General features: G+C 52.8%; 9 protein-coding genes across 26 annotated transcripts; 7 read left to right on the top strand and 2 right to left on the bottom strand.

Annotated features, from left to right (window-relative positions):
- The first annotated feature begins 57154 nt into the window (after nucleotides 1-57154).
- Nucleotides 57155-99044, top strand: NOTCH1 (notch receptor 1). Of its 2 annotated transcripts, none has more exons than XM_057409148.1 (34): nucleotides 57155-57384; nucleotides 58970-59051; nucleotides 75808-76070; nucleotides 76419-76757; nucleotides 79468-79590; nucleotides 79746-79979; nucleotides 80115-80270; nucleotides 80362-80547; nucleotides 80981-81094; nucleotides 81654-81767; nucleotides 82774-83007; nucleotides 83283-83393; nucleotides 84131-84323; nucleotides 84523-84668; nucleotides 84963-85076; nucleotides 85964-86083; nucleotides 86202-86354; nucleotides 86714-86942; nucleotides 87101-87302; nucleotides 87417-87570; nucleotides 87806-87990; nucleotides 88135-88267; nucleotides 88678-88797; nucleotides 88898-89010; nucleotides 89548-90119; nucleotides 90862-91290; nucleotides 92084-92232; nucleotides 92844-93063; nucleotides 93412-93502; nucleotides 93746-93911; nucleotides 94626-94921; nucleotides 95174-95321; nucleotides 95432-95529; nucleotides 96264-99044. In XM_057409148.1, exons 1-34 carry the CDS (start codon nucleotides 57327-57329, stop codon nucleotides 97737-97739), a joined length of 7521 nt encoding a protein of 2506 aa, XP_057265131.1. In that variant the 5' UTR covers nucleotides 57155-57326; the 3' UTR covers nucleotides 97740-99044. The 2 variants fall into 2 exon arrangements, with proteins under 2 accessions (XP_057265131.1, XP_057265130.1); XM_057409147.1 differs by having other exon boundaries at nucleotides 88540-88797.
- A 4461-nt stretch (nucleotides 99045-103505) lies between these two features.
- Nucleotides 103506-130500, top strand: SEC16A (SEC16 homolog A, endoplasmic reticulum export factor). Of its 7 annotated transcripts, none has more exons than XM_057409146.1 (33): nucleotides 103506-103637; nucleotides 106828-109397; nucleotides 110145-110675; nucleotides 111233-111378; nucleotides 113114-113199; nucleotides 114018-114153; nucleotides 114799-114997; nucleotides 116137-116311; nucleotides 117095-117237; nucleotides 117378-117439; nucleotides 117658-117796; nucleotides 118048-118290; nucleotides 118596-118693; nucleotides 119398-119479; nucleotides 119665-119782; nucleotides 120024-120135; nucleotides 120391-120496; nucleotides 120955-121095; nucleotides 121210-121323; nucleotides 121537-121741; nucleotides 121925-122173; nucleotides 122835-122923; nucleotides 123886-123933; nucleotides 124135-124290; nucleotides 124524-124601; nucleotides 124825-124881; nucleotides 125517-125640; nucleotides 125962-126099; nucleotides 126385-126485; nucleotides 126875-126949; nucleotides 127566-127625; nucleotides 128533-128607; nucleotides 128850-130500. In XM_057409146.1, the coding sequence occupies exons 2-33, from the start codon at nucleotides 106902-106904 to the stop codon at nucleotides 128916-128918; spliced, it is 6651 nt and encodes a 2216-aa protein (XP_057265129.1). In that variant the 5' UTR covers nucleotides 103506-103637; nucleotides 106828-106901; the 3' UTR covers nucleotides 128919-130500. The 7 variants fall into 7 exon arrangements, with proteins under 7 accessions (XP_057265129.1, XP_057265125.1, XP_057265124.1 ...); XM_057409142.1 differs by having other exon boundaries at nucleotides 106828-110675; nucleotides 128850-128960; nucleotides 130380-130500; XM_057409141.1 differs by having other exon boundaries at nucleotides 106828-110675; nucleotides 128850-128960; nucleotides 130377-130500.
- Nucleotides 130501-131599: 1099 nt separating this feature from the next.
- On the top strand, nucleotides 131600-141100 carry INPP5E (inositol polyphosphate-5-phosphatase E). The gene is made up of 10 exons (XM_057409110.1): nucleotides 131600-132672; nucleotides 134326-134449; nucleotides 135164-135261; nucleotides 135884-136008; nucleotides 136151-136270; nucleotides 136662-136769; nucleotides 137349-137510; nucleotides 138060-138175; nucleotides 138635-138771; nucleotides 139787-141100. The coding sequence occupies exons 1-10, from the start codon at nucleotides 131816-131818 to the stop codon at nucleotides 139917-139919; spliced, it is 1980 nt and encodes a 659-aa protein (XP_057265093.1). The 5' UTR covers nucleotides 131600-131815; the 3' UTR covers nucleotides 139920-141100.
- Nucleotides 141101-141946: 846 nt separating this feature from the next.
- Nucleotides 141947-147804, bottom strand: PMPCA (peptidase, mitochondrial processing subunit alpha). Its single transcript, XM_057408945.1, has 13 exons — nucleotides 147798-147804; nucleotides 146855-147184; nucleotides 146678-146757; nucleotides 146129-146211; nucleotides 145648-145742; nucleotides 145390-145490; nucleotides 144771-145034; nucleotides 144490-144582; nucleotides 144127-144245; nucleotides 143679-143769; nucleotides 143524-143586; nucleotides 143136-143280; nucleotides 141947-142810 (listed from the first exon to the last, which is right to left on the bottom strand). Exons 1-13 carry the CDS (start codon nucleotides 147802-147804, stop codon nucleotides 142641-142643), a joined length of 1641 nt encoding a protein of 546 aa, XP_057264928.1. The 3' UTR covers nucleotides 141947-142640.
- On the top strand, nucleotides 147473-150383 carry ENTR1 (endosome associated trafficking regulator 1). The gene is made up of 5 exons (XM_057409138.1): nucleotides 147473-147582; nucleotides 148341-148452; nucleotides 149041-149103; nucleotides 149479-149618; nucleotides 150010-150383. Exons 2-5 carry the CDS (start codon nucleotides 148414-148416, stop codon nucleotides 150101-150103), a joined length of 336 nt encoding a protein of 111 aa, XP_057265121.1. The 5' UTR covers nucleotides 147473-147582; nucleotides 148341-148413; the 3' UTR covers nucleotides 150104-150383.
- Nucleotides 150384-150659: 276 nt separating this feature from the next.
- Nucleotides 150660-166878, top strand: SNAPC4 (small nuclear RNA activating complex polypeptide 4). Of its 2 annotated transcripts, none has more exons than XR_008972134.1 (23): nucleotides 150660-150855; nucleotides 151737-151777; nucleotides 152979-153152; nucleotides 153660-153785; nucleotides 154633-154711; nucleotides 155243-155324; nucleotides 155763-155867; nucleotides 156096-156168; nucleotides 156412-156576; nucleotides 156783-156930; nucleotides 157866-157972; nucleotides 158246-158340; nucleotides 158871-158965; nucleotides 159569-159654; nucleotides 159877-160266; nucleotides 161254-161343; nucleotides 161557-161797; nucleotides 161890-161960; nucleotides 162265-162360; nucleotides 162611-162638; nucleotides 163281-165382; nucleotides 166027-166225; nucleotides 166676-166878. XR_008972134.1 is itself a non-coding variant. In XM_057409092.1 (23 exons), exons 1-22 carry the CDS (start codon nucleotides 150684-150686, stop codon nucleotides 166144-166146), a joined length of 4686 nt encoding a protein of 1561 aa, XP_057265075.1. In that variant the 5' UTR covers nucleotides 150660-150683; the 3' UTR covers nucleotides 166147-166157; nucleotides 166676-166878. The 2 variants fall into 2 exon arrangements, 1 of the variants encoding a protein (XP_057265075.1); XM_057409092.1 differs by having other exon boundaries at nucleotides 166027-166157.
- A 20-nt stretch (nucleotides 166879-166898) lies between these two features.
- On the top strand, nucleotides 166899-177055 carry CARD9 (caspase recruitment domain family member 9). Of its 8 annotated transcripts, XM_057409118.1 has the most exons (14): nucleotides 166899-168780; nucleotides 168931-169074; nucleotides 169855-170078; nucleotides 170368-170505; nucleotides 170911-171236; nucleotides 171619-171798; nucleotides 171989-172141; nucleotides 172565-172690; nucleotides 172815-173006; nucleotides 173529-173570; nucleotides 173846-173891; nucleotides 175252-175322; nucleotides 176053-176135; nucleotides 176936-177039. In XM_057409118.1, the coding sequence occupies exons 3-14, from the start codon at nucleotides 169895-169897 to the stop codon at nucleotides 177030-177032; spliced, it is 1638 nt and encodes a 545-aa protein (XP_057265101.1). In that variant the 5' UTR covers nucleotides 166899-168780; nucleotides 168931-169074; nucleotides 169855-169894; the 3' UTR covers nucleotides 177033-177039. The 8 variants fall into 8 exon arrangements, 6 of the variants coding, with proteins under 6 accessions (XP_057265101.1, XP_057265099.1, XP_057265102.1 ...); XR_008972136.1 differs by having other exon boundaries at nucleotides 166899-169074; nucleotides 175252-175362; nucleotides 176936-177055; XM_057409116.1 differs by having other exon boundaries at nucleotides 166899-169074; nucleotides 176936-177055.
- A 383-nt stretch (nucleotides 177056-177438) lies between these two features.
- Nucleotides 177439-180317, top strand: DNLZ (DNL-type zinc finger). Its single transcript, XM_057408944.1, has 3 exons — nucleotides 177439-177705; nucleotides 179237-179376; nucleotides 180043-180317. The coding sequence occupies exons 1-3, from the start codon at nucleotides 177439-177441 to the stop codon at nucleotides 180212-180214; spliced, it is 579 nt and encodes a 192-aa protein (XP_057264927.1). The 3' UTR covers nucleotides 180215-180317.
- Nucleotides 180318-185838: 5521 nt separating this feature from the next.
- Nucleotides 185839-254219, bottom strand: GPSM1 (G protein signaling modulator 1). 3 transcript variants are annotated; one of them, XM_057409107.1, is made up of 15 exons: nucleotides 253963-254219; nucleotides 250454-250516; nucleotides 232593-232814; nucleotides 231950-232085; nucleotides 231519-231661; nucleotides 229900-230023; nucleotides 228837-228952; nucleotides 228394-228549; nucleotides 226115-226223; nucleotides 223957-224083; nucleotides 211318-211388; nucleotides 207665-207844; nucleotides 188695-188854; nucleotides 186708-186916; nucleotides 185839-186336 (listed from the first exon to the last, which is right to left on the bottom strand). In XM_057409107.1, the coding sequence occupies exons 1-15, from the start codon at nucleotides 254019-254021 to the stop codon at nucleotides 186151-186153; spliced, it is 2061 nt and encodes a 686-aa protein (XP_057265090.1). In that variant the 5' UTR covers nucleotides 254022-254219; the 3' UTR covers nucleotides 185839-186150. The 3 variants fall into 3 exon arrangements, with proteins under 3 accessions (XP_057265090.1, XP_057265091.1, XP_057265092.1); XM_057409108.1 differs by lacking the exon at nucleotides 250454-250516 and having other exon boundaries at nucleotides 185840-186336; nucleotides 253963-254218; XM_057409109.1 differs by lacking the exons at nucleotides 207665-207844; nucleotides 211318-211388; nucleotides 223957-224083; ... (7 more) ...; nucleotides 250454-250516; nucleotides 253963-254219 and adding an exon at nucleotides 193744-194034 and having other exon boundaries at nucleotides 185860-186336.
- Between the last annotated feature and the right edge of the window lie 11653 nt (nucleotides 254220-265872).

Here is a 265872-nt window from a genome sequence, read left to right as displayed (position 1 = left end):
TTGGGAAAGATCAAGGTACATGCAGTTTGGGCCGCTAAACCTGCGGAACATCACCCAGCAGAGGTGGTAGGACATCACCCAGTGCTGGGCAGCAGAGAGATGTGGAGACAACTGCCCCAGTGCCCTGATTTTGAAGGCTATTCTGCTGCAAAGCTGATCGTGATTTCAGGGTTAATATATGTGTATGTGTGCCCTTGGTTCTGGCTGGCAGGAGGGGGAATGGTACACTTCTTAATGGGAATGTGACTGATCCAACCATGCTATGAAGAGAGACATTCTGGAACATGAGGGCTGCGGTGCTCGCAACTATTTCTCTGTTCTCTCAGAGGATGCAGTCACAGAATCATGGAGTCTGAAAAAGACTAAGATCAAGTGCAACCATTCCCCAGCACTGCCAAGACCAGCACTAAACCGTGTCCTCAGGCTGACAACAAGCAGCCCTATGGCTGCCAGGCTGTCACCGCCTGCTGCTGCTGCTGCCATTGAGACCCCACAGCATCCCTGCCCAGGCAGTGTGCACGGTGTGGGTCTGGGACACGTCATCCAGGGCTCCCCTGCAGCACAGCTGCATCCCCAGCCCATACCACGCACTCCCGGGCGGTTGTGCGCAGGCTTACGGCGAGCAGAGGATTACTCCCACCCTTATTCAGCAAAATATTACACGGGGCCATCCCCTGGGAGCTGCAGAATATTCCTGTGTTTATTTATATAAATGCATGGCTAAAGCAAGCCCCCCCGTGTTTTCCTTGGCAGACAGGGTTTAAAGGCTGCTGCCGCCCATTGCTCTTCCCAGCAATAGGTGACCATGTACTGCGAGCGCTGCTGGCTGATGGGCTCCCCGGGAGTGAGACTGTCCAGGGGAGGCTCCTCCAGGCAAAAGAGTGTGTTTGTGCTACCGCTGTGCGTGAAACACTGTGTGTCTGTGGGCACAGGCTACGTTAACCTCTAGGGAGAGCCTATCTATCTCTATCTGGTTTTCAGCTCGAAGTTCTAAGCAGCAGCTCCCTATGGAAAGTTACAGGGCTTGCATGGACAGCACACGGCAAAGAGGCAGCAATGGGTGCTCCTTTCAGATCAGAGGTGCTGGACACTGGAAACTCAGGTCCAGAGCTGGGAGCTTTCACCATCATCAGCAGACACAGAGGCTCAGTCCTGCAATGTACAGAGCCTGCACGAAGGCTCCTAACGTCTGCCCCCAAGCCTGAAGCCTATGGACTTTGAGGAAAACCCCAGACCCAGTTTCAGTTGCAGCAACCACCACTTGGCCCTTTTGCTATCTCTCCTGTGTCCTCTGCCCAGGATGAGCACAGGTCATGGTGCATGACTGGGACATCGGCCACCAACAACGTGATGCTGAGCATGGAGCAGGACTGCTCTGGCCTCAGCAGCGGAGCCACAGGAGTGAAATGGGATGTGTGGAAAAGGCTTCCTGTTTACCCAGTGTTTAGCACCTTTAGCAGTGGCTGCCGAGCGGGAAGTGGTCTATATGAATGGATAGTTTTAAATCTGAAATCATGACACTTCATCCTGCAGAGCCGCTGCATGATCCTCCTGTGGACGTCGGTGCTGGGAATACTTGGGTGCCAGCCAAGGGTTAGTTATGGTGTGTGCGAGGGAGGGACCAGAGGCTTGGTGCCACACACCTCGCCATGCGTGGCCACACAGCCCTGCCTCTGCCTGTACCTCCCTGTGGTCCCCAGCCCCCTGCTCCACCACTGCGGCATTCCAGGCCGCTCAGGCGTGAATTGAGGAGGGGGATGGCAGGGAGGGGGCTTTAGCACCTCATTAGCACCAGCCAATTAGTGTGGGATCCTGCCCTCCTGTCAGCTGATGTGGCTGCTGCTGAACCCCCCCTGCCCACACGGGTCTCTTTGAGGCCAGGTCTATTTTATGATCCTTTTTCCCCCGATTAAAAAAGCATTATTGTTAAAGCAAACCCTCGCCACTGAAGTTCCTGCGGCACACGATGGCTGGTTTGGGAAGGGGCTTTGGAATACCTGCCTCTTCCAAGGTCTTTCCCTGTGTTTCAGCTTGCCCAAGGAGCTTTGTGTCTCCAGATTTGCTCTCTCATGGTTAAGTGCTCATTTTATCTCTGACAGTAAGAGTCAGAGAGACTCCTGACTTTCAACACTTGGGAAGCACCATGAACAGCATCCAGGGATGGCTGGATGTGCCATCGACACTGCCAGGAGCGGAGGCTGCCAATGCCACTGGAGAAAGTCAGCTTGGGCCCGCTTTGGGCAAAGACCTCCTATTTGCTCAGGTCTCTACTCAGGTGCCTCCACTTTCACAATAAACCCACCTTTCAAGGTGTCCTGACCCCACAGGGCCTCCTCCCTCCCATTGGTACAAGAAGCTGCTCATTAGCACCAAAGGCTGGTTGCTACCAATTTGTTAATGAGATGCTCATCCTGTTGCACAAGGAGCTGGGGTTGTGATGACCGAAGGCTGGAGGCTGACCTCTATCATGCTGACTTTAAGTAGTGCTTCCTGCAGAAGGCTGCAGGTTCTTCCAGGTCGTCTTTAACATGGAAATAGGCCAAAGCAAAGGCTACGTGCGGGGGACAGCCCAGCCAGGGAAGTGCTTCTATTGCGGGCAATGCCTGAGTACGTGCTTGAAGCCCGGCACGTGCTCCTGTGCTGTGTCCGTGGTGCAGGGAACCTCTCACTCTTGCTCTTGACCAAGAGTTCAGGCAAAGCCTGATAAGAAAGGGGGAGAAAGTGAGGGAGACAGGGAGCAGGCACTAAACATTGTGCAGGCCGGTGTCTTGCACACAGGCAGCAAACCTGGGCTGGGGGATGAACTGCCCTGCTCTGCAGCCTGGGGTACCACGGACCCTGCGCAGCCAAGGCTGGGGACATGGCCCTGGTGCTGCTGCTGTGATAGCACCGGGGACAGGGATGGGAGAAAGCCCAGAGCCTCTCTTCTGCTAAGCCAGCTTGGTAAAGGGCTGCTTTATCTCCCCTGTGCTGTGAGATAAGGTTCCAGTGTTGTCCTGTCGGAGCAGCTTTGTTTCCCTCACAGATACCTCTTGCTGCAGAAAGGTATCAGGCACTCAGAAAATATTTGAGCAAGACCGTATCTTTCTGAAAGCTGTGTGCAATGGAAAGACACACAGAGAGGGTCAGAGCCACACTGTGGGGGGCTCGGTGCCTCCTTGTCCATGCAAGGACAAAGCACATCCCCTCCGCTTGCAGGACTGAGCTGTGAGGGCCTCTCATTGCAATGCATTATCACAGGCTGAATAGGGACCTGAGTGCCTGGTCTCCTTGTTGGGCTGGGAAACCTGTGTCCCCCCAGTGCAAGGTAAGACGAGATGGGGTCCCAGCGCATCCCTGGTGCCTCCCCTCCAGCACAGAGAGATGGGAAAACATTTTCCACTGCCAAAATGTCACTCAGTCAACCCAGCTGCCTCTCCCCTGCACCGGGAGCATCAATAGAGATGGACACATTTACATTCTGCTCTGTTTATTATCCTTCAAGCAGAGCTCAGACCCTAAATGCAGAACTTTCCTTCCAGCAAAGATCCAAGATAGGCCTTTTGAGTCCTCCCCGCAAAGTAACTCTGAGTATGGACCAGCACAGACCTGCCTTCATGCCGAGGATGCAAAAACAGCTTCTCCCTGCTTCAAAGCTTAATGGATGCTGCTTTGGTGCTACAGGAACATCTTGAGAGCTAATCAAGATTAGCATGTGTTTTAAAGAGTCAGTGAGAACCATCTCACTGCAACAAGCCACATATCCCTGGCCTACGTGTTTGAAAAGCATGAGCTGGATTTCTCCGGGATGATTTATCACTATCAGTTCAGCTCCTCTCTTTGTTCTCTGCCCTGCCCTACAAGGGGTTTCGAAAACCTTCACTGACTGTTTATTTCCATGAAATCCTTGTGCAGTACTCGGTGTGCTGGAAAATGCACTCAAAGGGCCGGTTCTGATCCCACTGCATGGGACTAACTCCAGCGGAGGTCTCCGTGGAGAAGACCAGAAGAACGGGCAGGATGTTACAGCAGTGGTGCTCTACAGAAATGATTCACACAAATACCATGCAGCTGACCCGAGCTCACATCTGTAATAAAGCTAAGGCAGCATGCAATAGCAAACTGCCTCCCCATTCGTGGATCTGATACCCTGGCTTCAAAGTCCTACCCAGGAAACTTCCTCGGCTTTTCTGCTGACTTCACTGGGTTTCAGCGGCATAATAGAGAAGTGGAATTGAGCCTGAAAGCCAGACAGCGAATGCAGAAGTCAGGGCTTAGGAAAAAGCTACAAAAAAGGAACTGGACGTGTCTCTCCTCCGACACGTCGCAGGGCATCAGAACGGCCCCTGCCTTTATTGCCTTTATCACTTATCTCCACGCGGGGAAGAGGAAATTCCCAAGAACGCACGACCCTCACAAATATTAGCCAGGGCCTGGTGATTATTTTTGGTAGCTGAAAACTTCCTGGCTGAAGGGTTTGGGTTTGCGTTGGGCTGCAGTAAATGTTTGAGTCCAGCTTTCATAAATACCCATTATCCTGCCGGCAGTGTGCCATTTACCATTGAGCGGGGAAGGGCGGGGAGGTGTTTCTCTTGCTTTGTTTTGCCGTGCAGCATGCTAAAGTGCAGAGAGCCCGACTCTGAATTAGCAGTTAGCTATTTGCTTGTATCCTTAAATAAAGGAGCAGTTCACACAGTCAGAAATCTCTGTTTCCTTTCGGGCAGGAAAAAGGAAGTGAATGCGAGGGGCAGATTTGGAGTTTGCTTGCAAGAACAATTGAGCTCCCATCCAGAGGGGAAGGGGATCTGCGTCAAGAGGAATTCACTTTTTTTTTTTGCTCTTTTTTTTTTTCTTTCTGGAAGGGAACAGAAAATGACCTTTAGTTTAAATCCTGACAGAATAAAGGTCCGCGCGCTCGGGGTGCCTGCACAAATACAGTCATAAAGGCTTTGTCTGACCAAGGGCTCCCGCAGCCGCTCGCTCCATCCTTCAGCACCGGGGCCCTGCTGCAGGCGCTGCTCCGTGTGCTCCCCTCTCACTTGTCCTGGGTGAAGGACGTCACCAAACCCTGCCAGCAGTTCCTGGCTACCAGGGACAGTGCAAACTGGGCACCCTTCCTCTCTTTGTCCCTCCCCAGTGGTGCCAGGATAGCGGGGGTGGATGACATTGGGTGCATGGGCTTCAGTGATTTCTGCTCAGAGGTCCTACGAGCAGGCAGGACATCAGCTCAGGCTGCGGCCAGGACTTCACCCTGACCACAGCGTCTGAGGTCACTTTTCAGTCAACCACAAAATCCTCTCTCCAGGCTTCCCTGGGATGAGGATATGAACTGAGGCCTCAGGCTTGAGTAAATCGAAGCATTATCTGTGTGGTCTCCTCTGTGAGTCCTCGCCACTCGTCTCCATTTTAGTGGCCCTGAATATCCACAGAGTGTTTTTCTCTGTGTTTCTTTCTACCCCCACGCAAGCCAGACTCCCAGGAAAGCTCCAAAGCTGGGCAACACAGGGACTGGGACCTTAAGAGAGTGCTTAAGCATCCTATCTCAAAGGCAGTAAGTCCTTTAGGACTCTTGAGGCCATCAGCCTCGGAGGTGAGCGCAGCAACCTAGGACCTCCCATGGTACCCAGTGCTTTGCCAGAGCAAAGTGGGCAAAGAATTAGCTTATAACCTGCTGCAGCTGCGGGGCTCATCATCCTCTCCTCCTTTCACAGCATCACAGAGCTGTGCTGAGCCCCAGCACACCCTGCACGAGGGGGTCCTGCCCTCAAAGCATTGCTCAGGCTAACAGCTCATCTCACGCATGCTGCAGTGAGAGCATCGCTTTCCCAGGCCTGCTTTCCTCCGGGGCTGCAGGTAATAAAGAGGGGCCAGAGGGAGCACAGGGGATCCAGCCCCAGTCTGGGTTCCCACATCCTCAGAGCAGTCTTCTTCCCATCCAAGCAAAATATTTGCTCAGAAGGTGAAGCCGTGGCTGGGCAATGTCAGCAGCAAATGTCAGCGGGAGAGGAACTACTGATGAAATGGGCTAAACTGCTCCCGGGGGGAGCTGCTCTGCGACCGCTGCAGGAAGGGTGAATGTGGCCTCACGGTTAAACAGATCAGTCTGTGCTCGCTCGCTGCCTCTATCCCGGTTTTATCCAGGCAGGCAGCCCCTCCTGCCTCTGGTGACTTAACCCAGGGCAAAGCAGCCTGAGCAGGGAGCCCTGACAGCCCATCACGGACACCTCCCAGCTGAGCTGGGGTTAAATCACCCCTTGACACCAAAGCTGCGGTTCTGCAGACGTATTCTGGCAGGTTTCCACTGTGCTGCTCCAAAGCTGTGCGGCCCCAGTGTGCGCAGCTGGAGGGATGCCCCGGCAGCACGCAGAGGGACAAACCTGCAGCCCATAGGGAGCCAGGGGACAAACACGATGGCTTGGAGCGGGTCGGGCATCGCCTCTGCTAAGGTCATTTGTGTGCAGAGCCTGGCGCTGGGTGAAGGTGCATCTGGAAGCGCTGTGGCCGAGATGACTCACTGGGAGGAAATGGTGTCACCTCCCGCTCTGAGCACGTCCATCTCCAACACACGTTTACCCTTTACTACCAAAAGTGTTGGACCAAGCTCCCCCAGCCTGAGTGAAACTTCAGGTTCTACTTATGGGTCTGTTGACACCGCGGGAGCCAAGCTGGGTGACCCCCGTGTCCAGCCGGGATGTCAAGGGCGGTGTGAGTGGTGCTTGATCCCTGCAAGGGTTATGGGGCAGCACGCACAGAGGAAAGCGCCAGCCCCATGGTTTTCTATTCTCACCCTGTCCCCTTTGAAGTCCCAGCCAGCTCCTTGGTGCATGAAGGTAACTCATTAACCTGCCACAACGAGGAGGCCTCAACTTTCCCCCAGTCACTGGGACGGCAGCAGCTCAGCCATGAGGACCCATCAGGGACTGGAGCAGCTCCAGAGCTGCAGGGGAGCTGTGCTCAGCTCCACAGGTATGTGAAGTCCCAGAGGGCATCCCCAGGGCATGGTCAGGGAAAGGACAATGAAAATCCCAGTTCATCCTCCTCATTCCTGCTGGCTGCCCCCGTGGGGCAATCCCCATCACCCAAGAGAAGGTGCTGTGCAGCAGTCAGGGGGACGACGTGGAGGCACCACTGTCTGGAATGGGTTATTTGAAGAGCAGAGCTGGAAGTGCAATAAGAGGAGCCCTGAGTTCCACATCACCCACAGGGCTTCCAAGTCCCCTGTGAAGCAAAGCTCGTTCCTCCAGCCCTTGCTTTGCCCATCCCACGAGCAGACATCGGGATTTCCAACCCCCCCGAGCACACGAGTGTGACCCAAGTGCCCCAGCAGAGAGGACGCACCTTGTCCAGCAGAAATGCTGGGCACTGAGCAGCACAAGGGCACTTCCCTCTGCTCCTGGGGCTCAGCGAGGCTGTCAGAGGCCATGCCAGCCCCACACACTGCAGGGAGCCTTCAGCTGCTTTATTCATGGAAACCCACCCTGCAGAGCAGCCCTGGAGCTGCTGCCTCCCCGGCACCAGCACAGAGAGGGTCTGTGCTCCAGCAAAGGCACCATGGCCAATGTCACAGCGGGAGCGATAGCATCCACAGCAGCCAGTTGGTAGCAGGGAAATCAAGTCATTAGAGCAGGAATCGTTACGTGCCCCGTGCCTCCTGCTGCCCAAATGAACACTTGGATCACGCATCTTATTTTCCACAAACATACCAGATTTTGCACCCTGGATTTGCAGGAGAGCGCTGCTGGGACGGTGCTTTGAGCTCAAGCAGCAGCCCCAAACACGAGCTCTCCTGAAACTAGTCCTAGGTACAAAGCCACCAACACAGCACACAAATTGGCTGGCTGAGGATTCCTGTGGCACACAGTGAACTAAATTACTGCTCTGTTACTTCTCAGTTCCTTTTGCTTTGCTTTGCTTTTGATTGATTTCTCTGCTATCGTAGGAAGCAGCCCCGAGATTGGTTGTGACATCCCCTGGGCTAATTCCATGGAAAGCCTGTTTTCAAAAGGAAACATTTCCCATCTTGCTCCCAGCTTTGATTTGCCCGTCCCCATTCACTTGCTGGAGCTTACTCTGACACTTTAATGGGAAAGTTTCTTTGCATGGAGCCAACCAGTTATTGTGCCCAAGTGGTTTCGTTCAAGGGATGAAAAGCACATTCACTTTGTGTGCAGGGAGGTGACATTTGTTTGATTGGTGTGTTTGAGGGCTCGGTGGGGAATACAGCGGAGAGAATCCATTCTGGTGAGCTCTGTCAAAAGGAAGAATCCAGGAGAGATAAGGGAATGTTTGCAATCTGGGAAAGCCTTGTGCAGAGGGACGGAGACAAAGTACGAGAATGCACTTTATTTGTGACAAGCTTTCCATCCTGGGCAGCCAAACAGGACATCCTGCTTCAGTTCTCCTTCCTCTCTTTAATTAGAGTTGCGTTCAGGACACTGCCATTAATGTCGTCTCAGCATTTCCATGACAAAGCCCTGTTTTTGCGGGACTTTAGGAACTTGGCCCTAGAAGGATCTGTTATTAATGGAGAGCTGCTCAGCCCGGAGACCGTGGCAGGTCTGCAGCCGGTCGCTGTGATGTTTCCATCACAGGGAGCAACAACAGCTCAGAGTGAGGTGGCTCCATCCAGGATGCAGGAGCAGTGGAGGAGACCGAACCCCATCTCTAGATGTGGTGGGATTAGCCATAGGCTGTGCACCCCATCCCATGCACAAGAAAACACCTCCATTCTGGATCGGAAGTCCATAGTGTCCATAATCCCCATCCAGGGATGCTGCCACTGCTTCCTGCGGCTCCCTGGCCTCTGTGGCTGCTGTATTTCATTCTGGGACATGGAGCAGCAGGGACAGAAATCCCTTGTTTTCCTGCTGGCTTCTTAACTGCTGCCCTTCCCCTGTGCTCAGGCTCCACAGCTCAGGTCAGCTCTCACAGGGCTGAGGCTGTCACTGTTGCTCCTTATCAATCCCACATGCTGGAGAAGCTGCCATGGATCATGCCTTGTCAAACCTGCTGCTTGCAGCAGAATTAAGACCAGGCAGGGTTGAAAAAGCAATCAAAGGGGGATGAAAACACAGCTCTGGGCCAAGGCAAAGACCCTGTCTGACAAGTGAGCTATGAACAGCCAGGTTCAGAAGATGCTGAAATGCACCTTCACCACCAGGACAGCCTGGGTGCGTGTTTAAACCCCCGCTAGTGACAAACCTGACTGCCACCCCATCTTGTACTGTGTCAGTTCCTTCCCTCAGGTCTCCATGCAGGACCTAGGGGTTGTGTGCTGGATCTGAGCACACGGGCAGCAGAAATCCTCGCTCCCATCCCACCACTGGCACTGAGGGCCCCGCGACACCAGGCCAGGCAGGTTGTGCTCCACTGACACAGCGGCACACAAGAGCAGGAGAAGGCAGAGCTCAGTCCAGCAGCTCTGGGGCTGGTTTTGGCTTGAGAAGTGCTAAATATTAGCAAAATGAAAACGTTTTTCCCCAGTGGAAAAACAATCCTTCCAATTGAAAATATTATTGTGATTCTTCCACTCCTAACGGGAGAGAAAACAGATTCCTGTGTTCCTGTGGAGCTCCCAGGTGCACTGCTGGCATCCAGGGCTCTGGAAGAGGCTGCAATGCAACGTTTCAGCACAGGATACTCCAAAGCAGACAGGGTTAAGCCAAACATCCTTTTACTGCTGCTCTTTCACTTCCCATTTGAGGGAGGATGATACAATGGTCCTGCACCCTGCCCTAAGGGGGATCCCCTCCCGGTGCAGTCATCCCAGGTCCCCCAGGGCTGGCGCAGCTGCAGGAGCTGCATTTCTCTCCCACATCCCTGCCATGTGCCAGCTTCCTGAGCTCAGTGGCGCAGCCAGGTTGGTTCATTCCTGATCCCAGGCTGGGGTCCTGGCATTGGGGCAATGCCCTGCCCTTTTCTACCCTGCTCCGTGAGCTGCCAGCGGTGCTGCTACCGGCTTTACTTAGGCTCTGTTGAGAAGCCAAGTCAGAGACATGATCTGATTTAAATGGTGAGGAAACGGGGGAAAGCAGCTGGTTTGGGGCTTTTCAAGCTGACTGGAGCTGTTTGACCCCTCTCTTGCTGGGGCAAGCCAGCCTGGGTAAAAGGTGTTTTTACCATTCCCACCCTGGCTGATGAGCTGCCTCATATACGAGCAGCCCGTCTGGATGTGGGGACCCGCAGGGCTCCCTCAGCAGTGCCCCCCAACAGCAGGCTCCGTCGCTGCCCGGGGCTGCTGAACCGCAGCGTGGGGCGAGGCAGGGCAGGAAGGGAGCCGGCGGAGATGAGTGTTTCCTGGCTCTCAGGAGCGAAACAGCAAAGCGCTGTCACTCGGCGGCCCCCGCAAGTGCAGCGGCAAGATAACTGCAGGCACAGCCGCCATCACTTCCCCCCTTTGTCCCGGGCTTTTTTCAGGCCTTCCTGAGCAGAAACGTCCCATCTCCGAAGGAATGTCATTGCCACCGGCCGCCCACGAAACACCGAGTGGCTCGCGGCGGGCTCAGCCGGGACATGGGTACCACAGGCACCCTGGTGTGGGGAGCAGCCAACATTCCCTGCGCTGGAGCCTGCCATGGAGCCTGAAGAGGACACGCGAGGCATCCTGAAGTGATGGGAACGGGCCATGTCCCGTTTCCTGACCTGAGTCAGTGCAGGAGATGAAAGGCAGTTGGGGTTTACATAGAAAACACCACTCAGGAACCCAGAGCAGTCCCAGAGCACCAGCGAGCAGCCCCGGTGCTGAGTACTGTGCTACAGGTGCCTTACCCACCCAGGGACAGCACGGGTCTCTGCCAGCCTCAGCCAATGCCCCAGCCCACGGCTGGAGGGTGCTCACAGGGTGTTTCATGGCTGAGCCAGCCCTGGGTAAGCCCAGGGACTGCTGTCCTTGTCAGGGAGCACATCCCCTGCATAAATCCCGGAGGGACCTCTCAGATCTGAAAGCAGGGAGCACTTTCACCTCTTACATTAGGCTCTACTTTTCCCCAGGCTCCTTCTCAAAAGAGGGCTCTGGGTTTGGCTCTTTGGATGTAGCTCAGCCTACGACCACCTCCCTTTTGCTTCAGTGAAGACTTGAATGCCCCCTCCTCCTGGTGCAGGACAACCCTTCTGGTCGAGCGAGGATGTCCCTGCATCCCCCCTGTGCCCCAGGGAGGGAGGGAGCTGGCAGCCGGAGGAAAAGGACACGGTGCTTCAGGGCGCCGCGGCCGTTTGAAGGCTGCGAAGGAAGCAGGCCCGGGGGTTATCCAATCTGCCCGAGCAGACACATCCGCCGGGCACGGCCCAGCGGCCCCGGCCCTCCGCTCATTAATAAATCACTGGTCCCGCCTGCTGCGGCCGCCCCGGCAGGAAACGGGAGCCGGTGCGAGCGGGGCCGGGAGCGGGGCGCGTGTGCCCGTGCTGTGTGTGCATGGGGAGGGTGCGGGTCAGACCGGGAGCCCCACACGGGTTGTGGGCAGGCAGAGCCCTTGCTCAGCTCACCCAGGACTGCCTGGTCACGTCCAGAGGATGCTGCCAGCACCGTGGCCGTGGCTCCATGACCCAGGACCGCAAGCATGTGTGACACGAGCTGGAGATGGGCAGAAACCTTCCTCCTACCAAGTGTCGCAAGCTCCGTTCCCCCTTCCCAGCTGCCTCTCTATATTTAGAGCAAGGCAGAGCTTTCCAAGGGCTCTCCAGGACACGATTTCATCCCTGAACAATGCGAGTAGCATTGTTTCCCCAGGAACACAAGCACGGTTTACACAAGGGCCACTGGGCAGCTTGGCAGGTTATCAGCGGCTGAGGGCGGTGGCTGCTCTAACACCCTGCCCAAGGGCCTGGGCAGTTCCCGCAGTGAGCACCATGATCCCAGATGCATCTTGCCAGGACCTGAGCAGCCACTGGACAGGCTGATTCACCCACAGGTAGAGCCAGGGGCCAGAATCCAGCCCTGGCACTTCCCACCACAATGTCCCAGCAGCAGTGGGCATTTGAAGGCACCCTGGAGCAAGCACAGAGCAGACGTTTGAGCTCTGATAACATAGGGTGTCCCACCGGACCAGGCCGTGTGCTGCTCCCCATCATGACACAGTGGCCACATGAATGGTCCCTATCCCTGTCCCTTTCTCCTTAGGCACACACCACAGGGAGCCACTCTGCACTGGACAGGGGGTCTGCACCAGCAAAGGTCTGGTTTGCATCCCCTCACCCCTGCGATGAGGCAGATGGGGGCACAGCACTGGGCAAGGGCCCACATCGTGCTCCCACCCTGGAGTGAGCACCAGTAGGACACATTTATATAGGAGCTGGAGAAGCAGCATGTTCAATGGACATCACTCTCTGCCTGGATACATCCTAACCCATTCCCTGGCGCCCCGACCCCAGTGGAGTTGGACACAGGTACGCTGGGGGTGATGGCAGACCCTGCAGCACCCAGTCCGATACCTTATGTATGGAAGCCCCATGTGTGGCTGCTCGAGATCCAGCCTCCAGCAGCGTGATGCAATGAGCCCCCCAGCCCCACACCTCCCGGGACGTGAAACACTAAAACAAATTCCTGCCACCAGCGCTGTTTCCTGTTTTCCTGCTCCAAAGGATCACACTTCCCTCAGTCCTTGACCCTGGGACCATGCTAGAAAGGATGCAGCATCCCCTCATCCCGCGGCGTGCAGGGCCGGGCCGGGGTGCCCCGCACACCCCATCTGCAGACACAATAGCTGCCCCGTGCCTCCAGAGCGCGCAGCTGCCGGCTTCCTCTGGGGAGAGGATCTGATAGCCCAGCAGGGACAGCAGAGCCACACAACAAAGCCCAGCAGAGGAAAGCAAAGCTGAGCCTTTGATTCAGGCCCCCTCTGAGCAAGACAAGAGCGCTGTCTGCTCACCTGCGCTTCCCCAGGGCTGCAGCTACATCTTGTCTCTAGCACACCAAGTTGACCAGAGCTCAGGGCTTGTTTTCCCTGCTCACATAGAGGAGCTTTCTCCACTACTGGCTCCAAACTCCCTTTCTAGCATCCCCCCGTTGCTCAGACACGGAGACTTGGCTTCCCAAAATGCTGAGCAGAGAAAGAGATTCCTGTGACAGCAGAGGAAGGCAGCTCTGCCCCGGCTCCTGTGCAGACCCTCGTGGACACACGGCTTAGAGGAAACGTCCCAGGCAGGGCAGGTCGCTGCCTTTCACCTCCTTTGGAGAGGCACCACCTCCTGTCCCTGCTAGGAAATGATGCTCTAACTTTCCAGGGTTTCAAAGTGTAAACTGCTGATCAGCCCAAACCGATGGGGTTTCACTCTTTTTCTCGGGTTGACATCACATTTCAGCTCTCGTTTTGTTTCATTTTCCATCCGTTATGGGAGTCTCAGCAGTCAGAAATCCCTCCACAGACAATTCAAGCCCAGGTCTGCCCCAGCCGCCTTCACAACAGGAAACTCCCTGCACACATCACTGCAGAGCAAGAAATGTGAGCAGGGCTCTGCAAGGGGGAGCACAAGGGCAGTGGGCACCAGCCTTCAGGCAGACCCAACACTTGTGACCATTCTTGCAAGGGGGGACTGTGGCAACCATTTATTCTGGGGCTTTGCAAGCACAGATCTTGTCACTGCACAGAGCTCGGCCAGACCCCCAGCAGCACCCTGAGCCATCACAAAAGCCCCGTGGAAGGGCTCAGCTCCCCAGAGCAGCCATGTGAGGACACCCCTACGGGCACACACAGCCGAGCGCTCATCACAGCAGATGAAAGCCTCCCCCTTGCCTGCACTCCGGGCTCAGGGCTCCAGTTACAACACAATCCTCGAGCAGGTTCGATACCGCAGCTGGGGGCCGATGGCACGACCCAGTGCGCGGTGCGAGGCCCCTCGGAGCTCAGCAATGTGGAAGTCACTGTAATGGGACCCCCGTGCCGTCACTTTTCTCTCAATGAAGAGGCCCTGGGAAGTGAGTTTTCCAGAGCGTCCCCGAGCTGCGTGAGCACGGCTCGTTCCCAAACCAGCCTGCACAAAAGAGCCGGAGGCTCTTCCCCATCAGCCCATGGTGGCGGCGCTGCGGGGAGGTCTGTGTTGGCCACATCAATTGCAAAAGGAAAGCAAATCCACCCGTTCCTGGTTTATCCCCGAAGGAAATGGGAGCGGGGCTAAGATAAGGAGTGAACTCCCCGGGGAAGGGAGGGGAGAGCTGTGTACTCCTTGTTCCTGCTTTTGCTTTTTACTTCTCTGTGCCTTTAACATCAAACATTCCATGCGATGATGCCCCTGTGCACCCCTGCTGAAGAGACCCCACTGCAGCCCAGGAAGCCTCCACCCGTAACCTGCTCTGCCTTTAGGCAGGTTTAAGTGACCTGAAAACACAACCGGTTGCTATTGAATATCACGGATAAGATATGCGTTGTACCCCGAGGGAATCAGTGCAAGAGGCTGCATGAGGCCAGCAAGGACACTGGTCCCTGCTGTGTGCCTCTGTGTCTCTGGCTGAACCATGATCTGCCTTTGGCTGGGGGCTTCTTGGGGCAGAGCTCTCTCTATGGCCATGGGGCAATGCTCCCATGGGCTGTTTGATATAAAGAGTAGCGCTTCCCCCAGCTCTTAAAGCTTTTTGCTCTTTGCCAATGCAGGTGAATGCTCCTCTCGCAGCTGCCATCCTCTCTAGCTAGGGCAGATCTGGAGGACAACAGGTCCAGGGGCCATAGGAAGCACCCCAGCAGCAAGCAGACAAGCTCCAGGCAGGTTTCTGAGCTGCCTGTTGAGGGCTGGGTCTCAAATTTGGTACCTGTCTGCATAGAAACAGTTCTGATGCTCCTGAAAATCCCAGAGCATCGTCCCTGGTCTGTGAGCTGCGGGAGAGCTCACGGCTCCAATGTGGCTGCTCGTCTCTGGCCATGGGAGGGGAGGACATGTCCCAGGCTTGGGGTCAGCAGAGAGGGGCTGCCTTGATGTGACACCCTGAGGCCCTTTGGGGAAGGAGATGCTGTTGTTGTTTGCCTTCCTTTGAAGTAAGCCTTGGAAAGGAAGGAACGCCAGAGCCTTCTCCAAAAGCACTTAATTCAACCTGTCACATTAACATCAACACAGGGCAACTGCAGCAGAGTCAGGGCCCCATCTCACTCCCATGGAGCTAAGAGGGCTCCGCAGAGCCTCCCCTGGAGCTGGGCTGATGGGTGGCAGTGCAGAAACTTGGGCAGGATGCAAAGGACTCAAGGTGTGAGTTGTCATTGATGGCACCTGTGCAGCACCGTGGACAACGGGGCCAGGTTCCCACCCACCACACTTGGAGGCCAGCAGCAGCACAGACTGCACAGAGGATCCCAGAGAGCCCCAGCACCCCAGACCCCTGCCTCTCGTCACCTTCCTCTTGTATCAGCGGCTGACCCCAGCTGATAACCTTGGGAAGCTCCCTCTGATCTGGAGGAGCTGGAGGGGGGGAAGAGGTTGACTCTTAACTCCCTGCTGTGCTTCATCCTCCTCCTGAATGTGCTGAATGCTCCCCTCCTACCTCCTTCCTACACTGAATCCATCCATCTCCTGCTGCTGGAGCTGGAGGTCCCCCAGGTCCCCCCACGAGCCCATCATTTTAAGTGCCTGGACCTCACCCTCCTCTGAACATGGGGGCAGAGCAGATAGGAATGGGCTGCAGGCAGCACTGCTGAGTGGTTAAACCGCAGACCTCAACCAAGCCATCGAGCGAGACAGACCCTGACCCCTTCCCCTCCCAGCCTGGCTCAAAGGAGCCAGCAAGCAGCTGGTGATAAAAACACAGCTTTGATGTGGAGGGGAATGGGAGCCATCCCATGCAACCCCTTATCTGCCTTCTGTCCCTGGTGTGAACGAGCGGTGTGGGAAAACACTTTCCAAAAGGCATCCCTGGAAAGGGCAGAGGGCTGGTACCTTAAAGCCAAAGGGTGAAGAGCAGCAGTTGCAGCCAATCCCTCTGCAAGCTGTGCATGGGGACACACTGTGTGTCCCACCAGGCCAGCACATCCCCAGGGCCACGCAGGAGCTCTGGCACAGCGCTGGGACACACAGGCTGATCAGAGGAGACCGAGCGGCTCGGTGGGGCCCTGATCCGCCTGCCTCCTCCTGCCCCTCCTCTGGTGTCCGTGGGAGGTTTCCCTTGGATCATTCCCATCGGCTGCGCCAGCTAAAGCCTGCCTGTTCCCGTGGAGGCAGCCCTTTAACGAAGCCCCCAGCGTGGTAGGGGCAACGATGCTGTGCTCCAGGAACTGCATTGTTTGTTAATACCGGACGGGGTGTTCCCAGCCCAAAGAATTACCATAAGAAATCCCAGCCCTGATCCTGCCAGGCGCTCCGTGGGAGTTGTGCAAAACGGTTTGCAGCGTCTGGGACTAAATATAGCCATGATGTGGGGAGGAGGAGGGAGCACGACCAAGAGCCGGGAAGGAGAACGGCACACGCAGCTCCTTGGGCGGAGCGGAAGCTGCCTGTACGTGCTGCCTGTGTCTGCCGGCACGGCTCTCCCCCAGCACGCTTAGGAAGGAAAAGCACACCCCACCGTGGCTGCTCGCGCACTCGGTAGGGCGGTTTGCATCCAAGAGCTATCTCCCCCGGTGGAAAAGCACCCATCTCTAGATGCCATTCAGCACGCAATGGGACATTGCAGCCAGAAAACCCTGAGTGAGGGAATATAGTGGTCAGGAGCTGCCCTTCATATGCCATCACTTTCCAAAGAGAGGAGGAAGGAAAGGTCATGGCTGCTGGGAGGGCGTTTTTGGAAGGGTGATAGCCTGGCAATGGGGTGCGCCTTGGTGCAGAAAACTCAGTGTATCCCATTGCCCCCCTGGCAGGCAGGACATGGCTCTGCAGGGAATACCCTGAGCTGCTGTGGGGCAGCTTGACTCCTGCCACCACTGCACATTGGGGTCCTCGGTGCCACACACCACAGCACCGGGGCTGCACAAGGCAGCAGGGAGAGCACTGGGGTCCAGAGGCTTTTTTCAACAGTTTTAAACCTCAGGAACATTTCAGGAAACTAGAGCTGAAAATACACTGAGGAGCAGCAGCACCTGCGGGCGGCAGGAAGGTGGAGTGGGAGAGCCACGCTAGTGAGAGCTGAGCTTTCCTCGGCTTTACAAAGAGCTTCAGAGCTCGGAAGTGAATCTCTCGGTTTGAGAGGGTCAGACTGAGGCAGCGGCTTCACAGGGAAAGGGGAAGGAGGATGGGTGCAATGAAAACACTGAAATCCTTTGCACCAGGGCTTGCCAATGAGAAGTTTTAATTCTGGAGCCGCTGTTCGTTGTTTTCAGATCTGAAACGTGCTGCTGGGAAGCCTCATTTTCCCTGAGAAATTGGTCCCAGCCTAAAAAGAAAAAGCCTTTAAAGGATGTTAAATGGCCCCCAAGAAAGAAAGGAAGGTTTTCATTTCATGTGGAACACAACAGTCGAACACAATGAACCAGAAAAGGAAACAGCAGAGTCTTCTTGGGTCTGAGCCTGCCTGACTTTGTCCTTGCGGTTTCTGGTTCTGCAATAGATTAGAAACATCCGTTCCCCCCCCGGTTCTCCCCCTGAGCCCTCAAGTGCAGCCCCACTACAGCCCCGGGCATGGGACCTCACAGCCTGGCAGTGCCCCTTGGAGCTGCACTTGGGTTTGATTAATTCACATTGGGTGCTGCTGGTTAAGAGCTTCCCAGTGCCTGCTCTCAGCTGAGGTTTTTGCTCTTCCATACTCAGCCATGTGTTTCTGCTTATCTGCTCCGTGTGCCAGCGGAGCCCCTGCATCCACAGACATTATGTGTGTGTATAAGCTGCAAATTTGAGTTTGATTTGGTGAGCTGGAGCGCTGGGGGGCTCTTGGCTGCCTTTGAAGTAGTCGCTGGGTCTGAAAGGTCTCTGATGCATGGGGCTGTGGTCGGTGGGGGGTGTGGGAAGACCAGGAGGAAAGAGAAAGGAAAAGCGTTGGGATGCACAGACAGGGCCAGGCCCCGTCTTCCCACTTCCTCCACTGGGGAGCAGGGACAGCGCAGGCTCTGGCCACCCCCAAGGTCAAGGCAGTGCCCTCCTTGTCTCACCCTCCCGTGCGCACTGAGGCGCCTTTAGCAGAGCCCAGCGGCTCCATCCCTGTCCCCCCCCGCTCTCCCCCCCGGCCCGCAGGACCGCGGTGCCCTCGCATCCTCCGGCGCTCCCGTCTGAAGCCCCCAGCAGGAGGCTGGGAACGTTTGGCTGCTCTCCCGAGGCGATTTTCCTCCATAAAGCAGGAGGCAGGCGGGGGTTTCACAGGCAGCCCGCAGGGATGAATCCCTTTTCTCGGCAGCCAGCGGGAGCAAAGCGGGGCAGGGACCCGAGGCGGGCCCCCCCGTGCCCCCTCCGGTTTCGGAGGCAGAAAGGGGACGTTCTGGAGGGGGTTAAAGACATAATGGTGGTCCTGAAGGTGGGGAGGGGAGGCTGCGGTGAGGAGAGGCTTGGCTGGCACAAGGACAGGGCTGAGCCCCTCGCTGCGGGTCTTCCTCTGGGCCCCTCCCGCTGTGCTCATGGGAGGGATTCCGGGGGAGGCAGGGCACGGAGCGGGGTCCCCATCGTGGGGACATGGGGGTCCCGCGGCCCGGAGACACCCAGGAGACCAACGGCCCCGCAGCCGTTCCTGCTGCCTGCTTCCCCACCGCCCTCGGCATGGAGGGAGCCCAGTCCTGCTCCCCCCTCAGCCCCTTGTTTTCCCCCTGAGGAGCTGGAGGACAGCGGGATAAGGACGAGGACAGGGATGAGGGCAGCGACAAGCGCAGGCCCCCACGGCGCGGGCAGCCCGGCTCCATGTCAGTAGATGGCGGCGCCACCTCAAGAATGGCAGCCGAAGGCTGGTGGGGGCCAGCATGGGGGTCCCCTGCCCGCACGGGCTGTCCTGGGGGTCCCACAGAGGCTGATGGAGGTGCTGGCACGGCCCCCGCGCTGCCATGGCACCTCGCGGCCCCACAGGCACCGGGGGAAGCCGCCATGGAGCCAGCTCACGTTCCGCCATGGCGGGAAAGCCCTGTGGTGGAAGGGCCGCCATGAGGCACGGACGCGGCTCCCCGGCGAGGAGCACACGCAGGGGTTGGAAGGGGGTGACCTTCAGGTCCTCTCCAACTCAAACCGTTCCGTGATTCCATGGCTCTCTCCTGCCCGCCTGGCCCCGCGTTCCCAGCACAGCCTGGGGAGCACAAGCGGGGCCGAAGAAGGCTGCTTCCTGCCATGGCGGGAAGCTCACCACGGCAGCACCATGGCGGGCGGCAGCATGGAGGGCAGCACTCACCCTCCCCAGGCCCTGCCGTTACCCCACAGCCACCAGGGCCAAGCCAGGAGCGAGAGGCTCCCGCTGACGTCTCGCCAGAGAGACAAAGGCGGGACTGTGGCTGTGCTGGGACCTCTTGGTCGCCATTTCCTCACTGAAGGGCTGGGGCGGGCATGGCTGCCCTTGCCCCGCAGGGATGAGGAGGGTCAGGATGGTGCTTGTGGGACCCCGTGGTCCAGCACCGCTCATCATCACCCATGGGTGTTTACCCACGTGCGGGGTGTTGCCGCCATCACCAAGGACAGCAGACGGCTCGTAGGGACGGGGATTGCCCGTGGTGCAGTCACCCATGAGTACATAAGGACGTGGTACCCTTGCTGAGCCTCTCCTTGTGGAGCCATTGCTTCTGGTCAAGACCTCAGCCGTGTGCTGTGCTCAGAGAGCTCCTTGTGCCCGCACACCGTCACGTCCAGTTGGATGGATGAATTCTCTGGGATTCAGGGATCCTGCACAGGCCGTGCTCAGCTGCCAGCCGCTGCGCTGCCCGTGGTGTACATTAAAGTTGTGAGCAAAATGCACTCGATTGGAGACAGGAGACGGGCTTTGAGGGAGAAGATGCAAGGAGGATTTTCCTGAGGGAGCCCCACTGCAGAAAGCCGGCATCTTCTGGGTCGTGAGCAGGATGAAATACCCTTCCTTGCCACACTGATGTGTGCTTCAATTCTCTACACCGAAAACAAGCCAAATGTGGAAATGAAAGCCTGCACCAGAAAACCGGTGGGTATGTGACACCCGTGCAAAGTGTATGGGGCTGTCCCACAGCTGCAACCTGATCCCAAAGGAGGCTGAACCCATCTCTCCCTCGAGGTCTTCTTCCCCCAGTTCCTCTCCTCAGCCTTTCCCCCCCAAACCGGTCACTAGGGCAGGTTTCTGACCTCTGCTGCTCCGTGTTCACAAGTCGAGACCTTCCCTCCTGGATGAGAGGCAGGGTCCAGCATCCCCATCCATGCAAAGGCATCAGCCATGGCCTGGGAGGCACAAGAGCCTCAAAACTGGAAAGCAAACACCTCCGTCAGCAGCAGACACAATTCCTGCCCCACGGTCAGCCCAGAGCTGCGGGGTTCATGCTCCCAGTGTGACCGGTTCCCTGCGGCACTGGAGCCCAGTACTGAGCAGAGCTGCGGCTTTGAGCACAGGCAGGCTGCAGAGCAGGTTGCTCTTCCCAGCCTCCAGTGACCTGCCAGAGCCAACCTAGCTGCGAGTAATTAGTGTGGTTATCAAGGGAAGAGGTGGATTAATGTGGGAAAGCCATTGATGAAGGCAGAGAAGGGCAGATGCTTTCCTGGCGTCCCCAATCAATACAGACCTTGGAGGATGAATAAGGGCTTCAAAGAAAAGCACCAGTGAACAATTGAATGCTTTTAGCTCCCGGATGGCTGCTCTGCCTGAAGCAAAGAGAGAAACGGCACAGGGCACCCTGCGCACCGATCCCTCGTGCCTCTGACAGAGCCCTGCTCACTGCCTGCGCAAGGGAGGAGGAGGCTGGTGGGGTGGGATGAAGATGAGCACCACGGATGTGGCTCTGCACCACGCCTTCCTTTGCCAGGAGGGTGAGTGGGCACTGGCAACCTAAGCAGGGTTTAGGTAGGGCTAAGAGTGATTGCCTGCTGCCCACATAGAGCAGTAGGCAAGAGAAAATCATGCAGGCCAGGTCCTCTCCTGGAGCCTGAGCAGTACTCAGCACCACCCTCTCTCCTGCCTCATCACCATACCCTGCCCCATGCCTTATCCATGTCTGAGGTGCAGTTTTCATGTTTTGCATGGCACTGAAGGAGAAACTGAGGCCCAGAGTGGGGAAGCAGCTTGCCAGTCAGCAGCCCTGGTGGGAGGAGAACATCCCCCTGCAGATGGGTGCTGAGCCATGCGGGTGGCTCCTGGCACAGGGGTTATTGGCCATGGCCCTTAGCACAGTCCAAGTGGCCACACATGGTCAGCGGAGCCGGATCCCCGTGGCCCAGATTCCGGTCCCAAGGAACACAGCTGAGGCACAGGAGGGAAGGCAGAGCTGCCCTTGGCCCCGGTGCCAGCAGGGCAGTGCTATGCCCAGCCGGGGCTCAGCACCTCCCAGCTCCCGGCCGTGCCACCACTGGCAGCACCCAGCGGCTTTACTCGAAAGCCAGGTGGGGTGAGACACGGAGGGAGCAGAACCAAAACACATCGGAGCATGTTTTTTGGTGCGCTCCCGGCCCAGCTCCCGGCCCCTCCTCTTGTCATCCCCGCTGGAATGTGCCTCCGAATTCCTCACTGCCTCGCTGCGTGCTGCTGCCGGCTTCGCCTCTGATTGTTCGCAGCGATTGCGCTTTTCCCACACTCCAGATCATGGCTCGGGATCACCCGTGGCTCCGTGCCGGCTCCGTAGCACCCCCAGCACTGTGTGCAAGCGCAGGCTTAGGCGCAGCAGCAACTGAAGGCAGCCGGTGGGGTGAAGTGGGTGCTGCGTGACTTGGCCCTGAGTCACCCTGCGCCAGATCAGCTTCCCTCTGATCCCAGCTCAGCACCTGCCCCCAGCACAGGGCAGGACGCTGCCTCCTGCCCCTTCACCCCACGTCCGACACCACTGCGGGGCTCTCATGGGCTTGACCAAGCGGGGTCTGGGCAGGAGGTGGAGATGTGCAATGCTGCCCTTTCACGTACTCCTCATCACTTCGGCCTCCATCTCCATTCCAGAGTCCTGACACAGCCGTAGAACAATGGTCACGCGTTTAGGAGCACCTCTTCCCTGGTGTGGAGGCTGCAAATGTTGGGATTTCTTCACTTGGTGAAACTTTGGGAACAGTTCTCCATCTGAACACCTGGACTCCCGCTCTGCAGCCCTTGGAGAGGGAGCAGGGTGTTTGCAGGGACACGTTTGCCTCCTGCACTTTGTTTTTCCTGGCTGGGGCCGCATCCCCCTGCCTGGTGTCACTTCCCTGCTCCCTGCATGCACGGCAGCTGACGTTTCCATCAGTGTGGATGTGCTAGGGAGGTATCCCTACTCCAGTGCTGGGACATAACAGCAGGCTGTGGTCACGCAGATCCCATCTCCATCCCAATATCTGACACCTCTAAACTTGAACCCACCAGCTCTCATCATTGCATCAGCTGAGCACCTGGCAGCCATTCCTCCTTCCAACACCCCAAAATGCCCTTATCTGCAAGTTGGGAAGAAGTCCTAAGGAGACGTGTTATCTCCCATGGACACAGGAGGTCAGGAACCACCTGGGAATGAGTGGCCCAGATTGAGGTGCTGAATCCAGGCTTCCCAAAGCCGACGCAGCCTCCGTACACTCCCTTTAATGGACTGCATTTTACACAGGGACTCCATAAAGTAGTAAATCCTTATCTGCAGTTTATGAAAGGATAACCTGCACATGACTGAGACCGAACAGGGCAAGGCCCCCAGCTCCAGCAAACCAGCATCGCATCCTTGCAGCCCTCAGCAGCCAGCTTCCCAAGGGAACCAGCACCCTCATCCCAGTCCCTTGAGCCCTCCAGGACCAGGCAGCAGGGACTTCCCAGAGGTCACCCACTGCCCTGAGCACCCTCCTCTCCCAGCCCAGCTCTAATCTCAGAGCTCAGGGCTTGGAACATGGATAAACTCACCTGTTATTTGCAAACAATTCACCCACAAGTACTCGACAAACACAACCCTGTAATTAAGCAAATAATTCCAGCCCTCTCCCCCATCACAGGGTGCTGCAGACCGACTTCTGTTTGAATTGGTTTATTGCGAGAGGGTTTAAATCAGTCGTTTTGAGATGAGGCAAAGGCTGAACAAGGGGAAAAAAATCTCAGGGAAAAGGTCTGGATGGGCGGGTGCCAGGGCTGAGTCCTATCGCTGCTTTTCTCATCGGAAACCCCCATGAACCCGCTGAGAACGGGGCACCGGCAGCAGCGCCGGCTGCTCTGCTCCTATCGCAAACCAAACAGGGGGAAGGTGAATGTAAACAGGTTCTTTAGCCCGAGCAAATCACCAGATGTCAAACCAGCCTACTCAGTTAAGCCTCGGCACTAACGGCACCGTTTGGCATGCTGGAGCACACGGTGTCCTCCAGCCCTCGGGGGCAAAGGGCTCCTCTAAACCAGCACTGCACCCTCAGGACCAGGGTCCCATGTGAGAGGAGCCCCCGGGGGGTGATTCGCACCCTGTCCTGCCCCGGCCCCGCCAGTCTGGGGACAGGGAAGAGAGGCTGCAGCTCCCCAGGGCAGCATCCTCCATCGCCCAGCTCTCCGGTCCTGGCTCCTCCAGCGAGGTCTGTTTTCTTTGGGCACCCCGTTCCAGGCACTCCCCTTCTCCATCTCTTTTCCCCGCTGCAGTCCCGCTGGCTCCATCGCTGCCATTCCCAGCCGCAGGAACCCGCCGCTCCCCTGCTGCTGAGCACGGGCGAGCTCGCTGCACGCGCTGGCACGCGCGGCTCAGAGCCAGTGCCGGTGCCGGCCCTGGATGCTGTTGGCAATCCTTATCACGTTTTCTCAGGAGCTCCCTCCGTCCCCACACAATGAAGGTCAGGATGCACAGGGACATTTGGTTTCTTGCCATCAAAACAGCCCGCGTTGGGGATGGTGGTTATTTTCCTTCTTCCTGCCCATCAAATCCCAGCTCCCCATTTCCAGCAGCCCCAAGGTGAGACGGCCAGCGCACTGTGTGGGTGATGGGTCGGGGCAGCCCTGAGCCAGCCCCACCGGCCACCACTTCACAGCAGAGCCCGTGATCTGCCCTCTGTGGATGGGATGCTGCTCACACAAACTCCCACCCGGGTGAGCCAGGAAATGACCAAAACGGGAAATTAATGCAGTCAACAATTTGCAGCTTTGCTGGGTTTTTACTGCTTAGGGGGTGGTATTTTTGCAAGGGCTTAGTCGTTTCCAAGGGTGGGAAACCCGTCCCGGAGCTAACACAGCATCCAGGCCCAGGGGAGCAAGAGGATTGTGGGTTTGAAATAAACCTATTTTTTCTGTTAGAAAAGTACTTGGCTGGCCAAAAGTATCCAGAATGTTTGCTTTTAACGCTTTCAACATCAGCCCTGTGGCTTTGCATTTAACAAGAGCTGCTCGCCTTGCAAGGCTCCTTAAAAGCAGGGTCACCCCTTTTCTAAATTACCTTTGAAATCAAAGCATAAAAATGGCTTTGTTGGTCCTGAAAGAGCACATTTTAATGTTTGCCTTTGTGAAGAGAAGCTTCCTCTGCCTGTGTGGGTTCTGCACAAGCCAAACAAGCCTCCTCCTGCCCTCTCGGCCACGGCACCAGCCCTCGAGCTGCCCCTGCATCGTGCCCAGTGCACCCCATCTACCCAGGAGCATCTGTGGCCAAGCCCAGCTTCCTCTGACCCGGAGTGACAATCTCAAAGCTGCTGCAAGTTTTGTGCACGTAGGTGGTGGAATAAGCTCAGAGGTCCTATTGGTGTCACTGCTGGTGTCACTTCACAGAAAGAGCACAGGGAGCTCAGTCTTATTAGACAGCAGAGCACTCCCACACGAGAAACTGAGTAAGTGCATAGGAAACCAGGCTGGTTTCCTGTCTTGGCTCTGCTGCTCCTGGCTCTGCTTCATGCCTTGAGCCCCAGATGACCCCAGCTCCATCCATGCCAGCTCCCGTGCAGCATGGCATTGCTGTCCCAAGGGGCTCATGGCAGCTCTGCCCTCCCGTGGCACAGACACAGTGCCCATGGCTGGGCAGCTCTGCCAGGAACTGCTGTGGTATCACACAGTGCTTTGCTGCACTCGTTTCCCACACTGATAAGAGCGTGCTCTTGGCCAGTGCCCAGGGCTGGGTCTCTGTGAAAAGGGGATCCATCTGGCAGGGACCCCTGCCACTGAGCCACCAGACTCCAGGATGGAGACACAAGCTTCCCTGGGAAATAACGGATAGGACCTCTTTGGCTTGGGAATAGTGGGGTAGGGGATCAGATTCACGGGGCTTGTGGTCCTGGTGGCAACTTGGCCCAGGCAGGGCACCAAACGCCTCAGCCTGGGCTGTGATGGGGAAGGCAAATCCAGGGCTGCACTGCACCATCCCACACCATGGCTGGGTGGTGCAGTGCCACTCTGTGCCACCCCATGCCACGGTAAGCCATGCCACACCAAGCAGCACCAAGGCACGCTGGCCAAGCCCCCAGAGGGAAGGGCCGGGGCTCTGCAGGCCGGCGCTCGCCGGGGCTGGGAGGAGGGATCTCATCTTTTGCTGTTCAAAGCCATGGCCGGTGGCTGGGGCCGGGAGCACGGCAGTGGCAGGAGGGTGCGGAGCAGCCAAACCCGTCGGATCCTGGAGGAGGCGGTGAGGGAGGGGCGAGGAGCAGCCTCCTAATTGCCTTAATTAACCAGGCTCGCTCCGAGCAGGATCCCACACCGAGCACACCGTGTCAGGGCTGTGCTATGCACACTGAAGCAGGTGCCTCAGCATCCCGGCCCAGGCAGCAGTGTCACCATTCCCTCCTGTCCTCACGGTCCCAATGGAAGCATCCAGCCAGGCCTGGCCTGGCCATGTCCTGCTCCAAAGGTGGCTCCCAACCAGCTTCCCATTCCTGTCAGACAGCAAGAGTCACATCTGGGGTCCCTCTGGGAGTGCAGCCCTTGGACATGAGGAGCTTTGGGAGAGGCACAGAGCACTCACACACTGGTTTCTTGCAGGCTGTTGGCAAGGGAGAGCTGCCAGGGATGCTCAGGGGTATCACCAGGGTCCATGTCCTGTCTTTCAGCAGGTAGCTGCCGGGATGCTGCTGCACTCTGCAGGACCAGGCAGGGTGCTGTGTGTGGGATCTGCCCCTCGGGCGCTCGCTCAGCCCGTGTCGAAGTGACGCAATGGAAAGCGGCAAGCAGGAGCGTGCCTTGCCCCTACTTGCAGCTCTTCCAGCTCTAGGGCTCGATGGTGGAGATAAACGGCCTGGATGGGACGGCAGGACAAGTTCCAACACTGCTTCCCAATGCCTGCTGCCAGCTTCAGAGCGTGAGAAAATACCAGGCAGGGAGGGAAGGATCAGCAGCACATGGATGTTTAGAGATGATTGATATTTTTATGGTGAAGTTGGGATTTTTGGGTTCTCCATCCCTCCACGTGGCAGGTTCCTAAGCTCAGGCTTGCACACACGTGCTCGGCGCAGTGCTGCCCACGGGTGCTCAGTGACATGCCCGGGGCAGGGCTGCACCCCGACTTCGCACCCATGCACAGCTCCATGCAGGGAGTCCCTGGCTGAGCCGCAGGTTGGTGAGGATCGACCCTCAAAACGAGGGAGTTTGACAGTAAACCAAGCAACGCACCGAAGTCACAAGCCACCCGTTGGTCCCTATCCACCTCATTGCCAGGGACCCCCAAGAAGCTTCCCTGCTGGCTCTGGGGACCAGCCACAGGAAAGGGCTCTCATTAAAGGAGCAGTAGAAACAGCTTGTTGCTTCTTTAGGCAGTGAAATAACCTTTCCACTCAGCTCTGAGTAATGATGCTGTGGGGATCTGAGGGTCGCAGGGCAGCTCAAGTTTCCCCCCCCGCTTTGGCTGTCTGCATTTACAGCAGCTCTAGCACTGGCTTGAGAGGTCAGCCCTGGGGAATGGTATCTCCCAGCTGGCTGGGGAGAGCCAGACCCTACTTGGGATGCTCTAGGGCATAGCATTTGGCTCCTTTCACACCGCTAAGACAGAAACCAGCACAGGGAGCACAGCCCTCATCTCCTAGCAGGTTGTGAGACATGTCCAGGCATAAGCCAGCTCCTGCTGCAGCCCATGAGCCACCATGTGCTCCAGAGATGCTGTCTCTATGCAGTGGGTTTGGTGGGAGCAGGAGCTGCAGAACGGGACCCCAGCAGGGCCCTGTGCCCCTGCAGCTCCCTCGGGAGAGGGAAGAACACAAAAAGCAAGCTCGGCTCTCTGGGAAATCTCCCTGCCTGCTATTCAGTGCCGCATCCCTTGAGGTTGTCCTGAGGAATTCAGCCTGATTATCATTAGAATAAAGGCCAAAGGAGCCCAGCTCTCTCCCTGCTCTCAGCTTTCCCGGGGTCCCCCAAGAGAGTCCAACTCAGCTGCCACTGCCTAGACACCCTGGGCATCCTGCTTCCACTGGGACACGGGTCAGGAGCTGATGTAGCTGACTGGAGGGGGATTTGATCCTTCCCAGACCCCTGTGTCTGCTTCAAGTGAGGCTGGAATTGCAAAAAGAGTTTTTCCTAAATGAAGTTGAAGCTGAGCCGCAGACAGCAAGAACTGAACTGAAAAGGCACAGCCTGCTTCGAAATCAGTGTCCTTGCAGAGCCACCATGGGGGACAAGGAGACCTTCAGCCAGGCAGCCCAACCCTGCAGCGCCTCCGGCTGCTCTTCCCTGGGTGGCAGCGGATGCTCCAGGAAAAGGGGAGGCAAATCTACCTGGTAATCGGATGCTCTATCAATTGGGAACCATGTGGTTCCTATCATTTATATCTGAGCACATGCAAAGTGACAACCACGCATCCTGGAAGCAGGACACGCACTTCTTGCCCCTGGCGCTCCCACAAGTGTTTCCGCCCGGGCCCCGAGGTTTGCTCTCGCCTCCGTATCGGAGCCGGGACACGTGTGGGTTTGGAAGGGGAATTGTGCCCGCGGGCACTCCACCTGCCAGCTCCCTGCGCCGCTCCCCTGGGAGGAGGCGGCTCCGCACCGTGGGATTTCTCATCCTCCGGAGCAGCGGCGCAGGGAAGCGGCTGTGCCCGGGCACGTCCCGGCACCGGCAGCGCTCGGCTCCCCCGGGCGCTGAGGATGCGCGGGCACCTCCGTGGCCGTGCGCTCACCCCAGCCCCATCCCAGCTCTCGTCCTCCCTCCTCAAGCCAGAGTCTCGTGGGACGGGGGTGTTTGTGTGGCGGCGGTGGAGGGGAGCCCAGAGAGGTGGGTTCTGCCCAGAGGTGAGGCTCCAAGTCCCAGGCAGGGCAGGCCAGTCCCTTACACTGCCCTCAAGCATCTGCACAGCCGTGGTTTAACCCTGCTCTGGTCCCTCTCCAGCCCTCAGGCTGTTTTCCTGCAGATCCAAAAGCTGTCTGTGAAGGATATGATTCTGCACAGACCCGCAGCAGGGGTGGAGCAGAGCAAATATCTATACCCAGCCTTTAAACCACTCGGTTTTCAGAGAGCTGGTCTGCAGATACGTGAGTGCAACAGCCTGTCCACATCCTCCTCAGGAGCAGGCAGTGCTCGGCCCCATGGCTGGAGGGGTTGGCAGGTCTCCCCTGTCCCTGCCACTGCTGCCCTGACGAGGGTGAGGGAGCCCATCAGGCAGCACCTGAAATGAGTTCACCCAGAAAGTCCCAGCCCATTGTGCCAGGACAGAGGGGACACTGAGCTCTCCTCGTGTGCTCACATGCACCCAGCCATTGCCTGCCCTGCACAGGGCTCGATGCGCCCTGGCTGAAATGGGGAGCTGGGGCTAGGGATGCTGTACCCAAACCAGGGCGATGCCTTGGAACAAAAGGTTGGGAGTCTAATATTACATCAGGAAAACAACTCACTGGAAACCTGCCACCGATCATAAATAAACAGGGGACGAGCCCTGACAAGTCTGGCTCATAGCTCCGGTGACACATAGCTCTCCCTTCCCTGTGCCCTTTAAAAAGCCCTGGAAATGTGGACAGAGCATCCTCCCTCCCGCGCTCTCCAGTGTCAGGGATCAGCCTGGCAGGCAGCGGCTGCACTGGCTAGGAATGGAGGCTTTTTCCCAGGGAATAGCTATGGCTAATCCCGGCAAACACACATATACAACAATGTGGCCTGACCCCCTGGCACAGCCACTTCACCCATCCTGCATCCGCCTGCGCCTGGCACTAAGCACATTGAGATAGGGAATGGTACCTGGGAATGGTATGGGGTGACCCTTCCTCAGGGAATATCCTCACTAAAACCACCAGGAAGCTCAGGGAAGGGAGAAATCTGGTCTCTAGAGCATGCACAGCCCCTACAAGGGGTGACTGACAACTGTCAACCAACAGATGACGCAAAGGCTGCAAATGGCAGTTTGGATGTATCTGGCCTCTGATGGGGACCTGGGCCAAACATCTGCCTGGCAGGCCACTGATAAAAATGGTGTTTTCATAAACCCGAGATTTGGGGGAGGCTGCGTGGGGGTGACATTTCCAACAAACCTCTGCTCTGGTGCCGCAACAGCAATCACTTTTATCATTTTGGCAGCCAACCAGATTTACAGCGGCCTCTCAGTGAAGAAACAGCTTCTGTTTTCAGGATATCCACATTCCCGGGGCTTGGCAGAAATGTTTTCCCCCCTTTTCTTCCAAATGTTGACACAGGAGTGAAGAGCTGCCGGCGCTGCCAGGGCGCTGGCCAAGCAGAGGAAGGGAAACGCTGCTTTGCCGCAGGAGAGACCGTGACGTGCCTGGGTTTGCCTGTGCCCCTGGGATGCTCCACCCGGACAGGATGGCTCCGAGTTGGCTTGGAGTTGGCTGCTGGAGCCCAGAGCAGGGATCCCTATCGTGGCTTTGCAGGGATCCCCATGGTGGTCACAGGTTTGGAGGGACCACAAAGTGGTCGTGGCTTTGCAGAGACTCCTGCAACCATCTCAGTCCCCATGCCCAGGGGTACCACCAGTGCCCAGCCTGGCACAGGCCGCTCTGCAAAGGTGTTCCCCCATGGGACAGAGGATGAGGAAGGCATGAACCAGTTTGAGTAGCCCAAGCACTGAGCTCAGAGCCATTTCTGTCCTAGAGCAGGTGTCAATCCACAGACACCTTCAGCAAGACCCTTGGGTTGAAGGCTCAACTTTGAGTTTTAATGAGCCCACTTTAAGCAGGGAACCCTCGTTTCTCCCACAGCCTCTGTTTGCCCCTCCAGCAGCCTCTTTGCAGGGAGGCTTTGGGGCTGCTCATGGCCCTGACACACAATCTCCAGCCCATGTTATACCCCCGAGAGCATGGGCAGGCTGGGGGAGCAGCATCTTCTGCCTGGAAGGGAGGAGGCTGGAGCAAGGACAACCTGAGGAAGAGACTCCAAGAGCTCATCTCTTGGTCCTTGGGCCAGGGCACCCGGGTATGTGGAGGATGGGCCACTGAGCTCCCATCCAACACCGTCCCTGCACAGAGGCTGAACCCTGCTGGGAGACAGGTGCCGTGGGGAGGCCCTGGCATGTTCCCGCATGCCTGCCTGTGTGTCTCCTTCTGTAAGAGACTGGGAGCTGCAGCAGCCTCCTGCCTCCTCCCCACTGGTGCTTGCCTCTCTGGGGACAGGGAAGCACCCATCCTGCTGCCTGCTTCCATCTCGATTCCTGATGGCTGCTCTCCGCAGGCACAGCACACCCAGGCCAGAGCATCGGGGAGCTCCCAGCTCTCTGCCCACCCTGGCAAAGCCTTGGGAAGCTGGAAGCACCCTTCCTCTGTGTAACACCAGTGCCAGATTCCCAGGGAACTTGAAACAAAGCAAATCCAGTCCAAGACACACATCTCCCAGCTCTGTAGCTGGAGGGCACCGGGGGGAGCTCACGGGGAGAAAAGATGAGGGGAATCAAAACATCTTTTTGCAGCCAAGTGCACATTTTCCCAAATCCTTTGCAGCTCCCGCATGAGGCTGCAATTACCAAGACCTGGCCTCTCTCTGCACCGGGCTGCTGTGCTGGATGCTTCCCCAACACTTTGAAGTCGCTCTTTGCAGCAGTGTAAAGGCTCATTAACTCTTTTGGGGTGATGAGGGCAGCCGCCAGCATCTCCTGGCTCATGAGCAGTGGTCGGAGCTCAGACTTCGAGATGTGAACCTGGGGAGCCGTGCCCAGGCTGTTTGCAGCCGGTGACCAGGAGCAGGGCAGGGTCCGAGGCTGCGTGCCCGGACGTGTCAGCAGATGGCAATGTTTCAGTGCTCTGCGTATCTCCTCTGCCATCCGCAGCCCACCACCACCACCCAGCAGCGTCAGCAGGATCCTCTGTGAAGTCCAACCGGGACCCAACCCAGGAAGTCCAGAGCATCAAGGTCCCATGATGCTAACATGCCCAAGCATCTCCATCATCCCGAAAGCAGGTTCTCCCAGCAGTTCTCCCTTCATGCTCAGGTCTCATCCTCTCCACTGTGGCATTAGTTTCTGGTCTCAGCCCTGGCCAGGAAGGGCAGAGGCAATGACAAAAATAGCCAACAAACTGTTCAGTGAAGCCTTTCCAGATGCCTGGGTGTGGTGCTGCTCCCCTGCACCAGCTTGGCTTGGCTGGGCTGCACCGGGGAGCCTGGGAACAGAGGAGGAGGAGGAGAAAGGCAGTGCTGGTGGTGGCCTTGGTGGTTTCAGCCACAACATCCCCGTGGGAGCTCTGAAGTGCCAGGCCTGAAAGGCAGCGAGTCGGGGCTCGAAGCTTCCCATCCCGCGGCAGAAGCCGACCCTGCGTGCGGTGCCGCCGGAGCCTGGCCGCGGCTCAGCAGCAGCACAGTTCTACTTCCCAGACTTCCTCTTTCGGGTGAGATTTATGAAGGTCTGATCACAGCAATTAGGAACCGGGAATGACCCAGCGAGCCTGCCCCAGGGGGTAAAAATAGCCCTGGAGTGACTCAACGCTTGTGGTGTGCCGAGCCCAAGGCAGTGGACGTGCTCCAGGCTGGTGATGCTGCCACAGCGTCACCAGCACTGCCTGCTCCTGCCCTGCAGCATGTCAGGAACCAGCTCCGTGCACCCATTGCCATGCAGGATGGTGCTGGGGGTATCGAGTCATGCTGAGCTGGGGCAGTTTGCATCAGGGGATGCTCCTTCTCTCGTGAGCTGATGCCCCATTGCAGGTTTCCACTTGCCCTGTGGGACCTGGGGGGGATGCTCAGTCCTGAGCATGGCCACGATGCTGTGTTGGGCTTTTGACAGCACCTGTCCAGGGGCACCCATGGGATAGGGGCTGCTTTCCAGTGGCATCACGTCCTGCTGGGGTAAGGCACCATGGAGCTGAGTCCCTGGGGGAAGCCAGGTGGGACATTGGGAATGTTTAGGGATTCCATTTTGCCTCCCAGTGTAAAAGCCTGCACCCCAGCAGCCCTGTCCCTCCTTGCCCGCTGGCTAGGACTGGAGGGGGACCAGACCCTTCATGCCAGCAGCACCGGAGCACATCCCTGCCCTGTCCCCATGCCGTTCCCTTGCTCTAATCCCATCAGGTATCAGCCCTCGCCAGCGCGAAGCCCCGAGCAGTGGAACACCCTCAGCTGAGTCGTGTGTCAACTGCACTGAGCAGCAGTGCCTGCCGAGGGCGGGTGGTGACCGCAGGGCAGCGCATGCTTCCTCCGTGCCAGCCAGAAACAGACATCAGAGCACGAAGGCACAAGGTGCTGGGTGCTCCTCTGCAGGCGCAGGGCACGGGCGAAGGAGGATCCCGACACAGCTTCTGGGGAGATGTTGCAAGAGCAGCTTAATTCAAAGCACCTTGTGCTCCAGTTTCGGGACCGCTTTTTGTTTTCACAGGCGATTTGCACTTGAAAAGCCACTGTCAAATTTGCATGCACAAACGTACATAGTCCAGAAACAGAAATGATGCCCTCTGGTTTCCAGGGCAATCCCCGCTTCCTTTGCATACCTGGCTGGTCTCTGGGTGAAAGCAGCCCTGCAAAGCCCCATCAGCACATATCCCATCCCTGAGCCCACAGCTCTGCCCTGCCTGGTGATTAATGACCCACTGCTGAGATCTCCCAGCAAAATCCCAGCGTTTTTCCAATGGAAAGAGCTCGTTTCTAATGACAGCTTACACCATCCATTGCAAAAGGGGCTTTGACCGCGAACTCTGGAGGCTGACTTGGCATTCCTGAATCAGGAAAAGCAGCGATACCCCTGTGAGGCAGCTCCTGCAGCCACCAGGGCAGGCAGAGGAGCAGGTCCCGGGGGTGGGAGCAGCTCGGGGCCCATCGCCCGGCGCAGAGCAGAGCTGATCCCGGCTCAGGGCTCCTCTCCCGTGGTACCCGCAGCCCTCCCTCCCTGCGCGCTGTTCCCTCGCGTGGCGACACGGCCCCAGCCGAGCCGCCGGGCGCACGCAGCAGCAGCAGCAGCAGCGCCGGTGCCAAGTCGCCGTTAAAGCCGAATCCTCGGCGGCTTAAGGGACCTGTGTGGTCTGAGCATGAGTGGGACCTGCCGCGGGGAGGGCTCGATCCCGGGACATGCAGCAGGGAGGCTGCACGGGGCGAGCGGTGCCAGAGCCCAGGGGAGCATCCCTGGATGGGCTGGCGGGGAACCAGCCTTAGAGCCCTTTGCCTGGCCAGGGTCTCCCCACACAGGGATAGTGAAACACAGCTGGCATTCCTGCTGCATGGAGCTGCAGAGCAAGGCTGGCTCCCCGTCATCCCAGCACCATGCCAGAGGGGGAACGGGGGAAACCACAACCCTGGCCAGCCATGAAACATCCCACTGCCGGCCGCATCCCGCCTCATGCACAGGGAGCATTTGCTCCTTATCCTGTTGGTCAAAGCAAGCGCAGGAACCTGGCCAGAGCCGGAGAGGATTCGTGCCAAAAGCTGATCCTCTCCCATTCACCACTGGAAGGGTTATCAGGACAGGAGTGAAATCTGGAGCGGGGCCGAGGTGGGAGAGGTGTGGGAACATAGACAAGGCAGGGTTATTTCCCCTGCACCGCAGAGAAGCGAGGCAGGAAAGGCACACAAATAGACATAATTGAGGCTAAATGTCTTGGTTTTTGAATCAACATGCACCACCGAGAGCACAATCAAAGGCTCTTCAGTAATTTATTGACTTACCCTGAAGTAAAATTATCTGCCGCGTATTTATCACACCCACACCCACACCCACCCCTTCCTATTAGTTAACTGAGTCCTTCCAGACCGCTCAGCTCCCCAGTGCCCTGCTCCAGCGGGTGGAGGAGGATGGGATGCAGGAACCTCACAGCAGAGAGGTGCACATCAGCGCTCACTGGGGTGCACGTCTCCTGCCTCCCACCACCGCAGGTCAGAGGACGTGGCCACATCCTGCTGCTCTGAAATTCAAACCAGAGCCAGCCCCGGCTCCAGAGACAACCCCAGTGGGGTTGGTGGTTTTGCAGGAGCCATGGCCATAGGGGATGGGGAGATTCCCGGCTCCGGCTGCAAGACAGGAAGGTTTGGATGGGTCAGCAGCACTGCTCCACCCATCACACCCTCCCTGCCCAGCCCAGGAGCCCAAGGAGGCTCCTGTAAAGGGAGATGGGACAAAGCATGGGATGGCTCTCAAGTGTGTGCATTTCCCCCTCTTGCATGCGCCCCAGCAAACTCATGGCAGGGGTGGCCCTTGCTACCTCCAGCCCAGCCTCAGTGACGCTTCATAGAATCATAGAATAGTTTGGGTCAGAAAGGACCTTAAGATCATCCAGTTCCAATGCCTTGCCATCGGCAGGGATGCCTCACTCTAGACCATGTCACCCAAGGCTCTGTCCAGCCTGGCCTTGAACACTGCCAAGACATGGGGCATTCACCACTTCCGCTGCTTCAGCCCCGGCTTGCCAGGCAGAAAGGGGAAGGCAGCAGTGAGAGGCGCAGCCGCCAGGCCCCGAGGTCAGGCTGGGGTTCAGGAGGCACGTGCAGGTTTTCTGCGCTTGCAAAACTTCCCCCTCCCTGCTCTTACGAAAGCCTCTGAGCCTGCAAACAGCAAAACACACTCTGTAAAGGAAAAACCCCACTTGAGCCATCAGGGTTGCAGTGGGGCGAGCACCTGGCTCTCATTTCACAGCCCCTGCCTCAGCTTCCCCTCCTGAGCAGCAGTGCCACAGGCTCCCCCAGGCCGGCTCCCAGCCATGCTCCCGATCCCACGCTGGTGCCAGGCCCTGGCAGACCCAGACAGCATTGCTGCATCCCAGGATGCTTATGGGGGAACAGGAGCCAACACAGGGGGACAGAGGAGGTTTTACAGCCCAAGGACTCGTCCCTGGGCACCAAGGACAAAACATGGGGCAGAGCTGAGCCAAGAGGAGCTCAGATACCACACTGGATGGGTGCTTCCAAGCACGGGGAGAGGCCCAGGGGTACCATGCCTGCGCAAAGCCCTGGGGTGGGAAATGGGGTGTTTTTCCCCTGGGTTGCCCCAGCCCTATCGCACTGAGCAGCTGCTCTGTGCATGGGAAACAGCCCAGGAGGCACAGATAGTGGCCAAGGGGAGCTATCGGCCTCGCTTCCTGTGCACCGAGCGCAGCCCCACACTGGCTGCCGGCCCCAGAGCCCCGCTGGCCCACAGCTCATCTCCTTGCCTGGCACCCATCAGCCTGATGAGTACCAGGGCTTTGGGGAGTGACAGGTGAGCAGAGCCCAGCCCGTGGAGCAAAGCCGTGGCCAAGATGAGGGGATGCTGCTCCCAGGCTGGCGTTAGCCCGCGGGTGTGCAGGAAGCTCCAGTGTGTGTGTGCAGGGACACAGCTCACAGGAGGGCAGAGCCTGGGTCCATCCTGCCTTGTGCACGTTGTGAAGAGGGGACGAGAAGGGGCAAGGGATGGATGCTGGCGTGGTCCCCAGTGACAAACCCAGCCCTGGGAACAGCCGCCAGCAGCTCGGGTTGGGCTGTGGTGAATTATGGACACCTCCCCGCAGCAGGAGGCATCGCTTGGGTTCAGCCCCTGCATCTGCCTCCCCGGGGCTCCCCGGGGATGGGCAGCCCTGGGAACCAGCGCTTGACAGGGAGCAGAGCCATCCGGGATGGGACTGCATCCCTGCCCTGCCCAGAAGCCCCCGTCCCATGCTCTGCAGTGTAGCGCAGCGGCCGCGTTGCACTGTAGAGCCATCCCGGAGCTGCTGTCTCCCATCGGAGCCCTCAGGAGTCCTGCAGCTGGGAAAGGGCAATCTGCTCCATAAATCCATCAGCCTTTCCCTTTTCACTGGGAAAATGTCTGGGACGGGGATGTCGTTATGAAAGTCGCCCAAATGCTGGGCTCAAGTATGGGATTGTGGGGTGAGGTGAAACGGAGCTGAATGCACCAGCGGCTCAGCCCCATCCCTGCACGCAGGATTCATCCCCAGCACACATGATTCATCCAGCTGTGCAGGATTCATCCCTAGCACAGTGCCAGGGTTGCCCGTTGGGGTTTTACTTGCGCAGTCCCGCAGGTCTGAGCATGGCTTCCAGCAGGATAAATCCTCACCAGCGCCAGGGACCAGCCTTGGAGCCTCGCTGGAGCCAGCTGGGGACAATCCCTGGGCAAGGAAGATGTGTGGGGCAGGGAAACCCGCGGCAGGGAGACGCGGCAGCACTGGGAAAACTGCGCTGGCTTTTTTATTATTGTTGAGGGGTTTTGTTCTCTTTTTTGTCTGCTCGGAAGGTGCCTGGGAAAGGAAGCGATTGTTTGGAGCAGATCTGGATGGCTCCAGGCCCCTCGTTGGGGAGATAACCAGGAACAGCCCCTCCGCAGCAGCCTGCCCCGGGGGGGAAACATCCCCCTGCAGCCGGCGGGGATCAGGGGGCTCCGGCATAGAACCCCCCATCCTTAGAGCCAGTTTGACTTGGGGAGGGGACACATAAAGGGTCTCCCTGGCAATGCCACCCCCCCGGGCACAACTCCAGGCCATGTCCCCACCTCAGCCACGTCTGCTCGGGGCTATTTTGGGGGTAAGCAGGAATTAGGCAGCTTCGGCTCCTTTCTGATGTTGTTGCCAAAACTCTCGGCTAAGCAGATGTAATGAGAGACTCCGGCCTTGTCTCTGGAGCCGTTCCCCCCCCCCCCCCCCCCGGCGCTGATTTGCAATATCCCCATCTTAAATAGCACCGTCCCGGACCTCTCCTCCGCCTCCCACCGTCTCCCACGGCTTGAGCTGGAGATTAGGAAACAAGAGAGGGGCCGGGGGCCTCGCCGTCGGGCGGGGGATAGATAGGGCCGGGTTTGCTCTGAGGAGGGAATTATTCTGGGTATGAATTATGTCATTTTCCTCTCCGGAAGCGGCGCATGCTCCGGGTGTCACAGCTGGCGGGGCGAGGGGGGGCTCCGTCCCCGGCACGTCCCGGCTCCCGGCCTCTCCAGGTCCCTGAGCCACGAGGAGAACAACGGGAAGGAAAACGAGCAGCGGCTCCTCTCCCCTTCCCAATTCCCTGCACCCAGCTGCTGGTGCCCGGGGAGGACGCGGCCGCAGTTGTGCCGGCGCCGTGCCGAGCTCAGTTGTCCATGGGGCCATAATCCAGCCATGGGGAGCTGTGGGGCGGATCAAAGGCCCGTGAGCCCCTCTCCCAGCCCCCCGGGGGTGACGCCGGGGTCCGGGCACGTGGGACATCCCAAGAATCAGAGCAAATGGTGGGGGGCTGCGTGCCCCTGCCCTCGGCGGGTGGTTAAAGACAGGCACAGGAGCGCTTGGAGGGGGCTCAGCCACCGCTCAGCAGCAGGGAGCTGGGAGAGCGGGGTTGGGGCTCAGCACCCCGCAAGCCCCATGGCGTGCTGCTGGCAATGCTGCGGGGCGGCAGCGCTCGGCCCTTGGCAGGCACCGTCAAAGGCAGCATTGACGCGGCGCTGGCACGGTTGGCGGGCGCCGGGGCGGGCGCCGGGGCAGCTGCTGCCGCCGCGGGCAGGTGGACGCCTGGCGCTCCCACACAGGCTCCCCTTTCTCTGGGGCAGAGCCGGAGCTGAATGAATTCGCCTGATTTATTTGGCATCGTTTCCTCACATGGCTTTTCCCTACCAGCGTGTCCGTGTCCCTCCTGCCGCCGGCACTGCCTCTGCGCTCATGGAGCCACCGCGGTTGAGCATCCTTCAGATCCACACAGGATCCCTGTGCTGATGCAGGGCAAGCGGACACCTGAGTGCTCTGGGGAGAGGCCACAGGTAAACGGTTCCCCAGCATCCAGGGAGGATGCTGGACACAGGGGGTGTGCACAGTGAGCTGCTGCTGGGACCTGCTCACCTTTACCCCTAAGTACCTCAAACCTGCACTATGCAAACCTCCCCACATGCGCCCCTTATGCAATGCTGGGCTCTGGGCATGCAGTGGGAGCAGCTCGGCACAGCCCTGCTCCATCCCTGCAGGCAGTGGGTCGCACCCTGCCTGCCCCAGCACCCCGACCCTGGCTCCTCAGGACCGGGGGGCTTCGCAGGAGACATGAAAGGGCCTCACGAATTTCCCTTCCTCGTGCTTCCAAGCACGAAGTCAATTAAAAGCTGCTCTGTTTAACAATGCAAATGCGCGCGGCGTGCCGCGGCAGACAGAGGGAGTCTCCCGCCTCCGTCAGACAGGGCCCAGATCTGCTCATTTCACTATCTCGCCCCGTCGGAAATCTTCATTAAATCCTCCCTTTGATTCGGGCGTGCTGCTGCACCCCACACGGCTCTGCCGGGGCGTGCCGGCCCCCAGCACCCACTGCCTCCTCCTCAGGGAGCACCCAGCACCCATAGACCTTGGGGGAGCAGCAGGAGGAACCCCAGCGGGTCCCCAAACCCACACAAAACACCAACACGGTGCACATGAGCCAAGCCACGTCTGCTCACGCACGGCAAAGTGGGGACCCGTGATGGGAAAATCCTTGTTTTCTTAGCTCTGGAGGGCTGGTGACGGAGAAGCAACTTGGAGGTGCCTCTTTGTGGGGCTTTGGGGCATTTACCAGCCAGGCTTAAAAATCAAAGAGAGCTATCAGCCCCGAGAAAGCCCCTTGCAGCCTGGTTGCACACCCTCAGGGCAGCTGAATCCATCCATGCTCAGTGCAGACGCCATCCCTGCGCATCCCCACAGACCTGCCTTTCCCTGCATGGGCTCCCCAGGGCAGCCCCACTGAGACATGCTGGGGGGGGGGGAGGCGTGCGGGCACTGACAGCTCACAGATGGGGCCAAGCAGCAAAGTAGGACAGCTTGGGGCGGCCGCTCTGCGGCTCCAGCCCCATTGTCCCCTTCGCTTCCCCGAGCCGCAGCGCGGGAGGACGCGGTGCTCGGCATCACGCCGGCGGGTTTCCATGGCATTCCCTGCCGGCTGCTGCCGGAGCACGGCGCGGCCCAGCCAAGCTCTGCCTCCCTCCGCTCCTGCCTTTCCTCCGAGCTGCTGGACGAGCAGCCGTTGGGGAAGGAAGCGGTGGGGAGGAATACATTGACCTGGTGTCAGCGGCGCTGGCACGGCTGATGCTGCTCCAAGGGTGCCTTTCACCTGCCCAGTGCAACGTTAAATTGGGACTTTCCTACCTGGTAACTTGGACAAGCACAATCACCTCATTTGCTGCTAATTTGCTATTTTGTTCCTGCTGCTACGGCAAATATTTGTGTGTGGTATGTGTGGAGAAGTTCCTCCTTTGTTCTGCAGCCTCTCCCTTTGCCAGTCCCTGCAGCAAAAGCAGTCTGGGCTGACTGTTGATGCAAAGTGGTTTGGCAAGAAAGATCCTGTCTCTCCCCAAAATCTCAATCAGTGATGGGCTCGGGATGGCACAAGGCTCTGCTTCCCACCTCTCCCCCTCTGCACAGGCCAAGGGAAGAGGGACCAAGCAGGGAAGTGAAAAGTCAGTTCTGTAGGAGCTCAGAGCCAAGTTTGCAGAAGATTTCAGGCATGAATCTCTGAAACTGCACTGTGGCAGAGCCAGAGGAGCTCCAGCCTCCCAAGGCGAGGGAGCAAATGGTCCAAAGGCTCCGTGCTGGAAGCCTTGCCCTGAGAACCCCTCCCATGGGCTTGCAGGAGGCACTGCCCTGTCCCAAGGACTGGTCCCTCCCGGAGCCAGGTGCCGGAAGCAAAGAGCTCATGGAAAATCAGGGCTTTCAGTGGATGCTGAGCTGCCACAACAGCCCCGCAGCCTGCCCGGGCTCAACCCAGCCGCTGAGCACAGGGAGGTGTCGGGGGCATTTACACACCCTGCTTCACCCCGTGCTCCTCACAGAGCCCCGAAACGAGGGCAAATGCTGCCAAATCCAGCCCTGGAGATAGAAACTGAAGTTCATTTGCTTTGTTAATTACCTAATTACACTCGAGATAAACAGCAGCGAGCATCTCCCAGCCCTTTCACTCCGCTGGATGTCAGATGGCCCATCTGAGCCCAGCCAGGCCGCAGCAGATCCAGTTTGGGGTGCCCATGCAAGGGCTCTCTCCTGCTCCAGGCACTGCACTGACCTGGGCAGCTCCCCCTTAGCTCAACTCCCACCCTCCAGAGCCAGGAAAGGAATTTGGCCTCCAGGGCTGCATTAACCGTGATTGCTCCCGGTGCTGCAGCCAGGTTCCCCTCATGGAGCAGCGGCCGTGAACACCCACCACCGCAGCACGGAGGCTGTGGGGACTGGGACACGCTGCTCCTGCATCCATCTGCCACCGTACCCCGCAGCACCAGGACGTGGCACAGCGAAGGGTGGCTGGGGAATGGTGCTTCTTCCCTGCGCCCTCCCGCCGCAGGGATGTGTCCGGGCCTGTTCCCCACTGCTAAAAAGCAGGCACCCAAAAACCTGCTGGTCTGGAGTTCAAACGTGCAGAGATGTCCCGGGGCACACGGAGGGGATGGTGCCGCCTGTGCGGACACATCCCCTGCCCGTGGGGTCCTCACACCTCCCTTGGGAGCGCTGCAAACCCTCGTGTTGGAAAGGGAGGTCCCAGCTGATCCCAGCCAGCCCCTCCGGCGCGGCTGAGCCTCCGCATCCTGCCCCGGGGTGCATGCGGTGCAGCGGCGGGACTGGAAGCACCGGCGCCCGCTGCCATCCTGCCGGGCCACCGCGGCTCTCCCGCTTTTCCTCATCACCATTTCAGATCCTGCGCCTGGAAAGGAAAGAAGCGGCGCCCAAAAGTTTAATTTCCTCCCCCCCCCACTCCCCCCAACGCGCGAGTTGAATGCAACGCTGCTCGTCAGGCAGTGCCGGGCTGGCTGCGCCTCTGCAAGCTGATGGGGAAACCAATTGAGGGCAAAATTGCTGCAAACAATTGTCCTTTTGTCCCTTTCCCTGGGGTCTGTCTGCCAAGGTTAGCGGAGCTGAATAAAACTCACTTGAGCTGCAACTCACACAACAGACCGAGGGCTCCTTTCGGGGCTCGGCGGGAGGGAGGAGGGGAGCGTGGAGGGAGGGAGGATGAGGACAGGAGGGGAGAGCACCCCGGTGTATGCCCGTTGGGATGCAGGCACTGAGCATCCTCCCATCCCGAGCTCGGACCCGGCGGTCCATGGCCAACCACCAACAGTGATCTACTGGGGAGTGGGGCTGAGCTGTGGCTCTGCTCATCCCCTCAGCACCCCAAACCAGGCAGTGCTGCCACATGGGGACCTCAGTGTGGGCATGGCTCCTCTCCCATGGCCGCAGAGCGGTCAGTCATGACCAAGAGCGGTCAGTCCGGTCCTTCCTCATGCTCTAAGCAGCCTCGGCAGGAATGGTCCCCCCGTGCCCATGGGCTGCCCAGGCAAACCCCTGTGAAACACATGGAAAGCGATGCCGCCTCCGAATCAATAATAGCACGCTTGTTTGATTTCCTGAGCACAATAATTAAAGGCCCAAGGGCAGGAGGCATTGTCTGCACGCCCCTGGGACCCAGCTCCCTCAGCTGACTCTTTACATTCCCCCACTTATTCTTTGCGTCCTTTTTTTAGCTGCTCCATTGGCAAATGAAAAATAAAAGCACTTTTTTTCCATCAATCTGGCTTTGTTACTGGAAGCTGATGCCTGAAAAGAACTTCTCTGGTTTTTCATGAGTAACGAGTGCTCCTGTCCTCGCTGCCTGAACACGGATGTGTTTTCCCATGGGGATGCCCCCTGCTTCCTTTTCCCTCCAGGTTTGTCCCAGGAGGTTTCTTGCCTATCTGTGTGATGTGCTAGGGCCCAGAAGGAGCCACTGCTCTCTTTCCCTGCCATGTTGCTTGCCTCGGTATTTCCTCACTTGGCAGGTGGTGCGGGATGGGATGGGATGGAATGGGATGGGATGGGACCAGCAGGCTCAAGGCCCAGGTGATTGGCTGCTGGGCTTGTGGGCTACCAGATCTGCATCAGCTCCGTGGGACATAGCCAGGGAGGAGGCAGCAGAAAAGGATTGATCTTGCTGGGTCCTGACACATCCCTTCACTGCTCCTCTGCAGCAGGAGCCCAGAGGTCAGAAGGGGCTGTGGGTGATGCAGCCCCACCAGCCACCTGCATAGGGGAAAGCTGCAATATGCAGCAAGCATAAAGCCACAGGAGACCAAAGCGGGGCTGGCCACTTCCTTATTATCATTCCTGATCTGTCTGCAAAGCTACACTAGGCAAAATCCAGTGTCTGGGACCTTGGGGGAGCTGGTTCTCTAGGAACTGGCTGTGGGAAGGGCAGGCGGGCTGCTGGGGCTGCCACCCGATGGGGAGTGTTTTCCTGCTGTTACAGGGCAGGTTTTGGTCCCTCCATGGGGAAGGATGGTCTGAGCAGAGCGGGGCTGTTCCAGTCTGTGCTAATGGCCCCAGAGATGGCACCTTCCCACCGGGGCTGGGGCAGGCAGGGGCAGCAGCGTGGCTGCTCCAGCTCCAGGGTGAGCATTCCCAGAGGTGACATCCCTCTGGCTGTTGTTATTCCACCCATGGAGGCCCCGATTCACCGACGGGTGTGAAATCTCTCACCTGTTTGTGAAGAGCATCTGGGACCCTGCTCCTTGCCCCAGCACAGCCCATGTGAGCAACTCCATCCCCATCACCCCAGGAGCACCCTGTGTGCACTGAGCAAGAGGACTCAGTGCTGGGACCATGCTTGGAGCTGCACATCCCATCACCCCCCAAAGGTTTTTAGCACCCCCAGGGCAAGCCACCAAGCAGAATCAGGAGGGCAACTGGGAATGGTTGAGGCATCCCATCATCCGGCCACCACCCAGGACATGTTTTGTCTTTCCATCTTTAGCTTTGCTGATGAGGAAAACCAACAAACAGCCCCAAAGGAGGGGGAAATGCCTGAAAATGAATCAGTCAAACCCAGACACAGCAGTTTGCAGCCCACGGGAAGACCACAGCGTGCACTGCACCGTCAGCTCCCATGGGGCAATTAGCTGCATCTGCAAAGCAATTCCCCCCCCCCCAAGAATGCCAGCTGGGCACTGGTTAACCAGGCACCAGGCTTGGAGCTGGGTTTAGTGAGTTGGGAGCCGGTGGCAGCAACACAGAGGGATGCAGGAGCAGAGGGATGCAGGAGTATCTCTGCTCGACCGGCTGCTCCAGGAGCCAAGATGTGATTCTGACCCAGAGTGGTTTTAGTTTACAAAGGCAAAGAAAGCACCATGAAAGCAAACCCATTTTTAATCCCCCTTTTGGCAAGTTTTGCTCTGAAATCCCTCCGAGTGCTGCGGTAGTGTTGTCTTTTTCCAACCCAGAGGCTGCCCAGTGATTCGAAGCATCAATGGGAGCTGCTGCCCCGGCCACAGCAGAATGAGGCGCTTTCATCAGCCTGAACGTGTCGTTGGGATGTTGCCATCAAACGCTGGCTAAAAAAGCAGAGCAGAAAAAGCCTGAACCAAACAAAGGCCGGAGAACGAGCAGACAGGGCTGGGGTCGGGCGGGAGGGAAGAGAAAGGAAGATATGAACTATATTTACTCTGCCCGAGATCCTTCGCTGCCTCCGCTCCTGTTTGCTGTTATTTATTCACCGAGGCTGCGGGCACCAGCTCATGCCAGCAGAAAGCTTCAGACCAGGGAGCCCCCCACGAGCGGATCCCCACGGCTCATGTCCCACCCAGGGGATCCGCTGCATTACCTCCAGGTGATGGTTTCCAGCTTCTGTAGATGCTTACGGGTACCCCATAGAACGAGGGTGGGCATCCCAAGCTGCCACCATACCGGTGTTCCTAGTGGGTTTTAGTGAAGCAGAACTGCTCCCCGATGGTACCATGAGCCCCGATTTCATGTGTCTCACCAGAAGAGAAGGGAGGGGATGGCTGGGCACCCAAAACCATCCCAGCTCCCTATGGAGCAGCGTCACTGGCAGGGAACTGGGTCAGGACCCTGTGCCTCAGGAGCTGCAGGGTTAAGATCACCCAGCAGCAGGAGCTGGTTCCTTGTCCTTGCTGTGATTTAGCAATGGGGTAATGGACATATAAAAGATACTGGAGAGACCACAAAGCCACCAGCTCATGGACTGCCAAAGCTCACGAGCTAAGGATGGAATAAGAGTGAAGCTCTTCAAGCAGTTTTACCGTCCCAGCAGGAAGGGAAGGTGATGCCGGTCACCAGCACCAGCTGCAGCCAGACATTGCCAGGAGATCTCCAGAACACCTTCCACAGGCTCCAGCAGTGCTCTCGCCCCCCTGCAAGGGTGGGCAGGTGGGGAATGACTTGAAATGCAAACTCTCCCTTGCTTTCAGATGCTCTTAGCACATCAGTGAGGCCAGTGGTGAAAGCATGCTGCAGCCCTGCCCAGCACTTCACACCAAGGTGTGCAGCCCACCAGCACCACCACCTCCATCACCACCACCACCAGCTCCATCACCATCACCACCAGCTCCATCACCACCACCACTAGCTCCATCACCACCACCACCAGCTCCATCACCATCACCACCAGCTCCATCACCACCACCACCAGCTCCATCACCACCACCACCAGCTCCATCACCATCACCACCAGCTCCATCACCATCACCACCAGCGCCAGCACCAGCACCACAGCCCTGCAGAAGGGTTTCCCTTTGCCTCTCTGCTGCTTTCTAGGAGCATCAGCGTCAGCGGGGGGGTTTCTGTGTTTAGGAGGCTCTGGGCTCAGCACCCCCCGTGCTCCACGCAGGGTTGTTTTCCTAACCTTTGTTTTCTTTGCACTCATCCGGTGCCGTTGTGACCCTGCAGGCAGCAAACATCAGGGCACAGTCGGAAACGTGAGGTTTCACTGCTTCGCTGAGGTTTCACTGAGAAAAAGAGGAAGACCAGAAAGCCTCTTTGAGATGGGGAGAAACCCTCACGTGCCACCTTCAACCTCCCTGCGCCCCTCCAGTGCTTGGACCCCCAGGTCTGGCTCCAGCCCGCATCTGCAGCTCCATTTGAGGTGGGAGGACTCCATGGGCGCTGGGGGTCACCTGTGAACATGCTGGGGTGTCACTGCCTGCCTGTCACCCCAGCCCTGGAGTGGAAGCCAAGGTATGATCCCCTCACTGCCTGCCGTTGCAGGGTGCCTTTGGTATCCCCAGTCTGGATGAGACCCATGGGCTCTCTCGTGGCCATGCAATCCTCATCGCTGGCACAGCCCAGGGAGCCGTTTTCAGCTCCTTTATCTGATGGGACATTTGGAGGGAACAATGTCCCCCATGGCCGCGCTGGGGGGAACAATGGGCGCGGGGCTCGGCTGCGGGACCCCGGGCGCCCCAGCCCGCAGGAAATCCTTTTATTTTTCACTTGTGAACTGAAACAAACACAAGCTCCTGTTTATTTCCTGGTCGATTGTATTTTGGAGGATGGAGGTGGCTTCCCCACGCCGGGCAGCTTAACTCCTCCCGCGCCGGTTGTGCCTGTCCCCTTCCTGCTCCTCGGGCCGTGGTCACCACATGGAGGGAGCCTGCTCCCCCCGTGCTGACACTGATTGATGTTTGGTTTGAAAACCTGGGGTCATAAATAACATGTGCTGTCATGGGAAGCCTGGGAAGCGGGAAGCCACCCCACCACCTCCGTGGCTGAGCCTGCGGAGCCAGGAGCAGTGGTTGGAGCTTTTAAGGCTGGAGCTGCTGCTGCATCCCTGGGGATGCTCCACACCGACAGCCTGGAGCAGCCCCAGCCGCATCCCCATGGGATGCCCCGCTCTAAAAGAGGAGGGAAGCAGGGCCCTGGCGCGGCGCTGGCTCAGCACAGAGGTGCAGGGCAGGGTTTGTCCCCACTCTCCCCATCCTCTGCACCTCTCCCCGCATTGCCCAGCCCCAGCTGCCGCCACCCCAGGGCTTGGGGCTGGCATCACCCCGTGTGTCCGGCTGCCAGGTCCTGCCCGGCGAGGCCGAAGGTTCGCCGACCTCAGGCTTTTCTCACAGCTTCCCCGTCACATCCTCCCCGCTCCCACGTCTGCCGTTCACGGCGCTGCTCTCTTGGCTCCCGGCCCCGGGGCCTGGCTGGAAACAGCATCCAGATGGAGCTATTTTTTCACATTTTTGGGGGGGAGGGGACGGAGGTTTGGGAAAAAGCTGCGGGGAACCAGGAAAGCAGAGGGAAGGATTGGGTTTGGGAGCGGGCTGGTTAGCACGGCTCTGGTTATCCAGGGAGCAGAGGGAAGGATTGGGTTTGGGAGCGGGCTGGTTAGCACGGCTCTGGTTACCCAGGGAGCAGAGGGAAGGATTGGGTTTGGGAGAGGGCTGGTTAGCACGGCTCTGGTTATCCAGGGAGCAGAGGGAAGGATTGGGTTTGGGAGCGGGCTGGTTAGCACGGCTCTGGTTATCCAGGGAGCAGAGGGAAGGATTGGGTTTGGGAGCGGGCTGGTTAGCACGGCTCTGGTTATCCAGGGAGCAGAGGGAAGGATTGGGTTTGGGAGCGGGCTGGTTAGCACGGCTCTGGTTATCCAGGGAGCAGAGGGAAGGATTGGGTTTGGGAGCGGGCTGGTTAGCACGGCTCTGGTTATCCAGGGAGCAGAGGTCTCACAGGGAAGCTGGGGCACGGAGCATTGCACCCAGGACTGTCCCAGGTGATGGCGAAGTCTTTGCTTCCTGCCCCATCCCCGTGTGGGTGCAATTGGTCCATCAGCAGGAAGCCACCGCCTGGACAGGGAATTCAGTGCCATGGGCAGAGCCCAGCTCGGCTCCTGCTCATTCAGAGGCTGGAGGGGGAGGAAAAGCCCCTCCACCCCTTCACCCTTAAACCACATCCATAGAAAACTTTTGAAGCCCCACCATTGTGCTGGAGGATAAACATTTATTGAATATTTCCTGTTTGGCACCAGTGCTCCTTGACTCCGCTCTGCTCTGTTTCTTCTCGGGTCTTTAAACCAGAACCATTGGAGCTGGATGCAAAGGAAAAGCATCCCCGGAGCAGGGAGCCCCTGGGAGCGCGGAGCGAAGGAGAGCCCACGTGTGTGCCATGCCTGCTTGCTGTTAGCTATTCATTTCTGTCTCCCGAGGTCTGACATGAGCAATGCATTATGCAAAGGTTGTGGGAATATTTCAGACGCTGCATCCCGGGAGAACCACAATTCCAGTTTTACAGGGGTTAGGCTGTTTTTTTTCCCCTCTTCCTTACAAATGTGTTATTTCACTGAGATGGAGCAGTGCAGCACGGGGTGGGGGGGAGCTGGGGCTGGACGGGAAGGTCAAGGACCAGGTTCAGTCTGGTCCCTTGCGTCCCCAGAGCCCTCCGGGGTGGGCACCCATTGGATGGAGGAGCTGGAGATGTGGAAGATGCTTGGGACATGGGAATACCCTGTCTGGTGCCACTGGGAGCCCAGAAGGAGAGCGAGGGCTCAGCTTGGGGTGAACTGAACAGGGCTTGGTCCAACGCACTCCGATCGTGGCCCAGGCACAATCGAAAGGGATTTATTTTTAGGCTCCGGGCTATCGCTGCTTTGGGGACCTGAATGGAAAATGTATATTTAGCCTCTTTGGTGATTTGCTCAGGAAAACAAGCTCCTGTCACCGCTGTGGGTGGGGATTTGTGCCAGCCCTGCCCTCGCCAGCCAAGCTGAGCCATCCGGCATCTCCGCTGCGCAGGACTGGAACCATCCCCATTCCCAGTGCAGAGGGACGTGGTCACAGACCCCGCTGCCGTGGGAAGCACCGGGGCCAATGTGGTGGGAGACACGCACGGACGCACAGAGGGACATGGTGTTTCCTGCCCGAGGGGCAGGTGACGGGCGGGAGGGCAGAGCTCCACGGAGCCATTCCCACTGTAAATACAGGAGCTGCACAGGAACCAGGGCCCGCGCTATTTTTGCCTGCAGGAAGCCGGGATGAGGAGAGCATCCCTCCCTCCACAGCACGCTGCTGGCAGCGGGACGTGCCCCGAGCCAGGGCCGTGGGGCTGGGCATCTCCTGCTCCATGTTCCATGTCCCAGTTTCCTTGTTGTTGGCCATCTCTTGGCTGGCATCTCTTCTTTGCACGAAGCCAAAGGCAATAATTGCATGAAGCCGGCGATGGCAACTGACCAGCAGCAGCGTCACTGATTGCACAGATGTTATCAGCACCTTCAGCAGTGCCTGCCTGGCGCTCTCCTCTCTAGAAAATGGAACCCAGCAACGTTGCTTGGTCAAACAAAGCTTAAGGCAAGGTCCTGTCTCTGCTTGGTGCCTCTGCGTGCGAGTGAGTGTATTTGTGTGTGCGTGCACTTGTAGAGGGAGCACATTTTGCAACAGACAAATGGGAATAAAATATTCCAAGAATGCCTCTTAAACAAAGTAATCTCGAGGAATTTGACAGCCAAGGTCACCAACAACTTCTGCTTCTTGTTTGCTCAGTGCGGAGCCGGTTCCACGCTCCCCAAGGGCAGGGACCCAAGGGTAAGGAAGGGGGCTGCTTCCCCGCTGTGTGTTTTGGGTTCCACATCCAAAGGCTTCAACAGCTTCGGGATGGGGCTGGGATCTGGAGCTCCCACCTCAGCCTGGCGGGACGAACCTGCCCGAGTCCCGGTGTGACCTGCTGGGACACGCTCCGGCTCCGGCATCCACCAACAGAGGAGAAGCAGGAAGACAAAAAAAGTCAGCTCCTCGTGATGCAGCCTCATAATTACCTGTTATTCTCATATCGAGGTAATTAACAATTAGGCAGCTGCCTGAATCACATGCAGAGGAACAATTATTCCGTTATTAATGGATTCTATTTAGCAGGTCCTATTTTCCCAGATGGGTTTTTTCCCCCCCTTGTGCTCTCATGAATTAACCCAGCAATTAAACCTGCACCGGGGAGAGGGAGGAGTAGTCCTAATATTTACTGAACCTTGCAGAGCATCACATTTCTCAGCTTATGAACCCGTCACAAGGCATCGGGGGGCTGCGGTGGTGATGGGAGCCTGAAACCCAGCACCCTCCCTGTCACCTGCACCGAGCTGCTGGAGCTCATTCAGCTCAGGGCACCGCTCACATAAAAGCCATTATTTACAGTCAGTTACATATTTCCGTTGCAAACCTCCTCCCTTAAGCTCAGGTTTGAAAACACCGCGCTCGGCAAACCAAAGCCACAGGGGCTAAAGCCAAGCCGCTTCCACGTGGGGCCGTTCCCCCCCTGCCCCGGCGCGGCTGCATTGGGTGTCCCCCCCCGATGGCTGAGGTTTGGGGAGCGGGGCTCTTCCCCTTTGTGTTCCCAACATGAGCTGTGCAGAGGGACCCCAGGCTCTCCCCAGCGCTGCTGCCGGGGATGCGCTTTGCTCCCGCACCGCCGTGCCTGTGAACAGCAGTTAATACCACATTAATACCACATTAATACCACATTAATGACCCCTCCAACCCTGTCAGTCAGCTCCCAGGGGTGCAGAGGTGGGTTTGGCCACACTGCTCAGGACCCTGCAGGGACAGGGACCTGCTGGGCCGCCCTGGGGACCTCAATGGGCACAGGAGCCACCATGGGCTGGTGCAGCCGGCACGGGTGCAGGGCAGCAGGGACATGGGGCTTGATCCCTTTCCAGGGAAAGCTTTGCTTTGGTTTTCCCACCGTTTGAGTCTGGCTTGTGCTCCGGAGCAGGAGCGGTGCCTCCATCCCGAAACCTTGAGTTTGGGCCTTATTTGGGGGTTTTGTGGGTTTCTCCCATCAGTTTATGAGCACGGAACCGGTCCAGCTCTGGTGTTTGTGTTTTGAACCCGCAGCCGGGCTGAGCCCCCGCAGCCACCCAGCACAGGGCCAGGCACCTGCTGCGCTGCCCACTTGTTTTGTCCAAGCCCGGAGTCAGGGATTTCTCTGGAAAACAGGAATTTGCCGGGCAGCAGCTGCTCTGAGGCTGTGGATCAGCTCATCCCCTGCTGCCCAGCGCGGCCGTGCCAGAGCCCGCTCCCATGCCCGCTGCCCAGCACCACGACACAGCACCTCAGGGGTGGCTGTGACCACCCGTGTGGCAGCACCGAAGGCTCTGGTGCCCCGTCCCCGCTGCCTGCGCAGGGGTCAGTGAGCCACAGCTGGGCCTGTCCTGTTAATGCCTTTTGTCCCAGCCTGACTTTTCCCCTCCCAGCGGGATTAGGATGGGATGACCAGGCAAGGAGGCCCCTAATCCCATTACTGGACTCTGGGGCAGCCTCGTGGGGCAGCCCTGGGAACAGGCTCACTGCAAGGCGCTGGGAAGACAGCAGGTGAGGAAGTTCAGCCCCATCTCCACCAGTTGTCCCAGTCCCACTTTGTTCTGTGCTGCAAAGCACTGAGCACGATGCCCCATCCTCAGGAGACCATGAGCATCCCCAACCCCTGCAGCCCCCACCAGCAGGGCTCAGCCCCCTGCAGCCACTCATTTGGAGCAAGTGGTCCTAAGCCCTTTTGGCTCATTTGGCTCATTTGGCTCATTTCTCAGCGGGGTTGCAGCTGACAGGGCAGCAAACCTCCTGCCTGGAGGGAGTTTCTCCCCCTCGGTTGCAAGGAGCCGTGTTTGTCTTTCTCTCCCTTCCTGTTTACCCGCTGCCATCAGGATGCGCTTTGATGTGTTGCTGCTGCTGGATGTCCATGGGAGCATCGTCCTGCAGGTCCCTGCTGGGTGCAGCAGGACCGTGGCTCTGAACGCAGCAGCTCCAAAGGCACCAGGCCCTGGCAGAGCCCTCGTGCCACAGGGGCATGGCTCGGCTAGGTGCCAGAGCAGAGGGAAGCAGCGCAGCACAACCTGGGCTGCTGCTCAGCTCCAAAGTCCAGGCAGCAAAGAGCGAGCAGCCCCATGCAGACACCGCTGCAGTGGGGTGCAGGCTCTGCCTGGAGCTGGGGGTCCCAATGGGCAGCATCACCTCATCCCTGCGCTGGGGCAGGGGGTCAGCCCCATCCCTTCAGTGGGTGCAGAATCCCCCCTCCTGCTCCCAGCTCCTCCCTGGCTGTGAGCCCCACCATAGCCCCTGCATGTGAAAGGTCTGCAGGCTTTGAAGTGTTGGGCTCATTGCGGCTGGGGGGGCTCACACTGTGCTGACACCTCTCTGCTGGCTGGTTCCCAGCCCGTGCCATGGGAAGGGTGCTGCTGGGGGGGGGTTGGCACACGGCCTGGCCCATGCCACCAGCCCTGTGCCTGCACCGCACCACGGCAGCAGTGGGATCGTGCTGCAGCTCATGGGAGCCACCAGCATCCTGCCACCCCTGGTGCCATGGCACAAGGGATGTGCTGGGCATGACGGGGGCTTTCCTGGGCTCCTGGGTGCACAAGTGTGGTTTGAGGGTGTCCTCCCTCCCTCCCAGGCATGGAGCCCAGCCCAACGGGGCCCCCCATGGTAAAGCAGGCAGCTCTGGAAGGCAGCGGTGCCCCACGGCCCCTCCTCTGAGCGGAAAGGGCATCTTCTGGCTGATGTCTCCTGGTTCCCATCTTCGTGTGCCTGGCTTTGATTCGCGGCTGAGCCCTGTGATAATGTGGCTGCCTGGGAAGGAAGGGAGTAGAAGGAACTGGCTATTATCCTTGGCCCCTCTCCAGGAGGTGTTTTTGCTGGGAGGCACCAAGGTCAAAGCTGGGTGGGAAGCGTTCCCCGACAGCAGCCCTCACACAAGTACCCGGCCATGGCGGGGGGCACACAGGAGCCCCCACAGCACCCAGCAGCGATGCTGCCATCCCAGGTACCCATAGCCCTGCAGGGGGACAGGAGCTGCGTGGTCCCCTCTGCGTGCGTTTGGGGGGATGTGGGTGTTTGAAGAGGCACTCCGCAGCTGCTCTGTGGAACGAAACCTCTCCAAATCTTCCTGTTTCCACGCGGAAGGAAAGAGGGGGCGGTGGGTGGGAGCGAGGGCTGGGGTGCGGAAAGTGCTTTTTCACCCTCTTTGTAATCACTGAGGAATTTCAGCTGGTTTCAGCCTGGCGCAGGAGCTCCCAGTCCCGCATCCCATTGCTGTGAGCACAGACCTGGCACCGAAATGCCCCTGAAACTACCTGCTGGCAGCGGTGGCATCCCGGGACCCTGCAACGAGAAGGAGCACGCCCAGGTCTCCCAGAAACCCTGCCCAGAGCCGGTGCCCGTGGCACGATGTCTGTCTTGAGCGCTTGCCCTGGGAGAGGCAGATCCCAGCAGTGCGGATCCGGCTGGAACTGCCAGCAGAGCTCGGGGTGCTCGGCTCTGCACGGCGGTCCAGAAACCCAGTATCGGGTTCATGCCCGGGCTTGTGCCCTGAGAGCCACACGGGTTTGCAGTGCTGCGAGCGATGCTTTTGTCGTTTCATGTAATGTATCAGAAGGGGTCTGATCCTGCCCCCTCCACACGCTCGGGTGAGCAGTTTGTGCTGAGATGGTGGCAAGTCCCATGTGCCTCAGCAGGAAAGGAGGAATGGGATTAAAAAGCTCAAGGCCAGGTTGGACACAGGGGCTTGGAGCAAGCTGCTTCAGTGGAAGGGGTCCCTGCCCGTGGCAGGGGTTGGAGCTGGGTGAGCTTTAAGGCCCCTTCCTACGCAAAGCATTCCATGATAGGATACAGGATGGTTTGGAGAGAAGATGCACGTGGAGCGCAGGGTGTGAAGATGCCCCGCTCGGCCTCAGGGCTGGGGTCTGTTCTCCAAGAAAGCCAGAGTCACTGCCTGCATGTCCCAGAGGAAACAGCGCAGGGACAGGATGGGCTCGGTGCCGGGCACATCGTCACCAGCCCCATAAACCCCACCGGGCTCTGTTTACACAACAGCAAATGTTTCAGTTGGTTTATGGAGCTGGATAAGAGCAGCGCAGGGGCCGGGGCCGGGCTGAGGCACTTGCCCAGCACCTGCTCTGCCCTCGCAGCCCGTATAAAAGGGGTTTCATTGGAACGTGACACAGGTTTTACAGCACCTTTCACCCAGGTACAATCAGTGCGGGGAGATCTGCGCCCCCGGGACGTCTCCCGTCGCTAATCCCACGTGTGAGTGACTGAGCTGACTGCACGCACGGAGCAGGGATAGCCAGCAGCAACCCTGCAATTAAAACCAGTTACATCAGCCTGCGAGGAGGAAAACCCCGGGGTGCCCATGCCGGGAACAGAAGCCGTGTGGGGCAGGGACACGATGGCATCAACCTACTCCTATGCAGCAAGGGCTGGATGTCCATTGTCCCATCCCTATCCCAGCATCCTGGTGAGACCGACCTCCACAGTGCTTCCAGGGGGAAAGTTGTCCTCTGCAGGCACTGGAGGTGCTGCCATCCCTGCCGTGCCAGGGGGATGGCACGATCACTGTGCTTTATCCTATCTCTATTTGCAATCCTCCCCTCAACTAAATAAATAAATGGGGATTTAGACCATTCCTGCAAATCCAGCCTCATTCTCCAGCGCCCCAGGGAATCGCAGCTTAATCCCATTATGGGGCAGCTTTGGCTGGGATAGTTTTACACCGCCGGCTCCATGGCCGGCTGTTTATCTGCTCAGACTTTCCCGGGTGCTCTACCCACTTTGACTCAGGCTTCATTACTGAAATTGTCCTTTTTCGGAGAGCAGGAGCGAGGGCGGGGGTGCCGGTACCCCTGCGAGGGGGGATAACACCAAGGCAGGCACGGGGGGGGGGGCGGGAGGGATGCGGCCCGGTGCCTGCTTCATCCCTCCTGTGTTTATCACATCGAATGTAGAAGAGCAAAGCACCGATGGCGATGATAAGGAGATGAAAGTGTCAAGCAGGAACGGGCGCAGCAGCGACTGAAGCGATTGGGAGCAGCCTTGCTTGTACTTAACAGGCATTTGCCATTAAGAAGAAAAACGCCTGTTTTTATTTAAATAGCCTGGGGCAAATTTCTCCCTAAACCAACTTTCCCACGCCAGCCCCGTGCTCCAGCGCTGCGTTTTGGCAAATTCTGTCCGGAGCTGTCAAGGCAAAATATCCGTCAGAATTTATACCCGAGGAGCGCTGCTCTCACGGAGGGGTTTTTTCCAGCCCCTGGAGACATGAAAATCCTTTACAGATGTGCATTACCTGTTCCTGGTTGCGCCCGGCTCCGCTTTAACGGACGCCGTTTTCTTAGCTCGCAGGAACAAAAAAAATATTCCCAGAGTTTCGCTCATTTAATTGTAACTTATTAAAACTTTGAACCGTGTGTGGAGGGTTCGGGTTTGGCCATCGCTGATCGCGTGGACGGGTGCCAGGGGTTCTATTAAAGCCTTTTATGAACGCTGCTTTTAAAAGTACCTAAAATCCCATCACTTTTAACCCCTGAAGACCGCTCAAGAAAAGGTTTCCCTGGGTTTATGTCGTGTTCACCCCTTCTTGCACAAAGATTTATGTTGGACGCTGACTTTTGCCTTCCTCCCTTTGCTTTCTGTTCCTGGTAGGAGTCTCCGGAGGAGGCGTTTGGGATTGAGGAGGTTCCCTGTGAGGGCCTTGCACCAGATCTTCTGTACCAGGGGAAGGACGGCACCATCCCACAGCAGCGCCTGGATGGAGGGGTCATCCTTGCACCGAGATGCTCGCGCCCCCCATGTCTCCACTGCATAGAATCAGCCTGGAAGGGACCTTGAAGCTCACCCAGCTCCAACCCCTGCCATGGGCAGGGACACCTCCCACTAGAGCAGGCTGCTCAAGGCATCACCACCCCTCCATCCCCAGGTGACATGGGCACAGCAGGGACCCCAACAGCCGTTTATACCCGGGAATAGCCCCGATGGCCCGGTGGGGCTGGGGGCTCTCCGCAGGAGCTGAACACAGGGAGCTTTCTGCATGTGGGGAACAAGCCCGGGCAAAGCCACAGCCCTGTTTCCAGGCAGGTAGAGCCGAGGTGCTTCCTGCTTCCTGGGATGGAGAATGGGAGCAGGAGTGTCCATCTCCAGGGAAGTTTGAGTGCGGGGGACCTGAGGCTGCCCTGCCTCGGGCTGAGGCTGAAGGTGCTGGCACAGGGCTGTGGTGGCACAAGGATGAGCTGGCCCAGGGATGCTGCTCAGCCAGGGGGGACACAGAGGCCACATCCCTCTGCCTGGCTGCTGCCATCCCTTGTGATGCCGGGAGGATAAAACAGGGAGCACCCGCTTCCCTGCCAAGGGTAGCAAACGACAGTGAAGAGCCATTACAGCCTCATGCCCTTCAGCATTTGCTATTTGCTCTCGAAACCCATTGACAGCCTGGCCTTGCCCCTGCTCTGTCCTGACAGAGTGAGCCGAGATGCCTCTCCCTGGGATGCTTTAAGGTTTCAGAGGGGTTTGAGCTCCCGTTGGCGCTCGAGCCCCGAGCACCCCAAGCACCCTCAGAGCCCCACTCCCCATCCCAGGTCAGGGCACTGGTTTGGAGCCCAACTGAATGCAGGAGGAGCAGGGAAGGGGGGAGTGCGGGAGCGAGGTCCCGCTGCAGGGCTCCCTGCTTTGATCTGAGCAGCAGACTCTGCCCTTGGGTTTGTTTAATTGTTTCACACTTGCTCTGGAAATCGTTTACAACAGGAAGCAGTGGGATAACACCAGGCCTGGCATGGGACATGGGATGGGATGAGCTGGGGGGCTGGCGGAGAGGTGCCCTGTGATGAGAGACACAGATGACAGCGGTTTCACCTCCTTCCCATTAACCCATTGCCGACCCTCGCTCCTCTTCCTCTTTCCCAAGCTTTCAGCCAAAGCCTGGCAGCCAGCCCCACACATTCCCATATTTAAGAGCTGTAAAGAACCATCTGATGGCTTCCAACAGCTACAGCTCGAGGGGCTCAGGGGCAAACCCAGGTACCCAACGGGATTTAGGTACCCCCAACCCCAGGGCCCTCGGTACCCCCAATTCTCTGTGCTCTGGGCATTTACACCCCACACACACACCGTGTCCTGGCTGAGCAGGGTTGGCTCCCACAAGCCCATAGGAAGCATCAGTCAGTAACACCCTGACACGGGCTGTTTCTGGTGGTGGGTACAGCCGCTGAGCACCCCGGTGGCACCCACAAACACAACTTTAAGTGCTTCAGCCCATCCACGGGCTCGGGGCCTGCAGGATTTCGGGTGGGACATCCCCATGCTCCCACCTCAGCGGCTCCGGAGCAGCTTGGTGTGCTGGGATTGAGCACGGCACAGGCTGGAGGGGGCTCTGGGGCTGCACACACAGGCAGCCCGTGCACACCTCGGGTTGTGGGGCTGCCTCCTGGGTTTGGCTTCCCGACCTTCCTCCTTTATTTGTTTATGTGGATGCGGCGCACGGGGCTGGGCCTGCGAGTTCACTGCTTCACAGCACACAACAAACAGCACCCGACCCCAGCTCCGGGCGCGCTGCCTGCGCTTGCGGAGGGCAGGTAGGAAGTGGCTTGGTGTTACCTGTGTGCACCCAGTGTGGAGGGAAAATCCCACCCTGTGCCCTCAAACACACCCTGCACCCAGCTCCATGTGATCCCGGGGGATGCTCAGCCCAAGCCTTGGGCCCCCCCAGTGCAAACAGCTGCTACAACCACACCATGCCCGCGTCTCCCCATGGCTCCCATGCCCAGGGCTCTGCATGGACATGCTGCAGGTCAGGGTACTCCTGTGGTCCCTGGGCAGGTGCTGCAGCCCGTGGGGGTCGTGCAGGGGCTTGACAGGGGCTGCACTGAAGGACCCATGCAGGGGCTGTACTGAGGTTCATTAAGGGGGTTCCGCCTGGGCTGTACTGGGGCTGCAATGGGAATGAGGAAAACTGCACTGGGATTATGCAGGTGTACAGGGGGGCTGCACCAAGGCTGGGGTGAGGGCTTGAACTGGAGGGGTCCGGGCTTGCACTGGGATGTCTGGGGGCTGCACTGGGACCATGTGGGGACTGCCTGGAGGTGTCCGAGGCTGCACTGGGGCTCTGTGCTGGCTGCATGGGAGGGCTGTGTTGGATGGGGAAGGGGGGCCGCATTGTGGGGCTCCATGCGGGGCTGCACTGTGGGTGTCCGGGGCTGCCCGGGCTGGCTGCATCGAGGTGAGGCTGCACCGGGGCTGAGGGGTGTAAATGCACTGCGGGTGTCCGGTGGCTGCATGGGGCAGGGGGACTCTGCACCGGGGGTGTCCGGCGGGTGCAGGGGGGAAGCGGCTGCACTGGGGCTGCCCGCGGGGGCTACGCGGACCCCGCAACCCCACTCCCGCCCCACGCAGGGTCCCTCCGTGGCGGGAAGGGGGCTCCCAGCGGCGGCCCCTCGGGCCGGGTAGGGAGGAGCGTCCCGTCCCGTCCCATCCCGCCCCATCCCGCGCCGTCCCGCCCCCCCCCCGCCCTCCCGCCCGGCCCGGCCCGGCCCGCCGGGGCTGAGCAGCCGCGGGAGGCGCCGGCGCTCGGAGTCGCTGCGCTCGGCGCTGGGCGCGGTGTGTCTGGGGCTCCCTGCGGGGCAGCGCGTACCGGTACCGGCTCGGCTCGGCCGAGGCCCCGCGGATCTATGCGGCTGTGAGCGGCGGGAGCAGAGCGGGATGGAGCGGCTCCTGGCGCCCGGGCTCCTGGTGCTCCTGCTGCCCGCCCTGACGCGAGGTGAGGGCCGCCGCGACGGGCCCCGCACCGGCCCCACCGGCGCCCGGCAGGAAGTTTGCCGAGCGCGGGGCCGGGCGCGGCGTGTGCCCCGGTGCCGGTGAGCGCCCCGGTCCCGGCCGAGCACCGCGGGGCGGAGGCGTTCGGGGGTGGTGGGGGGGGGGATCCGGGGCTCGGGGTCCCCGTGGGAACCGGGGCTCTGTGCCGGGGGATGCCTGGGAACCGCGCTCAGCTCCTGCGGTGGGAACCGGAGCTCGGCGCCGCCGGGGGAGCCGAGGCCGGAACCCCGGGGCGGGGGGGGGGGGGGGAGCGGGGCTCATCACCGCGGGGGGGGGGGGGGTCGGGGCTCGGTGCCCCGCTGGAGGTGGCGCTCGGGGCTCGGTCCTGGGGGGTCCTGGGGGCCCTGCGCTCGCCGCCGTCGCGGGGCCGGTCGGAGCGGGGCGCGGAGGGAGCCGGGGCAGGCAGCGCTGGGGATGGGCTCGGGGCGCGGAGGGGCGCGCAGGGCGGCCGCGCTCCTGCCGCTTGTTCCGCGAGAGCTTTCGGCCGTTTTGCGCATTTCTCTCGGTTTCCTGTTTCTTGAAAGCCCGACGGGGCTCCCCCAGGGCCCGGCGCTTCGCCCGCAAAGTGCTGAGCGACCATGGGGGGCGACCGGCCGGGGCCGGGGGAAAGAGCCCTAAAAGCGGCCGGAGGTGCGGGGCGGAGCGGGGAGCACCCCCCCTTCCCCCGGGGGGCCGGGGCTCTGTGTACCCCAGCCACGACCCGGGGCTGAGCGAGCAGCTTCCTCCGGAGCGGGAGGGTCCTGGGAGGGTTTTGGGACGGGAAAGCAATGGGGCTCCGGCTCCTTTGCTCCGCACCGGGGCAGCGCGGACTGAGAACCGAGCCCGGCGCCTCGGAGGCAAAGTTGTGCGGGGCCGGAGAGGTCCCCAGCTCCCTGCGCCATCCCCATGGGACTTGCTGGGGGACAGAGCCCGGAGCGCAGGGGGGTGTCCCGGCTGCGGGGGGCTCAGCAGCCGCCTGTGCAGGGGAGAAGCTGTGTTCTGGTGGTGGCAGCACGAAGCTGCAGTCTCTCACTTTGAAACCGCTCGGGCTGCACACGCGTGTGGCAGAACCGGTTACCGTGAAGAGCGAGCGGGACGGAGAAGGGGAAGAGCGAGCCAGGGTGCAAATCGGAAGCGATTCTGGTGCTTTGAGCGAGTTGCTGTGGTAACTGAGCAGAATTTGGCTCTGAGGGCCAGACAATGAAACCTTTACTCACAGCAAGTTACGACGGGCGACTCATTTCGTTACCGACTTCTCGGTAACCAATGGGCCCTCGGGCGGGCGGTTTGTCCCAAATGGCATTTGTCACTCAAGGGCCTGATCTGGGGTTTCTCTCTGTCAGCCCTCAGAGGCTCCCCTCGAGCCCACCCCGAGCTTATTTTTAGGTAGAGGCTCTCAGCGCCCGGCCCCTGCCTGACTCCATCACCCTGCAGGTGCTGCAGCCCCCGGCTCGCTGGGGGCCAGGAGGAGCCTGTCCCCGTTCCAAGTGACCCCCCTGCCTCTGCCACCGGGCCCTGCGCTGTGGGTAACGCTCTCCTCCTCTCTGCAGGTTTACGGTGCACGCAGCCTGCTGAATCCTGCCTCAACGGGGGCAAGTGTGAAACTTTCCTCAACGGGACGGAGGTGTGCCAGTAAGTATGGAGGAGCCAGAGGATTTTCATCTTCCCCCGACCAAAGTATTGACATGCATGTTGACTTTGCTTTGAAGGCTCTGGATTTAATAGGGCAAGATGCGTTTTCTTTCCTTGAGTGGCAAGAATAACCTGCTTGTGTAGGAGTCGCCGCGAGTTTGGCAGGATCGGGCTTTGTTCCTCGCTGGGTGGAAAAACATGGGCAAAGGGCCATGTTTTGCTGGTGTTAACCTATGCAGACTGCCCTGCTGATGGAGCAGGAGGTAGGGCCAGCCCATGGCACTCGTTGGACCGTGGGGCAGGGAGGGAGGCTGTCTGTCTGTCTTCCAGCTGCTCCCTCCTGTCCCTGAAGCGTTGCCTTTCAGTCCTTGCACCCTGGCTGTTTGGGGTGCAGTGGCCAGTACATCTCCAATAAACACTCAGGAGAGGTTTCATGGTGTGGCTCTGGCTGGTGGAGCTGCCCTATTGCTGTCTGTGGGGCATCACCTGGGGGAGCAGGGCCACCCCCTCCTGCATCCCACTGGCACCGGTGCCAAGCTGGGTCCATCCCGGCATTCCTGGCGGGACCTGGCACCCGGGCCAGAGTTTTCTCCGAGCTGATTGTGGAGAAACGGATGTGTGAAGCGTTGGGACTCTTTGAAGGACCAACCGACCCACCGCAGCGATGGCCGATTCACTCCCAGCTCCCAGGGAACAATAACCGAGAGAAGTGAATAAGGCTCCAGCTCCCTTTTAAAAACTATTCCATAAAAGAAATGTGAATGGGCAAGGCTCAGTTTTCCGGCCAGATTTCCCCTCTGCCTGTTGAACGCGGCCTGAGCTGCGAGCAGGCGGGGAGATGTTCCCACCCACCCCAGATTCCCAAAGAGGAAGTCCTCGGCGGAGGAACCTGAAGGCATTTCCAATCCCAACCTGTTGAATGGCGCTTCCCCTTGACAATGTGTGCTGCTTTCTTGCAAACCCGCCTGGGTGCCGTTACTCTGCCCAGCAGCCGGGCACCTCCCGCCCCCTTCTCCAAGCGGAGCCCCCCAACCCTTTGGTGCAAATAAATCAGCAAATCAATCAGGCACATGAGCAATTTAATGGACAAAGGCTGGGTCCCTTTGTGAGCCACTAATGAATGCACGCCACTTTTTTTTTGCACAGAAGCCCTTACCAACGCTTGACGCTCTAAATCTTGTTTTCTTTCATTCAAAGAGCGACAGCTGGGATTCGGTCGAAATTCGGCAGCTATTGTTAAGGGAGGCAGATTAATGCTGTGTGACTAATCATGTATGGCTTCCCAGAATGCCCAACCCTCCACCCCCTCCCCAACCTTACACCCCTCCTTCTCCTTGTGGTCATTCTTCCCTTTTTTTCCTTAAGTCTCTGCAACTCCTGATTTACATTTCATGTGCAGATGGTGATGGAATCTAATTAGACCTGATGTGTGCGAGCTCTATTTGGAGGAGAAGCCTCCGAAGTAGGCTTGGGGTGGGGTTTGTAAGAGGAAAAGTTAACTTTGAAGAACTCCTTTAGCTGTGAATAACCCCCTGCCCTCGGCTGCGGATGCTGGGATGGCTTCACGAGCGCGTGTGAGTTATTTCTGCAGGAGACCAAGGTGTGCTCTCAGTCTGTTGAAGCACTTGTCCCGTGCCGGGTACACTTTGTGGGCGATGGGGGCAGATGTTAGAGGTGCAGCTTCCCAAGGTGTCTGATCGCAGCTTTCAAAATCCTGGGGTTTCACTTGTTTGAATATCTCTTTACGAGGAGTTTTGCTTCCAAGCTTCTCAAACAAAGCAGAGCCAAGAGCACAGATACCAGACGCAGGAAAGCTTGGCACTGCCCTTTGGCGCCTGCGGGAAACGCACCATTTTGGCTGCTGGCCACATCTCTGCTCGGGCTGGCACTTAACAAAGTTTGGCCATAAAGCCCCATTGTGCTGCCCCCACAAATCCAATTAGAAAGTGGAGTGAAATAGAGAGCGTACGAGGGAGACGCTGCTCCAGCGGACAAGCGGCTGCTTGGTTGGGTTACGTGAAGACAACTCTGATAACTCCCAACCCCGGTTATCAGCCCTGGTACGGAAAGGGAATCACCAGTGCGAGACGGGCAGCTTTCTCTGCCTTCATTATTTTACAGTGGTTTGTGAGGCTCTGGCTGCCTTATCTTGCTTGTCCCTTTGCCAGGCAGTCTGGGGCTTGCAGGGCTGGAATTGAGTGGAGAGGACCGAGCAGTTATGGGCTGGGGGGGTCATTAAGCTGCCTCTGGAGCCGCTTTCCATGTTGGCAGGGGTAGCTGGGTCTTTCAGTGCTGGCACTTCCAGCACAGACCCATGAGATGTTTCTGTCCCACTCACACCATTGCAAGGTCCGCTCTGCAGCTGGTGGCTGCTGCAGTGTCTGACGTGTGGTCTCATGGCACTGGGGAGCTGTGGCTTTCCAGAAAAGGCACTTGCCTCAGTCAAAGGCATTTTCCCAGGCAAAATGACAAGGTTTTCCCAAAAGGTCGTTTTGACTTCTAGCAATAGCTCCTAATTAAGCTGTTGGCTAAGCCTCGTTTTGACTGGCATCCCTGGAAATGAGCGGGGCTGATTTTAGATTGCTGTGCCATGTGACTTTTATTCCCAGGACCTCCCTTGCTCCGCTAGTTAAAAGCAGATGGCATGAAAGAGGGCTGGGTTTCAAACCCCGCTCCACCAGCCCTTCACCATTAAAGTCAGAGGAGCTGTGCCTGGTTGTCACAGTCCTTCCCAGAGAAGCAAAGGAGACAGCAAAGGGAAAGAACAAGTTAAATTAATCCCTGGGCTTACACTGAAAAGGGGGAAGAGTCGGTTTGCTAAAGTACTTCCTCTGTTTATGAATCAGCACCGTGTTGTAGTTCAGCCGGGGCAATGGCTCCTGAGCTGGTGCCCGTTGCCATCACCAGCTTCCATGGGCAGAGGGCCAGAAACATTGGAAGAAACATTGAGAGGGGGATTGTTGTGGGAAGAGATGATTATTTTAGCTCCAAACTCTTTCAGGAGCCGAGGAGGAAGACAGAGGAGCGATGTGAGCCCTGCAGCTCCCTGTGCCCTTCACGTTATTCAACTGCTCAGTCATTGTTATCTCATTGTAAAGGGCGGAAGTTTCCTTCTGGTTTGGTTTTTCTCATGTGCTTTAACCCAACGTTATTGCCATGAAATAATAACAAAGAAAAAATGCAGTCTGGGTGCTGGGGAGGAAGAGGGTGGAGTGTGGGACAATCAACCAGAGGAAGCCCTTCAAGAAGCAGAGCGGTGATTCAGCCATGTTGAGAACTCTCGGTGGCTCGTTCGAGTCTGATCTCATTCTCGGAAAGAACAAGGTGGAAATGGGTAAGAGGGGAATTACAAACACAAAAGCGTCACCTGCTGCAGATTCCAGTGGAAGGGAAGTGGAGCTGAGGAGCCCAGCTGGTGAGGTCACTGCTGCAGCAGCGGGAGCTCGGGGCTCCAGAGGACTCTGTTCACATCCCTCCTCTCTGCAAGGTGTCGTGGTGGTTATCAGTTGTCTCCCATTAACTTGCCTTGGGAGTCTGTTGGTTGGGATGAGGTTTTGTGTTGGTTTCTTTCATGGCTTGGATGCTTGGTTGTACTGCTTTCGGGCAGGAGCCAGTGTGGGTCACGTTCAAGAGGAGATACCTCCGTAGGTAGATGAGCAGGAGAGATGGGGTGATGCCTGCTGAGATGAACGTGCTCAGGGGCTCCCCAGGATGAGATGTTCACAGTGGCCATTGTCACCTGGGATCAGGGGCTGTGTCCTGGTTCTTGCAGCTCTTAGATGTGTGATGCAGTGCATGGGGCTCTGCTCCATGGACAGCTTCTGGAGGTTGTGTGCTCTATGATATGGGGTGTGTTTTATTCCACTAAAATCTCTTGCATCTCAACCACCTGGCTCCTTGTCTTCCTACCTGCTGGAAGCCATGAGATATCCATTTGTTCCCAGGCTGTTCCAGTTTATTGTATGTAACATGAGGTAGACACGTATAAGTCACTGCAAGATCAAGCTGTTCACCAATTAAGGGCTTGGATAACATAATCAGGAGGCAGTTAGCAAGTTTTAAAATAACATTGTTTTGAAATTAACCTGCTCTTTCCAGGCCTGGAGGTGGTGACCCTCGTTTGGTCCTGTTGGGAGGTGTCCGGCACGGTAACGGTGTGGTGTGTGTACATGAGTGGAATGTGGAATTTATAGAGCATCGCTGTGTTTAACGAGGGAGTAGCCTCGGGGTGCACTTGCTGAGAGCCGGTGAGCTCTGGATCTGGATGGGGACTTCTCCATGGTTAACGTGTCGCCGAACTCCAGGTGGAGGTTTGAGACCGTGTATTGGGGCTGTGGAGTGGAAGAGCCTTTGGGATACAACTTGAAGCGCTCTGGGAAGGCAGACCTGCAGTGGGGTCTTGGTTGAGTGCTGCTTCTATATCCAAGGGGCCAAAAAGGTGTTCAGGGTCCTCCTGCTCCATGTGGGGCTGGGGGTTGTGGCTTGGTGTCCAGCCATCCCTGAGGACTGCCTGGCTTCTGCTGCCTGAGGTGGAGCTGGGGTGCTTGGGCTGCTCCTTGCTTTGGAGCCCAGGGCTAGAAGGGCCATCAGGATGGGGAGGTGATGGTCTGGGGTGATTCCAGATGCTTTCTCAATGGCGTTTTCACCTCATCCCTTGGCACACAACAGATGATGCTGCAGCCACCCAGCCCAGCAGCTGTGTTGAAATCCCACAAATCCCTGACGCTGCCTTGCTGCGTGGTGCCCTCATGAGCCCGCATTTGCTGTGGGGAGGAGGTATCCCAGCTTTCCCAGACCATCTGTCCCGGGCTCCATCCGGCGGTGCTGGGCTCCTTGGGGTTGGCCTTGGGAGGTGTCAGCAGCAGGAGGTTGATGGTACCACCAACGCAAGGACTGCTGACCATGGGTGTTGTGTTGGTGCTCACACTTTGGTCTGCGGTAAAGCTGCAGCTCCTCACATTGAGCAAAGATCCAGAATAAGCACGAAACACTGCTCTGGTGTTGAGGAGGATGCTGCAGTTTTGCTTCTTGGGTGCCTGAACATGGAGCCATCCAGGAGCAGGAGCAGACACATGTGAGGGTCAGGGCCCTGCTTTGGCCCCACTGGTGTTGGCAGGGTCTGGTCAGGGTTGCAAAGCTGGGGCTCTAAAGGGCTGAGGAAGCCCCAGTTGGATTTAACAGCACAACTCTCTCTGCACATCTATTGCATGCGATGCTGGGAGGTCTTTGCAGCTCTCTGCTACGTCTTAGTGACCCCAGACCATAGGAGCCCCCATGTGTCTGCTTGGAGAGCCCCAGGACAGTGTGAAGTGCCCAGCTGGGGACACCCCAGTCCTTACTTTGACATCTGAGTGTTGCTGGTGGAGCTGCTCCGTGCTGCTTCCAGCTGGCAGAGGTGTGATGGTGCCTGGTCAGACTCACACACTTGTCTGGACTCTTTCCTCAGTGTGTGGCAGTGCCAGGACCTGGTGCAGTGTCTCTGTCTGTAGCTCTAGGGTGTCTGGTCAGGTCTCTCCTCTCACCTGCCCCCCCCTCCCCGTGTCAGCAAGTACCCCATGGGCAGTGGTCCTGGGGGTTCCCAGATGTGTCAAGCCAGGACCTCTTAGTGCCTCAGTTTCCCTCCATTTGCTGTTGCTTATCTGAACATTAAAAGCTGTTTAGGTGCGAGATGAAGCAGCAGGAGCTGTCAGGAGCATCCTGGCTCCTGGAGGTGAATAATTGTGCCCCATCCCTGGCAGTGCTCAAGGCCAGGTTGGACAGGGCTTGAAGCAAGCTGCTCTAGTGGAAGATGTCCCTTCCCATGGCAGGGGTTGGAGCTGGATGAGCTTTAAGGTCCCTTTCAACCCAAACCAGTCTGGGGTTCTATAATTAGGTGATAGAGGTGCCTGTTGGCAATGCAGTGCTTTGTGTGAGAGGTGCAGGATCAGGACTAAAGGCTATGTGAGGAGTTGAGGATGGGGAGTAGACATTTGGTTGAGCCATATGGGCAGCTCTGCCTCAGAATAAGAACATACTGTTGGAATGGACCTAAAATGACCATCCAGCCCAATTGATGGGGCAGCATCCCACCCGCTGCTTCACACCGGGAGCACAATGCCACTGGGATGAGAGCAGTGGGCACTTCCCTCCCACAGTGGTAGTTAATGTCTACCTCAGGCTTTCACCCCTCACGCCCTCCCCTTCCCCCACGGCAGCCCGGAGTTAATATTGGAAAAGCCAGTTAAACAGTTAATGTTTAGGGCCTGGTTATGAGGCTCTTGCCCATTTCCAGCAAGGGAGCGGAGCTGCATTTTAATGGGAAACTTTCACGCTCAGTCAAGTTGCAAAAATTTATTTGTGCAGAAGTCATTTTCTTTTAACAAGTTTTCATCCTAATTCCTTCCCCAAAATCTGAATTTAATGGTATTTATATGGGAAATGGATTTATTAAGTTTTAATGACGCTATAGCGCTGCCCCTATTTAATAGAAGGGGCACCCCGCAGGCAAGCAGCCTGGTGGTGGTGGGCTCTGGGAGCCTGTGTCTTTGGGCTTGGTCTAAAGTCAGTGCAGCAGAGAGCAGCAGTGCCAGGCTGTGCTGGGACCTCCAGGGCTGTGCAGGATCAGTCTCAGGCTGTTGCAAGAGCTGGGGCCGCGGGGCTGAGCCATGCGTGCTGCTCGTTCCTCCTCATCCTCCTCTGTGGCTCCTGGCATGGTGTTTCCACCTCAGCTGTCCCCAAGAGGAGCAATGAAAGGGGCCTTTGGCCGTGTACCTGTGTTGAGAGAGCAAGCATCAGCAGGGCAATGGAGACCCCAAGGACCACAGTGCCCTTGAGGGGGTTGTGTTTGTGAGTGAGCAGTGATTTATTTTCAGAAGGATGAAAATCATCCTGTCGATGAGCAGCCATGGAGGAGAGCGTGTCCCACCCCACCGGTGCATCCTTGTGCAGGGGGATAGGGAAAAGGCCCTCCCAAAGACACTGTGGGTTAACCCATTGGACAGCTCTTTTGGGGCTGGTGGAGGAATGTGGCTGTTGAGAGCGGGGCATGAACTGAGAGTGGGGCATGGACCAGCAGGGGGACATGGACCAAGAGTGGGGCATGGACCGGGAGTGAGGCATGGACCAAGAGGGGGGCATGGACCAGCAGTGGGATATGGACCGAGAGTGGGACGTGGACCCACAGTGGGACGTGGGCCAGCAGTGGGACGTGGACCCACAGTGGGACGTGGACCAGCAGTGGGACGTGGACCAGCAGTGGGACGTGGACCCACAGTGGGACGTGGACCAGCAGTGGGACGTGGACCAGCAGTGGGACGTGGGACGTGGACCCGCAGTGGGACGTGGACCCGCAGTGGGACGTGGACCAGCAGTGGGACGTGGACCCACAGTGGGACGTGGGCCAGCAGTGGGACGTGGACCAGCAGTGGGACGTGGACCAGCAGTGGGACGTGGGCCAGCAGTGGGACGTGGACCCACAGTGGGACGTGGACCCACAGTGGGACGTGGACCAGCAGTGGGACGTGGACCAGCAGTGGGACGTGGACCAGCAGTGGGACGTGCGCTGCCACCGGCTCCCTCTGCTCATTGGCTTCTGGGCGGGCTGGGAGAGTGACCCTGCGGGAAGCAGCCCGGGATGGGGGGGGCTCTCCGCAGCCCCTATTAACATGTTAGACACAGACCCACAAGTCAAAAGGCAGGGCGACAGACGGCCCTTTCACAGGGCCTGCTGCTCCCCACAAAAGGGGGGTTTCCAGGGGAGGGGGCAGGAATGCGGGCTGCGGCCGGAGGGCAGAGCCGCCACCATTGTCCCTGCTCCCTCGGCGAGGCGTCATGTTGACACAGGGATTGCTGCCGGCAAAAGGTGTCGGAGGCAGAGCCTTCCCTCCCTCCTTCCCTCCCCGTTTCCTTGGTTAAAGTCTGCAGCAACAGAAATCCCGGGATACAGATCCCGGGGCAGCTATCGTCTGCTCAGAGGTGCTGCACGTCCCTCGGGCCATAGTTTCCAATGGGTGAGGGGTCTGTTGTTAATCACCGGCTTTGGGAGCTTTGCTTCGCTTGTAAAGAGAAACCAGCAGCTTCATGGCTGGGGGAGATGGACCCGTTGCTGTTTGGCCATTGCTGTCTTTGCTTCACCATCTCATCCCGGTTTGAATTGCTCTGGCTTTTGGTAGGGTTTGTGCCGCAGGGGCACGCGTGTGCTCTGCAGGACCCCCCTCTCCTCCTGTTTATAAATATCAGAGCTAAATATAGCTTGTTTAAACTCTTGGTGCCTGTGCAGATCCTAATCTCGGGTTTTATGTTCAGGATTAGAAGAGTGGGATGCTGGGGTCACGCGTGGCCCGGGTGGGAGTTTTCCATATTTGGCTCTCAGGCAGCGCGGTGTTTGGCCAAAACTTGGTTTCAGAGTGAAAGGGAAAAGAATACGAGAGCTCATCATCACTTAGCGCGATGGTGGCCCCGGCACCGGTGTGTGCCAGAGCTCCCAGAGGGAATTCACCCTGCGCTGGCATCCAGAGCTGGTGAAAGCAGGCGTTTACCCTGAGAGGGATGGGGAAGGGAGGGTGGCATCGGCAGTGCTGGGCTGCAGGTGGCCTCGGGAGCTGGAAATTCCTCATCTCCCCCAGATTCCAACCTTTCCTTCTGCTGGCTTAAAGAATAGAACAGTTTTCGAGGGAGAATGATGACAAACGGGAACTCGAGCAGAGAGAGATTGCTCCCGAATGCCAGCGCTGCTGCACAGCACCATGGAGGGCAAGAGCCAGGTCACTTCATAGTGTCCCATGGGCATCCTCCCATGTGGATGTGGGCACTTGCCTTAGGACCAGCCCTGGAACACTCAGCCCTGCCTGTGAGTGCATGGTGAGGGGTGGCCATGGTTGTGTTCCCTGGGGATCCTCCGCTGGAAGCACATCCTTCGTGGTCCCCCCATGAATGGGCTCCTCCAAGAGAAGGAGCGGGGATCGGGATGAGTGGGGAGAGCAGAGCTCGGTGCAGGGACGCTGCACCCACAGACAATGGGGATTTGCACCAGCAGAGGATATAAAAAACATCAGCGGGGGAAAAGCTGTGTCATAGCTGCCATTGTTGAGGGTGGGAATGAGACGAGTTTTGTCTTGGTCTCTTCCTTCAGCATCTTTCATGTTTATTGTGAATGAAGCTCCATTGAAAGGCAGCTCCTTCCCAGGTAGCCGGTTACCAGGCGGTGAGCAGCCTGGCCACTGCTTAGCAATGGGGTTATATTGTTTTTCATTACAATGGGAACTTTGATTCCCAAAGTGTCCTGACTAATGTCTGCTTAAGAAACAAAGCCATTATTTTTTCCCTCTCCCCATCCCAGTGGTAGGAGGAACAGGGCTCTAGCATGTTTTCTCCCCGCTCCCATCCATGAGTATATCCAGCTTTGGGAATTCCTTTAGTTTCTCTCAAGATGAAAGCCTGGATCTTAAAAATCTCAATTAGATGGCTTGGGCTAGGTCAAAAATGAAATGGAACAAAAAAAAAAATAACCCCAACACATCAAAGGCTTTGGGTTGCAGTTTGCTTTTTTTAATTAAACAAGACTGGGGATCTGCTCTTGCTTTATTAACCTGGTGTCACTGGAAGTAACCTGCTGGGTGAAACTCCGGCTCTGTTCCCAGGATGGTGTCCCAGCGTGTTTAATAACGCAGGGCCTGGATGGGGCTCCATGAAAACCACCGCTTGGTGCTGGGGTTTGGTGCCGGGAGCTCTGTTGTGGCTCTGGAGATGTCTGTGGGGCTGCGCCGGCGCCGGCAGAGCACGGTGGCACCGGTGGGAACCTTGGGGTGCATGGTCCAGCTGGGGTGCCCTGCATGGGCAAGGGGAGCGTGGTGAAGCCTTTGGGTTCTTGATGGATGCATGTGCCAGAAACCACAGCGTGGAGCTGCAGGTGAGGGGTGGTGAGTGCGGCCGTGCCAGGATGGGGCTCAAGCAGCCCCAGGCTGCAGGGCAGTGGGACATCCATGGCCCCATGTGCCCCAGGGAGGGCAGGGCAGTGTTCAAAGGGCTCCTTGTCTCCCTGCATCCATCTTCCTTCTATGGGCTCCGTGGGTGCTGTGCTACCCTGAGCAGGGTGGTGATGACAGGGCAGGAGGTGGGACCAGGGCACAGGGTGCTGAGCTCTGCTTTCCCAGCAGGATGGTTTTCCAGGCCTGTCTGCCTTTCCCTGGCCCCAGAGCCTGCTTCGGCACTCTGTGGGGTGTTTCCAAGGTGGGCTGATGCTGCTGGGAATCCATCTCATAGGCAGTTATATGCACCTGTGGGTCCCAGTGATGCTCATTGGAAGGTGGTGGAATAAGAGCAAATGGAGTAAGAGGGAGTGGGAAGATGGAGTAAGAAGCAGATCTCTTAATGACATGGAGACATCCCAAGCACCAGCCTGTTCTCTGTCAGGATTGGAGCCGGAGCAGATCAGGGTTCCCTGGGCTGGCACTGAGCAAACATGTCTTAACGGGATGGGTGTAGCTTCAGGAGCAAGCTGCGGTGTTGCTCCCAGGCTGGGCCAAGCGGGAAGCCACTGGCACAACTGGAAAGGTGGCTCTTGTGCGTGGCTGCCTGATGGGAAGCAGGTTTAACGCTCCGGGTGTGCAGGTGCTGGCAGGGGGCGTGCAAGCCGGTGGTTGTGGTTCCGTTTGTGAGCCATGGGATGACGGTTACCCCGCGGTGTGGGGACGATGGGGCAGGGTCGTGTCACTGCTCTGTGGCTGGGAGCACCATGCACTGTGGTCTGGTGTGCACCGAGGGACACTCTCCCCATGGTTATTTGTCCTTTCCTCAGCTGTTGCCAGCAAAGAGGTGAAATCCGAGTGTCCTGCTCACGTTTGGACACTTGCTTGGCTCCATGGGGTCACACTGTGTGTTTGGTGGTACATAGGACTCTGTGAGTGTGATGGTGCCTTGGTGGGACCCCCTGCACCACACAAGGTCATGGTCATGGTTTCTGAACCACCTCTGCGCTGGGCTGGCTCTGCAGGGACTCTGTGGCACAGGGAGGGTGGCTCCTCTGGGATGCTGCTGTGGGTACCACAGAGCAGAGAGCGGCATCGCCCACAGCCCAGCCTTGGGGATGGGTGTCAGGGTGGTGGCATGGGAGACCCTGCACCCAGGGCTGGGCTCGCTGCTGCCCCAGAGGCAGCGGGGACTCTCCTGGCCCCATTACTCTCAAGTAACCCCAAAACCAGGCTTGTGTAGATGCTTGAGCCTCTCCTCCTTGGCTTTCCCACGGTGCTCATACCTTGGGGAAAACAACTGCAGCCGTTTATGCTTCCAGCAGATGAGGGTGAGGAAGAGGTTATGTGATAGCAGCGCAGATAAGAGGCAGCCTGAACATGGGGCCAGCGGCCGGGATGGAGCTCCCCACCAGCTCCTGTCCCCTCCTGCAGTGTGGGGCTGCACCCTTGGACCTGCCCCGCTATGGGAGGGTGATGGTGATAGGGATGGGGGGCAGCCCCTTGTGTCTAGTGGCCGTGCTCCAGATTACACCTGGTTTCCATTTAGCTTGTTGGCTTATTTTGTGTGGTGGGTTTTGCCTCCAGCCCCTGGGAGGATGCCCTGGTTAGGAGGGCGATGGGTGCTGTCAGTGTGGTTGTTCTCAGCTGTGGGGTGATGGACACTGAGTCCCCCGCATCCACAGCATCCCCCCTGCACCCGGAACCCCTGAAACCCCCTCGGCCCCCGGGCTGTGCCTGTGCAGGGCCGGCACATCCCCTATTGGAACAAAGCCCTGGTGCTGCCATGCGGAGCCGTGCGGGCGGGCTGGGCTGCGGGAATGCCGCGGTGTCATCTGCGCCGGCCGTGGCAGATGGAGCTTAGCACGGGGAGGAAAACATTAGTGTGGGGTCAGAGGTCGCAGGAACATCTGCCTCGGGATGCTTTCAGTGCCCGCATTGCTGCGGAGGGACGCAACCTGTTGCTGGTGGCTTGGAGGAAAAGCCTCGTGCGCTGCGAGCGGGAGGGAGCGAACAAAGGGCTGCGATCCACGGAGCACCCGGAGCGGGGCTGGGACAGGCACCCCAACCCTGCTGGTGCTGCCAGCCCGGGCAGGCAGGTGTGTGATGCAGCGCTGGGGCAGCAGAGCGTGCTCACACTGATACCGGTGCAGCTCATTCGTGCTTTTGGTTCTCTGATCTCGGCTTTTCTGGAGCCTTGCTGTGAAAGGACTGCAGCGTTGGGCTCCTGGTAACCCACTGAGGATGTGCAGCAGACACAACAAATGCACGTGCCCACGCTGAGCAGATCCAGATTTGGCCTGGGCTTGGCGCTGGGAGTGGGGTGGGAATTTGGGGCCGCTGTTCCCGTTCCCAGGCCACCTCCCGGGACTCGCTGTCTGACCTTGGACAAGGCCTTCTCCGTCACCCTTCACATCACCCGTGAGTCGTGACGGAGATTTATGGGTCGGGAGCGCGGTGCATGAGTAATTGTGCCTCCCCCCTCTCGGCAGTTTGTGTGCCGGGCTCGGGGCTGGCGTGGAGGGGGAAGATGCATCCAGCCTGGTGCTGTGGGAATGCAGCCCCCAGCCTCCGTCTGACCCCGGGGACAAAAAGCCACCAGGATGGATGGCAGCCCCGTATACACTCCTGCAAGGAGCACATGCAGCATCCCCATCCGCAGGGATGGCAACCAACTGCTGCATCGCCGTCCCCTGTCCTGCCTGGTGCTTCAGTGACAGCTCCGTGTCTTGGTTTGGTCATGTAGAAAATACCCTAGAAGCTAAGAGTTGTGAGATTGCCCATCCTCACGTGCTCCTTCTGCTGGCGCGATACAAGGGAGCATCGTGCATTGGAGCAGGGTTTGGCCATCCGCAGGGGCTGGATGCCATCACCATCTAAAGTGTTGAGGTGGGTCGTGGCTGGAACGTTTGATGCTCCTCATCAGGTTAATGACTCTGGAAGCGTTTCTCAGCTGCATGCTCGGGGGGCAGACACTGGTATTTTTAGCCATTACTGGTTGGGTTGGGAATGGGCCGTGCGTTACACATGGAGGCTCCTCAGCACCCCGGGGAGCTCAGCTGCCTTTCACCGCCTCAAAGCTGGTTTCTAATGGCCCTTCAGAGCTGTTTTGATGCTGGAGCACCCGCCCTGTCCTCTGCCAGCACATATAGCTATAATTAAATCTTAGCTTTAATGTCTCTTATGCTGATTTCCATAAAGCGCTTGGGGTTTGCTTTGGGTAGCCCTCGCTTGGGAAATGCCAAAGGAAAAACCGCAGGGTGATGTTCACCTGCCCGAGCCCACGGGGACGTCGCATCCTCCACGTCTGCTCGCCGGGAGCCCTGCCGCCGCCCTCCGGTGTGTTCTGTGCTGAACATAAAGCTCAGCTTCAGGAGAGGTTTTCAGCCCCTGCAGGAGTAGGTGGACACATGATGAGGCTGCAGCACGGCTGGGAGCTGAAGCTGGCTCTGTCGGATCCAGCCTTTCCAGACCTGGCAGAGCTGAAAATAACCACGTCTTGGGCTAGCCTTATTCTTCACCTGGGTTTTGATCTCTTCATTTGCATGCAAGACTTGTCTGCAGGCTCTCTCTGCAGCCAGGGCTCTAAAGGCGTTGCAGTCATTGGGTTTTTAAATGCAGCTGCAGAGTCTCTGGCTGTGAGTGAGCTCCAGGACCTGTATAGGGAAACCCATCCCATGGCTTCGATCCGCAGCCATCCCCTTCCCTACCTCGCCTCGGACTTGCTGTTGCAGATGTGGGCAGAAATGGTGTTGTTTGTGAGCAAAAGGATCTATAGATGGTGCAGGAGCGGTGTTGAAGCCCCTGGGTGTGAGGCTGCCCATGGGCATATCTCGCTTGCTGCCATACATGAGCAGAGGAGTGTTCAGTGTCCTTGTTCCATGCTCTTGCTGAGCAGCAGTAGCACTATCGTGACAGTGGTGTCCCCCCCATCAGAGACCTTTTGCTCTGAAACCTTGCAAAGAAACTGAGATGACTTAGAAATGGTGGCAGGAGTTTGAGAGGGCTCCCGAGCTGGTGCAGTGGGTACATGGGAGCTGTCCCTGTCCCTGTTGTGGTTGTGATATGGGAATTGCCAGGCGTTCACAGCGGGTCCATGTTGCACAGCCTCTTGCTGCATGATGCAGACTCCCTTGTGGGGTATAGCAGTGACGGTTGGATGCCTGTGCTGTAACTGCTGTTTTCCTGAAGAGCTGCTTCTCCAGCACTTCTCAGTGGCTGGAAATACCCCTCGTGGGGAGGAGGAACACGAGGCAGAAGCGTGTCCCAGTCCCGCCTGCCCACGTGTGCCCATCGCTCAGCTCAGCCACTTCTGGCCAGGGCAGACCCATGCAAGCCCTCCCCAGCACCCTCCTCCCCTCCTGAGCTGATTGTGTCCATAAACCGGTTCTTAAATCAAACAAACATCAAACCCGTTTAAAACCCCTTCAAACTCCAGGGAATTTAAGGGTTTTCCCAAGGCAAAATCCTGGAACCCCCCTGGAGCACGGGGCAGCCCCCAGCCCCAAAGCCCTGTGCCTCCAGGCAACGGCTCCCTGCTCCCAGAGGAGTCTCTCCAGTCACTCATTAACCTCCTGGCTAATAATCGTGCCTGGGCTCTGCTCCCCTTCCCATCCATGAGCTCAAACCACCCCTTGCCTGCACTGAAACTGGAAACGGCCCCAAAGCTAATCTGGTGGGAGGGCTCTCAGCTCTGCGCCCCTCGTCCTGGCCCCATTTAAGCCCCACGGCGCAGGAGCCCTGATCCCAGTGCTCTCCCGGTGCCGCCGGGATGCAGAGCACAGCCCACGGCAGCACCAAAGCAGGGCGCTCTTTGTCCAGCACCAATCCTTCTCCTCCCGTTCCTTCTCCTTTTCCGCCTCTTCCTCCCATTGGAGAGCCCCGTGATGCTCCCGGTGCGGGAGCCCCGCGGATTGCTTTAAGCATCGAAGCGTGTGCGGTGACGGCGGTTCGTGCCCAGCCCCGCACAATGCCCCCTCTGAGCCGTGGCTCCGGCGCTGCCGGGGCCGTGGTGCAGCCACCCAGAAGCGCCGTCGCCCCATGGCCGCGGCGCCCCGGGCTCGGAGCCGCCGGCGAGCCGGGCATGGGCCGCAGGCGCCGGCAGCTGCTCGGCCTCATTAGGATGCACACCTGCTCCCCGCCGCCCTTTGTGTGCCGAGCAGATGCCCTGATTTATTATTATCCACATTTTCTTTTCCATTTGGCCGGGATAATGCCGTCTCATTAACTCAAAATGTCTCCGAATCCGGACAAATTCTCACACAATCCCCAACAATGAAATCAGAATTGGGTTAAAAGAAAAAAAAAAAAAAAAAAGCCCAGGAGGGGCAGAGGAGAGGGGGAGCGGGGCTGAAACGTGGCCCTGCAGCCGGCGAGGCGCGGCATAGCGCGGCGGCCCCGGGCTGGGGCCGGCTGAGGGGGCATTTGCTGCTTGCGCTTCGCGGGAGGAGCCCCATGGTGTTGGTTTGGGGGTGCAGGTGGAGGGCTTCACTCTGCAGCGTTCCCCAGGGCCGTCCCTGCTGCCATGGAGCACTGGGGGCCTTGCACGAGGCGCAGGGACACGAGGTCCCATCAGCTTGGGTGGTGATGGGTGTGAGCACTGAGGACAGTGAGAGCTGTGGTCCCCCAGTGTGCCCTCATCTTCCCTATCCATCACCTCCAGTGGTTGCTGCTTTACCCCAAGTTTGTGGAAATGGATGTGATCACCCCCGGATCTGTTTCTGCTCTAGGGGCCTCTATTGCATCCCAGCATGAGCTGCGCATGGCATGCCTTGCTCTGCTGCAGTGCCATTGCCATTGTGGTGTGGGGCAGCAGCGTGCCAGCATCGTTTCGCTCCTCCCCTGCCCAGCACAGCCCAGCCAGGACAGCGCATCCCCTTTGGAAGTGGTGTAATGTGAGCGGTGCTGGCTGGGGACAAAACGTGTGGCATCTCGTGTTGCAGACGTGATACAGGAGATGCCGTGCGGGAGGGTTTGTGCTGGGGAGGTGCTGAAGGGCCCTGGGATCCTCTTTTGATGTCTGGTGCCCTCGGTGTCTCCGTGCACAGCTTTGCTCTGTCTGCCCTTTCCCGGGGGCAGCTCCCCCTCTGCCGCATCCTGGCCGGCAGGATTTGTCCCTGCAGCACATACCCATCGCCTGCCCTGGTCGCTGCAGTCCCGTCACCCATGGTGACAGATGGCGAAGCCAGTGGCTGCGGCAAGGGGCCTTTTCTCAGAGCCCCCACACAGAGGGAATGCTGCAGCCGGGGCCACGCACCCCTCCTTGCACAGGGTTTGTCTTCGGGACGGTCTTGCTGCAAGGAGCAAGGAACCCTCTGCTGCCAGCAGTGCTGAGCCCGGGGTTGGTGCTGGTTAAGGGATTTCTGTGGATAGAGGGGGGGTAAAGTTCACCCTGGTGCAGGCAGGGGAGCAGGGCTATCCCCGTGATGCTTGGTGCATGGGTCTGTGGGGTCCCTGCGTTGGCTGCAGGTGTGGGGGTGCCCCTCCTGTCTCCACATCTCCCCCCTTGTGCCTTGGTTTCCTCCTCAGCGAGGTGTGGGGCAAACCCATCGCCCTGTGATGAGAGCAGGAGGGGAGGCTGCGGTTTTGCAGGTCCCTGCAGGCCCTGGGATGGGGTTCGCCTTTGTTCCCAGCACCTCTTTCATCTTCCTCAGCCCAGAGCAGCCGGGGCAGAGCCTTGTGCTTGCCAAACCCACCGTGCCGGGATGCGCTGCGGGGTGGGGGGAGCGTTCCCGGTGCCGGTCCCTGGGGGTGTCTGGGTGCCCGCAGCCCCTCGCACCGGTCCCACTGACCCTGTTGTGTCCCCTCTGTAGGTGCGGCGGTGCCTTCGTTGGCGAGCGGTGCCAACTGCCCAACCCCTGCCTGAGCTCCCCGTGCAAGAACGCCGGCACCTGCACCGCGGTGGTGCGCGGCAGCACCGTGGACTACGCGTGCGCCTGCCGGCTGGGCTTCACCGACGAGCTGTGCCTGACGCCGCGCGACAACGCCTGCCTCAGCAACCCCTGCCGCAACGGCGGCACCTGCGACCTGCTCACGCTCAGCGAGTACAAGTGCCGCTGCCCGCCGGGGTGGTCAGGTGAGGCGGTGGGGACGTGGGGGACCAGGCACGGGGACAGCCTGGGACAGGGGGTGCCTCCACGCATGGGGAGAGGCGCTGATTTTGGCACTGAGTGCAGGTTCTCTTAGTGATGGGGGAAAGGTGGGAGATGGTCCCAAACCCACGTGGGGCTTGGGAGGGGTCTCGAGGGCTGGGTTTGCTGCAAGCGCCCTGCATCATTGAGGGTCTCGTGGGATGCAATGGGGTTGGAATTAGTTGCATCCCATATGAACACAGTCCCGGAGCTGAGTCTGCTCCCCAGCGCAGATTGCTCCCACTAAGAGCCCGAGCTGTGGTTTGCATCCTCATCCTTCCTGCCCTCCCCAGGCAAAACCTGCCAGCAGGCCGACCCCTGCGCCTCCAACCCCTGCGCCAACGGGGGCCAGTGCGTCCCCTTCGAAGCCCACTACATCTGCCGGTGCACCACCGGCTTCCACGGCGCCAACTGCAAGCAGGACGTGAACGAATGCAACATCTCGCCCCCCATCTGCAAGAACGGCGGGAGCTGCACCAACGAGGTGGGCACGTACCAGTGCTCCTGCAAGCCGGCCTTCACCGGGCAGAACTGCGAGCACCTCTACGTGCCCTGCAACCCCTCGCCCTGCCAGAACGGGGGCACGTGCCGCCAGATCGGGGACACCACCTACGACTGCACGTGCCTGCCAGGTAGGGGCTGCCTCCGCGGGGGGAGCAGCGATAGGGAACCCCCTTCCAGCTCCTTTGCCCCTGCAAAACCAGCAGCGCCCAATCTTCCCCCTGGGTTATGGCTCTGGGAAGGGTAAAGCCAAAGGGATGTGGGCTCGCTGTGCCGCGTGCCTTTGGGAAGATGTTGGGCAGCAGTGCCTGAAGAGGAAAGGTCATCCGGGTGCTTTTTCGACTTGACTCACCAAAATAGCTCTTCCAAAACAAGTGCTTGAGCAGAAGCCCCTGTGCGGATGCTCATATTCCAGGATAAGAGTGCCTTTTTCCGCTTTAGCTTAATCCACTTCCAGAATGGAATAATTGGTCCGGAATAGCTGGTTTGGAAAGTTTCCGAGTGCAAATAGAGCCAGGGAAGGGAGACCCTCTCCGTGCTCGCTGCTGCTCCCTCCAGCAAACACCGGAGCAGCCCAGCTCAGTTACAGCCTCTCGAGTGAAGGGCTCTTGCAGGAGGGGGCCAGTGGGGGCCCAGCACCATGCACGGGAGCTCAGCACCCTGCGTGCCGGAGGAAAGGCAAGGGCTGTGAAAGGGCCCCATGACCCTGGAAAGCCCTTTCGTTTCTGCCCTGGGGCCAGCGGTCTGCAGTGTGCTCAGGGAAGGGAAGGGGCTGAGCGTGGCCCCACGTCCCCAAAGCGCTGAAGAGTGAAGCAGTGGAGGTTCCTGACGGGTGGGATGAGCAGCCCCATGCTCGGACCCTGCTGCGTTTGCCAGGGCACAAAGTTCTGTTTCTCACCCGAGCCAGCACGCTGGCCGGCTGAGGCTGAGGGGATGCATCCACTTTCTGCCTTGGAAGGAAGCTGTGGGCAGCGCAAAGCTGGTTGAGAGGCCTCTGGGATTGCTTTGATACCTAAAGGGGCCAATAAGAAAGCGGAAGAAGGGCTTTGGACAAGGGCCTGTAGGGACAGGCCAAGGGGAATGGCTTTAACCTGCCAGAGGGGAGGCTGAGATGAGCTCTGAGGCAGAAGCTCTTCCCTGTGAGGGTGCTGAGGCGCTGGCACAGGGTGACCGGGCGAGCAGTGCCAGGAAGGAAGCCGTCCCTTCCTGGATGAGCCGGTGCAGCCGGGAGCTGCCAGGGGCGATGCTCCACGGGAGCAGCTCCAAGCCCTGTCCCGGCAGAGCGGCGTTGCCGCAGGGACGAGCAGGCGGAGGGGCAGGAGGAGCGGCGCTGGCCCTGCCCTGCCGTTTGCTGGCGAGGCACTTTCCTTAGAGCAGCCCAAGCGCCGGGCACGTCGGGGTGAGGCACGGCCCTGGGGGCAGCCCTGCTGTGCACACCAAGTGCGGCTCCATGGGCTGCTTCCAGGACATTTGCACGCTGCACGAGCGGGTTCGGCTCCTGCGGGATGCTCCAGCGGGACTGGGGGGTCCCGCTGCCATCCGCGTGGCTCGCTGCAGGAGCTGCATTGGCTTGGGGCGCAGGCAGGAGGGACCATGGGGGCTGTTTCCCATGATAAGAGGATGATTGATAGGCTGGTATGCAGCGCAGCAGACCTGGAACAATGTCCCCTTTTCATTCCCGAGGAGGCCGGGCCGGGCTGAGTTTCTTCAAGTTAAACCAATCTCGGCTGTTTTATCATGCCATCGCTGTAGAATGTAACCCTGAGTTTAAAGTAATTGCAGTGCTAATTACTCATTCAGATGGTTCAAAATGAGTTAATCCTGGTATCTAGGACATTGCCAGTTATTGCTGTTCACTTGCAGCCCAGCTGCTTAAAAATTGAGGCACAAATCAACGTTATCTGCTTTGGATTCCTACCAGCCATCGTAAATAGGAGCAGCAACGTGAGGAGCTTCTGCTCCTCCTGTGATGGGGCAGAGGGAGCGGAAAACACGGCTCTTCGGAGAGAGTGAGGGGAAAAGCCCAGCTTGGCCAGGGTCTGGGGTCCCACAGAGGATGGGCCAGGGCACCAGTCCTTTCCCATGGAGGCAGGGGTGGCTTAGCAAGCAGCCAGGTCTGGACCTGCAAAACACCTCAGGGAGTTTGGGGAGCTGCAGATAGATGCCAGCACCACGCGGACCAGCCATGGGCTGACACTGCGTGCCAACCCTGGGCAGGATGATGGCTGGGGGCATTGGGGGTCTTGCAGTGAGTGCAGTTCTCACCCCAGGTGCAGTTGGGTGCCTCGGCAGATGCCCTGCAAAGGGCCCGGCTGTGTCATTTCTGCTGCAGATGCCGTTGACATCGGGGTGGTTTCCATCGTGCTGCACCATCGGGTGGAGGTGATGACATAAACCTGAGCTCACGGAGCTCATGGCAGTGAATCGCCCGGGGGCAGCTGAGGCTCCTCACATGTGGAATTAAAAGCAGCGGTGCCACAAGCCTGTGTGGGAGCAGCCCCGGCTCATCCCGGTTGCTGCGGAGCTGGATCCTCCACTGCTCAGAGCGAGCGTCTGCGGAGCCAGGGGCTCTGGCAGGGGAGCCCCATCTGCTCTGCTCTGCCCAGGGAAGCCATTGCTGCCTGCCAGGCTCTGGTGATGGTGCCCTGGCAGGGAAAGCGGTGCGGCAGAACCAAGCCCCGGCAGAGGCAGGATGGGGCTGGGGGTGAAACCGAGCGGGTGGCTTCGAAGCTGAGCTGGGCGTGCCTGGTGCTCACGCAGCAGCCTGCCATCAGCACGGGCTACCAGGGAGCAGCGGGCAGTTGGTTGGTTGGCATCACGGCAGATGTGTCCTCTGCACAGGGTTCACGGGCCAGAACTGTGAGGAGAACATCAATGACTGTCCAGGCAACAACTGCAAGAACGGGGGTACCTGCGTGGACGGTGTCAACACCTACAACTGCCAGTGCCCGCCCGAGTGGACAGGTAACGGTGCCATCAGCACTGAGCATGGCACGGGCTGGGCTGGGGACAGACCCTGTGCCAGGGGTTGCTGGGGACTGTGCTGGGAGAACCGTCCCCTTCACAGCGATGCTCACAGAGCCTGCCGGAGCCTCACGCCGGTGCCCTGTCCCCTGCAGGTCAGTACTGCACCGAGGACGTGGACGAGTGCCAGCTGATGCCCAACGCCTGCCAGAACGGGGGCACCTGCCACAACAACCACGGCGGCTACAACTGCGTCTGTGTCAACGGCTGGACGGGCGAGGACTGCAGCGAGAACATCGACGACTGCGCCATGGCCGCCTGCTTCCACGGGGCCACGTGCCACGACCGCGTCGCCTCCTTCTACTGCGAGTGCCCCCACGGCCGCACGGGTGAGGCCACGTCCTGTCCTGTCCCCTGCTCACGTGCAGGGTGGCCGCTCCCCGCGTGTCCCCTGGCTCCTACCTGAGGTTTTGGTGCCTGGTGACTTCTGCGCCCGTCCCCTTGACGCGCCTTTCGCTGCCCAGGTTTGCTGTGCCACCTCGATGACGCCTGCATCAGCAACCCCTGCAACGAGGGCTCCAACTGCGACACCAACCCCGTCAATGGCAAAGCCATCTGCACGTGTCCTTCGGGGTACATGGGCCCGGCCTGCAACCAGGACGTGGACGAGTGCTCGCTGGGTGAGCACCGGGTGGGAGGCAGAGATTGCGGATGGGGAAAGCACCGGTGCCACCGGGAGCGTGTCCTCTGAGCCACACCTCTGTGTTGCAGGAGCCAACCCTTGTGAGCACGCAGGGAAGTGCATCAATACCCAGGGGTCCTTCCAGTGCCAGTGCCTGCAGGGCTACTCGGGCCCTCGCTGTGAGATCGATGTCAACGAGTGCCTCTCCAACCCCTGCCAGAACGATGCCACCTGCCTGGACCAGATCGGGGAGTTCCAGTGCATCTGCATGCCCGGTGGGTGCACAGCCCATGGACCCCTGCCCTGGTGCTGGTGTGGGTGGCAGGAGGGCTCTGGGTACCCTGAGCTTCAGCTCAGTGTTGGTTTGGGTGAGGAGCCACGGGAGGTGCGTGTCTGGGGACAGCACCAAAAAGAAGCCTGGTAAAGACTGGGGGGTCTCCCACAGCAGTGTGGGGACAGGAGGTGAGAGCTGGGCACCATCTGCCCTGCTCTGATCTCCTCCTCTTCTGACCTTGCTGGCTTGGGTCAAGCCAAGAGCAGGGAGACCCAGGATGGACAACCATGAGGCAGGCTGCGCATCAGGGCCCACCACCTGTAGCACATCTTTGTAAAGATGAGGAACCAAATGCACCCTGGTGCAACCTGCCCATCCCGTGCACTGTGCTGGGCCCGTGCATGGTGCTGATGGTGCTCTTGGTCTCTCCACAGGTTACGAGGGGGTTTACTGTGAGATCAACACAGATGAGTGTGCCAGCAGCCCCTGCCTGCACAACGGCAACTGCCTCGACAAGATCAATGAGTTCCACTGCGAGTGCCCCACTGGTACGCGGCATCCGTCCCACTGCTATCACGGTGAAACAGAGCCAGGATGTGTCCCAGCTCCCAAAAATGGGCTCCTTCAACTTCAGAGCCCCATAAGATGGGGAGAAGGGGCTCAGCACCTCTTGGTGCTTCTGGTGGGGGTTCCCCTGTTGCGATGTGTGTGCAGGCGATGCTGCTCCAGGTCCAGCCCATGGGAGAGGGGCAGGAGGATTAAACCCCACGGCTTTGCACTTGAAAAGGCCCCTCTTTGGGAAGGAGGGCGGGGGGCCGGGGGGGGCCGCACCAGCCGCTTTGAATGCGGTGTCAAAGTCACGGGGTGGAGCGGAGAATGGGGAGACGGTTAATCTGTGAAAGGAGGTTTTGAAGTTCAGAGACTTTGCTGCTCTAGAGATGTAAATAAGATGCTCTCAATGGCTGGTCGCAGCCCCACATTCAGGGCCCCCAGCAGCCATCCCCATGGAAACCCGGCGCCCTGGCCGGGATGCGGGGGGCCCGGCGGCGGGGGGAGGCTGGTGGGTGCAGGCGCTGTGCAGGGACGTGACTTCTCCTTCCACACCAGGCTTCAACGGGCACCTCTGCCAGTTCGACATCGACGAGTGCGCCAGCACCCCCTGCAAGAACGGCGCCAAGTGCGTGGATGGCCCCAACACCTACAGCTGCGAATGCACTGAAGGTGAGGGGTCCCCGTGTCCCGGGGGGGGCTCTGGGGTCCCACACTGCTGGTCAGGAGCAAGCCCCATCGTGTCCCATAAAACCCCATTGTAGCAACAAGTGCCCACCTCCGTGGGGATGCCCCCAAAGGCCCTCACAGGGGGATGGTCCCCTCTGATGTGGCTCCAGGGGTTGGCAGAGCGAGCGGTGCCGGGCGTAAGGAGCCCGGTGCTCACGAGGTGTGGCCCTGCAGCAGCCGTCCCACCGTGCTCCCGCCATGCTCCCACCTCGGCGGCAGGCGGCGGCGAGGGGGAAGGCAGGAAGGAAGGAATAAAGCTGCCTCTATGGGGACGCAAGGTGCAGGGCCGCGGGGGCTCGCCGACCGAAACCCAAGGAGCGGTTGCACAGAATGATGACTTGAGCCCTGGTGGCAAACAGTGGCTCTTTTGTGGAGCAGCTCCCGCCAGAAATCTTCCAGCTGAATGGCCTCTAATTAGTGTCTTGCTAATGCCAAGCCCCGATGAAAAGCTGCTATGTGGGCTTGGCGGGGTCTAGTCAAAGCTGTACTTTGTCCTCGCCTCTCCACCCCCAAACCCGGCGGGGAGGGAGCCGGCCGGGAGAATAGGATCTGCCGGGGGGGTTATTATTCGGGGTGCCTGCGGCCGGCCCCCCCGTGCGCTCCGGGACGAGCTGCGGGCGAGCGCGGGGCCCCGCTCGTGAGCCGGGGCGGTTTAATGCAGGTCATTGTGCACCCCGGGACAAAGCCCCTGAGCCGGCTCTGAGCAGCGCTGCTGCCCCTGCTCCCCTGCCTGCGCCCTGCGCCGGGGGTCCTGGGGCTTGTGGTGGGGCGGGTGGGCAGGTCAGACCACCCCGGTACAGCCTCATCCGTGGCCGGGGTGGGAAGGGGTGTCCTGCATCCCCCATCCTCTCCTGCATCCCCTATCCTGCACCTCCCGTCCTCACCCCGTATCCCACATCCTCACCTTGTATCTCCCATCCTCACCCCGCATCCCTCCCGCTGCTGGCAGGTTTCTCAGGTGCTCACTGTGAGATTGACATTGATGAGTGCGACCCTGACCCGTGCCACTACGGGACCTGCAAGGATGGCATCGCCTCCTTCACCTGCCTGTGCCAGCCCGGCTACACGGGCCACCGCTGCGACATCAACATCAACGAGTGCCAGAGCCAGCCCTGCAAAAACGGGGGCACCTGCCAGGACAGGAACAACGCCTACAACTGCCTCTGCCTCAAAGGGACCACAGGTGAGCAGAGGGACCCCTGGGGCTCCATGCGGGTTGGCTGTGCCAGTGCAGCATCCCTGCCTCATCCCCGGGTGGGTTGGTTCTGGGGCATCCTTGGTGAGGGTGAGTTCTCCCAGTTTGGTGCCCAGCTCCTGCAGGACCTGCTCCCCATCTGGGAGCTGCTTATGGCAGAGGTGCTTTGCCGTGGAGCGGTGGCACCCATCGGTGCTGGTGGGCTTCGTTTCGCCTCATCAGTGGGTCTGGGGAGCCCCTAATGGCACCACTGTCCTCCCCAGGACCCAACTGCGAGATCAACCTGGATGACTGCGCCAGCAACCCCTGTGACTATGGCAAGTGCATCGACAAGATCAACGGCTACGAGTGCACCTGCGAGCTGGGCTACACAGGTAAGGGCAGGGCAGTGCAGCCACCGCAGCACCCCAGGGACATGGTGCAGATCCAGGGGAGCCTTGGGATGTCCCCTGTGCCCATGGCAGTGCCGGGATGCCCCACGCATTAGGGACGAGGTGCACTGGGGAGGGTTGATGCTGCCATCCCGCTTCCTACAGGGAGGTTTTGCACCCTCCAGCGCTCCTGCTTGCCCAGGAGGGTGACCCTGGCTCTGGCCGCAATCAAAGGGGTGTCTGGTGCCGGGAATCCGAGTCCCGCTGCGCCCACTCCCATGGGTATCAGGTTGCTGCCTTGTCCGACTGGTTTGTTTGATGGGAATGGCGGAGGGCTTTGATGGGAGCAGCCCCCGCCTCTCCCTGCTCCACGGCCCCTTCTGCTCCTGCCCGCCGGGAGCCGCAATAAAGCTGGGCTTTGTCAGCCGTGCCAGGTAGGGTTACAGGCTGAAACCAGCTCCCTTCATTATTCCCTCCTGGACCAAAGGAGCCCAGGGCACAGCCTCTTCCCAGTCACATTAATGGAGCCAGGCGGGCAGCGCAGGGGTGTGAAGTCACCCTGCCTGCAGGGCAGCCCGCTCCTACGCAGCCAGCACACGTGTGCCTGGAGATTGGAGCCTCCAGCAGCCGTTCCCGGTGGCTGGAAGGGGCCCTGCCCAGTGGATACCCCCAGGATGCAGTGTGTGTCCACCGTGCCATGCATCCTGCGGGCTAACGCTTCCTCACACCCCCTTTCCCAGGGCGCATGTGCAACATCAACATCGATGAGTGCTCCAGCAACCCCTGCCACAACGGGGGCACGTGCAAGGATGGCATCAACGGCTTCACCTGCCTCTGCCCTGAGGGCTTCCACGACCCCAAGTGCCTGTCCGAAGTGAATGAGTGCAACAGCAACCCCTGCATCCATGGGAAATGCCACGACGGGCTGAACGGGTATGCTGGAGGGATGGGGACCAAAGGGCCACCAGCAAAGCCAGGGGCAGGGTGTGCGGCCGCGCTCTGCTCTAGTGCTGAGGGATGTTCCCCTGCAGGGGCCCGATGAGGAGCCAGGTTTGCTGGGTGGGTGCTGGCTGCTGTAGCAGGGCCAGGCCAGACCAGATCCTGTGGTTTATGCCCCAAATTCCCCCCAAAGCTACAGGTGTGACTGTGACCCAGGCTGGAGCGGCACAAACTGCGACATCAACAACAACGAGTGCGAGTCCAACCCCTGCATGAACGGCGGCACCTGCAAGGACATGACCAGCGGCTACATCTGCACATGCAGGGAGGGCTTCAGCGGTAAGGGTGCAGCCAGGGGCACTGCTGAGGCTGGGCTGGAGCTGGGGGTGGGTATCCCCATGCTGCTGGATGGGCTGGAGGATGGTGGAGACCCCAGGTCTGGTTGGGAGATGTGGCAGTGCATGGGGACCTTCAGCAGGGTTTGGGTGCCCAGGGCTGGAGCTGAGAGCCGGAGGCTCTCCCAGGGTGATGGGTGGGCTGTTGCCATTGTCACCATGGCCCCACTGTACCCTCAGCCCTCTCCCAGCAGCACACCTGCATCACAGCCGCTTCTATCTGTGTTCCTTAATGCAGGACCCAACTGCCAGACCAATATCAACGAATGTGCCTCCAACCCCTGCCTCAACCAGGGCACGTGCATCGACGATGTCGCCGGGTACACCTGCAACTGCCTCCTGCCCTACACAGGTGAGGGGGAGCTCCCTGTGCCCCAGGCCCTCACTGTGGGGCTGCTGCTTGGTGTGTGACAGCAAATCAGTCCCTTTTGCATGTGCAATGGGGCTGCCCACGGCTGCAGCTCCATCTGCCTGTGCCAGGGTGCAGCTGGAGGAAATCTGGAGGAGCGCTGGGAAGCAGCCAGCCAGAGCTTCCTCCCTCCTCATCCTCTTCCTCCTCCTCCTCCTGGAGGGCACCAAGCAGTGCTTTGGTTGCAGTGGCACTGGGGCAGTGGCACCGGGTGGTTGCCCCACTCACACCGAGCTGCCCGGGGGGGCCCGTGCTGCTGCTGGCCCCATTCTCTGCCGTGATGCTCAGGCTGGAAGAGGCGAGCAGGGGCCGAGGGGCCGGGGGATTCTGCTGAGCCAATTCCTGTTTGCCGGCCTCCCGCTTCCGCTCGCGCACAGCGGCAGCCGGAGCACAATTGCAGGAAGCTGTGAGCTGTTTCCTGCCCTCGGCAGTGGCCATAGAAACCCTGGGGGGACGGGGACGGGGAAGGCTCTGGAAAATAGCAAAGGCCAGTTGGGGAGATATTGGCTGACAGGGAAGATAAGGGTTCGGAGGGAACGTGTTCCTTGGCTGGATGTAAACAGGAAAAGCAGCTGAGAGGGATGGGGGGGGAGCGCAAAGGGGGGAAAGACACCCGAGCAGCACTTCCCTGCCAAAGGAAGTGTGCAGCACTGTAACGCAGCCCAGATTACCAGGGCTGAAGGATTCATGGGGGGCTGGTGTCATGGGGGACCGGGGATGGAGGAGAAGGCCCCAGCTGGGTGGTTCCAGAGCCTGCCCCAGGCAGGGCACAGGGGTGGTGGGGTCTTGGAGGGAGTCTCATTGGGTGCTTGTGGCTTGTGCCCGTGCAGGAGCCACCTGCGAGGATGTGCTGGCCCCCTGCGCTGGCAGCCCCTGCAAGAACGGCGGCGAGTGCCAGGAGTCGGAGGACTACAAGAGCTTCTCCTGTAGCTGCCCCCCTGGCTGGCAAGGTAGGGGCATGGCCTCTTCGTTGACTGGTGCAAGCAGTGCCCGAGACAGCATCATCGTCCCTGGGGCTTTCACCGGCCCCTCCAGCCCTCACGGTCCCTGTCCCGCTGTGTCCCACAGGTCAGACCTGCGAGATCGACATCAATGAGTGCGTGAAGAGCCCCTGCCGCAACGGGGCCACGTGCCAGAACACCAACGGGAGCTACCGCTGCGCCTGCAGGACCGGCTTCACCGGCCGCAACTGCGACACGGACATCGACGACTGCAAGTCCAGTAAGAGCAGGGGCTGGTCATGGACCACGCTCAGCCTGGCCCCAGTGTCCGTCCTGGGGTGAGCCCTGGCCGTGCTGCAAGCGCTGGTGGGGTTTTAGGGCCACCTCAAGCACGTCCCATTGAGCCGCATCAGTCCAGGGCGAGGTGGGAGCTGGCAGGAAGGAGGCTGGGGGGGAAGAGTGATGTTCAGGCAGTGAGCAAGTGTTTCCCATGTGCCTGCTCCCCCCGTGGGGCTGGTCCAGCCTGGTTCGTGGGCTCTGTCCCATCCCCCCACATGGCCAGGGATGTGTGTGGGGACAGTGCTGTGGGGCAGCTCCCAGGACCCCTTTCACTTTCACATGCATGTCCCTCCTCCCCAGACCCGTGCCGCAACGGCGGCTCCTGCTCCGATGGCATCGGCACGTTCTTCTGCGAGTGCCTGGCTGGGTTCCGTGGGCCCAAGTGCGAGGAGGACATCAACGAGTGCGCCAGCAACCCCTGCAAGAACGGTGCCAACTGCACCGACTGCGTCAACAGCTACACCTGCACGTGTCCCTCCGGCTTCAGCGGCATCCACTGCGAGAACAACACCCCTGACTGCACCGAGAGGTACGGCCGGGGCAGCTCCTGCCGGGCACTGCCTTTGTCAGGCTGCAGCAAGGGGCTGCGGTCCCTGCGCTGCCCCATAGCGCTGGGCCAGTGTGTGGGGCTTTGGTGTGGAGCAGGACCAGCGGTGACTCACTGGGATGTGGTGTGTGTGTTCCCAGCTCCTGCTTCAATGGCGGGACCTGCGTGGATGGCATCAACACCTTTACCTGCGTGTGCCTGCCCGGCTTCACGGGCAGCTACTGCGAGCATGACATCAACGAGTGTGACTCCAAGCCGTGCCTGAACGGGGGCACGTGCCAGGACAGCTACGGGACGTACAAGTGCACTTGTCCCCAGGGATACACCGGGCTCAACTGCCAGGTAGAGCCATGATGTCCATCCATGCACGCTGGCTGTGGGGGGGTCACTGCAGCCTCCGCTCCTGCAGAAGCCCTGCTGGGTCCTGAGCCCCATCTCTTGCTCTGCTCCCCCCAGAACCTGGTGCGTTGGTGCGATTCCTCTCCCTGCAAAAACGGAGGCAAGTGCTGGCAGACCAACAACCTGTACCGCTGCGAGTGCAACAGCGGGTGGACAGGGCTCTACTGCGACGTCCCCAGCGTGTCCTGCGAGGTGGCTGCCAAGCAGCAAGGTAAGTCCCTCACAGGGCCAGGCCTGGGGTTCTCGGGTGCCCCCCATGCTGGACTCTGAACAGGAACAGGCTCAGTTCCCTTGGTGGGGATCTTTGCGCAACCGAAGTGATCTCAAGGGTTGCTGTAACGTGCGCCCCTGAGGCTGCAGTCCCTGGTGGGATGCGCAGTGCTCGGGACATGGCCCCATGGTGTGTGGCTGTCACCGAGGTCCCCACGTCTCTGCTCTCCCTGCAGGTATCGACGTAGCGCATCTCTGCAGGAACTCGGGGCTCTGCGTGGACACCGGCAACACTCACTTCTGCCGCTGCCAGGCCGGCTACACTGGCAGCTACTGCGAGGAGCAGGTCGATGAGTGCTCCCCCAACCCGTGCCAGAACGGAGCCACCTGCACGGACTACCTGGGAGGCTACTCCTGCGAGGTGGGTGCCACGGCAGGCAGAGACCCACACGGAGATGCTGTTGGGCTGCGCAAGGGGTTTGGTGTCCCCTTAGAGGCTGTGCTCCCGCAGCCACGTGGGAATTGAGGGAACCTCTCTAATAGCTCCCCTCTTCCCTCCTTGTAGTGTGTGGCTGGTTATCATGGAGTTAACTGCTCAGAGGAGATCAATGAGTGCTTGTCCCACCCATGCCAGAATGGAGGAACCTGCATCGATCTCATCAATACCTACAAGTGCTCCTGCCCCAGAGGAACTCAAGGTAAATTAACTCCCCAGGCTGGGGCATTAGTGGGTTGAGTGCAGATATCCTCGGTATCTGCTCATTAGCTGCTCGGGCTGCCGTGGTAGGGGTTTGTGCTTGCTGCGGGCTTAGCCATCAAGGCCACGCAAGCTTGGGCAAGGGCTGCGCGGTTCCTCCTGCCATTGACTTGGTCAGGATCAGCCCCTTCGCAGGGAGGGTTCACAAAAGGGACCACCGGGCACCCCGATACTGTTTGATGAGCTGTGTGGGTTGTTCCCCCGTTTCTCTAGGGGTGCACTGTGAGATCAATGTGGATGACTGCAGCCCTTTCTTTGATCCTGTCACCCTGGGGCCCAAGTGCTTTAACAATGGCAAGTGCACGGATCGGGTAGGTGGCTACAGCTGCATCTGCCCCCCTGGCTTTGTAGGGGAGCGCTGCGAGGGAGACGTCAACGAGTGCCTGTCCAACCCCTGCGATGCCCGCGGCACCCAGAACTGCGTGCAGCGGGTCAATGACTACAAATGCGAGTGCCGGCCCGGCTACGCAGGTGAGCACCACGTCCTCCCCGTGCCCAGCGCCCAGCCTGCAGCCACCCCAAGCATCCCGCGCGCCTTCCTCTGCTCCTCTCACACTGCTCTCCCTCACAGGCCGTCGCTGCGACACCGTGGTGGATGGTTGTAAAGGCAAACCCTGCAGGAACGGTGGAACGTGCGCTGTTGCCAGCAACACCGGCCGTGGCTTCATCTGCAAGTGCCCCCCGGTAGGTACCCGCTCCTCTCCAGCTCCCAGCATGTGATGTTTCACTTGCAAGTCAGCCCCTGGCACTGAGGGGCTGTTAAGGGTCCAGTTTAGCTCCTGAGGCTTCCCCAGTGGGGATAGCCTGGGGTAAGCGTGGAGGGGAAGATGCTTTGCTGTGGTGTTCGCCAGAGGGAGGTGTATCTGTATGTGCATACCCTCCTCACTTGCAGGGAGACTGGGTTAGGGCCACGGAGAAGGAGGTGCCTCAGCCCTGCAGGTAGGATGATCTGCAGAACAGTCTTGCCTGGTTGACAGTTATTTGTGCCATATAAAGGTGGAGCAGGCAGCTATGCAGAATTGCTGCCTTTGTGTTGAGGGGGATGCTCTAACAGGCCTTACATTCTAGATTATCCTTGCCCATCACTAGTTTCAGAGGACAAGTCAGAGCCATGCCCTGATTCACTGGGCTCGTGCCGAGTTTCCCAGAGCACACACGTGTTGGGCTGCTCACAGGACAGCATCAGTGATCCTGCCTCCCTCCTTGCTCTCACCTCCCCAGGGATTCGTGGGTGCCACCTGTGAGAACGACTCCCGCACGTGCGGGAACCTGCACTGCCTGAACGGCGGCACCTGCATCTCCATCCACAAGAGCTCCAAGTGCATGTGCGCGCCGGCCTTCACCGGCCCCGAGTGCCAGTACCCGGCCAGCAGCCCCTGCACCTCCAACCCCTGCTACAACGGTGGCACCTGCGAGTTCTTCAGCGATGCCTCCCCCTTCTACCGCTGCAACTGCCCCGCCAACTTCAACGGCCTCAACTGCCACATCCTCGACTTCGATTTCCAAGGCGGGATCGGGCAGGACATCATCCCCCCCAAAATCGAGGAGAAGTGTGAGATCGCCGTGTGCGCGGGGTACGCCGGCAACAAGATCTGCGATGGGAAATGCAACAACCATGCCTGTGGCTGGGATGGGGGCGACTGCTCCCTCAACTTCAACGACCCCTGGAAGAACTGCTCGCAGTCCCTGCAGTGCTGGAAGTACTTCAACGATGGCAAGTGTGACTCCCAGTGCAACAACGCTGGCTGTCTGTACGATGGGTTTGACTGCCAGAAATACGAAGGGCAGTGCAAGTAAGTGACGTGCTCCTCAATCCTCCTGTTTAAAGCCATCTCTGCTGGTTGTCTGGGGGTATTTTCTGGTTACATAGAACAGGGTTGGAAAGGACCTGAAGATCATCTCCTGAGTGCAGACTTGTTCACCCTCTGTGCTCTGTCCTGCTGCCTGTGGGGTTGCAACTCAAGCAACCACACTCCCCTGTGGTCTTACTGAGTTTATATACTTGGAAGCTCTCTGGGTTTAGCTCATTCCAGATGGCTTCCCTGTCCTTGCCTGTATCATGCCATAGATGTGAGCTCTTCAGCTCACAGTAGTAGCGCAGTGAGTTTCAGCGTAGGGAGACCCCAGATGGAAGAGCAGCCAGAAACCATGATGATGTTAACGTCCAGGCATTCACCAAACATTGTCTTTGGCAACAGCAGGAACTTAATCCCAGATTCCTGGACCAGCTCTGGTCTGAACAACGATTGTGTGTCCCCATGTCTTCTGTGAGTCACAGCCATTTGTCCCTTTTTCTGGCATCTAAACTGAAACTTACAACTTAACAGCTGCTGTCTTTCACCTGCAGAGCTGAACACCTCACGGCACTGCAGGGAACAGTTGTCCTCAATGAAAACTGGCTTAGTGTATCAGGATGAAGAATATTTACACACAAGAGAGGTCTTTGTGGACCACCTCTTATTTTCTCAGCAGATGGGTGATATGTGCAGTGCTTGGTCTAATTCACACTTCTGCCTTTCTTTGTCTCCCACCCAGCCCTCTCTATGATCAGTACTGCAAAGATCACTTCTCAGATGGTCACTGTGACCAGGGCTGCAATAACTTTGAGTGTGAATGGGATGGTCTGGACTGTGCAAACAACATGCCAGAGAAGCTCGCTGATGGCACGCTGGTGGTGGTGGTCCTCATCACTCCCGAGAACCTGAAGAACAACTCCTTCAACTTCCTGCGGGAGCTGAGCCGCGTCCTGCACACCAACGTGGTCTTCAAGAAGAACCCCAAAGGGGAGTACATGATCTTCCCATACTATGGCAATGAGGAGGAGCTCAAAAAGCATTACATCAAGAGGTCAACAGAGGACTGGTCAGATATGTCTAGTGCTGTCATCAACAAAGTAAAGAGCAGCCTGTACTCCAGGGCTGGCAGAAGGCAGAAGAGAGAGCTCGATCAGATGGACATCAGAGGGTAAGGGGGACCAGTGGGTTCCTTTTTCACCGAGCAGCATTTGTTTTCTGTGTTGATAATAGTAACACGCTATAAAGGGAAGGATGTAGGTCAGATAATTGTATTTAGATGTTGCTTTCTGTGTGAATAGAAACCGGATTTTGCTCTCATGTGGGAAAATCGAGCGATGGTTCAGGAATCCCTGATACAATGCTGCGCCGACTCTCACGATTGAAGGAGCCCTGTGTATTGTTGGGAGCCAGGGCCGGGCTGGGTGGGACCTGGAAGCAGAGGTTGGCCTGACCGCCTGTCTGACTTCAGGAAGTCATTAAGTTAAGCCTCAGTTTCTCCCTGGGAAATGCTTTCTAGAGCTTTGTTGTAAAGCTCAATTACTGCAAACTGTGTTTGGAGGTCTTTGGTATAAACATACAGATCTAACCTTCTCCCTCTCTGTAGGCTCAATCAAAAGCCACTGAAAGCAAAGGAGTTAGAGCAGTGAAACTGATGTGGAAAGATCTGAAGGCTCTCAAACAGCATTTTTTAAGCTGCTGTAGCATCTGGGTACTTTTAAAATGTTGTGAAGCAGAGAATCCCTTCCACTCCTGTAGATAAGGAGTTTGATTTCATAGCACTCATTGAGGCAAATCCAATAGACCGAGAGCATGGGGAGCTGCAGGGCTTGAGCCACAGGGAAGCGAGGAGATGGGTTCCCACCTTCTACTTCCCACTGATGGTGGGTTAAAGAGGAGACGGGGCTCACTGTCTGCACAGTGTGGTCATTGCTGCGTGTCTCTCATTGACTCTCCTCACACAGATCCATCGTCTACCTGGAAATCGATAACCGCCAATGCATCCAGTCATCTTCCCAGTGCTTCCAGAGTGCCACGGATGTGGCGGCATTCCTGGGGGCCTTGGCCTCCCTTGGCAACCTGAACATACCCTACAAAATAGAAGCTGTTAAAAGTAAGCATGTCCGGTCAGCTGGGGAGGAGAGCCAGCCCAAACTGCCCTGCCTCACCCGTGTTTGGCTACCTGTCAGCTGCCTGTGTTTGACCTGGGTTTAACCACCTTGTTGTTTTGGGGTCTTTTCCTTTAAGTCTGTTCTTCAAAAAATTGCAAAACCAGTTAAATTTTTTTTGCTCATTCCAGGTTTATTTCAAAATCATTATCACTATAAAAGTTATAGAAAAAAAAGCAAAGAAATCCCAACCAGCTCCGATCAATCAGTGACACGCAAGGAGTTGAAGTTTGTATCTCGAAAATCCCCCCTAAATCCTTTTGTCTTAACAGCTCAATGCGAGCGCAGTGATTTGAAGTTCACTAATCCTGTTCCTTAAAGGAGAAAAAAGTGAAGCTGTCTCCTGGTGCAGCCTGGCTTGTGCAGCCGAGAATTTGCCGATGGTTTGCAATTCTGATTAATAGCGTATAAAATGACCTTATCTGGGGGGGGGGGGGCTGATTTAGACCAGACTTAGGTACCTCTATTAACTAATTTTCCCTTCATTTCCACTCGGTCACTGGTTTGCTATGCAGCTTAATGTCTCAGCATCTCTTTGTGCCCCACTGTTTTGTAGGTGAAACAGCCGAGCCCACGAAGAACTCCCAGCTGTATCCTATGTACGTGGTGGCGGTGGCTGTGCTGGTCTTGCTTGCTTTCATCGGGGTGGGAGTACTGGTGTCTCGTAAGCGGCGCAGGGAGCATGGGCAGCTCTGGTTCCCTGAAGGCTTCAAAGTGACAGAGTCGAGCAAGAAGAAGCGACGGGAACCACTTGGGGAGGATTCTGTTGGACTGAAGTGAGTAATTTGCTTGCTAACCCATTAAAACACAGTGCAGCGGGGCTGCTCGGGGCTCTTCTGAACGAGCACAGGGGAGTTTTGTTCTTTAGGGCATCAAACTGGTGTGGTGGGGAGGAGAAAAATCAGGTTTCTGAAAGTTCTGCATGGGGAAAAGAGTGTTCCCACCTGGAGGAGGTTTTTGAATGCTCCGTGGTCCAATTGCGCTCAGTAAAATATTACAGGAGGGAAACCTCCTGGAAATTCCCGTCTTGATTCTTCTCAGCTTGTGCATGCCGATGAACAGAGCCCATCACAGAGCACTGCCTGCAGAGGAGCTCATTTTTTTGTCCGTTTTCCTTTTTAAAGGCCCCTCAAAAATGCTTCAGATGGCACGCTGATGGATGACAACCAAAATGAGTGGGGTGATGAGGAGACCTTGGACACCAAGAAGTTCAGGGTAAGCTCACTGCCACATCCCCTTTCTGTGCTGCAAGTAGTCACTGGCTGGGTTTTGCCATGGAAGGAGCATGGTGCTGTGGAAAGCAGCAGAGCAGAGGGACTCTCAGGGGCCCGGTCTGTGTGTGTGTGGCTGCTGCCGGCTCCTTCGCAACCTATGTGTGACAAACACCTTTGGGACTGACAGAGCTTCCCCCTCCTCGTGTGCTCTGCTCTGTGCTCACTTCCTGCTGTCATTCCTCAGTTCGAGGAGCAAGCGATGCTGCCCGACACGGACGACCAGACGGACCACAGGCAGTGGACCCAGCAGCACCTGGATGCTGCGGACCTGCGCATCTCCTCCATGGCACCTACTCCACCACAGGGGGAGATCGATGCGGACTGCATGGACGTCAACGTCAGAGGTCCTGGTAAGGTGACTCCTTTCCCTTCTGTGCTGCTTGGCAGGGAAGCTGAAATCCTTTCTTACCTATTGCTGATGAGCAGTCCCAGACAGCCTGACTTCTATCACTAGGACTGAGTTGCTGACAGTCCTTCTACATTGCATGGCTTCTGTTGTGTGTGATCCAGTGATGGACCTTGTGACATTTCACTTTCCATGAGATCTCTTGTTTAATCACTGAGATGGAAATTAAGAGAATACAGAAGAAGTGCCTATTAAATCATCCAGTTTATCTCTCTGCCACTCCTAGATTCCTCTCCTCCCACCAAACTGCATGTTTCACAATTCAGGTTTTTAACTACATCAATAGCTCATAGGCTTTTATATTATTACAAACATTTGGTCTTCTCCACATCTGTGAAACAGTGCTCTGAAATAGTGAAAATATCTAAGGCTGTGCTGTACCATGCTCATGTTTGCTTTGAGCAATCTCCCGTATAAATTGCACCTTACATGTTGGAGTGTGCAAGCTCCAACAGATGAAATAGGAAAAGCAGCGAGCAGTGAGTTACCACTAAGGAATTTCAGATCTGTATCAGAGGGAGGATATTCATGTTTGATGTTTAGAACCAGTCAGGAACTCATCTGGATGCACCCCTGAGAATAAGCATCTATTGCAGACAGAGCATCTTGCTGATGGGGTAAAAAGCCTTTATTCACCAAGTTCCCCTGCGCTTTTCAGATGGTTTCACCCCGCTCATGATCGCCTCGTGCAGCGGAGGAGGGCTGGAGACGGGCAATAGCGAAGAGGAGGACGATGCTCCCGCCGTCATCTCGGACTTCATTTACCAAGGCGCCAGCCTGCACAACCAGACTGACCGCACCGGGGAGACGGCGCTTCACCTGGCTGCCCGGTACTCCCGCTCGGACGCTGCCAAGCGCCTGCTGGAAGCCAGCGCCGATGCCAACATCCAGGATAACATGGGCAGGACCCCCCTGCACGCCGCCGTCTCTGCCGATGCCCAGGGAGTCTTCCAGGTAAACGATGCTTCCACCTCTTCTCGGGGTCTAGTGGGGAAGGTGCTGGTGTGCACTGAGTCAGTCCCACACTGAGCGAATCACTGGGTCTCCAGCAAGGTGCGGGTGAAAGTCTTGAGGACTGGAGGCCCTGTGGTCTCAGGGCAGGGCACTGAGTGTGAGCGGCCACTGGAGGGATCAGCCCCATGGAAAGGGTGCCGCAGGTCCTGACTCTGTCCCTGTTAACACGTGTGATTCTGGCTCTTGTGGCAGATCCTGATAAGGAACAGGGCAACAGACCTCGATGCCCGAATGCATGACGGGACCACTCCTCTGATCCTGGCCGCTCGCTTGGCTGTGGAGGGCATGCTGGATGATCTCATCAACTGCCATGCAGACGTCAATGCCGTGGATGATCTAGGTACTGCGGGCATCTAAAACAGGCTTCCTCAGAGGCGGGAGGAGAGAACTGCTTGCTGTTACTCTTACTCTTCACTAATGAGTGCTGTATTTCGTGATCTTCCTCTGTAGGCAAGTCAGCACTGCACTGGGCAGCTGCTGTGAATAATGTGGAAGCTGCAGTAGTCCTCCTGAAGAATGGTGCCAATAAGGATATGCAGAACAATAAGGTAGGGGTCTCCTGGGCTGACCTAGGCAAGGAAAGAACCATTGGGGAAGTCTGTTAAATGGTAATCTTTTGCCTAAAATATAACACTGTCACTGAGACTGATTTGATTGTTCTGATGTGAATGAAGCTATTGGATTATATAGAATCATAGAATCATGGAATGGTTTAAATTGGAAGGGACCTTAAAGCTTATCCAGCTCCAACCCCTGACACGGGCAGGGACACCTTCCACTAGAGCAGGGTGCTCCAAGCCCCTGTGTCCAACCTGGCCTTGAACACTGCCAGGGATGGGGCAGTGACAGCTTTTCTGGGTACCATGTGCCAGTGCCTCAGCACCATCAAAGCAGCATGTGGGATTTGGTCATACATGTGGGTGATGTCGAGGGGCCATGCAGTGCTTGGTGAGCAGTATAACAGTGTTCTTGTGGCTATCTCCTTGCATGTTCTGGGTCATTATATTTGTATATATTATATCTGTGTATATATATATATATACAGATATATACATATACATATATATTATATCTGTATATATTATTATCTGTAGAGTCTGATAATCAGTATAAGGACATGGCTCAGCAAGGTTAGGAAGAAGCAGCAGCAGAACCTCACTGGAGGAGAGGTGGTAGTGACCATCTCTGCCACCCAACCACATGGTGGTGGTGCGGAGCTCAGCACAGTGTTAGCCAGTAGAACCTGTGAACTTACACCTAACCGTCTTTGCTGGGTTTCCAGGAGGAGACCCCACTGTTCCTCGCAGCCAGGGAAGGGAGCTACGAAACCGCCAAGGTCCTGCTGGACCATTTTGCCAACCGGGACATCACGGACCACATGGACCGGCTCCCGCGGGACATCGCGCAGGAGCGCATGCACCACGACATCGTGAGGCTGCTGGATGAGTACAACCTGGTGCGGAGCCCACCGCTGCACAACGGCCCTTTGGGAGCACCCACACTGTCCCCACCGCTCTGCTCCCCCAACGGCTACATCAGCAACCTGAAGCCTGCCGTGCAAGGCAAGAAGGCCAGGAAGCCGAGTACCAAGGGCCTGAGCTGCAATGGCAAGGATGCCAAAGACCTCAAAGCCCGGAGGAAAAAGTCGCAAGATGGCAAAGGGTGTCTGCTGGACAATGCCAGTGTGTTGTCTCCAGTGGACTCCCTGGAGTCGCCCCATGGGTACCTGTCGGATGTCGCCTCTCCTCCGCTGATGACCTCCCCGTTTCAGCAGTCCCCTTCCATGCCTCTGAACCATCTGCCAGGCATGCCTGATGCCCACCTGAGCATCAATCACCTCAACATGGCGGGGAAGCAGGATATGGCCATGGGAAGCTCCAGCAGGATGGGCTTCGATGCGGTGCCGCCGCGCCTCTCCCACCTCCCGGTCTCCAGCCCCAGCACCGTGATGAGCAATGCCCCGATGAGCTTCTCTGTTGGCGGGGCCTCCGGGCTGAACGGGCAGTGTGACTGGCTCACCCGGCTGCAGAACGGCATGGTCCAGAACCAGTATAACCCCATGCGAGGCAACATGCAAGCCGGGGCGCACCAGCAGACGCAGAACCTGCAGCACGGCATGATGACCTCCCTGCACAACGGCTTGCCCACCACAAGCTTGTCGCAGATGATGAGCTACCAGGCCATGCCCAGCACCCGCCTGGCTTCCCAGCCCCACCTGATGCAGAGCCAGCAGCTCCAGCAGATGCAGCAGCAACAGCTCCAGCAGCAAAACCTGCAGCCGCAGCAGCAGGCGCAGCAGCAGCCGGCACAGCAGCCGGCGCCGCAGCCAGCGCCGCAGCAGCACCACAACCCCAGCTCCAACGCGAGCGGCCACATGGGCCAGAATTTCCTTGGTACGGAGCTGAGCCAGCCCGACATGCAGCCGGTGAGCAGCAGCACCATGGCGGTGCACACCATCCTGCCGCAGGAGTCCCAGATGCTGCCCACCTCTCTGCCGTCCTCCCTCGCCCAGCCCATGACCACCACGCAGTTTCTAACCCCACCTTCCCAGCACAGTTATTCCTCCCCCTTGGACAACACCCCCAGCCACCAGCTCCAGGTGCCTGACCACCCTTTCCTAACGCCGTCTCCGGAGTCTCCGGACCAGTGGTCCAGCTCGTCTCCTCACTCCAATGTGTCCGACTGGTCCGAGGGCATCTCCAGCCCTCCCACGAGTATGCAGTCACAGATGGGACACATCCCCGAAGCCTTCAAGTGAAAGGCAGTGATTCAGAGACGCTGGCGCGCAGGGGGAGGTCGAAGCTCGAGGGAGCCCTTTTTTCAAAGGACATTGGATGCTTTTATCAAAGGATCCTTTTTTAAATATGTTTTTATAAAAAAAAAAAAAAAGTGAAAAGACAAATTAATTCCTTTTTTTTTTTAGTATTTATTTATGTACTTTTTATTTGACATGAAAACACTGCCTTTTTATTTATATGTTCTATTGTTAAGAACTCAATGTGGGACACCAGTTGTGTTTCAAGGGATCGAACAATTAGGGTTTTATAGGACGTTCTCTTTGGTTTCGGGGGTTCGTTGTGTTTGGTTTCAGAGGAAATGTCTATGTAAAGCTATCAGCGGCGATTTGTGATTCTGAAATGCCATTAATTTATTGTTTGTCAACTCGGAAAGAGGTGAAAAAGGGGAAGGAAAAATTAACTAAAACCACCGCTTCTTAGGGGGGAAAAATTAAGTACGGAGGGATTTTTGGAATGTACTTTAAAATGGTTCCTTTGCTGTTATATGAGAGGACATTTTATGGTACCAGTCACGAACCTTTGTTTAAATTTCAGTATTATATAGTTGTACATTTGCCTTGATAATAGAAATTTTTGTTCTCTCTTGTTTTTATATATATATATAAAAATATATATATTTAAATGATTTTTATGAGCTAACAAAAAACATAAATCGGGATTACAGACCTGTCAGAACAGGTCCTAAGCTAAAACACCCCAACGAACCACAAAACACGAATACTGTCCCCCACCACAAGAGTATTTGCCAAACCTTTCGGAGAGCAAGCCCATAACCGTGGAGTTCATACACAAAGGAGACTTAATTTCACTTTGAGTATCTTTACTGTTGCTTAGTTCTTGTGTTTGCATTCGAGTAACTGTTTAAGACATAAATGCCATTATGAACTTGTAACGCACGTCCTTATTTTAAGGATGGCCTGCCTGTTTTAAGGAAGGTTTGTCTGTCGGTGCAGACAGCCTGAGTGAGGTTACACAGCATCGCAGCCCTGCCACCGCCGGTGATGCCCGAGCCCGGCTCCCCTGGCAGTGCCATCGCTGGGGGCCCGGTGGGAAGCGCTGCTGGCGTCGGTGGGATGCTGGCCTGGTTCAACAGGAGGGCGAAGGAGAGCACAGCCGAGCCTGTGCCGTGAAACGTTGACATTTTGTTCTTGTTAGTCTGGAGTGATGCATCTCTTTTATATTGGTGTGCACTCTTCCTGTGTATCATGTAAAATATAGTATAAGCCTGTGGCAGATTTAATGTTTGTAAATACGTTGTTTTTTTTTTTTAAAGAAAAGGTGGATTTTGTTTCAAAAATCTAAATGAACGAGTCTTAAATATATCCTAAATATATCGCCTTAGAGAGGTGTTGGAATATCACTCACTCGGGTGCAAAGGCAAGCAGACACCCTAAGACTAGATATGTGTATGGGACAGGCAAATAGAGAGCAGAGAATCAAGAAAACCTAAGGAAAGGGTTCCTTTCCCTCGTTCCTCTTTAGAACACCAAATAAAATGGATATTTCTCAAGGCACAGCGCCTTGCCAAGCACTCATCTTAGTGAACATTTCAGACCATTGTTATTGTGACACGCCTAATATGAGTGATACAAACATCCCGTGGTGTTGAATCTTCCTATGTTTTATAAACTAGAGTGTAGTTTAAGAAAAGATATCTTCTGTAATAAAGTTATCTACATGCAAAGTTGTAGTTTGCAAAAATGATGTATTTTTTTTGGTTAACTGATTTGCAATAAATGATGCTTCTGGGCATCTAGATTTTACTAAAACTGGAACTTGGTGGTTTTGTTGTGGATGGGTTGAAATCTGGGCTCGATACCCACTGTCTCCCACGCCTGCAGGGCCGCAACTTCCCAACAGCTTGTTCCCTGGGTTAAAGCTCAGAGCAGGGCTCTGGACCATGAAACTCTCCTTGACTTGTGCAAAACTCCCATCAATGTCAGAGGTCTGGTTTGAGCAAGCACGAGAGGCTCTGCTTTACCTGTGCTGTGGATGCTCTGATGTCCTCCAGGCCTCTGCCATTAGGTCAGGATCTAATGGGTAATCATTGAATCAAAGGGGTAAGCACTGAAAAGTTGTCACTTGCGCATGTTCACCTGTGTTCCACCACCTTAAAACTGCTTTCTGATCAGGTTTTTAGGGGCATTCTCTGGCTGATGACACAGCCAAAGATAAAAATGGCCATGTGCTTCTAATTAAATAGTGCCCATGGAAACAGCCTGCTATGAGGGGTGTTAAGAGTTATGTTCAGTGCTTCCTTCTTCACACATGGGGCTGGGCACATGGCTGGGCTCTCAGAGGTGCTGGTTGCACAGGTAGGAACTGGGGAGCCATCCGAAGGGCACCAGCACCGAGGGAAGGTCTCACTAACACCACTCCAGGCACAAACACCACACAAACGTTTGCTGTCCTTGTTGCACTCAAGGTTTTCAAGGTAATTTGATTCTTTCTTTTCCCCACAGGGGCTCTCTAGGCCAAATGCAGCTGCAAAGTCCCCAGATAACTGGATATAAATAGCCAAGCCGTGGACCTCCTCATGGTAACTCCTGGAATGCTGGTATTTTCCACTCCATGGCTGGGGAAGGAGCAGGCATGTGCGAGCATGTACCCGGTGTCCAGCCCTGGATGGATGTGGGGCTGTCAGACACGTGCTGGTCAGAAGCTGGTGCTGCAGCAGCGGCATTCCATGTGCCATCCAGCAGCAGCAAAACGGTGCCTTTAAAGGCAAACTCCACGGAAAGGGGGATTTCAACTGAGCACAAATCCCTCTTCCCCCTGCAAAATGTGGCTGAGCATCAGTGTACCCCAAGGGACACCCTGGGGGTGGTTTCCTGAGACATGCTCTTCCCCGCGGTTGTGTCCGCTGCATCCCATCTGGGCTACGCTAGATGGAGTGTGCCTGCCTTCACCGCGACTCACACATGTGCTGGCCATGGATCACATCTGGGAACATCCAGCTGTGTTCCCACGCAGCCCCATCCTTCCAGGCTTCTCCCACATGCACGCATCCCAGCACTCGTGCCCATGGCATTGCCAGTGAGACGGGGACGCTCACACCAACATCAGGCATCAGAAGACTCTCTCCTGTCTGGTCCAGTGTGCAACACTGGTCACTTGTGGTCCAGGCAGGAATTAGGGTTGGAATGGATTAAAAAAGGAGGGGTTTTGAGGATGTGTAAAACAATGTGAGGTTGCAAGAAGAAACTGAACACATGTGGCTCATTATGAGGAGGACGACTGTAATTTTCCATGAGGATGGGTCAGAGGGGCAGAATGAGAAAAGAGGGGGCTAAATGCCAGAGAAAGAAGCAAAAATAAGGTCTGTACTAGCACATGAATAGATACCAATAAACTGGCCACAGAGTTGTCTGGACTAGAAGTCAGAAAAGGGTTTTTTAAGCAATAAAGGAGCCACACTTTAGTTTTGAAGCATTTAGCCCCCCATGACTTACATCTATGACCCACAGGCTCCTGCCAGTCCCAGGGGAGGGTTCAGAAGTGTTTGTGCAGCACAAGACCAGCACCAGCTCTTCCGATGGTTGATGCTATGAGGAATCCCTGCACCTGAGCCATTTGTTTACACACTGGAGGGCTTGGTGCTCTTATGCTTTGTTTTCATTATTCCTGCTCAATTAGACGGGACACCCAGAAATTGTTACTCTGTGCTGCCTTTCCCTCCAGGCTGTCCGTGTTTGCCCGGAGTTGCTGACAGCTGCTTGAACCCTGGTTGAGGAATCCTTCCTGCAGCTCAAATCACCCCCTGAAGAATGCGCGAAAGGAGCCAAATTCAACCAAGGTGTAGCCTCTCTCCAATTACACACACATGGGTTAACGTGGGCACGTCGAACAATCACAGCCACTGAGTAAATAAATAGAGCTCAGCTTGCCCAAGCTGGCTGACCTGGCATGGAATACTGATACTCTTAAGAGAAAGGTTCCTTTAGATGTTTTCTCTGTTTCTAAACTTGGAGAATGATGCTTTTACTCCAGGGCTGTGTTTATGGTTCCTGCACCCTGACAGGCTGAAGAAGTTATCGGGATATCATGGGAAAAGGTCATTATCCTTTTTGTTGCACCCAGAATGAGCTGATGAAGCAGGAAGGGAGGGCACACGCTGTCCCCTTGCCACCAGGAAGCCTTTACTTTGTCAGTGGGTCGCTCTCACGTCCAGAACCGGCTGCAGTCACCGAGTACAGCGAATCTGTCAGCTTTGGGGTGAAAAGTGATTGAATGTCTTAATGTGGCATTTATTTATAATCGCATACTGGCCAGGAGAAGAGCAAAGGTGAGATCCCATTGCAGTGTTTGCACTGTGTATGTGTCTGGGTAAGTCTGTAGGTAGAGGGATAGGTCTGTAGTGTAAATACAGAGCTTTAGATACAGGTGTAAGCTTTTGATGGTGTTTACACAATACATACGTATTTTTAACGCCATTGCGGCTCATTAAAATCGTGTTTCCTCAGATCGTACCTGTTGGGGGAAATACCAAGGGAAAACCGGGGCTCCATCTCCAATTCGTGCCCGCGTAAGGCAATTGCGTTTGACAAGCTGGTTTGTGAGAGGGCTCCTCCAAAAGAGGGAGACGAAAGGCGTTTGGAAAACCGCAGCACTGCCGCTGGTTCCCACACCAGCATCAAAGCGCTGCCTCCCCGGCTCGCCGGGGCTTTGAGGATATCGCCTCGCTTTAACGACCGAGCAACAGCTCTTGTGCTTATAACGACCCCCGATCGAGGTGTTTGTTAAGGTCATTTGTGCTGTCCCCTCCGAGGCGGTGGCAGCATCAGCACAGGGATCACCGCCTGCATAGGAGGCACAGCCTTCCGGGTGCACAGCAGCTCCCTGCCTTAAAGCTCGGTGTTTGTGAGAAACGGACCCTCAACACAGAGCTGGGCGTGGAGGGGGCTGCACGTGGCTGATACGGTCTGCGAAAAACCGAAATGTGAAATCTGCGTCTCTGCAGAGTGGGTTTGGACGCCTTTAAACTGATGCCTACAGGAAACCTGGAGAGGGGCTTGGGACAGGGGCCTGTAGGGCCAGGCCAAGGGGAATGGCTTGAACCTGCCCGAGGGGAGGCTGAGATGAGCTCTGAGGCAGAAGCTCTTCCCTGGGAGGGTGCTGAGGCGCTGGCACAGGGTGCCCAGAGAAGCTGTGGCTGCCCCATCCCTGGCAGTGCTCAAGGCCGGGTTGGACGCAGCGGTTGCAGCACCTGCTCTAGCGGAACGTGGTTTGGACCGGATGAACTTTAAGGCCCTTCCAACCCAACCCAGTCCGCTCCAGGGTGTCCCGTGATTGATCTCCCTGCACAGATCCAGCCCCCACGGACCCGCGGGACGGAGCCCTGGAGTGCAGCGAGGGGCAGGCTCGTATGTCCGCCTCTCCCCCACAGAACCCCCCCGCTTCCCGGTTCTCCGCTGCACCGCCCCGGGCTGCCACCGCCCCGAGGGAAGCGGCTCCAGCCGCTCTGTCCCACCCTGGCGGCCGCCTTCGCCACTGCACCCGCCGCGGCGACCCCTACGGCTCGGCAGGCTGGGGCAGCCCGGCAGGGGCTGTGCCCGGTGGGGGGACACCGGGACCCGCGCTCCGCAGAACCGGGCCGGTGGCACCGCGCGGGACTCGAACCCACAGCGAAGAGGGCCGGGACAGCACTGCGCCTGCGCGGGCAGGGGAGCCGTCGAGGCCGTTTCCGGTGTTTTTTATCCTCGCGCGCGGCCTGTGGCGTCACAGCTTGACACGTCGGCGGTGGCGGCGGAACCCGGGAGCCGGATGTGCCAAGATGGCGGCGGACGCGGCCGGTGTTGCGACCGTGGCGGGGGGCGGCGCCCGCTGCTGAGGGGGCTCCGCCGGCCGAGGCCTGCCAGGTACCGGGGGCTGCCGAGTACCGCGGGCCGGGCCGGGAGCGGGCCGAACCCTGGACAGTGCGGGCGGGCTGTGTGCGGAGCGCAGGGCCTGAGGTGCGGACCCGGGGCTGGCGGCCGCTGGTGCCCCCCCCCGTGCGGCGGGGAGGGCTCCCGTGCCGCCTGTGGCAGCGCAGGGAGGCGGCGGGGCGCGGGCAGCCCCGGCTCGGGCGCTGGCCCCTGCTGGCGCAGGTCGCGGTGCCGCACGGAGAGGGAAGCAGTGAGGCGGCAGGGGCGGGTTTTCTTGCGGGACTGGGGGTGTTCGGCGCCGGCTCGGGTGGCACAGGGGGACCGTGCGCACCCCGAGGTGTTTGAGTGGGGGTACACGGGGTGCGGGAGCAAAAGAGAGAGCCGGCGGTGGAAAGCTCCACCTGCCATTCGTTACTGTGTGTTCCCTTTGACAAGACACAGAACTTCTGGCAGGCTGGGGTTGATTTTTGAGTTGTGGCTTTGTTGGAGCAGCAACTGGTGCTGACTCAGGAGCGCAGTTGCCTGAATGCGTCGGGACCTGCCGGTGTATTGGAGCAGTGGTCAGTCTCCTGAACAGAGCAAACGGGAACATTTAATGCTGCTTCTGCCTACAGATCCTTGTGAGTTTGGTTGCCAAAGAATTCTTAGAGAATCCTGGAATGGTTTGATTTGGAAGGGACCTTAAAGCTCATCCAGCCCCTGCCACGGGCAGGGACACCTTCCACTAGAGCAGCTTGCTCCAAGCCCCTGTGTCCAGCCTGGCCTTGAGCACTGCCAGGGATGGGGCAGCCACAGCTTCTTTGGGCACCCTGTGCCAGCGCCTCAGCACCCTCGCAGGGAGGAACTTGTGCCTAAGAGCTCATCTCAATCTCGCCTCTGGCCAGCTAAAGTCATTCCCCTTGTCCTGTCAGTGCTTTTTCACTGAATAACACTTGCGGCTATTGTCATTTGTGAGAAGGCCAGGAGGAAGCTCTCAAGAGTACTGAAGGTGTAGAGTGTGTCCAGTCTGAGTGTCACACACATGTTTGCAGATGTGCAGCTGTCTACACAGAAAAACTGGTGTCCCTGATGCTGATTTTAAAGCTGCAGATCTCATTTTCCAGCTGTTCTTGCCTTTGGGATTGCAGCAGGGTTTTCATTCACGTTGTTCTCATTGTTTGGAATCTGTGTGTGTGAACACATTATATTGCTTGTTTGGTACATGCATATGTGTGTGCAAACAGATGTGTGTGCTTGCGTATATATAGGCACATGTGAGGATTAATATTAGCACTCTGTAACCTGTTTCGTGGGCACAGTTGTGCTGTTTAAGTGTAGCTTGTTTGGCTTGTGTCTGTTGGAGAGACAATTTAATTAATTCCCCTTAAATAAGTTGTTCTTTCACACATGAATTTCCAGAGGAGTTTAAAAATAATCATGGCTGTAGAGCTCCTCAGGTGAAATTTACCGATGGCGTTGCCTACAGGGTAGTTTTAATCTTTTTCCCCCTCTTTGGTAACATTTTTTGGCACATCTGCTAGTGTTCGGCAGCCTGCTCTGCATTCTCTATTCATAAGCGTGTAGAAAGTTAAGAATTTCCAGACTAGATAAAGCAGAGCTGGATTGCTCTTAACTTACGTGGTTATTTCCTATTTATACATTTATTCAAATCAGCATTTCTGTTAATAGTGGGTCGGGGGCAGGGAGGGTCAGTCTCACCCAGCTGGTATCTTCTGTTTGAATTACCTGACATGGGCACGTTCATTTTATTTGGACTTAAATCCCCAAAGCTTGCAATGCTTTTCCTCCTGTGTGCAGTCTGTTAATATTAACTTTCCTCCTGTGAGGAAGCTGATACCCTCCTATTGAATAGAACTGCTGTAATGTGACATTAGAGCTCTAGCCACAGGAATGGCAAACCAGCACTTTGAAGTAAACCCTCCACTTGGTGTAATAGCTGAGCACTGGGACTGGTTATTACAAAAGAGTGGCAAAGGATTGGGTTCTTTTCCTTTGAGTACATCTGGGAGGACGGGTAAGGATTGAAATCCGCATTTGAAATTTGGAAGCAGGTATTGAAGTTGTAAAACAGTTGGCTTTTGTGCTCAACTCTGTTTCAGAAACAGCTTTTCTATTAAGAGCAGAACAGGTAGGAATCAATTTTATGGTGGGTAGATAGCAGGTAAGTTAGGGCTTTCCAGGAGGTGACTGTTCTTTTCCCTAGGGAAAGTTGTACTGATGTCCCATAAAGTCTGTATAGATGACGTTGTGGTCATGTATTGGCATTTTTCAGTTATAAATCTTTAATACATGTGGTTACATGGTGTTCACTCAACATGTACTTTTGTTAACCAGAAACCAGAAGTGGTTTGCATTTGAACTTCTCTGGAGCTATTAAAATTTTGGCTTAATTACAAACCTCTGACTTTTCTGGCTTCCCATTTTATTACTGACAAGACGCTGAATCTTAAAACACAAAGCAAAACACACAAAACCGCCCTAAACCTAAAAATTGCACAGCTTTTGTCTGTGTTCTGTAACCAGAAGTGTATCTGGTATGAAACGATTGCTGTGGGTTCTTCACTCTACATGATATAAATGATACTTGTTGTGCTCTATTGGGAAACAAGACTCTCATGTGTTGCTAAAGCTTCTTGAGCTGAACTGGACAAATACTGAAGTCTTACCTGTAAAAAGGTCCATTCACACTGAACAACAGAGCTGAAGATCATCTCTAATGGAATTAGAGTTAGATAGTAACTTCTCCACTTGTTATAATTCCATTGAGCTTACCATAGTGCTTGCAGGTTCTGTTGTAGGCTGACTGCTGCTGGCTCTTGTCTATGATGCATGTTCCTGCCTAAAAGAAATCTGGGGCAGTGTAACAGTGTAAAAGCAGTGGTGCTTCAGTCTGGTATTTAAAGGTTTGTACAGGACTCAGCTGTGTTTAGTTACTCTTACTTGGAGCTTTTTGTTAATATGGAGGTTAAATAATGTACATTGTTACCACAGAGCATTAGACTCAGTTAAACCTGGCCTTGGATTTAGAAATACAATATAGTGTGTGTATTATGTATCTTGGAGAAAGAGAGGTATTTCCCACTTCAAATTCTTTGAGTAATTTGGTTTCTAAAATGAAAACTGTTTAAGTGCTGTGTGTGTTATGAGAAAGGAAACTGATTTGTCATCTGTTTTGCCTTAACAGGGTGGAAGAAGGAATCTCTCTACAGCATCCACTACAAGTTTGTCGTCTCCCATCTGACCCTGTTAAAGGCCATCATGCAGCAGCCTCCGCAGCCTGTGCCAGCGGGAGCAGCAGCTCCACCTCCTGCAGGCATCCCTCGGAACATGTACCGGAGAAACAGCTCACTCAGTAAACGAGCAAATGCACCAGCTGCCCCCGTGCAGCCTGTGACATACGCTTTGGCATTTGGCAAACAGACTCCACAGGGTTCCCCTGTAGATAATCCATCCAAGGGCAGTGCGTTGGTTATGCAAAGCTCTTCCCCCACGGGGTGTCCGCAGCCAGCCCATACGCACACTTCACCACCACGTGCCGGGGACAATCCTCATGGACTGCACACACCTTTAGCAGCTCCTGTACCTCAACCAGGAATCAATCCCAGTATGTTTTCTAATGTTCCAGTTCCTTCACCGTCCCCAGGATATGCTATGAACAGTACTACAGAAGTGCATCCAAATGCAGATCCTGGATTCCAAGGGCCTGTGGTACCACTGCACTATAGTACAGGAGCAGCAGTTGAAAATTCTTTCAGTGTGCATCCTGGAATGGCTGCATCAAGCAAACCTGGAGGTAGACAAGATGTTAGTAGAGGTCCAAATGACATTCCTTCAGGACCCAGTGCAGCAGCGTTCTTCCCTCCTCCTCCTCAGCAGCCTATGTCTCAGTGGAGGCCTGTTCAAGGTAACCTGCAGTCTCCAGTTCGAAATTTTGTGCCCTATTCTGAGCCATCTTCTCAGATTGATGTTCAAAACATTTCTCAGTCTTCTGTTAGCACTTCTCATCCTCCTCTGCAGGCAAATTTCCAGCAGGGTCCTGTGCACCAAGGCATTCCACAAAATGCCATGCAAGCGCCTTTAGCTGTTGGTTGTGAAAAGAATGGGAAAAATGGCTCTGCAAATAGCAGTCACCACATGAACAGCATCCAGCCTGGCAATGTGTTCAGGCAGAACACAGAAATGACTAATGCTTGGTTAAGTCAACCATACCAGGAACAGTTTTACCCACAGCCACCACTGCAAGACTCCAGTTTTGTCCTTCCCACAGCTCAGGAAAATAACCCCCAAAACCAGGCTCCAGATATGTCTGAAACAACAAACAGACCTATTCCCACAGATCAAGATCCAGGAACTCTCTCCATGTTTTTCAAAGGGGATGAGGCAGAAAATGAAGAAATACTTTCATCTGAAAAAGATTACATGGTTGAGAAAACAGAGTTTGATGCTTGTCAGCCCAATTCAGCATCCTTGTACCACCAGCCAGTGCATCCTCAGCGCATTGCAGCAAATGTTCTCTCTCAGGCACAGGTTGGTGCAGGGTCAGTCGGTGAGATGGTACAAAAGGGAATGGATCAGTACTTCCCTAAAATTGTCAGTCAGCAGGAGGCACAGGCCACTAAGCATTCTATGTTTGCTGGTGATGACAAGGCACATATAGGTGACATGTCTGGTGGGTCACAGTATGAAAATGTTGAGAACCTGGAGTGCATTCAGAATCAAGAAGTGCTGCCAAGTGAACCACAGAACATTAGTGTTTCATCCCCTGCTGCTGGCCCTGATCTGTACAGGTACGGCTCCTTTCCAGGTCAGATGCTTCCAAAGAATGCAGTTGTGAGCCATGCTGAAGGAGGACCAAATTTGGAGGCACCTGATTCATTACCTCATCCTGTCCGACCAGATAGCGTCTCTTCAAACTACAGCACCATTAGCCACAGGAGTGCTTCCAGCTCAGCAAGGCCTCAAGAGCAAGTTGGTACATTTATTCAGCAAGAAAGTGGGAAGCCTGATGAAGAATCTTCAGCCAGTTTCTTTAAACAGATTGACTCCTCTCCTTTAGGAGTTGATTCCAGTGAGCTAAACCTGGGCAAGACTTACCATGGTAACCTCTCCCAGCCTCCAACACCGAGCCCCCCTAAGCCTACAGGGGTGTTTCAGACAAGTGCAAACAGTTCTTTTGAACCTGTGAGGTCCCATGGAGTTGGTATAAAACCTGCAGAGATTGACCAAGCAAAGATGGTGGTTGAATTAAGGGAGAACCACTCAAACCAGAAGAACATCAAGAATGCAGCTGTGCCAGCTGCATCCCCAGGCAATCTTGAACAGCCACCAGATAATCTGGAAACTATTTTCATGCCTCCGGTACACCCACTGCCTCTTGCAGTCACTGGTGAAGCAGGAAACATGTTGCACTCTGGGCCTGTTATGGAAAACATGCAATTGGTATCTGAGAGAAGGTCCTCAACAAGAGCTCAGGGAGCAGTGAAGAAGTGTGATAGCCCAGCAACAACTCTGTGGGCTCATAATGATCTGCCTAATTTTGGGGGAAATGTGCTTCTGGCTCCTGCTGCTCCTGCAGTGTATGTACCCGCCAAACAAACTGTAGAAGTCATTCAGCCACCGGAAGAAGGCCTGGCTAATCAGGAGCCAGGCAAACCAGGGACTATGGGTGTGCAGCTCCCGCAGGATGGAAATATAACTTCTGAAAATCTAGAGAATCCTCCCAAAATGGGAGAAGAGGAGGCACTTCAGTCTCAGGCAAGTTCTGGTTATGCAAGTTTGTTGTCTTCTCCACCTACAGAGTCTTTGCAAAATCAGCCTATCCTGATTGCTCAGCCTAATCAAAGCTATAACTTGGCTCAGCCAATTAATTTTTCTCTTTCTCTATCTAATCAGCTAAGCAACAATGAAAACAATCAGCCAGTGAAGGACTCTGGGCTTGGGGACAAACCTGCAATGGGTCCCCAGCCTTCTCATGCTGGTGGGATCGTTTCTGGGGAAAACGTGCTGTTACCCGTGATGCAGGTTGGATCTCTGTTAGTGAATGCACTTCCAAATACTAATCTGTTAAAGCATAATCTATTACAAAGTCCTGTCAATTCTTCTGATGCTGCTTCTAATCAGCCTGCAAACTTGCTTATGAAAACTCCGCTTAATTTGGCTCCAGAAGGGCAAAAGAATGTTAACATGGAAGGTTTTGTTCCTGAATTTGCCAGCAAGCCGGGGTCTAACTCATCCGTTTCTCCTGGGACAAATCTCCCCAGTGGAAGTGCAAGTGCACTGCTCCCCCCTGTTAATTCTGTAGTACAGGCTAATAGTTGTGCAAATCATTCAAATGGCAAAGAAGAAGTTGCTGCAGTGGTCGACTTCACAGTGACACGAACGGTGGAGACAAGCAGTGCAAGTAATTCTGTACAGGTGCACAATCAGTCACTTCCTGGTGGTCCTCAGCACTCAGCTGGTCAGGGGCATCCTGAGATGCATGACAAACATTTCTATCAACAGGTGACAAAAGATGTACAGCATCAGGCTGTATCAGAGAGAGCTGCACAGGGAGCATTGCCGTCTCAACCACAGATGCAAGGAGCTCAGATGCAGCAGCCAACATCATCTGGGCAGCCGTCAGTTCCTTCAAACTACCAGGTTACTGCAGGTGCTAAGGCCATGCAGGCGTCGCAGCAGCATGAGAGCCAGGTGCTGAGCAGCCATCCTCAGCCTGTGGGTCCCCAGGAGGCAACTTCAGCACAGCAGCCAGCAGGGTATGATCAGATGAGTCCTGACAAGCAGCGAGCATCTGGACAGCCACCGGGTGCTCCAACATCCTCAGCTCCTTCAAGCACCACCAGTCAGCCAGCAATGCCAAATGTGCAACAAGACCTGCAGCGTCCATCCCTGCCTCAGACTCCTCAGGATGCCTTTGGTCCACCCCAGAATCCTTATTACTACTACCGCCATCCTTACGATCCTTACCAGCCTCCATATCCGCCACCTTATCCTCCTGCAGACCCCAGAACAGCAGCTCATCTTTATTACATGGTAAGTTCTTTTTTTCCCCTTCTTCCCCCCTCAGTATGTATTAATAATTTTCATCTTTGAATTTTAAGCAGTTGTGTTGTGACTAGCATTCAGTACAGCACTGATGTTAAATATTTAATTGTAGGGAAAATCCAGATAGCAGTAACAAAACTTGCATTACAAAGATTATAAAAATATAAAGTAGTTGCTTATACCAGTTCCAGTTGGCACAGATGTCAGCGTGGTTCTTTGGAGAAAGGTGGCAGTTGTAACTGTTTTAGCTGCCCAGGAGTTCAGATTTGTTTCCCATCTGCTGCCTGTATTATTGGCAGGTTAGCAGAATGACCAGTACAGTGGTTGAACTGCCTTTAGTCCAGACATAATGGTTTTCCCTTAAGTTTAGCATATTAAAGACTTGAATATCACTTGCAGCAGGTACTGAAAGCTGTACTGTAGTCTTATTGATCTGCATCTCTCCAGGTACCACAGTTGTGGTGTGGATGGTGATTTGTTTGGTTTTAAAGGTTCATGCTCAGGGGTGGGAAACCTCCTCCTATATGTGTCAATCTGTTTTCTAGGAGGATGCCTACGGACAGTATGACCCCCGGTACAGACACTATGACAGCAGCAGCACTGCTTACATGGAGCCTGGGAGTTACCGGTATCCTGAGCCTGAACGTCCTAGTTCAAGGGCAAGTCACTGCTCTGATAGGCCTTCTTCTAGGTATGCAGTTCCTAAATTGAGTCAAATCAGAGTAAGGACCCTGAAGCAGTGAGTGTAATGATGGCTGTTGAAGTTTTGTAGCATTAGCCTCAGTGAGGAAGTTCAAAAACTCATTGTGTGCTGCCATAGGAATGGGCAGGATCAAATGCCACGTCTGAAAAGGGTACAATTCCACAGCCTTTTCTGTTGCTGAAGCCTTATTACTCCTTTCATTTAGTTCTCTGAGTGGTTGCTGGCATTTCTGCCAGGCAGGAGGTCACTGTGATGGACTAGGTGCTGAGATTAGCTCTGAGAGATGATGAATCAAGTGAAAACATTCTGGTGCTGCCTCAGGTTAATCTGTCTGATGGTTACTTCGACTGTGTGGATCATCTTTCTCACAAAACTCCCAAACTCTGTGTAGTAAAGGTGTTCTGTGGGCATGTTCCACCTACTGACTTCACTACAGGTTTTGATACAGGTAGTATGTGAATCAGGCAAGCTTCAAAGTCTTGGTCTGTCTGATTAGGTGAAATAAAAAATTTGAGAGAGGGACATAACGTGTTCAGATGCCACTTACAAGTATTAAATAACAAAGCAGAAATGGAATCTGTTATTTCTCAAGCAAGAAGCAGCAAGTTACCTTCCAGGGATTACTGCTTTCTTTTGCCAAAGTGATCTGTATAAACTTCAGGTTAATGATGACGTGTTACTGTTGCATTACTTGGCAGGTGGGTTTGCAGGTTTCCAAGGGAGAACCCCACTTACCTGACTGGAAAGGATGAAACCCTCTGTAGTAGTTGTCTGTTGTTGCTGGCAGCTCACTTAATGGAGCAGTCTTCAGATTAAAAATACGTTTTGCTTACCACCTCCAGAAGATTATAGGAGGTGCACGTTGGCCTTGAGGCGTACACACCAATGGCTGCATGTGATAACTTTTATCATCATCTTAAGTGAATCTAAGTGCACTGTGAGATCTTGTAATGAGATAATAACCTCCAGTAGCACTTCCTGGTGCCTATTCTTATGTACTATTTTTATAAGAGGCTGAAATGCCTACGGGTGGCACGGGGCAGATCAAAGCCTGTTAGGAGCAGCTCTGTCAGTGTGTTGAGGCGTGACGTGACAGCGCAGGTGGATGCGGACTGTGGGACAGTTCTGCAGGGCAGCAGAGCCTGGGAGTGGCAGAGTCAGTGATAGTGTTTCTCAGAGTTGCCCTGAATGTGCCAGTGTTAATGCAGCTTTGGCAGCTCTGTTTGGGGAGGGGAATAGTATCTGTCTGCAGGAGACTGAGCCGATTGTTTGGGTGGATAAACCTGATCTGATAAGATCGCATCGCCTCCTCTGCAGAGGCAGGTGCTGTGTTAGCAAACTTCCCACGTGTTTGAGGGAGGAGCATCCCTTGACTTGCTTGGCCACTTTGGAGTTTGTACTATCAGTTGTATGATCAGCTGTAAAGGAACGTGAAAGTTCCTATTGTTCTACATTATGTATCTTTACCTCCTATGCATGTATGTGTGTGTGAGAATATGCACATGTGTAGATACAAATGTATGTGTACATGTGCATACAGGTAGACACACTACATTTTTGATCTAATACCCATCTTCTAGCCTTTCTCATAATTGTGGGGTGGTCCTAAAAATGGCATTCCATACCTATTCAGTTGTGGCACATAGTTCTTTATGTCTTGTGCTGACTTCAGAAGAGACTGAAGAGGAATAATAATTTTTCATACTTGTGCCTTTTCTTTCAGGCAAGGGTATGCTGAAGATTATTATGCCAAAAGTGGATGGAGTGATTATTACCCAGGCTATTACCCGAACTCATATGATTATGGAGGTAATGTCTCAAAATGAATTCTGAATTTTTCTATAGAAAATTGCAGGTTTTAGCAAAAAAAAATGTAGGGAAAAGGAACTTTAAGATCAGAGAATTATTGTATTTTTCCATATTAATAAAGCTGATATACTTTCCACAACCAGCAAGAATGAGGTTATACTTGCTGAAAACTGATCTTTGGACTTACTTCAGTTCTTAATAATTCGCTATCCTTCCTGAGTTTTATTGAGTAGAAGTAGCAAACAGAAAATAAAGTAAGTTTTTTCTTCACTCCCAGCCTTCATTGTGCTTTCCATCGTGATAGCACACCGCAGTGAGTCTACAGAGTAGTTTTCTTCAGTGTGTTGCAAGCCTGTCGTTCACTGAGGTGTATCCTTGGTGTGTAACGTGCAGGCAGGCTTGGAAAGTAAATTTTAGGTGGGTGTGACCAGGAATTGACTCATGATTTGAATTTGTTTTCTCCATGGTGATCTGCTCTCTGCTCACAGAGACATTCTGGCCTTGGTAATCTGCAGATAATTGCTTGTATGGTCCCTGGGAGGATTTAAAGCAGCATCTGTCCACATCCCGAGACATTTGGCACAATGCTCTGGAGACTGATCACAAAGATTCTATTAATACTTGTTGAGTTACCATGTGATGATAAAGTTGGAAAGTTGTTAGGAAAGTTCTGTCTGTCTGCTGGTGAATGCTGGCCCTTCAAAAGTGTTAAGCTATTTATCATAACCAAATCAGCATGTCGTTAAAGAGAGAGGAGCAGGAAAAGGTTATAGGCAATAGCTTCCAATAGCTGAACCATTTCTTCTTATCTCCCAAAGATCCAAGTCGCTGGGAACGTTACTCATCAGCGTATGACCCCAGATACAGAGATCCTAGAAGTTATGATCAGAGGTATTGGTATGATGCTGAACACAACCCTTACCAGAAGAGAGAAGCGTATCCATATGGAAGCAGGTTTGTCCATCTGATCCATGTTCTTGGTGCTCTTTCCAGGTCTTGAGCAGCACAGGCTTAGGTGCTGATGGTTATCAGACAACTAGTGTGTGTGTCCAAGTAAAGGTGGGGAATCTGGTATTGGCTTCTTGAGGGTTGAGTTCCCCACAGTCAAATGTGTCAGCAGAAAATGAAGTTATGATAGTAAGTGTTCAGGCCAAGGATGAGGCTTTGCTTGTGCACTAACAGAAATATTACTTTACTTGCTGAAGATCTGCCCCAAAGCCTTCAGAAGTTATGAACTGTTGTGATAGTTGTATCAGGCATCAGGATTTTGAGGTATCATGTAGCTTGAAGTAAAATCCTCTCAATATTGTCTAGGAATGCAGGTGCATCCTGTAACAGACTATTGAAAAGCAGTATTACAGATCCTTTCTTTAGCTTTAATATAGGCTATTGAGGAAGACAGATGAGTTGTCATATCAATCAAGACAAGGATTTGAGGAGTAGGGCTTGTTTTTGAATGGGTGAATATTTTGTGGGTTTTCATACTCGGAGTCTCTTCTAGGATGTCAGTTTGATTCCTAAGTGTGCAGTGAAGTCACTTCCCTCAGGGATATAGGTGGCTCTGTTCATTTTTGGGTTATGTGTTTCTTGGCTCTCCAGACATGACCGATATGATGAAAACTGGAGATACGACCCTCGTTTTACTGGAAGCTTTGATGATGAATCCGAACCCCATCGGGATCCTTACGGGGATGAGTTTGACAGACGCAGTGTGCACAGTGAGCATTCCGGCCACAGTCTGCGGAGCTCCCGCAGTGTTCACAGTCACCAGAGTAGTTTCAGCTCTCGCTCTCAGCAAGTGAGTTTCACGTGGTCTCATCAAGCATTCTTTCAGCTGAGCTGGGTCTCTCTCTGTTTAGGGTGGGTGAAACAGGAGAAATATGGAAATATTTCTGGGTTTAGCTTGGGGGGAAAATGCATTTTGAAAACTTTTATTCTTTAAGTTAAGGCTGTTTTGTAACATGGTTTTGAACTTAATATTTATCACAGTTGACAAGAGACCTTTAACCAAAATCAGCACTCAGCTGTGCAAGTTGCCACACACAGAGAAATGGAAAATTTCCTCTACTGAATCCATTTGCTGTTTGTGAGAACTTTGCCCTTACTGTGCTTGGATGTAGTTGATGTGCCTGGCTTTGTGTTATGTTGATTTTCACATCACAAGCATGAATGCTATTACTGAACTTGGGATCTGCTGAAGGACTAACTCTGTATTTGAATGGTGCTATTTTGACTATAAAAGCAAAACCCAAATCTAACTGATTACTCATCTGCTCATACCATAAGTACAGTACCTGAAAAACACAGAATATTTGGGTAGCTTTTGGAGTACAATCTTTGCTACTAGAATGTGTCGTTACAGCTATGGTCTCATGTTGGTTCATGATGTTCCCTGGAAGGTTTAGGTGGTTTTCCAGTCTGAATGCAAATTCATTAATATTGGAAGTAGTATTGGAGATCATTTAGGCATTCATCTGTAGGCACCTGAAGTCATTTAGGCATTCATCTGTAGGCACCTGAAGTCATTTAGGCATTCATCAGGCATAATCAGTTCGGATTTTCTGTCAGTGTGACAGCAGAGGTGAATGTTGCTGCTGATACAGCAACACTTTTAACTCATTCTGTAATATTCTTCACACAAGCACATCGACATTCCATTGTGAGAAAATGGAAGTACTAGGATGTGAACAGATCAAATGGTAGCGAAACACTGAGGGGGGACATGGAGATACAAATTACCTTCTCTAGCCTGTTGCTGCAGGTGGATTCCTGGAGAGCTTCTTCCAAAGCAGAAATTAGGAAGCCTGGTTTATGAGCAGTGTAAAGAATCAAAGCCAGAGAGAAGACACGTTTACTGCCTTGACTCGTGCCTGCAGCATTGCTTGCTCTGTGTAACTTCATGCTCTCTGCTAACAATTACTAATATGATCTATTTAGAGCCAGCTGTATAGAAGTAATCATGATCTAACAGCTAATACATATGAAACTGCACAGGCAGCGTCACTCCATGCGGATTATCCCTATGGTGGATATGCTCCCAACTTTGATGGACAACAGCCTTTTACAGATTATGGCTACCCACCTGAAACTGGATGGTCAGCAGTGGAACAAGGTACTGGCACCACTGGGGAAAGAGGAGGGAAGGCATGGGCTTGAGAGGTTGTCCTTGGTAGTTTACACTGCTGTAAATGTTGGTTACTATATATAGTGTACAAAATGCCTTTCATGTGTTCAGTGAACCTGTTAACAGGAAAAAAAAAGGCTGATTCACAGTGTATGTACACAAATATATGTGGACAAAGTTCTGTTCCTCTTCCAGTGTAAGGATAACTTGCTTGTTGAAACCTGGGTATATCACAGAACAGTAGTAGCTGCAGCGTCTGCTATTAAATACTGCATACTTCCGTTTGTAAATGTCTTCTTAGACAGGTTTTTAACTATTGCTTCTGCCTCATGGGAAACGGTTATAAAGTTTAGCTTAAACTTCAGATTTTCCCATAGTTTCTTCTTGCCCTTTTGGTGTGTAACAAACCACTGTTTTCTCTGGAAAAGGTTTTGCAGAGTAGGTTGAAGTACATCATTAGCTCTTTGAAGATGCATCACGTATTTGTACAGATATCATGGAAATGTGTCTGATACAGATAATCAAAGCCCCTACACTGACAAAATAAGCGTGTTTTAAAGTTCTGTAGTTTAGTTTTGTTCTTGTTGCAAATCTTCAGAAGATCTTTGGAGCTATAGTGGAACTGATTGCTGCCTATAAAGTTCAGCCAAATTGAGTGGCAGGGTTTTTCCACCAGTGCTGCAGGAATACTGGTTTGGATAAATACATCAGCAAGTTTACTTTAGTTGCAAGACAGGCTACTTGTTCTTACTTTATTTCTTCCCATTTCAGCACCTTTAAGGCCCTCAACACCTGAGAAATTTTCAGTGCCTCATATCTGTGCCAGGTTTGGTCCTGGTGGCTTCTTAATCAAAGTGCTGCCAAACCTGCCTTCAGAAGGACAGCCAGCTCTGGTTGAGATACACAGTATGGAGGTAAAGTTTAGGGTTAAAAAGGGAGGTGGTGGATACAGGCTTGCTTACAGTGTGGGTTATGTTCAGGTTTGGGGGTTTTACTGCTGAAAATCAAAATTTGCAGTTATAAGGGTTTCTTACAGATTGTATTTGTGTTTTAGACTATGTTGCAGCATTCTCCAGAGCAAGAAGAGATGAGAGCATTTCCTGGTCCTCTGGCTAAGTATGTTCTTACAGATTTCAGAGTTCATTTCTTCATTGAACACTTGTCTGTAAATTACAGGACTTAAACCAACTTCAAATATGGTGGCTTTTCACATGTTTAAATAAGATATGATCTTTAAGTTTGTTCCTCATGCTAATCACAGTTATGATCTCAGTGTTGACTTTTCCTTCATTAAAGCTTTTTTCTTCTTTTTGCCCTGTTCTCTTTGTTTTCAGGGATGACACCCACAAAGTGGATGTTATTAATTTTGCACAAAATAAAGCTACACAGTGCTTTAAGAATGAAAACTTAATTGACAAAGAATCTGCAAGTCTGCTCTGGGACTTCATTGTCCTGCTGTGCCGGCAGAACGGGGTATGTCTCACTGCTTGAATTGTTACCTGTCCTAAAATAGTCTATATGCAGAATGGTGTTTATGTAGAAGACAGGGATGTGTGTATAGGGACTTATCTTGGAATAGTTCATGGATTGATGGACCAGGTAAACTGGCCACTTGTCCCCAGATGCTCAGAGGTGGCAGTCACATATTGCTGTTGAAATGACAGCTAAAATGAAAGCAGTGTTGAAATAGCAGATTTTTCTGTGGGCTCTCTCTACGTGTGCAGACCGTTGTGGGAACAGACCTGGCAGAACTTCTGCTCCGAGATCATAAAACAGTGTGGCTTCCTGGGAAGTCCCCTAATGAGGCAAACCTGATTGATTTCACTAACGAGGCTGTGGAACAAGCGGAAGAGGAATCTGGTGAAGCTCAGCTCTCGTTTCTCACTGATAATCTTCTAACCACTATTGACAGTCTTGAGAAAGAGACGGAGAGGTTCAGAGAGTTGTTGCTTTATGGCCGCAAGAAGGTGAGTGCTTGTACTGGTGTTCCAAATCTGCATCTGTCTAATTTTGTCTACTTATTTGTCACAAATCTTAAAGCTCGAGGCATCGGTTAAAATAATTTGTGCCACTTGCAGTGTATGTAATATTTCACTGCGCTGTGCTGATACGGAAAAATGTTATGCCCTACAGTTTGTAATATAAAACAATTATATTCATGTGTTAGCATCTGATCTAAACAAAGCCACCAAGTGCTACTTTAGAGCATTCATTCATCCATCTGAGTGGTATGCTAAGCAGTTTCCAGGAAACCGATTTCTGTATTCACTAGGATGCTTTGGAGTCTGCCATGAAACATGGTTTATGGGGTCATGCTCTGCTACTTGCCAGCAAAATGGACAGCAGAACACATGCAAGAGTTATGACCAGGTACTGTTTTGCTTGTTGATTAGTACAATGTGACTTATTTTGCTAATAAGGTAGAGACTTGGTGCTCAGAAAACTTAATGGCAAAATGATGAGCTACCTTAGTAGCTTATACAAGAATTAAGCTTTAATTTTACCTGTACATTCAACAGTTATCTGTTACTTTTCACTCTAGGGCCTGCTGGCCATAAAATTAAAGCTGAGAAGTTATTCTATGCCACTTGTTCCATTTAAGGGGTATTTGAACAGTGTCATCATGGGCTTCTTTGACAGGTGCTGTTAGTTAGGCTTTGAAAAAACTGCAAAATCCCATTGTCAGCTTTGTTAAAGCCAAGGAGCTCTGTTGTACCCTTCATTCTCCTTGGCCTGTGAGAAGTAGATGTCTTTGTGCCTGCTGTAGACAGGAACACATTCTGTCAGCTTCCTGAGGTTGTGAAATCATGTACTAAGTCTGGTCAGCTGGCTTGGGGGGAATCCTGAGGTTTTCCTTCATTTGGGCTGAGCTGTATCAGAGGGCAGATCCAGTTAAGTAGTGATCTTTTGCTTTTGAACATTATCCTCTGGGCAATCGCTTATTCAGTGTAGTATTTTCAGACAGGAGTTCCTTCTCTTAAACTAAGCTGGATTAACTGCCACTGAATGTTCAGGTACATTTTAACTGCTTACCCCATGCTTGTGTTTTGTTTTTCTGTGTATTGTCTCCGTAGATTTGCCAACAGTCTCCCAATTAATGACCCTCTGCAGACTGTTTACCAGCTCATGTCTGGAAGGATGCCAGCTGCATCCACGGTAAGATTCAAGTGTGAGCTGCAGTTGAGACAGAATTGTTGCTGCAGTGAGTGGTGTAGTTCACAACAGTAATCTCTGCTTTTCCTAGAAGGTCAGATAAGTTGTTTTGGTCCTTTTTAGGTTGAAGCACTTACCCATGCAGAGCTCCAGTCACTGATTTGACTAAGTAATTCTTCTAATTTTAGTGCTGTGGAGATGAGAAATGGGGAGACTGGAGGCCTCATCTAGCAATGGTGTTATCCAACTTGACCAATAATGTGGACTTGGAATCCAGGACCATTGCTACCATGGGAGACACTCTTGGTAACTCTTGGGGAATGAACAGGGCAATGACTGAAGGGAAGGCTTTCTGAAAGCTTTAATTACTCAGTTTATTTTCTTGAAAACAAGCAATTGCTGTGTAAAATGTAAAGGGGAACAGTTTGATGTGGGCATGTCTCTGTTGGGAAGGTATTTGGATGCAAAGCCAAACCAATATGGGACACTCAATTACAGTGTGCCATTGAGAGGAAATACCCTGATTATGTCACTTACTTCTCTGCAGCTTCAAAAGGCCTGCTGGATGCTGCTCATTTTTGTTACCTTATGGCCCAAGTTGGTTTTGGAGTTTACACAAGGAAGACAACAAAACTTGTCCTGATTGGATCAAACCATAGGTTTGTCTTTCTCTTTTGTTTAAAACCATGATTTTTTTAGATGCAAAAATGAAAGAATAATGGCTTGAGACTGAGTTGCCTTGGTCCCGTTATCACCACTATCCACAGCTGGCCTTGAGATAACTCTTTGATGCTGTGTCCTTGTTTGATACTGTGTGTCTGCAGAGCTGATTTCTGATTGAGAGGTCTGTATTTGGTGTCGGCATGTATCACCTGAATGTTGACTGGTATTTTTCCTCTCCCATTCCTGAATAGCTTGCCATTTTTCAAGTTTGCCACCAATGAAGCCATTCAGAGAACAGAAGCCTATGAATATGCACAGTCCCTGGGAACTCAGCCTGGGTGCCTGCCCAACTTCCAGGTCAGGAGCTGCTTCTTTTTCAGTTGCTTTTATTTCACCAGGTTTAATGGGAGGTTTCTCTCTCTAATGTGCTAAAATCATAGCAAATACTTTCTCTGTTGTAACATGAAACATTTCTGGATAACAGTGCAAGGTAACTTTCCTGTTTTTCGTTTAAATCTTCTCTGAATTTTTGTCACCTGTGCATTCTGAACTTGTTTATTTTTAATTTTGTTACTGTAATTCTATATTCCAAAAGAAAAATGCATCAGAACTTGATGATGCTGGCTGTAGTCAAATAACTTTTGCTGGATACTTTGGGTGGAAGAGGAGAGTTCTTTTTCCCTAATTTTTTTTTTCCTACCTAGTATAGGTGGGATAATGGGATATCTGAGCGTGTAACTGGAATGACAAACTGCCTTTCATTCAGTATGAATGTTCTGCTCACTTGGTGTATTTCCCCTGCTTGCATTCCATAGGTTTTTAAATTCATCTATGCTTGCCGACTAGCTGAAATGGGACTCGCTGCTCAGGCTTTCCATTACTGTGAAGTGATTTCCAGAACAGTCCTGAAAGACCCACATTACTATTCACCTGTACTTATTGACCAGCTAATCCAGGTAACACAGGGAGAATTAAGTGCTGGCGGGTTTGTATTGTAGGTGGTAAGCTGTGGCTGAGGTTGCCTTTTGTTGCCTGGTTAATTTAAACTCTACAATGATTACTTTCTCTAGATGTCATCCCAGCTACGCCTGTTTGACCCACAGATAAAAGAAAAACCAGAACAGGAATCTTTTATTGAACCTTCATGGTTAGTAACGCTTCGACATGTGGATGGACAGATCAAGGTACAGAATGTGCTTTTCAACATGAATTCCTCTTTTGAGGATTAGTGTAAATCACTTTTTTAAATGGCTTTGTTCGTGCTACTAAGTACAGAAGCATGTGAAGTGACCTTATTATATGTTCATGTCACAAAGTGCAAGTGAGATTTCCTTTGCTCTATGTTCCCTTGGTTGCAAACTTAATGTTAACAATATCTTGGTCTTTTTTTTGTGCAGGAGGGTGCAATAGCTTATAACACAGACAGATCCACTCCACCACCGTATGCCTGTAGTACACCAAGCTCTGAATTAGACCGTGCTAGTCAATGTGATGGAGCAGGAGCTGGCCATGATGTGGGTCCAGGTGCTGAAAATGCATTGTTAGCATCCTTACTACCCAATGTGGCTCAACAGATGCAAAGTGTGCAGCTCATGCCTTCAGGTTAGTGCTTCAGATCCTTCTTCATGACAGAAAATAAACCTTTCGGGTTTCTGGAATAGAAACCACTTAAGAGGGTGGCAGAAAGAGCGAGATTTCACTTCTGCATTGTATCCTTTTAGTGAAAGGTTCATACACTGGAATTTGTTTAGTTATAACTCTTAATGTTTTTATTTTGTGCTGCAGTACCTCAGGCTGACCTTGATGGATCAGCTGCTGTGATTCCTCCTGGTGACCAGGAAGCTGTCCGAAGTGTCCCTTTCTATCCAGTGGCTTCTCAGTCTATTGGTCCAGGGCCTGGCTTTGCACCTCCAGGATTCTCAAATCCGTATGGAACTGAACCATCACCACTGTACTTGGGGTCAGCAGTACCACCAGGAGGGCCTCCACAAGAAAATGAACCACGATTGGAAGAGCAGACAAACCTGGAAACAGGTCTGTGGTATCAGTAAACAGCTTTCCTTCCTTATCAGGGGATTGAAGTATTTGGGGGAATAATGTCAAATATCTCAGTATTTAGAAAACAGTAAGTCAAGTCTTGTGATGAAATTGAAACCCACCATGTAATGGTACAGAAACATCTGTGGAGAATTTCACTATTCATTCTGCTTATTTGGCTTAGTTTAAAAGAGAGATCAGACTCAGCAGGCTAGGGGTTTAACTCTGAGTGCACTGGGCTTAGCAGTTCTGTCTGTGAGGTCTGTGACTGGAGTCTGAGGGATTTCTGCCTTGGACATCAGCTCCTGCAAACCTGATACATTTTAATTTGGTGACAGCAGAACCTGTGAAGGCAGCAGGCACACACAAGTTTGGCAGAGCTGTGTTAGAGATGTGAAGAACCTTAAACTGCTCCATATTGAGCATATCGCATCCCTCAGCCTGTCCTGGCCTATTTAAAATGAACTTCATATTCATGCAGGAGAAAAAAGGCAAAATTACAGCAACTACAGTTCATGTTCTTTAAAAGGCCAGGTTCTTCCTAGCACAAAACTTGTAACTAGTGAAGACTTTTCTCTTAAAAGTGTTGTTGTGGGGTTTGGGGGCCTTTTTGTTGTGTCCCGTCCCCCCCCCAACATAATCTCATTTGTTTTTTAAGGAATGCAAAGAATTGCATCGGAGTCTCCTGCACAGAACTCTTTCCCTGACCAGAGAGAGGAGGATTTCTATGGCAGGATGGCTAGCATGGTATCTGTATTTCCTACATCTCTTCAGCAAGTGTCAGCTGCACTGCAGATCTGTGCAAACACAAGCATACACTGGGGCTCTGTCTTGCTTTGCAGAAATACTTGAAGCTTGGTTTTTCTTTCCCACTGTTCTTCCCCTTCAGTAGAATAAAAAAATGAAATAGTAGAAGAAACTTAGCCCTAACTTCTCTAAAAATAACTACAATTTAAACAAGGTGGAGGGGGGTATTGGGCTGTTGTCTAAGGAGTTTGATTTATCTTTCTCTTGCTTCCTCTCCCACCTCCCAGAATGATTCTTCATAGCCAGAAGAACTCGTAGCATACCTCAACAAATGAGGCCCTAAAGAACAGTTCTGTGACTGTTTTAAAAGCACACTTGTAGTGACTGGAAATGTGGAAGGTGTCTTATCAAAATCCAAGCCCCCTTTTTCAAATACATAGTATTTTCACTGTTTAAATATCGCTGAAGTTGGTGTCTCCTGGGAAATCAGATTAGCTTAAACATTTTAAATAAGGGTACCTATGACAACTGATAAAGGATGAAGAGACTTTTTAACTAAAAGTTAACCATCCTTATAGAAGAAATGGTGAATGTTTTTTTTTTTTTTTTATGCTTGAGTTGCTATACAAACATTAGAAGAGCAATCCAGTGTTGGAGGTGGGGAGGAAATGCAGCAGCCACTCCCTGGTGCAGCTTGTGTCTTTTCCTCTCATGGGCTGGTTGGCCTGCACAGCAATGCCCTGATTTAACTCTCTTTAATGGGCCAGTTCCATGATAGTGCAATTGCTTGGACAGACTTCAGCTCTTTTTCTGCACCTCCTATATGTCAGAAGAGATAGAAATACCCCAATAACCAGCTTGAATATCTTTAATTGTGTGGGAATTCTTGATAAGAAGTGAATGTTGTGTCAGATATTTAGCTGCTTGCTGCTTATGCATGTCCTGGCTTTGTATCTAACCAGGCACCAGGACGAAGATCCAGATCTGCATCTCAGTCTTCAGCACATATGGTATGCCATGAGCAGGCTGCTTCTTTCACTAAGTCTTCTTTTTTATTTGTGTTTGTTTTTTATGCCTTCTTATCTGCTTTAATATCTCTTCCTATTAATATTTTTCAAAGAAGGGATTTGTTTAGTAAGTTTATATTTAACCCATTGATCGATTGCTCCAGCATTGCCAACTTTGTTCTTTCCTGTACATTTGTAATACAGGGCTATGGGCGAAGATCCCGAACAACTTCAGAGTCCTCTGCTCATTCTGTGGGGCGAGAGAGATCCAACTCTGCAGCAAAGCAGTCTTCTCCTCCCTCTGTTCCTGTAGGGAAAGAGACTAAAAAGGAAACAAAAAAGGAGGCAGCACCTAGAAAGGTAAACTAAGGAAGTACCTGTAGCTGGAGGGGGTATGTTAGTGCATGGGGTGACTCCTGCTCTGGGTACTGATTTAAGAAGTCTCGACTGAACAACTTGCTATTTATTAGGTGCAACTCTGGCTCAGAGTTGAAGTCCTTAGGAGAGAATAAATTGTTGCATGGATGTTTCTCTTAATCTGCCTGTAAAGACAGTCTTGAGAGAATTAACTGAATAGATGCATTTATTTTTAGACTGGTGCAACCTGGTTTCGCTGGCTGATGGGAAAAGGAAAGAATGAAGCTCACCTTCCAGATGACAAGAACAAATCAGTAAGGCCCCTAAATCACAGAAGCCTTTATGCATTTTAGTTGGTTCAAAAGGGTTTCCTGGATGAGAGAGGAACATTGTTTTGACAAGCAAATAGATAAGTGTAAATGGATTCTGCTTATTCCAAGACTGGCTGTTAAAAAGAAGTTCCTTTTTTGGGGGCAGGCAGCAGGAGCTTAACAGCTTAATTTGGTCTCCTAATCCTTGACTATGATTTCCTTGTAGATTGTTTGGGATGAACAGAAACAACGCTGGGTTAATCTGGATGAACCAGAAGAAGAGGTAAAAATCTCAGTACTCGGTATTTGGTCAAGTGGGAAACTGATCTGAACTGGGCACACTCTCTTTAATCTGTTACTGGCTCTTAAGAGATGCCTTTTACTGAATTTGGATTAAAATGTGCAACAGGTTACATATTCTTGCAGGCTCTATCCATATGGAACCATTTGTATCTTTAGTTGCTGGTGTTGATTTGGTAATTGTGATTGAATTTACAATGGAGTTTGCTCTAAAGTTTGCCCTGTGTATCTGTTCATAGAGGTTGGAATCACCTACACGGTCGCTTCTTAATTGATTTGTTCCAGACAGAATATAGGGGGGAAAAAGAGGAAGATTCTATAGTTTTGAAAATGTAATGCATTGTGTAGCAAAGAAAATCACATGTCCTGACCATCCTTGTCATTCAAGGATCTCTCTCAAAACACAAATGGCAAGAACCACTGTTGTGTTTCCTTTCAAAGTGAGCATAGATGAGTTGTAGTAGTGCCTTGATACTAGTTATCAGATGGAAGATGAGGAACAGACATACGGGATGTATGTCTCTTTTATGTGCTCTGAAGTAAGGAAAAGGGAAGTCAGATGGGTACTTTGTTTAAAACTCTTGGTCAGTGATGATGTGGATTTTCTGTTCCCTGCAGAGCAAACCCCCACCACCACCTCCAACAGGATTTCCTAAGGCTCCTCAGGCTGCTCCACCTGGACCTGGAGGCGGACCTGGAGGCCCTCCTGGTGCCCCTGTCAACATGTTCTCCAGGAGAGCAGGTAACAGGCAACAGTGATGCTTCAAGTATGGAGGACTTCAGGTTTTCTCTTGCATAAAATATGAAGGCAGAAGTCTCACCTTTTCTGGACTGATCAGGGAACAGTTGGCAACTCGGCGATGTCATGGAGCTGTGGCTGTTGCTGTCCTTGCTTGTGCCTAGCTTCTGCACTGTGGTTGTTGTCACAGCTGTGTCATGACTTGTGTATTACTGTTTGTGTCCCTGGAGCACTATTTTCTGATCCTGAAGCAGACTGGTGAAGATAGACACAGGGATGACTGACATGAGGCTTATCTGTTATTTCTGGATTTTTCTGTTTTAGCTGGAAGCAGAGCCCGTTATGTTGATGTCCTGAATCCAGGTGGAACCAAGTCGAGTGGTACTCTTCCAGCACCATCAGACCTATTTGCCCCCTTGGCACCAATGCCAATTCCTGCGAATGTATTTGTTCCAAACTCAGGTGTGTGGTTATCTATGGTTATGTGGTTATCTATGTCACTTTTGAGTGACTGTGTTACGTAGCCTTTATTAAACAGTAAGTATGTTCAATCTCATTAACTCCAGTTTGATTTAGAAAGAAACAGATGGGTCAGTAAACTTGTAAGTTTACTTCTTTAGATTACTTTTTTTCCTGGGGGAAGGTTGATATTGTAAAAGCTCATTTCTGCTGATGTTCCTGCTTCTCATTCTGTGAAATCAAACACCCTGGTATGGTGTGTTTGGTTAAATCCTATTTCCTTTGTAGTTCCAGGGGAACCCCAGCCAATGGAAGGGAGTGGTGCAGCAGAACATGCACCAGCTGCAAGTCAAACCAGCACAGATCCTGCTGCTGCTGTGGAACCAGAGGTGGGTTAGAAAGAATGTCTTATATATAGAATTCAAGCTTCTGATTAAAAACCCTTCATGATTCTGAGTAATAGTTTCATGGCCACAAAACATGATGTTGTAGGGATGATGCTTGTGTATAGCATTTTGATTAAAGAACTGGGGAAGGGAAATGCAAGTGGAAATGGAAATGGGAAGCCCATAATGAAATGCAAGTGGAAATGGAAATGGGAAGCCCATAATGAGTTGCATTCTGTCTATGGGAGCAATATGTGTCAGGAGAGGGACCAGAGAACACATCTGCATCAATACAGCAGAAATGTGAGATAGTAGTAAAGATAAACATCATAGTAGTAAAAGTAGTGAATCATAGTAGTAAAGATAAACAGAAGTGCATTGTTTTTCTTTAGTACTTAAACCCTGCAATCCTTCCTCCTGGATCTGGACTTCCTGTTGCTAACCCCGATGGCTCCCAGTCAGGCGAGGTAAGGCGTAATTCACAGTAGTTAGCTGATGACTTCTGACACGTATTTTAACCATCAATTTGTAGAGGATTTATCATGGGCCAGCCAACAAGTCAGTGATGCAGTTGCTGATGACTAGCCAAGATGGAATCATGTGACTGCCTCCAAAACTGTACAGACAAGAACTCTAAGCCCCTGTGTGAAGTTCAGCCTCTGTGTCCTACATGTGGTGGAATCTTTTTTCTATGAAGTAGACTTTGACAAACCTTTGTCAGAGTAAAATACCAGTAGCAGTGTGAGGATCTCTTCTTGCCTCCGTGCATGCGTATAATTTCACTAATACTGAGTGCAAGACACGACAAAGAGAACAGATTGCTATGTGCCAGGCAGAGTAACATTGCCCTTGTTCCTACTAAATGTTCTCTATAGCTACATAATGTTGTGCTTTAAGAAGCCCTTTTGATTTAAACTAACTTCTGGCTTTACGTTTTATTTTGTTGGTTTAACTTGAAGTTGGTTTAACCTTTGGCAGAGACTTTGAAACTGAAATAAAACAACTGAAAGCTTGGGGCAGTGACATGCATGACGACTTTTTTATTTGTGTTTTTTGTATTTGTGTGTTCTTGCTGTTTTGTAGCTTTCGCGCTCTAGTTCAATGAGTTCATTATCACGTGAAGTAAGCCAGCATTTTAATCAGGTACATGTGGCTGGCCATTCTCATTTATGTTCACTTACTTACTCCCCCCTCCCCCCCCCTTTTATTTTGCATTTGCTCAAATACTAATGCTACTGTTTAGTCGTTTTCCCCTCTGCTCATTTCACCACAGTAACATCACAAGTAACTAATGATGTAGTGTTCCTTTTAACACTCAAACAGGGTCTTCAGAGTTGTTTGTATCCATGAGAGTGCATGTAATCCAAGCATGCTTTTTGTTTATGCTCATGTTCCTAAGAGACTCACTTAATCATTTTGATCAGCTCTTTCCTGGGATACCAAAGTTGTCAGTTGATTTTAAACAAACAAAAACCCCAAACCCAAACCAACAGCAACAAAAAAAGCCTCACCCAAGCAAAACCTTGTCATCCTGCTGCTGCCAGCCTCCAATTGGTAATAACACCAATTCCTGTTTCATCTGCAAAAGCCCCTGTAGGAATTAAAGGAATGCTTCATCTCTGCTGTGAGTTCCAGTGCTGTGGGCTCACCATAAAGGGGTGACACAAACTCTCTCTGATATTTCTAAGTAAAGCAAAACTCAACATAGAACGTTTCTTTTGGGGCGAGCCCTCAGGTGTACTAACAAAAGCAGAAGGTACTAATTCAGTGAAGTCACACCGGTGTCTTGTTTTGGTTTTGCATGCTTTGGATTTTCAGAGCTATTTACAGTTTGTGCATGTGATGTTTTGCCAGTTCCTACATTAAGCAAGTAATACTTAAGATCTGGATGCAAACTGTACCAGCACTTTTGCAGTTGTTACAAATGCTGTGCTGCCCATACTGTTGGCATTTAGTACTGTGGATATCTGCTCTAGTATGACCAAGCAAACCATGTCTGAGAGGCAGGGGAGCTCTGCAGTTTGTAACTTCAGTATTATCTGCTTCCTAGCCTGCCGCTGTGCCACCTGCAGGGGGACCTTCAGCAGGAGCAGTTCCTTTCTACAATCCTTCTCAATTTGCACAAGTGAGTAAAGGCTTTGTCTTTACTTTGAACAAAACCATTGAACAAAACCTGTTGAACAAACCCATCCCTTTGCTTTACTCTAGTTCAGTTGTGCCTGTTGCATGTAGAGTGTTAAATGTGTTCACAGACCAGTCTAGCACCCCTTTAATGCGTTTGTGTTCAAAACTTCAGTGCCAACTTTGCGTTTTGTCTCCAGGATGAGCTTTTACAGAATGCTTTTTATTCCTGTTCTCCTTTTTCAGTCTCCTGCAGTCACTGGAAGTTCAAGACCGGGAAGAATTGGACAGAGGAAGTATCCAACATTGAAGTAGAATACAGTGGCTTTGTGTTTGGAATTCTCACTCGTGTTCTGAGTATGCAAAGAACTATTCAATTACGGCACATGGTATCAGTACTAGCTGCAGGTGACATGACAGATTGAATGATGGGTGATTTTTTTCATGGGTCTCCCTGCTTGCACCTCATCTACGCAAACCATTACCAAACATGAAATATGTGTAACTTCCTTTTTAAAAACCTGGCTGGAAATAGCTTTGCTGAGATAAAGAATAGACACGAGGGAGGAAATAGTTGCTGTCTGTTACAAAAACTGTTTGTAAATTGCATAGGCAATTTATTCCATGAGTTTATTTGAAACCTACTAGTGTGACTTTGGAAGGCAGAGTTTCAGGGATTCCTTAATTTCTGAAGGATGCTTCCCCTCCCAGGGGGGGAAAACCATGTCCACATTGTAACATAACGCTCTGTGGCCTTAAAGAGGACCATGCACAATTGTAACACTTATCCAACAGGACTGGGTTTCCCAGTGTGAGGCACTGGAGATGTTCCTCTGGGAAACGCCTGGTGCTGATTGGTTCTTTGGAGGAGGGAGGGTGCCACAGCTCATCCAAATAAATTGACCTATATGGAATGAAAACTGTGACTGTAATCTAATGGTAATTTGATTGGGAACTTACCTAGTCTGTATGTAGTTTGTGGTTTAGACTACTTGTAAAGCAAATTGTATAGTGGGGAAGAAGCTCTCTGTATAATAGCCAATGCTGTACTATTTGATGAGTGAGTGTTTTTAAGTGCAATACGGTTACTTGCTTTCTCTCAAACTGCTGGCACTGTGCAATTAAGGTGGTAACAGCTTGAAAGTTAAGTTTCTTTTCCTGTTGAGTGCCAGAATCAGTGTAATACTCTGTTCTTGAAATTCCATTGCTAAAATAACCGAGGTCTTAAATAGCTAACGGCTGAATTTCAAACGTACTAAAAGTAGACGGATTAGACCTCTACTGAAGGACTTTAAAATCTTTAGATTTAATATAGGAAATCTTGCAAACCATGATATGCAACATTCATATTCGCTGAAGAATCTGAATTATCTGCAAAGAGAGAAAAAAACTTTAAATATTTATTAAATCAGTAGGCCATATTTTATTTAGAACTTGCCACCAGACTCTTTGATTTTACTTGAATTTCTGCCCCCGAGTAGAAATAACGTGAATGTGAAATTGCCAGTGTCAGTCCCCCATAGTTTTCTCTTTTCTTCTCCTGAATAATGCCACCTTTCTGAGCTCTCGATCGCCTTACATGTGTCCTAGAAGGTTTGTATGTAGCCGAAGTCGAACGCTGTTTGGAGGGGATTAGAAACCTTTGCGTTGCGGTCCATCCTCCAGCCGCGGGCAGCAGCAGTCAGTGTGGTTTACTTTTCTATAATCAAAACCTTGGCAGACGCTTGGCTTCCCTCTAGCCCGGCCAGGCTGCTGATTGTGTTCTCCTTTCAGTAGAGACTGCCAGCCACGTTCCGTGACGAAGGCTTCCTCTGCGCGGGGAGCGGCTCTTTCCTAAGTGTAAGATTTGACACTGTACATTCTGAAATAAAATATTTTGCGCTCTGGAGCACTTTCACATTTTACTTCTTCTTGTGGTTATTGCTGCGGTGGGAACCGCTCCGCTACTGCCATCGATTTGTGAGGGAAGGGAGCGGGAGTGCACTGCCCTCTGCACGGCTGTCATCACTGAAGCGGCCCAAACTGAAGTTCTAGCCTTAATCTTAGCCGCTTTTAATGGTTTTGGAGCGGAAAAGGCCTTGGTTGGAGCCGCTCATTCAAACGCCGCCTCCAGCCAGAGCGGTTTCAGAAGTGATTTATTTACCGCTCCCTCGGGGCGGGGCAGTCCTCCGGCCGCCAGGGGTCGCTGCCTCGGGGCGGCCCGGGCGTCACCGCCGTTGCTACGGTGCTGTGGCGGCCTCGGGCGCCGCGGGCCTCCGAGCTGCGCCCGCCCCGGGCCGCCGAGGCCCCGCGGGGACGGTGGAGGCGGCGGGGCCCGGGCCGCGTCCCGTCAGCGGCGGAACCCGAGGTCAGTGCTCTGTCGGCGGCGGGGCCCGGGGGGTGGCCTTGGGGGGGGGCGGGTCTCGCCCGTCCGCTCCCCGCCGGGGCGCGGGGTCGTGTGGCGGGACCGGGGGTGCGAGGAGCCGGCGGGGGCGTCCCCGGGCGTGGGAGGGGGCGGCGGCTTCCCTCGGTGCCCCGCCGGCGTTCGGGGCAGGGAGCGCTGGTGTGTGCCGAGCGCGAGCAGGGTCTGCCCAGGACCCTCACTGTGGGTCCTGAGCTGCTCCCCAGTGCCGGCGGCAGCGGCCTCCCCGCTGTGAGCCCGCGGTGGGAGCTGAGGTCACGGGAAACCTCCCGGCCGCGGGCACCGGGTGCTGCGGGCGGCCCGGGGGTGTTGTGCGGGGGCTGGGGAGCGCGCTGCGGGTTACGCGCTGCTCGCGTTTCCTTCCCCGCTGCCAGCGCACGCAACCGTTCCCTAAGGAAGTCTGTGCGCAGCCGTGGTGCCGCCGGCGGTGGGGAGGTCGGTTCCCTGCTCACCTCTTGAAAGGGAGAACAATGGTTTTCTAACAAGGTCACGTTAAGGTTGGCATTGCTGTGGAGGGAGGTCCTGTGAGGAGCTTGCTTTCTGGCTCAGGAGCAGAGTTTGCAGCTTGTGATGTTTCATTCTTATGCCTTTCTCTTGGGGAAATCCAGGTATCCCACCTCTTGAAATCCTGCAGACAATGCAGCAGCCTGCGCCTGCCCGTCGTTCCTCAACACACACTGAGCTGTCTTCAGTTGCCGTCTCTTTGTGGCTTAGTTAGAGCCCCGTGAACCTACGGGGTAAGCAAGGGAAGGAAACTATGCTGTGAGGAGCGTTTCACGTGGAGCAGTGACTTGCTGGTATCTGGGGGAGAATGAGTACTCCAAATGGATTTCCGCAGCACTCAGGGGCGTGTGTCACTCGGAGCACGGAGGGTGGAGCAGTGCAGGACCTACACGCTAAAAGAGCAGGAAAAGCAGCAAAGAAGGATGCTGGTGGCAATGGGGCGCTTACCTTTGAAGATACTCCAAGTGCAGGCACTGCTTTAAATGAAACCTTAAAGCTCCTACCCGATGAACTCAAAGCCAACATGAAAATGAAGCCACTCTCCCCAAGGCCTCCTCAGAAGCCCCGGTTGGAGCGTGCTGCGTCTCTGGATGAGAAGAGCTGGAGGAGGTGGAGGCGGTTTCGAACGAGCCAGGAGAGTCTGACGGACCCCAACGAGACGAGCTCCTCCAACGGCTCCCTGCAGGAAGCGGCCCTCAGCCCTCCTGCCCGGGGCAGGGCCGGCCCCTGCCACCGGTGCTGCCACCAGAACTCCTTGCACAGTTCACCGGGTGCCTCGGAAGCCAGTGCCGCGGGGAAGAGCCGAGGGAGCACCTCCGACCTGGGGAAACGAGCCTCTGAGCTCTCCAGTGCCTTTGGGGGGCTTCTGCGGGGGAAGGCGTTCGCAGGCAGCAAGCCCCGGCTGGCCCAGGTAATGCCGGCGCGACCTCTGCCGCCCCTGGAGCTCAGCGTGGCCTCTCCCTCGCTGAGGACAGCAAACAGGATTGACTCGGATTGCCTGGATTACCGACAGTATTCTCAGCACAAGTTTGGGAGGGTGAGCAGCAGTTTGAGCGATACCAGGCTGCATGGCAACGGCATGGTCTATGATAATTGCTCCACGGACTCCATGAAGTCTACGTTCAGCCTGCTCACTCCCATCCGCTCCAAGGATGTCCGCAGCAGGTATGTCCCCAAGCTTCTCCTGGCGAAGGGTTTAGGGTGTTAGCAGGGACCAGCTGCCCTGTGGGATCCTGCTGGGCAGGGGCAGGGAAGTTCCAGCTGATCAGCAAGAACAGACATTGTTCTGTGTTTAACCTCCTGCAGAGACTGGAAACAATTTGAAGGTGAAGAGATTAGTACAAACACTGGATCTGCTCCTTTTAGCTGGGTATTGGTTTTCATAAATGTAAGTTTGGTTTGTTCCTGGCTTGCTTGTAATGTTTAAGTAATCTTTCTAAAAATAAGGAGCAGTAGCTGTGCCAATAAAAGTGTGCTGGGCTTGAACTGAAATGATAAATGGCAGGAGAATACCCAAATAGCTTAGCTTAAAACTGTCATGCAGTACCTGCAATGCTATCACAGTCCTGTAAGGTGCTGAGGGTCCTCTGCAGATGTTGAGCTTGTTTGGCTTCTGGCAGGATCAGCTCTTGAGGAAGGGTGTGATTCCATGCAAATCTCAGCACTTTCTCCTGGCATGGCCCTGACCTCCTGCTCTGGTTGCTCATTTGTCTTTATTCTTAGTTAAGTTTAGGCTGTTAATTGGAGGTGCTTTAATCTGCTTGTCAGTGTATTGAACCCTCTCCTTGTGTTGGCTGCAGACCATCTGTCTGTGAACACTGCCAGCACACAGCACGCACACATACACTGCAGCAGGAATTACTGATGGTGCTGCTGGGCAGGAAGTGTGATAGAAGGTAAAGGACACCAGTTGTATGTTAGAGAGACACAGCAGTCTGTGAGGCCCTGAGGGATAAATCTGATCATTGATCCAAAGAGTGGGGAGACAGTGGTACAGGGGAAATGAATTCTGAGGTAAAGTGTTACTGCTAAAAAAGCCCCAAAGATGGATCATTACTTGTTTGCTGTAAGGGTTTTTCTCTCATTTCCCTCTGGGAAGCTGTTGGAGTGAGCTGGGAGCTGGGCAGGCCAGTGTACTGCCATCTCTACTTGCAGAGCTTAAGCAAGATTAAAAATGCTTATTCAACTTGCTGTCCCTTTGCCAATACCCCTTTGGTTTCATAAGCAGTGTGTTCTTGGGAGAGGCAGGCGGTGCAGGGTAGAGCTGTCCTTATTGAATGGGGTGTTCTTTTAGACCTCAGACTCAATAAATCGTTTACTTGCACGCTGTCATGATGAGCTGAATTGAAGGAGGAATGTGAGTTTGAATCCTTGATTCGGAGCAAGTTGGTACCAGAACACTGGGAGGGTTGGAGGTATTTTTGTGTTTTATGTAAACTGAGCTGCTTCAGGATGCTCAGATATCAAACCAATCTCTTCATGTTCTGTCTGTGGTAAGTACAGTGGGGACTGAAGACTTTGGATAGCTTCAGCCTCCTCATCACAGAGCCTGTGCAGCATCGGTCTCACCATGGTACTCATGTCGTGGCTTTGAAAAGGCTGGTTTGGGACAAGGGTTTTGTTTTCCTGTGTATGATCCATGAGGACTGGAACTTTATAAGGAGCTTCAGGCAAGCAGAACAGTATATAAATGCTAAATGCCATTTTCTTGAGCTAAAGGTATGTTCTTGATTAACTCAAGCTTCAAGCATTGCCAATCATTATTCCAACTGTTGTGCCCTTTCCTTAGATGCTCTTTTATGGCTCTTCTGTTCACAGAAGCTATTTGGAAGGCAGCCTTCTGGCAAGTGGTGCCTTACTGGGAGCAGAAGAACTTAGCAGGTATTTCCCTGATCGCAATATTGGAATCTTTGTGGCCACCTGGAACATGCAGGGTCAGAAGGTACGTGCCCAGAAGTCTCTGCAGGTCTTTTGGCAGGGGTGAGGTTACCCCAGCCTTACTGTAAGGACTGGTGTGGTGGCTTTTCCTATTCATGACTATGCTCCTTGTCCACCCGAGTTCACTGTCTTGCTGCAGTGATGAGGCCCTCTGGTGTGTTTACTTTGGTGAGAGTGCATTGTAACGGGGTTCCTTAGATACTGCTATGAAAACAGGGACCTCTGTGGCTTTTTCTGGCAGCTCCTTTACACCCTGTTGGAATTAGGGCCATATGAAGATGACTGATGATTCTGTGCTTACGATGAGAATGTCCCTGCTGCTCAGTCTCCTGCCTACATCCTTATGTAGTGTAGGAATTCAGGATTGATTCTGCCAGCAGACTGGGGAGCTGTACTTGGAGGAGCACTGATGACCCCTGAGGTGTTCAGGAAATAGCCTGTGGGCTTGGTGAAAGCATCACTGGAAATCAGAAACATCACGTTACTGCCCCACATGGCTGAACTGTGGGTATTGGGTTAGTGCTGCAGTGGCAGCAGCTGAAGTCTGCCTTTCGGAAGGAGACTCCTCAGTAATATCACTTCACCTGGGTTTTGAAGCCTGAATTGTTTGCGTATGCTGCGGACCTCATAGTTTAGCCTGGACTTTCCTTGTACTTTTCTATTAAAACTCTGCATAACCAATATTGCTATTTGATCTTTATTTCTTTTCTAATAACAGGAACTTCCATTGAATCTGGATGACTTTTTATTACCAACAGACCCTGACTATGCCCAGGACATGTATGTCATTGGGGTTCAAGAAGGCTGTCCAGACAGGTAGCAAAAACAATGTAATGAACCATCCTCTTTTATTGCTAATTAATTCCTTTGTTTTAATTAGTCTGGAGGTAGTCTCCATTGTATTATTAATCTTGTCAATAAACCCCCCCACATTTAATAAGAATCTGAATTCCATTACATGAGCACCAGGGGAAGTGGGTTTGGGAGGGAAATGTCACAAAGATCTGTAAATAGAGACCTTGGTGCTGTTGTCAGAGCAGGTAACAGCAAAACTCCATCTGATTTCTGTGGGCATCTCACCACGGATCTGAGCTGGCCATGAGCGAGCTCAGGCTGGCTGTTGGCGTTAGCAGCCGTGTACTCAGCAGTGTTACATGCTTCCAATTTGTAGTCTCTCTGAGGATGATCAACCCAGGAAGAGTGGTTGAAGCCTCATGTCAGACTCTGCTTTTTTAGGGTATTTCCCAGTGGGAGTCTTTCCTTGAGACGTGCAAGTGGGTATGGTGGCAGCAGCGAAGCCTGCTGCAGCCCAGGAGGTTTTGCTGACACGCACTTGACATTATCAGAGGGATTGCTCTGTTTTCACAACGCTGATTTCCTCTCCTGGTTATTGTCTCTTGTATCATCCCTGTGATCCAGCTGTTGTTCTTTCCTGCAGAAGAGAGTGGGAGATCCGCCTGCAGGAGACACTGGGCCCCCACTACGTCATGCTCTACTCAGCTGCGCATGGGGTGCTGTACATGTCGGTCTTCATTCGGAGGGACCTGATCTGGTTCTGCTCAGGTGCGTGGTCCAGTAAGAGCTGGAGAGTGGGGAGGTTGAAGGACTGCTGCCATCCCATCTCCAGGGCTGTTCTTCCCCTGACTTCCCTGCTCCCTGTCTGTAGAGACTTTTCAGTAAAAGCAGCTTCTTTTTCTCCTTCCAGAAGTGGAGTATGCCACGGTGACAACTCGAATCGTATCTCAGATCAAAACCAAGGGAGCTCTGGGAATCTCCTTCACCTTTTTTGGGACCTCCTTTCTCTTCATCACCTCCCACTTCACATGTGAGACGTTTACAGTCTTATTCAAGTGTCCTGAGGGAGGGAGGAGAGGGGCTGCTTTACAGAGGTAGAAAGCTGCAGGGGAATAGAGGTGCAGGTCAGGCTGAAGTCAAAGCTCAGGATTGCTGAGCTGAGAACAATAAGGGAAGAGGATTTTTTGGTAGTTAAACTCGCAAAAGAACTGGTTTTAAAAAACCAGAAATGAACTGTGCACAATTATATCCCTCTTTGCACACTCCCTGTCATCATTTTTCAGTGTGTGTATGCCCTGGGTCAGTGTTGACATTTTATATGTGGGAAACATCCGATGTCCTTTGGAAGCTCCTGTTTTAACCAAAAGTGGTAACTGAATGAAAGCGATGCATCGTTGGCAGTAATGTGCTTTGTCTTTCAGCTGGGGACAGCAAGGTGAATGAGAGGAAACTGGACTACAATAAAACCATTCAGAGCCTTACACTTCCCAAGAATGTTCCGGACACAAACCCATATCGATCCAGTTCTAGTAAGTGTGAAACCTTGCTTGGGTGGGAGCCCAAATGAACAGGGTTTGTGCCATAGTTTTCAGTCTGTGCTAAGGAAGGGAGAATGAGAGTGCTGATCTGAGACAGCATTGAAAGAGACCAGAGCTCTTTTTGTCTGAGGATGGTGCTGTTCACACGATTCATTGTTTTTAGGTGGGATGTAATTTGGGGGGAAATCTGAGAGAAGTTGAAATGGAGGAGGAGAGAAAAATCAAAAGGAGTTTTCCTGTGATGTATTTTTTCTTAGAGCAGCAGTAAGATCACTTTGGTTTCACTTTATCAATATTAGGGATGTGCTTCAAGTATTTTAGCTCCTGGTAGTAAAAAGAAAGAATTTATGCCCGTTCCTTTGTCATACACCTGGCAACACTCTCAGTAAGCTCTGCCTCTCACTTGAAAGGATGGAGTTTCATTTTACTGAGTGTAGCTACATCCCATGCTTCAGTTTTCTTCCAGAGTCAAAGGGAAGATCCGGGGCAGAAACATTGGGATTCTTGTTTTGCTTTCAAACCTCTCAGGGAGTTCTCCCTCATTCTGACCCTTCTGGCTTGGATTTGCAGGTGATGTCACAACACGGTTTGATGAAGTCTTCTGGTTTGGTGACTTTAACTTCCGACTAAATAAGGATCGGGAGACTGTGGATTCCATCCTGAACCAGAACCCTGAAACAGACGTGTCCAGGCTCCTGGCGTATGACCAGCTCACTAGTGAAATGAGCAGGGGTGAGGGGAAGCTGGTTTTCTTCCCAGTCTCCAGGAGCAGAGATATCTACACAGAGAAATAATTACAGCCAAATCCCTATTTCCTAGAGACCTTTCCTGCTTCCTCATTAGATTCCCTAAAAAAGGAAGTCAGCAGATGTCAGATACAGTGGCAGTTTGTACAAGGGGCTTTCTCTTATATATGGTGTAATCTCTCAGTCTCTGTTTCATCTGACTCCTCTATAAACTGGACCTAATTCTGTCACAATCTCAGGCATTTGGATTTGAACAGTAGCACTTGCAAAGCATCCTGAGCTTTCGTTGGAAGGGGACGTGCATGCACCAAGTGTTCTTTGTTTAAATAGCCACTGCCTGGTTTTTATCCTCACTGTGTAAGAACTGGAGCTTGCTTCCAGTTCTTCCTTCCTAGAGCCTAAGCCCAGCTTTTTTTATTAGTCATGGATGTACATGGCTGTTGCTTGTAGCCAGCAGTGTTGAATACATGCAGAAATGTGCTGTGTTCTTAGGAAGGAGGAATGTTGTCTCTCATGCTTTTCTCTTCCTTTACAGGGTCTATTTTCAAAGGATTCCAAGAGGCTGACATTCGTTTCCGCCCTTCCTACAAGTTTGACATAGGAAAGGACAGCTATGACACCACTTCCAAACAGAGGACTCCTTCCTACACGGTAGGGACGTTTTCAGAGCAGTGGGCTCAGAGGGGCTGCTCAGCCCCATGTCTGCCTCCAAAGGGGATTCTCAGCTGCGAGGAAAAGCTGCTTTCCACAGACCACCTGCATGACATACAGTCATGCTGAGATGTACTGCTTCGGGGCAGCAGGGCATGTGGAGCTGGCTTGGAAGAAAGGATTGTTCAATCTGAGAGCACAGGAAGAGTTGAGCACAGGCTGCAGATCTTATTTTCCCTGCCTTCCATCCTGCTCATTGCATTCTGTGCTGTGCTCAGAGCTGGATGCAGAGCCACTGTTGGTTCTTCACTCTTCATGAATGTGTCCCTGTCCAGGACACTTAATTTCACTAATTGGAATGTGATAAATGAAGGGATTTGTCTCCTGTGAACCAGTGCTTTTTTCCAGGTGGATGTGCTAAAGGAATTACATCCCTCTCCCCCATTCTCTGCCCTGCAGGACCGAGTTGTGTTCCGCAGTCGGTACAGGGATGATATCCACGCTGTCAAGTACTCCTCGTGTCCTGTGATCAAAACTTCAGACCATCGGCCTGTGTTTGCCTTGTTTCGGGTGAAAGTGAGGCCTGGCAGAGACAAGTTAGTACCTCCTTATGCCCCTGTGTGTGACTGCCCATGGCTCCACCTGAGGATATGCTCCTGTTCAGTTTGTGCTCTCAGGAGAGTTCCTGAAATAGAGTTTATCCCACGCAGCTCTGTGCAGCCTCTGGGTTTTTACCCAATATACACTTTCAGTGGTCAGAGCAGTAAGAGTGCTTAAACCTTGCACTGACATCTGAAATCCCTGCGACTGGGTTCCTTAATCCTCCTGAGGGAGATAGAGTCTGCTGCAATCGACTATAAATCTGTTTTATCTGAGCTGCAGCTCTCTGGTTTTCCTGTCAGCATGGACAGCTTTCCTCTCTGTTCCTCTTTCTCTCCTTGGGAGCAGTGCTGTTTTCCCTCCTCAGTGGTGGCTGCATTTCAACACATCAGTGGAGTGAGATCCTCCCAAGTTCCTCATGGGCTCTTGTGCTCATAGAACTCCTTAGAAAATTGGGTTGTCGCTGAAATTGAGTTCATCTCTTTTCTGCGTGGTCGGGGATGTCAAGACCCAGGTATCTAGAAAATGGTGACTTCTCAAAGCACTTGGTCAGCAGTGCAGTTAGAATTGGGATTATTTTGTTGTTGTTTATGGCTGTTAAATACCTGTTAAATAGGTGAAGCTATGCTGCTGGGTCTTCCTCTGGCCTCTGTAGAGGAGACTGAGGTAAGAACTGTGTGGTGTAGGAGTCAGCTTGTTCAGCTTTTCAAAGGAGTGGTTTTTTGTTTAGGGTCATAAAGAATGTCCCCCGTGAATGCTGGCATTTTCATGCTTAAATTGAATGTACATTTGCCTTTTACAACCAGTATTTCCTTCATTTCAATGTGAAAAAGCTTCACTTGTTGCTGTGGAAGAACAATGTTTTAGCCATTTTCGCCCACAGCAGTAGCTGAATGCCTAAAGAAAGTAAAAATAAGGTTTCTGGCCTTTGTTGTATAAACTAGTTGGGAAATGGTGGGGAAACAAGACTCTGTTTGTACCCTGATCCAATTCCCTGTGTTTGCATTGTAGCATTCCACTGGCTGCAGGGCAGTTCGACAGAGAACTCTATTTAATCGGCATAAAGAGACGGATTACGAGGGAACTTCAGAAACGGAAAGAGCAAAAGGACCAAAAATCCAGCAGCATATGTAGCATTTCCTGAGCTCAGAACTCTGTGTTAGAGGTGCCCGGAAAGAGGATTTCAGGCCACAACAAACTCTGCAGGGAATTGTCTGCCTAAGCACCTCTGGCAGCCACTGTGGTTCCTGCAGAATGTCTTAAACCTCATCCTGGATTCATTTGCATGAGCTAATCCATGTAGCTCAGTGCTTTTGCTGAAGAAAATGGAGTCAGTTATGTAGGACATCCATCCCAACAGATGTAATTGATTTCATTTTATCCATACTATCTTCGGAAGCAACCGGATGCAGCCTCTAAAATGACTCCATGCAGGGGGCCCAGCTTCTGGAACTGGCATGACAAGGGACCTCAGAAAAGCCTGCAGGAAGGTGAATCTGTTTGTCTGTTTGGTTTGATCTGGTTAACTTATGTTGTGGGGTTATTTTCTTCTCCTTATCTGTAGCCAAATGTATGGTGGTATTCTGTCAAATGCATAACAGGGACCAGTGAGGGGACTTGGGCAGGTTTGTGTAAGCTTAGTGCTCCTGTGTTGGGCTTTTTTGTTCCTCTGCAACAAGATCTGTGTGAATGTACATTGGAAGTGTAGGGACACTGCCTTTCAATAACTGTTCTATAGGCCTTCTGTTGCTAAGGGGGAAAATCAATCTCTCACACCATGTATCTGGCTGTTGAGACTGAAACAATCCCTTCCTTGTAACTCACTTGCCCTCCGCAGGGGTGATGCTGCTGCCTGCCTTCACAGCAGGACACTTGGTCTGAGTACAGCTTCACCAAAGGGATCAGGATGCTAGGGGATGTCAATGCAGAGACACTGCAGCCAGTCACATCAGCACAGTCCCATTACCTCTGATACTAGTTAATTCCTTTGGATTTTTCCAATTCAGTGAACTGTGAGTAACTTCCTGGTTTTGAAGTGTTGTCTTAAGGCTAAACGTCTTACATGGACCACTGGTAAAATGGTCACGTACAGCTAATACTTAAGAACTCTTTATGGGCACAGATGGGTTGGATCATTAATCACCTTAGTACATAAACCACCGTGCAAACAACTTGGAGGAAGTGCTGCTACCTATGCAACCTGTCCAAGACAGAGCTTCTGTTCTGCGGTACAAACGTTCATGGCACTGACCTGGCTGTAGCCATCAGGTATTTGATTTCCTTTCTTTTTAAAGGAATAAAAATAAATTAATGCAATACCAGAAATGAGCACCAGCTCTTATTGCCAGGCTGTCAGAACCAGCACTGACTGTGTGACACTGTTTGGGTGCCCTGAGCCATTCGGCTTCACCTGGAAGAGCAGGACAGATTCCTTTGGAATCGCTTGCATTGAACAGACAAAACACATTTCACCTGCCAGTTCATGAAACCCAGCCATTAACTAACGTGTTTCAGAACTCTCACTACTCCATGTCAAGTTCTCTTTTATTTTCTTACAAACATACATACACAACAACTGAATGGGATTTCCACACTGTGGGTTCCACAAGAAGCGATGCAACATTTTCTTCTAGTTGCACGAGGAAAGGTATGGGGATAAAGCAGGCAATAGCTGCTTCAGTGTTCTGCTCCCAGTTTGATTGCTCCTCCCAATACACACCTAGCCAGTGAAGTGCTGCACTGCAGCTGTCTACAGTTTTAAGCACGTACGTTAGGGGAATTGTGTAAATCAAATGTTTTAGTCCTCTCTTTTGGGTCTCCATTTCTTCAGTGTCACATGCATGGCACTTCATGTTTTTCTGTAACAGTGCCAGCCAATTTCAAGAGCATCAGCTTTCTACATGGTATTGTGTTGATCTCTGCTCTTAGCTGAGCTACATCTCTGCTGCAAGACTGATAATTGTGTTCTCTCTTTGCAAGGCCTTAAGTTCATCTGACTGACAATGAAGAAGTAGGTACAAGTTTCAGATACAGTAGCAGCAACTCCTTTAAGAATGAACTTTGTTAATACACTATCTCTGGAGTAAAAGAACCCTTGTTCTTGAGCATAGCTCACTTACAAGTGAAAAACCTGAAGAACAGGATCACTTTTATCCTAGAGTAAGTGTTATGCCATAGGTCTACTTTTCTCTGAGCTCTACTAAAATGACTGTTATTTCCAAACGTGAATTCTAGTAGTACTGCAGCTGGTAAATTACGCTGAAGAAATGGATCCAGGATGCTTGTAACAAAACCTGGACTGCAGGAAACTTGTCGCCTAACTTCACGTAGATAATAACCTGTATTCTCTTAATTCAGTCTGACCAAGTCTTTGTTCACCTTGGTAGCAGCTAAAAATATTCTTTTAACTCAGATACAGAAGCCAAGCTCTTACCATGCCACCCCATTCCTCAACAAGGGCACACACCAGGGCCTCCAGCGTGCCCGCTCTGCTTCTGCTGCTGGTATGGTTTAGTGGTAACACACAGCAGTGACTTCTGCTCAGATACATGCTTTCAGTTGTAATGATGGACATTTTGGCTTGCAGTGTTCTCCCCAGTGCCAAGAGAAGGCTGTATACACCCATCCTCTCTTGTAACCTACTCAGAGGGTCAAAGTACTCATCCAGAGCCAGGGTGGGCCTTTAAGCCCAAGGTACCGAGCTCTTCAGAGCCCAGTGCTCTGAAGCAGTTTATTTCAGCTGCAGCATAGCTCCATGTTTGCAGAGTCTGCCTGGAAAGACTGGGGGAGAGAGGGGAAGTGGTTTGCAGCAATATTATCATCTCAAAACCATATCAAAAGGCAGCGGCTCTGGCACGTGCAGGGTCTATCGGAAGAGCCGGTACACCCGTGGGAGCCGCCCGTCCCCGCTGGAGAGCGCTGCCTGGATGTGCTCGTAGGTGGGCAGATCTGTCAAGTCACCCAGGGCAGCCACAGCTGGCTTTTTGTGGAGCATCTTAGTGACCACTCTCTTGATATCAGTAGATTTCACTTGACCTGCAAGAAAAAAAACAAAGCCAGAGGTGTGACAACTACATTCTGAAGAGCATGAAGCTTTATAAAGATGCTTTATGAAGTGATTGATGCTCAGAAAATCAATCACCAACTCTGGAGCTTCTCTACCCTGCTTGGTTTTTCCTTCCTTCTGACAAAAATAAGCATTGTGCTAGCTTGTAAGCAGTTGAGATCAGTTTGAAATATGTATCTGAAGTATTTATGCCCCCCCAGCTTCCCAAAGCAACTCATCTGTGCTGCAAGAGTGTAAGTTGCGCAATGCTGACTGTACCTACAGTTCAGTTGAGGAAAAGCATTGTCTACTCACTGATGAGGGCACACAGCTCGTGAGGTAGCTTCCTTGTGTTTGTTGCCAGCACTTGCCTGCCCACATCCTCAAAGATAACCGGCCGAGACTCAAGGTTCATCATGAGCATGGACTTCAGCTGCGTCTTCGCTCGCTCCAGTTCTACCTGTCAGTGAGCAGCAAATACAAACGGATGTTTCCAAAAGCCTGGCCAGTGCTCTAGCACAAGGTACTGTGTAAGAAACAGTTTTGCAAACACCTTCCTCTTTGAATGTGCTGCTGAAGTTACCATACTGTTTTACAGAAATACAGACATGCTTATCTACAAAACTCCATTCTAGCCCGGCCAGTGCAATGTACTATTTCAGCTCCAAGACCATCTGCCAAGTGCAGACACTGGGCTGCTCACCTCTCCTACAGCTCCTGCCATGAGAATGAATTCTCTTGTGATGATTTCCACCATCTCGCGAACCTAGGAATGCAGATAATTGAAAGAAGATTAGAACGTTGCTGTCTGGTAATAAGTGGGTCTGGTAACAGGTTTTTGAATACAGTGCTGTGTACCTGTTTTGGGTCTGCACTGGCATGTATACACAGGAGACCTGTATCCTCGTAACTGTGGTGGTAAGAGGTCGCGTTGTACATCCAGTGGTGCCTGGGAGCATAGAAACAGTATTAAAAAAAATAAAAACAAGAATTTAAATGTAAAAATTAAACCAACATGGACAGGGAGACCCCTCCTAGTGCCTTGTCAGGGTTCTCAGCAATGCCAATGGGACTGGTCAGTTCCTGCCTCTGAGGATTCTTGCACGTGCTATCTACTTCCTGCTCTTCGTTTGCACCCTTGAGACCAAGCCCAGAACACCACGGAGCTGTATCACTGGTACCTACTGCCAATTCTGTTACTATTCCCTAGTGAAAGGACGGACTGGGCTAGTGGAGGGTGACAGGATTCCAGGCCACCTGCTAGAAGACTGTTTCTGCTAAACCTTAAAGAGAAAGGCAAACCAACCTGTTGAGCACATTAAGATACAGTCGGGTGAACATGCCCTTGCCAGGCCCTCCAGCTGAAAAAGAACCTCCGCCTCCCATCATCATGTTCAATACTGCAAAGGGAATGAAATCTTCCTCCTGAATGCCAACAAGAAGTTCAGTCAGTTAAAAGCAGAGCTCCTGAGAGTCTGGGGTGAGTAAAGAGGGACAAAGAGACATGGCACAAGAGGAACTTCAAGGTCAGTGCCTTCTTCAAACTGTCAGTGAAATGCTGCTTGTCTGTACGTGCAGCATCAGCAGGAAGAGTGCCAGTGCTTGCATAATGAGAGAGTATTCTGGGATTCCTCAAGCACAGAACAAGGGATTTTAGGTTAATACTTACTAAAAATGAGCAGCTTTCTAACCCAATCATGATGTGGGTAAGCTCTGGGATGGGAGTAGGGCCCAGGCTCACATCTGACATATCTTTTTCAACCTGTGGGAAGGGCAGACAGATTATCAGGACTGATTTTCACCTCCACTGCATCCAGCTTGATGTGCTCCCAATAATCAACCTGTCCCTCAGATATTAAAATCAAAATCTATGGAGAAACCACCTCAGGTCCAAATCTGCCTCTCCAACAGACAGGACGAGGCACGACACCACCTCCACCTTCCTTTCACCTTGACAATGCCTCCTGTGTACTGCGCCACGGATCTGTCCACATCCCTGGCCTGGCTGCTGCCCCACGCCGGCTCCACTCCCAGCACATGCTTCCTGGCACACTCCACCAGCTGCTCGTGCTCGATTCCCACCCCGGCCAGCACCATCCTGTCCGGTGTGTAGTAGTTCCTCAGGTAGGAATGCAGAACGTCCCGGCCAATTTTGTCTGTGTTTTCCACTGGGCAGAACCTGTTCAGTCCAACTGTATTGTCTCTGTAGGCTGCCTAAAGGCAAACAGATACACTAAAGTAACAAATACTACTTCAATCCGTCCATCTAAACCTTCCTGCTTTAGAATGATGCTTGTCTGTTTGAGACATGTAAGAGGGGAGGGGCTGAGCATCATTTCACTAATGTCAGCACAACTCGGTGACATGTTGTCACCCATGTCAACAAAGACAAGTGACAGATAATTGCAGTTTAGGTTAAAATCTTTCATGTGGGTAGAATGGAGGATTTCAAAGTGGAGGGACAATAAAATTCTCCCTCCCCACCACTGAAATGTAATTTAGTAACAGAAAAGGAGAACGCAGTATGTCTCATACAGGGGCTGCATGGAAGATGGAATGGGTGTTTTACCGCATGGATCATTTCTGTGAGGAGAGGCTCTGGATCAGGTCTCATGTTCAAGTCTTCGAGCTCAAATCGAATTGCTGCTCGAGTCATCTCAATTTCCTCATCTGTAATACGAGGGAAAGAAGAGATCACACATCACAACCACCACGCAAAATCCCTGATCTCTGCATAACTTCTTGATGAGCACAATCTCATGAAGATTAACAGCAAGTTATGCACTGGGAGTCTGTTCTGTTGAGGCAGAGACTCCTCTTCCCTCACCTGACAGCCTGGGCCGGAGTGCTACATCAGCCAGCAAGTTGACCACTGTGTCCAGGCCTCGGGCCTCGGCAGAAACAGCATACATGATGGTGTCCCTGCAACACAAAGCTGGGTTCTGCATTGAGAGGTCACTGAGAAGTTATTCCTGGGGAAGATTCCAACCGGACACAAAAGGAAAATTTTTCACAGTGAGAACTACCAGTCATTGGAATAATCTCCCCAGGGAAGTGGTGTCCAGCCCTGGACACTGCTGAGGTCTGGCTGGAGAGGGTGCTGGGACATCCAGTCTAGGTCATGCTTTGCCTACAGACTTTTATACCCCTCTCAGGTTCACTTTTGTAGTTTCTGCACAGCCACCACAATGGATTTCTGCTCCTTCCAAACAAGAAGCCGCTTTTACTGCCACACACCAGAACAGACACCTCAAGGCACTGTCAGTGTTAGAGCTACTCAGGTGATGGAGCATGGAGGAGAGTCATACCTCGATGCCTGGCAGTCACAGATGCCCCCGTGCTTTTCTAAGGTGAGGAGAATTTCATCTTTGCTGCCAAACTGAGCTGTGGACTAAGAAAGAAAACAGCAACGCTATGAGTTAGTAAAGCAGTAACTGTTCATACACCTTCAGGGCAGCCCAGAACAAGGCTCATCTTGGACTGTGAGGGTGTTGAGGCGCTGGCACAGGGTGCTCAGAGAAGCTGTGGCTGCCCCATCCCTGGCAGTGTTCAAGGCCAGGTTGGACACAGGGGCTTGGAGCAACCTGCTCTAGTGGAAGGTGTCCCTGCCTGTGGCAGGGGTTGGGACTGGATGAGCTTTAGGGGTCCTCCAACCCAAACCATTCCACGGTTCTATTTTACACCCACTAACCGTGAAGGTGAAAGCACAATGGACCTTCAAAATACATCTGCAGTCCCAATAACTAACTAGGCATGCTGCCACCACCCATGGCAGCAGATCAGACCCTGGTGCTGCTCAAGCTGTGCACATTTACAGCGCCCCTCACAGACCCCGCCGGGCCCGGTACAGGACTCACGGAGAAGGCCAGCTTTTCCAGGAAGTGGGCGATGCCACTGAGGTATTTCGCTTCATGTCTTGATCCCGAGTTTACCAGAACTAGCGTTAAGAAGAGAAAGAGTCAGTGGCACTTTCACAGCCCCATCGCGTCCCTCCTCCGCCCGGGCCCCATTGCCCCCGCTCCGCCCGTACTCACGGCCCACGGTGCAGAACTGCCCGAACTTGTTCTGGGACGCGACACGCAGCCCGTTCTCCAGCACCGACACCCGCGTCTCGAACCGCTCCCGGCCCTCGGCCGCCGCGAACACCGCCTTGGGCACGCCGGGCAGCGGGCAGGTCAGCGACACGCTGGGGTAGGCGCCGCCGCCGCTGTAGCTCCGGCCGCCCGCCAGCCCGCACCTGCGGGGCAGCGGGACCCGAGTCAGTGCCCGGGCAGCCCCGCCGCGGGTCCGGGCACGGCTCCCCCCTCCCCGCCCGCCTGCCCGCCCGCCCCATCCCGCCCCACGGGGCCGCGGCGGTCCCACAGCTTTTGGCAACAGGTGACTTCCTCATGCTCCTGCCCTTTGAGGTCCTGTTAGTTTAGAGTTAATACCCTTTGAGGTCATTTAGAATTAACGGTGTTTGATTACTCATACCTGTCCTGGTGGCTCAGTGCCGCACAGGGTCAGTGTGGTTAAGTGGCTTCAAGAGGGCAAAACAAGGTGTGAAAGTAAGCTTGAGTGTCATAGAAAGTGCAAAACCCCCCGGCACTAGAGTTGAAGCTGGGTATTTTTTGTGGTACTGGCTTTGGAGTGTTGGTAGTGCTGGGAAACAGCACCCTCTTTTCTAATGAGGGTTTTTCTTTTCATAGCTGAAGGAAGAGAATGCCACTTTGAGAAGCAAGATCAACAAGCTTCAGATTTTCTCTGAAACTCAAGCAGACAAGTGCGTAAGCCACAGTGTGGGGGAAAGTAACCACATAGATAAGGAGTTGTCTTAAAAGAGGTTCTTGGTGGAGACAGTCACCATCTTTAAAGAGGAAGAATGTAGCTGAAATCTGTGCTATTTGTTTAAAAAGCTTTTTAACCTGATTTTCATCTTGAAAAAGGCTTGGAAAGTGAGTAGCAAACTGACTGCTGAGGAGTGTGTGTATGGCTTACACTTCATGCAGTTTAGGTGCTTTGCAACAATGAGGGTAGGCCTTGACAAGAGGCATTTCATAAAGCTTCAAAATAACAAAATAATCTTAATCTCTGCCATTTAAAACAAGAAAAGTGTTTTTCATTTTTGCTGGTGACCACTTTGATACTGGGAGCCTTGATTTTCCTGAGGTTAAACAACCTGGTGACAAGGTAGGGTGGTGTTTAAGGGTTCCTTAAGTTCCCATCTGAATCCTCTGCTGCTCCTTGCAGTGAGGCACCTGGTGCTTCCCTGGTGATGGGGTAACTGTTTCAGAATTACACTCTTTGGCTGATTATTTTCTATAAGGCCTTTCCTCTGGATGGGTCCCACTAATGCTAATGTCTGTGGAACACAGAAATCCCCTGAGCCACCCCCTAGAAGTGTAGTTCTGTGGGAAGTCTTCATTGCTCTTAAACAGGAAAGAATGAGCTTCTTATTCCTTCTCTGTTTTCTTCTGAAAAGCATTTTCTTCTGAAAGTATTTAATGCTGCAGGTGCTCACTGAATGTTGTCTCTTTTAAGGGTCAGGAAGCTTGAAAAAAAGCTTGAGGAAAACAAAATCAAAGAGGAAAAAGAAGCACAGGATTTGGAAGCGATGGTGCAGCATGTGGAACAGAACCTCCAGCTGATGACTGTGAGTGGTGGTCCTTGCAGAGGCATCTTGCAGTCAGAGCTGTGTAGTTCTCTTTTCCTTCCCTGGGAGCATGAGGGAAGATGGAGTGATCCCATCCCCCATGTGAGCACTGAGCAGCTCTGATGTGGGCTCGGACTTTCCCCCCACAACAACACCGTGTCCCAGTCAAGAACTTTTGTTACCTAAAATAAGGGCGGTTTTTGTATAAGTCCTGTTTCTGGATTCATCAACAACTTCAGCAGCTCTTTTGCAGCCTTCCGAAAGCACCTTCCATGTGAGCTAGGGGAGGGAGCTGCTTCTCCTGCTGCTTATTTATACCAACTACTGTTTCCCCAAATATAGTAGTAATTTCACATCCAGAAGTGATGGGTGGCACTGAAAGATATCAAAAAGGAAAACTGGGAGGGTGCAGAGGAGGCAGCTGCTCAGACGTGTCTGGGGCACTTTCCCTTCTAATGCATTTAGAACACGGGGTGGTGCATCCCAAACAGAGTTCTGTGCTGGAATCTGGCATTCCCATGTAGCTTAAACTGCCTGTTGCATCCTAAACACGTTGCTGTGGGATAAATGATCTCCGTTCTATTTCAGAAACGGGCTGTTAAAGCGGAGAACAGTGCTACAAAACTGAAACAGGAGAACGCGTTACTGCAGGTGGGAAGCAGTGCTCTCAAAGCCAGAGAGATATGGCAGGGAGTTTGGCAGAGCCCGTATGGCATTAGATGAGGTGTCAACACATCGGTGGCAGCTTCCATCCCTGCTTCCAGCACTGGCTCCTGGTTGGGTCTGTGAAGGAAGCAGGCTTGAGGGCATGCTGCTGTGGATGTGCCGTATGTGATTCCAGCTCAGTTTCCTGTGGGAGGCTGCTCTCCAGAGCTGGGAGGAGCCTCTCCAGGTGGTCTGGTTACGGGATCTGTTGTTGGTTATACCTAATAAACTGTGAACGTGTTCTTTAGCTGCTTTAGCTGGGGATTATTACCTGTGCGAGCTCTACGGTTTTGAGGTGAAGTCTCTCTGCTCCCTCCCCAGGTTCAGCTCAAGAATTACAAGTCGGAGAACGAAGCCTTGAGGTTGGGCCAGGCAGCGAGTCTGGCCACAGTGAGGCAGAACGCGGATGCTGCCCTGCAGAACCTTCTCACTGTCATAACCAACTCTCAGGCTTCCATCAGGTGAGTTGTTTTATGATGACTTCCTAACACCATCCAGAGGTCACAGCTAAATGTCCCCAGGGGCTTTCCTTTCTGGATTGCAACTTGGGTTCTTACATCTCGTATGTTATCAGCTGCTCCATGTTCTTACTCACCCGCAACATGTTTTCCTCCAAGTTTAGGTAATAAAAAAGACTGGAACATGCAAGTCTTACTTTTTTACTTAATGTCAAACCATTATAGAGGCTCTGTAGGTCTCCTACGCTTCTTCAAGGCTCCTGTACCTCAAGAACCACAGTCTTCAGTCCAGATAAACTGCTTCTGAGAAAATCACAGTACCCGAGTAAAAACAACTGGCCTGGCGCCTGCTTCACCCTCTCCCTCTTAACGCTGTGTCCCCCCCTCCTTGCAGGCAGCTGGTCTCTGGAGCAGAGTCACTGCAGCTTGTCGCCGATCTCCTCACATCCATAGACAGGATTTCGGAAGTGTCCCAAGATGGACAGTGACTGGAACAGGACGGAAACCATTCCCAAAAACTCTGGTTTTGATACTTGGCCTCATTGTGATACACAGAGCTGTTGGTGCTGCTGCCACTGGAGTCCTAAAGCCCAAATGGACAAGAGTATGTGCCTCTGGGTTGGGGCTGCGGGTCCTGCTTCCCCTGCACCCCGACTTCCCGCTGGGACCCCACAGAGCACTCGGGTTTGGCTGGAACTCCCGCTGCCGTTCTGTCCCCATCCGGACTGTTCCATTGCCACGGAGGGAGAAGGGGTCGGGAGGGGTTCGTGCAGCGCGGGAGGGCTCAGGCTCCGGGTGCGGGCTGTAACGCTCGTCCCGGCCGCTGTGTGACGGGTGTTGCGGAGCCATTAAAGGCGGCGGCGGCGCAGCCGGTGTCCGGTCACTGCGGGCCCGGGGCGGGGAGCGGGGACCCGGGGCTGCCCTCTCCCGTCCACGTGCCACCATCCCCGCCCCTCCGCGGCATCGGCGGTGCGCTCCATTGGCTGCGCGGTATCACGTGCGGACGGGCTCAGCTGACCGCGGTGAGTGGCGGTGATTGCGGGCCAGGCCCGAGGCCGCAGAGCCGCCATGTCCCGCGGGCCGGGCGCGGCCGGGCCCCGCAGCAGCCCCGCGGCCGGGGCCCTGGACCTGAACGCGGAGCGGGAGAAGATCCGGCGGGAGATCGAGCAGCTGGAGCGGAGCCTGGAGCCCGGCGGGGCCGCCAGCGGCGCGGACGTGTCTGACTGCAGCTCCGGCACGGGTACGGCGCGGCGCGGGCTCGGCCCTCTCCTGCCTCCCCTGCTCCGGCTCCTGAGGTGCGGCGCTGGCCGGTGACTGCGCCGTTCCTGCCCGGTGTGGGCGGACTCGAGGCGTCTCCTTAGTGCTGCCCTTAGCAGGAGGAGCTTTTTGTACCGGCGCAGCCCCGGTCAGGCTAGCGGGGAGCGCTGAGCACCCATCCAACCGCTGGTGGAGGTTTCCAGTCAGGGCGGGTGGTAAGGAGCTGACTCATGAAACGCAGCCCACCAAATACTGTCCGTAGTTAAACCGCAGCTGTTTTTATGCTGTCAGGGTGGCAGTGCAGGCACTGCTGTGTGAGCAGCTCTTGTTTCACACCCTGCCTGTGCCTCCCCGAGTTAATTTTTCAAAGAGGAGGTAGTGATAGAGTTGGGGTTTTGGTACCTCCGGTTGTCACAGTCTCTTCATCCACCCGTATTTGAATTGACCCCATCATGCAAGTCTGAATACTGTATGTCAGAAGCCTGTAGCCACACTGAATGCAAACCCAGATGTTCCTGAAGAGGGTGGAAGGGCTGTCAGGTGCTTTATGGGTTCTGTTGGGTTGGAATGTTCACTTGACTGCATACTGTAGAGCCTGCAATGTGCCATGAAGTGTAGCACCAAAATGCAACTTGATTGTAGCGATCAGGAGCTGCTTTTTTCCTACTTAAAAAAAAAAAAATATATATATATATATATATTTTGTTATATATTGACAATATTGCCAGTAGCCAAAAACTCCAGTGGTCTTGACTGAGATACAATGTGTTATTGTATGTGCTTTGATTGAAAAGGTTTGGGTTTGAAGCTTTCCTCTTGTACTCCCACTGCAGTCAGTGTTTCTGTATTTTTGTTGTCTAACAGATGATGATGAAGATGATGACTCAGATTCTCATCCTGAAATGGTAACTGCTTTCTCTTTACATGTATCTCTCCATCTGTCTACTGAAGGGAGCTCTGTGCTGGGGAAATCCAGGCAGCTGGCTTGAATGGAGCTCAGGAAGGATTATTAATAGACATGGAGGTTTAGTTATTCCTGCCCAGGACTTTGTAATTCACATGAAAGAGATCTGTTCATATGTAAACACATGAGGGGATCAGGGGCCTCACTGCTCTAGTTCTTGCTGATCTCTGTCACTGGAAACACAGTGGCTTCTGGGGAGGTCACAGAAAGAAATCATCAGTTTGTGATCAAGCCGTCTTTTACTGCTTTGTACCTGAGGTATGCTGTGCTTGTACAATAAATCAAGCAAAGGATGAATTGCTTCAGTAGAAACACAGATGAACTGGAAATGTGAAGGGTTGAGCAGATTTAGCAGCTGGGAGAGCTCCAGTGTAAAGTACTCCTGGTTTGCAGGAGGTCTGTATCTGGTTCGGATAGCAGCTGAACTAATGAACAGGGCAAACGGGCACTGGGCTGGGCTGGAACCCGCTCCTGGGAGAGTTCAGTTCAAACTGCCAGGGAGAGACAAGCAGTTATGTGCCTCCAGTTCTTTTTAAATCAGTTTTGTAAGGTAATAGGAGCATTGAGTGATTCAAAGAACTTGCCAGCAAAGCTGAAGTTGACAAGCAGCACTGGGAGACACGGGGGATCTCTCCTCCTAATGTGTCTCATTCAAGCATCAAACAGACTGTGATTATATTGTTGCTTAGCATATGTATTCATTACGTTTCCAGTAAATGTCATACATATTAATTAGGTTTCTGAGAATTGCTTTACATAGATCCACGGCCGCTTCTGCATGCGCACAATAACGTGGCAGTGGTCTTTGGGACCCCTGGTGGTCCTTTCTTCATCATCTTGGTCTTCATCGCTTCGTCCTCTGGCTGAACTTTAGGTTTGGAAGGTCCCATTGTCCTGTCAGCAACCAGTCATCTAGTTCTGGCTCGTTATTGTGAAACCCAATACCCAAGATACTTTCTCATTGCTATTTGTTACTAAAGACCTGTGACCTTTAATTCTATGTGCAAAACTCAACTGAATTTAATTATTTACAAAGGATTGTTCTTATTTCATGAGTTACAGAAATAATTATGTTACATACCTGCTTTTCAAGCAAGCATTTTTCTCCCTTTCCTTCCCTTAAATGCCTCAATTACTCCAAGGAAATGGAAAGAGAAGATGACAGTAGTGATGATGATGATGATGGTGATGATATGGAAAGCAGTTTGCCACAGGATCCAGAAACCTGTCTGCAGATGAACCATGTATACCAGGAAGTCATCCAGGAAAAGATTGAGGAAGTTGAGCTTCTCCTTGCACAAAACAAAGAGCAGCAGGTGAGTGGAACAGGAGTAAAATGTTCATTCCTGTGCTGTTTTGGGTTGCCATCTTGCCTTGACATCAAGCCCAGTAAAACTTTCCAGGGCATTCCTAGACCACCATATGTACCAGTGGAATTGACTGCACCAGTTGCAGTCTCTTGTGCTCAGGTGGCTTGGCCAAGAACCAGGTTCTTGTTCTTCGTGGCACTTCAAACGGGTGTCGCTGGCCTTCAAATGGCTTTTCTGACTGATGTTTCCATGCTCTCTTATCACCAAAAATGCATCACTTGGGTATTTTATATTTTAGCTTCTTGTAGCAAGTTAGTGTTTTTCTTAATCAGTTGCAGTGCACTGTACAACCTTAGGAAGCTCCAAATGCCATATTTAACACATACACTGGTTTACAGCCTGGTGTAAATTGAGTTTGGACCCTGCCTGGGGTGTTTGTGGTGACTTAGCCACTGCTCTCTGAAATTAGGAATTTGAAGGAGACAGTGATACTGTTTAATTCTTGTATTGCAGAAGGAGATCATGTGTGAGCTTGGAGGTCCAAAAATAGCAAAGGCAGGAGATGGCAGAAATCTACCAGCAAATATATTTTTGGGTCATTTTATGAAGCCGTACTTTAAGGATAAAACAACAGGAATTGTAAGTAAACATCACTAGATTACATACTGATATGGCTTTCAATGGTAGATATAAATTGTAACTGTTAAAACTGCGTTACCTTTTACTTGCGTAACTGAATGTCACTACTGGCTTTGAAATGTTGTTTTTTCCTCATTTGTCCTTTACTCTCTATTGGAAATACTTGTTCAGCCCATGTCTGTGATGTCTGAAAGCAGGTTCTGAGAAGAGACATTCCAGCCATGGGCACTTGACCATTCTTATTTTCAACTTAACTGTGATTGATTGTTTTCATCTCCACAGTCCAATTCCATGCTGCTGCTTAAAGTACTGTTGAAATTTCATTGTCTTTGAAACTGAGTTTTCTGTGGCAAATGTCACTACTTTTTTTCCATGTGTTTTTAAAGTGTTGTTAGCAAAAGGGGATCTTGACTTTTAGTTGTAGCTGAGATGTCAACTGTCACTGTTCTTCTATTAACCCAACAGTCAAGCATTGCCTGGTAATTCATCTGTTAAATCCTACCCAAGTTGGTAGCACATCTGAAGTACGTACAAACATGTAATACATGTTCAAAACGCTTCTTCAGTGGTCAGCTAACACAAGCAGGCCTGGCTCTGAGCTATGTGCTGTGTAAGCACAGACAAATTTATTTCTTTCATGTATCTGTTTGGTTTCTTAGGTCTTCTGGTGCATCTGAGCTAGTGTCAGTGAAAGTAACTTTGCAGTTTGAATGTGACAGTTTGCACAGGTTTGAGTTTCTTACCAGTCTCTTTTGTAACAATTCATGCTAAGTTCTAAGAAGGAAAGGCAATTTTAATGTGTATCTGACTCTTCCAGTATATATATAACCCTTGTAATCTTCATTAGGGCCCTCCTGCCAATGAGGATGCCAAGGAAAAGGCAGCTCAGGGCATAAAATCCTTTGAACAACTGATTTCAGCAAAATGTAAGTAACTCCATGTGCTGTTCACTGTTCCTTAAGAGCTATAACAAATGTATATGTTCATATTGTTAGTCCCCCACATTTGCAGTTAAATGTTCTGATGTTTCATACTTGACTCACAAAAAAGGCAGTTAAAAGTAAAATGGGATGTTCCAGAAATTGTTCCAGGGAACGATTAACAGCTCCCTTCCTTCATTTGCATTTGTTCTGATGCAATAACCCCGTGAGCTCTCCAAAGCCAGATGAGATCATGCAAGGGCACTGCTCAGATTAGAGCAGTTCCAGGGACACTTGCAGCCCTAAAGGGTTCCAAACACTTCATTGCTGATCTTTATTGAACTCTATGGAACTGAAACTGAGCTAGAGACTGTGCCTTGCCTGTGTCAGGCGTGATATTAGTGATTTAGATAGGGAGCTCTTATTGGAGACCTGGGGGATGCTTTAGCTGGGGTATTGAATGCAGTGGATCTCTTTTTTTTCTTGGCAGTGGCTTTGCACTGATGTCTGAATGCTCAATTATGTTCTCTGGTTTAGGGAAGAGCAGGGAGAAGACATTACTGCAGAAATCAGTAGTCAGTGACCGCTTGCAGCGCCTGCTCCAGCCCAAGTTACTGAAGTAAGTACTGTGCAAAAATCTTTCTCTTGATGAGAACATTATATATGAAGGAAAGACAGGATATATGTGGGGTCTGCACCTTCCCTCAGCATGTCCTGTGAGCACCAGTGATGCACAGTGAGTTGTAATGGTGTGCCCAGCTGGAGATCTCTGTGCTGGTACAGTCTTTGTTGCTGTTGCAGCAACCATTGGTTCTCTCTGTAAATACCAAAATGATTAATCTGAGACCTGTTCTGGGTCAGTGATTTGGATTGAAGGGGCAAAAATAGAATAATGAGTGTGCTGTGTGGGAAAAACTAGAACAAGAATAGTTTGTGTAGTGTGGAAATAAACTTGCATGATACTGATGGAGAAAGCAGCATTGCCCTGTGTCTTCTGATGCCATTGTTTTATTCCCATCCAGTCATAATAAGTAATGATCAAAATGTCTTTGAACAGGATGAGTTATTGGAATCAGAAACTGGAGAAAGTCAAGACTGAAATGGAGAAACAGATCTTGGAGAAGCAAATCAAAGAAGTGGAGCGAGAAATAGAGGCAATTAAGTGAGAAATGTTTTTATGTTTTTGGTGAAAATGAAAGTCTGTTCTTGGGAGTTTTCCTCTTGACATTCCCACCTTTCTCGAGCACTTCCAGAGGTGACATTTGCAGAAATCTTCCTTCGCATTGGCTTGCAAAGAATGAAGTGCTGTTCAGGCTCTGCAGAGCTCTCATCCCCACAGTTCTTTACTAAGAATCGTGTTCTTTCTTTCTCTTTGTACCTTCTGCTTTAGCCAACTCCCAGAAAGCGACTTGTTAGGAAACAGATTCGATGAGCATGACTGGGAGAAAATCTCAAACATCCATGTAAGTTGAGAGACCAAGTTTTGTTACCTTTGATACATGTGTCCCTTCCCTTGGCAATTACCTGACCTGGTCTCGTTTGCTTGCTCCATGATCTCAACTTGTTAATTTGATGTTTTAGTTCTGCAAAACTTAACAATAAACTATAACTGGAATGCAAAATAGATTCCTTGCATCTGTGTTCCTGTCTGCCTGGGTGTTTCAGTCCCAGCTATGAGACAAAACAGATTCTTCTCTTTCTTTTAGTTTGATGGACAACGTGGTCCGGAAGAACTGAGGAAGTTTTGGCAAAACTGGGAGCATCCAAGCATCAACAAAAAGGAATGGACTGAGGAGGAAATCGAGAGGCTAAAGAAGATAGCTGCTCAACATGGTTATCTGGACTGGCAGGCTATAGCCCAGGAGTTGGGGGTAAGGTTCTGAGCTCAAACAGGAGGTGACAAGTCAGTTAATTCTGACTGGACTGTGCCTCATTAACGGTGTTAATTCACTGTTAATTCTTTTCTTAGAAATTACCAAGAGCAGTACTAAAAAGGTCTGATACTTCAACCTTTCCCTTTTGCTTTTTGTCCTCATAAATAACCAGTTACCTGCATATCTCTCTTCCTTCTATTAAGACGAACAGGACACCTTTCCAGTGCTTGCAGAAGTATCAAGTCTATAATAAAGATCTGAAAAGAAAAGAGTGGACCAAAGGTGAAGATCAGATGCTTTTAGAGCTTGTTCAAGAAATGAGAGTAGGAAGTCACATCCCATATAAGAAAAGTAAGTGACCTACAAGTGAAAGTGCTTTCCATTCACGTCTTGATGTTTCTGCACACTGGAGCACCCAGCCTGCTCTGATTCAAGGAACTAATGAAGTTTTATTTCCTATGAATGTTTCCATTTCCAGGATAGTCATAGTTCTGCATTTTCACCTTAACATTCTGGGCAGAGCAAGGCACAACAGTGCTGTGACTCACCTGGAACTACAGATGTACACACTTATAAACCTCCCCACTGGGGAGATGAATGAAAGGGGATGGTTGAGTTTTCCCTCTTCCTCCTTGGTGGGAACAGTGGTATGTGCTTTTCCTGTGCCAGCGTGGAAGTTTCATTATATCAGCAAGAATTTATTATCTCTTGGAACCTTTATCCGTCTTTGAAATTTGGTTGAAACTGACAGAGTTATTCACTCCGATTGTGTCAGTTTTGATTTTATATCTGATGATAGCAAAATCATCAGAGTTCTTCCCTAGAAAGCATTCATTTGTGCCCAGCTGTTTTGGCAGTTTTCAGTGCTGTGCTGTGCCCAGAAGCTATTCTAGGGGGTCAGTACTGCTGCTCCTCTTCCTCAGCAGCGTGAGAGGCTGTGTGACAAGTGAGGAATACAGTTGAGAATAGTAACCAAGTCTCTGGGGTCCTAAATCCAAGCCTGTGAGTAACACCTGGTGTCTTGAACCTGTCAGATACATATTGGAGCCAAAACTTACTAGTTCTGTGTTGTTTCAAGATGGATTGTTGGGTTGTCATGTATCTAGTGTGGATAATGCCATTACAAATAGTGTGTATGCCATGCTCTTTTGATTCTTGTTGTGAACACTGTTTAAGTATTTAAGCTGAGACTTTATGTCAACTCAGTGTTTGGAAATATCACAGTTGTAAGTTAATGAAGAAACATTGTTTGCATCAGACTTTAAAACACACCTTTGCATTTCTAGTTGCTTATTACATGGAAGGAAGAGATTCTGCTCAGCTGATTTACCGCTGGACAAAGAGCGTGGACCCCAGTTTGAAGAAGGGACCCTGGACACCAGAGGAAGATGCTGTAAGCTCTGTTCTCTGATGCCTAGGGCAATTGGGAGGGTTAGACTGCTGAGGTGTTGCATGGCTGTTTACACGTGAGCTTTAAGAGAGGCACAAAGGAATCTAAAACAGACCGAGGTGCACCGTTCACAAGTCAAGAAGGCTTAGAAGTTCCTAAACATGTCTATTCAGAGTTCTATAACACAGTAGAAACAAACACAACTGCTTCTGTCTCATGCCTATTAGGGTTATTGCTGATAAGAATTTCAACTCTTGCTATGTCTGATTGACACAGATGCTGTTGGCTGCAGTTAAGAAGTATGGAGAGCGTGACTGGTACAAAATTCGGACAGAAGTGCCAGGGAGGAGTGATGCTCAGTGCAGAGACCGGTACGTTCCATGTGGTAACTGAGCTTTCAAGTTTATTGTTGCCTGTGCTGTGCAACTCCGTCTGTGGAGTTGCCTGTGGGTTAGCAGAAGTTGGAAAGGATGTTGCTCAAAATAAGCAAAGGGGTCATTAAACGTGAATGAGTGCATGTGGGGAGGGAAGGTTGTCATCTGTGTCGTCTGTGGATCTGTGACAATGGTCTACTCAGTGACTGTAACAGAACACAAACAGTGAGCTGCTGAGCAATTGTCAGCCTTGGACCCAGCTTCAGGAGCCTCAGAGTACAGTATGGCCTAATTCCAGTGACCCGATTTACAGCTGCCTGTTGTCATTCTTAATCATGTGGCCTGATATTTTTGGGAACAAAAGAGATTGTAGCTGTGCTATATTAAGGGAGTACGGATGGACCCCTTAACAAAAGGAAAGATCTGACTAGGAATGCTGGTTTTGTTCAGCCTTGGAGTATGCAGTGATGATCAGAACTGTACAAGCAGGACTGAATGTTACTTACTTTAGTGTTTTCATTTTGGAGGTACTTAAAAGCATTGCACTGTGATGTAAAGAAGGGCAAGTGGAGTTTGAAGGAAGAGGAGCAGCTAATTGAACTGGTTCAAAAGCATGGACTGGGTAAGTGTTTCTGTGGCTTAATCTTCAGAAGTTGCGAGAAGTAAGTATTACTAAGGAATTTTCTTCTCTTATTTTAAGCCCTGCAGTTGATAGTAGCAGGCTCTACATCGTACTGATGATTGCAGCCTCCCTTATATTGTGTGCTCTGTTCCTGGAAATTCAGTTGTTGAGAGATTGTGTAGTACAGTTGTATAGGTGTGTTAGCCAGGTGTCAGAGCTTTGAGTAGGGCGAGTTCCCCTCTAAACAGCCTGTGAAAGAGTTGTCTTATTTTCCCTAAGACAACTTTAATTAGCAAATAGAAGCTTTTCAACATTCAGTTTAAGCTTTCTTCTAAACACTCTTACTGCTGCAAGGGAGGGTGTAGTTCTGCTTGGGTTTTCATCATTGCTTCATTTTCTACTAGTTTCTAACTTGAGCTGAATGTATAGTAGTACAAAGTCTGAAGAACACAACTGGATATTAAGTTTTTGAGATCCATTCACATAGGAACTCTGTCTCTTATACAAGGAAACACATAATACATGTATAAAGTTCTGCACTGAAAAGGCCTGTTGTTCAGTTTTCTGCACTAATAGGTGTGCTCTGCTCTGCATCTTTTTTAGGTCACTGGAGTAAAATAGCTTCCGAGTTGCCACATCGTACTGGCTCCCAGTGCCTGAGCAAGTGGAAGCTCATGATTGGGTCTAAGGTATTGTGCAAATTCCTGCTGTGACACAGCCCCATCTCTTTAATTAAGCTTCTCTAAACTTGCACTGGATTTAGTTAATCTTAGCAGAAGTAAAGCAGAGCTGTCCATTTGGAAGCTACTGATAGGATACTGCCCTGTGAAACTTTTGAACTTGCTTTTAACTTTAACAAGTGAAGGGTGGACACTGGCTAAAATTTGTCTGTCCTTTTTCTCACTGAGAAGAAAAGATCCAGACCAACAAAGCGCCGGCATGTGGAAGAGAGTTCCAGCTCTTCCGAGACCAGCAGTGAAGACATAGAACTGGACTTGTCAGACAGTTCAGAGGAGGAGACGACGACAGCCAAGGAGGAGTGCGCATTGCCCGACATTGATTTGTGGGTACCAACACAGACAAATACACAGGAGTCAAACAAAGGAACCTATCAAACTCCATCCCTTTTCTTTCCTGCGAGTACAAAGCCCAGTAGCAGTGAAGTTCCAAGTACAATGAGTGACGGAGACAAGGACAGAGTTGCCAATCAATCATCAGAGTTGAGCACCCTCCTGAGGGGCATTGCACGTCCGCATTCCACAGACATCGTTGTGAGGAATCCAGCAGAAGTAATAAGCAAGGTGAATCCTGGGATTCTCAGCCCATTCTCGATGGGATCAGAGTTTAGATCAGAAGTGACCGGGAAGTGCAGTTGCTGCAGTGAAGGACAGACGGCAAATCTTTTTCGTGCTGCTTGGCCGCTTTCTCACTGTGCCATCGGGAGGTGCTGTTGGAAACTGAGCTGTAAATTAAACAGAAATATCTGGCGCTGCCTCCTGTGCATTACCTGGGAAATTGCTGTGCTTTTTCTGCACGTGGGGTCACAGAAACAGAACTTTATTTAGGTCTTCATAAGGCAGAATGGTTCAGTGACTTGTGTGTCTCCACCCTGGTCACTAGGGTGTATTGGCTTAGGGTTTGGAAGAATTAACGTACACATCTCTCTCTGATTCTGAGCTGGTTTTCAGCCCAGGTCAGGTACTGAAACACTGCAAACTCCTGGAGCATATTTGCAGAAAGATGCTCCTTAGCAAAATATTAAGTGTCTAAATTGCTATTTAGGATCATGTAAGCAATATTGTTCTGACTTACATGCCCTAGACTATGGAGCCAGTTGCACTGATGACAAGTTTATTTACAGAAGTGGCTGTTCTGGGGTTATGGTAAGGGAGGGTTGTAAGTACTTATCTAGTGTAATCAGTCTTACAGCATTACTTTACTGGTAGAAGTTTAGGGAAGAGTCAGTGGCTTTTCCAGACTTCTTCCTGTTCTTTCCTTTGTCCTGTTAAGCTAAAAGATGCAGTGAGAATCATCCGATAAATCCTGACCCTCAGTGTGGGTTTTGTAGCTACTTCACACAAAGGTTTTTATGACATAGACATTTGGTATTGTGAAGATGCACAAGGACTAAAAGATAAAGTAAAAGTCTGCTCTTTGGTAGGCTGATTTCATTGAATAAGGTACTTTAACCAGCAGGTTTGTTGAAAACTTTTGTACCTCTGTGTATGGTCAGTGCAAGGAATTTTCTGAGATTACCTCCCTTTTATCTTGTATGTTTTCATATTAAGGCCTCCAGGTGTGGGAAGCAAGTGCTGCGGGTTACCTTGGAGAACGTGAGAAGAATACTGAGGAATAATACATGCTTCCAGAGGAAACTTGTGAGTGCCTTTTCTGTCCTGTCTGCTCCGGTGCCACGAGCATTGCCGGGTTGTACTTGCTGTGATAGAATCACACATCTTGCACTGTTGTAGTCCCAAGAGGAAAAGCTCCTAATTTTTTCCAGAACTGCCCTGTGAATGGTTTGTCCTGGGGCTGATTGTGGTAGAGCCTTCCTAACTAGAACTCTTAACTGTGTATTTCTTCATGCACAGCAATCAAAGATACTAAAACCTTCTGCTGCCATTCTAACAAAAGCATCTGCAGTTAGTACTGATGGCCAGAAGCTTCCGGGCCTGCAGGACATCACAGAGAAAACGTGTCGTCAGGAGAGAGAGCGCTTGAGAAGAATGAACCTGGACAGAAAGCTGCTGATGGCAGTGACACCCTGGGTGGGCGACGTTCTGCTGCCCTGCAGCCTGCAGACTGGGAGGATGGCTTTTCATCAGACAAAAGGTAGTGAGACCCAGCAGGGATAGTGCTCTGCTGCTTCCTGGCATCCTGCAAAGGAATGCCCAGCTGATTGCGATGTTGGGCTTCTTTTCTAGCTGACTATATTCGAGAGAAGATTAAATCGATCAATCTCACGAGCACGCCCCTGTTTGCGCTTTTCATTCAGGTGAGCTTTACTGTCTTAAGAGGATTTTCTGCTTTCAAACAGTAGCAATCTTCTGTGTTTAAATAATGGTTTATCTTGGTTTCTTAATTGAATTACTGGATTAATCTGACCTCATGCTTGCATATGATGTTTCTTAAATAAATCTGCACCCAAAATCTAATACTGTCAAGGCTTTTTTCTGTAAGTGTAAGAATGTCCCCAGAGCCTCGCACATAAAGCCTCCCCCATCCATCATGTTTTGTCTCGGGCCCTGTCAGAACGTTCTGGTTCTCAGGCAAATTTTAATGAAGTTCTCATCTTGCAGCTCTTTCAGATTGATACCAACGGCTGTATGAAGGTTATTCGTGAGAGGAGGCCGAGGCAGTTAGCGCTGCTTAGGGCTGATGCAGGGCCTCAGCAGGTATTGTGCATGGTTTCTAAGCTTTTCCCTCTCAAATCTTGACCAAAGCAGAGTTTTTTGAACTGTGGGGCCAGTAGAGCTCTTTGTGCATGTGTGTTACCAGTTTGTGTTGGTTCAGAAGCATAATAAAGTGCTGGTTCTGTGGCTGCGTGTATAGGATGTTGGCAGATGTGGGTTTGATTCATGTCTGTGCTGTTTTAATTATCTTTACATACCTCAGAAGTATAATTTAATATAATTTTTTTTGCAGGCTTCCCAAAATATGGACGCTTCCTCAGGTACCTGCCAGAACATTTATGATGTTCAAGAACGTTTCCTTAATCCATTACCCGTACATTAATGACCAATTAAACTGAAGGAGACTTTCTGGAACAAAACCACATTGCCATGCTCATTTTTCCTAGCTCTTGGATCTTTCAGTTATTGGCTAAATATGTTACCCTTTGGTAAAGACTGGAAAAGATACCGAAGGGCTGGGGGACCAGTGTTAATGGGCCACCAGGTCTGTGGACTATCACTGTTAAGCTTTTCTCCAGCACTGTACTGGAGTCAAGGTGCTGGCACTAACCACAACCCCAGTTTGTTGTTGTCACCCCAGCTGGGTGAAGTGCCCATGTAGTGCTGAGCAGTACAGTTCCTTGGGTGCAGTGTTAAGGTGCCATCCTGTCCCATCTGTGATTTCTGGGGAAAGTTACATCATTACTGAACTAGTGGTGAGCTTGCTGCTGCATCACATTTAATCTGAAGGATGTCAGGATGGGGCTTGATTACATGAAAACTATAGTGTTGTAGGATCTTTCACAAACAGGAATTCTGCTGTTTCCTGTGCAGGGTACTCGATGCTCAGTAGCTAAGGAATGGCTTTTGAAAATACTGTTCAATCTTTTTCACTGTATTGCTTTATTTCCCCTCCTTTGCAGGCAGCTCATCACAATCTTGTGTTCAGAGGAACTCCCGAAGGGGCATCCCGAGGAATGCCGTGAGGAGACCTTTTACCTCAAAAGGAAGGGAGACTTCTGCTGCTGTCTTTGAGAGCAGCACCCCAGCCACGCAGGCAGCTCTTCCAGCCCAAGTGCAAAGGCGTAAGCCTAAAACTGTCTCGGAATTGCTGAGAGAGAAGCGGCTCAGAGAGTCCCGGGCTAAGAAGGCTGTGCAGAGGACAGTGTTTGTTGCCCCACAGATGCTGGTTTCGGCACCTCTGATAATCCAGCACACGCAACAGCAAATCATTCCTTCTGCACAAGCAGGGAGCAAACCTGCAGCAGTTGGTTGTACCAACAACCAGGTACAGTGTGCACCGGCTGCACTGCCAGCATTTACTTCTGTTACAGGTTCAACTTGTACCACTGTTGTGCTTAAAAACCATTCCTCATCAGTGCCAGGAAGTGGGGAAAGCCCTGGTTCCTCACAAGGAACAGAACTACAGTCCAATAAGGAACAAAATGAACAAGCTTTGGAAGGTAGACTTGAAGCAGGGATTTTTCCAGGCGTGGATCCAGCTGCAGCAGAGAAGGCCCCAGATCAGGGAGTCTGCAATGGTCAGGTCCTAGCAGGCAGCTCAGCTTCAGTAGTGTTACAAAACCAAGCTTTTGTGCCACATCAGATCACAGTGCTGCCTGTTGGCATTGAGTCTGGCACCAACAAATTGCCTCTTTCCGCACCAGTTACCCGTGAGCTGAATAGTAGTGTGCCACAACAGAGGCCTGTCAGTCTCTTGTCGACTCTTGTAACCCCACAGACTGGTTCTCATTTGATTCCCAACAGCATACTGCCTTTCACATGGGTCATAGCCCCCCAGGCTTTGCTCCCCACTGCTGTACAAACTGTGGTGGGGGTTCCCCAAGGACTGCCAGCTGCTGCTGTGAGAAATCCATGTCAGGCAACTGTGACTTCCAGTGGCAATGTCTCTAGCTTAGGAGTGCCTCCTTTTCCAGCTGGAGCAGATGCACCTCACCCCAGCAGCACAGAGACAAAAGCCCCGAGTGCCCAGGTAGCAGAAGGAGCATCTTTGGGAAAGGCAGGCAACCATTCCCCAGTTACCTTGTCTATGACCTCTTTAAGTCCTGGAAGCACCACAGCCAGTGTTTCTCTGGCAACACCAGCATGTTCAGAGGGCTGCTCCAAGGCTTCGGACTCCCCTGCAGCTCAGACTGCTCCTCCACCCGATGCACCAGCCCTGCATGCTGTGCTGCTGCCCCAGACACAGCAACCCGCAGGCACTCAGGGAGCTGATTCCCAGCGTGTGTCGAGTCTCACTAGCTTGGGAAAGAGCCATGATTCCATTACAACAAATGGATCACCATCCAATCCAGGCATCATCACAAAAGGACTTGTGCTCCAGCCAGGAGTTCCAGCTCCTCATAACAACTCCCTAAGCAACTCTGCTGCACAAGTACTGAAAAACAGACCTATTGCCTCCAAGCCCCCAGCTGTGCAGTGTGCTGACAGTGCACCCCAGCCAGCCACTTCCAGGGCAGAAAAGACTGTTGTTGACTTGGGCCTCATTTCCCTTGAAGACGGGAGGCTGGTGAAGGAGTGGCTGAGTGGGAAACAGGGTGTCCAGGTACCATCCCTGCAGACCAGGCTGCCTTATTTGCCACCTTTTCTGTGCAATTTAAGAGCCCTTGCAAATCTGCTTCTCCAGAAAGCAGCTCTGGAAGAGCAAGCAGCATCACTTCTGCCTCCTGGCTTCAGGGGGGATGAGGGCACCGGGGTTGATTTGCACGCTGTTGGAGAACTGGTGCAGGAGAAACTTGGTGATAACCCTGCTTACCTCCTACTGAAAGCCAGATTCCTAGCAGCCTTCACACTCCCAGCTGTACTAGCAAATCTGCCTCCTCCAAAAGTGGCAACGACTCTGTCAGCCAGCAGGAAGCAATATGAAGAGAGTGACGAAGAGGAGTGGCAGAGTGAGAAGGAAGTGTCTGAGGAAGAGAGTTGTGGGAATGAATTAAGAGGAGTACAGTTGGATTGGACAGTTGGTGATGAGCCTGTAGACAGAGATGCTGATTTACTAAATCAGGTAAGAATCAGTACTTTCCCATAGTAAAAGCCAGCAGATATTTTTCTATTCTGGCTCTGACTTCTGGGTCTGGGCCATGTTCAGTGTAGTTTGAACTATGAGCAGTAGGTCCAACACTCACAGCAGTTCTTCACTGCCCAACAGCTCTACTGCCAACCTCAGTCCTGTGTCATCCTTCACCAGGCTCCCTCCCTTTCCTGCTACTAATGCTATATCCAGGTTGTCCTAATGCTTTTCAGGAAAAAATCCGTGGTAGGGGTATAATTTATGAGAGTTGAGAGTTTGTGTAGACCTGTGTTGTTTGGGATGCTCTGGCTCCAGCAGTGACAGCTAATGTATCACTTGTGGCAGGCACGAGTGGCTGTACCCAGACAGAAACTACAGCAGGAATTGCTCTAGTTTGGTAGCTGAAGCAAGAAGAAATGCCAGTGTTGGCTGTAAGTTTCACTCTGAAATCTTTGGTGTGTTTTGTGCTTGCTGACACATTGGTAATAGGATGATGTTGTCCGCATGCTTCATTTGGAAGGTAAATGGAAGATTCTGGAAATCTTGCTGAGTTCCCTAAATGAAAAGATGGCTGAAGGGGTTCTGTTGTGATGATGCTGGTTCTCGTGGTGTTGATAGTCTCTCTGCTTATGTTGCAGGGCATGGGAGCTGAAGAGAATGCTGCACAGTCTGCCTTGCACTCCTGCACTGATGCAGCTGATGCCAGTGCTCCTCAAATCAGGAGAAGCACCCGCTTCAGGAAGAGGAGGAGGATGTGAGAAGGAAATGTGTTAGTAACTACTCAGTGAACCTTGTATTTCTTGTCTGAGAGGAGAACCTGAAACACATGTGTCTGTGGTACAGTGAGACAATGAATCATGACCCTAGGAAAGGACTGAAATTAGCTTGACTTCTTACTATAGGACAGAGTTTTGTGATCACCCATTAATCACAGACTAAGGCTGATGCTTTTGGGGGAGGAAAAGCTGATGTCTGCATGATAAAATTCTGTACAGAAGTCATGAAGTTCAAGGATTTGGCAGACTTAGTCCATGCTGCTGCCTCCTGGTATTGTACCTGTACATGTATAACAGGACACCACCCGCAGGGTACAAGCGTGTGCTCTCTGAATATCTGTTGAGGCTTTTGGTGAAACAGACTGAACGCACATGAACAGGGTTTGATTCATGTGGTTATCAGATGAGACTGTTTGGGTTTGTTCTCTAAAATTGGTTTCAAATACTCCGGAAGGGCAGATTCCCTATAAAAATGCTGGGACTAATGGGAGTTGTTTGTGCTTTGTTGCAGGAGTCACTTGAACGAGGTCTGCCTTCCTACATGGCAGTAGGAGATGCTGTTTGCACTATTCACTTCTAACAATTCCAACAGCCTGACTAGATGGACCTGGGGAAAAGAGGAAAAAGGCTGGACTGGTTTTCCCATTGCCTAAAGCCTGCATCTTTGGACAAGATGCAAAGACTGAAGGAAGTCTTTCCAGCAGAGACCAATTCTGTTTCTCTTTCTCTGCTGGGGAGAAGATTGCTGGAGATCTGGGAAAACCAGCAATCCTGGTTATTTTTTCCTTGTGTCAGCCCCTATTTATGTGAATGTTTATCCATGTTCAGAATACGTTATTCACTGGGTGGGTTTTTAGTGCTGTTACAGTGGTTTTGCTCCATAGCTGACTGGCTGCATACTGCTGAATAATCAGCAGATTAATTTTGTATCAAAATGAGCCTGGAGTATTTGTTGAAATACAGATGTTTTATTTTTCTCACTTAAAAATTACTGATGTATTCTGTGTGGGGTTTTTTTTCTGGTAAATTGTGCTTTTAGTAATGTGTGTGTGAGTGTGATTGCTAATGAGAAAAATGAAGCTTGCAAGATGCATGAAAGCCAGGGAGGATGTGGAAAATGAATATGCATGTGGCTGGAACTGCAGGGTTGAATTAGGCTTGGATTCTGTCTTGATTCCTCCACAGCCTGCCCCGTACACACGTTAGCAAATCATTTCAAACCTTGTTTCTTCATTCACAAGCCAGCAATTTGTATCTTGCAGAGAGGTGTGAGGCTAGCTGAGGCGAAGCTTGTCAGATCTAGTGCTGCAGAATGTGCTGCTTCATTCCACTGCACTGCTGAGCTTCCCCAGAGCACAGGCAGGTCAGAGCACTGTGAGTTGCAACTCTTCTATGAAGGTGCTTCAGGCCAGAGGGACACTGGGTACCAGTAGTGCTGTAATTGGGTGTCAGGACATTATGGGGCAAAAGGAATGGTGTTGAAATGGCTTTCCTCTTGCAGGGTACTCTCTTTTCCATAAGCCAGTATAGGTAACGCTTCTTGCAAGAAATTCAGATGTGCAGGGGCTCTGCCATGCAGTTCTGTCTGCTGCTCACTATAGGGCTGTTACCATGAGGCACTGGTACTAAATGTGATCTGTGCTCTAAATGATTGTTCTCTTTTGCAAGTGCTGCTCAAGCGATGTCCTTGTAATCCTATTGCTCGTGGAAAAGCTTTGTATAACTAAGAAGCAGCTGGTTTTGTTCTTTTTTCAGGATTAAACTGATCTGTTACAGTAGAACAAATACTCTAGAGGCTGGATTGGTCACTTAACAGACATTCTGATTACCTTCAGCAAGGGCAGAGCTAATAGAGCTGCTGTATCTTTTTTTAGTGTGAAGCTAATTTAATGCCTAACAAGAAGCACAGGCATAAAGAATCTCTGAGCATCTCTGCCCCACTCCTAATGATAACATGGAGAAACTCTCCAGAAACTTAGAAAGCAGAACAAAGAGTAGAGTGGGAAGCTAATGGGAAAATGTGTCATGCTGCCATGGTATCAGAGTGTATGTTCTCAAGACTTCTTTAAAACAGACTGTTAGTGAGTTCTTGTTGCAGCTACCGTTCTGGGACTGTGGGAAGGCGGGGAGGCAGTCAAAGGTATGATGTTGATGCTTTAACATCATCACAATGCTGCTTGCTGTGCTGCTCCTTTAATTACTGATAGAGCCACAGCCTGTAATTTGGGAATCGTGGGTTATGTTCCTTGCTTTGCCAAGACTTGACTCTCTTTCCCTCAAAATACTGAGTTGTCATCATTATGTTTGAAGCTTAAGGACATCCAAAATTAGAGGCATCATTATAGAAATCATCCTTTTCAGCTGAACTCTAAACCAAGAGAGAATTGTTGCTGTCACCTGCTTTCCTGTATAAAGATGTTACATGATCAGCTGAAAGGCCATTTGAAGAGCCTCTTTCTTCTCTATGATTTATTTTGTCCCCTGAAGTCAGCTGATCTGTGACCTTCACTCTCTCTAGTCTTCTTGACCACAACACAACGAAACTTTCTGGACCCTTGTTGGTACTTCAGTGCTACAGATTGGAAAACAAAGCCAGAATGAACCTAAAATCACTCTGTATGTAGTGCTGCCAACTTGCAATGCCACTCCTCCCCCATCACCCATTCTGGCTTCCTCTTTTGCTGCTTTTTATGTCTTCCCCCCTCTTCCCTTTCCCCTCTCAGGGCAGAGCTGAGTAGTTTCCCCTTTTCTCTTTTCTCAAACCAGTTTTGCTCCTGGAATGATCTTTGCTCTAGCCAGAATATAGAGGGATGCTGCATCCAAGACAAGTTTTCTCAGAGACAGGACACAGATGAGTGGTGCTAGACCAGCAGAGGAAACCAGGAGGCTGTTTTGACTGCACAGTCTCAGGTTGGTCCCCGTAATGCAGAATGGTTTATATTAACAAGGGAAAAAAGTTCTATTTTACAGCTCTGAGGTAAGGATGTGGTCTTTATCAACAGGGGAATGCAGTTCGTGTAATCTGGTGGGGCTGGTGTGATGGCAGGCAGGGTATTTCTCTGTAAGTCAGTCCAGCTCACTGAAGTTAACTGACAGTGTGATGTGTAACAAGTGCGTGCTGAAGGTGTTTGGAGTCTTTCTTTGTAAAGTAAAGATTTAATATGAAGCATAGCTGAGTATCTGGAAAATCTGTGGTGAAGTCAGTCAGACTGGGCAGTGATGTCTTGGGGTCCACTGTTGAGAATCGAGAGTTCATTGGCGTTTCCTCTGTTCATGGGGCTCTCAGTGACTATCGCCAGCAGACTTGTTCCTAAGTAGTTTCACTTTCGTGTTGCACTGAGATCTAGGAGATGTTTGGGTGGTTGGAGGGAGGCATCAAGCTTTGATGACTTCTGTTTACTCAGTATTTCACACTATCTCTCCTTCACATATATATCAGAAGCACTGGCATTAGCCTCAGAGCTGTTGATGCTTCCAATCTGTGGTACCACTGTTTTTTCTGTCATGTGACTGTAGCATATCACCATGTTCTGCAGGTGATTTGCAACCAGTGAGCTATAGACCACATGGAGATGAGGTTCTGTGTCTAAAAGATGCTTTCCCATTGTCAGCCTGTTGACATACTTGGTTCTACCACCGCTGCCTCCACTGCTCCAGGAGGCTCAGAGTTTGCTTGTTTTGCTTTTCAAGGCAGGACCGCATTGCTCGCTCATACTTCTCACTCACCACCATGCTGGAAGAAGATAAGGATGAGACATGTTGGAATAACCTGGAGAACTTCCGAGTGAAGCTGATCTCTGTGATAGATCCTTCCCGCATAACACCTTATCTTCGGCAGTGCAAAGTGATCAGCCACGATGATGAGGAGCAAGTTCTTAATGACCCCAGCCTGGTCATGCGCAAGCGGAAGGCAGGTGGGTCAAGTGCAGCCTTTGGCTCCATGGATCAGCCGGGGAACATAACGTGCTCTTCTGAGAGCTGCTCTTTGCAGCTGCTGTAGCAGGACTAAGGTACAAAGGTTAGGTTTGAACTGTTCTTTACAGTTAAAATACTTTTGGTTAGTTACTGGGTAGTTGGCTTAGGACTGGCTGGAGCATTTCATCCCAGGGACTTTAATCTGCACGTGGAGAAAGTGAAGCAGTTTGTTAATTTAGAAATGGGTAAAGAGGAAAATAATAGAATATCCTGTTGCAATCATTTCAGGTGTTCTTCTGGACATTCTGCAGCGAACGGGACACAAGGGCTTTGAGGCATTTCTGGAGAGTCTTGAGCTTTATTATCCACAACTGTATAAGAAAGTAACTGGCAAGGAACCCAGCAGGGTGTTCTCTATGATTATAGGTAATGCTGTGTTCTGAAAAAACAGCTTTTCCTTGGGTGTTGTTTGCAAATTAAGAGGGGGTTCACTCCCACTTTTGCTGCTCCTCAGCCCCAGTGAGCAGAGTCAGGAGCGTTCCCTGTGTGCTTCAGAAGGGTTCTGGCAAGACTAATGTCACAGGGTGGAGAAGGGAGAAGAAGGTTCAGTTCTTCCTTCTGCCTGTTCTGGGGTGACACTGCTGTAGGAAGGTGCAGAGCAGGGGGGAGCAGTGTGGCTAATTTGATCACATGTGTCTTCAGGATTTGCATGCTTGCGTGTGGCATGTGGTGATCCCGAGCTGCAGTGGCAAGTGGGTGGGAGCCTGTGCTCTGTGTGTGTGTCTGGGGACAGACAGGACAGCAGAGGCTGACACCTGCCCCCCCAAACAGACACCGCTGGGGAATCGGGCCTGAGCCAGCTCCTCATGAACGAGATCATGAAGCTGCAGAGCACGGTGCAGGAGGAGCGGCGGAAGGCACAGGAGCTCACCCTCTGGCTGCACACCAAAGAGGACACCATCAGAGAGCTGTGGGTGAGGGACAGCCTCCTCCGCAAGCACCAAGAGCTGGCACAGAAGATGAAGGAGGAGAGGGACAGCCTGAGCAAGGAGCTGCGGAAGTGCAAGGACGAGAACTACAGCCTGGCAATGAGCTATGCCAGGCAGAGCGAGGAGAAGAGTGCTGCCCTCATGAAGAGCCGGGACCTGATCCTAGAGGTCAGTCAGCCTTTCCCCAAGCTTCCCCTTTATGTGGTCCCTGGAAGGCTGTGCTGTGAACCAGACTTGGTTCTGCCCAGGATGGTCTGGACCAGTCCAGTGTAAAGAACCATGCATCTTCTCTAGCGCATGGCATGTCTTGGTGGTTCCTAGCTCAGCCCTGTGGGCCCACGTGTTACAAGCTGTGCTCTCTCACAAAAGCAGTACAGGAATAACACACATCTATTGGCACACAAGCAGGACTCTCCAGAGCACCGAACTTCCTGAGAAAACAGAGCTGGGGAGGAGCTTGCCCCATGTTTCTCTGGGAATGGAGCTGAGAACTGCTTTTGCAGGTCAGAATTTTCTCCTCATTACTGATGAGCTCTGAACCTTCTTGCAGATAGACCACTTGAAGCACAGCCTCATGAAGGCTGAGGATGACTGCAAACTGGAGCGTAAGCACACGATGAAACTGAAGCACGCCATAGAGCAGCGTCCAAGCCATGAGGTGATGTGGGAGATCCAGCAGGAGAAGGAGTTGCTCTTGGCCAAGAATCAGGAGCTGGAGAACACTCTCCAGGTTGGTGGGGGTGGTTGAATTATGGACTCCTGAGAAGTGATTATCTGTAGCACCAGTGCATTGATGAGACTGCACTGCAGATTGTGTTGGTCATCTTGTTCTCCCAGGTGAAACAGAGCACTTGGGACTGTGGGGACAGAGTTGATATGGGGTTAGATGGTTGCTGTATCGCACTTTTTCCTTTGTCCAGGAGGTTGCCAGGGAACAGAACTTGGAGAAGAGCCTCTCCAAGGAGACTCTGGAGAATAACTGTAGCCAGATCCTAGAAGAACGCCGGGAGCTGTTGAACACCATCTACAGCCTTCGCAAGGAGCTGCGGCGAGCCGAGGTGCTCCAAGACAAAGTACGTGATGCCATGCAAATCCCTGCTGAGGGGCAGTGGGTGAGACAGGCAGGTGAAGCACCTGCAACATGGAGCAGAGGAGCTGCTCACCAGCAATCCTCACTGCTCCTGTTCTAGGGTTACAGTTTGGTAAAAGAAGGCATGGTAATATTTTAGCATGCAGTGTCTGTGGCATTAACTGTTTGCAGTCCCTGCCTCAGCCTGGAGGGCGATGGGAGCTTTAATCACGACTGACAGCTCAGGAGCATGTAAATCCATCATGTCAGCAGTCCAGCCTTCTGGTTCACCCTGCTCCAACTGGCTGAACTTTGACATGGCATGGAGGAGGTCTGGCCACAGCAATCGGTGGCACAGAGCAGGAGTGGGGAGAGTCTAGCTCAGGCCCTGCCCACAAGCAGGGTGCTCATGACCTTGTCTTAACAGTACGCAGAGGAAAAGGAGATGCTTGAACTCCAATGCACATCCCTGAAGAAGGACTCCCAGATGTACAAAAAAAGGATTGAAGCTGTCTTGAAGCAGATGGAGGAAGTGGCTTCAGAAAGAGACCAGGTGATAAAGCATCCATTCCTCTTGGAGCTGCTGCTAATCCCTGCTTTGCTGCTTGAAGCGAGCAGATAATGTAACCCTGAATGTACCCATGTGACATGCCATGACAAATTGTCCCTTACACCAGGCACTCCTGACCCGAGAACAGTTCTATGTGCAGTACTCCAAGAACCTGGTCGAGAGGGACACGTACCGCAAGCAGATCCGGGAGCTGGGCGAGCGCTGTGATGAAATGCAGCTGCAGCTCTTCCAAAAAGAGACCCAGTTACTGGCGACTGAAGCCAAGCTGAAAAGGCTGCAGCTGGAGCTACCTGCACCGGTATGCCTGGGGGGTTGTCACCTGTATGATGGGGTGGGAAGGGGAGGGTGGGGACAGAGTGTGGCTACTTGGAGCTCTTTGCCCCTGACCAGTTCAGATTCAGCTGGGTGGGTAACCATTTCCACACAAATGTTGAGTTTAGAATAAAGACATGATAGCTCCTATTACCTCCTGCATGGGTAAGCTGGACTCATGCAAGCTGAGGCTTTCTGTGTTAGGAGCATGTCCAAAGATAATGAGTGACCACCAAAGAGTGAAGTCTATTTAGAAACTGACTGTGTATGAGCCGTCTGGATGAATTTGGGAACAGGGTGTAAGGTGTAAGGTTTCTGGAACTAAAAGAGAGATGCAGGGGGTTTAATTAGTGAGGTAGCTTGTGTTCTGTCTCCATGTGATCAGACAGGAGTGTAGGAGGGAGGAAGTTCACACTTCTCTGTTTTCTGGAGCTTCTGATCTGTATATTCTCTTACTGCCACTTCCTTGCTTATAAGGAATGATTAATTTACACTGGTTTTATTGCAGACCTCTGACCTGGATGATACCTCCTCCAGAGATTCCCAGGAAGTGAGTACAGTGCCTTGTTTACCTTTTACTTCTGGGATGGTTCTGGAGGCCAAAAGTATCAATAAGGCCAAAGGAATGAGATTTATTCGTGGAGGATAAATCCATGAGTAGATCTGTGACTTCTCGCTCAGTGTGCTGTGTTGCTGACAGTAAGATGCACTGGTGAAAGGTCAGTTTTACGTGTGTCCTGTTTCTTACATTCCTCCATCTGTTCCTAGCTACAGTGTGAGATAGAAAAAGGGGTAGTTCTTATGCTCTTGCTTTCTGTCCCACAGCTTACTCTTCACGGTCACCTAGATGAAGACACACAACCAACTAAAAGTAAGGCTTTTTCTGGGGAAACATAGAGTAGGATTCTTGAGAGGGTGGTCCTGTGTTTCAGAGGGTCAGGAAAAAACATTCCTGGGTTTTATTTTTAGTGAGGAGTAGGTAATCTGACTGGGGACTTGGTTTGTGAGGGATGCTTCTCATTGGGGTGTGTTTGGCACTCTGAGTAAGACCTCCGTGAGATGGCTCAGAATAGGTGCTCACAAATCAAGGCATCCTGCTGTACCACCACCCTTCTCACCTATCAAAAGGAGAACACTGAGAACGGTAAATGTTTGTAAAGCTCTTTTGAGAGAAAAAGCTCCACAGCCTGTCTTTTTATTACATGGTCTCTAAAACAGTCTTTGCTACAGCTGAACGACCTGGGAAAAGCAGTATCATTAGACAGACCATCCTAGCACCTCCAGTCTTTCTTTTTGAAGTAACCTGCCTATTGCAATTGTCCAGGAAAATCACCTGGTGCCTTTGAGAAATAGCTCCTGCGTGCCTTCCCTCCCCCAGTCCTCTTGCGGTTGTGGCAGAGCTGAGAACAGAACAAACCTCCTTCCGCTTCTGCTGGACCATGTGGCATTCTCCAGGAATTTTTCCCTCCCCTCTTCCCTTTTGTGTTGCCGGCTATTTTCACAAAAGCAGAACCATGTAGTTAATGCTGTCACTGGCTCTGTTTCTGTGGCATCCCCGGTGGAAATGATTCAGCAGTGTGGAAAGGAGTTAATAGGCTCCTCTAAGAACTTGAAAATCTCTTTCAAAACATGTTGAGCAAGGAAGGAAACTGGCACAGTAAAAGCAGCTTTCTGTTTTGCTCTCCCGGGAGACCTAAATGATCCTTTCATTCATTGAGATGGGAGATTTTTTGCAAAAGCCAAATAACAGATCCAGAAAGCCTTTTACTGTTCTGTCTCACTCGGTTCAAAATCATGTATCAGGATACCTGATCATTCCATCAGGCTAGGATCTGGTCTGATGTGGAGTGCCTTGATACACACAACTGAGTTCTTGGGGAACAGGGACAAGTTATGGTTAAAATAATGATGAACATGGTTCTTGTGGTGATGTCTAATACGATTATTTCTTGGTGATGCTAAGCAGAGGTGCTGCTTTGCAAAGGTTCATTTTGCTCCTGCATACACAGAAACCAGAAAGCTGTTGTCCCTTTCTGAACCTGGTGGGGAACTCCATCATCCTGAGCAAGACTGAGGGTTCAAGTGAAATGAGAAGTGTCTGAATCCTGACGTTTTGCAGCTTGGTTTCAGTTCTGCTGTTACAGCATTACAGCTGTTTGATGAACTGGTGGAGGGAGAAGTTGCTTCATAATGGCAACTGTGACTAAACCTGTGATTTTTCCATCCCTTAGAAGGTTGCCCTGAAGGACAAACCCAGCAATTTAGCACTCAAGAGAGCAGCCTGCCTCCAAAGTCACCAAGTGTAAGAGAACCTTTGTGGGCTCTTCTTTACTACAACTGGGGTTTGTGATCTTTACTGTTCTTGTTAATGATGCATTTACCAGGTTTGACAAGCAGAAACTGCTTTCCCAAAGCCTGAGCACTTTGTGCAAAATTCACCCTCCAGAAAGGTGAGCTCTGAACAGCAGAACACTTATGGTGGTTATTTCTCCATCTGTGTCTAGAAATGCCTGATAACTTTCTGGCCTTCACCTCTGGGTGTGGATGTTTTCCAGTTTAATTGCCCACAGTATTACTGTTGGTACAGGAAACAGAATCCCAGACTTACAAATGGGAGAGAATAAAGACAGTGAAACAGAGCTATTGCCAGCCAGCACACACAGTAGTGGACAGCCCAGAAATGAACAGGCTGTACTTCGTTCTGCAGGACCAAGCAGAGGCAGGAAGCTGTGTGCAGTGGACTGCCCTCCTGGAGGAGGGGTTTGGTAGTGAACAGCTCTTCTTGGTCATCTGACAGCAAAGGTTCCCATTTTTTTTCTCCTTCATTAAATGTAAAATGATTAATTGCACAAACAAGTGGTAGAGCAGAAATGACCAGGCTCCTTTGGGTGGGCTGCAGCCCTTCACCCTGCAAGGACCAGCAGCAGCACCTCAGCCTTGGGACCTTTGTGGACCAGGTTTGCACTGCCTGGTGCTGACACTGACCTGATCTTCAGGGGGCTTCAGTTCATCTTTGTTTGGATTTTTTCCAGCTCAAGGAGTGTGTTTTAGCCAATGAGGAACTGGCAGAAAAGGAGCGGAGGAGGATGAAGGACTGCTTTGAGCGTTACCAAAGGTCTGGACTTCACTAAGCAGGACTAACTTAGCCATGCTCGTGTGACTTAGTGGATCAGCTTGTTGTATGTGTTTTTTTTCTGTCCATCCCCTGTCCTCAAGCTTGATACATGGAGGTGTAAATTCATCACAGATCCTGTCTTTAGAGGCTCAGGCTTTTAGCCGAACTGTTTGAGACTCGTTTTAGTACCACAGGTAGCCAAGGTAGCAGTGATCGTGTTTGCTCCAGACCATGCAGATGGTTCCACAGCAGGGAATGGAGGGTGTTCCAAAGAACTGCAAGTTTAATAATGTTGATAGATTCCTCCCATGCGAGTGAAGGTCTGACATTCACTGTCTGACAAACTGCTGACAGTCAGGACCAAGCTCCATGACAGTGAATGGGGGCAGATTTCCATCCTCCATCCTGTTCAGATGCTCTTGTTTGAAGGCTTGTTCTCCTAATGCTTGATGTCCTCACTGATCACTGCTGTTCTGGAGCATGGGAGCAATGAAAACCTTGTCAAACAGGGACCTTAGTGCTAGTTTTAGCTAGAGGTGTGCTCCTAATGACTGTTGACAACAGTATTTTTATTAAAGGAAGGGCTTTGCATAGGACATCAGCCCTACCCCACACTTCAAGAAGAATGTCTCCATGATTTTGACCCGTTCTGTCTCTTTGCCACCAGTCAGAGCTGTGGGTTGTGAGAGCAAACCCTGGCGTTCAGCCAGCCCTGGGTGTGCTGGCCCAGCCTGAGCTCCGAGTGCGCTCAGATGCCGCTCGTTTGCACAAAACCTCTTCTAAACCTGAACCTCTTTCAGAAAGAGAGCGCTGCGAAGGGCACCCAAGGGCCGGCACCACGAGGCCGACTGGGAGAACACCACCGGCAGCGACAACACCGACACCGAGGGCTCCTGAGCGTGGAGGCGACCGGCGCGGGGTCTGTGTGCCCATGGACTCACTGCTTTTAACCCCGATAAAGGAACATCTGTGGAACGTTAATGTCTGTAACAGTGGGGTTTAGGGCTGAGGTCCCCTTGTCCGTTTCCCACCCTGGAGCCGCTGTGAGCCCACCCCGACACGCTCCTGTGTAACCCGCCCTGGGTGTCCCTTCCACCCCCAATGATGCTGTGCTCTCTCTCCTACCCCTGCAGTGGTGGTACACGTGTGTGGTGCACAAGTAACCAGGATGCACTCTCTGTGGGCCCAAAACCCAGGCTCAGTTAGCCCCTTCAATTACGCGCTTGTAATTGAAGCCTCTGACGGGCACTGCCCCCAGCGCAGCCCCTGCCCTCGCCCGCCATGGCCGCCGCCATTAGCCAACATGGCTGCCGCCAGTAGCGGGCATGGCCGCCGCCATTACCCATCATGGCCGCCGCCGCCTCAGTGCCCGCCCCCTCCGCGCGCCTGCGCCAGCGCCATGCAGCGCGCGGCGCGGCCGTTGCTCGGGGTCCTGCTCCGCGCGGCCGCTCCATGGCGGCCCTGGCCCGCCCCGCTGCCCCACCGCCCGCTGCCCCACCGCCCGGCCTGCACCGCCACCGACCCAGAGCAGCCGAGGACCAAGCACTATCGCCTGGTGTACACCTGCAAGGTGGGCGGCGCCGGGCCGGGCTGGGCCGGGCGGTGTGTGAGGGACCGGGTCCGTGTGTGAGGAACCGAGTCCGTGTGTGAGGAACCGAGTCCGTGTGTGAGGGGCCGGGTCCGTGTGTGAGGAACCGGGTCGGTGTGTGAGGAACCGGGTCCGCGTGTGAGGGACCGGGTCCGTGTGTGAGGGACCGGGTCCGTGTGTGAGGAACCGGGTCCGTGTGTGAGGAACCGGGTCCGCGTGTGAGGGACCGGGTCCGTGTGTGAGGAACCGAGTCCGTGTGTGAGGGGCCGGGTCCGTGTGTGAGGAACCGGGTCCGTGTGTGAGGGGCCGGGTCCGTGTGTGAGGAACCGGGTCCGTGTGTGAGGAACCGGGTCCGTGTGTGAGGGGCCGGGTCCGTGTGCGAGGGGCCGGGTCCGTGTGTGAGGGACCGGGTCCGTGTGTGAGGGGCCGGCTCCGTGTGTGAGGAACCGAGTCCGTGTGTGAGGGGCCGGGTCCGTGTGTGAGGAACCGGGTCCGTGTGTGAGGGGCCGGGTCCGTGTGTGAGGAACCGGGTCCGTGTGTGAGGAACCGGGTCCGTGTGCGAGGGGCCGGGTCCGTGTGTGAGGAACCGGGTCCGTGTGTGAGGAACCGGGTCGGTGTGTGAGGAACCGGGTCGGTGTGTGAGGGGCCGGGGCCGTGTGTGAGGAACCGGGTCCGTGTGTGAGGAACCGAGTCCGTGTGTGAGGGACCGGGTCCGTGTGTGAGGGACCGGGTCCGTGTGTGAGGGACCGGGTCCGTGTGTGAGGGACGGGTCGGTGTGTGAGGAACCGGGTCCGTGTGTGCGGGGCCTGGTCCGTGTGAGGGCCGGGTCCGTGTGTGAGGAACCGGGTCCGTGTGTGAGGGGCCGGGTCGGTGTGTGAGGGACGGGTCGGTGTGTGAGGAACCGGGTCCGTGTGTGAGGAACCGGGTCCGTGTGTGAGGGGCCAGGTCCTTGTGTGAGGAACCGGGTCCGTGTGTCGGGAACCGGGTCCGTGTGTGAGGAACCGGGTCCGTGTGTGAGGGGCCGGGTCCGTGTGTGAGGAACCAGGTCCGTGTGTGAGGAACCGGGTCCGTGTGTGAGGGGCCGGGTCCGTGTGTGAGGAACCAGGTCCGTGTGTGAGGAACCGGGTCCGTGTGTGGGGGGCCGGGTCCGTGTGTGAGGAACCGGGTCCGTGTGTGAGGGACGGGTCGGTGTGTGAGGAACCGGCTCCGTGTGTGAGGGACGGGTCGGTGTGGGAGGAACCGGGTCGGTGTGTGAGGAACCGGCTCCGTGTGTGCGGGGCCGGGTGTCAGAGGCCGTGTCGGCACCGGGCGCTGCGGGCCGGGGTAAACTGCTTTTCCAGAGGAAGCATCGCCCGTGTGTGCGGGAGAGGTCAGCACAAAGCTGCACGGCATCGTCACACAAACGGCCTTGTAACGGGAGGGGGAAGGAAACCTGTTAATGAAGTAACTAAAGCGTTTTTCTCTCCAAGGGCGCCGTTGCGGTGCTCGCAGCCACGTTCTCTTTGCTTTGCAGGTCTGCCAGACCCGATCGGCCAAAACCATTTCCAAACTGGCCTACCATAACGGCGTGGTGATCGTGACGTGCCCGGGCTGCGGCAACCACCACGTCATAGCCGACAACCTGGGCTGGTTCTCGGACCTGCAGGGGAAGCGGTAGGTGTGTGGGGTCTGGTGAGGGAAGGGCATCCCTCAGCCAACACCTGCTTTGTTTGGCACCTCCAAAACGTGGTTCAGAGCAAACCGGAGGGGTTGTTGGGTGGTTCAGTTCTGTGTCAGTTTCTGAAACCGGGTTTTGTAATCAAACTGGGTTCTATCATCCGTAATCTTCGCCATCACTGTTGAGGATCCAGATAGAATCCTGGAATGGTTTGGGTTGGAAAGGAACTTAAAGATCCAGTTCCGACCCCAGTGCCACGGTGTAAAGCTGCAACAGCAGCTGTGTGGTACACAGGCACCTTATTGGTGCCAGTAGGTGGGTTACTGTGTATGGAGCTCTCCTCTTCCTCAGGCTTCATCACATCACTGCCAGGCTTCTCTGGCTAAATGTTCCAGACATGCAGACTTCAATGCAGATTTCAGTGATAACTCCCCGAGATGCCTTTAAGAATTTCTGTTTAGCTGTCACTGCTAAATCACTGATCCTGCTGGACTAAAATAGCCCCAGAAGGTTTGGGTGGTTTGCTCTGCTTCCCAAAGACTTCATATCCTGGTGATGCTCATGTGTGATGCACTGTGGAGCGTAAATCCAAAGTGTGGAAGAGTGGTCCTGTGCTCTGCCTTGGCTGTGGAGTCACTGTTGGTTCTCAAATCGCTGTTCAGGAATATCGAGGAGATCCTGGCAGCCAAAGGGGAGCGGGTGAGACGTGTGGCTGGGGAGGAAGCCCTGGAGCTGCTCCTGGAGAGCTCGGCAGAGACCGGGTCCGGAGGGGAGTCCACAGAGGGAGAAGGTGGGGAAGCCCCCCCCAAGATCGGCAGCAAGGGGCAGACCTGACAGACGGGGCCTGTGTGCTCTGCTGATGGCAAGAGACTCTTAACCTTCATTCCTTGATTTCAGTGGTCTGTGTTTAATAAACTGGGGGATTGGTCTTTCTTTATTGTGTGTCTTGTGTAGTTTTGCCTTTGGGCAAGCTGATGTTTTAGAGATGGGGTCTGGATGTTTGTCCTGGTGCTTGTTTTGCTGATTTCACTCAGGCCTTGGTGCTTCAGCAGAGGCAGGAGCTTTGTTCTCTGCTGAGAAGGGAGCCTCTTGTCTGGGTGTTTTAGCCTAAGGAGGTGCAGCTGGGGCTGGAGGCTTCAGCCATGGCTCCTGGCCTTGCCCAGGTGCTGCTGCAGAGCTGATGAGCAGAAGAGACAATTGGTATCACCTGAGGAGATGGGCCTGACCCTGTGTGTGCTGGCAGGGCCAGACTGACCCCGCAGGAGGCTCAGATCAGTGCTGGGTGCTGCTCTTCTCCTTCCCTCGCCATCCTCCAGGGCTCTGCTCCGCTGCCCCCCTGCTCGGGGTTCCCACTCGGAGATGAGCGGCCCCGGTGCTGGGTTATGCAATTCGGTGTTGCTGAGGGGGAGGGTGGGCGTGAAGGCAAGATTAATGTTTCTTGAAGCACCCAGAAAGTTGTCTGAAGAGTTACTTGACAGTTATTGAGCTTATTAACGCTGCTGCTGCATGTTAAAATCAGCTAGAAGAAAAAATAATGCTGTGAGAAATGAAGAATGTAGGAGCTTAGCAGCATGTAGCACTCAGGTAGCGATGAATCAGGCAGGAGGTGAGCACACTGTGCTTTGCTTCCTATGCCTGCATGAAAGTTTAACTGCTCTTGAGGCCCATTAGCATGAAGCACAGTGAAGTAGCTGCTTTCTGTGGTTTTAAACTTGCAATCAAAGAGTAATTCTGGTTGGAAGTGACCTCTGGAGGTTTCTAGGCCAACCCCCTGTACAGAGGAGGATGCTCAGGGTCTTGTCTTGAATATCTCTGAGGATACAGATCCCACAACCTCTTTGGACTCCTGGTATTTGGCCAGTAACTGAAATTCCCTGTGTTTTGGGTGGCATCAGACCCTGTCTCTGTTCTCTCTGCCCTTGTTAACAGCAAGCTATAAAAGTAGTAAAATCCCTCATGGCCGTTGTGTCTTTGGGCTGAACAAACCCCCTTCTTTCAGTCAAGCACATCCAGGTGCTTGTGGTCCTTAATCAGCCAAGGATTCAGTGAGGGCATTGCAGGTGTTAATGGGTTTACTTCATCTGAAGTGTTCCTGGTAATTTCATATGTGTTGCATTATAGCCACAGCTCAGCTGTGTTCCTGTTGTATGGAAGTTCAGGGTGATGAAGCAGCGCTGAGGGGCAGGATCTTCATCCGTCAGCTGCTTGTGTGTGCTCAGATCCTGGTGAAACACAGAGCTCTGGAGCAATTTGGTGTTGGGTCAGTTAAACAGAGGCTTGCACCTCGGCTCAGGGCTGGGCTCTCAGTCCCTGTGTGTGTTTGCTCTCTGCTGGCAGGGGGGTTGTTTCATCACCTTTTCCCTGAAGATCAGCATCGTGCCTCCATTGTGCTGATGCTTTGCTGGGTGGCACAGAGCAGCCCTGGCAGGAGCAGGGTTGCCTTGGAGACAGTTAATTTACAACCTGACCCTTTAATGTTGCTTTCCTTTACCTTTCTGACCTGTTCCTGTGCCCCAGCTTTGGAAAGGTGGGGATAGGTTTTGCTGTTTAATGGTGCTGCTCATGGGCTTTCAGCTGGAGGCGTGAGGGCTGCAGTTGTGTGAGGGAATTTGCATAGAACACAGAAGGATTTGGGGCTCATAGATTGCAGGTAAAACACTTTTGTGCTGCCTTTTGAAGTGGGTTTTGTGTCGTGGGGAGGTGGCTCTGGTCTGGAAGAGGCCCCGGGAGAGCTCGCTTTGGTTCGGAGCAACCCAGCAGGCCGGGCTTTAGGGAGCAGAGAGAAGAGGAGCCTTTCTCCTGACATGGAGCTGTGTCAAGATGGGAGGAAGTCAAGAGGAAGGCCTGGTGCTGCGGGGCAGGGGAGTGACTCACGGTGAAATGAGCCAGGTGAGTCTTTGTGGTGTGGAAAGAGGTGACTTCAAGGGGCACAAAGTGGTGTCCACAGGGTGAGCAGCAAACATGAAGTGTTTGCAGGTTCCTTGGAGCATTTCACTGGCTCCTAAGGGATGGAGCCTGAATCCTGTCCCACAGGGGCTTTTCTGTAAAATACCAACTATTTTGCCTCTTGTTTTCTGCCGCTGAGCAGACCTTCCTTCCTTTTGCAATGCAGCCAGATCCCAGAGTCAGTCGGGCCGGTGCGGGACTCTGATGGGTTGTGTCTGGGGCTACTGGTGGTTACTGGTGGTTACTGGTGGTGTGGCCCAGGCCCTGCAGGCAGTGGTGTTTGGTGAAAGGGGGTGCGATGGGGGCTCTGTGGGACTTGCTGAGGGCAGGCCTGTGCCAGGCCCAGCCTGGGGGGGGGGGGGGGGGTGGGGGGGGGTGGGCTGCAGACCCTCCTTATCTGGGGCTGTCTGCCATAACCCCCTCTGCTTTCTGCTGCCCTGCACAGAGCCGGCAGCAACGAACTGCCACGCTTGCCGTGCTGCGGGGGCTCGGCTGCACCGAGGAGCCACGTGGGAGCTGCTCCAGGGATTTGCTGCCTGGCTGACAGCGATGGGGCAGGTACGTGTCTTCTGTAGCATCAGTGCAGTGAGGAGGGGTGCTGGAGGCTCTGGAATGAATCACCACTTAGTTGTGCTGCCTGCACAAGCTCTAATACAGGCGAGTTCTGGGCCTCCAGGTCCTGCTGTAGTTCAGGCCCCTGGGCTGGGCTGCCTGCAGAGCCATGCAGGAGTTAACTTAGCCCATGGCTGTGTCCTGCAGGCAGGGTCCCAGCAGGTTGCTATGGGGAGCTGCCGGAAGCTGTCCAGCTCCAGCCTGGAATTTACAGTGCCTGGGTGCTCGGGGCCAGCGTCCTGCAGGCTGAGCCCCTGCAGTGAAATGGAGCTCAGCGGTGGCCCAAGCAGCAGCACGAGGCTCTGGGGAAGGCTGAGGTAAGCGCAGGGACTCGGCCCTGACGTGACTTGGCAGATGAGCAATGCAAAACCCCCACAGGCCTGACATCAGCCGTGTATCACCAGAGCCCCTTGGGGCCTGGGAACAGCTGCGTACCAGAGAGCAGGAGCTGTTTTCTGCTGGAATCTGCTGGATTTTGAGCTCCTCTTCACCTCCAGCCCTGCACCAGGGACCCTGCGCTGCGTAACTCGCACTTTACAGCTGCAGCTCCAGCCAGGTGGCCATGTTAGCACTGCGTGGGCTCTAAGAGTCCTGCATCTCTCAGGGGGATGTCAGCACAGGAGAGCTCATCCCTGTGTGGGCCCAAGCTCTGTGGGTGCCTTGGCAGTGTGGGATGGGGGGCCTGGTGGGGGACACCCACAGGGATTTGTTCTGGGGATGCTCAGCCTCCCTCCTTTGTGTACTGGGGACATGGTTCTGTCCCCAGGTCACACACACCACAGCACAGAGCTGCTCATGTCCTGGCACCTGGTGAGAAGGGGCTGGTGGCTCTTCAATGATCTTTGGTCAGGACTTTGGCAGCACCAGTTACCGTGCATGGGAAGAGCAGCTGTGACTTGGTTTTATCCCCACAGGGCTCAGGATCCAAAACCTACTGCTCCCGGACCCACTCCCTGGTGAATCCCAAGGACCTGCTTACCCCACTGTGCTGGAGCTCATGCTGCTGCCTGCTGCTCCGTGAGTACCTTTGCTAAGGGCTGATGCCAGGGCTTTGCACAGCACTCACTGCCCCTTTCCTCTGGGAGCTGCCCTGGGGAAACAAGACCCAGGCACCGAGACAGAGCAGAGCCTGAAAGGAGAAGCTCATCCGCATTCCTAGAGCCTGGAGGGCTCAAGCTGCCTGAGGAAAGCTGGTCTTGGCCACTGCAGGGCTGCTTGGTCTGCCCCTGTTGTCCTGGTGACTCCTGGGCTTCGGCCGTTGCTCTGGGCTGGGAATGCTTGGGGCTTTGTGTGTTCCCTCCGCAGCCGGGCAGGGAAGAGGCTCCCTCAGAGGCCCCTGTGATCTTCACGTAAGGGGATGTGCAGGTGGGTGCTTACACCCTTGCTTAGCCCTCACCCCTGGTGAGAGCTGCCACCAGAGAGCACACCCACCCCAGCCCCATTCCCTATCTGCAGGCCCAGAAATGATGAAAAGTAACTTGGTCACTGAAGCTTCGACACAAATATTTATTAAGCACAACCCCTCCCCTCGAGCTTTATTCATTTCTAATATATTAATTCATTTGGCAGATTATTTTTTAGAAAAAAAAAAAAAAAGGAAGTACCTGGGGGTTGAAATTCCCCATTAAAATGACATTAGCAAATGCACAGGTAAAAAATAAATAAGCTCATACATTCAAGTATATGGCAAATAATCAACACCTCGGGAAGCCTCGGGGGCAGTTCCAGGCCAGCGCCTGGCTGAGAGCTGCACAGCCCCTGCTGCAGCGGGGCCACGTCACGGTCGTGGTCAGTGTCCTCTCACAGACACAACCCAGGGCCCTGCTCCGAGCTCCCCGCAGCAGCTCCGTGGGCAGTGCAGGCCGGTGAGTGCCCGACGAGCAGCGTCTCTGGGCTGGAAGTCCTGCTGCTGGTGGGAGACGTCTCCATCGAACGCACTGCAAATAGAAAGTGCTGATTTGTTCTCTGCAGGAGCAGCTCTGCCTGGGCAGAACTCGGTGCTGGAGCTGCTGAAGTCCAAGGTGGTGAAGAGAAAAGACAACACTCCACGTCCCGAAGGTCCCTGCTCCCCTCCTCACTGGGCCTCTCCAGCTGTTCGGAAAGGGGAAGGAATGTAAGTGAATGCAGACTCTGGCAGTTGTGTGTGGGGTGGAGCTGACTTCCCAGCCAGCACCCGAGCCTGGAGCTCTCCTGAGGCTCCATCCGTTGGAGTCAGAACCGGAGAAAAGCTCCGCAGGGTCCGGGAGAGGCTCTGCTCTGCTCTGGAAGAAACGGGCCGTTATCCCTGGCTGCTGTGGGACACGGACGGAGGAGGCGGTGGTTCTGCTTCCCTCTCCTGCCAAGCCAGGGCCAGAAAGCTTTGCTGGCTTCCGCAGCAGGTCACTGCCGAGTGCAGGCTTCTGCCCTGGGCATACTCACCTGCACACGGGGCTGTCCTGTGTGAGCCTCCTGGCTCTTGCACCAGCAGCAATGAGGTGTCCCTGTGTGCCCTGAACCGCTGGGCAGAGCCCTCCTGCCCCTTCCCAGGCCCAGGGGCAGTTCCCTCTGGGCTGTGCTGCACCGCTGTCCTCGAGAGGTGAGCAGGGCCTGGCTCCAGCACCCGAGGAGCAGAGGCTGAGGGGCTGGTGCAGGGCTCACTGCAGAGTCCTCAGCAAACCTGTGACCGAGGCTGCTGCTGGGGGGCGAGGTTTAAAAGGACTCTTGTGGCCTCTTACTTGGGCTTATTTCCTCCTGTAGAAGGAACAAAGCTGAGCAAGATGTTCCAGGGAAGAATCCAGAGCTGTTCGTGATGCAGGCGAGACACGAAGACTTCAAACTGGAGAAAGAGCTTTTCCCTTCCCGACTGAATGAAAGGTGTTGTGGAAATAAAGGGATGGAGGCTGGAGCGAACCACCCGCGCTGGGCTCCTCCTTGGCTGCCAGAACAAGTTCCTGGGACTTCAGGTGATGAGCAGAGGGGCCGCCACAGCTGCCTTCCCTCGTGCTGTGCCCGGTGTTACAGTGTCCGTGTGTCCTATAAAACCCTGTGTTTAAAAACTCTTCCCCCATCCACTGGGCCTCTTGCAACACCTCTGAGAGCAGCTGGGGCAGTGCTGGAGCTGCAGCTGCAGGACAGTCTGTGGCCGTGCAGGAGCCTGGGTTTGAAACCACCCACGCTTCTTTAGGAGAAACAAAAGGAAACCAAAGCAGCCCCCCCAAGCCCAAGCCCAGCTCTTAGCTGGAACCGGAGCGCTGCCGCTCCTCCGCCGCCTCCTGTGCCAAGGCCAGATCCACCCGCTGCTCATCCATGCGCTTGGCCTGGACGCGCTGGATCAGGCTGAAAAAGTCTTCGTCGGGCATGGTGGGTCCACGGGGGATGGAGTCCGGGGGGGCGCAGCGCTGGTCATCGATCCTGGCGGACTGCAGGGGGGAGAGCGGGCGTTAGGACAAGGTGGTGACAGGACGGTGCTGTCGTGGAGGTGAAGGCTGGGGCTGGTCCCCAGAGCCCGCGCTCCTGGCTGGGGATGCGGAGCTCGTGGCTCCAGCATCGGGGAAGAGACAGCCCCTGTGGCACCACGCAGAGGGGTTCTGCGGCCACCCGCTCCCTTGTAGAGCGGTGACCGAGCACAGCCCTCAGAACGGGGGGAAGAGAAGGGCCTGGAGGCAACGCCAGGGCCCTGCCTGGGTGCACAGGGTGGGGGGTCAGGGGTGGCCTTTGCCTGGGTGGGTGAAACCGGTGCCGCCCTCGATGGCGGGACCGTGCCCCCCCCGTACCCATCCTGTGCCAGTACCTGGCACTTGATGAGCATGTTGAAGAACTCGTCCCCGGGCTCCTGGGCGTCCCCCTCCACGCGCAGGTGCCCCAGGTTGTTCTGGGTTATCCGCAGGCCCGGCAGGTTGCCCACGTTGGCGCGTTGGTCGTCCAGGCGCCGGCTCTGGGAGCTGGCGATGAGGTCAAAGAACTCCTCTGTCTGCGGAGATGCCATCAGGGAGGACTGCGCTGCAGGGGCAGAGGAGCACGGGGCAGGGTCACGGCTCTGCAGGACACCCAAACCCTCCCCACCAAAACACTGCCCAACCACCCGGGCGAAGGGGCAGCGCCTGAGCCGGGCAGGACGCTGCCTTCCTGCAGGACCATCGGCACCTTCCGCCCTGCACAGGGGAGCGGGAACAATCCCAGTGCCCGTGACATGAGCTCAAAACCCAGCCCTCAAAGCACAAGTGTTACGGGGAGCAAACCCCACTGCCCCATCCCACAACTGTTCCCTTTCCCTTGTGCTGCGGCCCCAGAGCTGCCCCGCACAAAGGGGGCTCTTCACCAAGCACCAGGGGCTTGTCTGGGGCAGTGACAAAGGGAGGGCTTCAAACACAGCACAGAATCTGGGCCAAGCGAGTCCTGGGAACGCCTCTTGGGCAGCGCTCAATGGAAGGAGCCTCTTGGCTCCTGGCAGCTCCCAAACAAAGCCCCTGTGCTCCGGGCAGGACAGGCACAGAACTGCCAGAGCCCTGTCCCAGTGAGCACAGAGCACACGAGCGGAGCGCGCTCCCGGCACAGCGGGACCCTTCCAGAGCCCCAGCAATGCATAAAAACCTCAGCACTGACCCAAAGATGAGTTTCTTCCCCTTCAGCTCACACAGAAACCTTGCAATGTGTCCAAAAGGCTGAGACCAAACCAGAGCTGAACCCAGCCTGTGCCTGCTTGTGCCTTCTGGGGACAGCTCCACGTTTCAAACTCAGCCCCCTGAAGTGCCCGGCTCCCGCCTCCAAACGCGCTCCTGTATCAGAAATGGCTCCAGCAACGCGCTGCTCATTTACACCCTCATTTTAGTGAACAAAACTCTTCTCCCCTCACAGCCCAACCTGCCCCACGCTGCCACCCGGGCCCTGCTCAGCACCGCTCCTCAGAGCAGCCTCTGGCCGCAGGTCCTGCTGCACTCGAGGGATGTTGGGGTCTCCTGCCCTGTCCGTACTCAGTGCTCATTATGAAGTGGGTAAATGAATCCACGGGCTCTAATGAGGGGTTTGAGCCCCGTGTGGTGGTGACTGAGGGCGACCCTGCACGTTTCAACTATTTTCTGTTTAAGCAAAGGTCCTCAACCCCGCATTGTAAGAAAGACACAAACCCAAAGCACAGACCCAGCCCGGAGCTGCCTTTCCTGTCCCATCCATTCGCCAGACACTGCCTCCATTTATCCCTGGTCTTCCTATGGGGAGCGGGCTGCCTGCTGCGGCTTCCCATTGTTTGTGCATCGCTCTGGCCTCTCTGTTCTTACAGAGCACCCATCACCAAGAGCTGTACAAACTCCAGACCTTTTCCTCCATGGCAACCCTATGAGGAAACCTGGCAGCCCTTGAAGCTGTGTGGGGAAGCCCGTGCCAGCCCTGTGGGCCCCAGCTCCTCGGGCTCTTACAAGGCTCCCTCAGCACTGACCATCAGCATCTTCCTCCTGGAGATGCTGGCAGAGGCCCAGGTCCTTGTGCCAGCCTCGCTGTGTTCCAAAGGTGAAACCCTCTAAAGGTCCATACTGAGGAAATCCAAGTGTATTTTACCTCTTACTCTCCAAGCCTCAGCTCGCATTCTGCAGCCTTCCCCTCAGCAACCATTAACATAAGAATGTCTCTTCCTTCCTTAAATAAGGATTGGGATTGCCAAAGGGCTGCTCAGTTCAGAGAGCTGAGGCTTGGGGAAGAACATCACAGGATTCGCAGTGAAACCACAGCGGCCGGGCCAGGCCAGGGGAGCAGCATCACTCCCGTAGCAAACGCACGGTACTTACAGATCCGCTCTCCCAGGGCAGGGACCGGCGTGGCCGCTGCCTCCGCAGCCTCCGCAGGGCACTCCTCCAGCGGGCAGCGCTGGTCGTCCATCCGGTTGCTCTGGAACTTGCTCAACAGGTCAAAGAAGCATTCCTCCTCCGAAGGGCTCCGGTTGATCTTCTGGGAAGGCAGCAAAGGAGGAGGGAGTCAGAACAGCCCAGACAGCTCCTGGTGCCCAATGGCTCCGTCTGGCGCTGGCCCCGCTCCGGCTCTGTTCCGAGGTGGCTCCCGGCCGGGCCGCTCTCGCCAAGCCTGGAGGGCCACGGCTGCTCGGTGCCTTTGTCCTGGCTCCGGAACAAGCTCTCCCTTTCCCTCAGTGCACAACCCAGCTCCAGCCTCCATTTAACCTCTCCAGGCCACTGCACCCCCAGCGCTTCCTCTCGGTGCTCCGGGTCCGCAGCCCCCGACAGGCACCGAGCTCCAAATGCCACAAAATCACAGGGTTTGGGCAGAGCTCTTGCACAGAGCCCCAGCCCCTTGTGTCCAACAGGGATTTATTTACATCGTGCTCAGGAGCCTTTGGGAAGCGCCGGGCTGTGTCCAGCTGCACACTGGGAGAGCGATCCCAGAGTCCAGGGCAGCCGGAAGAGCAGATCTTCCCAAGGAGCCACTCCGAACGGGATGTAAAATGAACAGCGGTAAGAGGGCACCTGCCGGGCTCAGGATGAGTCCCTGTGTGCTGAGCTGCTCCCCACCGTGTGCTGGAGAAGATACCCAACAGCAACCAAGCAGAACCTCCTACATTTGGGTCTGCCTGTGCCCAGCTCTATAGCAGCGTGGGGCTGGGTCCGTCCTGGGGAGCAGCACATCCCCATGGAGAGCCCAGGGAGAGCTGGCCCCAAGCACCAGACCTCTCAGCAGGGATCTCCTTGGCTGTTCATGAAGTGAAGCCCCTTGCCCAGCTCCGCTGGAGCCCTCCCAACCCCACCAGGAATGGTGCCGGTGCCATCCCCAGCAAAGAGCTCTGCACTGGGGCAGAGGCACACGGAGGCCCTCGATGGAGGTCTGCAGTGGGGAGGGCCCCGAGCTGAGCGGGTTAAAGCCACAAGTTGGATTCAGTAAATGAAGGAAACCAATTTTCCTGTATGCAAAGCAAAGCAGATGAGATGCACTCAGCTTCTATTTAGGGCAGCATCAAAATTAGCAGCGGGCCAGAGAGGCACACGAGCAATGTGGGAGCTGCTCAGGGAGGGGAAAAGCCCCTCTCACCTCTCCCCGTGTGCCGAGTGCTCAGACCCTCTGAACCACCAACAGTTGTGTCTTGGAAACCAAAGCCTGCTTGAGCTTGAGCCGAGGCTGCACCGCACCTTCCCCAGCTCCGTGACCCACATTCCAGGCTCATTCACACCGAGCCTCCTCCCCGCACCACGCCGAGTAAAGCAGAGCAGCCCCTGGTCCCTGGGGAAGTTCTGCCCTGCACGGAGCAGCCGCCTCGGTCAGAGGCCCCGGCTCCGGGCTTCCTCCCCGGCACAGACCACGTTCCCCCGGGCACATCCCACCAGGACGCGGTGATTCCACGCACCGGGATCCCTGCTCGGAACGTGCCTGGGACAGGGCAGGATGCTCTGAGCCGGGCGGGGTGGGATGGGGCTGCTGCGCTCCTGGTGCCTCCCGGCGCCGCAGCACCCATGGGAGCAGCAGGGTGGTGCCCCAGGGCCGGTGCGGGGCCAGCTCAGGACAGGGGCGCTGCTCCTCCAGCCAAAGCGTGCCACAGGCCTGCCCCTCTCTAATTAAAACGCCCTGATGTGACAGGCACGGGGCACTCGGCTCCCTGCGCTCGCAGTCTGTTCCTAGCCCCGAGGAAGGAGCTGGGAGGGCAGATGGATGCGCAATCTCACCCTGGAGCCCCCCATCTGCTACCGAGCTGTACTTGCCCAGTGCTTGGCACGTCCAGGATGGTCCAGAGGCTTCCCGAGAGCCAGGGCATCCCCTAATGGGGCTGAGCAACAGCACAGACACGGCCAACGGCCACCATGGGCCCGGGACCCAGAGCCCTGCACGGCTCCTGAGCGGCTGCTTTGGTTTGCAGCCCTGAGACCACTTCTCACCCCACGGCTGGTGCCCCTACCTGGCCTCATCGCCCATCCTCTGCCTCTAGCACCACAACTGCCCTATTTGTGTCACTTGCCTCTGCTCAGCCGACCTCCACCATGGGCAAAGAGGCAAAACAGCCCCGTTTGCAGCAGGCAGAGGGAGCCGGGGCTTTGCAGAGACCACCCCGGGGCAGCTCTGGCTGCAAACACAGACACACATGCACACCTCTCCCTGTGTGCGACAAGTGCGGAGCTGCTGCTCCTGCTCCCTGACCGCAGGCAGGCCAGGGACAGACAATGCCCCAGGAGGTCCCATATGTGGGGATCAGAGCTTGGTCCCGTTTTCCACCTGGACACTGCTGGCTCACTGGAATGCTGGGAAACCTGGCTAAGGACAGCCTGGGAGCAGGACTCGTGCACCTCAAACAGGCGGCCAAGCTTTTGCATACATTTATCTGCAGTGGATGAGCAGACTTCTTAACCTGAGAGGATGGATTTGGGATGTATAAAACACACCTGGGGTGTCGGGAAGGCAGCGAGAAGCAGGAGGTGATGGGGGCCACAGTCACTTGGGCTCAGGAAAACCATTAAACAAATGCTGAAGGCCTCATTGCCAGAAATAAACCATTTCCCAGCTCCTAACGCCTGAAGCCACAACCCCACAGGGTTTCTACCCCTGGACACTGCTGCCCACCGGGGTCTCTGCAGAGCAGAGCTCCTCTGACACATTCCTGCTCCTGCGCCCTACCCTAGGATCAGCAGGGGACGTGCTAATTATTTCCATGCTAATCTCACATGGTGCTCCCATGCCCGAGGTCCCAAGGGCCCTGTGCAGGCAGATGAGGAGGATCCTCGTGCCCAGCCCCACACGCACAGAGCCAGCCTCTGGGGGAGCAGGGCAATAACACTGGCACCACGGCCTGGGCTTTCTGCCCCATGGCACTGCTCCAGCTCCCCGTCCCCAGTCTCCTTTTGGCACCCCAGCAGTCCGTACCCACCACCGGCCCCGGCTGCGCTCCCCCCTCACACCCCAGCTCCTGCTGTTAGCAATGCCCTCAGTGAACAGCTCTGGCAATGGTGGCTTCTCCCACAGCTTCCTGCTGTCCTCCCGGGTTTAAAATCAGCCCGGGCAGCTGGGGAAGCGGCGTCAGCCGGGGTGGGATGCGGCTCACCCGGTCACTGAGCCCCACCGAAAGCCCGTCCGATCACAGCCACACAGCAACACGCTCCAGGGTGCCCTGGGACAGGGCTCCAGAGGTCCCCAGGGATCATGGCAGAGGATTTTTGCTCCGGCAGAGCCACACGCATCCCACAGAGGTTTCTGCCACTGCCACAAGCACCTGATGTACCATGCATGGGTGAAGCATCCTCTTCCAAGGGAGCTTCACCCACCAAACCAAACTGCAGATGCTCTCATGAGCGACCTCAAGGACCAAACCTTGCTCCTCTAACAGACCAGCTTCCCCCCTCACAGCTGGTGTCCCCATGGGGCGCTGGCCTGCCTTTGGTCCCCCTCCTCTCCCTCCTGCCCCAGTACAGCAGCAAAGAGCTGTCAAGACCAAAGGTTTCTCCCGCAGCTTTGCCCAGCCTTCCGAGGGGACGGCACTGCCCTACCTGTGAGCAGGACCCGCTGCCCAGCGGCGATGGACCCCGGCGAGCCTGGCACAGCAGATCCAGCTCAGGAGCTGCTGCTCGAAGGCAATCCTGCTCCGGTGTGCGTGCGCGGGTCAGGGACAAGGCGAGGGCAGCAGCAGGCTCAATGATAACACAGCAGCCCCTACCCTCACCCCCTCCAAGAGGGAGGGGCATTTAAACCTTGGCATTTAGATGTGTCCACCACGATTCCTCCTCCTCACCTTATTGCAGGGAGGAGACAACCTGGGGATGAAGTGACTTGAGCAAGTCCCACAGTGGCAGAGCTGGGACAGGACCAGGTCTCCAGGAGCAAGCTCTTGACCATGGACAGTGCTTGGGGAAAGCATCCCTTGTTCTAGCAGGTGCTTGTCTGCCCAGGCTGGCAGATACACATCCCAACACATCTACACGCCTCATCTGCCTGTCCCTCTATAAACCAGACACATCCCAACTGCTCACCTCCTCTCTTTTCAAGGCAGCAGACATCAAAACCATCAGGCAGGAGTGGGGCTGTGGTGGTGCTGGGAGCGCTTCATCCCAGACTGCTCCACTCCCTGCTTGTCCCCTGCACGTGGCTCTTTATCCCTGCGTTACCCCAAAACCTCACCCCAGGGGAACCGGCTGCGGGGACCAGCACCACCAGCATGGCCACAGCCCCAAGCTCTCACCTCTCAGGTGCATCAGGCACTGAACTGACGTCCCCATCTCACCGCTTCACCTGGGAAAGGCACCGGAGGGGAGGTTTGCAGGGAGGCTCCCCGGAGGCACAGCGGGGCTGCAGGAGAGGAATGGAAGCAAATCCCTGGCCAAAAGCTGCAGCCCGTTTTACCGGGAGCTGAAGTGGCTGGAGCACCAACACTGGGCTCGGGAGCGGGGCTCTTCCGGTCCCTGACCATCAACACCTCGGCTGGAGTCCCCCTTCCTTGAAGGGACCATCGCCTTCAGAGTCAGCAAAGCTCTGAGGCTTGTCCAGTCTTTGCTAAGGACATCACTTCCAACCCTTAGGTCCCTCCAAAAGGCAGGGCTGCACACCCCAGCCTCCCCCAGGCAGCACGGCCAGGCACGGGGAGCCGCTATCCACACTCACCACGTTGTGCTACATCAGCAGCCTGTGCACCGCCGGGATCCACTGCCCAGAAGTTGACAAAATATCAATGATACAAGTTCAAAATGAAGCTACTGAAAACTTAACACACCCCACACCCCCCCCCCCAAGCACACACGGGCAATAGCAGAGCCCTGGCCGGAGTAAACCTCTCTCTGTCTCCTCCTTGTACTCCCGGTGGAGGCTCTCACTGCAGAGGATGGAGGGAAACACAAACCAGCCCGAGTTTTACTCACCGAGCCGGCAGCCAGCTCCTCCCCGGGCTCCGCTTTCACCCGTCCGTGGGCCAGGATGCCCGCAGCTCCCAGGGCAGAGCCTGGCGCTTCGCTGCTGCCGCTCGGATGCTCCGGAGCCGCCGCTCCGCTGCTCTGCGGGCTCTGCCCGGCTCCGCTCGGCGGCCGGCGCTGGGATTTATGCGGAGCGCGCAGCCATGCGGGGAGCGCCGCCAGCCCCAGTGACCCCGCTGGCTGCGGGATGCAGCTTAAAGCGACAGCCCCGCTCCTGCCGCTGCCTCCGTGCCCCTGCTCGGGGGGGGAAATGGGTGCTCCAGCGCAGCTCCTCGCCCTCACCTCGCTGCCACGAGCCCGGCGGTATTAGATGATGCTCTCAAACACAGAGCGGAGCTACGTGAATATTTAGCTTTCCTTCCACCTCCTCACCTCCTACCCACCACACACACTTTACCTTAAAAATAGATCGGGATCAATTTTCCTTAACTACATCTGCAAACACATTCAGCTCGACAGGCACATGCAGCACACAGCAAAAGCCCTCTGCACAAACAGACACAATAGGATCACTCGGATTTAAAGCACCAAAATACCAAAGGACCATTTTTAACTCCCGACAGTCCTCCTGCTCCTCATATTATTAGATACATGATGGTTTTTGGTCCTATTGCAAGAGCCAAAGATGCTCAGCCATAAGCATCTCTTCATTTAAACATACCTCTGTTTAACAGAGGGAAATTTCTAATTGCAACAAGGTTTTAAACACAGAAAGATGGAAACGCTCCATGGCAGCCACAGAGCTGTTCCTGCCTCCCCTGTGTGAAATGTGAGTTTCTGACATGAAATGGGTCACTGGGAAGAGAAGCAGCAGCCAAAGGCCACCTGGCAGGGCAGTGGCAAAGCAAGGATACAGCCCCGCTGCACTTTGCTCTGTCCACGCTGTTCTCTTACACTTCATTCCCATTTTTCATTGCAAAAGTAGGAAAATTCCCTACCCTGAACCCATGCAGCTACTGGGGACTGCCTGTGCCTTCCCATGCCAGTAAGCTTATTTCCAGGAGTCACATAGAAACACAGAACCCTACGTGGGGCCTGAGACCAGGACTCCTGGCTTGATCTCAGCCTCTAAATCCCTCCTATCCCCAGGAGGGGCTGCAAAGCTTCACTGGACTTCCCAACAGTCCTGGACACAAGGGCAAGGCATCACGGATGCATAAAACCTCTGCAGAAGGAGAGCAGCAGGGCTGGGGCAGCCACAGTCAGGAAGCGGGGATCCATCAGTGCTCACCAGGCTGGTCTGGCTGATGGGGAGGGGGTGAGGCTGTGCTCGGGGCAAACAAGCTCTGAGCAACGAGTGGTGAAACACCCTGTGCTGATGAGACAGGGGCAGAACCGCAGGGCAATGCAAGAATGACCCCCGGAGCACCAGTGATGCCAGGCAGGATCTGTCCTGTGGGGCAGCCCCATCTGTCACGTGCCAGAGAAGAGGCCAATCCTCCATCACACACGACCTTGCAGAGTCCTAGTATCAGGACAGAGAAGGCAAAAGGCAATTACTCTGCACCTATTTTGTTCTGGTGCCACAGGCTATGGAAGGGAATTGGCCTCAAACTAAGCTGCTGCCTGGGGAGCTCACACACTAAACTTCAATTTAGCTCTTTTCAAGCATCTCTGCTTTGGAGAAAGGCTGAGAGCTGGGCTGGTGCAGCCTGGAGAAGAGCAGGCTCCTTAAAGGGAGACCTTAGAGCAGCTCCAGTGCCTAAAGGGGCTCCAGGAAACCTGGAGAGGGGCTTTGGACAAGGGCCTGTAGGGACAGGACAAAGGGAATGGCTTTAACCTGCCCGAGGGGAGACTGAGATGAGCTCTTAGGCAGAAGCTCTTCCCTGGGAGGGTGCTGAGGCGCTGGCACAGGGTGCCCAGAGAAGCTGTGGCTGCCCCATCCCTGGCAGTGCTCAAGGCCAGGTTGGACACAGGGGCTTGGAGCAAGCTGCTCTAGTGGAAGGGGTCCCTGCCCGTGGCAGGGGTTGGAACTGGATGAGCTTTAAGGTCCCAGTCTGGGATTCAATGAACCAGAACTGAGCCTGTGCCCCATACATGGAGAGCGGAGTCAACTTAGGACAGCTGCGAGAGGGGACACCTGAGGCAGGTATTGAGGGTGAAATGCAGAACATTTTACAAACGCAGAGGCTAGAGCAGCAGAGCCCACATGGGATGCTGGTGCTTGGAACAGCAGGAGAAGATGACATTTTGCATCTGGGTTTAGGATGCAACAAAGGAGAATGAATGAGACATCCATGATCCGCAGAGCCACCACCTGCAGCTTCAGATTCCTGCTCTCACACCAGTGAGCTGCGAGCCTGCACCCGAGTGTGCCCTTAGCACCCCTGTGCCCATCAGTGCGCTTCGTGACCTGCCCAGCCCCTGCACACCCTGCTCACACACAGGACGGGGGCCCCACGCTTCCCTTCCACCATGAAATTAGCACCCTCACTTGGCCTGCTTCCAAAGATTTTTTCCCTCGAAACAACTCGCCCACTCGTCCCTATAAACGCCGGGGCTAGAAGCTGGTTCTGTTGTGAGGATTCCAAATAACTGGGGCTTTATTGTTCCAAACAAAATCAAAATAACTCACCCACGCTCCCTCCTTCCCTAATACAGTAACTGCTGACCTGCTGGGAACGTGCCCCACTGCCACACTGCCTTCAATCCACGTCTTCGGATCAATAGCGGTGACAGGATCAGGTTTGATTTCCTTAGGGGAGGAGCGTGGTGTTCCCATGTGGGTGTCTGTCTGAAGTGCTCCTGACACCTCTGCTCCTCGCAGGGCCTCAGCGTGGGTGCTGCCCTGCTCGGATTCGGCTACTTTGAGCAACCACCTCCTTAATACCAGAGCTTTCCTCCAGCTCCATCCACCCTGGAATCCCAGCTCAGGTGGGCAGCCCTCGCTGCCGAGAGCAGGGCATCCACGCCATGGGATTACTTCGGGTGTCTTTTTAGGAGGTGCTATATTAGTCAGCATATTCAGACAGTCCTCAGAGCTCCAGCAATACTCTGCAGTTTACGTTGCAACTTTTCCACTGAGGTTTTGACAGCATTCACCACGCCAGGCTGGGTTTCCCTGGCACCATTTAATAGAAACACACGAGCTCAGATCTAGCACCTTGAAGCTTAAATTACTAACCAAGGAGACAAGTTGGAAGTGTTATCGTTCCTGGGGAGTCTCTGCAGTCTAGGGGAGAAGATGGGCAGCTCTAGAGGTCAATTTGGCCCATTGAAAAACCTGAAGAATCCTTTAAATACCGAAAGTGGGGGTGAACCCAAACTGCTTGCTCAAAACCATTCAGGTTACAGGCAGATGCCAGCAAGCAGCGAGCTCCTGGAGCGTGACTGATGCTCCCCTTGCAGAGCTGTGGTACCTGGCCGTGCACTACAACACACCCCAGCAGCAAAGCACGAGGCTGGAGCTGAAACTCGTCCCAGGGATTTGCTCTGCAGTTGGAGGGGGGTGGAAGTAGGACCACGCTCAGCTGTTGAGTCTCAGCTGAGCAGCAGCAATTTGCTAAACCGAAATAACTCGGTTGCTTTAAAGGCTATAACCCATATTCTTGATTAATTAGCACGGAGGCCAAGGTTAATGTGTAGCGCTCAACTCCCAGTCACCTACTACATCCACTAGACCGCACCACCAGCTCCCCACTTCCAGCCCTACCGAGGAGTAGGAGGTGATGGAGGAGACAGGTGCCTATAAACCCGCTGCCAGCGAAGGACACGCTCCTCTTCAGCAGTGGAAGTGATCCAACGCTCCCCCTGCAGCAGATCTGCCCTCCTCCCCACCATGTACTGCGCTCTGTGCAGCTGAGATCGGAGCCCACTGACAGCGTGCTTAGAGAATGCTCTGCAAAAAAGCCTGCTTGTCTCTGGATTGCCAGAACTGTGCTGCTTTCTTCAAGCACACTTTGATTTCGACACCTACTTGCTCTCAGCGCAGCGCTGTTTTAGAGAGCAGCTGCGGCACCTTTACCAGGGGTGGTAACGATGGGGTGAAGTCCATCGGACCCACGCACACCCATCTCCCTTAGCACCCATAACACTCTAACCTCCACATCAACACCCTTTCGCTGCAGCAAACGCCCAAACCTTAATTATTATTTACTCATACTCCAGTAATGCCTGAAGGCTGCGCTCAAGATCAAGGCTTTGTTATGCAAGACACCCCACAGAACATGAAATCCTGGCCCTGCCAGGGCCGGGGAGGATCCTGGGGCTGGTACCCGTGGGTTTCCCCTTTCAGCGACGGTCACACACAGCCCTTCTCCAAAGAGCTTGAACAGGTGAGACAGAAATCACATGCAAAGACAGGAACAGCTTCTCCTATCTGCAAAAAGCAGCTCTTGCTCTGGTCCATGCTATTTCAAAGGGCAGGGTGAAACTACACCCTGGTTGGGGAAGGCAAAGATGAGGAGGCTGATTTGCTCCGTGTGACAGGGCCCAGAGAATATTAGGATGCAAATGGCTTTAGATACAAGCAAAAAATCCTCCAGGGACTTCCTTGCAATCCCATGGGGATTGCACCTCCTGCACCCAAGCACATTCAGTGGTCTCACTCTTTGGAGGGGAGCTGGTTCCTTCCCTCCTCTGCCATAGTAAGCGCTGCAGGCGACTGCAAGTCTTTCTGTGGCACAGACACCACAATCCAGGATGGAAAAGTTGGATCCATGGGATCATTCGGGGCCATTCTCTAATTGCACACCTCCCCAGGAAGCTTCCCCAGCAGTCCCAGTACAAGAAGCACTGAGCAGGGCTCAGCTCTGCCTGGTTCAGGCTACAGTGTTCTGGGGCCACCCAGGGAACAGAAAGGAGCCGGGGGCTCTGAAAAACCATTATTTCGGCTTTTTTAGATTAATTGGTGCTAATTGCCTTGGGAGGCTCCAAACCAGCACTGCTAATGGGGAACGTGGAGGCAGGCTGAAGGTGAGGTGTGAGCAGAGGCTCATGATGGCCACATGAACACAGGTTGTGCCCTGCCTGCACCTCCAATCCAGACATTCCCCAATCTGCATTCACACTCATAGCATGAGAGCTCCAAGATACAGCACTTGAACCCTCCTTGTTTCAGGCCCCTTTGATTTAAGGATTCACATCCTTCTCCGTGCCCCTACAACCAGCGCCCTGTCCAGCAGCTGGTAACAGTCACTATCAAAGACAAGGTACAGACAAAACTGGTCTGATTGTACAGGCTCCTGTACCCAACACACGTTTTCCAGGGGCATTTCCCCGTTTTCAAATATAGTTCATAGAAAGAGAAACACAAGTTACTGGTACAGAACAGATCATCTACGTAGATCCACCAAGTAATAGATAAGTGCACGGCATGGCTCCGGCACAGCCAGACCATGCTCACTTCCCAGCCTCATTCCATGCAGAGACAGGCTGCATCCATCAGGTGCTCCTGATCCATACTGATCCCACCAGCTATGGCTGGGAGCTCAGCCCCTGGTGCTGGTAAGGGCCCAGGTCACTGTTGGCACCCTGGTGAAACACAGGCACAGCCATGCTGCTGCTTGCACTCACATTTGTCTGAGCAAAAGAGAGTTGTGCAAGAAAAGCTGACCAAACCCCCAGTCAAGGCCCCTGTGTCAGGCAGTGTCATCATAGCACCAGTGATTTAAGCTGATTAACACCCAGAGAGAAGCAGGACTACAGATTTCTTTTAAGGTCTTCTGGTATGCGAGTTATTGAATGTGAGAAGCCGGAACTGGGGATGTACAAAGTGCCCCAGGCACAGCAGAGACCCCAGAAGTGAATGAAGAGTTCCAGATCTTGAGAGAAGTCAAACACTTGGAGTTTTATTGCTCTGGGTCTGGCTTCAATTCATCCCTCTCTTTAGTATTGTTCTCTTTAAAGCAACAGCTTCTAGGAAATGGTGACTGTAACATCTCCTTTACTGTCTCATACCACTTGATGGCTGACAATTTGCCGGGAGAAAAGGCTGTGCAAGGAGGAAAGCAGACCTCAATTACAGCTTCAAAGTACCAATAACTGAAAACTCAGTTACAGTGAGTCAAGGGAAAAAGACTGTATTTCAGCAGCTTGGTTAGTCAGCTCCAGGCTGGACCACCAAACTAGCCTGGCTGCAGCCCTGCTGGTGTAACTCCCATCCATGCTGGGGTACCCTGGACAACCAGTTCAGTTTTCATCACCTTCCTAGAAGAGGTTCCTCTGGGAAGAGGCTCTTTCTTACAGTTTTCTAGCTTGAAAACTGGCCTCCACACTTAGCCAGATACAGATAGAACATGGGGTGTCAGACCTGCTTTCATACATGCCCCTGACCCCAGCCCAAGGGATCTCAGAAGCATCCAGACCTTAGGGGTCCTTGGTGAAAGCAGTGCAAAGCCAAGGGCTTGGACAGCCATGCTGCACACAAGGCAGCCAGTATGTTCTCTTTCCTGTGTGGTTGATGCACAAGCACAGGCTTGTGTTAAATCCTGCCTCCTATCTCCTTTCCACAGCTTTGATTCACAACCTGACCTCAGTCTGGGAGAAGGGAAAAACAAGGGAAAGGTGGGGTGAGGACAAAGGAGAATGAGGAAAAAGCAGAATGAGGGAGTCCAAGGAACGAGAACATCGCAGAGACAGGAAGATAAGGAATTCAGCTTCATCTCTGGGTCCTTAAGTACTGAAGCACCGCATTGAGGACAAGGCCTAGGGCTGACACACAGGCGCAGAGGCAGCAATACCTCTGCCTTGATTCTGTTCAGAGCAAAATGAACAGAACACTGCAAGGGCAGCCCCAAGACCAGCTATGAAATGTCAAAGCCATTCACAGCACCTTCAGGGGCTCTGTAGCAGGGCAGTCACCTTCCCAAAACAGAGCCACCATCAACTGGGTCTCCTTGGTGCTGAAAAGCCCATTGCTCTGAGCAGAGACAGCCCCAGGACAGAAGCTGTGGGTAGAAGAGATGACGGCTGCTTCTTAAATCGAGCTAGGCAGTAGGCTGCATCTCACCCAAGGCGTGTAAGGCAGAGTCTCTGGACTCTCATTTTGGACCCTACAGGGGTGATTTTAAGGAATTCTCCTCTGGCCACCCAGATAAGCCAGGCAAAGGCAAAGCCATGGACTGGCACAACACGGGCTGTTTCTCAGCAGCAGAGCACAGCCCTTTGAAGGCAGCTGGTCTCTCACAAAACCAAACCTCAAGTCACAGAGCTGTCCAAATGCAGTTGCCACCCACAGTGAGGAGGGGATGCCCAGAGAGAAGCTCAGCATCTGGCCCCAGCGCTTTGGAGGACCAGGACAGCTCCTGCCTCACCTCTCCCTGCTGGGGATGCTGCTCCCTCCTCATGTGCTCTCCCAATCCAACCACACCTCACCAGGACCAGCTTCTCCGTGGGATGCCGAGGAGCCTGGCAGGTAATTCTGGCTTTTACTCCAGCTGTGTATGCCAGCCTCCCTCCCAAACCCACCCTTCTGCATGGGAAAAGGTAACTTCATGAATGATCATGGTGCCATAAGCCTCATGTAACTGCTTGCGCGGCCCCAGCTCCACACACCGGAGCTGCCCGTTGGGTTCAGTCCCCCAGGCACGATGCTCGATGCTCGCCTGCAGCAGGCCCGGTGCTGCCATGCCTCCCTCTCACTCACATGCTCTCATTGGATAATTACAGAGAAAACCAAGGCAAATCCCAATTTTAGTGCCATTATAAAACAGAGAGGGGGAATTCATTACCTGGCAGCTGTTAATATTTAAGGAAGAAACTGATAATTTACCTCTGAGATGATGAATGCAGCAGAGGCAGCGCAGTTGCCTCCCCCCACCACCTCTGTGCAGTTACTTTGCAGAGCTCCTGCTCATTTCCCTGCCTCCCATGCCAGCACCAAAGTTCCAGCAAGGAACAAAGTGTGTCAGGGCTTTGCACTGCAAAGTTCACAGGGGTCTCGGCTCTGCACATCTAGATTTGGGAGAGCATTCATTAAAAGCTCTGCTGGCTCACGCAGCATCCGTGCAACCAGCCCACCTGAGTCAGAAGAGTTAAGGAAAAGAAGGGCTCTAGAGCTTAACAAAGAGACTCATACAGACATAAGGAAAGAAAGGTCAGATAAATTAGGATGACTCTGGGGAGGCAACCAGATCACTGACTGCTTCTATGAACAGCCCAAAATCCCTGGAATAGCCTCCTGGTACCTCTCAGACTCAAGCCATCCAGAAAGTTTTCCAGCTCATCCTGCCTCTGAGCTAGGAAATATCTCAGTGCAGCCTCTCTCCCAGGCCCAAAGCGCTACAGAAGGTTCCACAACCTAACAGGAAGATAAAGCACTCAAGAGCAAGCCACAGCTCAGTGTTTACCTGCTCAGCTCCAACGGGACTGACACCAGCACAGCAGCCTCCAGGTGTCATAGGAACAGGCTTAAATTTAGCAGCAGCTGCCTTCCCTCTGCCTGACTCCAGCTTCTCTCTTCCTCTCTCCCCTGCTCTTAGAACATGTTTACACAGAAAGTCTGACCAACAAGAATGGTATAATTACACCCATGCAGCAAACCAAAACACGGAGGCTGTGGGATACAGGAGGGTGTGCATCGAGCTGCCCTTGCATTGCAGTAGTTTGAACATCAATGAGACTGCTTCATCTTAAAGGAGAGGGAAGATGCACACAGAGCCCACACAGAGAAGCAAAGGCTGCAGCCCCTAAAATGCTCAAGCTCTTGCGGGACTGCAAGGGAGTACTGGCTTCATCTTCTCTCCACCAATACAAGACAGCCCGGGGAAGGATGGTCTGGGGCCAGAGCACAGCACTGATGCTGTGTTTATCCTCGCACCCCAGCACCCATCCGGCCAGTTCTGCAGTCCACAGTGAAGCCACAGGGGATGGATGGGGGCACTGCCTGGACAACATACGATGTCACAGGGACAGGCAGGACCTCCCTGCCCGCTCTGCCACGCTGCCCTGCAGCTCTGCTCCCTGCCCAGTGACACCAGGATGGAGCCAGGCAGAGGGTCAGCCATGAGCTGACAATCTCCTTGTACATCATCAGGGAGAAACCCATTGGAATTGCTCTGGCAACCTGCCTTTGGGGTGAAACGTGATTTACACAATTTCCCCTTCTTTTATGGTTGTTTCTCACTGTAATCGTAAAAAAGGTCTTATAAAAACATTTGTCCTAGGGAATGTTTGGCGATGCAGCAGCGTGTTTGCAAATCGTTCAGTGTCTAAATACATCAGCAACCCATCTCTGCAAGTCATCACTGCAATCAAACTGCTCCTCTTTCTCTTGACTATAAATGGTCTTTGCTGAGGACAGGTTTGAAGAGTGAGGAAGCACTCCCTCGAGCTGATGCACTGGGAAGAGGAGAGTCCACATGAACAGGACCATTTCTAGAGCGCAGATCTCCGAGGAGGGGAGAGGACTGGGTTTGATCCTCACCTCTTTCCAGGGTTTTGCTCCAGCTTTTGGATCTTGATACAATAAACTGCTTTAGTCCTTGAACTCTGGCACATGCACTGTCCCACTGACACTAGAGACTTTAGCTCAGTGCTGAGCTTAAACTCAGGGCCAGAACTGGGGCAGGTCCCTAGCCCCTCACCACACAGGATTAAACAGCCCATTTCCTCCATGGGCCCTGTCCTTTTTGCACCATGGTTGCTCTTTCTGAGGGGTGGTGAGGGGGACACAACCTGTCTGAAGTGTTAGGAAAATCCCATCCTTCCAGTAACCCTCTAAAGCACAATTACCAAGCCAATCGAGAGCTGGAGCGTTATGACCTTCTCCCCAGCAGAGCAGAAGGTTAAATTTATGAGCAAGCCTTTGATGCTTGCAAGCTTCACGTGGTACAAAACCTTCTGCTTTGATGTTCCTTTTAAAAGAGAGGAAACTCAAGGTGCACAGTACATGAGCCTCAGGGAGCACCCGGATCCAGCCACCCACAACTACAGGCACAAGGACTGAGTTCTGATGCAGCTGCTTTTGCTTAAGGCTTGGCTGCAACAGAGTGAAAATGTGACCAAACACATCACACCCACACCAAACCCACCTTTGCTCTGCCGGTAGAGAACCAGGTACTCACAGCCCTGAGTATTCCCATGGGAGCTCCAGACTGGACCTCAAAGGTGAGGAGGACCCTGCCCTTTGCCATCTCTCAGACCCAGGCTGTGCTGGTCCCTCTCTCCCCAGTGACCACCAGCCATGGCTGGGAAATTCCCCCACTTAAGGGCCATGGGAGAGGTAAGGAAGCCCATTGCTCTACCCCTCCTGCGTAGGTTCTCCATTGGGTTCCACACCAGCATCCTGCACAGCAGCAGCAGGAATGCCTAAGCCATGCAGAGGGACCTTCCGCAGGCCCTGGCATGCTTCCTACCTTACGCAGCAGCTGGGCCATGGCTTCTCCCATCCATCCCAGCATCCCTACGGCTCTGCCAACAGGTTGAGCCCTTCTCCCAGGGTCCAACAGAGCTGCCAGCAGGGTCAGGCTCCTCTCCATCCCAAGCTCACTTCGCCTCCTTTTCCCTCTCCCACCTCCTCCCATGGGGAGTTTCCCAGCAGCTCAGTAATTAGCATCATCATCACCACCACTGCTAATAACACCACCACAGCTCCTGCCATCCGAAGCTCAAACAGCTTTACAGCCATCATCACGCCTCTGTAACCTCCCCAGGGTAGGCAGGGAAGCAGCATTACCCCACCACACAGACGGGGAAGAGGGAGGTAAACAAGAGGCAGAGATGGGCAGCGAACCCGGGAGCTCTGACTCAGGCACCGCACCCGCAGGACCTCCCTGCGCCAGAGACCTGCTGCTGCACAAGGGCCCTCTGCAAGGAGGTCGGTGGCTGTGCTGGCAGCAGGACTCATCCAGGGATTACAACACCGGGCTTGGGGCCTGCGAGTCCTGGGATGAGGTTTTTTTCCTGGGCATCCCGGCACACAGCCTCAGTGTCCCCCTGCAAAAAGACCGTGGGAGAGGAGCGCGCAGGACCGCGTGTGCAGTCTGAGGTGGGACAGCAGCTATTGTGGCATCCCAGATCAGTCGCTAGACCTCACCTCTAATTAAGGACTCGCTGTTTACTGATGGGTTAAAGAGGATTTTTGCTTTGAACATTCACAAAATGAGGGATCGGGGGGATTCTGGTCTCAGCCTGACCAGAGACAGCTTCTCTCCATCCTGCTTGGGGTTTGCTACATTTCATTAAAAAGTTTCCCATGGATGGGGATTACAGCACCCCCAGTCCCCTACAACAGACTGGCACAGCCCAGCTAGCCCCAACAGACAGGGACAAAAGCAGAACTCAAGGCAATGGGCTGCTTTGCTTTTGGCAAGACAACCTTGACTTTAACTGTTCTGGCCTATGCTACAAGCTCAGGCTGGCCCAAGTGCCAGCTGAGCACCAGCACAAACCAGGATTCACCTGAACATCCACCTACAATGAGCACGAGCCCTATACACAAGCTGTGTAACTCTGGAAAGCTACTGGCCTGCAGGAAACCCAATAAACCACTCGTCACTGTCATTTTGACGGGATGTGGACAATGGTCCATTAGATATCAAATAAGGGGCATACTTTAAGACACAAGACAAGCAGTTACCCTTCTCTCCCAGCCACTGCAGTGTGCACTGATCTATTCTTTTTGGGCACAAACCGAGACGTTCAGTCTCTGCAAGGAGGAAGATGTCACTTTTTTCCACACACTGCTGCTCCGTGCATCCTGCTGAATTCACTCCGCTCTGTTCCAATCCTGGGTGCACCAGGAGTGCCTGGGAACTGAACTGAAAACGGACTCCCAGGGCTCAGCTCCCAAATCCAGAGCAAGTGGGGAGCTAACACACACACACACACACACACAGAGCAAAGTCAGGGCACACATGGAAAAGGCCTCAGAACAGGCAGGCACAGCACATGACTGCAGAAGCCAGGTGGAGCCTGAACCTCCCCTGGGTACCCTATGAGTCCCTGCTGGGTGCTCACCCATCCCCTAAAGGAGGGGAGGAGCAGCACATCCCTCCCCTGCTCACACAATTCCATCAGTCAGGAGCAGCACAACCCCCAGAGGCACCTCCTGCCACTGGCTTTGTGTGTCTGTGCCTTCACTTGCTCTTTCATGGACATTCACCAAACCCCATGTGTACTCTCACGAGGTCACTGGTGGTTGGCAGAGTCCCATGGGGCTTTTTCTTAGACACAGCCTATGTGCTCACAGCTACACCCCGAGGAATGCTTTTTGCCTTGCTCTTGACAGAGTGTGGCTTTTGTTTGGCTCCTGGCTGAACGTCTGAGTTAAAAATACAAGGCTATTTTTGGCAGAAGTGGGTTTTTTTTTCTGCCTCTCTATTGCCTTGCATGCCCCCATGCTGCTGTCTCCCTTCTGGCTCAGATGAGCTTTGTTTTCCTTCTCAATGATCATGTTTGCACCGGTGAGCAGTAGGAAATGCTTTTCCTATTAGACCATTTCCATAAGCACCGTTGGGAATGAAGAATGAACTTAGAGAAGTCTAAAAAAACCCAGCTGGTGTAAAGATCCTGTCTCCAGTGAATGGAGAACTGAAAATCAGGAATGCCTGTGGTCAGAGGGATATGTACATACGACATGCACACAGGAACAGCAGGGCACGTTCGCTCTGTGATCCTCAGACCAGGAACAAAGGACTGAATGCTTGAAGCATCCCCACTCTACAGACAGGCTTCATCCCAAGCTCTGCAGCTCAGACCCTTTCTTACGCAGCATGAAAATAGTTTATTTTGCTTTTAAATGCCAGGAAAAAAATAGGCCTCTCTTTCCTGGCTTGGATTTATTCCATCCGGAGTCTTTGCATGATCGCAGCACTGTGATACTGTTACAGTCTCAGGATAAAGCAAGAGCCCAAGTACCCTCAAGCACCCATGCAATCATTAAATCTTTGTTGTTATGCTCCATATCTCCTGGCAACGCCAAGCTGAGGACTTGGGTCTTCTCACTTGAGATCACCACGCTCTGATGTCTCAAAATCCCCTCCCATAAGCCAGACACATGCCATCCTCTGTGGGTGTGATCCCCGTCTCCAGGACTGAGAACAAAACCAACACAGCTGCATGAACCCTCCCCAGCACATTGTATTTGTGTGTCACAACATAAACATCAACACAACCAGAAGATAGCAGCCTAACAAAGAGCTAAAGACATCAGAAAGGCCCATGGAGAGCTTTCCAGGACACGGATCCCCACCACCTTCAGAGGAGCCAAGCACAGACTGAGTCAGAGCTCTCCAACACCAGCACAGGATTTGCTGCATGCCAGTAACCCACAAAACACTGACACTGGGGCCAGCTCCTGCTCTTCAGGAAGCACGCTCCACCTAACTTGCTTCCAAAGAGAAGCTCCTAGACAATGCTTTTCATCATCTCTCCCTAATGACCGATGAATTCAAAGAGCCCACTCTGCCCATTGCCACTCCGGAGACCATCAATGCGATCAGGACATGAGAGAGAACAGGTCCTAAGGTCCCAGATTTGGCAATGGCAAGCAGCATTTTTGGTTGTTCGTCAAAAAAACTGGAAAGGGTTTTGTGTCTTGAAAGCAACAAGCCCGCCCCTCATAGCCCCCAGAGGGCTGCTCAAGTCAGGCTCCACAAAGCAAGGGATCCCAATTGCTGTGTGTTTTTGGAATTGGAGTCATCACATCCTGAGAGCCCCATACTCAGGAAAACTCGGGTCTAGACTCCCGTCCCTCAGGAGGTTACAAATACCACCATTAAATATCAAGCTCTCATAAACTAGCTCATGATGGAGGCTCAAAAAAGCAGAATTTGTCCATAGTTGCCCAACAGTCACCAGCAGAGCTAGATGCAGGCTCTGTTTTCCAGCCACAGCACTACCCCCAGAGCAGATTAGAAATGAGGCTAAGAACCAACACACTGTAACAAACTCCCAGATCAGTACTAAAGGAAAAGCAACATCTTCCTACCGACTGAGAGACCTGGACTCGGACTTCGCTGGCATGCAGTGGTGATGTACTTGGCCCCTGGGGCTTCCTCTCCGAGCTGGAGTGGTGCTCCCGGTATTTCTTTGACCTCGCAGGCAACGACGAGAACTCTTTCCCTGAGATCTTCAGGTCTCCCACATGATGGCTGTCCCCATTCTGGTCCTTGGGAAAGCAAGAAACAGTCATTGCACAAATTGCCTGGCTCTGGTTTCTGTGGAGATCTGTTGGCAAGTATCCACAGAACAGGAGACAGAAGCAAGGAGTTAATGCGGAGTTCGGGTGGTGCGAGCTGCCACTCCTCATGAGCTGGGTTGAGTGAGGATATTTTGTCTATCCCTACAGCACATGGTTTTAGTGAGGGGAGAGGAAGCATCACCCAAGCAGCACACAGCAGTCACCTTCTCCACAAGGAGAAGTCAGGGAGAAGTAGCATCCTCTTAAAACCCCAGGTATACAGGCAGAATCATATGGTTTATTTATGGGCATGGGGAATGATGGATGAAAGGTCCAGAAGCAGTCACTGCTGCTAGTGATTTCTGGCAACCACACGCAAAAACCTCTTCCAAGCAGTGGCAAGCTCATCTTGCCCAGGATACCAAGCCCTTGGCACAAGTCCCTCCACTTGCTGCACCTTCAGTCCTTCCCAGTGCCCAGCCATGCAGCAGCCTACACCAAGCCATGGATAACCCAACCATGCCGCAGGGAACACAGCTTTCCTGGATGCTCCCCAGCATTTCCCACCTCTAGGAGGTGGCTCCCGGCACAGACGGAGCATTGTCTGCCTCAGCATCTCCCACTGTTTTCAGCAAGTAAGGCCTTTACCCAACAGCTTCCTAAAAGGCAGATTAACATGAATGGTTGGAGTCCCATTCTGCTCTTTCTCATGCTACCAGAAGCACGTGGGGGCTGCAGGCTAACATGACTAACTGCAGCAGACAGTTACAAGCCATCCCCTGTTCTCTCACTGCTGTCCTCCTTTGCTCCCGGAAATGCCTGTGCTCAGTGCTCCCATGGACATGAAACACAGGATGATCACCCCTGTGTAAGGCATGAGGAAAGTGAGATGGCAGAGGCTGCATGTTTCCTGAAGCCTTTGTCCCTTCTCACTGCAGCCCCTTTTCGAGGCCCTGCCCCATGCCTGGCTCTCCCATTCTCACCCCCTTCCCATAAGGCATGCACAACTCTATCCCTTCTCTGTCAAAAGACTCAAGTTTAATGGCCCTGCCTGTATTATCATAACGGCCTCATTACTGCTGTCAGGCAGATGAGGCCCTGCTACAGAAGCACCAGGAGTATTCAGCATTTAGCTCCAACCACACTTACTAAAGGCACGAGCCACTTTAACTGGTGGGAACTGAGTGCCTAAACCTGCTTGATGCTCTGGGCTTTAGTGCTTCCAGGCTGCAAACCACCCCGTTATCATACATAAAGCACTGAGGGGATGCCCCAGGGTGTCCTCACTGCAGCAACTACAGACAGGAGAAAGCAGCCCAGGAGATGACCCAAGGGCCCATGGAGTTGGGATTTAAGGGCACACAGACCAAAGAGCCAACAATACTGAACAGGATCTGAAGTCACAGCACATCACCAGCACACTCAGATGATGTAGCCAAAATGGCTTTTCCATTCCTTGCAATACAAACAGGAATACCAAGAAGGAGTAAGGAGAGATTAATTCCCCTGAATGCTATTGATGGGACCAACTGCAGCCAGGCTGGCATCAGCATTTTGAAAAGCAACTACAGAAGTGGATTTCAGAACTGGAAAGAAACTGCCTTACAAAGCCCTTACTGCCTTAGAGCCTCAGACCACTTAGTTCTTGACAAAAAGAATAGATGACTCAATTACAGCAAGCAGAACCTTCAGGGTAAAAGCCAGCATGTGATGAAGAGATTTTTAGGCTTGTAGAGAGAGGAATAAACAAGAACCAACGGCTGTGAGCTAAAACCAGAGAAGCTCAAAACAAGGAATAAGGCACAGGTTGCAGAAGAATGATCAGGGAAGCAGCGGTCCTGCTGTCTGATGTGACACTCAGAACAGACGTGGGTGCTTCTGGAGATACATTGCCCAGACACTGCTCTGTGCGGGGGCATTGGGCAAGGATTCCTGGCCTGAGTGATTATGGGATTCCCTGAGGACTTCAAAGACTGTCTCTGGCACAGACAGTGGGCAAAGGGTAAGGCGATAATGAGGGTGCTGGATTGATCGCAGTTCAATCCGCTGATTCCTCACCATTGCAAGCTTGAAGCCAACAGCCCTCTCCCATGACTGTAATCACCCTTCCTGGGAGCTGCAGTGGGACAGAGGGAGTGGAACTGCATCCAAAGCACTTTCGCAAGGAGAGGTGAACCTGCACGCACCCCACAGGACCACTGCAGGGGGAAGAGGACTACTCATGTCTGACTCCAGAGTACCCAGCCCCGTTTGCTCCATCCTCCCTGTGAAACCCCTGAAATCCCATAACCCTGCCTGAACTACTGAACGAGCTTCAGCTTTTACAGCAAAGAGTAGGAAAGCAACAGCATTGACAGCAAATCACACATCAGCAAAACTCTCCCTGCCAGTCCTGGGGCCGTGCTGCTGCGATGAGGATACATAGTCAAATGTCTCTCTGGCACCGGGTATCACTGTCCCTGCCACTATCAGCACCCTGGAGCTGGAGTCAATGGATTAAAGCAGGTCAGAGCCAAAATGGCCAACAGGCAGTTGGGAGAATTAGCAAAAATGTATAAATATGTTTGGCATTTAGCTCCCAAAAAGAGTTAATTCAGGGAGGAGCTTTTGTCTGGCCCTCCCAGTGCTTACTGGGAGGTTTAGGCGCTCAAACGGGTTTGCAGGCTTGAGGCTGTTTCCCATTGACTGCACCTTCCTGCAACTTGGGCATGTTTTTCTCTCTGCAACACTCCTGTAAGAGGGAACCTCTCCCTGGACACTGGGGAGAGCTGTGCCCGGAAAGCACTGCATGAAGGAACACGGTTTGTGCCAAAGCCATTCCCGAAAGGCAGAGCACGGCTGCCTGCCTGGCCACCTTCTCTGGGAAAGAGCATGAGCAAGCCCCATGGCAATGGGCACACGCAGTGATCTGTGCAGGATTTCCTGAGAAGTTCAATCAATCCCGGGGGGTGGAAAGGCTCAAAGCATCCACTGTGGAAACAGCCTTTGCCTTGGGGACACTGAGGAAACGCTGAGCTGGTGGGTCTGACATTGCCAGCACTGAACCGGAGCAGGGGGAATCCTTAGAGCCCCTTGGAGCAAACCCCTCTGCCTCCTGCAACACACCAGCTCCTGCCCTCTCCTTCCCCGTCTGCTCCCAGTGCAGCTCTCTGCTGGGGTAATAAGGCACTGAGATTTGCCACCAGCCACTAAAGGGGCTAAAATGCTAACAATTATCCTCTCAATGAAGGGCTGGGTTTGCAAAAAAGCACAGAAGTGGCTTTTTCAGCTCTCAGTTAAGTGCCTTTTCAGTCAGACCAGCTGTTCCTCTCCTCCAAGCTCTCTAGAAACTCTCTTTGGTTAATCCCATTGACTCCAATGATATCTGCTAATTGCATACTTCCCTGCAAATGAAGCCAGTCAACAAGCCATTACAGATTCCTACTGATACTTCATCTTTGAGGCCAGACATCTTTGCTTACCTTTTCAGAAGGGAACTTCAGGAGGTCTAAGCTGTCCATGCTGTTCCTTTGGAGTCTCTTTGGCCTGGCTCCTGCAAAACAATGCACTCTCGCATCAGGAGGGTGTCACGCACTGGCAGCACTAATGTCACACAGACAAAATCCAACGCAGAATGCTCTGCTCCTGTTAACTACAAAGGCAAAGGGATGGGATGCTGCAGCTGTGCCCTCCTTGAGGCTCACATGTGGGGGGCTTCTCTACTGCTTTGGGTCTATCACAGCACAGTCAGCAGCAGTGAGGGCGGTGGGAAGCTTGTGCTATCAGACCAGTACGGGGGTCACACTGCAACCCTCATCTCCAGGGAGGCCTCTGGAATTCAGGAGTTACAAACCCCACTCTAAACCACAAAAGTCATGAGACTGGCATGGCAGAATGAGAACAAAGCCATAGTTTAATACTTCGGTGCATTTGTTGCTTCATGTTTCTAACTTAAAGAGTGTATCTGGGATGCAGCTTTGAGCTTTTCTCTACAGTCACAAGGGCTAGAAAAGGAAGTGAAGGGGCAAATATTTTCTATCATAGGTTCAGCCTTAAGAGAAGCAAAACCTTGCCCTGAACCTGACAGAGAAATCCAAATTTGGCAGCATTCATGATAGCTGTTTGAGATTTCATTCCAGCAATAACAGAGTGGGTGAAACACCACTCAGTTCGGACCCCTGCTTGCTAAGCTCTCCTTTACATCCCTGTCCCCCTCCAACCTGCTTCCAGCTGCTGCTGCCTTGCTCACTAACGGCCAGGGTTACAAAATGCTCCTAGGATGTCTTTACCATGTCCTTACCACTTTGCCCCTCCTTCCCTGATCTTCCTGGAAGGTTCCCTTTAGCTGAGCACCACACGATGCCCAGAGGCAGCAACCAAACCTGTCCCCTCAAGGTCCCATGAGAACTTCCAAGCTTCAGGGGAAGCCCTGGGGGAGGGTGAATGAATGCATGCGAATTGAAACCCATCACCCTGAGAACGGAAACCACGGAGCTTTGTGTGGTTCCTGCAACAGCAAACTCACCAAACCTAAAGATTCCCCCGTTCCCAGCACCACCTGGCAGCACCACTGCTTACACTACAGCAGCACCCAGAGACCCTGTTCTCACCGTGGTGCCACCGAGTGCTCGCTGGACAAACTTGATGAGAGGGAAAGCACAGCGTTCAGAAACCAAGTCAAGCCTGTACACAGAACATGGGGATTAGGTGGAAAAGCCACCAGGTAGCAGACACCGCTGATTCAGAAAGTTCAACTTCGCTCAGCTTCATGAGGCACGAGACAAGCTCAGATCAGCTGGGACTTCACTAAAGTCCATGCACATATATCACATCTTAGCTATAAATGACCTAAAGTTCATTTCATTGCCCCTCACTCCCCTAAAGTGATTTATTTTTGCAGCCATAAAGACTCAGATCAGCAAAACAATTACCAGGCTTTGGGTTCAGAAGGGACTGACATCAGGCCCAGAACAGGCATGGATGTGAATACACAGAGAGCAAGGAAAACCCAACGACAAGCAGCCATCATTTCTTCCAAACTCTCCCCCTTTCCACAAGGCAAAGCCAGTTGCTCACTTGGCAGCAGTTCAGTAACAACAGGATCTCATTCTGGAAGGTCAGCAATTGCTGCTGACATTGGCGAGGGTTCAGACATGGGGCTGCATCCCTTTGGAGCAGGCAGGAAGAAAGGACTTTGCTGCCCTCCACAAAGCACACAGAACTCTTCACCATTCTTATTTCAGTCTTATTTTCACTAAGATCTTGTATAAGGTATCTTATGTTTATGAACCTATCTTAAGAATCTCCTTGGAACAGGTTGGGCAGGGCTCATGCTGTTAGACACCAATGAAAGGTCTGGGTTATTTGGTAGCTGAACACATCCATCACCACAGCCTGGATGTGCACTCAGCCATGAAGACAGCTGAGACGATCAAGCCCAATCCCCCTCCCACCATAAAATGGGGAGAGCTGCACCCCTCTCAGTGGCCAGACACAACCCACCGCCCTGCCAGAGACACTGCTTCACTCTGGACAGGACTCCCCTTCCATGCCCTAAATGCCACTCAAGATTACACTCCCCCGAGGCATCAGTGATGCGTGTTTTCAGCTGAGAGGACCCAGAGCTCTTAAACAGAGGCCAGCTTAGTGGGAGACACAAGCCCTACACCCAGCTTCCATCACTCCCCTGCACTCCCTGTGGGCATCAGCACATTCTGGACATGGCTATAGCTGCTCTTGGCTTCCCACAGGATAACCTAGAGTCTTCTGTGTGGAGCAGTGAGGTGGGTCAGGAATAAAAGCCGCCTACAAGCACTCCATCAGCTGCTACACTTGGGTTTCAAAGCAATGCCCAAGAGGTGAAACCAGCACCTGGAAGTGAGCGTGCGTCACAGCAGCTTTTAACAGCCACTTCCAGGAAAGCAAGAAAGGAGCCAAACGTGTCTGATGAGATAAACACCCATCATTGCCACCGGGCTAAAGGTCCTTAATTACACACCTCCATCCTCAGGTGCTTCTCTGCGTTTGCAATAGCATTAAACTGCTGGCCAGAAAGCATTAATCTCTGATCTGAGAAAACCTGCCTTCCCCTCTGCTAATTTAATAACGCAGTCAGCTGAGACTGCCCCGGCAATTAGGGCACACAGAACAATTTGTCTTCGCTTGTTTTGGTGCTGGTGCTCCTCTGTTACCGTGTGGATTCCACGTTCAGTTACGCTGAGAGGGGAAGAAGGCAGGAGTTTCAAACCCAACTTCAGAGCCACCCAACTCATGAAACCATAGAACCATCAACTCAGCTATTTTCTTCCCAAAGACGACACAAGCGGCACTGGGGCTGAGCGCTGGCCCCACAGAGCCCCCGGCTCTGCCATCCCGCTGGTGGAGCATGCAGCACCATTCAAACAAGCAGCTAGAAGGATTAAGAGGGTACCATCAGTCAGGGCTATGGTAACCCAGATCCCCCCAGGCAGCAGTTCCTACTGGATGCCTGGAGCTTCTCCCCTTTACTCCACGCAGACGGGCTCGGTAGCCTCCACGCACTCATCTTCCGAGAGCAGAGGGATTTCCATACTCACAAGCACCCCACGACAGAAGGAATTCCATTAACTTTCTGTCTCTGACCAGGACATTCCCTCAGAGGGCTCCGGACAGAACTTCCAGCCTCCTCCGAGTTCTTTTTCCCAGAGATACCTGCAGCACTGCCCAATCCTCAGCAAAAATTCAACTCTGCCCCTTTCGCCCCAGTGCAGATCAAGAGCAGCAGCCGTGGATGCAACAGATTGAGCAGCTGAAAACCCGGGTCTGTTCCTCTGCAAGGTTTTTTCCTCCCTTTCCAGTATTTATTGGCATGTTTACCAAGCTCGCTGCAGAGCAACGGAAAACCTCAGGGGCATTTCTAAATGCTCTCTCTGTCTTTAAGGTTTACTGAGGTCTCTAATAGGGCGAGTTGAAACCTTCTTGTGAACATCAGCTGAGCAACGCTCCTGACTGGCTGCATTCATGCCTTGTTTTCCTGCAGCTCCTCGGGTGTTGTTCTTTTAAATCGTTTTTTTCAACAATCTCCCCCCCCCAAGCTCAACACCCCCATGATCCGGGGGGGAGGTATTTCTACTGTTGGTGCTGAGGTGCCTCTAACGGTTCTCACATTCTTGTGATTTAAAACTGGATGAAGCAGTCACCTCCCTCCCTGAAAGGGAGCAGTGGACTCCAGGGAGGGGGAAGCGCACTGCTACAGAGCTACGGGTGATGTATGTGCTGGCCTGCCTGCAGGTGAGACACCCCTGCTTTCTCCACCTCACACATTCCCTATTCTGTCTTTGGGACACTAACCCAACATATCCATGTCAGACACCCATCTAGACCCATCCACTTTGTCACAGAGATAGGGATGGCCCCTCTGCACATCCTTGTGCTACCTGTGATGACATGGATGCAGGGACCGTTATTTAACGCCTCTTTTCATGTCCAGATGTTTGGCAGTGCATGCTCTGTACCTTCCTTGGGCTTTTTAAGCTCATTTTAAGCAGAGCTGCGCCAGGTCCTTCATGGAATCATAGAATAGTTAGGGTTGGAAAGGACCTTAAGATCATCCAGTTCCAACCCCCCTGCCATGGGCAGGGACACCTCACATTAAACCATGGCACCCAAGGCCTTGTCCAATCTGGTCTTGAACACAGCCAGAGATGGAGCATTCACAACCTCCCTGGGCAACCCATTCCAGTGCCTCACCACCCTAACAGGAAATAATTTCCTCCTTAGATCCAATCTAAACTTTCCCTGTTTCAGTTTTAACCCGTTACCCCTTGTCCTATCACTACAGTCCCTAATGAAGAGTCCCTCCCCAGCATCCCTATAGGCCCCCTTCAGACATGGCACACACAGCAAGCACAGCATCTTCCCCCCATTCTTCTCCTGTTCCCTTGGGATGTGTCCCCAGCTCCATACTGCCAGGATCAGTATGGTCTCTGGAGGAAAGAGAAACCTTGAAAACCAAGGGAAGTCTTTGGTTTTCAAAGTGCAATTACAGGAGAAACACTCACATAACAGAAGTTAACAGTACCTTGCTACAAAGCGTGATGTAGCCACAGAAAAGACAGGGAAGTGTTTTATCAGAGGATAATGATGGGATCACGCCCTGTACATTTGCAGTAGAGCAAAGCTGGGTAGACAGTGTGAGCAGCTTTGTTCTCTGTGGACAGTCTCCATATCTAAGCAGTGCTCCCGAGATTGCAGTTGACAAGATCGAGCAGAGAACGTGTAGCAGCGACTCAGGGAGCCCTGCCAGGAGCTCTCATCAAGCTGACATGCGCTTTGATAACTCCGAGGCTCTCCCCCATCTCCAGCAGCTTGGAGAGCTGCCTACTCCATCCCTGCTTGAGACAAAGCGAATCCCCCCCCCCCAAGTGCAGATCAAGCGACAGTTCTATTTGCAGGCTGGGAACACGCTGTATCCCTCTGGGGTGGCTGTACAGGAGGAAGCAGAATTAAACCTGACAGTGGACTCCAAAGACAACCGGTGGGGAAAGGTTAGACAGCCAAGACTTACAGGAAAAGGTCAATTCTCTCTGTACCTGTATTAACTGAGAGATACCAACTTGGTTTTTGGGTTAGTTCTTCCAGCCCAGACAACTGCCTCTCTCCTTGGTACAGAGCCCAGCAGTTCAGAACCTTGATCTGGGGCAGAAGACTAGTCTGGTATCCTGGTTTCAGCCTGGTTTTTAAACCATGACATTTGTAAGCCCTCCCAGGCTCAGGGGTGACAGGGGAGATACGCTCCAGCACTCCAAATGCTCACAGACCACCTCAAATCATATGCTACTGACATATAATCAAGGAAAGCTCTGCCAAGCTCATGCTCCATTATTACAGCAAGGAAGTGGGGGAAGCGAGCACAGCAGCAAGAAAAGAAAGGAGGAGGGCGAAAAAAAGCAGCCTCCGGTAGGACAAGCATCTCATTTAATGTTTTAATTAGTCTTCAAAGACATAATGGATTCTGGCACTATAAATCCACTTGACCTCTATTATTGCCAGCACTTGCATGATAAATGCTGGCATTTGTTTTCCCCGTTGTTACTGGGGTACAACAATACTTTTCTTTAACCAGAGAAAGCAAATAATACCAGTTATTTATGACGACTGCACCATAAAACACTAGCATCAAGCTATTGTGTGCTGATCCATGGGGAGGACCCTCTGCTTCCAGGACCAGGGGAATCCTAACAGCTCTGGCCCCTTCTGTGTCTGAGGATAGGACTAGACGGGCAAGACAACAGTATTCTCCCTCTCAGTTATTAGACTTTTCTGGCTGCCCAGTTATTGCAAAAGGCAGAAGCAGGTATGGACTGCAACAGAAGGGATAGTATACATGAAAATAACGATGTCAACCCATAGCCAAGGGCCAGGGAAAGCTGCAGGGGGGTTGTTTTCAGTGTGCTGTCACATCAGATTTCCCCAGGAATGCTTTGGTCCCATGCGAGGCCCTTCCAAGCCTCAGCTCTTCATTGTCAGAGCCAAAGTGACAGGAATGAAACCCCTTCTGCTGGGGAGATGGGGCTCCAGTGTGTGTGCTGTGCCGTATTCATTGGCACACAGCTGAGCAAATACCAACCTTCCACACAGATCCAAGCACTACAAAAACCTCCAGGATAACAATTCTGAGGGATTTTTCCTCTGTGGCAAAACTGTTCCTTTAAAGAAAAAAAAAGTATATCCAATACGTGGTAATAAAGAGAAGTTCTGAATAGAGATGCTCATCTGCCTGACTTGGCAGAAGATGCTTTGTGCACGTGTCACCCATTTCACATCCTCCAGAATCCAGTCTGACAGCTGAGCAACTGCAAACAGCAGCAATGCTGTACATCCACACAGCACCCAGGAGCACCTTCACATCTGGCTGGCTGCAGTCAGGGTTAGCAGCCAGCACAGAGGCTCCTCAGACGGGGAGAGGCAATGAGGAGACACCCTGGACCACATACCAGAGGAGCCTTCACACGGATGAGGTAGGACTTGGAGCAAAGTCCTCCTTGGAGACAGAGATGGCACCAGGGAGCTACTTTCCCCCATTGGGAGCAAACCCAACATAGCTCAGGAAAGCTGCAGTCTTTGAGGACAAGGTGATCTTGCATCTTGTAGCCTTACAGCTATTAGGAATGGTCATGATGTTGGGCACCTCTTTGATTTCAGTTTCCCCCCACATGTGCAACAGGCATCAGGTTTTCTCTGACTGAGCAAGGCTAGAATAAGACTTAATTGCAAATAAAGTACTGGCAATTCAGGTCAAAGAATGAAGCATTTTGGTGCGTATTTGCAGGATCTAGACAATGCAGAGCACCCAATTATGCAACACCTAACAGATAGTCAAATACAAGCCTTGGAGCTGGTTGGAAGCTTAAAGCCATATTAGAGGTGGCTTCTTATAACCATAACCTCCCCCAGGCAACTGTCTGCTTCATGGATTAACAGTTGTGGGGACAGGAGGCTTTTGTGGGAGATAGATGAATGGGGTGGAGCAGGCTGGGAGGAGGCACATGGCCTCAGGGCTAATGCAAGAGCAGTGTGAAAGGCTTGGCAGGGACACCTGGCTTGCATCTGAGAGCAGGGTTTTCTCTGCCAGTATAGAGCAGTCTCATGACCACCCATCCTCCATTACCAGCTTGTGTTGAACAAGCAGAGATCAGAAAGAAACTGAGTTTAAGCTAGAAAGTGACACACAGTAATTAGGCAACATCTCCAGCAGGCAGCCAAGCCCAACTACACAGCTGTGTCCTACAGGCTGAGTCAGGGAGGGCAGAGAAAGAGCAACACAAGAGCTCTGCAGCGATCAAACACTGAGTAGAGCCCTCTAAGCGGAGGGACAATGTACTCAATCCCTCCTTCTGGATGCTGTCATCAGTCAGTCACCACTTGCAGCAGCCAGGCACTTTCCAGCTCCTGGAACACACTGGCCACACTGGACTTTGGATTCATGAGCTCTGTCTCCACAAGCTGCCAGGTCTCTTTCTTTGCTAAGCAATGGTCCGTTGTCTGAGTGCTTGCTCCTGCCAGGCAGGGGCCAGTCCTGCTGCCAAGGGAAGGGGCATGGCTCCTGAGGTCAGGCAGGAGATAAAGGTGGCTCATGCTGAGGGTCTGGCCTTGCCTTGCTCAGAGAAGTGCCAAAGCAGACTATGGGCATCCATACAAAAACCTTTGAGAATAAGGATTCTAGCTGGGTAAGAAAGAACTTTCTTCTTCTTGGTCCCTTTCTTGCTCTGTGCTGCAGGGGAATACAGTAAGCAGAGGCATTTTGTTCCTAATAGTAATACAGTACACTGAGACAGAAAATCACCGTAACCATAGGCATTTCTTATTTTGGCTACCAAAGGAAACTGCCTGTGGAAAGTGCATTCAGGAGCCAGACAGCACACAGCAGAGCTGGGATGGCTGCAGGAGCCTGCAGCAGCAGCCAAAGGGAACTTCAGGCTTCCCAGCTCAGAGCAGGAGTTTGTGTAAGGACCTGGCAATTTCTGGAAAGTCAGCTCTCCCCACAACAAGAGATCTCTTGATCCAATGGATGGCTTTGCCAAAAGCCACGTTGTACCTTCTCCACCACAGGCTTCAAGAGCTGGCTTCTTCCTCACCCTCCCCTGGCATCAAGATAAAATGAGAACCTGAGTTCCGTTAGCACAAGATCTTCTCCCCCAGTCCTGGAGGGTTTCCTCTGCTGTGAGCTGAGAAGCCTTGCTGTGCTTCAGCTGTGGATGAAGGGAAGGGGGCTCAGGTGCAGACCATGGTGTGAGAAGAACCTGAAATACTTCTTGATGCTTTGAGAAGATTCTAAAGCCTCCTAAAGCCAATATTGGGGCAGTCTGAACCGAAGGCTCAATTACTCAGTTTAAATCCAAATGACTCAGAGGTTCATCCCCCCCATGAGTGCTGCTGATTCAACAGCTCTAACAGCAGAGCTTGCTCACATTTAGGAAACAATCAATATAAAGATTATGAGGAGGCATCCTTTAGAAGTCCTAAATCCTCACCCAAGCAGCCCCCCATGCAAGCAGCACACCTGGCATTCCCGCTCTGATCCCTTTAGCATCACAGCAAGGACCACCGCAGACTCAGGTCTTTCTGACACCTTCCTGCAGGTGCCTTTCTGGGAACATTTGTGCCAACACTCCTCCGAGCTTGGAGGCTGAGGCTCCACTGAGCATCTGTTAGAGCACAATAAAGCAACCAGACCACTTGTGTTCTGCCTTCCACTCGGCCAAAAGCTGCTCCTGCCTCAATCAGCAACCTCATCCATTAGAACCCTGCATAAGCAGGTACAACTAACCAGCACAGCCTCAGGCTTTCATTTTTAGAATGATAAAGGCTGAGCTGCAGCTCTTGGGAATATAGTTGAGGATACTGAATACTGAGCAATTCCAACTGCAGTGCTCAGTCTGCCTGGCAAGAACAGGGCAGGCTCCATGCTGAAGCCATTAGTGATGGGACTCCTGCGATCACCTGCTGAGCAGAAGGCAAACGCTGCCTGGCCCCTGCACTCACAGCTCAGTGTGTGCAGGGCTGTCCCTCTGCACACTGCTGCTCTCAGGGAGCCACGTCTCTCCTGTCACCCAGCACAGTCCTTCACAGGAGGGTTGAGCAATCCATGGAGAGGGAACATCCCTGTCCCTGGGCTTCATCCCAGCCTGAGGCACAGGCTGGCACTGCTGCCTCCCTGCTCTGCATCAGTACAGGGCTGGTCAATCGAGCGTATTTCAGCAGCACTAAACACTTCTTAGCGACTTCAAAGATATTTAAAGCAAGCAAACAAACAAAAACAAACAGGCTGGGAAACATAAAAGCAGATTTCTTCTATCCCTGTCTAATTGATCCAAGGGTTCAAAGATTCCTGTGAAGAAGGCAAACTCAAAACTGCATTGAGGATGCAAAGACCCGTGTTCAAAGCCACGCAGAGCTGATCACAGCTGGGAAGGAGTGGGATTTCATACCTACCCAGGCTCGGCTGCCCACTTCACCACCTGAGAATACCACCTGAAGCATGACTGCCTCCCACATGAGGATGAGCAGTACCCAGCACGGAGGCTCGGTGTCTCCTAACACTACTGCTGCCATCAGAGGAGATGGCTGAGGCCGATGTGCTACTGGGAGCAAAAGAAAGGCAGCCCAGAGTCAGTTTTCACTTTGGAGTGGCACAGAGGCTGCCCGGGGTGCTCCTGGTTCACTGCTACCTGCAGAGCACCAGGCAGAGCCGAGTCCTGTGTGTCTGAAACAGCAAGACCATTCTCCAGGGGCACATCGTCATTGTTTGGAGAACTGGACTCAACCCCCGTTTGCTTTGTGTTTCAGCTACTCTGCAGCCTCTCTCAGTTTGTTGCTTTATGCTCCCTGTGTTTGTGCTTCTTTTGCAAGGTCCTTGCTCTCACAAGACTTTCCCAGCGCTCCCCTGGCCCCCAGCTCAAGCTTCTGACCTCCAATTGCTCTCAGAATATTCCTAAGGGCCACAAAGAGCTGAGCAAGAGGAGCTGGAGCAGCGGAGGAGAGCAGCAGACCCTCCTTCCACCCTCAGATTCCTGGTGGAGGGCAATGCCCGAGACTTGGAAGCAAAAGAAACCTGTGAAGGAGACAGGTTTTCCCAGAAGCAAGTTTCTTGTGAAGGTTTATGGTACCTGCCCGATGAGGTCAGTGTGGTTTATCACTTGCCTGCCTTACTAGGTGATTTTAGCATCCTGATGAGCATGCAGCCATTTTATAACCTTCAGCAGGGAAGAGAGTCTGAAGGGAAAAGCCCTGGAAATTCTCCCCAGCACAAGACTTGGTGCCAGCAAAAGGCAGGCTGGGTCCGAAGTCAGCTTGAGCCTCAACTCTCTCACCTGCTACCCATTACAGAAACAGATGTTCCTCCTGCTCTAAATTGCTGCTATTAATAACATAAATAATTATGCTCTTCTAATAATGTAATAGGTGCACAGGAGGGTACCAAAGCTCCTCACAGACGTTAAATACATCTCCCTTCTCAAGGGCTCGGAGGCACATTGGTGGCCTCTTTTCCTCCTCAAGTTCAGAATAAGAGAGCTGAAGCCAGACTAAAAGCTAAGGAGAAACCAAGGGAGGCACCGCCTGCCTTGCAGATCCATCCTCTCTCCAAGTCTCTACGCAACAGGGACAGCACCCGAGATGCATGTATGAAAGCATGCACGTGGCTCAGCACCGCAACACTCACACTCCTTTCCTTTGGCAAGATGCTGCTGCCCAGCTCCAGCACATGAAACACAGGAGAAGCTGACTTCTACCTCCTCAGCAGGTTCCCAGGACACAGCAAGGGACAGCGTCCCCCACCTCCTACAGCAAGGAAGCCCTCCTCTGCAGGGAACCTGTCCCAGTCCCTGTGGTCCCCCCTTTATCACACCACAAACCCCTGTCATTCCCTCGTTTTCCTCCAGAGAACACTTTGTCCTTCTGTCAACAAAGCCCCGGCCTTGAGAATGTGAGCAATAGCATCACAGATGAAGGAGGTCAGTGCCACAGCTGCTCAGCCCCTCTTCCCACCCTCCAGCAATCACACAGAGACAGGCATGGCTCTGGCTGTCAGATGGGAGAAAAATCACTGCTGGCTCCAGATGTTCCCACATCTGGATCCCTGGAGGGCAGTGAGCAGCCCATGGGCCATGCACTCCCAACTGTGCAGTGTGGTCAGAGCTGCAGAGCTCCTCTCCCAGGTAAAACTGGCCCAAACCCTTCCACACAATGCGCTCACCCTCCCAGTCCAACGTGCCTCATGCAGTGCTCTCATGCCCATACAGTCCTCGGCATTGTCCTTGCCTCCTCCATTCACCAGCCTAAGGGACCTGGCACCCCACCAGCTCGTTTCCTCCACACTTTGCTCTGTCCCAGGGGCAGCAGCAGCACCAAGGTTAATTTCCTGTTCCCCTTTCAGAGCAAAAGAATTCACCAGAAGGAAGCCCCTGCAAGATGCCAGGAGCGAACAGAAGGCTCCAGCCAATAAGTTTCCCAGCAGCTGTAAGGATGCAGCTGATGTAAAACAGGAGCTGGGGCAGCTGCTGTGCCTCACACAGCCTTTGAGGAAGGAGCTCAGCTCCACTGCAGCTCCTGTTGGGGCACAGCAGAACATGCTGGCTCCTCACCCACAGCTCGACTCCGCAGGAAAAGCTCTAGCACTGACATAGCAGGCAACACCTTCAAGATCAACATGGAGAGCAAACACACAGAGCCGGCCCTCTCCCTCCCAGAACACCCTGCCTCAACCCCAGCATCATCTTCCCTACGTCAGTCCTACCAGGAAGCATCATCTTCTCTACGTCAGTTCTATCAACAGGAAAGGGAGCACACGGCCTGGGAAAACGTGGCTGCACAAACAAGGTCATATTTAATCAGTGGGCACCTCCTGGGGTGCAGTTTCATCTGTGTGAATTAGTGAGGCTGTCCACAGCAACACAGCAACCAGCTGGAAGTGCCCTATGCCAGAAGCCTGCAATGGGCAGGCTCAGGGTAGGCAGAGGGTCCCCGAACTGCAGACAGGCACCAGGGCTGGCCACGTGCTGTGCTGAGGACATGGCTCTGCTCTCCTGCTTCCCAGGACTGGAGGCAGAATCACTCAGGGCAGTCAGTGAAACCATTTTGTCTGCTCTGACTGAGCCTTGCCACGTCTTTATGTCCAAGATGGGCATCTCTGAGGGTGTTCCAGGTGTGAGACAGCACCCAGCATGCTGATGCTCACAACTTGTCTTCACCCCATGCTGGACACTTGCTCCTTGGATGCTAATCAGAAGAGAGCAACCAAAAATCCCTGCCAGTCACCTTGTGGAAGCTTGCTTTATCCATCAGATCAGCTAGCATGGCCCTGAAGAGCTTTAAAAGAGACAAAAGCTGATTTGCTGCTTGGTATCGTGGAATTTCATTCCTTATGCAGATTAATTCCATTAACTCATTCTGTGCCCTTCTGGGGGCAGATCCTTCCCTGCCCTTGCAGCTCTTGGAAAGCTCAGAGCAAACATACTGCAGTCTCCTTTCTACTAAAGGCACTTGGTAGCCTCATCTTGCTCTGGAATTCACATTCCCTCCCCATGCACCTCACCACATCTCTCAGGAAACCTTTCAATGCCATCAAAAGCCCCAAAACTCACCTTGTGCTTCATAGCCAGAATAGTGATGAGCTGTCCCCGTGTCTTCCTCACCAGGACCCAAGCCAAGGGCTGTCCTGAGCTGGGCCATGTTCCCCTGCGCTGTCAGCTCACCACTCCGGTCCCCGATCTGCAGGGGGAAACCAACAGGGCAGCTGGTTGAAGGACATGTGCTCCAAGAGCCACTAACAAAGGGATTTGCCAGGCCCATATCAGAGCAAAGACAGAGCCAGCCAAAAGAGCTTGGAGACACAAAGAGATTATACAGCCCAGCTTTCACACCAAAGAACTCTCTAAACCTATTCCTCAGGGGTACTTCAGGAGAGGGCCCATGTGTGCTGCGCTATGTACTGGCTGCACCACAAAACGTGATTCTCTGGAGATCAATACAGTGAGCCAAAGGGGCAGAGCTCACCCACTGCTACAGAACTGGGGCAGAGCTAAACCTGCATGTCTGGTCCATTCTGTAGCCACATATGGCTTGGCAAAGAGCCCTGAAACTCTCAGCCCCCTTCCTCCAATATTTCCATAGTTACTGAGCAGCAGACAGCCACGCTACTACCAGCCATGTGGGCAGTGCCACACTCAGGGGTTGGATGCTCTGAGAGCCCTTCTCTCCTCACTCTGATCCACACAGTTTTGAGTTGTTCCTAGTGAGCTGCCCACCTAAGGTCCAGAATCCATTAGAGTCCAAATTTTAACTCATTCCCATCCAAGGAAGCCCATTTACATCTTCAGGAAGAGATCTGTCCAATGGCTCCTGCTACTTCAATGGGAAGTCACAGGACATGCTGCTGCAGCCTCCTCAAAGTTTAACCAAAGCACAAAGTTACTGTACTGCACATTGCCAGTGAACACAGAGGTCACTCAAACAGCCTTGAAGCTTCAGAGGAGCAGCAGCTTGTTACAGAGGAAAACCTTGGCTGTTCCCTTGGAGAGGCCAGACTCCTCATTAAATGCCTTGCAATAGCTCTTTTGTGGTCCTGTGAGATAGGCTGCAGTGTGAGCCAGCCTAGGACAAAGTCATAAATCCCCACATTATGACAAAGCCCCAGCACCAAAGGGAGGCAGATCAAACAGCTTATCAGGCACAAATCCCCCACCAATTACAAGAGATTTGCTGTTGACATCATCTCCAGAGAAGTTACTGTGTCCTGGTTCGGTCCCACAGTCCTTGATGCTTCCCTGACTTCCACGCATTCCAGATCGCCTTCAGAGCCCTGCCAGCATCAGAGGAGCACACTGGCAGAACCTACCCTGAGATTTAGCCAACCTAAAGCCTAAACACAAGAAAAGAACACACAAAGGCCTACATATGGTGATTTCAGTTAGCGCTTCAGCAGGGCAATTTCTTCATCTGGGAAGACTAAAGAGGCCATGGCCCATTTCCTCACTAGAAAGAGCAAACAATGGAATTCTGGCTTTCTGTACTTCCGGGCCACCTAAAACTGCCCTATGTTCTTGTGCCAGGAAAGCTGCAAGCACATGTGTGAGAGCCAGAGGAGCTGCATGCATGAGGCCCCACATGGCAGGGCAGTGTGGTACAGGGTGAGCTGTGCTCATCCAGCATCAGCAACCAACTGCACCAGGACAACGCTGGGATCCCACCAGCTCCACATTGAGGAAACAACTTGTTCAATTGCAGTGCAAACCACTGCAGATTCAGAGCACCCAGGCACTGGGTGAAGGCAAGTACCCTGCCCAGGTATTTGCCAGCAAATCCAGCCATACCACAGCTGGGATCACAAGGTCCATCTCAGTCGGAATCTCACAGCCTTGTGCTCAGGAAAGGTGGGTCTTACTGACAGACTGGGTCCCAAGAGGTACCTGAGCTCCTTCACACCAGCTGGGCTCACAACACCTTGGCCAGCAGACTGGAGAACTAGCCCCTTGGTCCCTTCTCACCATCAGCTGGACAGCAATGTACAGCAATGGATCAGCTGTAATTAAGGAGAAGGCTGGGAGCATCCCATTAAGAGAATATTTCCCAGCCAAGTTCTGCAGTTCCTAAAGACTCCACTGACACAGCACATAGACAAGGGCTTTCCAGAGCAGTTACAGCAAGAAAAAAACTAGAGTAATAGAACTTATTGGCACAAAATAAAGTCTTCCTCTCAACAGGGGGGACCAATTCCCTCTGATCTGAACCAGCTTCTCTTACCTCTTGGGAGATTTCAAGATGTTTCCTTGCAAAGTGCAAAGCCTGTTCATGGCTCCCCAGGGAGACATAGGCATTTCCGAGACTCCAGCAGGCTCTTCCTTCTCCCACCCTGCAAAACAGGAAACTGTCAACCACAGAAATGCTAGGCAGAACCCAGCAGCCCTTTCGGGGCCTCCTCCGAGAGCACTGACAGCCAGGCCAGCTCCGAGCTATGCTTTCACCCATGGAAAGGTTCTACCAAGGAACATGAAACGCACTGTACACCTTCAACTCCTCTTATGCTGAGGTCAGTAAGAGCAGGGGATGAGCAGTAGCCTCAGAAGCAGGCTTGCATCCACAGTAGCAAAATCTAAGCAGGGGAGGAAGAGCCCAGGACGTTTGGCTTCATTTGTGAGCACCACCCTGAAAGCAGAAGCCACAGCTCCTGTCCAGCTTCCAGCTCACAGTGCAGATTCCCCTCCAGAGATGCACAATGCATCAAGGGGATGTGCAACATCAAATCCCAGCCTGGACTGGGTTGGAAGAGAACTTAAAGCTCATCCAGCTCCAACCCCTGCCATGGGCAGGGACCCCTTCCACTAGAGCAGCTTGCTCCAAGTCCCTGTGTCCAACCTGGCCTTGAGCACTGCCAGGGATGGGGCAGCCACAGCTTCTCTGGGCACCCTGTGCCAGCGCCTCAGCACCCTCACAGGGAAGAGCTTCTGCCTCAGAGCTCATCTCAGTCTCCCCTCAGGCAGGTTAAAGCCATTCCCCTTGGCCTGTCCCTACAGGCCCTTGTCCAAAGCCCCTCTCTCCAGGTTTCTTGTAGCTCCTTTAGGTATTGGAAGGCTGTAATAATGTCTCTCCTGAGCCTCCTCCAGCCCTTTTGTTCAACAGCAGCCCAGAGCTAAGCTAGCAAGAACAAGGCAAGGAGAGAACACTGCAGCATGCAACGCTCCTGCTGAGCACCAGCACCGCATCACCCAAGATGCATGCACAAACAAAGTGCCTGCAAGAGCACCAAATATCGACCTATTTACACCGGCCCCAGGGCTGCTGCCTGCCTGCAGGGAAAGCAGGTGAATGTGGACCCTGCAGCCCCCAGCCCCAGCCAGGCTCCGGCTCTCTCTGGAGCAGCTTTCAGCATCTGTTTGCTGCTGGGAGCGTGCTGAGCCCTGCAGGGGAGCAGATGTGGGGGGCAAGGGATAAAAAAAGCACTGGGGGCGCGGGGGGCGGCTCAGCATGACTGCAGCTCTGCAGCTCCCTTGGCAGGGCTTTGGGCGGGTTCATCAGCATTTAAACGTTCCTCTTGTCAGCCCGTTCAATACCTTCTGCTCACAGGGTGTGTTCCCAGGAATGCAGGAGCCCACAGGCCTGCACCCCCACAGCATGATTCACCCTAGGGTGGGATTAGACCTTCTCCGAGCAGATTCTGCCTCAGATAGAGATCCTGGGTAGTGCCACTCATCTCCCATTGTAATGTCTCTGCTCCATCTAGTGGAGGACATCCAGGGCTTCCTGAGGGCCATCAGCAGGAATACTGAACACGGGGCTGCCAAGTCACTTCAGCTGCAAGAAGGCTCCAGGGTTACAGAGAACATCGAGGAGGAAGGAATCAACCTCTCAAAAATATGTACTTTAAAAAGGAAAGAGTTAAAAAAGGCCAAACCTCCTAAAGAAGAAGGAATGAGGCCAGAAGAAGGGATGAGGGCTTGGAGCACCCTGCTCTAGTGGAAGGTATCCCTGCCCAGGCAGGGGTTGGAACTGGATGAGCTTTAAGGTCATGGGATTCTGTGAAGTCAAGAAGCAAAATATATCATCTCCACTGGCTCTATGTAACATCATTCGTTTCTACATGGAAGTTTCCAGCCTCACCCCGGAGGAGGAGGAGGAAGTGACAGGTATATGTGCCCCAAGCAGGCAGTTCCTGAGAAACATACATTCTTGTGTGCTTGAAGAAGCTTCTAGGGCCCTTTTGGGATAAAGCAGCAGTAGCCACGTGACAAAGCACCAAATACAATGCATTTTCTTCAGCTACCTCTTACTAGAAACCTCACTCAGCCCACACAGACAAAGCGCTCAGGGCACAATCTCCAGGTTGGAATGACAGAGGTGTCAATCATGGTACTTTTCCACAGATGATGGGACTGAGGCCTGGGTTCTGAGAGATTTCTAACGACTTTCAAGAGTACACATCACTGCTGTTTAACCCCAGCAGCAGAACAGTGCCATGGACAGGGAATGGTCAGTGCTCTGAACCCACCAGGGCAGAGGCACCATCCCCTGGGGTAGTTCTTTACCTGTCTCCCAGTTCCTGCGCTATCACCAGGTGTTTTAGATGGTACTCGATGGCTCTTTCATAGTCTTGAAGCAGTGTGTATGTGTTTCCAAGACTGTAGCATGCCTGGGCTTCTACTGCTTGGTCTTTGAGTTGTCTGGAGAGCTGGAGTGTTTTCCTACATGGAACAAGTGGGGATGAAGAGACCTGGTTACTGAAGGGCACCTTTGCAACGTGACAGGAAAGTCACCACTTTAGCATGTACTGCATTGAGGTGCCTGTACTGCATTGAGGTGCCTGTCACACACTGGTATCAAGAGGCTGCATTACTCATCACTGCTAAGCACACATATGCCATTGGCCTCCAGGTCCCTTGTCACATCCCCCCGAGCCTGTGAATTCACTGCAACAGGTCAAGATTTCCAGGGGACGTGTGCCCCGAGCCTGCCTCAGCCCGTCGCTTACTTGTAGTACTCGGCAGAGATGTCGAACCTCCCAAGGAAGATGTGTGCGTTGCCCAGGTTGCTGTACGCTCTCCGCTCGGCTGCCTTGTCCCCAAACTCCTTGGCAATAGCGAGGCGCTGCAGCAGACACAGGTTGCTGAGGACAGGCTGGACACTACCAGGTTTCTGTTACACAGCAACATTGCTGGGAGATTAATCGTGGCTTGCAAGGCTCCCACCCACCAAGGTAGCGGTGCACACGCTGCTGGGGCTGGATGCAGCAGGAAGGCTTCCTCTTGTGCAATCCAGCATCAGAAAGGGCCTTTTGAAAAGCAGTAGCAATATCACATCCTCCTCTAAGTCCTACTCCAGCCTGGCCCGTACACATCTCTCTAGCTAAAATGCAAAATGTGCCACACACATACTTCAACGGGTGAATAAACAGAGCAGAGAGCTGTAGGTCAAGCTGTGAAGGGATGTGGTTGATCAGACTAACAAGCAGGTCCCAAACTAGAGTTTTCCTGCCCTTCTCCAGGCCCCTTCTGCCACAGGGCTGCTGGCTGCTGTCTCCAGCATTTAAGAATCACAAGAGCTGTGACAGGGCTGACATTCCAAGTTGCTGAGCACCCTCCACTGCAAGGAAACTGAAATAGGAGCTGAACTGCATTTGAATTGGGGCAAGGACTGTGTCAGCTCCCCCTTCTGCAAAGCTTTACAGAGTTATGTTCTACAAGCATCATTTATTCCTGATCAATTGCTCTTCCAGCAGCTTAATTAAATTCATGGCTTGCATTTATTAAAATCTAGGAGGATACAAATTAAGAGCAGAAAAGCTTTGCCAGGCCCAGCTGCAACTTGCCCTTGGGTACCTCCTCTGGTTTCCAAGCCAACAGCACCCTTCCCTCAAGCTGCTCATCAGGTGCTAATGGTGACTGGCCTAAGGTGTTACTCAACGAGAGTTAGTGCAACAGGGCCAGACCCAGAGGTACACACAGAACTTCCTGGGCTGTGATGAGAAGAAAAGCCTCTCTCTTACATCCAGTCACAGCCCCTGGACCCAGGGAGAAGGCACAGCAGTCTCCTACCTCCTTGTGGAAGGCTATAGCTTCACTGAAGTTGCCAAGCAAGTACTGGGTGTTGCCAAGGTTGCCATAAGCACGGCCCTGGGCAGCTCTGTCCCCCAGCTCCTTCACCAGGGACAGGTTCCTCCTGAAAGAAACCAGAGCAGTAACATCTGGTGAGAACAGGCAAATCTCTGCAGGAGACACAGCAGAGAAACCCACACCATAAAGGAGAGCTAACCCTGGAGAAGGCATTTCCCCTCCCCAGCTGCCCATCCTGTGCACAGCCACCCCTTGGCAGGTGAAGGTCTGGTGATCCACAGCAGCTGCAGCTCCAGGAGCTTGTGTAGATCCAGTGGTGCAAGTCCCTGCTGTTCCCCCAACCTCACACAATCTGTGGCTGTGTCCAGGCACTCACAAGTGCTCACACACACACGGGCTGACAGAATCCCACCTTAACTAAGAAAGAACCACCTCACTGTGCAGGGGAGAACCAGGAACACAGGAGGAAGGAGATTACCTACAGCAGGACATGGACAAATCTGGGGAGAGAGGCAAGATCCAGTCCCATGCCAGGGCTCTGTTCACGGAGCATCCCAGCAATTTTTTTACCTTGTTTTTTCCACCCTTTACACATACAGCACACACAGAGCTCTCAGCCAGCACAAATCTACCCACTGCCTGTGCTACATGCACCATTCTCAGGAAAAAGGATGGCGAGTTATATATAGGCACTATCACATCCTCAGATATGAGATCTTGTCACTCCACCTAAAAAGGCTCCTAAACCCCCAGCGTTATTGAAGCAAAACTCTGAAGTAGGAGGAGAAAAACATTTGCCCAGAAGTCTGCTGACAACTTTCCTGCGTGGGACAGGCTGATCTTAGACTGTTTAGGAAAGTGAAGGGTGGTACAAGCAAGATAAACTACAGATCCACGACAAGGACAAGCAGGACTGCAAGCGAAAGCCTCTTTCCCTGGGTTTTTGTGGTCCCAGTGATGGAGACGCCCAGGGATCCATTCTCATCAAGGCCAGCAGAGAGCAGCAGGGGCTACAGGAGCCGATAGTGTAGCTTCCAAACAGCTGGGAGTGGGAGCAGACTGCTGAACTTAATTGCATGATCATACTTAAAAACTACAGTGGGTTTTAGCAAAGCAATGCCAGGGTGAATTTCAGCTCTAGTTCTATAAAAGCCTGCATCCTCTCTCACCTTTCTCGAGATGAATTTGCCATTTTAACTTGGCATCTCAGGGGAATCTTCCTCATTCACTACAAACAATCCCATTCAGCTGCCGGATTTTTAACAGTGCTGAGCCCACAGATTCATTCTTTGCAGCAAACATCTTCCAGAGCTCCCGCATCCTCAGTGGCCCAGGAAACAAATCCCCCCCATGAGAAATACTTCCAACAGGACTCAGCAAAAGCTGTCATCTTGCACCCCTGCAGCTCTCATCAGCCCAGTGGTTATCAGAGCTCAGGGAATCCGAAAGCTGTCAGCAGAACAGGGGCACCACAGCTGCAGATTATGATCTGAGCAGGAGAAGCTGAACCACAGAGTACCTGTGTGTATGTCAGCAATCACTGATGCCTCAACAGCCTTGTTCCCTTCAGGAGAGAGGGCTGGCCAAGCTTAAATACTTACTCATAATATTCTGAAGCTTTCTGTAGAGTCTCCTTGACTTCTTGAGGCAGGTAGCCTGGGTCTTGGGCCATGTTCCAAGATAAGTGCTTTCCCTTTGCATGGTAAACATTTCCTATATTATAGAGTGCTCTGGCTTCACCTACCTAAAGGGAGGAAGAAGAGGGAGCAGCAAGGTATTACACTTCACATCCCAATATGGACTTTTCCATTGCTGGGCAGAGATGGTCAAAGCCACATTTTCCTTTCCCATCTTCACTGTCATGGCAGCTGTTGCCGTGAGCAGCATGAGACCTGTGTTGGCAGCCAGAAGGAAGAGCTTTACACTCCACCTCCTCCCAAAGCCCACCTTCACCTTATCACATTTACTGACTCGCAGGCAGGTATTTTTAGAGCTAGGGAATATTTCCTGTTGGATGCCATGAACACATTACCTTGTCTCCCTGCTCCTGAGAAATGTCCAAGTGTCTCTGGCAACAAACGACAGCTTCCTCAAACTGCCCAAGTATTTTCAGTGTGTTCCCAAGGTTGCCACTTGCTTTGGCTTCTCCAATGCGGTCCCCAATGGTTCTACATGGAAGGTGATGGGAGGAAGGATGAGGTGTTACAGAGCTCAAAACCTTTTATTCACCACCTGTTGGAGCAGAATTGAAGCTGCCCCAAGCACTGCATGGCACGTACACCACATCCAGCAGCTCCCAGCACATCCACCTGGCTGGAGTGCTTCATACAGGCTCCCTCTATTTTGAAGACAGATCCTTGTTCCCAGTTTTGCTGGTTGAGGTGAACTGCTCTCATGACTTCAGGTGTACTTACAATGAGTACCTGGGGATAGGAGAACTGGACATTGCCCGGCTCTTGCTCCACATCCTTACATCCACATCCCTGTCTCCACCTCCCTGCTCTGAAGGTGGCTGACCCATTCCAGTTGCCTCCCAAGTTCTCCAAAGGACATTCACCCCATGCTTCAGAGCTAGTTTTGGATGCTTATTTCTGGGGCAGATTCCCTCAGGCTGCTGGGCTCAGACCCCACAGATGAGTATGTAATCGAGGATGAATTGCTGCTGACACACTTACCTGGCCAGGGTAAGGTCGTGTTTATGGTATTCCAGAGCTTTGGAGTACTCCTTTAGGTAGAAATAGGCATTGCCCAGCTGGCTGTAGATGGCACTGAGAGTCTTCAGGTCCTCTGTCCCCACCTGCACCGCTGCTTCAAAGAAGGCTGCCCCAGCCTTGAAGTCCCCAGCCTTGCACAAGCGCTCTCCTTCCAGGGCCAGCTCCAGGCAGGATGCCTCCATTCTGCCAAAAGCAAGAACCATCAGTTCTAGAGGAGCTGGCCTGCTGTGCCCCACACTGTATGCAATGGTGTCCTTCACTGCATCAGGAGAACAAACCCACAGCTGCCTCTCTGCCTTCAGCCCCAAACCCCAGGTTAAATAGAACTTGGGTGACACCAACTCAGGGATGGGCAGCTTGCAAACCTCGGTGCTGTAGCCACCAGCTTCCAGTGGACACAGTGGGCATTCATCCCCCCTGAAAAACCAGCCTAGGAGGCATGAGACACATCCAGATTCACAGAGCACATCTGCAAGTGGCCAGAGGCAGCCCCTGGGTTCCCAGTAAATCTGAACAAGAAACTCAGAGCTTGTGGCTCTCAAGATGCACACACATGACAAGAGCAACATGGCATTTGCAGAAGCCACGTACCCAGACTGTCCATGCCTGCTCCACCTTCCCGGGGTAACAGAGAGGGCAGCCAAGGCATAACGCATTTTTCTTGGATACCAGAGGAAACCCTGGACCGTGCAGGATTCCTGAGCAGCCTCCAGCGCTCCTTGTCTGCTTCTCATTACCTCTCCTGCTGTCACTTTTTCCACAGGCACGCTGCACATCAGCCTCCAGCCCAGCTTCCCTCCCTCGTGTTTCTCAGCACCTTTGGCAATGGCACATGCTGTGCTGTCAGTGTAAGCACAGTGTGAGCCAGCAGAGGAGTGAGACCAGGGATGCTGCTTCAAGAGAAGGGAATCGTGCTCCTCCGAGTGCTCCAAGCGCTCTCCAAGTGCCAGCTGTCCCCGCTAGACCACACGTACCCAAAGTTCTCAGAGGGGGCAGAGCACGTGTTTGAGAGCTGCTGCAAAGCCAGCCCCTTCACGAGGCAGATGGACACAGCATGCTCCTGCTCCTCTGCTCACACTTCTCTTGGCTCTGTTTGGCTTTTTCATTTCTGCTCAATGGATTTTTAAAAGGCAAAAACCCTCCCGGCCAAAGGTGGACATCTGCTCAGGGGAATCACAGCTCACTTGTCCAGTCAGCAAAGCAAGGGACAGGCAGAAGATAGCGTCCAAAGGTGGCTCCTCTGTTCTCAGCCGAAGAGCACTTGCAGGAAGCGTGACTGTGGTACCCACAGCAAAAGAACAACTTGCTCATTGTCACTGGGGTAGCAGCAGCCCAGCTGGCAGCTCCCATAGCAGGTTCCTGCTGAGCCCTAGAAGATGCTTCCCCCCACACCACCCTTGTGACGAGCCCAGCCCCTGCAGCCAGGGTCTCTGTAGACCAAGGCTGAGGTGTGCTGGCCAAGCCAGGGCACCCTGTGCTGCTCTGGCTCCTCTCCCTGAGGGGGCAACTTGCCACTGTGCCCCCACACACATCCTGTGCCCACTGACTTGAGGGCAGAGCTCCTCCTGCTCCAGGGCTGTGCTCCAGCACCTTCTGGCCAAGCCCACAGCCAGCATTGCCTCTGCCTGTTGCCAAGGGGCACGGGGAGATGCACATATGAAACGCCAATTCCCGATATATTTTTCCTACAAACAGGAAGGATGGCGTTTTCTCAGCTGCCAGGAAACAAAGCCAGTTCCTCTGTGAGCAGTGCATAAACTGCCTAAAATCCAATCCTATTCGTCTGGCAACCTGCCTGCTGAGCTGGCTCCGTATGGCTCCAAACACCCAACGCTTGGTAGCCAAATGGCATCCTCCAGAGCAGGACAACCCACAGGGACTGTCCAAACAACAGAACAATGAACATCAAAATGGTGAAAGAGCTGGTTTGGGACTCTCCCTCCGAACACCCTGGTGACCTCTCATGTCTCACTGTTCATGTGTCCCCAAAACCACGGAGGCACACAAGGGAGAACAGGACTGAGGCAGCTCATCTGGGCTCCCACCTCAAACTCGCCCACAAATATCTGATTTCAAGCTCACTGCAAAGCCCCATTTGGGTGACTATTTCACTTGCACAAAGAGGCTGCTCACGGTGCCAGTGCAGCACCAGTCCCTCAGCTTCTGTTTCATTGGGGCAATAGAAATGTTCGGACTGTCAGTACTAAAACTGTCCAACTCTCTGCTGATCCTCTTGGCAGACCACATGGAGGTTAGTAAGAATGAGCTTCTGCTACAGCATGTTGAATTAGAGGGACCCACTTGGGGGCGATACCAAAGCGCCATCAGTCCCTAGATACATTCATGGTTTGAGGGGTTATCCAGTGTCATAATCAGGTACTGACAAATCTCTGCTGACTGGAACCGAAGACAGACGAGGAACACCTTGTACTCACATCAGCAAGATTAAATTCAGGCAGCTGAGGTGCAGGAAAGAGCCACTGTCCCAGGAATTAACTGTGGATTCCAGTCAGAGGATGGCACACAGAAGCAAATCTCAACCAGTTCAAATTTCAACACAAGCAAAACTCTTCCCAATATCCAGGTTCTCTTTAAGAAACTGAGCTCACCACCTGTAAACAGGCTGAAAACTGAGCTGAAGACCATTTTCCCCGACTTAGCATTGCAGACTAGCTCCAACCAAATGCGTGATTTGGATAGCTTGAAGTGAGGGTTCCCGTCCCCCCAACACAGAAAACCCTTCAGCAACAGAACCCAGCTCCACCTCCAAGGGTGGCATCTCCCTCAGGCCATGTTTGCCAGTGGCACCCACCAGAAGTGAAATCTGTGCCCTGGGGCCGCATTCCAATACACTCACACAGTTTCACACCCGCTCTCTGGGTGCTCTCCTGGTGCTCCCACAGTAGCTGCTCAGCACAGGACAGTGGCATGCCCTCCCAGTGACACAGCCTTTAGCTACAGCCTGCTTGTCCTTGCACGGGCTGCCCTGCAGAGCACCCGCCTGATCTGATTAACATCAGTGCTCAGGCCGGGACCGACACAAGCAAGGGGAAGGGAGAGGAGGCTTTTCCTCCGCATCATGTTGCTGCCACGGGAAGGGACAAGGCTGCAGGACAGCAGTTATTAATAGAAACACAACCCACTCCTAAACCCCACCTGCCCTTCCCACATCCTCGGGGCCCCACAGCCAGGGCTGGTTTGGGGAAGCAGCTCTGCGTGCAGCTCAGTCGCTGCAGGCTTAAAAGCAAGCAGAAACACAGCGCCGAGGGCAAAGGAACCAACTAAAGGTCAATGAACAAGCTCGGGCACACTGAATCACTCCACATACAACAGCTTCCAAAGGCCACAGCTCCACTGTCCATCAGAAAAGACTAGAAAGGTGACTATAGGAATTTGCTGTTCAATGGAGCCAACCTGACCCACCTTGACAGACTGACAAAGGGAAAACCACTGACAATAGGAGAAACCCAGCACTAACAGACTCCAGCTGCAGCCCCGGTTCCTCCCCACAGCAACACCTGAGCCCTCACCCACCTCTTCTTCTGCAGGTTGCGCATTTTCTGGACATAGACCCAGAGCTCCAGCCCCACCGGCAGCAGGAGGCAGCGGGACTGGGGTCTGCTTGGCACAATCTTGCAGACAGGTCTCTCCCTGAAGTTCACAGGCAGGATCTGGGGTTTTAAAGATGCTGATGGCATTCCCACGTCCGTACAGCGCGCACTGCGCTCCAGCCTTCACTCCAACCACAGGGGCAACCTTACCAGTAAGTTACTGGAATCTTGAGCTGTGCTTATCTGGGGTGTTTTTTGTCTCTGCTGTCACTGAAAGGAGAAAGGAGCATTGCTCTTCTTTCCAGAGATCTAGAGAAAGCAATGTCTTTCCTTTAAGAAATACAATGTCCTTTGTCTTCAGGTTGGCTTCAGGCAGCAGATAGGAAAGTCCACAGCTGAAATCCAGGAACAAGAGTGTCTTGGTTCACTCACTTTCTGTACTGCTCAAAGGAAAAGGGCCCTAGAAGAGCCCATGAGATGGTACAAGGCAGCTCCCACCTTTCTGAATTGCTCTTCCCAAAACACTTTGCCTCTGGGGTCGCACCAGCTATTCCTGTTGGTGCCTCTTAGACACAAGAGTAGAAAGAATTTGTCTCTTTGTCAGGCGCAGAGCCAAGGGTTCCTCCAAAAGAGGGCCGCTTTGGGGCAGGAGCACCCCTTGGCTTGGCAGGCTCCGAAGGGGTCTCATCCGTCTGCCACCCGGGAAGCTTTGCAAGTTCCAGAAATGATCGGAGCAGTTCTCACGCTAGAGAAGAGCAGAAGATGGATCCCATGGAGCACATCTCTGCCCATTTAAATGGGCTCCAAACCATCCCCATCCATGATGCACAGCCTTCTACCCCCCAGATATTACCCTCCTCCCCTGCTGACAGGCTTGCAGCATGCCTGGGCCTGCACGACCTCAGCAAGTATGTACTATTCACGTCTTAATACCAGAAAAGAAGATTCAGGCCCTCCTGAGCCAGCAAATGACTGCTGACAAGCTGAAGGTGCTGGGCTTGGCCATATGGTGTGGTTCAGAAGAGACACTGCAGAACATGAGCTGCTTTTCCACAGCTTAGATGCTGGGGCTTGCTTACGCAATTCTCCCACCACGTTCAACCTTTTGCTGACAGCACAGGACATCCCTGACTGAGGGTTTTGGGCAGAGACCTGGGGAGGGGAGAAGCTCACTTGAAGTAGCCCCTGTTCACAAGCCTTGCCCTAAATCAGCGCACACCACTCACAGATTTGTGTGTTCCTCCAGATCGGCAGGATTCCATCCAAATATTCCCAGAAGTCACATCCCAGACTCCAGGTCCACAGCAAAAGAACAATTTCTTATAAGCAGAAAGAGACCAAAGAAACCCAGTGTTTGGTCACAGATGAGTTGGCAATCTGCACAGGGCTCTGCTGGAGGAACAACGGAGTGGCATAATGCTGGCACATCACTCGGCTCCCATCAATGTGACAGCTGAGAATTTCAAGCCCAGGAATGGATGTTGCTTCTGACACTCATAAGGCAGAAAAGTGTGACCTTCCACTGTGTGGTGACAGGGATGAGGAAATCACTTCCCAGCTCAACACAGAGCAGGGCCACCCTCCCTCCTCTTTAACTTCTTTAAAGGATAACTGATGTGAAGGTGGAAAGAGAGAACAGGAAGAGCAGGTATTGCCTTTAACAGCAAGATTTCCCAGGGTCATTCATCACTGTCAGATAGCAGCTAATGATGATCTCTATCACAGATTGCCACTTGGCTGCCTGGCAAGCTAGCTAGGAGCATGAAAGAGCAGAAGCATTCCTTTACAAAAGCTGCACAGGCAAAACGACTTGTACACATCAAACATTCTCAAGCAACACAGCAATACAGAGGAGACAGTACGGGTCCCAGGAGCACTGGGGATGACAAGAACACTGCCAAGTGAGAACCAAAGCCAGGAGTGTGAGGTCTTATCAATGCCATTTACAATGATGTCTGTGACTGCTGTCAAAACAGCACAATTATCAGGACCTGTGGGATGATACAGGTCCCCAGAGGTAGAACACTACTCATAACCTGTGTTCCAAAGCTTAGGACTACAGTCAGACCTCCCAACACCCAGCTCTAACCCACATCTTGTGTTTCTCTTGCCAAATAGTCCAAGATAACAACACTGCATGGACTCCATCACACTGCCCTCCCTTCCTTGGCTGGAGAACAACAGGACAGAGTGTCTTCAGCAGGACTGTGGGCCATGCATTGACCCAAAGCTCGGTGCTGCCGTAGCTCCTGCAGCCAGGAGATATGGCCACAGAAGCAGAGAAGGACACAGCACCATCCCACCTCTCAGCTCTGCACCTCCGCCCCAGTCTGCTCCAAGCAGGCAGAGACAGAGCAGACTGTACAGCGTCCAGAATTTAAACCCATCTTATTCCAGCCCTCCCTCTCACCCGCTCAGGGCTGCCGTGCTCACAGCACTTACCCTGCTGACAGCAAATCCATCAAGCTACACGGAAAATAATCATGTCAAGACAGAGCCAGGAGACAGTTGTCTGCTGCCTTAAATATTGGAAGCCTCACAGGGCAAGAGACCAGGTGAAGCTGCCTTTAAAAAATACACATACATATCTATTTATACACACACAGGTATTTGATTCATATTAATGAAGGCAATTGCAAAACTCAAAGCTCAGAGCTCCTGTAGTTCTAAAGCCAGGAATAAAACCCAAAGCTTTTAGACAGGAGAAACAGCAGGAAAAAAAACACAAACCCAACACCAAAACCACCAACAGTAGTAAAAATCCCCAAATCCTTAGTGTACCTGTTGATACGAATTAATGAAGGAACAGGTTTTACTTATCTTACTTGCAACCTGGTTGAATTGCATACAAATTTCAGAGCACTGATGACAGGGGCAGTTACACACTTTTTGCCAGCCAGAAAAGGATCACATTTGCCAGGTGCTCAGTGTAACTGTCTATTTAAAGGCTTAACTAAAAATGCATTTAAATAATTAACTGCAAGCACATCCTTAAAGATTGCGATCAAGCCGAGATGTATCCCCCTTCCAGAATCACCAGGGTGTACCAAGATGAACCTATTTTCACTGCAGTCTTTTGATAAGGGTATGAAACAGAATCCAGAGGGGAAAACTACAGGGAGTTTTGGAAGTTGCTGGGTCTGTGGGATGGCTCCAGACTTCCTCTTCCACTCACTGATGGCAGCATCAGCGTTCAAGAGTAGTCATTTCAGTTAATTGCTATCTGCCATTAGCTGCGCAGTACTTACAAGGAATTCAATTCCACTGCATATTTGCTAATAAATACCAAATGGCAGCGAGGAAGACAGCTGTATTTAGTTGCATTTACCCTCTTATTAGCAGAGCTGAATAAGACCCCATTTCAATTCATAATGGCTCCAACAAGCTGCATTATTGTTGGAAATTCAGATTCAAACTCCCCATTGCCTGCTTGGAAGCAGAAGTCATGCACGGCACTCCCTGCTCACAGCAACCTGGGGCTGCACACCACTCACTGACTGACCATGACTTACCTCCATGGCTCTGATCCGTGGCCAAAGCGATGCCTCAACTCCAGGAGATTAAGATACTCTGACTTCCAGAAGTGGCTCTACACCTGGAAGGATTGGGCTCTCAATACGTTATACACTGGTAATTATCTTGAACCCATGTACCAAATCCTTCCCAAAATACAGCTTACCCCAGAGCAAGCACAGGGAACACAATGAAATTTTTCTGTCATCCGAGGAGTGAAACCTCAAAAAAACAACAGGCACAAATTTAAGCCTTGGTGCTCCAAAATTACTCAAATATCAAAGGATCCTGGTGGGATGTAATTAATTTACAGCAGCTGAGGAAGCTCAGATGGGATTGAGGTGCAAATGTGAATCATCCTGGTTAACAGTTTCACTTGCTGCCCAGTTTCAAAGCACTTAAATTATAATCTGCAAATACTTTCAGGGTCTAAGAAAAGTATGATGGAGACACCAATTTGAAAATTAATTCATTAAAACATATGCTGACTCCCAAATGAAATTATTAAAAACATATCCGCTGAACATATGAACAGATCAAATGCCTCTCAAGGGGAACTGTGCAGGAGAGCTCACTTTCGAGAGGAGTGAGAATTAAACCTTCTGAAGAGGCTGAGCATCATCTCTTTGCATGGCACATCAGCAGGGTACAAACCCAACCGCCACCATTTGAGCTACAGGGACAGGAGCACAAAGGTCAGCAGTGCTGGTTTGCCAAGTGCTGCTGGATTAACCATGCTCCTGGCTGAGGATGCTCTCTCCATCCCGGGGGGGGGGGGACGACGGGCAAATGAGGATGCTCAGCCCATGCTGGCAGTACCTGCAGACCACAGTCAAAGCAACAGCTCTAACATCTGACATCTGCCACACAAAGTACCAAACAAGGCAGCTCCTGCAGCAGGGCAGAGGTTTAGGAGCTCATATTTTGTCACTGAGGATGCTTCAAATGAGCTCAGCAAAACCATGGAAACTTCCTGAGTTTTTCCAAGAGAATTTTGCTGTCTTGTACAGTGCCTTCAATGAAATTAATCCATCACACTGCAATGAAACAACCCCCTCGGGATGATTTCACCAGAAGTGCTATTTCCTTCAGTTACTTCAGAAACCAGAGGGCAGGAGAGGACGTGCAGTCTGAATGGCTTTTCATTATGACATTACTTCAGCAATTAGGTCAATACATCCTCTCAATATATGCTGGATTTAAATCAGCATATAGTGCTGCTGCTACATTGGGTTACAGTTACCATATACATTAGAAAAACATATAGTCAACAGCTATACAATGAAAACAGATGATTTATTATCCCTTTTTATGTTACTCAACTTTTGTTACCCACTTTTATATAGGGGTTCATTGAGGCATCACAGCCTCCCCCAGTCCTGCCAGCAGGATCAGCCTCAGCTCCACAGGTGCCACCCAGCACAATTGTTCCACTTGTGCTGTGCCACTGCACAGGCTGAGGGGCATGAGGAGGTTTCCTTCCCTGCACACCCAGGCTATGTCCCTGAAGCCAAATGAAAGCAAGCCTTGTCTTCCCAGAAACGCAGAGCTCACAGGCCCAAGTCCTTCCTCAGCTGAGGCTGCCTGGAATCCCCTCCAGCTCCAGCCCCCCCTTCTCCTTCCTCTCTCAACCTGCCAATTGCTCCAGCCCTGGAGCACTGACTTGCAGCAGGAAAACAACTGCCTATTGAAAAGATGCTGCCAAGTCCCAGCAGCACCAGGGGCTGGACCATGGTCAAGCCCAGCCAAAGGAAGCCACCTCTGCCTGTCCCAGCCCCCAGCACCTTGCCCATGCCCCCTCCAGCCTCATGTGAAACCTCCCCTGCCCACCGCCTCTTTCCTACCACACACTGGTCCATGCTCAGGGCACAGCACAATGCAGGGTAAAAGGCAATGATGGCAAAGTTCACACTACAGTGGGTTTTTCACTGAGTTCTCAGCAACCTACAGGTTCCCGTCTCATCTGCTTCCCTTCAGCCCCAAGCCACGTATTTCAGTCCAGGAGAGAGGTCTTTGGGATCTATCTGATCACACACACTCTAGGCTATCTAGGCTTTGAGCCAGGGAGATGCTGAGCAGTCCCAGCTCACCAGGAGACTGCTCACGATGCTCTGCAGCCCTCTAGCACCAACACTCACTCTTACAAGGGGTCTGGATGTGACTTTAGGGATGCTAAGAGCATGAACCTGTCCTTCTTCCTGCAGAACTCGATGGAAAGCGATCAGCAGGAACCAAGTGATCAAGGCAAGTGAATGCAAACAAGCAGCAGCTCCTTTTTCAAATGGCCACTTAGGAAAACCAGTCAAGAGGCTGACATCAAGCTAGAGCACACCAGCAAGAGCCCAGGGTAGTTCCTCCCTCTGTGATTACAGCCCTTTCTCTGTGCCAAACCCAGAGAGAGCCAAAGGTGGCTCCTGCGGGTGGGCAGAGCCCGTGTCCAGGCTGGAAGCGATGCCACACACTGGGACAGATTGTTGTTGGCAGAGCAGATTGTACCAATTCTCCATTGTCTGCCTGCAGCTGGCTCATGCTCTGAGGGCTGTTAAAGCATTATCCTGCTCTCCTGGAAATTTCAGGGGTGCTAGAACTCGGAAACGAGCCCGGATGTGTTTGCAAGGCTGTCCTGGCAAACAGAGCCAGAGCTCAGGTGCAGGACACCGCTGCTCTCCCAGGCTGCTGCACAGCCCCAGGGCATCCCTCTGGGTTTTATAAAGATCATATTCCACATCCGTCTGAAAAACCAGGAAACAGCGGCTCCCCAAGAGCGCTAATATCAGCCAGGGTCCTCTGCAGCCCTTACCAGCATATCTATAGACACGGATCCTCTGTGCAACCCAGACTGCAGAGCAGCAGCAAAATTGCTTTTGGGTTCTTCATGGCATTACGGAAAAATCCCCATGTGCCATGAGTCTGATCTCACAGCCCATAAACCAGAGCGTGGCAGGATTCCCAGGAGGCCGGGCCACCACCTCACAGTGACGCAGCTTGTGTGCAGGGTGAGAACTACGCTCTGCTTTGCTCATCCGAGAGCAGAGCCACTGTCTAGCACCATGTCTGCTGCCCCTGCAGGGAACCCTGGAGCTCCAGCATCCTGCAGGCTGGTTTCACATCTTCCAGAGGATCCTATGGCTTAGTCCTCCACTGCGTTATCTCCTCTTGGTAGCACTTCTGTCCTAGTATAGCTCCATGGATAACACCTACCCTGGAAGCGCTTGGCACTGCTGCACTGTACATCTGCATGAAGCACGTGCACGAAGGCAAGTCCCCAACACAGCTCCACACCAGGGGCTGCTCCAGCATTATGGACTTAGTGCAATTCCATCACGTGTGGATGTAGCAGGTAAGCATATATCCCTATCTGATCAAGCCATGGTATGTCTGCATCTGAGAAACAGACTCTGGTCCTGTTCTTCCGTGGGAGGAATTTGTATAAATATAGTTCTGGGAAAGTCTTCCTGGATACAGCATGAACACCAATGCTCTCCCCAATAATTTTCTCATTGTTATCACAAAATCATGAGCTCTTGAGAGAATTGCAAAACTTACTATGAACAAAACAAAACCCAAACCCAAAATTCTGTTTTCCTGTTGTTTCTTGGAACTGAGCCTTTGCTAAGGGGAATAAAAGGATGAAGCATCAGATTTTTCAGCTTTCCTATGCCAGAAATCCTCCTCTGTTTTCCTCACAGAGGAAGGTAAAGACGTGCAGCACATCAACTCCAGCAAAACACCCTGCACTCCCTCCAAACACAACAGCTCCTGTTACACCACAGCAGACACTCTCCCATCCCTCATACACTGGGGGACGCTTCAAGTCCAGCTGAGAGCAGGAGCAGACCTTCAGCCTACCGGGATGTTCTGCCTTAGCCATGTACAGCTGCAGCCATCCACGCCTGCTGGGCTAGAGCCAGAACCCAGCATCCTTGGAAAGGGGACACCCTCCCCAAACCAAGCTTCCTAAGGCCACATTCTTCATGGCTTTAACCTCCAATTCCCCACACCTTCCCTATTTCTTTCTCTCCCAAGCCTTCCCTGCTGCTGCGCAGTCGCCTTTGGCACAGCATTTGTTACCGTGCATGTAGAAATAATGAAGCCAAAAGTTAAATGTTTTATCACGTATTACCTGCCTGATGGAAACACACGCTTAAGGAGACGAAGCAGGAATGGCTAGCTGAGACCTCTCCACAGACCTATTTTAGGATTAGGTTGGATCCTTCTTGCAACCTTACAGATACTGCAATGGACCTTATACAGAGCACAGGCTGCTCTAGCAGCTCCCCTCCTGCCTTACACTGGTGAAAGAGGGAGGATATAGCACCAGGGCTCACACATGCCCAAATTCAGGGGGTTAATTATCCTGGCTGCTGAATAATGCATGTCTTCAGAAGACATCCCTGCTCTGGCATAGAGACATCATCATCTGGCTGTGAAAGACACGGCACAACAGCAGGCGGCAGAGATGCAGGCAGCAGCGACAGGGCTATGGAGCAGGTGACAAGAGAGCTCCTTACCTTAACGCACAGGGGTGGCAGGCTGGGAAAGGTGCTGATGTGCAGGAACAACACTGCTTCCACAAGGATTTCATGTGCTGGAGGAGCCTTCCTGGTCTAATCCAGGGCATTATGGAGTGGCTGCATTTGTGCCTTGGAGCCCTTCAGGAGCGGGAACATCCTCCAACATGCACAGCTTTAATTGGGAATCCTGCTTTAAATTTTCATTCCAGTCACACATTTTGAGCTGTTACTTTTCTCTCCTCTGTGTATAGATAGCTACAGTTTTACGTCTCCTGTCTGTGTGCCAAGTTAGCCTCAGGCAACCAGCCCCAGAGAGCTGCCAGCCATGACAAGTGACTCGGTTCTCATAGAAGCCAGGTCTGTGGAGCATCCCCTTCCTGCCCACAGCTACCTGGGCAGGTGAGCTCTGCCCTCTGCAGAGCCTGGAGCTCCACCAGGCATGGCTGGAAGCAGGCCCTGCTCCAGCCAACCTCAAAGGGCTCCCCAAAACCACAGCTCAGACCCTCACCCAAGGTCCTTCAGACAGAGACACTGCCACCACAGAAGGTCATTTTGTTCAATGAGAGGGAGCCAAGGGCAGGGCACAGAACAGCTTTCTCTGCTCACTCCTCACCGAATCCCAGACTGGTTTGTGTTGGAAGGGACCTTAAAACTCATCCGGTTCCAACCCCTGCCACGGGCAGGGACCCCTTCCACTGGAGCAGCTTGCTCCAAGCCCCTGCATCCAACCTGGCCTTGAGCACTGCCAGGGATGGGGCAGCCACAGCTTCTCTGGGCACCCTGTGCCAGCGCCTCAGCACCCTCACAGGGAAGAACTTCTATCCAATGCCTAAGGAAGGCCAGGCCAGCATCTCAACACCGTGCAGCTTTCACAGGCTTTCTCTTCCCACTGCTGCTCTCTCACCCAACTCTGCAATGTAGTCACTCAATGGCAGGACCAATGACAAGTTTCTGCCAAAACCATGGATGCCAAAGAATGGCCTGATTGAACCAAATGTATGTTTTGCGAGCTTCCATTTTCTTCCACAACAGAAGAAAAAGTGGCTATTTTCAAGCATTTTATTGTTAACTCCTTGAACCTGACCACACTGTCAGTGCTCCTAATGGAATGTGATCTCCTCACACAGCCTGTGGCACTGGCACACTGCTGTTTGTGTGCCCAGCATGCACATGAAAGGATGGATGCAGATGACACAAGAGCCTCCCTTTCTTCTCCGGCTTTACCCAGGAAAGCACCAAACCACAGACTTCAAACAACTAGATGCATGCAGTTTCCTGGATTACAGCCCTGATGGCAGCAATGGATGCAGGCCTGGCCAAGGGCTGCAGCCTGGAAATTCCGGGTGCATTGAGTGAATTCATGTGTTTTATTATTTAGACCGTGCAAGAGCTCAGACAAGGCTGAACTCAGAGGCCAGGAAATGCCTCAAGGCACACGTGGAGCCTCCTGATTCCAGGACATTCGTCTGCATTTATGCATCCAAGTCCCTGCTTACTTGCCATGAGATGTTGGCCCACAGGTCCCCCAAGCTGCTGCTCCTCACTGAAACTAAAGGGCTGATCTGTCAGAAAGGAAAGAGAAGCCCCCATTGCTTCAGATGTTAGAGATTTCCATCTGATTAGTCACTGGTGGTTTCTAGCCCTGCCTTGGCCAGCGAACAAGCTGGATCTGATGGCTTGTGCTTTGCAGAAGATACAACCCCCAACTTTCTCAACACAAATCTCTGCAGGCAGTTGCTAAAGGGGCCGTTTCTTGAAGCAGTACCAGCCACAAAACAGTAACTTCACAAGAGCACAGCTGGAACACAGCAACAACAGACCCTCCCCAATGCACTGGCAGCTGCTGCCCATCCCAAGGGCTTCCTGCCTGACTGCTATAATCAAGATATGTGGTTTTCTCTCTCCATCTTTCACCATAGCCCAGAGACAAGCACCCCTCCAGCAGGATGGCCGGGAACTCACTCAGTTCTGATGCTATTTAACTTGCAGGTGATTTTCTGACAGGGAACGCTTCCCTCAGTGCCCCTCTCTCCCTTTCTAAATGAGCTGCTCCATTCCCAAAGCCCGAGATCACTGCAGTCACAGCTGCTGGGCACCGGCAGCTCAGGGCTGCCGCTCTGCTTGCTTCAAGCCGGTACCTGGAGCCGGGCTTTTCCTGGTGACCAGATCCCGGGGCTGCCCAGGCTGCTCCTTTTCCTCGCCCAGGGCCTGTGGTTTGCAGCATTCCCACCACGAGGCACACCTTGTGAATGGACAGAGCCTGGTATTTCATTCACCAGCTACTAACTTCCTTTACACAACTGTTTGGCTCCTCCTGTATTAAGCAGAACAGCAGAACCATTGTAATACCATGGAAGTGCTGCCCTGCACGGGTCAGTAACAATGTCAAGGTCTTTTCAATTCAGAGTTAACCTCATTGACACAGGTCAGGAAGTGCTGAAGTGAAGGAGCGGGGTCAGGACATTCAGCTCCCAGCTTTGCCACGTACATTCCCTTTCACCCTGAAGACTCTATAATTTCTCACCCATGAAAACAGAAATATTTCCCAGAAAGGCTGAAATAAAATATTGATATTTTCCAAAACACTGGGATGGATTTAAGCCTTCCAGGACCCACTCAGCCCAGTGCAGCAGCACAGGACACCAGGCAGCACCATAACACAAACTGTAATTAACAAATAGCCCCAGAGAGATTAATATTAACCAGCACCTTACAGCTTGCCTCGGGCATGAATGAATTATCCACAGATGGAGTTCACATAGAACCACTTCAGCTCTGCAGTGTGGATCATAGAATCACAGCATGGTTTGTTGGAAGGGATGTTAAAGCTCACCCAGTTCCATGGGCAGGGACCCCTTCCACTGGAGCAGCTTGCTCCAAGCCCCTGTGTCCAACCTGGCCTTGAGCACTGCCAGGGATGGGGCAGCCACAGCTTCTCTGGGCACCCTGTGCCAGCGCCTCAGCACCCTCCCATGGGTCACTTGCTTGTCCACCATCCCTGTGTGCTCCCAGGAGCCGGAGCTTGGGAGGAGCTGGAGCTGATCCCCAGGGCAGGAGGAGCCCTCTGGCTCAGCACGTGTGCAGAGCTGCTTCCAGGAGCAAACCCAGCACAGCTTCTGCAGCAAACCACATCCATCTACTGACAGCTATTTAAAAGCAGCTTCCAGGACAGAACATCTGCTCTCAGGTGGAGCCAGGGCTCAACATGAAATAGTTTCTATGCTGAGTTATAGTATATGAATAACATTGGTGTTTCTCCCATTTTAAATCCATTTTCCTAATCTTTTTCCTGCAGCATCTGGGGGAAGATCTATTAGCTCCACGCTCCCAGAGGAAAGCCTCTCTGGCTGCTCCAGAGGTGCAAATGCAAAAGGTAACAGCAAAGCATGAGGAGAGACAAAAGAATCCAATATTCTTCATTCACAATTCCTTCAGTTTTAGCAGCTCCACAGAGCTACTGACTCGCAGCAGAAGCAGCAGCTTCTTTAGATACATCAGTTTTAACCTCAGAGTGAGAAGGAAAAGGCCTGTGGTTCAGTGCCCATCATCCCTGGGCAAAATCCTCTTGCTGAAAGAAACCCGGGAATAAAAGGTTTGTAAGCTATTTCTGCCCTGAAGGCAGTGATCACATACTAGCACTGACTTCAAGTAATTCATTCAGGGTTTGTATTGCTGCTCCACTCTCTGGGGCCTTACACAGGGGTCTTTTTATTGCTACCACTAAAAGAAGAAAGAGCAAACAGATCACTGAGATGCTGCAGCACATGCTTGCTTCCCCTTTCCCAGGCTTTAATGGGGCAGGGATCAGTCAGGCACTTGCAGATCAGGCCATTACACAGGTCTGGGCTTTGGATACTCACTTGGAAGACTCTCAGTCCAATGCCTCAGATTCAGTCCTAAGAAGACACTGTATTTGCTCCACTCCTGGTGGAATGGAGGCTACAGCTACTGCCCTTACCAGCACTGTCCTCTTATCCTGGGAGAAGTTAGTTAAGGCAGTTACAGGCTTGTGCTGCAAATTGCTCATTGAATATTGCCCTTGAAACTGCACTGTAATGATAAATTTCCACTTCCTTCCCCAGGCAGTTGCATAACATTGCAGGGCATTGTTCAGAGCTGCTGTGCTCCAAGCCAGAGGCAGCTGGTGCTGGTGTCCCTTTCCCCTTGTCCTCCCCAAGCACTGGCAGGACTGTGACCTTTCTTGTTGTGGGGTTTGCTTAGTACATTAGACAACAGAGAGACCCGACTCTGAACACAAGCAGCCTTCCAACAAGATTATGATTATCCCTACTTTCTTCAGCTTTCAGTGGGGAAAAAAATATCCCATTTATCCCAGTTAAATCTAAGCCAGTTGAAAAGCATATCTGTCAAATAACATTTAATTGAGTGTCTCTAGGGAGGAGCAGCTGGGTCAGTGGAAAGCTTTCCTGCTTTCCCACTGGCAGTATAAATAGCCTGGAATTGAAGAGCCCCACTCTGTGGTCGGGAGATGCAGCCTGTGTGCCCAGGCACAGGAGGGACTTTTGCTTTGTGGCTCTGGTTGGCAGGAGTTGTTTTTTCTTTATAACAGGGAAGTGGCTTTGCATTCTGGAAGCTGGGCTGGAAGCAGCACACAGAAGAGGACTGGAAGGGAGGAAGCTACATACACTTGAAGATACAATTGCTTTTAAAGCAGAACAGCAGCAGGAGTGAAATCAGATGCATCCCTCCAAGAAACTTCTTGCAGCCCAAGATCTGGCAGAGTTCAAACCTGTTTTTCAAGCACGGCTGACTGTAAGTTTGGACATCACCTAAAGCACAAAAATACAAGACCTGTTAGCCATGAACACTTTCAGATACTTTCCCAGGAGGAATGCATGTGATGACTAACATAACAGCAGGCAAAAGGCACCTCAGTGGTTAGTCATGGAGCACCGTGCTTGCGGCTCACTCATGCTTCACAGGCAGCACCCAGCTGGGAAGAGTCAAAGGCTGCCTTGATTCCAGAGCCAGCTCTCCATTCCTGGCGTGACCAAATCAAGCGTTCACATTCTTCTCACAGGGAATTGGCTCCAAGTGGTGTCCTCAGGCCACACGAGTAGCATAAACTCATTTGATTTTAGTTGACACAGTAGCAAACACCATATAACCTACAAATACATGGCCAACATACAAAGCTCTTTCTAGTCTGCCTGGCACAGGTGCCTTATACAATGTGAAGTATTCTGGGATAAAGGGACAGCTCCCACCCCTGGAGCAGGAGGCACAAGCAGCAGGCCTGGCATAACCTGAGATACTGAAGAGCAAGTCAGCAGGAAAGCACCATGTACCACCTCAGCTTGGTTTACACATGCACCTACACATCAAATTAACACCCTGCAGACACCAATCGTTTGGATTGCAGCAGCACCTAGAGGTCAGAAGTAAGATGAAGATCAGGCTGTGGTAGGCACCGCACAGGTACAAGGCACATCCTCTACCTGTCTAACGTCAAAGACCAAAGAGAGAAGGGGAAAAGAGCTTCTCTCCGTGCATCCCACAAGGCAAAACAAAGAAGAGTCATAAGGGATGCCCAAGGTCATAGAATCATAGAACAGTAGGGTTTGAAAGGGCCTTAAGATCATCAAGTTCCAAACCCCCTGCCATGGGCAGGGACACCTCACATCAAACCATCTCACCCAAGGCTTCGTCCAATCCGGTGTTTCCTGGGGAAACCTGCACAGCACCAGGGGCTGGTTCCCAGTCCAAGGCCTGACCAGCAAGGGTCCCTCTCTCTGCCGCGTAGAGACGATATTCTGCCTGGCTCCATGCTGGGATGACCACATTACTTACAAATGCTGAAACTATGAACAAGTTGCTCTAAATGCCCCAAACCAGATGTCAGCACACCCAGCCCTGCGTGCTCAGCTCTCCTGTAACTTTTGCTCAGGCCACCTATGATGCAGCACAGCTATTTTAGAGATGTTTGTCCTGTTTTCATATCTGCCTAATGGAGACTGACTGCACAGGCCTCCAAAGGAGAAGATGGAATCTTTCAGAAAGCTCTCAATCAGCATTCTTAAATGTAATAATCAAGGGATCTTGAGTTTGAGCTATGAAGTGAAGAGAGATTTAAAAAGGGCCATTCCCAGCTTCCTGGTGGTACAGAACACTGCATTTTCACTGTGATGCCAACTACCCTCCACTGCACATCTGCCCATCCAGGACCAAGAACCTTCAGTCACAGCACCAATGACAATGTCATTTTCAGCAGGAAAATCCTTACCTGGAGACAAGAAGAGCACAGCTGTGACTATTTGGAACATCAGAACAGGGAGATAGGGAAAATCTGCCAGGAAGTCAAAGACACAAGCAGTAGGTAAACTAGCCTGCAAGATCAAAATCACGTACACATTATCTTCTCTACGTAAGTCCTGCTTGCACAACCGATAGCACTGCACCAACTCCAGGTATTTCTGTAAGGTAAAAACCAACAAGTAGTTACTTCCCATCCCCCCATCAGGAGCCACCCCAAGCATCAGCATCCCAGCACGTCCTGCGAGCTCCACCACAGCTCTGGCTGCCGGGCACAGGGCTGCTCCCTCAGAGCATGCACAGCACAACCAGACCAACCTTGCAGCAGCCTCTGCCACCCTCCTGCGAGCCAGCAGCTCCCCAGCCCTTGGGATCAGAGGATTTGTAGCCAGACACAAAGCTCTTTGGCACCGCACTGCTGCTTAAATCCAGCCCAGGTTAGCACCAGAAGGCTCCTTCACTTGAATATTCAGTGAAATCCCTTATGAACACTAAAAACCAGCACTGCTGGGGTGTCGATTTTCTCCCGAGGCTGACACAATTAAACACCACCTCTTTGAAAGGACAAATGCATCTTGAAAACAAGTAATATGTAACTTTTCCTTTTGAACGAAAAAGGCAACATTGCTTTTAGCATGATAGCAAGTCCAGACTTAAGGTTTTGAAAGTTTACTTTGCAAGCACTAGCAGCAGGAAAACGATGAGAATATGACATGGTCTTGTGATCCCTTGGGTACGCACAAAATGAACAGGAACCAACCCAGAGGGAGGTCCACTCCAGTGATGGGCTTGCCTTCTGATTTACTTTGAAAACACTGGTTTCTTTTGCCTTAACCACTGTGCTGAGCTATGCCCCTCCTTGCTGCCTTCCACGTCAGGAGGCCAACAACTTTTCCACCTCAGCTTTCCCTCCTCTGGAGATCCTGGTGCTCAGAGCACTAATTGCCCGCAGCACACTCAGGTCAGGTACCGCTGTAGTGACATTAATGAGCGAGATGGAGACTGTTGAGCATACAATCAAGAGAAGTTGTTAAACATCACAAACCCCAGCAGCTCTGCTGAAAACACAGAGCACTGGAGAGAACAGGGCAGAGGAGGGACAATACGTGCTTTAATCTGAGCTTTCATGCCAGATTTACTGATTTATACATTCCTGGTCTAATTGCAGCAACAGATAATGTTCTTTCTGTTGGGGGATCAATAACATCTGTGATGTCAGTGCAGTAATGGGTTCCCAAGACACCCGTGCCTCACTCTCACACTTGGAACTCTCCAAAGTGGCCTCTTTGGAGAGTAGAGCAGAATCCAGGGGAGCTCTCTGGACACTTGCCCATCCCCATCATGAGCTTGACACACTCTCCGGAACCATGATCCAAGGGAGTCACCTCATGGACTTGGTGCTTCCTATATATTAAAGGTCATCCAGCCATCCCAAGAAAACAAGCGAGAGTATCTGTGGCAGCGAGAAGCAGGCACTGCTGCAAGCAGGTATTTCACAGCTCCCACAGCCCAGCCCCAACAGAAGTCCTCAGAGGTCACACACAGCTGAATTAGACACATATTAGTTCCAGATCAACCTCCCCCATGGAAGGCAAAGCATTAACCTGAGCTCATGCAAAACTTGCTCAGCTCAAGCTCATGGAGCACAAGCACAGAGTTTGATGTTTCCAGCAAGCCCCACCATGTTCAACACCAGGAGCTGAGCACGGCAGCCACACCACTTGCACACTGTTGGAAGCCACAACTGCTCCCTGCTTCCCAAGCCCTGTTCTCCCAGTAAGTCTCCCTGAAGACAACAGCAACAAAATAAACAGCATTAGAAAGGTGAGAGAGGCCACACAGAGCTGCACAGGACCTCTCTTGTAAAATGTTGTGTTATTGTTGTAGCAGAGATGCTCCCAACTTTGGTCTCCAAGTCTGACCTAGGCAGCAACAGGATACTGCTGCGAGCACAACAGGACACACATCTTTGCTTGGGATGGGTGGGATTTAGGGAAATACCAAGGGATGTAGGAAAATGAACAAACACTTTCAGGTTTGTGGCACATTTCTTCCATCCCATCTCTCTTCTTAGAGAAAACATCTCCCACAGCCCCCCAGATCAGGGGTCTGGCACCCGCTGCCTGCACTGGCACCTTCTGCAGTGCGTACACACGAGTTACTGCTCCCAGGCCAAGAAACACCCCACACTGAGAAAGCTTGGATTCCAGTCAGTATGGCTTTACCACCCAGACAGTACACCTGGTTCTGCCTATCACCCCAGATACACCTACTGGATGGAGTTTAGAGTCACGTATTTCAAGCTAGAAGTTTCCACACTGCGGTGAAGGTGAAGTTAAGAAACTCGAAGCTCCAACTCCAGTTAAAACAGTGCAATAAAGGCAGAGTACCACTGATGTGTACTTTCAAGGCCTGAGAGTAAGTCCAAAGAGCACACAGGGAATTTTATCACCACAGGCCCTGTCAGAGCCCCCCAGAATAAGGCACAGGAGAGATGCTTCCCATTTCTCTTCCCACTAAAGAGGGGTTATAACTGTGCCAGTCACAACAGCGGTACACAACACGCCCCCCAGATTTTCTTCACAAAACCAACCAAAGACTATTCCCTAACAAGTTCTCAAGAAAAACGAGAAAGAAGGGAAAAGATGCAACTGGTTAAAAGCCGGGTCCTCATCCCCCAGGGCAGGCACAGCAGCAGCTTTAACTCTGAGTTCTCTTTTCATTTCACCACGAGTTGCTATACAACAAACCCAACCCCACCTGCTGTCCCACTAAACTACACAATCCACTAGCTGCTGTGCTAATCATTGCAAAGAGAACTGATGAGCAGCTACTATATTGCATAGACTTCTAGTACTTTTTTGTTTTGCCCTCTAGCCCCGATGCTGCACTACCTCCACTTCTGGCTGCTAGAGGAGAAATAAAGCACAATGAGGATGAACAATGATATGAACAATGCTCCAAGCAATGCCGTAAGGCCTCAAATTGACTCCACTTTAGACTTTATCTAAATGAAAAGAGCAGGCAAGACACAGCGTTTTCGTGAACGCCAGACAGCCTGAAGCTATTTTTTCCCAGCCTTATGTGATTTTTCTGTAGCGCCCAATTTTAAAGCTAAGACTTAAAGTCTCCGCAGTGCGATCAGGAGCCTCCCATGCAAATGCCCAGCACAGAGCGGGCTCCAGCATCAGCCTCTTTAACAGAAGGCGCTGCTCGCCCCGGGCTAGCGCCAAGGAAAGCCACAGCTCCCCCCCTCTCATCACCCACCATCCTACACCCGAAGGAAGCGCTGCCCCACGGCGGGACCACATCATCGTTCCCTCCGCCCTCCCTCACCCCGCTCCTGCGGGTCCCCAGCCCTGCAACAGCTTCTCCCTCCGCGAGGGAGAAAAACCCCGGGGCCCCCGCCCTGCTCCCTCCCGGCGAGGAGCCCCGGGGCTCCGCGGGGCCCGGCCGGGCTCCCCCCGCAGCCCCACTCACCTCGAGTAGAGCCGGCGGGCGGCGGAGCCCGGGCTGTCCCCGCCGGGCGGGCTCGCCATGGGCACGAGCCCCGCCGAGCCGCCCGCCGCAGCGGAGGCAGGCGCGGCTGCAGCCCGGCACCGGGCAGCGGAGTATGGCAGCGGCGGGAAGTGATGCACCGAGCAAAGAAACTCGCGGGCAGGCCCCTCCTCCGGCTGATGTCAGCCCCGCGGCGGGCAGCGGCCCTTCCTCCTCCTCCTCCGCCCGGCGGAACGGGGCAAGCGGGGCCGAGCACCCCGCTGCGCCGCCGCCACCCACAGGGAGCACCGGCAGCGGGGTGGCTGCGGGGCACGGTTGTCCCCGCGTTCAACATCCCACCGCAGTGCCCCAGCCCTCAGAGCAGCCGCAGCAGGGACGAACGGAGCCACAGCAAGGTGCAGACACCACACCTGCACGTTATTGCAGGAGAAGAGTGGCACAGCACTGCTAACACACCCCATGTGCGGCCACTTAACTCCATGACAAGAAGCCTCTGATTTGGCTCAGCCTGAGCTCTTTTATCCTCAGGAGTAAGTGCCCACACCTGAGACAACCAGAATGAGTAGCAGAACTCAGCCCAGCTGTGTCAGCCTTACCTGAGTCAGAAGGGATGTGCCACAAGCAGGCTGAGACCCAGGTCTGACTGCTGTCTTTAGTAGCAAAGAATCCACTGGAAAAGGGATGCTTCCGTCCAGCAGCCTGCTCCTGTGTTAACTGTGTCCTGCTTAATCCCAGGGCCCCTGCTGTTTATCGTTAACCAGATATCTAGAGATGGATGTGGGTCGTCTTTATGTGCCGCACCCAGCTCCCTCTGGTTTCCAAGGCCTGAGATGCTTCTGGAAAAGTCGTGAGCTGGCCACTCAGCAGAAGTCTGTCATAAATTAGTGTCACTTCTACAACATCACCAAATTAAACATCACCATTGTCACAGGCACCCAAAGCAGCACAGGAATGAATTGTGGCTTTCAGGGGGTTCTAGCAGCTCACTCTGCAGACACAGGAACCCTGTGGCTGGAGGGAAGCCAGAGCCATGTCCTACTTACTGGGCTGTTTCACCCTGCACAAAAGCCCCTCTCAAGTGCAAGCAGAGATTCTGCTCAGGAAAAACATCACCAGTAACACCCCACTAACAGACCACAAAAGCCTCTTTCCCAAGAGCTAATTGATTGAGCATTTAAATTCAAAACTAACACCCATAAACCTGTATTTGTGTCTTGGCTTAGGAACTATCTCAGTCCTGTAGATAAACCACAGCAGGGAAAGTTGAAACTATCCTGCCAAGAGCTGCCTCCTTGCCCAGGGTGGTGCCATGGTGTCCAGGGTATGTGCTGTACCACCCCACAAGGAACCCCTCTGTACCCCCAAGCAACCACCTGGAGAAGCCCCACTGGAGGGACAGGGGGGACCCTGGGCCTGGCCACTGCACCTCACACCAGCCACTCTTCACCCAGGATTGTGGTTTCACTCAGCAAACAGCCTGGTACAAGCAGCTCGTAACAAGCCCATGGAAACAAAGAATGGTTCAGCCCTGAGATCTTTACTATTTCCAGGGGGTGTTTGTCCGCGCCTCCCCCTTCCCCAGCCCCTCTTCCAGACAAGAATACCAATGTTAAAGATGAAAACCTGCTGCTGTTGTTACAGCCCTTCCTCAACAGCAGGCAACAGAGGATGCTTCGCTACAGCAGGCCCCAGCGCTGGGCCAGCATTAAATGGATGTGGGCAGAGAGAGTAATTGCCCTTTGGAGAAACAATGCAGGAAAGGGGAGTAAGAGAAAGGAGGGTGGAGGCCAGATTCCAGTTTGGGCTCTGGCCAGATGTATGGTGTTGCACAGAGCTCTGGGCAAACACGTCACCCGCACGTTAATGACACTGGAATCACTGGGTCGAATTCCACAGCCTGCGTTATGCAGGAGGTCACACCAAGATGAGCGTAATGGTCCCCTTTGGCCTTCAAATCCATTAATTTGCAATGGCTGATTTATCATCTGACAAACTCAGCTTCTTCTTCTTGTAGAAGTGGCAAATAGGTCACAATAGATTTGAATTCATCATTAAAAGAAATAATTCAGTTGCTCTGCTGTGGGTTGGATCTGGTTAACCCTATGTACTCATGCCAAGAAGCTCCCTGCAAGCACTTGGGCCTTAACCGCAACTCAGACCCATTGCTCATCTGCAAAGAAACAGGCAAATTACAAGAGTACAGACAGAAAGAAACCCCTGCACTTCAAAATGCCACTAATTCATCTGGTGAGATGTGTCCACTTTGTGTCATGTGTTGGGAAGGACCCAGAGCAGTTAGAAGGACTCCAGATGAATGTGACAAGTGTGACCTGTGAAAAAGAGGTAAAAGGAATTGACTTGTTCAGTGCAGATAAGATCAAGAGGAAGTGGAGTAGTAATTTTTAAACACAAAAGGGCTGCTGCAAAAAGGAGGAATGGATCATGGAAAAGAGGGTAGGATACAAACAATAAATACATTCTGAGGCAATGCAGGGGTCATTTCAGTAAGTCGGATGTTAGAAACCTCTGCACCTCAGCAGCCTTCTGCTTCTAACATCTTAGAGCACATCATATTGTCCCTGCTAGTTACTGAACATCTCTAAACCTCCACTTACAAACTCAGGCAGAATCACAACACTAAGCCATAGGATTGAAGGATCCTTCAAACGTTGTAAGCTGGTTTTAGTATTTCTCTTAAAAATTGATTCCCAAAGCTATCACAACACAACATGAAAGAGCTCTAACTGTTGTCACATTTCCCACCACTTGGAAGAGACACCCTTGAAAGCAGCAAGGCACAGAAAGCTGAAGGGAAGATGCCAAGGCAGTAATATAGAACTGTGATACAGTCATCAACCAGCACGTGTTGCCAATCATTTAGGGACTGCCAGGACACAGGAACATCCCTGCACTGCCTCCATGTCCTCCCTATCCAGACACACCGAGGAGAGAGGCGCTCCCTCCAGAACACAATCTGCCTGAATCAGCAGGGAAGCTTCCCTGCAGCTCCTGCCATGGGCTGCTGGTGGCCTCTGCTGGGGTTGATGTGCAAAGGGAGCGCTGCGACTCAGCCTCCCGCAGCTGCCGGACCCCGCTGCGGTCATTGCGGCCCCGGGGCTGCTCCCGCTGGCAGTGGCTGCAGTGAAACACCAGCCCCTGCACTGCCTTTTCCTCAAACGGGCAGGTTCTGGAGCACTTTGCCATTGTCCAGCGGACTGCAAAAAGGGATCTTCTATATTGCTGTCAAGGTAGCCTGCAAGGGAAAGCAGGACGGGACAAGGAAAGAGAGTTCTGTGGACGTAGAACTGAGTAGTTTTTTCTGATCTGTTTTGGTGTGAAGGAAGGTACAAGTGATCCTTGTCCAGGGCAGGTGCAGCCCATTCCTGCCTCTTCCCCCCACCACAGTCATTTAACTCCTAATGCTCTTTCAGCAAGTGTGGCAGAAAAAGGATTTGTGGATAGTCTGTGAAATATTAGGATGAATAGACATGTTACAGATCCAGCCAAGAGAAGGGGGCAGTGAGAGCACTGATGTTGTAATGTGGCAGAAGGTGCTGGTAGGCAGTAAAGCTGGATGAAGCCCGCTTCCCAGAACCTGGGCACTAACACTCTTTGCTTATTTTCTCCGGCCCAGGGCAAAGCCCCCATGCTCACCCCTCTCTTTTCCTTGTACAGCATGAAAACACACTTGAATGCCTTCAGCAGCTTTCACAGGTACATTCCTTTATGTGTGGGTGCACACAGCAGCTGAGGATTTGGCCTTTCCAGCTTTGTGCATATTTATATATCCTGTGTCTCTGATGTCCTGAATTTCCTTTTCATTAATGCTCCTCAGCCTCGGAAGAGGCAAACAAAGAGGCAGAACTCATCCGCTTCCTTTAGATTTCAAGCTTGACTGAAAACGCTTCATTAAATAAATAATAAGGGACTTAAAATTCCCTTGTCCTCCACCTCATAGTTTGTTTGATGAGATGACACCATAGGGCCTGGCATTGGCCTGCTTGGTGGATAGGGATTTTTTAAGGCAGGGCCAGAGGGGACTGTCCTGACTTTGTGCTAATGTCACGTATGCTTTGTGTCTGAACAGCCAGCACCTCCTTTTCAGCAAAATCTCACTCTTCACCTCAGAGCACAATGACTGCTTGCACAGTGCCTGAGAAGCCTTTGAACTCAGCATGTTTCAAGCACAGACACCGGTGCATGTTGTAACAGCATCCTCATGCCAACCTTTTCCTCTGCCCTGGCATTGCTCTCTGAATGCTGCCTGCTAAGGGGAGCCTGGCCCAGCTTGCCCTGGCACTGGCCCCAGTGTGGGAGCTCAGGGCTCAGCAGACACCCTCATCTTCCCCCTGGACTCCAAGCTGGCTGCTCTGTGTCTCAGTTTGTCTTTCCCGTAGCCATAAATTCCCTGAGACCCCAATGGGCCTAAAGGGAGAAGAGGAGCTGGCTGCACTCTCCAGGATGGATGATGTCTGATAACCAGCCAGGGGGACAAGAACAGCCTTGCTGTTATTAACTGCCTCTCACATGTGCCCCCGGCACTTCAGTGATGTCTACAGCAAGCTGGACATGCTCAAGCAGCGCATGGAATTCTGCTTCCTTGTGAGCTCTTGGTAAACTCCCATCCCTTCTCACTGCTTGGGGGCATATGCTCCCACTGCTCCTGCAGGAGAATGAAGCCTGCACAGTGCCTGCTTCAGGAGATCCCTTAAGACTTCAACCAAAGCCCTGTGAGGGTGAAGGGACCCAGAAATATGCTGGCTTTTTATGGGCTTGGAAGACTTTCATGGCAGTAACAGAGAGCTTTTCTTGGAGGCACTTTGCCAAAGCTTTGCTGCTCGGGCAAACACTCCAGAGCTCCCGGTCAGGATCAGCTCCTATTTACAATGGTGGCAGTGGGTTTGTTTAACAGCTTCAATTTCCAACAGTCAACAGACAAAAACCCAATTTCTCCTGCTGGAAGTGTGGGAAAACCTCCTGTTAGCATTAACTGGAATAAGAAGCAATCTTTTGTTATACTTGAAAGCCCGGGGGAAAAACACACATTTTCCCCTTTGAAGGGGCGTTATTTCCTTTTTAAGTCACAACTGTTGGCAATGCCATTAATGCCAAGCAAACGTGTTTGGGTTTGTTTTGAAACAGTTTGCCAATATTGACACTGTAATCGCGTTGTTTAGTCAGGCTTCTGTGAGTGTTTTTAAACACCCATAACTGACAGGGTTGATTCTGTTTAACTCAGAGCATGAGGAGGAGCAGGAGGAGCTGGAGAAGTGATTGTCCCCAGCCCCACCACAGGGTGCCAGCGGCTGCTGCGGCAGCAGCGGGTGCAGAGCCTCTCACGGTCCCCACGCATTTCCCTGTGACAGGAAGCACGTTCTGGTTAGAACCGAAGCTGTGCTCTAACCACATAAACCCAGGGCTCAACCCATTGATTCCTTCATCAGCAATGAAAGCACATCACCATCCACAGCTCTGCTCAGTGGCTATGGTAGATACACATTTTGTTTCCTACATTTCTTCCACTTGAAGATCAGACTGTTCTTGTTATTCTAATGAGCACAATATTATAGCAACTTTAAGCAGCATTTTCTAAAAGTTATTCTCTTTTTAGGACTGATAACAGGCACACAGCACACTCTCTGCACTATTAATGCTGACTTTTGAGCAAGTAACAGAGCACAAGGAAAGTTTCGAAAGGCCTGAAAAGAGACTAATAGTGAAATGAAACAGCTTAGGAAAGTAACTGGGACGACCCAAGTAACTTTAGCCTCTTTGTTCAGTACTGATGCCATACTAATATGGGACACAGCCAAACGGGCCATGGAATGTCAATCCATTGCTCCAGAAAATTGCTCATCAAACAAGCAATCTTTCGAGGAGATTATGAATTCAGTTAATAAAGGTAATTCTGCTGACATAATAGATTCAGACTCCTACAAAGCAGTTGACTTAATCCTGCATGACATCCTGTTAAAAACAGCACTCAACAAAATCAATGTGGCCTATATTAAATGGATGGAAAATTTGGTAACATCATCTAAAAGTAATTATCTGATGGAGTAATTCCTAGTGTGTCCAAAAGGATTTACTCTTGCTGCATATTATCCAATGCTTTTATCAATGATCCGGAGAGTAAGTATAAGGACATTACTGGTGAAGTTTGTGTTAATGAAATCTAGGAGACTGTAACCTGGAAAACCACTCTTCTTGTTTTACTATTGATCACATTTAGCTACGGATACTTGGTATTTTTCCTGGCTTGGCAAACCCCAGCATCAGGCTGGGCATGGCAGTGGTGTTTCTAGTGCAGCACGTACCAGTATCGATCAGGCTGTGATTGACAACCTGCACCGCCTGGGGACAAAATGAATATTCACGTTTGTTCTGTTGTCTATTGGGATCAGATATTTGTGTCCTTGGCTGACGCAGCCTGAAGGCTGCCCTGGCCTCTTGGAAAAGAGCAGAGCCCTGATTCTGAGTGAGGTTTGTGAGAGGCAAAGCACAGTGTTAGCCTACAATGCCATCCCCTCAGTTTTCCTTGGAAAAGCAGAGGGAGTGAAGGTGGTGGTGCTCCTCCTCTGAGCAGTGTCTACCTCCCTGCTGCTGCTTTTGGCTTTCACTCGAGAGCTGCTGGATGGTGTTGTCATAGAAACATAAAAGGGGGATCTGGGAACCCTCCAGTTGGGGCTATGCACAAGGAGGAAACATTCCACCCCAATGTATCTCAGTCTCTACAAACTCAATGCCTTTCTGCCAGACAGCACAATTAACCAAGCCCACTGTGGTGGCAGTCCTTGCTCACTGTGGCCCAGCCTTTAAATAACCAGCATTTCCAGGTGTCTAGGATCTGTTCTTTCCCTCAGGTAGAGCAGCACAGCCACCAGCTTTGCTGCAAGCAAGCTGAAATCCTCAGGGGCTTCTCTACTTACATAAACTGGGATAGCTGTTTACTGGCACAGGGCCACACCACTTCACATCTGCGAAGGATTTAGCCCACAGACATACGCTGTGCTCATTCTCCACTGAGATGGCTATGCAGCCAGTGTCTGTTTTGCTTTGCACTCAGCTCCATATAGATTAATTTCAACAGTAATAAAGCAATATCTTTGCTGGCTGACACTGGGTTTTTACATTGTTATCCACAGAGACAGGGAAAAACCAACCTAGTCAAACAAGTTCCAGTCACAGTCGTAAATGATCTTGGGTTAACTGAGTGTGCCTTTGAGCGTCCCAGGGGATAGCAGCAATGGAACTCTGGCAAATCTGAGGGCAACCTGATTTGACAGAGCATAACAAGGCAGGACACAGTCTGTTGTGTTAGGTTACCCTGCTGCTTCTCCCTTTTGAATTGCCTGTTAGTGGTAAACCAAATGTAATCAAGGAGAAATCAGGTGAATTTAGCAGCAGAGGGTCAATGTCCCTAGGGACCGCTTTTAGGCAGTGGGATATATAAAGCTTTTCTGCTCTCATAACCTCTTACAATTGCCTGTACTGGTGTAGATCAGCTCTGCTACAAGACAGATGTGCATCTAGATGAGTTGTGTGGCCCATCTGCACACCCATCATTGCACTGGCCTACCCAAGAACTTCCACCCAGGTGATTAGATAAGCTCCTCATGATGCCATCTGCAGATGATGCAGGTTTGAGATTAACGGGCTGCAAATTGCTGAGTAGATAAAAAGAACTGAAAGGAAGCAGGAGGGCTTTTAAAAGCCACTGAAGGTCCAAAGGCAGCACTACAGAGAGGAAAAGAAGCAAACAAGGAGTGGAATGCTGGCAGCATCTGCTGTGTGGGTAGGACTTGATGGCAAAGGAAGAAGCAGCAGCAGAGGTAGGATGGGGGACCCAGTTCCTAGATTTTGATTGACTCTTTGGATTTTGAACATATAACTCTTTGTGAAGGAGGAGGCTGAGAACTTGCCACTCTTGAAAGCTGTTTGATGCTTTGTTGAAAGGTGGAAGCCGAACAAAGTAACAGTTGAGGGAAAAGCTGCAGAGCACGGTAGAACAAGCTTAAAGAGAGTACAGAGCTTTGAGTCTTTGCTGCCACGGACTCTATTCTCCAGTTCAAAAGGTATTTTTCTTCTTATAATAAGTGTCACAAGTGGAGCCAGGTGTGTACTGACCTGCATATTTCCATCCAGTCACACTAAGCCCAGGACACGTGGTAAGTCAGGAAATTTTGAGCTTTGTTACTAGATATGACAACAAGGTGACTTGCTTAAACTCAGGCAGTTGTGTAGGAGCTGATGACCACCCTGGCCCCATGGAGTTAACAAAATGATTGAAAATAGTCGCTTTTTCCTCTGTTCTGGAAGAAAATGAAAATTCACTCAACAAAATGTGCATCTGGTTCAAACCATTCTTTGATGTCAGTGTTTTGGGCAGAAAGTTGTCATTGGTCCTGCCATTGAGCGACCATTTTGCAGAGAGTTGTGTGAGAGATCAGCAGCAGGAGAAGAAAGCCTGTGAAAGCTGCATGGTGCTGAGACACTGGCCTGTCCTTCCTTAGACATTGGATGGAAGCTCTTCCCTGTGAGGGTGCTGAGGCACTGGCACAGGGTGCCCAGAGAAGCTGTGGCTGCCCCATCCCTGGCAGTGCTCAAGGCCAGGTTGGACACGGGGGCTTGCAGCAACCTGCTCCCCATCTTTTTCATTTCACAGCACACACAGGCCATGCAGAGGGAAATGTGCCGGTTTACCTGCAAACCGTTGTTTTCAGTGGCCTCTTCCCAGCCCGCTGCTATAAATCCTCTCATGGTGCTGGAGAGCCCGTTTACTACGGCAGGTTTCCATGGCAACCTTGCAGGCAGGGTGCAGGCAGCCCCCCTCCTTCAGATTCACCTCTTGATAGGAAAGCCCCCAGTGGGCCATGCATAGCTGTTCCTATCCTAATGCACTTTCTCCCAGTAAGTGGATGTGTTTTAGCACATAAAGAGAACACTTGCCCTTTTCCAGACTTCATTTGGCATGCAACATGACAGTCAGATATTCTGGAGGTCTAGTTCTTTCCTGACACACATTTCTGTTGTTATTTTAGGACATCAATAGGAAAATGTAAGCTTAATATTTCCTTGTGGTTCTGGCTGTAATCACTGCAAAGGATGTGCATCTCCTACTGCAGCAAATCCCTCCATAGGCTTGGGGCAGCCTCCCACCTGCATTTGAGCTGTTCTCTGAGCAGCCCTCAGCACAGCTCAGTGACTGAGGGGATGACACAGAGCATGAGAGATGCATCTGCTTGTTCCCAACAATATGGGAAGAGCAGGAGCTGCTGGGATTAAAAATCAATACAAGAAATAAGATCAGTGGTAGCAGCAAAAACTGCAGCCAGAGTCTAACTCCTCCCTCTGCATCTCTGTTTTATGTTAATGTTATCTTACAACATTACCTGGGGATGAAGAAATTCATGTCTTATCTCAGGAGCTGTGGCAAGGCACAAGTGGGGGTAACACGTTTAGGTCAGCCTTATTATGCTGCTGATTTGAGAGATAAGAACCCTTAATTACTTCAATGTGCTGTGGTCAACCTGACGCTCTTTGCAGGTTCAAATCAAAACCCCATTTATTAAATGTCTTTGTCTCTTGTTCTGTCACAGATCGCATGGGTGCAGGATTGGGCGCTGGGCTCTCTGACTTCAGAGCAGTTCACTGTTTTTATCAGCTGCCTCTTCCCACCATATGCTTACTACAAAATTCCTGTCACATCCTGCTTGCAGTTGAAGTCTAGATTTGTGCTTTGATTGTTTGCTAACCGAGAATTGCTGTGAGAAGGGGTTTACAATGTGAATTGCTTAGTCAGACATGTAAAAATCCCCAACAAACAAGTACCATTTCCCTTCCTTTTAGCTGGATGAATTTCCCAAAAGCGAGGGAACTCGCAGCACCCTCACAAAGCAAAGCACCACAGCAAACCAGCGAGAGAAAGGAAGGAGTGTGTCTGCCAGAGCTGCGAGTTATTGCCTACGAGATCCTTGGGGTGTATGTGGTGGGTGTGAAAGCCCAGCTGTGTCGTACACAGCTGCTTCCCTACACAGCCTGAGGAGGAATTTCTGGGCTTGGTTCACGTGCAGATGCACTTCCTGAATCCTGCCAGGCCCTGTGGGTTGTTGGTTTAAGTAAATAACCCCACCAGTGACAGCGCACAATAGCGGATGCTGAAGCCTCTGGGAGGTGAGTCTGCAGCCTGGACGATGTCAAACCAAATTCCAAACGGCCTTGCACAGGGTTGAGTAGTCACCAAACCCATTTGCCTTTGCTTTGCCATCCATGCTGGAGCTCGCCGAGTGCCACAGTGAGACAGGGCTGTGCACTTCTGGTCCCGCTTCATCCTTGTGCACATGAAGACAGCAGAAACTGCTGGCTGGGAAAAAGCAGAGACTCCTATCTGGACCATATGCATCCTGTGGGACAATCCCATCGGATCGGTTAGCAGCATCACTCTTGGCAGATTCTTGGCTGCAAGAAATTTTGTAATATCCTTTCCAGAAAAAGCATAAAATGGGTTTGTAAAGCCCCCGCTGGGTATGCGATAGCCTGTAGTCTGGTTTGCTAAAAGGAGTAGGAGTAGTTTTGAGTACCTCTGTAGGAAAATCAGAATGTGAGGGCTGATGCATCATAAGTGCCATATGAGTGAAAACACAGGGCTAATTCTGTCTCAGTTCCCCGTGACAGGAGCTGTGGAGTCAGCAGGCCAGAACCATACATGACTGGCTCATTCTGCTCATACACATCTGAAACTCCCATCTGAATGGATTTGCCCCTGTCTGCCTTGGCTTCACACACTGCAGAAGTGGGATTTGGTCCAGTGATAGGTTTCTCTTCATCTCTGGGCAGATTTGTGGGCTGACACTCCAAGATGTGCAGCCTAACATGCTGGCAATCTGTCACGCTCCTGGCTCCTGTCAGCTCCAACAGCTTGCTGGGAAAACATGCTGCCAAAAGAGATGCCAGTGTGATCTGAGGGACTGGGGAAGCTCTGCCTGTCGGCACGTGCATCCCTGCTCTACTTGGCTCCTCTGTCAATTCATCCAGCCCTGGGCTTTCCTGGTGACTGTCACAGCTTCCCATCTTCCCAGATCTTCACTGGAAGTTGCCTTCCCACTGCTGAGCTCTCACATTAACTCTCTCTCCTCTCTCTGGTGGACCAGTTCACTTGGCACCGTGGCTGTCTGTGAAGCCCGAGGCTGTATTTAGGTCTCATCACTTGCACACCCTGAATAGCTGTGGCTCCCCTCTTGGACAAGCTCTGCATTCCTGGTACTGAAACCTCTAATCAGGCTGAAATGTTGGCTTGGAACAGCTTGAAACGGGAACTTTGTGACTCCAGTCTGGAGCTCAGGAATTCCCTGTTTGGTTGGGCTTGAAAAGCTGAACTGCTGGGGATATCTGACCTTTATTAGATTAGTCTGAGTCTGCTGCTTCAAGAGAGCTTCTCTAGAGACCACAGGGATCCATGTACATGAGAGGATGTGGTGTCAGTGTCTTGCCTCACTAGCAGTACTTTCCAGTTATAATGAGCACTTACAATCCTGACATTGCTGCTTAAAGCAAATCTGCAGGATTATAAAGCACGAACAAACGATTGAGGACATAAACCAGAAAAAAGAGCTCAATTCAACATAAACCAAAATGCTGCTGAAACATCAGCCTCTGCTCTGCAATGCCGTGGGACCTGGAGGATACAGGGCCTCTTCCTGGGGTACTTGCTGGAATCCAACCCACAGCAGTATGAAGAACGAGAACGAAGAGGAGAGTGAATCACTGCTCTAGCAGGAGTTTTGCTGCTGGATCCCATTCCAGGCTCCGACCGAAGTGGCAACGGCCGCTGGTTTGTCCTGGCAGGACCTGCTGGCCGGAGCCTCCCTGGGTTTCCGCTCCTGTTCGCGAGCT

Source organism: Pezoporus wallicus, unplaced genomic scaffold (genome assembly GCF_028554395.1).
Source record: "Pezoporus wallicus isolate ANWC-B61680 ecotype Strahan unplaced genomic scaffold, APGP_CSIRO_Pwel_v1 contig_8341, whole genome shotgun sequence".
Classification (NCBI taxonomy): Eukaryota; Metazoa; Chordata; class Aves; order Psittaciformes; family Psittacidae; genus Pezoporus; species Pezoporus wallicus.
This window is presented reverse-complemented; position numbering and strand designations above follow the sequence as displayed.

Coding starts and splice junctions, on each gene's coding strand:
- NOTCH1 (XM_057409147.1), top strand. CDS start 57,327: ATGGAGCGGCTCCTGGCGCCCGGGCTCCTGGTGCTCCTGCTGCCCGCC. Junction 76,758..79,467: donor CGACTGCACGTGCCTGCCAG/GTAGGGGCTGCC, acceptor TCCTCTGCACAG/GGTTCACGGGCCAGAACTGT. Junction 87,303..87,416: donor ACACCGGGCTCAACTGCCAG/GTAGAGCCATGA, acceptor TGCTCCCCCCAG/AACCTGGTGCGTTGGTGCGA.
- SEC16A (XM_057409142.1), top strand. CDS start 106,902: ATGCAGCAGCCTCCGCAGCCTGTGCCAGCGGGAGCAGCAGCTCCACCT. Junction 121,096..121,209: donor TTATTGACCAGCTAATCCAG/GTAACACAGGGA, acceptor TACTTTCTCTAG/ATGTCATCCCAGCTACGCCT. Junction 124,882..125,516: donor TGGATGAACCAGAAGAAGAG/GTAAAAATCTCA, acceptor TGTTCCCTGCAG/AGCAAACCCCCACCACCACC.
- INPP5E (XM_057409110.1), top strand. CDS start 131,816: ATGAGTACTCCAAATGGATTTCCGCAGCACTCAGGGGCGTGTGTCACT. Junction 132,673..134,325: donor TCCAAGGATGTCCGCAGCAG/GTATGTCCCCAA, acceptor TTCTGTTCACAG/AAGCTATTTGGAAGGCAGCC. Junction 134,450..135,163: donor GGAACATGCAGGGTCAGAAG/GTACGTGCCCAG, acceptor TTCTAATAACAG/GAACTTCCATTGAATCTGGA.
- PMPCA (XM_057408945.1), bottom strand. Junction 146,758..146,854: donor GCAGTTCTGCACCGTGGGCC/GTGAGTACGGGC, acceptor TCTTAACGCTAG/TTCTGGTAAACTCGGGATCA. Junction 145,743..146,128: donor TGTGACTGCCAGGCATCGAG/GTATGACTCTCC, acceptor TTTGTGTTGCAG/GGACACCATCATGTATGCTG.
- ENTR1 (XM_057409138.1), top strand. CDS start 148,414: ATGGTGCAGCATGTGGAACAGAACCTCCAGCTGATGACT. Junction 148,453..149,040: donor AGAACCTCCAGCTGATGACT/GTGAGTGGTGGT, acceptor GTTCTATTTCAG/AAACGGGCTGTTAAAGCGGA. Junction 149,104..149,478: donor AGGAGAACGCGTTACTGCAG/GTGGGAAGCAGT, acceptor CTCCCTCCCCAG/GTTCAGCTCAAGAATTACAA.
- SNAPC4 (XM_057409092.1), top strand. CDS start 150,684: ATGTCCCGCGGGCCGGGCGCGGCCGGGCCCCGCAGCAGCCCCGCGGCC. Junction 155,868..156,095: donor CGAGAAATAGAGGCAATTAA/GTGAGAAATGTT, acceptor CTTCTGCTTTAG/CCAACTCCCAGAAAGCGACT. Junction 160,267..161,253: donor CAGCAGAAGTAATAAGCAAG/GTGAATCCTGGG, acceptor TTTCATATTAAG/GCCTCCAGGTGTGGGAAGCA.
- CARD9 (XM_057409116.1), top strand. CDS start 169,895: ATGCTGGAAGAAGATAAGGATGAGACATGTTGGAATAACCTGGAGAAC. Junction 171,799..171,988: donor AGCTGGAGAACACTCTCCAG/GTTGGTGGGGGT, acceptor TCCTTTGTCCAG/GAGGTTGCCAGGGAACAGAA. Junction 173,892..175,251: donor AGACACACAACCAACTAAAA/GTAAGGCTTTTT, acceptor TCCATCCCTTAG/AAGGTTGCCCTGAAGGACAA.
- DNLZ (XM_057408944.1), top strand. CDS start 177,439: ATGGCTGCCGCCAGTAGCGGGCATGGCCGCCGCCATTACCCATCATGG. Junction 177,706..179,236: donor GCCTGGTGTACACCTGCAAG/GTGGGCGGCGCC, acceptor TTTGCTTTGCAG/GTCTGCCAGACCCGATCGGC. Junction 179,377..180,042: donor TCGGACCTGCAGGGGAAGCG/GTAGGTGTGTGG, acceptor ATCGCTGTTCAG/GAATATCGAGGAGATCCTGG.
- GPSM1 (XM_057409107.1), bottom strand. CDS start 254,021: ATGGCGAGCCCGCCCGGCGGGGACAGCCCGGGCTCCGCCGCCCGCCGG. Junction 188,855..207,664: donor GAGTCCAGGTCTCTCAGTCG/GTAGGAAGATGT, acceptor CTGCCTTCCCAG/AAGATCAACCGGAGCCCTTC. Junction 186,337..186,707: donor ACATGCTCATCAAGTGCCAG/GTACTGGCACAG, acceptor TCCCCCCTGCAG/TCCGCCAGGATCGATGACCA.